At 41.0% G+C, this 288,358-nt stretch overlaps 6 protein-coding genes and 1 pseudogene across 23 annotated transcripts; 3 read left to right on the top strand and 4 right to left on the bottom strand.

Moving 5' to 3' along the window:
- The first annotated feature begins 50,088 nt into the window (after positions 1 to 50,088).
- Positions 50,089 to 80,918, top strand: Klf3 (KLF transcription factor 3). 5 transcript variants are annotated; one of them, XM_047566385.1, is made up of 7 exons: positions 50,089 to 50,546; positions 65,500 to 65,595; positions 68,119 to 68,229; positions 71,543 to 72,029; positions 72,681 to 72,834; positions 77,792 to 77,952; positions 80,362 to 80,918. In XM_047566385.1, the coding sequence occupies exons 3-7, from the start codon at positions 68,188 to 68,190 to the stop codon at positions 80,541 to 80,543; spliced, it is 1,026 nt and encodes a 341-aa protein (XP_047422341.1). In that variant the 5' UTR covers positions 50,089 to 50,546; positions 65,500 to 65,595; positions 68,119 to 68,187; the 3' UTR covers positions 80,544 to 80,918. The 5 variants fall into 5 exon arrangements, with proteins under 5 accessions (XP_047422341.1, XP_047422342.1, XP_047422339.1 ...); XM_047566386.1 differs by having other exon boundaries at positions 50,090 to 50,546; positions 68,119 to 68,179; XM_047566382.1 differs by lacking the exon at positions 50,089 to 50,546 and adding an exon at positions 59,712 to 59,871 and having other exon boundaries at positions 68,122 to 68,229.
- Positions 80,919 to 96,623: 15,705 nt separating this feature from the next.
- On the top strand, positions 96,624 to 96,987 carry LOC124994300 (jupiter microtubule associated homolog 1-like; annotated as a pseudogene).
- Positions 96,988 to 129,524: 32,537 nt separating this feature from the next.
- On the bottom strand, positions 129,525 to 148,122 carry Tlr10 (toll like receptor 10). Of its 3 annotated transcripts, XM_047565938.1 has the most exons (6): positions 148,051 to 148,122; positions 142,425 to 142,601; positions 136,200 to 136,265; positions 135,919 to 135,970; positions 133,459 to 133,544; positions 129,525 to 132,611 (listed from the first exon to the last, which is right to left on the bottom strand). In XM_047565938.1, exon 6 carries the CDS (start codon positions 132,547 to 132,549, stop codon positions 130,114 to 130,116), a length of 2,436 nt encoding a protein of 811 aa, XP_047421894.1. In that variant the 5' UTR covers positions 132,550 to 132,611; positions 133,459 to 133,544; positions 135,919 to 135,970; positions 136,200 to 136,265; positions 142,425 to 142,601; positions 148,051 to 148,122; the 3' UTR covers positions 129,525 to 130,113. The 3 variants fall into 3 exon arrangements, with proteins under 3 accessions (XP_047421894.1, XP_047421896.1, XP_047421897.1); XM_047565940.1 differs by lacking the exon at positions 135,919 to 135,970; XM_047565941.1 differs by lacking the exons at positions 135,919 to 135,970; positions 136,200 to 136,265; positions 142,425 to 142,601; positions 148,051 to 148,122 and having other exon boundaries at positions 133,459 to 134,318.
- On the bottom strand, positions 142,845 to 148,120 carry LOC124994299 (disks large-associated protein 5-like). Its single transcript, XM_047566046.1, is given in 3 exon segments — positions 142,845 to 143,632; positions 143,635 to 145,120; positions 148,051 to 148,120. Coding segments are annotated over 3 exon segments (2,136 nt in total). The 3' UTR covers positions 142,845 to 143,052.
- A 2,521-nt stretch (positions 148,123 to 150,643) lies between the features above and the next one.
- On the bottom strand, positions 150,644 to 213,041 carry Tlr1 (toll like receptor 1). Of its 7 annotated transcripts, none has more exons than XM_047565936.1 (7): positions 213,022 to 213,041; positions 211,256 to 211,331; positions 168,338 to 168,588; positions 166,804 to 166,892; positions 166,190 to 166,277; positions 164,077 to 164,197; positions 150,644 to 153,239 (listed from the first exon to the last, which is right to left on the bottom strand). In XM_047565936.1, exons 6-7 carry the CDS (start codon positions 164,156 to 164,158, stop codon positions 150,784 to 150,786), a joined length of 2,538 nt encoding a protein of 845 aa, XP_047421892.1. In that variant the 5' UTR covers positions 164,159 to 164,197; positions 166,190 to 166,277; positions 166,804 to 166,892; positions 168,338 to 168,588; positions 211,256 to 211,331; positions 213,022 to 213,041; the 3' UTR covers positions 150,644 to 150,783. The 7 variants fall into 7 exon arrangements, with proteins under 7 accessions (XP_047421892.1, XP_047421887.1, XP_047421888.1 ...); XM_047565931.1 differs by having other exon boundaries at positions 164,077 to 164,163; XM_047565932.1 differs by lacking the exon at positions 166,190 to 166,277 and having other exon boundaries at positions 164,053 to 164,197.
- Positions 189,526 to 213,083, bottom strand: Tlr6 (toll like receptor 6). 6 transcript variants are annotated; one of them, XR_007110456.1, is made up of 4 exons: positions 213,022 to 213,083; positions 211,256 to 211,331; positions 191,500 to 196,522; positions 189,526 to 191,356 (listed from the first exon to the last, which is right to left on the bottom strand). XR_007110456.1 is itself a non-coding variant. In XM_047565942.1 (3 exons), the coding sequence occupies exon 3, from the start codon at positions 196,462 to 196,464 to the stop codon at positions 194,071 to 194,073; it is 2,394 nt and encodes a 797-aa protein (XP_047421898.1). In that variant the 5' UTR covers positions 196,465 to 196,522; positions 211,256 to 211,331; positions 213,022 to 213,083; the 3' UTR covers positions 189,526 to 194,070. The 6 variants fall into 6 exon arrangements, 3 of the variants coding, with proteins under 3 accessions (XP_047421898.1, XP_047421899.1, XP_047421900.1); XR_007110457.1 differs by having other exon boundaries at positions 189,526 to 191,648; positions 193,636 to 196,522; XR_007110458.1 differs by having other exon boundaries at positions 193,636 to 196,522.
- A 198-nt stretch (positions 213,084 to 213,281) lies between these two features.
- On the top strand, positions 213,282 to 279,093 carry Fam114a1 (family with sequence similarity 114 member A1). The gene is made up of 14 exons (XM_047567510.1): positions 213,282 to 213,380; positions 221,736 to 222,092; positions 233,829 to 233,916; positions 241,772 to 241,885; positions 242,010 to 242,116; positions 244,257 to 244,391; positions 246,820 to 246,972; positions 259,613 to 259,733; positions 264,697 to 264,788; positions 267,308 to 267,466; positions 268,634 to 268,773; positions 271,935 to 272,007; positions 276,310 to 276,363; positions 278,197 to 279,093. The coding sequence occupies exons 2-14, from the start codon at positions 221,745 to 221,747 to the stop codon at positions 278,296 to 278,298; spliced, it is 1,686 nt and encodes a 561-aa protein (XP_047423466.1). The 5' UTR covers positions 213,282 to 213,380; positions 221,736 to 221,744; the 3' UTR covers positions 278,299 to 279,093.
- The last annotated feature ends 9,265 nt before the right edge of the window (positions 279,094 to 288,358 follow it).

The raw sequence follows: 288,358 nt of genomic DNA, 5'->3' as shown, positions 1-288,358 counted from the left end.
TATAATCAAGGAGACAATCAAATGAATATGTAAATATAATTTGTGATAAATATTATGAACTCAATAAACAGGGCCGGGAAAAAGAAATGGATTTGGAGTGGTGGGTTGAGACCTACTCATCCAATATGGTAAAGCCTAGAAGGCAACTTTCAAGAGCTAGTCTTAAATAATGGATACCAAGCATTGGGGATTGATTAATTAAAATTTTTGAGTAGTCATTCCCAAACTTTTTATTTTTATTTTTTGAATAAAAATTTTTATTTATTCTAATTAGTTATACATTGACAGTAGAATGTTGACACATCATACATAAATGGAGTATAACTTCACATTCTCCTGGTTGTACATGATGTAGAATCACACTGGTCGTGTAGTCACATATGCACATAGGGTAATAATGTCTGATTTATTCCACTATCCTTCCTACCTCCGTACTCTCCCCATCCCTTCCCTCCCCTCTGTCTAATCCAAAGTACCTCTATTCTTCCCTAGCCTGTGCCTGATTGTGAATTAGCATCTGCATATCAGAGAAAACATTTTGTCTTTGGTTTTTTGGGACTGGCTTATTTTGCTTGCATCATATTCTCCAACTCCATCCATTTACCTGCAAATGCCATAATTTCATTCTTTTTTAAGACTGAGTAATACTCCATTGTGTATATATAACACATTTTCTTTATCCATTCATCTGTTGAAGTGCACCGAGGTTGGTTCCATAATTTAGCTATTGTGTGTTGAACTGCTATAAACATTGATGTGACTATATCATTATAGTATACTGATTTTAAGTCCTTTGGATATAAACCAAAGAGTGGAATAGCTGTATCTAATGGTGGTTCCATTCCAAGTTTTCTGAAGAATGCCCATACTGCTTTCCATAATGGTTGCACCAATTTGCAGTCCCACCAGCAATGCGTGAGTGTACCTTTTTCCTTACATCCTTGCCAACATTTATTGTTGTTTGTATTTTTTAAAATTTTACTTTTGAACTGTTTTTTGTTTGCTCTTTTTAGTTATACATGACAGCAGAATGTATTTTGACATATCATACATACATGGAGAAAACTTCTCATTGTTGTGGTTGTACACAGTGTGGAGTTATACTGGTGATGTATTCATATATGAACAACATATATGTTTTATTAGTTTCAAACTTTATAATGTGCATATATACATGTAGACATAGACATAATATACTTAAAAATATATAGAAAAATATGGTATATAGATAAAAAGTAAAAAGATAAAGTTGAAATATAAAATATTTATGTACTTATAATTAATGATACAAAAGTCATTTTGCTCTCACTTTTTTTTTTTTTTTTTTTTTTGGTGCTGGGGATTGAACCCACAGGCACTTTACCACTGAGTCACATCCCCAGTCCTTTTTATTTTTTATTTTGAGACAGTCTCACTAAGTTGCTTAAAGGACTTGCTAAGTTGCTCTGGGTGGTGGTCTTAAACTTGAGATTTCCCTCCTCTGCCTCCCAGGTTCCTGGGATTACAGGTATGTGCCACCACATCTGACTTATTAATAATATTTTGATTGAAGTTTTGTAACTGAATATGTTTCACTGTTTTTAAAATTCTTTGTTGAATAAAAGGTCTGATTCTAAATTCAATTATTTTTATTTTTGTTTCTAATAGCTATCAGACATGACAACAATACCTCTCAAAAGTACCTTGATTAAAACAAGGCTGGTCTTACTAAAGTATGATATTTGTTTTTCAATACTAACCCTCAATTTGTTTCCAATAAGAATTGTCTACTAAATTTCTGTCTACCCTAAAGCCAATTAGTGGTTCATACCAACAAATAAAAAACTTATTCAAAATCTCCTAGAATTGCTTATCTTTGTGTGTGTGTGTGTGTGTGTGTGTGTGTGTGTGGTGCTAGGGATTGAACCCAGGGCATAGTGCATGCAAGGCAAGCACTCTACAAACTGAGCTATATCCCCAGCCCTGCTTATCATTTTTAAAAAATTCAATTTTCAAGTTAAATTCAGTTTTCAAGTTAAATAGGACAGTTTTTGTTTGTTTGTTTGTTTGTGGTACTAGGGATTGAATCCAGGGTCTTGTGCACCCAAGTCAAGCACTTTACCAACTGAGCTACATCCCTAGCCCTAATAGGAGAGTTTTTAAAGGGATATACTTATTACATTTTTGACAATAAAATTACATAAAGACTAGATTTCTCAAATATCTATTTTCAAAACACCCTACACACAGTATTTGTCTGTGCATTTTGTGCTGTAACAGAATATTTGAGACTGGGTAATTTATAAAGAAGAGAGATTTGTTTTTTACAGTTCTATAGACTGGGAAGTCAAAGGTCAAAGGGCCAGCCTCTGGAGAGGGCTTACTTGTTACATTGTAACACAATGGAAAACATTACATGGCAAAAGAGAGCAAAATACTGAACTCATAACTCCAAGGTCTTTTATAGTTGGCATTCATCAATTTATGAGGGTAGAGCCCTTGTGACCTAAATGCCTCCCATTAGGCTCCACCTCTCAGTACTACTACACTGATCAAGTCATATTGAAATAAGATATGGATACTGTCTCACTTATATTAAAAGATTATGTTTACCTAGATAATTTCCCAATTTTTTAGCCAAGTTATTTTGTTCCTGGCTTTTCTCCAATACTGTGGCTGAAGACACACTTGCATGAGGAGCTAAGAAAATGCCATCTTTGCCCTCTCTGATCATTCAACTAAATTGGTATCACTAGGGAAATCTGCAGACTTAGTCTCTTTGAAAGAAAAGTTTTCAAATTACTTATCCATTTAGGGAGCCTGTTTGGTTAAACCTAGATTATATAGGACTTTCTGTTCTGGTCATGAGAATCTATGTTATTTCAGAACAACTCTCCCACTGAGGATAATTAGCAAAACAAAATATGTTTTAAAATCAGCTTGAAAGTACTATAGAGCTAACAAGAGAGTGGAAAATTACTGGGTTAGGATCTGGGGGAGGGTAGAAATCAGGGGAGCTGAGTCTAGCACTTGGGGCAGCTTTTTCTCTTTAGCATATGCCTGTTTCTAAAAGAGAGACTCAGAGGCCAAGAGGCTGAACCAAAAGGCTGTCAAACCTGTCTCATGGAGTGAAGGCCAAATGCAGTGCCCAGCACCACCACGCCACATAGCACTGGTGAACCTCTTGACTTTGGATGGGCAATGGGAGGCCAGTACTCTGGGAACAATGATAAACCAAGAAAAGGTCATAGAAACAGCTTCACAGCACCAGAAGTTGAATTAAAAGTGAGTCCATAACGCTAGTGCCCTAGTTCCTAATAGAACCAAATATGAATTCACTCTAGAGAATGAAAACATCATTTGAGAACCCTAATTATTTCTATAATTTCTATTTTATGTATTTATTTATTTACCATGCTGGGGATCAAACACAGGACCTTGTACATGCTAGGCAAGTACTCTGCCACTGAACTACATCACCAACCTCTATAATTTTTTAAAATACCAACATATGAACACAATACAAGAAAAAAATCAGAAAAGCAAGGAGACAAGACCATATGACTGAAAACTAAGAAAACACAGCCACAGATCCCAGAAACTCAGATATAAGTTTTTAGATTAAAAATAAAAAACTACAGCCAAGCACAGTGGCATACACCTATAATCCCAGCAATTCTGGAGGCTGAGGCAGGAAGATCACAAATTCAAGTCCACCTCAGCAACTTTGCAAGATCCGCAGCAACTTAGCAAGACCCTATTTCAAAATAAAAAATTAAAAAGTCACCTGGGATATAGATCAGTGGTAAAGTGCTCCTGGTTCAATCCCCAGTACTGCAAAAAAACAAAAATGAGAAATTACTGGCCTTGGAAAATATTCTACCACTGCGGAAGCAAAGATGGAAATGCCCTATGGGTCTGAATATGCACAGGGAGGACAGAAAATTATTGGAAAAAATGAAAGGATTGTAAAATCCCAAGGCAATCATGCTTTCTCTTTTCTCCTACTAAACTTTAAACAACCACAAAAAAGCTACTGTTTTAGAGAGGGTCATCTGGAGCCTTTAAGGTATGCGTTAGTGTCTTAGTCCATCCAGGCAGCTATAATAAAATCTCTTTGACTGGTTAAGTTATAAACAACAGAAATTCACTTCCCACAATCCTGATGGCTGAAAAGGCCAAGACCCAGACCTTGGCAGAAGGCTGGCTTCCTCACAGATGGTGCCAATCTCACAGTGGCCTCGCACTGTAGAAAGGGACTAGCTGGCCCTTTCTGGACTCTTTTATTGAAAAGGGCAGCAGTTCCCATCACGAAGGATCTATTCTCCTGACTTAATCACTTCTGGAAGTTTCTACTCCCTAATACATCGCCTTTGGGGTTAGGATTTCAACATAAATGTTTTCAAGAGACATTCAGACCACAGCAGTGACGATTCTAGATATTGGATATTAATTCCACATCCTGCTTTTATCTTGTCCAGTTGTGTAAATTTGGGCAAATTACTTAACTTCCCTGGGCCTCATTTACACAATGGAAACGATGTAAGACTTGAACTTAGGTCTTCAAGGAGTCTAACTAGTGCATTAGGACATTTTCCTCCTCTCCCAAAACGGTACAGAGAAAAGGAAATAGAACTTCCCAAAACTTTCATCTGACCTCCCGTGGCACCCTGTGCACTCACCTACTGTAACCCCTGAAAGGTGATGATAGTGAATGGCATTTCCACCCACTTCCCACTACACTATGAATTTCTGAAAAACGAAGGGACAGCACGGTATTCATCTTTGAGCCCTAGAGAGTAACAAGACAAAGGCTCTCAATAAAGGTTGAATTAAGGAATAGACAAATGAAAGAATAAACGATGTAGTCCTGCTTGCAGAAGCAAGCCACCAAGTGAACACTGAGCCTCCTTCCCACAGGGTCTCTCCTGCCTGACCTAGACTTTTTCACCTCCAAATTTCTTCCCCACTCTGCAGGCAGAAGCCCAGAGCCTGAGGGTACATTCCTTGGCTTCTCTTACTTCACCCAGAATATTTCGTCAGTTAACTGATGTTAACCTGAATGTTGCTTCCGTTTTCTTCTCTAGACCTGGGTGAAACTAGATCCTCTTCCCCAGCACCGCAAGACAGGCTCTTGCTAAGTTGCCTCAAACTCATTATCCTCCTGAGTAGCTGGGATTGAAGCATGCCTGTCTGAAACTAGATTCTTGACAGTGACTGGGATGAAATGCTGTTGTCCTCCTCGAGATCTGCCTCTGCTTCCAGACTGACAACTGGGGGAGGGTCTCCACCCCTCTGGTTGCTCACACAGGAGTTGCTGACTCATTTTTTCTTCTCTCCAACTTCATGTTCCATTCATTAGACAAACTTCTTGGCTAGTCCTTCCAAATATTGAGAATCTGGTGCATCCTCAGTCCAAGCCACCATCATCTCTTGCTTAGATTATTGTGTCCTGTTTCCAAGCTTCCAACTTTGCCCTCTTGGATTTCTTTTAAAAACAGAAGCCACGATGACTCTGTCTCACTTCTGAAAACCCTCCATAAGATCCCCATCTCACCCGAGTAAAAGTCGACATCCTGGTAGTGAGCCCACAAGACCTGCAGGTCTGCAGGGCTCTGCCTCTGGATCCTCTCTGACCATACCTTCCACCACTCTCACTAGCCCTCCCTGGACACCCCTGGGCCTGGGGTAGTGGCGCTCACTCCCTCCCTAGGCAACAACCCCACTTCCCCAGAGATGCCGACCTCTTCGCCTTCTGTATTCCTCTTTATTTTTTTTTTTTTGCAGCAGGACTTGCCCCCTGATATTTCATATAATCTGTTGATTTGAAGGTCTGCCTTCCTCCCACCTAGATGATAAATTCTGAGACAGTAAGAGCTTATTGTTTTGTACATTTCTGTGTCTCCAGCACTTAGTAGAGGGCTTAGAGAAAGATAAATGCCCAACAGATTTTTAAGTGCAAAAAGAAATATCATAGCCTTTGCTAAGCCTGTGGCGGAGAAGGGGAAATACAGGTCCAGAATGATTAAGAACCAGCCCCCATCTTTAGAAGCTCCCAGGCTGGTCCCCTTCCCTGTAGCTCAGAGCTGATACCTAGGCCACGACAAATACTTACAAGCAAAAAAGTGTAATCTGGCAAACCAAATACCTGATTTCATTGCTTTTACTCACTCTGAACTTGGACTTTTATCCCATGTCAGAGGTTTGACATAGATCCATTTGCCTTTGCAAAAAGTCAGACATGAACATCCAAACCCATTGCTCTCCTGTGAATGGGAGAATGTGATGCGACCAGGTCTGGTCTTACAAAGAGACAAGAGCTTCCTAGATGTCTGAGTGACACTACCCACCCCTCTCCCACCCACCCTCTCAACAGTCCACCCCTCCACCCACCCCCACCCCCACCCGCTTTCAGGTCAATTCATTGACCTTTGAAAAAACAAGTCACGCCCCAAGAAGAGCTGTAGACAAAAGCGTTCCCAAGCGGGATTCCTTGTTGACACTGATCTCTGGTTACACCCAGGCATTAAAAAGGGTATTCTTGAGAGCCAGTGCTTCCCCACTTTTGTGCATCCCCACAGAATGTCTTCCCTCACTCCATGCTCCCCCCCACCCCAGAGAGGCACACTGTAAGTTCAAAGCACAAGTGCTGCCGGGGGAGACATTTTCAGGTTACACACTATATATAGCTAAAGTAACTTATAGGTCCTGTCTCATGTTACTCGCCTTGGCGAGGGTTTAAAGCCTTCAATAATTCCCCTCAAGCATGCCCTGTTGTGAATCCCCTTTCCTGTCCAAAAGCCCTTTGTTGGCCCAGACCCTGGGAGTCACCTTTCTTCTTCCGGCCACTCCTGCCTCAACCCCTTTCAGTCTCTTCACAAAGCACAGCCTCTTCTCCAGGGCCCCCCCACCTGCCCCAGAGTTTCAGAGCTGCTGACATCTCACTAGTGAGGCCTTTCCTCTGACCCTGCACAGATTTCTGGATTGTGAGTTGCCTGTTTTTCCGGTTCCAGACCAGAGTCAGAGGGGACAGATGTGAGGCCCGGATGAAGCGCCTTTGCCACCACAGACCAACAGCACATTCCACTCACCCCACTGCCACCTGCCCTCCGGGCCTCACACACTTCTCACATAGCCCTGGGCAGGGGGGGGTCTGTCATTCCCAGTCTGGAGCTGGACCAACTTTATCTTTGAGACCCTTGAAAATGGAAGTCATGTACTAACACTCCAGGAACCTATCAGGGCCAGAGCTGAGGCAGGAAACTGTGACTTACTGACCCAGATCAGGGTCCACCAGCACCAGCTTCTATTCTGTTCCTTGCAGCTTTGCTCTTCCTGCTTTTGTCTCATCTTGCTCTACGTTTTAAATTTCTCTTAGGGAGTGATTCCTTCCGAGTTCCCATCCGGATCCAACCACAGTCTCACAGCCCTCAATCCCCTGGCTGTGCACCCTCAACCTGCCGTGGTTCCGACCCCTCCACTACTCCCTTCTTGCCTTCATGCACGCGGACTTGTAGTAGAATTTGCATTTCATGAAGCACCGCTATGTATGGTTCCCCAATGATGGTGACCAAAAACTCTTGTGAAGGTGGGTGATCTCTTTGTTTTTGCAGATGCAGAGACTGAGATGCCAGGTCTAGGTTCTTCATTCATTTCTCCACTTCCAGAGGTCCCTTATTCTTAGGGTCCACTTCCTCCACGGTCTGGTGTCCATGACACCATCGTCACCCAACTTTTTCCTCTATGCGTTAGTCCCTTTGACTTAGTCATGTGTCAGTTTCCAAGATTTTACACACACACACACACACACACACACACACATATATATATATATACATATATATATATATATATATATATATATAGTACAGGGATTGAACCTAGGGACCCTTAACCACTGAGCCATATCCCCAGCCACTTTTTTGTATTTTATTTAGAAACAGGTCTTTCTGAATTGCTTAGGGCTTTGCTAAGTTACTGAGGCTGGCTATGAACACACAATTTTCCTGTCTCAGCCTCCCAGGTTGTTGGGATTACAGGCATGCACCACCCCATCCAGCCAAATGTACATATTTATAATATGTTTTTTCCTAAACATTTCTGTGTCTTGCATGGCACCTCAAGAACCTTAGCACCTCTCTGGCTATGTCTGCCTCACTCAGTAGAGCATGCTCAGAGTTCAAGGGTTAAGACTCTGAAATCAGATCTGTACCTAGATCCTCTTAACCTGCAGAATGACCTTGGACAAGATATTTCACCTCCAAGAATTCAGTCTCCTCATTTTAAAATTGAGAATATGACCATCTACCTCATGGGACCATTGAAAGGATCAAATAATATTGTGTCCCATGAGGTGCACTGTGCTCAGTTAAATATCATCTACCACCAGTGCTATAGTTTGGATCCGGAGCATGCCTATGTGTTAAAGGCTTCATCCTCAGCTTGGTGCTATTGAGAGGTGGTGGAAACTTTAAGAGGTGGCAGGTCTTCTGGACACTGGGGAGGTGCCCTTGAAGGGATTCTGGGATCCCAGTCTCTTCCTCATTCTCTTTGCTTCCTGTCCGTGAAGCGAGCGACTTTGCCTTCCTGCATACTCCCCACCAGGATGTACTACCTCGCCACAGGTCCCACAGCCCCAGGGCCCAGGGACCATGGGCTGAAATCTCCAGAACCATGAGTCAAAATAAGTTTCTCTTCATAATTTGATTATCTCAAGTATTTGTGAAAGTAATAGAAATCAGATAAACATGATCATTATCAACATTGTCAATATCTCATCTCTTAACTCTTCCCTTCCCCACCTCTGCTCCCCAACACCACTACCCAGGCCATTACATTTTACCTTCCACAGTATACATGTAACTTCTGAAGAAAAATTTAGGAAATATTTTGTTTCCATACTTGTATAAACAGAGGAATTTTTTAAAATTTCTAAAATTCTACCTATACACTCCCAATCCTTTCCTCCGTACCTACAACAACACAACAACAACTAAAAGTCGGCAAATTTTGATCACATCTGTGATCAAGACCCACATCACTCTCCATGTAAAAAAATCCAACCATCTCTCACCACACCTACAGGGAGCAGCCTACAATGCTGGCCAAACAGACCTATCCCTTCTGCAAAGAGATTAAGAACCTGGATTCTGGGGTTCAAACTCTGGCTTTACTACTGTGGGGCTGTGGACATGTAGCATAGCATGGCTGGGCCTCAATTTTCTCTTAATTATAATGGGAGTAAAATATGCCCCAAAGATTTTTTTGTGAGAATTAAATGTACAATAGTTAACAGAGTGGCAGCAAACTCTCAACAAGTGCTAGGCACTCATTAATCAGTAGTGTTCATTTGCGCTTTCCCTTTGCCTGAATTAGTTCCATGGAGTCTCCTCTCAGCATCCTTTCTCACTTCCTGTTTATCTGTAAGACATCTCCTCCTGAAGTCTTTCTGCACTGAATGTTCTGAATTTCCTTAGTGACACGCATATTCCCTTTCCAAACCCTTTTGATTCTGGACTACCTGCATTTGTGTTTCGGAGGTCTCCTTCACTAGCCTACCACCATCTTGAAGAAAGCAGATCTCATGCACACTGCTAAAGAAAAGAGAAAAGATGCCCACCCTGAAAACACTTCAACCTCAGCACGTTCAAGAATCATTACAATGACTCATGGATTCTCAGTACTATCTTCCCAAGAAACCATATAAGATATTTAAGAACTTCTGTTTACCTCATACCACATCTGTCCCCAACTCCACTGCCCAACCCAGAATCTTTTGAAGGGAGGGTGCTCTTTTGGCCACACCCCGTCCCACATTCTCTTTTAGCTTGCTTCTTTAAAGAAATTAAAACATTAACCCCTACGAAATTGTTTATCAGATCTATTCTTTACCCAAAGATCCTGGTTCCTACAGTGAGCCAGAGTTGACCCCGGAAGAGTATATTGCACCAGCTCTTTCCAGGAACTAAATGCGTCATGGCACAGGAGGGGAAAAAAAAAAAAAAGGAAGTTGTTTTCCTGTACCACCCTCCTCCCACCCCCCATCATCCCTACCGAATTCAAACTGCCTTCGTATTTGTTACCAATGAGGCCACAGTTCACATAAATGACTCCAAATCAACACGAGGGAACCTCAGCAGCTCCTGGCATTGATACTCGTGCATTTGACCAAGGAATAATTGCATCTCATATCCTCTTTTGTTTATCGATGGCACAAAACAGGGAGGGGGAAATCTAGATTCTGTTAGCTTCAATCTGGAATGCAAATGACAGGCACCAGCCTTCCGCCTCACAATGAGTGCCTTGGAGAAATGGTGATGTGCCAGGGGTGGGGGAAGAGCTTTTTTTTTTTTTTTTTTTTTAAAGAACCAAAGCAAAAACTGCAACACCCAACACCCAAATGTTTGCAGCATCTCAACTGGCCAAGAAGCAGAGAGCGGAAAATGTGGAACCGCACGTACAGGTACCTGAGTGGCCCGGATGTAGAGAGCTCCCTGGACAGAATACTCTGAACTGCAGGTGCAGGTTACAGCGGGAGGTTGGGGTGTGGGAACGTGCCAAGTACTCAACAAACATCAATTGAAGGGAGCCAAGCTGGAGATGGCCACCCTGACTCGAACACGGGAGGCAGCAAATTCCATAGGATTTAGTCAGAAAAGCAGAATTGCCATGCTTTCCCTTATGAGTTAATTTAAATACTGAGTGGGAAAAAGTAGCATCCTATTTACTTTTGGCTGAGAACATTTTCATGATAGAGTCAGCTCTTCGGAAACAAAATTCTTCTGCATAAGATTTAGTTCTCCAAATATTATATCAGAATCAGTCATATCTTCAGCAAAATAAAAACAGATTTATTTTGCTTAAAAGAATATTTACAGAAACTTGTATATTTAAAGTACACATACAAAATGAAGCAGTCAGAAATAGCCTAACACCAAAACAACACCATCCTAATTTACATCAAGTTTAGCCTATTTTAATCTCCAGATTGACTTGTACTGATGGAATAACTTAAGAAAGAGGAGGAAGGATCTAATACATTTTTAAGCTTTTGTAAAAGCTTAAAGAATATTATAATATTCTAACCACTGCTGAGATACTTTACAGATGGGTCTAATCTGACAGAGCCCCATAAACTAGGTTTTCTTATTCCTGTTTTACAAATGAGGACACTGAAGCTCAGAGAAGCTAAGTAACTTTCCCAAGATCACACAGCTAGTGAAGATTCAAGTTGTTATATTTAGGATTTTTCCTTGCCACAATTACAAAGTACCTTTGTACATTACTAGGTATCACAGAGAACTTGACATAAATCTTGGCACTAATTAAAACCTTTAAAAAAGAAAAAGTCAAGTGAACTGTAGTTAGATTTTTTTTTTTCTATTCTTCGGAAAATAATTTCTGGGAAAAATATTTGTGTATTATATTTTTTAAGTGTCAAAATTTAAAGTTGAAATTTATAATTGAATCTATAACCCTTTTATATATAAAAATATTGGTTTTAATATAAAACATTTCACATATTTATTTTTTATTTTGTATGATAGTTTTATTTTAATTGAAGTTAAAAGAAAGTTTTATTTCAGCACATATGCTGAACCTCCAAATTTTCTTAACTATTTCTAGTGGCTCCTATAGGGTTTGCACAAATGTGAGAATTTTCTAAAGTGAAAATTCAATTTTGAAAAACATCTAATGACATGAGAAAACAGGAGAACTAGGGGTACTTTCTAGAAGACAGCTCAGAGTATCAATACTTTAGGGAAAACCATGAATCTATTGAAAGGGAAAAGAAATAGAAATAAGCTGATCAGACCACTTAGAGAAACAAGTGCTTTTCTCTGCCTTATCCTGAGATCATATTGCTATTTAACCTGTTTTTAAACAAATAAGAATTTTTAAACATTTTCTATCCTGTGAGCAAATGTTCTCTGCTTGGCTAAATGACAATGTTCAAGAAATGCCTACCACAGAAGCATAAAGCACCCTTGGCAGCTTTCCAGAAGAAATCTACCCTGCACAATGATTTCCAGCCGATGCTCAATAGCTTGCTGGTGAACCTGCTGGCTCAGTGTGCACTCAAACAGGATCTGGAAGGAACAAAAGAAAAACTGGTAGACATTTTCCATTTTGTTAGTCTGGGGAAGTAGCCCTCAGCTCATTTTAGCCAACTTTCCAAACTTGGAAACCTGAATGAGGGGATGGTTAACTTACCAACCTCGCCCTGGGCTCTCATGTAAACTTTGTTTTACTACCTTTGATTCCCTGAAATTCAAGTATAATTATATTGTTTGTCTTTTCATCCTATAAAATGTGCATTACCGTTGGGTTCACTTTGCAAGACGCTGTTTGCTTGGATGAATTTTTTTTTTTTTTTTTTCCGAATGACAAGTTAGTGCTGTCACCATGAGAACACTCTAGAGTATTTGAAACCTAATATTAAAAAGAGGGAGGCCCAGGGACCAGACCTCTTCAAAAGGTTTCAAGAGTGTGTTCACAATTGGCGAAAGCCATTAAGTTCTCCAGATATTTATGCAAGAATTTCACCGAGCGCAGAAGTCATGAGTAACTTTAAAATGACATCCATTTCCCTGTACCAAGAGAAGTGGGTGCTCCTTCTTAATGTTTTATGCCGCTTTGCAACTTTTTCTCAGGATCAACACGTTCTACTTGAAAAATAAAATGGTTGAGCATTTTACAGGGCCATTAAACTGCAGCCATACGTTTGGCCCAGTTCTCTCCGGGGGCCTGGGGGAGACAGGGTTGGGCTGGGCTGGCACAGGGTGTGTACTGAAAGCCTGTTTGACCTTAAATGCCCTGAGTGGAGGAGCAGAGGATGGCTGGGAAGGGGAAAATTTCTCTGTTCCATGTTGTGGGATAACTGCACAGTTCTGAAACAGAACCCAAGCTGCAGGAGAGAAGCTAAGATCAAACTGCCAGGCCTGGCCTGAGGCTACCCTGGGGAGAAGGCTGGAGGCACTAGAACTTGTCCTCCCTGGCCCTTCCATCACCCTGCTTAGCCTATTCCAAACAAGGCCATTTTCTGGCTCCTGGGGCCAGCAGCAAGATCACTTGGAGGAGTACAGCGGGCAGGCCCCTGGTTTGGGGTTTGAAATGTAGACTTAGGCGGGTCCCAGAGACCCACCAGCAGGGTGAAGGGGAAAAACTTACGGCACAGCTTTCATGGCTAAATATAAATATTGAGACTATACCGTGCTGGCTGTGACATTCTTTTGGTGTTTCTTCATTTTTAACTATGCCGAAAGCCTCCAAAGATGGAAGAGACCCAGCTCTCTGGACTCTGGTGAGGCCCTGGCCACCAGGAAGTCACATGGTCTATTAGAAGAAGGCAGGATATTTACAAAACCTCAACTGCTTTCTGCAAAAGGAGGTTGGGCCTCACACTCCCATCAACAGAGTAAATCGCCAGCACCTAACACATAAAACCTAAGTTCTCTGGCCCTGACATCCTGGCCTCCACTCTCTCCACTAGGGTAGCCATGACTATGAGTTCAATGAGTTTCCTACAGACCTTTGAAAGGAAACAGGCACACACACTACAAATAAATGTTACATGTATTTTTTTACACATTGTGTAATACTTTGCATACCGGAAAGTTTGCTTTATTCAACAATAATTTTGAGAGTCATCCATGTGACTACACATAGATGTAGTTCATTACTTTTGACTGCTGAGTAGTGTTCCATCATTGGAAGCCACCACCCACACTCATCCGTTCCCTTTCTGATCCACATTAAATAATTGTCTGTGGATGATACATTCTTCCAACCCACTTAGTCTGTCTGTTTTAGAAGTCCAAATGCACGTTATTGCTCCTTAGTTGCTTCATGTGTATGAAAAACCCAAAGATCAACTTGCAGAACTCCATATCCAGCATCTAGCATGCATTATATAATACCTTCTTGAAGGAATGGACTTTGGGCATTTGACTCCCTCGGCTTTGGGCTCAACAGAGGTTCAATAAATTCTATCTATTTATTTCCTTCCCTTTCTTCAAAGAGAAGTTTTGTATGTTCGAAGCATGTTCAATTAAAATCCACTTCCTTTCCCAGTCTGGACTTAAGGTGGTTGATCTCTCCTTAAATTGTCCCAAATCCTGACACTAGTGATATAATGAAGGTTGGACCTTTTAAAGATGGGAGGGAGGGGCGAGGGGAGGAGGAAAAGGGAGGGGGGAGTGGGAGGAGGAAGAGACTGAAGCCAAACTCGCCCTAGGGTGTGGCCCTGTGGCCCCTGCTGGCCTGGAGGCAAAGCCAGGCACAAAGGATTCATTCTCTCTGCAAAGGAAAACTAGCACTTTCCCTTCCTTTAAAAATCTCATCCTGTAAATTTTACTTCATACTTTTTTTAAGTTGCTGTTGTCAAAATCAGCTTTTCTTCCTTTCCCTGGAAACTTTAGTCTGACGCTTTAGGTTTCCTGTGGGGAGTGGGGAGCTTTCTAAGGCCAAAGAGGAGAAGTGCAAGGTCTGCACACCCGCTCACCAGAGCTCCTCCAGACCACTCAACCAGACCCTGGATTATGTCACCAAGAGCCCTTCTGAAACCGTGAGAACCTTGCCAAAGAGACTCCATCAGCACACCGGCAGAGGAAAGGGAATGCGGGGTTGGACCAAAGCTGCAGAAGCAGACAGGATTTGGGGGATCTCTGTGTCCGTGCTAAGGCTTTTTTTCCTTTTTTCCTTTTTGTTTGTCTTATGAAGTCATTTTCTTTTCTAGTCTGAGACATCTTAGCAGCACTTCTTCGTTTCGGTTTTGTTTTTTTTTTTTTGGTTGTTGTTGTTTTGCTTTTTTTTTTTTTTTTGAGTCTGATTCCTTTGCATCTCCCCAAATGCAAATACCATCACATATATGCAAGTTTACAAAAGATTTCAAGGACTTCAAAAATTCCCTGAGACCTAGAGAGCCCAGGTTAAGAAGATCTAAGCTAAGATGGGATTGTCAAGAATCCAGACATCCAGAAACAGCAGAAGAAACAGGTGCTATAAACATTGCCAGTAGCTTCAAAATAAAACCAATCTCTATATGTGGGTACTAGAGAAAAAATTGCTGATCCTGGGTTGGTCTTTTGAGACACACCCTGCCTATTATGGATAACAAGAGTAACAATATGTCATCAATATTCCACAGCCTTGGAAGACGAAGAGTGACTGCTTCCAGAAGATAAATACTGGCCAGATCACAGGACTGTTAGTGATAATGAGATTTTCTCATCAAAAATAGCTACACCAGCAACAAGTACTAGAAATAAGCGAATAAGTATGTTGCCAATCAGAGCCTTTCACCTCAAATTTTATGACATCTTCTGCATCATTTCTTTCAGTAACTATTCTAGCCTCAAACTCATGCTCAGCCCTGCTTCAGCATCAAAGATGTCTGCACATGTCATCTTCCTTGGATCTGATCTATTCAAACACAAAACGAGATAGTCATGAGATCGATGCCATCATAGTAACTTGTATCATTCACAGAGTGGCTGCTATGTGCCAGCTATGTCTAGAGTACTTTCAGTGTATTATGTACATGTATAAATCTTTACAAAAATCCTGCCAAGAGGATTGGAACATTTTCTTTTTAAAGTTGAGAAAACTACAGCTCAGTGAGGAACCCTGTGCTGAAGGTTACAGAGCAAGGCACTGGCAGAACTGGGCTCAACCTTCATTGCACTTGACTGCAAACTCTTCGACTCATTTCCGATGGCTGGCCCCAAAGTCCTAGTTTTCCAGCTGATTCTTAAAATGATAGAACTCTAAGTTTTTACATATGCTTAACCTTCTTTGGCACATAGAATATTTGAGCAGAAAAGAATCTTTGAGGCAATCTTGTCTGATTCTCACACTTTACAAATAAGAAAGTAAGACGTGGCTAGAGCAGGGCACTGGCCAGCCGTGGCCCTCCTAGTGCTGAGCGGGAGGAAGCGCATCCTTCAGGAAGTCAGTTCGTGCTCGCCCTAGCATCACTCTAAGGGCTCCAAAGTCTCTATGCAGACCTTCGATGACCATTCCACAAGGAATAGAGACTTAAGTCTGGAACACCTGAGTGAGCAGAGCAAGGAGCTCCCAACTCTGAAGACATTTACACAGAAAGGAACAAAGCAATATGAGATGGTCCCTCTGGGCTCCCCACAGGGAAGCCAAAGATGTGGCCTGATCCACGAAGCTGACAGAGCAATAGCACAGCAACGGAGGTCCAAGAGACCAATACCCGCATCCTGAGACCACTTCCACGGAGGTGATTTCAAAGCCCATCTCTTTAAGTCCACAGTAGCTAGAATGAGGAGGGAAAGGACAAATCAGTGCTTGATGGCTTACCTTTAGGTTTTTTATCAAGCTCCAAGAACAAGATCATCATATTTCAAATATGTTTTAAAAGTCTTGAATCAGATAACTATTACGCCTTCCATTGTCCTTGAAAAGCAAAAATAGATGTTTTAGTCAGCTTTTTCTCTGCTGTGACTAAAAGATCCCACCAGAACAATTTTAGGAGAGGAAAATTTTTATTTGGGGGCTCTTGGTTTGAGAGGTCTCAATTCATAGACAGCAGACTCCATTCCTCAGGGAGCATCATGGCAGAAGAGTGTGGTAGAGGGAAGCAGTTCACATGGTGATCAGAAAGCAGAGTGACTCCACTCTCCAGATGTAAATTATATATCCCACAGCCATGCCCCCAATGACCCGCCTCCTCCAGCCACACCCCATCTGCCTCCAGTTACCACTCAGTTAATCCCATCAGGGATTAATTCATTGATTAGATTAATGCTATAAGCCGATCATTTGCCCAGCAAACCTTCTTGCATTGTCTCACATGTGAGCTTTTGGGGGACACCACATGTAAACCATACAATAATAAAGGAAGAAATTATTTAAAAGCAACAAATCAAGGAAACAGAGAGGAGGTCCAGAGTGTGTGGCTGGGGATCTTTATTGTAGATGCCACGGTCTTTCACTGTATGACGATAGTCGAAAAGCACTGTTAAAAATAGCCAGCATGCACCGGCACAACCAAGACAAAGTTACCTTGGTGTGGAGGGCCTATAGTCCCAGCTCCTGGGAGGCTGAGGCAGGAGCATCACTTGAGTCCAGGAATTTGAGGCCAGCCTGGGCAACACAGCAAGACCCATCTTTTCAAAAAACAAAACAAAACAACAATAGTCAAGCACAGTTCCTGTCTCTCTCTCAGGAGAGAGAAATAACTATAAAATAAGAGAATAAAGCATATATTATTTGACTGGTGTTTTTATTTTCTAAAAAAGGTAGTTCAGGGTGACCCTAATAATGTAACATTAATTTTTTCCTACTTCATTATGCTTCAGGGAATATCAAAAACACAAAGAACTATACCTAATGCATCACATGTAACCAGACAGGGAACATTGGGTGGATCAATGATCGGAGCTTGCCCAAATTAGCTTTAATTGATTATTTAACTTCCACAAGTTATCTGGGGTATTTTTTCAATACTTATTTTGTAAATAAGTCTGACTAAATATAAGGTGATATGTAAATATTCAATATAAGCATAAGGACACATTATATACAAACACAGATATGTGTATGTATCTAAGTGCTTGTAAATGTCTATATGTAATACATTGAAACCATTTAATATTTCCAGGTACTGAATCTACCTTCCAGCTGAATAATTAAGTTCACTGGACATTCAAAGTATAGATCCGGAACCTTCTCAGGGCACGTGTACTGTTTGCTCAATCTGTAAACACGTAATTATTTAACTTGCCTTCTATAGTGATACCACACCCTGGATGTGATGCAAAACCCAGCATTACAAGATAAGCTCTGTCTCAAGTTTCTGCTCGTTAATAGTGCCTGAAGTATTTGTTCATATGCTCAGGGACAGAAGCAGAAGTAAACAGGCCAGTATTATAAGGGACACCTATGTTACAAAACTGACTTTCGTACATTGTGAAAGCAATGAATGAAGTTCAGCAGAACTCCTGTAAGAAAGCCTGCCTGTCACGTTGGTTAAAGGACTTTAACCTTATCACCTCCACCCTAACCCACCCAGGCTGGTCTCCTTTCCTCGGGTACCAGCTGCAGGCTCCTAGGTGTGGGCCTGGCGGGAGCACCTCACCTGCTTGTCTTCTCCCTCTGCCTCCATTCGCCTGGCTTTCTCTCTATCTGCACTGCTGTCAGATCTCCAGCGAGGCCTTTGCACAGTGCGTTCAACACGCCTGGACTCTTTGTTTAAAACTACAAGATCATTCCTTTATGATTCCATCTCTAATTAAAGAGAACACAGTGTCCTGAACAAGGACTCTTGTCAAATTTGGGCTCTGGAACACCTTTGCACTTTGTTAGGTTTGCTTTTTCATATCTGCCGCCATCCCCAAACACACACACCCCGTGAGATCCAGCTGAGCAGTTACAAGCAAAAACTTGAGAAACCAGATGACCAGATGATCCACACACCAGCCATGCCTCCCTTTCCTGACCTGTAGTAGGGATGGATGGATGGATGGATGGATGGATGATGGGTGGACACACAATAAATGTGATAATAAATGGAGGCTCCTATCTGCCTCAGAGTTTGGGAGACCACAGGGACTGATGGTGGCTGTCTCTGCAATAAAGTAGGGAGGACATGCCTGAAAGGCTGCAGCTGTGCTGCCTCAGCCAGCGGTCCCCATGGAGGGACCTGGTCCCGTGTGACTAGCTCTTCATATTTTCAATAGAAGACAAACATTGACCTATAGATTATAAATTGTTTACATTTTTAAAATATTAGTGTTTGAGCTGAAGAAAGCATGTCTAGAGGCAGGTGTAGCCCTTTAGCCACCATGGTGTGACCTCTGACATGTCTGAATCCACAATGTATGTGTGTGTGTTTCTGTTTTTCCATATTGTCTCCTACTGAATACCCCAGGGCAGTGGAAAGCACACAGAAGGTACTCAGTTAAGACCGACTGACCAGGTTTGTTAATGAACAAACACCAGTGAAACTTTTCTGAAAGAAAACAATCAGTAACTTAGTATCCACCACCTTCAGTGTCCTTTCTTAAAGTGTGTCTTCACCTCAACAGACCAGATCCTAGGGACACAAATCTGAGCAAGACTTGAGATGCAGTCTCTGCTCTTAAGAACCTTACAGACTTGTGGGGGACACAGAAAGGCAGATGACAGAAATGTTTACGAGACAAGATGACATGCATTATCTTGTTACATCCTGAGAACCCTCGGCAGTTGGTTGGGTGTGGGATTTTATACCCATCAGAAGAGAATTGGAGGTTAAGTGACTTGTCCACGATCACTCCACTAGTAAGTTAGGAGGTATAGCAAGAACCAGATCTGCAGACTCTGAACCCAGGGATCTCCTCGCTGCACCCAAATGCTCCATACAGTATGCCCATTTCCCAGGACCTCTGCAACTACAGACGCCAGGCTTGCTAAGAGGGTTGCTATCCAGTGAGTCGGGAGGTATCAGTTACATCATGGAATGCAGGCTTTCAAAGGCACCTGAGAAGGGTTAGGGAACATTTTTGTTTGTTTGTTTGTTTTCTTTAATTATAATTTCCCTTTTGCCAAAAAAAATTTGAGGCCACTTTCAACAAAATATAATGCCATTTTAAAAAGATTAAAATAAGGTACAAAGAGTAACAGATAAAATCACTCTGCAGAAAATCAAAATTAAGAATAGGTAGTACCAGTGGGCCTAAATCTTAGCTCTGAGTCTCCTGAGTGACAAGGCACGCTGGGAAGTGACAAAGTCCTTGTTGTCTACAAAAGAAGGCACACTAATCTTAAGTTTAGCATGTATTATCACCATTTGCTCCCTAATTTCTGGAGCACATAGCAAAAATTGGTATTCTTATGAAAAACATTGATTAAACAGTACAGTATTTTACAAAAAAATAACTGATTTATTATACCTATAAAGTCTGGCTGATCAGAAGATTTGGAAATTTATAACAACATCCTGACTTGTCCATGGTCAGCAATATTAATGACTTGGCATGTTTGGTGAAGTAAAAATGGGAGAACTGATGTCCAGTTTGGAAGACTTGTGTGGCAGAGTATTGGAACTATAATTTTGAGGAGAGAATGAGCAATGTCACCCTTTTCATAAACAGTAGGCATTTCAAGTTCTTAACTGTGTAAACGATAGCCACAGGGCACATGGAACACAAGACGATAGTCAACTGTGACAGTGACATATCATCAGACAGTTACCGAGGAGCCACAGAAGGGGTATATGTGCACTGCTCCTAGGGATGGAGACAGAGCCGTGAACCAAGATCTCTGAACTCCAAGAGGAACTTGCAAGAGGGTACAGTGCTCAGGATGAAATGGATGGCCTTCCCTGGCGTTGCGTGCTGACTTCTAGCAGCTCAGTCTCAGGTACAGAAGTTCCATAAAAACAGAAGATATAGCCAGAGGTAGTGGTGCGTGCCTGTAATCTCAGCTAAGTTGGACCATATTCAGATGTTTGAAATCAGAATTAAAGAAAGAACTAAATTCAAAGTCACTTTAAATTCTATTTTTAAGGTTCTTACAACACCTTCAAACTTAGTAAGCAATCAAAAGTTGAAAGAGAACAGTCTTTATTTCCACATCAGAGTCAATAATAACATTGCATATACATATAATTTTAGTACTTTGACATTTCTTAAAACCTCCCTAAATACTGACAAACAGTAATACCATATGGTTGTTGACACTTTGCAGAGAGCAAACCTGTTTCCAAATGCAATACAACAAATATGTTAATGGATTGTTTCATTTCTCAATTTAAAATGTTGAACAGAAAACCAATTGCACCAAATGTACATGATATTTCTTAATGTACACCAATTGCATTACAGAAAGACATAGAACTGAAACATTCATTTATTTGATTATGAACCAAGACATCATCTCTCTGGGTCTAAGTTGAGGGAAAAGACATAAGAGCTAGGATTTCCAGACTTTGGGGACTTACTAAGCCAATTAAACTAAACAAATCAAGAAGGAACCAACAACTAACATAGGGTTGCCAAGGAAATAAAACACAAAACACACACAAACTCCACTACCTATCAGGAAATCATTCATAAACAACTTCAAAATATGAGGAGTGAGACATAATCTTTGAATTAGAAACATCCTTTAAGTTGAGTGCATTTAATGCAGTATTTTTAAATAATCTGCTCCAGTGCTCATATTCTTCTGATGTGGCCCTAGAGGGTGCAAGCTGTGTCACCAGCTTACATTAGTCCCTTGAATCTTGACCAAAAGCAACTCCTCCATATAACTCCCAGTTCTAAAATGTTCTATTTCATGATTCCAAATTTTATTCTAGACTCTTTGTAAAAATGTGGCTTGTAAAGACTTCTAAAGTCCAGTCTCTCATTCCTCACTGACACCACCAAGGAGAGATCCCATAAATGGGGTGTGGGCATGTTACCATCCAATAGACAGTGGGGGAGGGCCTCCTGAGACCAGGACCTGGGCCACGAGATACAAAGCGTAACCCAGGTCATCTAAAATAAAGTCGCATAGGGCACATCAAGTGACATAATATAGGAGGTATGCCTTGGATGCCTGGGGGTATTTAGGAGCGGTCCTCTACCCTGAGTGGGGTGAGGAGGCTAAAGAGCCTCTTCTGGATCTTCTGGGTAAGGGGATGCTCAGAGTGTCTTGGCATCAGAGGGCTCCATGGCAGCAATGAGCATCCCACACAAAGCTGACATGCCTCAGAAACCATGGAGAATCCATGGAACTCCACACCAGAGTTCCAGAGAGGACAAGTCTATGGGGTAGAGAATCAGGCAAGTGGTCAATTCCAGGGAAATCTGCAATACCACTTTAAGGAGTGTGGACTTGACCCCCAACATATTGGGATGTCACTGAAATGTTTTAATCAGAGGCACATCTACCATTTGTCATCTTCCCCCAAATCAAATTTTAAAAGAAACTCCAGGGCAGGAATTCCTTTGTTTTTTTTTTGTTTGTTTGTTTTGTTTTTTTTTAAGAATGAAGGTAAAGCAGAACAAGCTCATTAAAACCAATTCAAACGGTATACAAGAGCATAAAATAAAAGAGGGAAATTTCAATCCCTTCAACCAAATCCTACTCCCCAGAGTTAATCACAATGATTAGTTTCATGTAAACTATTAAAATAAATCCATGTATGTTTTTTCTAAGCATATACAAATACATACAAAATGCATTTATATACAATACAAATAGGTTGTAGAGGAGTTCTCTAATAGAAAAATGTATTGTGCTACATGTATTGATCTCCAATTTGTTTTTTTCATTTAATATATTGTCAGTGCAGATCAATCTCATTCTTTGGGACTGTATAAAATTCCACTGTATAATGTGGATGTGATTCAAATTTATTGAAGTATTTTCCTGTTAGTGGTTACTTTGGCAGTTCCCAGTTTTCTACTCAGTATTAAAAGGGATGTCCTTGACTTTTTGCACACCTATGTTTGTGTTTCTAAAGAATAGTTTTGTAGGACTAGAATTACTATGCTCAAGGATCTATGCATTTAAATTTTTGAAAACAACTGCCATGTTGGTCTCTTAAAAAGTTACTTCAGAGCTGGGGATATGGCTCAGTCAGTAGAGTGCTTGCCTTGTAAGCACAAGGCCCTGGGTTCAATCCCCAGCACTGCCAAAAAAAAAAAGTTACTTTATTGTATAGTCATCCAGAGAATATGAGAGTACCCATTTCCCCCACAATGGCCAAAGTTAGGTGTTATCATGCCTTTGAATCCTTGTAACTTAACAGATGAAAAAAATGTTATCTCATGGTTATTTCAGTTGACTTTATTTTATTTCATTTTTTTAAGTGACTTGGCTTGACCTTCTTTCCATGTATTACTGGCTAAATAAATTTTTATCAATGAATTGCTTACTTACATATTCTACAGGTCAGAGATTCTTAACATGCCATCCCAGAGATCCTGATCTGATAAGAAATTTCTTTGTTTTTGGGATGTGCATGAACCTAAGAGTATTAAGACCCACTGATCGGTAGGCTGAGAGGAAACTGTGGAAAGAAAGAAGTGGGGTTAGAAGAGAGGATGTAAAAGTGATTCCACATAAGCATGCACACACACCTTTATTTAAATTTTTTTAAAGATGTTGATAGACCTCTATTTTATTCATTTATTTTTATGTGGTGCTGAAGATTGAACCCAGTGCCTCACCCATGCTAAGCAAGCTCTCTAGCACTGAGCTACAACTCCAGCGCCACCCCCACTACACACACCTTTTATTATCTCACCCTCCACTACCTCAGTCCTTCCCAACAGCACCTCTCCTTTCCCTCCCCAGAGTCCACCAGCCACAGGAGCTGCTAGATCTACTGCAGAATCGGTCCTTCTTCATTTATATTTTTCTAAGGATCACAGAGAACAATGACAAACAACCCAAGGTGCTTCTTTATGTTCGGTTTATAGAAATATTTGAAAATTATATATCTTGATATATCTGTCTGTACATATGCCATACCTATTTATTGGAAATTGGGACAGTCACTAATGTCAACTGTGTGTCCTCAATATTTCTCGACCCTGCCCACCTCTCTGTCTGCACTCCAGTCCTCCGGTCAGGCCTGGGCCTCTGCAGCGCCCTCCTAGCTGACCTCCCACTAATCCCTCCGTCACCTCTCCAGCCACTGCCCACACTTGCACCAGAGCTTTCTCTTCACCTCAATATGCCCAGCTCTTTGCCCTTCGCTCTTGGGTGAAGAGCCTCCCTCTTCTCAGCCTGCGTCTTCTCTCATGCCACCCCCTCGTCCCTTCTGGCTCCCGCCACACCAGGAACATTGAGGCATTCTCCCGCCCACCCCCTGACCTTTGTAATTCTGTTTCTTCTGCCTGAGTGCCCTCTCTCCCACTCCTCTCTCATTGATTGAACGTCTACCCAGCTGAAAGAAAACTTCCCTTGACCTCTCAGGCCAAATCCTGCGCTGCTCTTAACACATTTCCATGGGACTCTCTTACTTTTTTTCTTTAGCTGCTATCCCAAATTTGCAATGATACGGTTCGCTAACATCTGCTTCTACTGTGGCAGATGAGCTCCCTGAAGATAGGGCTGGGATCTGTTTTGTTCTTTTCTAACAATAAAAGGAGAGCAAGGCTGACCCAGAGCCAGTGATCAATAAATGCTATTGAAGGGAGGAAGAAAAAGGATGCTATTATAAATGATTCCTTGTAGGTCTTTATCTTCCCCTACACTTACATTCAAATATGCGAAGGTAGTAGGTATGTCCTGGTCACAGAAGTGTGCTAACCTGTCAGGTCATTGCCAGTATTTATCAGGAACCTACTATGTATGAGTTAAGCACTTTTTCAGGAACTGGGAGACGCCACAGTGAGCAAAACACACCAATCCTCTCCTTGAGCTTGCTCTTGGAGGAGGAAACAGTAAACTTCATGGATAAGTAAATTATGCAGTGTTTTTAGAAAAATAAAGCAGAATAAGTTGAAAGAAAGAGGAATAGAGAAGAGGAAACTGGCGTCCCTTCATTTTATGTCAAAAAACAACTTGGTTGAGGAGACTGAAGTAGAGGGGACACCAGTAGTGTGAGAAACACTTTTATTCAGAGATTCAACCTTCTGAAACTCTGGAAGAGTGGAAGGAGGAAAAGCAAGCGAGAAGTAGAAGGAAGAAAAGAATATTCTAGACTACCTGAGTACCCCTTTTTTTTTGTAGTAAAGATTGAACCCAGTACCTCAGTGTACTACTGAGCTACACCCCGACTCCTTTTCTTTTCTTTACTTTCTTCAGTCTGAGACAGGTTCTTGCCAAGTTTCTGAGGGTCCCACTAAGTCACTGAGGTTGACCTTGAACTTGCCATCCTCCTGCTTCAAGGCTCCTGAGTTGCCGAGATTACAGGCGTGCATCACTGTGCCCGTCCCACATAGCGCTCTGGTCCTCATGCTATCCTGTTTTAAGGCAGAACCTTCCACCTTACAAATGGGGGAACTGAAGTCTCAGCTCTTAAAGGACTTGCCTGGGTCCTTATGCCACCAGGTCATAGTGTAGCACTGAAATCTAGAGCTACACGTGGAGAAAAGAAAAGGCATTTCTTTCTGCACACAGGGAAGGGGGAATGATTTTTTCCCACTTTCCCAAAACCACAACACTTGTAACTGCATAAAATTTTAGGAAGGGATAATGGAACCCACCTCCCACTCTAGTCTAATGAATTTTACAATTCAATAAACATAATTTTACTTTGGAAATATGTTGCATTTGAAACTGCTTACTATTTTGACTCAAATGGCAGTTCTTCATCATGTACTGAAGAAGGGGTTGAATGTTTGGGATTAATGAAATAAGCCATGTGTTTTAGTCAGCTTTTCATCACAGTGACCAAAGACCTGACAAGAACACTCTGCAGAGGAAAAGTTTATTTTGGCTCACGGTTTCAGAGGTTCAGTTCATGGCCAGCCAACGCCATGGCTCTGGGACTGAAGTGAGGCAGAACATCATGGTGGAAGGGCATGGCAGAGGGAAGCAGATCAGGTCAGGGCAACCAGGAAGCAGAGAGAGCTCCGCTCACCAGAGACCAAATACAAACCCCAAAGACACACCCATAGTGACCTACTACCTCCAGCCACACCCTACCTGCCTGGAGTTACCATCCAGTTAATCCATATCAGCGGATTAATTCACCAATTAGGCTACAGCTCTCATAACCCAATCATTTCAGCTCTGAACATTCTTGCATTGTCTCACACAACAGCTTTTGGGGACACTTCATATCAGAACCATAACACCATGCTAGGCAAAGTTACAAAAAATGGGCAGTTCTGGGCAGAGCGGTGCATTAGTAAAGAATCAGAAGTCAGACAAACATTCAGTCCAGAGCTGGGGGTTCAACTCACCAGTAGCATGCACTTGAAAGAAACATAAACAATGTAAGTCTAATTTGTAATAGCTATAAGACTGCAAAGACGTTCTTAAATTTCTCTGTGCTTCATTTTACTCATCTATTAAATACCCACAAGGATAAGACCTACCTCACAGTGCTATTATAAAGACTAAAGGAAAGCGCTGACCTCAGTAATGTGTGAGCTGCAATAATAGAAATTCAGACTATTGGAGCTAAAGTTGCTCTCTTTTTACTTTTATTTTCACTTTCCTTTGACACATACCCCAACCCTTGATGGTCTTTGCTTTGTAGTTTGGATCTGAAATGTCCCCTGAAGGCCCATGTGTCAAAGGCTCAGTCCCCAGTTTAGCGCTATTGGGAGGTAGTAGAAACGTTAAGAGGTGCGGCCTAGCGAGTGGTCTTACAGTTATTGGGGACAAGCCCTTTAAAGAGATGGGGAAACCACAGTCCCTTCTTCTTCCCTCCCCCACCCTCTCTCTCCCAGGTCCTGGCCCTGAGGTAAGCAGCTTTAGTTCACCACAGATTCGCTGCCATGATGCACTGTTGCCTCTCTGAAAGCAACAAGGTCAACAGGTTATGAACTGAAATCTACAAAACTGGGAGCCAAAATAAACCTTTTCTCTTTATATCTCAGATATTATTTGGTACAGCAGCAAAAAATCCGACTATTATATTCTTCCTCTAGCCAGGCATGGTGGAATATGCCTGTAATCCCAGCAGCTCAGGAGGCTGAGGTAGCAGGATCCAGAGTTCAAAGCCAACCTCAGCAATAGAGCGAGGCCCTAAGCAATTCAGTGAGACCCTGTCTCTAAATAAAATACGAAAAAGGGCTGAGGATGTGGCTCAGTGGTGAGTGCCCCTAGCTTCACTCCCCAGCACCAAAAACAAAAACAAAACAAAACAAACAAAACAAAATAAAATAAAACCACATCGTTTTCCATCAGCTTCTCTTATTTTCCTGTAATAACCTCCATTTGGTCATGATACATTATTTCTTTAAGAGATGACTGAACTGCTCAATTTGTTAGGAGTTTCCTAAGGCTTTCTGTGTCTCTCTTCATGAAGAACATTGCTTCCTCATTGCTGTTTTTCTTTTTTTTTTCCCCTCATGTAACTTAGTTGTCAGATTTCCATACCAAGGTGATGCTGGCCTCCTACGATGAATTGGACAGTATTCCTTTCACCCTCTTTTTCTACAAGAGTTCATGAAGCATCACTGTATTTCTTAAATATCTGATAGAAGTCACAGGTGATGCCATTCAGGCCTAAAGTTTTCCTTGTGAGAAATTTTTTAATTACACATTAAATTTCTTTACCAAATACAGGGCTATTCTTGTTTTCTATTTCTTCTTCAGACAAATGACAAGTTTTATTTTCTAAGGAATTTCCCCTTTCATCTAAGTTGCTGAATTTATTGACATAAAATAATTCATAATATTAATTTATTATCCTTTTGATGTTTGTTGTTGCTGATGTAATGTGTCCCACTCTTTTTCCTGGTTTTGATAAATTGTGTTTTCTCTGCTTTTTTCTTAATAAGTCTACCTAGAGGTTTATAAATTTTGTTGAGATTTCCCAAGATTCAAGGTAAGGTTTCTTGATTATCTCTATTATTTTTGTTTTGTATTTTATTGATTTCTGATTTTATCTTTGTTATTGTCTCACTTCTTTGAATTCAATTTGTACTGTTCTTATTTCTAAGGTAGCATTTTAGATTACTTATTTTAGACCTTTATTCTTTTCTAATATAAACATTTATTATTATACATTTCCTTTGAGAGACTGCCTTAGCTACCTCCCATAAGTTTTTTTTAATATCTATATTTAGACGTTGATAGACATTTATTTTATTCATTTATTTATATGTGGTGCTGGGAATCAAACCCAGTGCCTCACACATGCTAGGCAAGCGCTCTACCACTGAGCCACGACCCCAGCCCCTTCCTATAAGTTTTTATATGTGTGTTTTCATTTTCATTCAAACTATTCTCCACATTCCTTGTGATTTCTTCTTTGACCAGTGGGTTGTTTGGAAGTGTGTTGTTTAATTCCCAAATATTTAGAGATCTCCCAAATAGTTGTTATTGACTTCTAATTTAATTTCATTATGGTCAGAGGACATATTCTATGATTTCAACACTTTTAAATTTGTTGGGGCTTGTTTTATGATTAACATATGGTTTCCACTGGTTAATGTTCCTTGTGAACTTGAAAAGAATGTGTGTTCTGGTGTCATTAGGGAGAGCCAGTTAGGTCCAGTCGGTTGATGGGGTTATTCCAGTCTTTTATATCCTTGAGGATTTTCTGCCTTCTTTCTTTATTGATTATTAAGTGGAAAGTGTTGAACTCTTCATCTGTAATTGTGGATTTTTAAATTTCCTTTCAATTCTGTCAGCTTTTACTACATGCATTTAGAATTGTCATATTTTCCTCATGAGTTTATAGTTTTATCACTATGAAAATTCCCCCCTTATTCCTTTTTACATTGTCTGCTCCATCTGATATTAATATAGCCAGTGAGGCTTTCTTGTAATTAATGTTTGTATAGTTAATCTTCTTCCATCCTTTCGGTTCTAAACTTATGTGATCTACAGATTTAAATTGATTTTCTTTTACATAGCATATAATCGGATATTACTTGTTCTTATTCAGTCTGACAATCTCTGACTTTTAATTGCAATTTTTTTTTTACCATTTACATTTAACATAGTGTTGTTGAGTTTAAATCTACAATTTGGTATTGGTTTTCTAAATGTACCATTTGTCCTTATTAATTTTTCCTCTTTTTCTGCTTCTTTTGAATTAGCACTTTTTAATATTCCATTTTATCTCCACAGTATTTATACATATCTCTCTCTCTCTCTCTCTCTCTCTCTCTCAATATATATATATATATATATATATATATATATACACACACACACACACACACACAAATATAGAGAGTTCCTGACTTTCGATGGTTCACTTAGGATTTTTTTTTTTTATGATAGTGCTAAAGCAATGCACATTCAGTAGAAACTTGGAATTTTGAATTGTACTCCTTTCCTGAGTAAGCACTATGTGGTATGTTACTCTCTCCTGATATTGGGCAGCAGCTACAAGACACGGTTTCAGACAGCCTGGCAATCATGAGGGAAAACAGCCCATACTCTATGGTGTACTGTGTTGCTAAGCTATAATGGTAGGTAGGGTAAGTGTATTAAAAACATTTTCAACTTAATGATATTTGGGAGGATAAGCCCACCATAAGTCAAGGAGCATCTGCATATGAAATCTCTTTATTTTTTTGATGACTGCTTTACACTTTATAACATGCACTTTAACCCATATGTTCAAATAGAATTATCCCATTTCATGCATAATGTAAAAAACTTATAGCTAAAGACTTCCTTTTCTCCCCATCCTGACCTCCTGACCTTCAACCTATTGTCAAACAATTTACTTCCGATACTTTTTTTTTGGCAGGGGGCAGGTACCAGGGATTGAACTCAGGGGCACTCGACTACTAAGCCACATCCCCAGCCCTATTTTGTATTTTATTTAGAGACAGGGTCTCACTGAGTTGTTTAGCACCTCACTGTTGCTAAGGCTGGCTTTGAACACTGGCGATCCTCCTGCCTCAGCCTCCCAAGTCACTGGGATTATGATACTTTTGATAAATCTCAAACATACACTATTATTAATTTTTCTTTATGTAGTCAATTACCTTCTCATAAAATTTAAAAATGAGAAAACAAAATCTTATCTATTTACCCATATATTTTCCTTTTCTGTTAATTCATATTCTGGCTAATCAGACCCCAAACTGACTACTCTGTTTGTGCTCTGGGATTTACTCAGCTTACCTCTCACCACTCTTTTTGCCAGGCCTTGTAGAGTGTCCTTCTGTATTTCCCTCTGGTATCGTTTTGCTTTTGCCTGAAATTCTTACTTTAACATTTTTTGTTGTATATATCTGCTAGCAACAAATTCCCTGGATGTTTGTCTGGATAAAGTTTTTATTTCACCTTTTTTAAAAAAAAAATATTTTTGGAGTTGTCAATAGATCTTTATCTTATTTATTTATATGTGGTGCTGAGATTCGAACCCAGTGCCTCACACATGCTAGGCAAGCACTCTACCACTGAACCGCAACCCCAGTCCTTCACCTCTGTTTTTAAAGAATGTTTTCACAGGATATGGATTTCTAAGTTGACTTCTTTCTTTCAGCACTCTAAAGATGTTATTTTATTGTCTTCTGCTTTGCAAAGTGTCTGTGTCAGTCTGATTATTCCTATGTGTGTTTCTCCATAAATAATGCATTCTTTCTTAACTGCCTCTAAGATTTTTGCTGCAACACTGGTATTCAGCAATTTTATTATGTGCCTTAATTTCTTTCTTTTTTTTTATGAGATTTTTCAGCCTCTGATTTGTTAAGCTTCTTGGATTTTCATCACATTTTGAAATGTTTCACACATTAGTACTTCAAATAATTTTTGTCCTTTCTCTCTTCCTCCATGTAAAATAGATCATTTGATATTATTCCTCCGATCACTAGACCTCTGATTTATTTATTTATTTATTGCAGCCCTGGAGATCAAACCCAGGGCCCTGTGCATGCTAGACAAGTGCTCTACCGCTGAACCACATCCCCAGCACTGTTCATTTATCTTTTCGGTCTTTTTTCTCTCTATGGTTCATCTTACATAGTTTAAATGACTGTATGTACAGGCTCACTGATCTTTTCTTGTAGTGCCTAATCTGCTGTTAATCCCATCCTATGGAAATTTCATTTCAGATATTGTATTTTTCATCTCTAAATATCCTGTTTAGTTATTTTTTAATATACTCTATATTTTTCTGAACACTTTTGTGTTTTTATTTAATGATTATCAACACAATGAAATCTGTTTTGACATTCTTACCTACTATTCCATTATCTTGTCATTTCTGGTCTCTCTTAACTGATTCTTGGCTCCTTGTTTTAGGTGTTTCCTTTGCCTACTTTTTGGCATGTCTAGCAACTTGGATGCTGACATTGTTACTGATACATTATTAAGTGCCTGCATTGTACTGTCTTCCATTAAAGAACACTGGGCTGTTTTACCAGGTAGTAAAGTTAATCGTTAACCTCCAAGATTTGTTTTTAAGCTTTAGTAGAAAAAAGGACAGAGCTGAGTTGTCCAAAGTGGTAGTCACTGTCTACATGTGACTATTGAAATTACTGAATTGATATGTGATATAGGTAAAAAATACACACCAGAATTTGAAGACCTGATATAAGAAAAAGATTACAAACTATCTCATTAAATAATTTTGATACTGATAGCACACTGAGCTAATAACATTTTGGATGTATTGTATATAAGGAAAATATATTATTAAAATTAATTTATTTTTGTGTTTTCACTATATGTGTGGCTTGCATTATATTTCTATGGACAGTGCTGGTAAGCAAACTAGTGACTGGCCATTCTGTTTTGGTTGATAAAGTTTTATTGGAACTCAGTCAAAACTATGCACGTAAGTACTGCCGGTGGCTGCCTTCACACCATAATGGCAGAAGTGGTCAGTTGTGACAGGAACTGTATGATCCACAAGCCTAAAATATTTGCTCCTTGTAGATTTAAGAAAAAAAATGTCACCCCTAGTCTAGAGTGTCCTGTTCTCCAAGGACAGGTCAGCCTTACTAATTACAATTACTCTGAGGTCTCCACTGGATGTTCCAAGGATGAGCAAGGACTCTTCTTTGGTAGTCAGACCCCAAGCATTGTCTGTTTCACGTGTACTCTGAGACTCAGTTTACCACTCCCCGGTCTTTGCGCCCAGCCTTGTAGACGGTCATTCTGTGTACCTGTATCCTGGTACTCAGCAAAGACTCAAAGCCTCCTACATGTGTTTCTTGAAATGGTTTCCTGCACAGCTCCCTCCTTCTCACAGTTCTGCCCTGCTACCTCAAGTCGCCACAGCCTCGCCAAACTCTGGTCTCCACTGCATCAACTCAGCAAGGTCACCAGGATCTGTTTAGGTCCCTCCATCCTGGGCTCACAGTCTAGAAATTGATTCCAGGCAGAAGGCCAAGACAATCCTGGAGTTTGCTTTGTCTGCTCTTCAGGATCATAGTTCTATGTAGACTGTTGTCCAACGTCCCAATGCAGTTGTTCACACTTTCTCCAATTTTCTAATAATTTATATTTATGGTCTGTTACCTGCTACTTCATCATGACTATAAAAGGACATCCTCTCCACTTATCTTTCGATAGGTAGAATTCTCTCTGTAGTGCACTCTGGGGCCCCACACCTTCCAAAGGAGATCTGGTGGATTAGACTGGCTTGCGTGGAGCTAGAAAAGTAAGTGCAGAAACTTCCTCAGTGACTTTACCTAAATATTTGATGATATAATATATTCTTTTTGACAGATGTCCAGGTTATGACAGAAAGAACAACGAAGACTTCATAAGAGAAGGTGAAAGCAGGTTAATCTTGCACTAGGTATTCCTGAATTCATTCATTTCATTTATACCAGAGATACGATGATTATATTGGCAGACCCATGAAAGGATGTGAAAAGTTTAGGAAGTGATTATCATTAGCTCCAGATGCTACATTAAGTTAAGCAAAAGCAATTGTCAACCTCCAGGAATTTATAGTTAAAATAAAGAACTGATCCAAAACACAGGAGAGAGAGGGGGAAAAAAAAGAGAAAGAAATCCAAAATTTTTTGTTTTAGTGGCAATTATTTATTAAGGAATAGAAACTCCAATCAATTAACAACAGAAACAAAAACTTCATGTCTATTTTCTGGTGCTTGATTAGAAAAAATATTTCATAAAAATATGATGAATCTGGGCTGGGGATATAGTTCAGTTGGTAGAGTGCTTGCCTTGCAAGCACAAGGCCCTGGGTTCAAATCCCCAGCACCACAAAAAAAAAAAAAAAAAAAAAAGATGAATCCATTTGCTGAATGAGAATGGAAGAGACTGGGAAGAAGATACCATCAAAGCTCTGTCAAAACTAGGAGATTCAAGAATCATAAAAAGAGGTAGGTGGTAAAAGCAGTCAAAAGCAAAGAGAGGAGAGATGGAAAAGAAAAGGATTTGGGGCACAATAGTACCAGGCTCATAGTAGGTGCTCGGTGAAGGCTTATTAGATGAATGATGGATAGATGGATAGACTGGTAGCTGGATGGATGAACGGTAGGGAAAATAGAACAGAAAGGGATAAATGTGATGCTGAGGGTCAGCATTTGATCTGCTGTAGACAGAGGAGGAGTCTTATGGAGATTCAGGGAACTGTAGCGATGGGTTTTGGACAGTGGTAATCTGTAACTATTTTAAGTGCAAATAGCACCTCCACACACCATAAACTCATGCTTGAAACCTCATGTCACTTCCTTTAAGGTCACTTCCTGAAAGAGAGACATGCCCTGGTCATCAATCCAAATTAATTAACCAGTTTTTTTCCCCTCTATGGCACCCTATATTTTTCCTTTATTATACCTATCATTGTTTTTAAAAATATTTGTGGGTAACTGTTTAATGTCTGTTCTCTCACTCATCTGTAGGCTCTGCATGGGAAAGAACTACACACCGTTTTGTTAACCCTGTGGTCTTAGGGTCTGGCATAAATCCTGGCTTACACTAAGCTCCCAATAAATATTTGTTGAATGAATGCATAAGTAAATGCACGAATTCATGAATGAATAAGGCTGTGACATCCAGAAATGCAGAGCACTGGGAACTACCCAGTCTCTTGATGCAGAAAGCCTGTTCACCTGAGGAGTCAGAGTGAGAAAGTTTAACCTCGAAGCCTGCTGTTTACTTATTTCCTTAACTAGCATAAGATAATTTATTGGACCCTCTGTCTTGTGAGCCCTTTAACGAGGATTGTGGTTATTATGAGGCTTGGACGAAGAGTGTTCAGAAGGTCTCAAATATTTTCTCCCAAGCACCTGCTGGAAGGAAGCGGGATTCACACCTTTGTTGAACCAAAGGCACACTCAAAACAAAAGCAACTTCTTTGAAACAGGCTATGTCACGAAAGTTCATGAAATGAAATGTTTACATTTTATAAAATAACCTATCTATATGGTTATTGAAATATGTTTTAAGTTATTCACTGGTTAATTAATATAACTGTTTCATCCATTAAATAATTAAATCGAATTGACCCTCCATAAAAGTTCATATTCTAATCCTTTGGTTTTCCATATTTTTGAGAAGCGTAGGTTTATGTGAAAAGATGGGTAGATCCTCCATAATTGTTTAGTGAATCTGAATCTGTCCACAGCTGAACATCATGGCAGAGCTGCCAGGCAAATCAGAAAATGTAAGAAAGATTCCTTCCAATGGAGGAGAGGCTGCTAAGAGGGGATGGCTCTAAAGACAGAAGTGAGAAATCATCTGTAACTTCATCTGAATCCACATAATCAAAAGGAAATGATTACTACTACATTAAATGTATTAGTTATATAATATATACATATTAATTATAAATATCATTGTTTTAACAATGTATTATAATATATAACAATGTTATTACATACTGTAGTATATTATACAATCTAAAGAGAGGGAAAGGGCTGGGGTGGTGGCTTAGTGGTAGAGCGCTTGCCTAGCATGTGTGAGGCTCTGGGTTCGATTCTCAGCACCACATATAAATAAATGAATAAAGTAAAGGTCTATCAACATTTAAAAAAAAAATAAAGAGAGGGAAAGATACTTAATTTTCCAAAATATTACTTCTATTTTGATCATACTCCTAGAACCTAAAGTAAAACACACACGTGCACACACACAGACACAAAAATCCTTCTCCACTTCCCCATCTCCATGTCAGTTGTTTCCGAATTAGCCATGGCTACATGCCCCACACATTCAGCTGTGGCTCAACACAATGAAAACATTAAACACACCATCCCCGGAGCAAACTCCCCTACACACTAAGGTGGTGAGCCCTCAGTTTCCTCATTACAAAGTGGTTGTTTCAGTCAGCTTTTTCACTGCTGTGACTAAAAGACCTCACAAGAACAAATGTAGAGGAAGAAAAATTTGTCTGGGGGCTCATGATTTTTGAGGTCTCAGTCCACAGGAGGCTGCTCCATTCCACAGGGCTCAAGGTAAGGCTGAACATCATGGCAGAAGAGTGTGGTGGAGGGAAGCAGCTCACATGATGATCAGAAAGCAGAGAGAGAGACTCCACTCACCAGATACAAAATATGTACCCCAAAGGCACATCCCCAATAACCCACCTCCTCCAGCACTCCCCACCCACCTTCGGTTAATCCCATCAGGGGATTAATCCACTGATTAGGTTAAGACTCTCCTAACCCAATCATTTCACTCTAAACCTTCTTGCATTGTCTCACCCATGAGCTTTTGGGGGACACCGCATATCCAAACCGTAACAGTGGGACAGCCATACTTGACTCCCCGGTGGGTGCAAATACTCAATGCAGCAGTGCACAGGAGAGGCCCGGAGCACTGCCTGGCACCTTGCGACCCAACTACCAAGCAAGGGTTCGTTTAGTGCTCTCTCATCAAAGCCCACGGTTAGAGGTCAAACTGTGTCCCTGCCCAAAATCCACGCGCTGGTGTTTATCTTAATTTCCGGTACTTCAGAATGTGGCTGTATTTGGAGATAGGGTCTTCACAGAGGAAGTTAATTTAAAATGAGGTCATTAGGATAGGCCCTAATGCAGTGTGACTGCTGTCCTAGTAAGAAGAGGAAATTTGGACATAGACAAGAATAGGAGGAAGACAACGTGATAACACAGGGAGAAGACGGTCACCTACGAGCCGAGAGAAGAGGCCTGAACCAGCTCCTTCCCTCAGGGCCCTCACGAGGAACCAACCCTGCCAACACCAGCTTGATCTCAGACTTCAGCCTCCAGAACTATGAATAAATATGTTTCCATTGTTTAAGCCTCGCAGCCACGGCAGCCCTAGCAAACAAACGGACCACTGGAATAAAAGCTACGTGAGGGCAGGGGTTTTATTTTTGTTCTACAACGTGCCCTAAGGGCCTAGAAGAAGGTCTGATGCTCAGTGAATGCCTAGTATATACTTGTTGAAATATGGCATAAATTCTAGTCCTGAGCTTTGCACAGATACTTAGCAAATATTTGAAAACCAAATAAGGAATTCTACTTCCCAAATTCCAGATGAGGACATAGTCTGAAAAAGATGTTACTTGATTTGTAAATGAATTTATATAGACTTTATAAACCTTTAAATATAAAATCACGTTTAAATTGCCTTAATTGAAAAAGGCTAACTGTGGTGAAATCCAAGCTGGTCTTGGAAAAGTCACATTTGGTAGAATAGATCGTTGGTTGTTTAACGTTCAAACTCCTTGGCCTAAGTTTAAGCACTGTGCTGTGTAGCTCTCTTGCCAGTCCAACCTGAGTTCCCCAAGACTGCTACAGGGTCACCTGCTGAAACCACACCTGTCTCTGTTTCACCTCCAGATATACCACTGTTCTAGGTTCTGCTCAGATTCTCACTCTAAAGCCAAAGTAATGTAGTCTTTTCCAACTATTTTTTTGAAAATAAATCACTTAGTAATCTTTGTGTGGATCTCTCTGATTTCCTTTCTAGAGCAAAAGTTCTTTGAGGTCAGGGACTTTTAAAAAGATATGATTCTATTGCTGAGCAGGAGTCCAGCAAATGTTATAGAGTTTTAATGAAATCATTGGGAAACAGCATAGTCGGCATTTACACCCAATCCCAGCACTTGACAGCAGCAACAGCCAGAGAAGACGCTGGCAAACCCACATCTCTTTAACAAATTGGGAAGAAGGCCTGTTAAAAGTAGAAAGTACCCAATTGCAGAAATAGTCAGTGGAATGCTGCAGCATCTAAAAGGCATAGTATAGTAGCCTTCCTGTTAACATCAGCATGATAACATACATCATGTTTATTTTTTGAGTAATGCCTATTTGATTAATGCTAGAAGCTCCCTTTCCAAAGCATCATACTACTCTTTCCTTCCACTGTTTTTTGATTGAGTGGGCACTTACCTCAGATAACCAAATCAGCAGCAGGATGAGAAAGGCGTTCCATCTCTGCTTTCACCGACCTTGACAAACAGCTGGAGTGGGTTTATGCAATCACAGGTAGAAGAAATACTGTAAAGAATTAATTAACGTGGGCTTTTGTCGATTTGTACTGTCAACGATTTCTGATTCACATGGTATGAAACATGAGGCAGCATAAGGAAAATTCTTTCTTCTTGAATTGCTGCAAAGTCTTTAGGAAAAATGAGTGTGACGTTCCTCAAATTGCTTCCAAACCACTTGATCCCATCTTCATATGACCTTGAAAAGTCACATTGTGTCTTTTTTCATTTAATCACATCCAAGCAATAATGATAAATAAAGATCACTGGGGTCAGGGGAGGGACTTCTAATGATGTCGCACATAAGCAGGGATGATGTCAAACTCCGGTTGTCTTAGTAAGTATTCCACATTTTTTAATCCCCAGTCTTTCTCTTCTTCTTTTTTTTCTTTTTTCTCTTTCTTTCTTTTTTTTTTTTTTGATACTGGGGATTGAACTCAGGGGCACTCCATCACTGAGCCACATCCCCAGGCCTTCTGTGTATTTTTATTTAGAGACAGGGTCTTGCTAAGTTACTGAGGCTGTCTTCAAACTCACGATCCTCCTGCCTCAGCCCTCGCGAGTGGCTGAGATTACAGGAGTGCCCCACCATGCCTGGCTTTCTTCATTTTTATGTGATATAATAGGACATTTCGCATGAAACCTTTAATTATACTTTAAATATAATATTTAATTATAGTGTTTCCTAGGGAAATAAGGTTCTAAGTAATACTACTTTGAGTAAAGTTTATATTTATCAAGCATATTTCAAAGAGCTGAGATGTGACTCAGTGGTAGAGGGTTTGCATGGCATCTGTGAGGCCCCGAGTTCAATCCTGAGCACCACAAAAAAAAAGAAAGAAAGAAAAGTAAAAGCTGTTTTTAAAAGAATATAATTCAAAGATTAAAAAATCAAGCAATATATAATAATAGTGCATAAATATGAAAATAAAAATCGAAATTTATTAGTCATAACAGACATCCTTTTATGGACAAATACACTTAAATTTTAAAAGTCATTTATATTGTTAAGGAAGTTAGTTGTTAAAATAACTGTCTTTTAAGTACAAAGAACTGTAACGAAAATTTTAAAAATCTATAAAGTCCTTGCCCTAATTAGCTTATAAACAACTTCTAGGGTTTCAGCTAGCAAGAAATATTAACCTCAAAGGAGGTGGTAGTAATAATTTAAAGCATAAAAACAATTTTTAAAAAAATTTTTGGGAGAATTTTTTTTAGATTTGAAAAGAAAATGTGAATTATACACATTTTTCTTATAAGAAACATAGATTTTCTTTAAAATAAGCTTTGCTTTCCTTTCCTAGTTTCTAAAAGCTGTGGAATAGAAAGATTGTTATCTGGAATTGAAATAACATAATCAAGTGTTATTGGGGAGGCATCAGACACTGCAGTCACTGTGTCTGAATTATACAATGCATCTTTGTCAGGTCATCTGTACCAAATGGTCTAGATTAAATTAAATAGAATTTTTTTTTTCAAGGATCTAAGCATACTTTTTCTCCAAGTACAGACGAGAAGAAATCATGGAGAAAAGTGAGTAATTTTGTTGTTACCCGCATGATACTACTCATGTGAGAGCATTCTCGCCTCATCAAAACCAGAGTCCTGAGCGCTGGACTTTGGAAAGACACTTTCAAATGTTGCACAACAGGGACAATCTTGAGATATATGATGATGGAAAGAATGTCTCCCCAGCACATGGTGACAAACCCTCGATGAGACTTGTCCCGTGTCATCTTGCCCTGATCATCTCAGCGCCAAGTGAAAGCAACTGAATGGCATCTGATAATTTACCCTGTATGAAATAAAGAAACAGGAAAATGGAGAAAGACCTGTGTGAATGTGGGGGAAATCTTCATTTTTCAGATATCCACCAAATAGTGAGAGAAACCTGACATTGATATGGACTTGGGACTTCACCATCATCAATTTCTGCTTCTTTTGAATTTTCATTTCTCTCCTGTTCAGAACAGAAAAGGGAACTGACTAGATAAACTACTGTGTAGTTCTACTAGAGTTTGAAAATATTTCCCTCCTTTTTTAAGAAATGAATTTTTCTTTTTTTTTAAGAATATTACATTATTCTGGTGTAATGATACTATGACTACTGGATGGAATTGCATATTCAGCTGTGCTAGGGCACTAATTACTTCTTTTTAAATATATGTTAGCTTTTTGTTGTTGTGACAAAATACCTGAGAAAAACAACTTAAAGGAGGAAAGATTTATTTTGGCTCACAGTGCAGAGTCTTCAGTCCATGGTTGGCTGACTCCATTGCTTTGGGCCTGAGGTGAGGCAAACATCATGGTGGATGGGTGTGGTGGAGAAAAGCTGTCCACCTCATGCGCTAGAAAGCAGAGAGAAAGCAAATAAGGGGCCTGAACACACCTCCAAGTGACCTACTTCCTCCAACTAGGTCCTTCCTTCTACAGTTTCCACCACCTCCCAATAGTCCATTAAACCATAAACCCATCAGTGGATGACTTCATTGATGAGATCCCTCTTGATCCAGTCACTTCCCCAAAAGTCCCATGTCTGAACATTGCTGCATTTTGGGAACCCAAGCTTTCAACGAATGAGTCTTGGGGGACATTTTAGATCCAAACATGACAGTATTCCTTAAAAAAAAGTTTAATATTTTTTATAAACCTGTGAATTTTAAGTGCTAGATTTCATAATATTTTGTAGCTAATAGATCCACTTGCAACAATAATGAGAAAAATTGAAGTGCAAGTTTAGATAGCTCATGCTACATTTGGATCTTGAATGTTGTCCAAAGGCCCAAGTGTTAAAGAGTTGTTTCCCCAGTGACCCGACTGGGAGGTGGTGGAACTTTTAAGAGTGGAGTCAAGTGGGAGGACATTATGGGACCCTTCATGCCCTCCTCACTATCTTTTGCTCCCTAGCCATGAGGCAAACAATTCTGCTCTACCATACTCTCCCGCCATGATGTTCTGTCTTGCCACAGACCAGATGCAAGGGGGCCAACACATCAAGCACTGGAACTTCCAAAACTACAAGCCGAGATAAACCTTTTTTTTTCAAGTTGATTATCTCAGGTATTTCATTACAGTGCCAGAAAAATAGCTAACACAATTCATACAAAATTAATGAGTAGCTAAATACTCTTTAAAATCAAATAAACTGGGGGTTGGGATTATGGCTCAGTGGTAGAGTGCTTGCCTAGCACATGTGAAGCACTGGGTTTGAGTCTCAGCACCACATATAAACAAAATAAAGGCCCATTGACAACTTAAAAAAAAATTTTTTTTAATCTAATAAACTGAACATCATGCTAATGTGAGCATTGTAGATTTTTTGTTCCTTTCACAACCAGTTCACTTTAAAGTTTCAAAGACCAAATAAGTCCTGTACATAGCTCAAAGTTCCATATATTTGCTTCTATCTCCCTTCATTCTTTTTGAATGTTCTGGAAATACATTATCTTCAAGACAAGGGGGAGATGAACAGTGGAACATCTACCTAGGCATGTTTTAGAGTATTCATGATAGAAGAAAGTATAACACAGAGAATTAAAAACTGAATAGATGGCCTGCCTTCTCTGGTGTGAGAACACATAATAAAAATAAAAGTTAAAATTAATTCAGTGAGCATGGCTCAAAGGACAGTAGCTAAGTGGGGGTGGGGGTAGGGTGGGGGAAGAGAGTCAGGGAGACAAACAGGATGCTGGGAGGTGAGAAGTAAGTGTGGGGAGTAGTGGGCAATCTCAAGAGGAACTAACAAGATCTGTTACCTAGAAAATCTTAACAATAACAGACAAACAAAGATAACTTAGAAGAAAACAGGAGGGAAGCCAGAAGCCCTCCAGCTGAGACCTTGCACCAAGGTATTCTTGGCATCTGGGGCTGGAGGTTAGATCCCTAGCACTCGTGTCCCCAACAGCTGACTCTTCTGCTGACCTTGGACACAACAGATCCTGGCAAAGGACCACAGAACAGGAGGTGGACCCTGTGCCCCAGGAAGTACACATTTGCCTTGAGAATAGAAACTTGGGCTCTATTCAATTTAGTTTGCTGGCTATTCTGGCTTTTAGTTTTTTCTCTTTGGAGAGGTTTTCAAGTAAAAACATTCTTTTCAGGAAGAATTCTAGTTCCAAGAAGTTGCACAGGTCCAAATATCAAGTGGTCATTAAAAAGCCAAAGAGTTGAGGAAAGATGTTCGCCACCTCCAGTGCCCTCACCTCTAAAGCCCCTCCCCTCGGCCCCCTTCCAAACTCGCAAGCAGAGAACCTCAGAACCTCTGAGTTTGGGGTGCTTTCAGGAAGCCACCCTGCCCATTGGGCTTGGGGTTCTGCATTTAATTATACATGGCTTGCCCATTTCTTTCTAGTTATTTTTAATTTCTTTTTTTCCTTATTTCCAAAGTAATACATGCTCATTAAAGAAAAAAATACAGAATAGTACTGTGAAGGGCAAAGAAAAAGATATTACTGCTTTGATACAACCATCATTATAATTTTCATATTTTCTAGTTAGTACATCTCTCCTCTCTCTCTCTCTCTCTCTCTCTCTCTCTCTTTTTTATACCAGAGATCGAACCCAGGGGTACTTAACCACCAAGCCACATCCCCAGTCCTTTTTTATATTTTATTAGAGACGGTCTCACTGAATTACCTGGAGGCTCGCTAAATTGCTAAGGCTGGGTTTAAACTCATGGTCCTCCTGCCTCAGCCTCCTGAGTCACTGGGATTACAGGCATACACCACCACACCCAGCTAGTAAATCTCTTTTAATTTCAAGGCTGATGAAGACTTCCTGGCTGTTCACAAATACAACTACGTGCTGATTTTCATGGAAAAATCGGTACAACTTCCAAAGCATTTGGGAGTGTAGATGGGATAGCCAGGTTGGAGACCGAGGAATAGAAGGTTCATGTCTCTACACAGCCAAGCACCACAAGACCTGTGCGGCTGTGCTTGCATGTGGAGGCAGATGTTTCTAACTTAAGACTTGGGAGGGGTGGGTTTGCAGTCTACAGAAGTGACCGGACAAATGAAAATGACAAGTCCACGTCCCCTGAGCACATTTTCACACTGTCTCTTTGCAGGCATAGTCACTGAGGAAGAAAAAAAATCTGTGTGCATGTGTGTGTGTGTGTGTGTGTGTGTTGTGTAGAATTAGCAACAAAGAGAAAGGTGGCATATGCCTGTATACATGTATACATGAACAGAAGGCCCCTAATTTACAATAAGTGATTTGGCCTAATGATTTCTCAACTTTACGATGGTGCAAAAGTGATACACACTGAGTAGAAACCGTATTTCGATTTTTGAATTTTGATCTTGTCCGGTGCTAGTGATATGTGATCAGAGACTCTGGTGATGCTGGTGAGTGGCAACTCCCAGTCAGCTGTGATCCTGAGGGTCAACACCAGCACTCCACAGCGGACTGCGTTGCTCAGCTAGGATGTTTGGTGGGTTAGGTGTATGATGCATCTTCAACTTAGTGATACTTACAGTGCAGAGTGGGCTTATTGGGATGTAATCCCATCAGAGGTCCAGGGGCGTCTGTATGTATTTTGTCCACTGGTATATATATTGCAATTGCTGCCACCTTCTCTGCACTGCTGGGACTCCATGCTAAAGTTGCATTCAATGTCATTTTTATGTGTTATCATGCAACTCACCTGTTCAAAAACCTTTCATGGATCCCAACATCAATTTCCGATTTTCTCCATGACACAGCCTCAGCTGACAAGCCCTACCTTGTCCCACATCACCCAGTGACCCATGAAGGAGGCTTACCTCTTCTGTGAAGATTTTTGTGGATTTCCTTACCGAGTGTGATTTCATTTGCAAGACTGTAAGCTCCTGGAAGCCATGCTATGCTGTGCTATGCATACTAGGGTCGGGTTATGGTTTGAGTGTGTCCTCCAAGGATTCACGAATAGAAATACAATCCCTGTTGCAAGCCATTAAGAGGGTGGAAACTTAATCCCGATATGGCGTTAAGAGGTGGGGCCTTTGGGAGGGGGTAAGGATTTGATGAGGTCACCAAGGTGGAGTCCTGATGATTGACTGGTAGTAGCTTCATAAGAAGAGGAAGAGGGAGCAGAAATGACACCCGCACGTGCACCCTGTCTCTTACCCTGCACCCACCTGGGATTCTGCCAATAACAAGGCCATCGCCAGATGCGCCCCTCGCCTTGGACGAGATCAAGTCAAGTTAACCACTTTTCTGTATGTCTCCTCATTTGTGATATGGTGACACTGGCAACAGAAAACAGCCCAAGACACCATATGTGAATGCTCAAATTTTTTGAAAAGGTAGTAAAATTTACCTTGTTGTCTGTTTAACACCCATATCATTTTCCTTTTCTAAATTTTACTCATTATATTCTATATTATGTGATATCAGCTAATTAAAATAAAATAGCATTTCAAATTCCTTGAGTGCAGAGACCATTTTATAACATATTTCTTACACATCTACTCCCCCAACCCCAGATCTATGGTAAATGTCCAAACAATACTTTCTGAACTAAATTGAACCCAAGGTTTAAATGCAATAATTTTTTCTTAACAGAGAGAAGAAGGGTTGGAAACAAAAGAGTCCATCTTACTTCAAAACAAGTTGAAAAACAGCCTAATTTTAAAATGAAGTACCATCTCCTGTTTTTTTTCCTCACTCTGCCTAGCAGCACAGAAGTCTAGATGGCCATCGTATGGTTTGACTGCCCACTTCAAACTCATTGAAATTTAATTGTCAATGAAAATAGCACTGAGAGGTGGGAGTTTAAAGAGGGGATTAGATCCTGGGGGCCCTGTCCTCCTGAATGAATTAATGCAGTGGGTTCCTGTAAGAGAAAAAAATTTAGCCCCCACCCTTCCTCTCCGTATGGCACATCTTGATTCCCTTCCACCATGCTATGATACATCAAGAAGACTCTTACCGGATGCCAGAATCTTGATATTGGACTTCCCAGCCTCCAAAACTGTGAGGAATACGTTTCTTTCAAAATTATCCAGTCTATACAAATACACTGTTACTCTAACAAAACACTTGAGGATGAGTAATTTATAAAGAAAAAAAGATTTATTTAGTTCATAATTTGGGAGACTGAAAAATCAAAACAGCATGGCACTGGCTCTTTCGAGGATGCCCTTGCCTGCATCACCTCATGGCACATGGTGGTACAATAACAGGAGTGTGTTTGAGATCAAGTGGTAAGACTAAGCCATAGAGACAGGAGGGAGGGGTTCTTTTACAACTTGCTGAGAACTAATTCAGGGTCCCATCGACTCCTTCTGTGGGCATGCCCCTGTAACCTAAGGACTACTGGACCCCACCTCTTAAAGGTTCCACAATCTGTTAACATTCTCACATGTGGGACTAAGCTTCCAACACACAAACCTCTGAGGAACAAACTCCACCCGAATCATACCACCCAGTGTGTGGGACACTACTAGAGCAACAGAAACCAAACCAAGACTGTTCCCAACTCACCAATGAGTTACATTCTAAATCTTTACAGGGTGTGTCATTGATATGGAAATTATAAATTATTTTCCTTTGAAATAATATTAAACACAATGCTTTATGATCTCTGACAAGTCCCCCAAAGCTGATTTGCACTCTCAAAAATGCACAAATACCATATTTGTAATAAAATGTAGAAAGTGAAGCTACTAACATTTTACAAGAAAAACAACCAATAAACAACCAAATATGAAAATTTTTAATTTTTTTTGGTATCAGGGATTGAACCCAGGTGCGTTTAACTACTGAGCCATGTCCCAAATCCTTTTTATCTTTTGAGACAGGATCTTACTAAGTTACCTAAGAACTCGCTAAACTGATGAGGCTGGCCTCGAACTTGCAAACCTCCTGCCTCAGCCTCCCGAGCATCTGGGATTTCAGGCATGCACCACCACGCGCAGCTAAGTGATTCTTTTTAATTTGGTCCTGATTCAGGAAAATAGATTTAACTACAGAAAAAGAAGTGTGCTTCCCAGTCATTCTCTCCTGGCTGCCATCATCTACTGTTTCTTGGAGTCCTTCTTTTGTGGAATGAAGATGTAGCCTGAGGGTCCAAGGGTTACTCTGGATCCCTGTGACTACATTTCTGAGTAATTTCAGGCCCCGCAGGGAACTACGTCTAACACCTGTCGCTCTGCTCCTTGTCTTCTCATCTTAGGGGATCTTCTCCACTCCTCCCTGTCCCCACTCCCACAGGCATACTCTGAACCCGGCCGTGCCCCAAGACTGCTTCACGTCCAGGTACTAATCTCACAGGTCTCCACGCTCTGACAACTCACCTCTAAACCCTGCAGGTCACTCCTTATTTCCAACACACCCACTCTTCAACTATTTGCAATGACCAGATCACCAGGTCCTTGGTTATCTCTCCACAGTCTTCCTGCTTTACCTCTCCAGCTCAGATTCCAAGATCCGACATTCCAACTATTCTTGTGCCACTGTCCTTGGGTTGGATGGTCCTGCCAAACGTAACCCTGGACAACTGTCCATGTGCATTAGAAGGGCTGGGAGCTCCTGGGTAGGTGCAATAGGGTGAGGAAAGCATGCATCCAGTTTGATCATATTGTTTTTTTTGGTACCAGGGATTGAACTCGGGGTACTTGACCACTGAGCCACATCCCCAGCCCTATTTTGTATTTTATTTGGAGACAGAGTCTCACTAAATTGATTAGTGCCTCACTCTTGCTGAGGCTGGCTTTGAACTGGTGATCCTCCTGCCTCAGCCTCCTGAGCGACTGGGATTACAGGCGTGCAGTTTGATCTTTTTCAGAACTCTTGGCCATCTAATTCAACCTCAGGATCTCCTGGAAATTCTAAACCGACGAGCGGATGGATGGGATGAGTGGGAACTGGTCAGATGCTGGACTCTCTATACCTTTTGTCATGTGTAAGAGATGGACGGCCTCGTATTTCCAATTTTACTTCAAAACATGACCCTGCTTTCCTTTAACACAGGTACAAATCTGTACTGCCCATAATTTCACAAGCACATGACACTTTTCTGCCTTTGTAATTTGGCCACCATCCAATGAAAAGGATAAAATGTCTCAGAGAAGGATGAGAGAAACTCTCAAAATATAACATTGGAGAAGTAAGAAGAAATCTTAAGAACATCGATTTCTGCATCAGAATGATTACCTGCCATGGAACTAATCGTGCCATGGCCACAAGGGAGAAAGTGGGCACTGGTTGTGGCTCATGTCTGCCAGGCCCTGAGTCAATTTCAACGTGGTGTTACTGTTCCAGACAGTTCGGTTGTCATTTGTCAATTAACAAATGCTTATGGAATACCTTCCATTGCTAGACGTTGTTCTAGGAGCTCAGAAAAAAGGAGTGAGAGATCCTTGCTTTCACAGAGCTCACCTCCGTGAGAAAAAAGGGTAATAAGTACATAAGAAAATGGGCAGAGTAATTTTAGTTACAGGGGTATTTTTAAAAAGAAAGTAACCCCAGAGACTCAGGAGGCAGAGGTAAGAGGATCATAAATGCAAGGCCAACCTGAGCAACTTAACAAGACTCTGTCTTAAAATTAAATTAAAAAATATATATTTTTATATATATTTATATATATATATGGCTGGTGAGGCAGCTCAGTGGTAGAGCACACCTGGGTTCAATAATAAACAAAACAACCAAATAAATAAAATAGGACAATGACTAGACAATGAATGGAGAGGGTGGGATATTTTAGATTGTGTGGTCCAGGAAGTCATCCCTGAAGAGGTCATATTTGAGCAGAAAACTAAATGGTGAGAAAATAACTATCCATATGGAATTTGGAAGCACTGGCTTTCTCCTCAAGATTACAAAATGGCTGCAGCTTCAAGCATCACAGCCTCATATCGCAAGTTCTGAAGTAGGTCTGGGGGTATCCTGTTATGAGAAAGAGAAATATTACCCACAAGCTCCTAACACACTCCCCTTTCTTTATGGACAGAATTAGGTCACATACCTAACTTTCCAACCAATCACCAGCCTGAGACCCAGGTTTCTATGGCAGGCTGGAAACAAAGATGGCCGCTGAAACCAGGGAGGCAGAACCTTCCCTGAGCACTTGCTGCCCCTAACCTAATCCAGACCCACCAGTTGTCAGCAAGGAACAAGGATAAAATGGCCACTCCAAAGGGTAACCTTGAGCTATTTGATTTATCCAGGATTTAATGAACACCCCAGCAAGTGCTAGACACTTGTGCTAATGTTAGAGAGAAAAAGAAAATTTAGGCACCACTTTTACCTTCTCTGTTGCTTAAGAACATTCAGTGAGGGGAGCTCCCCCTTCCCTCCTCTTGGCTATTTCAAAGTCCTTGGATTGACCAAGGCACAGTTCATAGCCACATGCGTTCCTGGACCTTCCTCTCTTCAGTTGGGGATGACTTTTCCTGCCTCTCAATTCATAAACCAGTGAGATGAATAAATGTTAAAAACAGTCGTTCCTGTCCTCACAGAGTTTCCACTCTAGTGCCAGAGAGCTCATTAAATAGCCATTTAGAACAAAAAACCGACAGCATTACAAGAGGTCAAATGCAGGTGCTCCAACGCGCAGGAGCAGCTGGACCCGTCCAAAGGTGAGGTGGGTACAGGATGGTGCTGCAAAGACAAGATGTATTTTGGAGAAAACGTCATGAAGTCAAGACTTAAAAGATAAATAGAATTAAGGGAAGTAAGAGTAGAGGAGTTGGGAGAGAAGGCAAGATTTTTCCACCCAGAAAATTCAGTGTGAGCAAATGTCCAAGGGTGGGGAGAGTGAGGAAAGGAAAGGGATGAAGCCCGGATTTCTGCAGGGGAGAGTGGGAGGGGAGAATAGGCAGAAAGGGGTCTGGAATGATCAGCAGAAGCCAGGGCAACAGGAGTGGGAAGATGGGGGATCTTATCCTAAAGGAGCAAGTCAATGGAGGCATTTAGGTCTGCGTTTTAGGAAAACCCCCTTACTCCCATCTCTTTCCCACACTCCAGCCATGCTGTGACCAGCAAAGCATTATTGGCCATAGGGTGGACCAGGGTAGTGCCAAGGAGGATTCTGTGAATGATGGGCTAGGACCTGTTAGGGAGCTGGGAGTCATGGGTGACTTCAGGCACTTCTGATTTGGGCACCTGGAAGGATGGTGGTGTCCTCTGCTGAGCTACCCAGCACTGGATGGATGCGGTTTTTTTTAAACACATTTCATCTGCACTGTCTCCCACAGGGTGCTGAACACAGTGTGCTCATTTATTAAACTATTTTTTATGACTTTTTTTTCTCCTTCACCACCTTCCATATCATAGCAGCTCCCTTCTTACTTCAGATCATATTTTTCTCCAACAGATCTTTTACTTTTCCCCTTTGGGCCTGTATCCACGTGAACATTTAAAACACTCAAGTTTGGGCTTCAAGTTATCATCACTCTGTGCCCCTCGATTGAAACCATATTTTCTGAGCATCTACTACGAGCCAGGCACTAACATGCAAGCACGTCCAGCAGTCTAACACAGTTTTTCAGCTAATATAATTCTAAGGCATTCAAGTAGACTCTTAGTGGTCAGTGATCAATGAATTACAATTAGTAATTGACACATTCAACATTTTTTTTCTTGTGTTTTATTCATTTAAAAAAACTCCAAACCCTCACCCCTTTACATTTTAAAAATTAATCATATGGGACAGCATGATGGCACGTGAACTGGTGTCAGTTCTGGTTGTCCTCCACGCGGTCGTTCATGCAATATGAAATTTCACTGGTTGAGGTTACCAGACTATTATAATGCTGTGCAGCGACATAAAGGGGCTGGGACTCTATGTATCATTGCATTTTAAGTAGGACCATGCCAGGATGAAGCATCAAAGTGAGAATGGTGAACTTAAAGGGCCTTTAAAACATCTTGAAGCAATAACAAGCTACAGACTGAAACAGGGGTGTTTTTAAACATTACACGGGACTAAAACAATTTAACCAATTTGTTCTTTGTTCTTTTTATTGCATTCCTTATTATATTAATACTGTTTAAAAAGAAATTCAAAAGGCATTAAACTCTAGCACCAAGCTATACAAAGTCCTCGAAGGGGCCTGGCTTGGACAGAAAGCGCGTTTCCGCCGCTCCGCTAGCTCGCAGTGCGTGAAGGCCACTGAGCTCGCAGGCGCTGGAGCCGAGTAGCAACCTAAATGAAAGGTCGCCAGGCCGAGCCCTCAGCGGCCGGAGCTCTCGCTCTGGGCAGCGGGATCTGACCCAAGTTTGCTAAGTTTTCTGGCAGGCCGGTCTGAGCAACCGCAGCCTTTTCGCCCCAGTGGCAGGCCTGCGGGAGGTGCATGCCCCGGGGGGTCGCTCAGTTTTCATAGAAAAGTTCCGCGGGTCGGGGGGCCGCCGCCCAGGCCACCCCAACGCCGGTCGGACGACGAGGGGGCCGGGAGTCCCGGGGCAAAAAATAAAGAGTGCGCCAACAGGGTGTCCCACCGATCCTGGAAACTCGGGGCCATTTCAGGCTCGAAGCCCCTCCAGCTGTCCCCCCACTCCGGCAGCCCCTCGCTCTCTCCCGAATCCGTCCTGGTCCACCCGCTTCTCCACCACTGCCGCCTGCGCCGTTTTTTCTACCAGAGTTGTGTGTGCTCGGCCGGCCGAGGAGGGGCCGCGCTGGCCGCGGGGCCCAGCCCTTCCCGCCGCGCCCGGGGCCGCCCTTCCCGCCGGAGCCGGTGATTGATGGCCCCGGCCGCCCGGGTCCCCCGCCTCGGCTCGCCCGCGAGCCCGGCTGTGTGTTTTGGAAGCCGCGCAGCGGGCAGCAGCAGTGTGACGCCCGGAGTGGGCAGCGCCGCCCTTCCTTCCCCCCGGGCTCGGGCGGCGGCGCGGTGGCGGGGCCAGGCGGGCGGGGCGCGGGCTCCGGGGCGGAGGGCGCGGGGAGGGGGCGCGGGCGGGACTCGGCCGGGGCGCGGGGCTGGGCGCGCCAGGCCGGGCGGGGGCCGAGGGCGGAGGGCCGGGGCGGGGGCCGCGCCGCGCACGCCCAGCCCCACGGCCGCGCCGCGCCTCGCGGGACAGGTTCGGCCGGCGGGGCGGCGCCCGCTCCGGGGAATAATGAGTGTCTGTCAGGCCGTCCCCGGGTGACTGGGCGGGGCGGGGCGGAGGCGGCGCGGGAGGCGGGGGTGGCGGGGGAAGGGCGCAGGGCGGGGTGCGTGTTTGCGCGAGTGACTCGGCCGACCCCTCCGGCGGCTGCCTCCACCCAAGTGGGTGGGGACCCGCCCAGCCCGGGCGGCCGCGGCGGCTCCCTCTCCCCTCCCTGACCCTCCCACCCCGGGTCCCAGCCTCTACTTACCCCGCCAGCCCCGGGAGGCTCGCAGAGCGAGTGGCGCCGGCGTCATGTGACTGCCCAGAGTTGGTGCCAGGAGCCAGAGGGGAGCCAGGAGCGGAGCCGCGCGGAGCCGGGGCCGAGCCGGAGCGCAACGCGAGCGCCAGCCGAGCCGAGCCGAACCGCGCCGCGCCGCACGCGCGCCCGTCCCGGTCCCTGTCCCCTGCGGCCGCAGCCGCCAGCGCCGCTCGGACTGGACCGCTGACATTACAGCACTCGCGGGGCTCCAGGCAGCGGGATCTGGGCCTTTATTTCCCACCGTCAGCGTTCAGCACCGCGCCTCGCAAAGTAAGTCCCCTCGTCCTCACCTTTGCTCCTTGCCCCGGCTCCTGCGACCCCCCTTTCGCCTTGTCTGGTTTCATTTTTTTCTCATGGAGGGGGGCGCAGGGAATGGATTGGGGTGCAGCGGGGGCTGCCTGTGGGCTTGGGAAAGTACGGCTGCTCCTAGCAGCCGGGAGTGGGGGCGGAGGGAAGCGAGGGGGAGGGGGGCCCCAGGTTGGCGGCCAAAAGTGTGGGATTGGGGAGACACCGTGCAGATCCTGGGTGCGGGGGAGCGAGGCCCGCAGTGCCCGCGGCGGCCACGGGGAGGGCGCGGGCCGGGGCTCACCTGTGTGGTCCCCCGACCTCCGCCCGCCCGCTCGCTCGCGGTTCCCTCCAAAGCCCCAGAAACCCCAGTGCTCTCCGCGTGTGGCAGCGTTGTAAGGAGAAAGGTAGCTCCGGGGCCGCGCGTTCCTGCTCCTCCCCCTCCTGTCCCCCCCACCCCCAGCACACACCCGGGCTCCGCGTCCTTCCCTCCCCGCCCTCCACCCGCGCCCCCAGCCCCCCCGCCCCGGACCCGGCGCGCAGCCACTCGTCCTGCAGAGCAAACTTGGAGCAGCTTCTGGCCCCTCTGGGAAGAAACTTGGGGCAGTTGGGTCTGGAGGAGCATCCCATTCGGTCCCGGAACCCAGGAGCTGCCAGAGTTCCTGGCTCCCCGGGCAGGGGAAGAGAGCCGACCGGGTTTGGAGTCCTCCTGGGGGCACGGAGAGAACCTGCCGCAGTGCCTGGAGCAAGGATTGCAGCGTGGCCGGAGGCGGAGAGCGCCCTAGGCGACCGCCTGCAGCGTTAGGGACTCGAGAGCCTGGTGGGGACCAGGGACTGATCCCTGCACCTGGATCCTTGGGACCTACCTAACATTTCAGAGGGCTGTCTTGCAGATAGCAGATAAGACCTGGAATTGTTATATCCATTTCTTCGGCAGATAACAGGGAGAAACACTTTACTGCTTTAAAATTTACAGCAATATACAGTGATCCTAGATGAAGAATCCGAGACTTATTTTTTAATAATTGAGTTAAATGGAAGTTGGAAATTACCCACCTTACTTGCATTTTACAAAAATAAACATTTTGCACTGAATCACGGAATTTTTATTAACTCAAAAATTTTTTCCCATTAATATCACCCAAGACACCTTAAATATATTGATTGTATTCTCACAGGAGTCTGGTGTATGGGGAAAAGTATGAAGTGGTATTCTGATTTCATTTATGTTTAGTATGGAATTATTAAGCAAAATCAAGTGGGGCATAAGTCAGTTGTTCGTTACAGGTTTTTCACACAGCAATTTTACGCCGTCCTTTCCTACGTATGAATTTGAGGAACATGTTTGTAAGAGAATTCCATCTGGATGATGATCTGCCTCACCCTAGGGAAGTCTTGTTTTTAGAAGAGAAAAAAATCTGGTAGCATTAGCATTTCCAGAATTTTGCAAGTTAGTGGTATTGTTTAAAGAAAGAGTCCTCAAGTTATTTCCTTGGCTTGAAACATGAAGTATGTATGTAGTTAACCTTAGGCTGTTAATAGAAACCCGGAATAAGATGTTTGATTAATTTAAACTCCCTAGAGAAACTGATTTCTCAATTTCTATAGTCAGTGGGGTTTGCTGCAGAACTATGGGAAGAAAAGAGCCTCGTGTACTATTGGGTAAGTTCAGTGAAGATACACTATGAAGAACATTTGGCCTTGCATGAAGGAGAATGCAAGTTCTAAGACTTGCATTGTGAGAATAACAAAGAAAAGCAGCTGCTTAGACCACAAAACCTTGTCAGATATAAAACAACAACATAGCTTTGGAGAAAGCTATTGTTTTCTTCACTGCAAAGTTTCTAAATTAAAATCCCATCTTGTTGCTAGGGGCACAGTGACCCTCCCCCAACCCCTACCCCCTTTTAACCTGTAGTTATGACTACACACCAATCCTCAAGTCTTTGAGGATGGAAACCTGAGTTAATTCGTCCTGGCTAACAACACGAAGAGAAATAATGGGAATGGGACTATAAATACACTTTGTTATCTTAAAAACCCTGAAAGGAAAACAGACATTTTAAGGTATCTAGTAAAAATTGGTACTCTAGTCTGCAGACTGCATAACAATTTTGGATTAATGAAATGTCAGGGACAGAATCACATCGCAAAAGGCAAATTTCTGTAGATGTTTGAACATGTAGAACAGATGAACATCTCTTCAACTATGTCTGTAACTGCATTTGAAAAGACAGTGAAAATTTTGGGTGACTCTCAGTGGCCCACAGTCTGTGTCTTAGAATTTAGTTCTGTGACTAAGGGGAGGCTGAAAACTGGCCCAATTTCAGTTGTGTGGGGTAAACCAGTTGTAATCTGAATTCTTAACAGGAGGGCTATATCTTGATTTTCCTCTTGATGACATGAGACTGAATGATCATCATTACCCCAACCCCCCAATTTGGTTAGGGCTAGGGATTAGCTATTGGGATGGAGCAGAAAGAGACAAAAGAAATCAGAAGGGAGGCTGGTGTTAATTTGGAAGGACTCTGCAGCTTGCCTATGATAAAATCACGTGTGCACTTAGGATGTTTACTATATGTGGCAGCTCCTATTTGTAAATAGGGCAGGTCCCCAGTATAAAGCTGGTGTTATTATTCACACCCATAGAACAAACACCTCCACCCCCCTGTTGTTGTCTTAAAAAACTCCAGCTGCTCATGAATATAGGGTCAGGGAGGGCCGGCTAAATGTTTCTCTGTGCTTTCTCTCCAGCACAGCCAGCAGAGCTGTTTCCTGTTCTTTGTTTCAAGGCTGGGGTTTGCGTCATACATTCCAAGTGGCATATGTGTGCTCTTTCCTGTTTCAGGCTGTTTTCTGGTAGATCAGTAGCCTAGACCAGGCCGTGGTCCCTGCCCCTAAACTCAGCATCCCCTCCCGGGAGTTATCATGTCTCTACACACTTGAGATTGCTCAAGATGCATGTGTTAGGTCATAATGAGAAGTCAGTTAACCTTTTTTACATACACCCTCGCTCCACTGTGTTTATATGGGTGAATCAATACTTTTACCTTTTTGAATTTTTCATAGCCAGATTGTGATTTGAAGAAATTTGTGTGCATATTGGCAAAGAAATCCTAAGGAGAGTGTTCTCATTTGTGTTTATAATTCTCCTGTGAAGATGGGCAGGGTGTTTGTTCTAAGATAGGCATTTTGCCCTGAAGCTGTCAATTTTGGATCAGGATTAACACCTTAATGCTGAGAAGACCTTGCATTATCTGGAAGATGTGGCCCACTTTTGTTAACATGAACACTTGCAGCCCAAGGCAGGCTGTGGTGAGTGAATGGAGAATTTAAGCAGTCCTGGCAACCTGGGCTAAGTTAAGTCATGCTCATGTTTTGAAGGAGAATCTTTGGGAAAAAAATATCAACCAAAACATATATTGAGAAAAATTCCAGGATTATTGCTTTTTAAGAAGAGAGATTAAAATACCAGGATAAGTTTTGAAGGACAAAGATTTTACTGTATTCTAGATCTGACTTCTAAACCATTTTAAGAATAGAAAGCTCAAGGAAAAGGTGAACCAGCAATAAGAAATTCATTTAATGATAGTTTGGAAAATTTTAATCTATTTTAATCTAAATATATATTTAATATATTTTGAAAACAGAAGAATGCTCTTGTTCTTTTCTCAGTGACAAATGTTTTCAGAATTCCATTTTTTAAAATATTCTTTCAGTTGTTGAGTTGTGAATTTCTGAGTTAACCATTTAAAACCTACCCTAACACATTATTTTTTCTCTTGCATGTTCAAAAACTAAGTTTTAAAGAAATGGTTGGAAAAGAAAACTCTTCGAAAGTATCTTTTTTAACACTCATTTTGGGATTTTTCTTTAAAAATCTAAAGGATAGATCTACAGTGTCCTCTAATGGAATCAATACCAAGAGTTGCCAAAGCAGCAGATCAGGCCTGGTACTCTCAGATGTTGTTGATAATAGGACTTTGGCTTTAAATATCACATCCCATCATATTCTTTCATGTATAAAAGGAAAATATAAAATATGTTGATGTTTAAGTTACTGGTATCAAATAGTTGGCTACTGGTGGCCTTCCTTGAAAATTGATGGGAGTTGTAGAGTGTCCCAGTGAGATTTTTTTTCCCTTTCTCCCTTAGGAAAAATGACTTGAAATATTAGACTGACTTGTAGAACAAGAGGTCTTTAAAATGAAATTCGGAAATAACCCAAACTGAAGCAAGTTTTTGGTTTTAGTTCCAAAGTTGTTAACCATCCAAGTAGACTTGGTATGCAGAATGTTAATGTGGCTTTACCCAGGTTATTCTTTCCTCTTTGGTATGGAGAGGGGCATAATTAATAGGAATTAATAGGAATGAGTAGGGGCATAATCAGGAAAATCTTTGCCAACTTTTAAATGCTGTGCCAAATAGTTGAAGGAAATTATTCTCTAATAACTACTATTCTTAAAAAAAAAAACAAGAATATGAATTTTTTCTCTTAATAATATAAATCATCATTCTTAATTTAATTCCATTCCCATTTCTCCATCCTGCCTTTTAGTACTCGCCTTTCTTAATATTTCTGAATCCACATTTTTGCTGTATAGTAGCAGCTTTCACAGACAGTATTTCTTGCTCTATTTTCACACCCAGTTGTATTTAAGAAAAATAAATAAATATAAGCAACCTCATCCTTTAAATACTAGGAATGACATTCTTCTGGAAATGGAGTTTCTTTCTGAAGTGCTTCATTTGTCATTGGTTTTAAGTTTCTTTAAAAAATTCTGTAGAGTCTTAAAACAATTGATACCTGGTTTGCTAATATATGCTATTCTAGTCGAGGTGCCTCTTGGAGTGACTTGGGAAAGGATTATTATGGTCTTTAGCATTCTTATTTTCAAGCCTGGCCTGGCCTGCCCCTTTCTTAGACCCAGGCCCTGCTTCTCATCTTAAGCAGTCGCACTGGAGCTTGAGACAGGAAACCAGACAGCAGTCTGCCCTGATAAGGGAGGGCATTGTCTAAAGGAGGTAGCCCTGCTCCCCCATCCCAAACTCTCCTTCCTTGAACTTTAGTAGTAATAAAAGACACACAGTGCTGTAGACAGTTTCTGAACAGAATTAGAGGTGTTTTCTCCCAAGCCAAGAAAAAAAAAAAAAAAAAAAGTTAGGTATATCTACCATTCAACTGGCCTGTACTGATGTTCAACTGGCCTGTCAGTACAGAAATGTAACTATCTCTAAAGAAATTATGTTTTGTGTCCCTTGTCCAGAATGTTTAAAGTGAAATTATTTAAGCAAAACAGGTTCCTGGAGATTTTTTAAATTCGTTCCATTATGTTGGTGGGCTGAATACATTATCATTTCCACCAGCTAATTAAGTGGGGCTGGTGAAAGAGATCACCAAATTGTGTGGCCCTTCAGCCTATGTGTTTGGTATGACCTCTGGGTCCAGCTCTTACAACTTGATTTTCAGGAAAGGGTGCCCCCTAAGGCGGTCCTTTTTCCAGGAGACCTTTTTGAAGAGCCTCACTTAGTCTGGGACATACTAGTGGTGGTTTCCAGTCTCCAGAAGGTTTGAGGATCCCACCAGGGGTGATTGAGCTATCCTCAACCCAGATAGGTGGAGTTTGGCTAAATCTAAATAGCAGCAATGGATTGGGTATTGAGGTCAGTTGGTTCTACCCTGGAGAGCGACCTGTGAATCCAGTGAAGGTTTTTCTCAGTTGGCCGATGTGCCATTCTTTTTGTTACTACTGTTCCTTGAGTCTAATCACTGGAATCTACTCATTTATCTGTTCTCGAATCTCATACTCTGGGACCTTCTGAAACTTTGGACCTCAAACTATTTTCATTAGTAAGATCAAGTACCTATTCTGCATAGTTCTCCAAACAAGGGAGTTTTTCTCCGTTTCCTAAGCTTCTGAAGTTTTCACGTCTACTTCACATCTTGGGAAGGCGATGTTTTGGGCTGATTTTGGCCCCTGGACCAGTTTTCCATGTGGAACACCAGCCGTGCAATCATTCCAGGGCCCTTGCCCTTCACTTCATCCTAGCATGTGAGAAGTGTAGTTTGACATCCATTCATTTATTCATCTCACAAGAATTTATTGAGCACCTACTCATTAGTGCTGATCTCAAATTATGTGCAATCATTTTTCTAAGTTATGCCACAGGATGGAGTAGGTCTGCCGTGATCTAACCTGAAAAGGCATTTTGAAATCTTAATTGCTGGTAGGAACCTCCCATGGCACTGCTTAACATAGACCGTGTGCACACCCACACCCTGCATTCTGTGGAGTGACCTCAGGAGGAGGCGATCTCACCTAAAACTGGGTCCCACCACACGGGCTGCGAAGCAGAACAGAAAGAGCCCCAGTCCGCAGGCAGGCACACTTCTCTACTTGGCTGCAGCTCCAACCAGCACTGTGAATTTGGGCGAGTCATTTCACCTCTGTTCCTCCATTTCCTCATTTCTAAAATGGGGATGAGGACCTGACCCTTCCACCTTTGTACAGTTATTATGAGGATTTCCGTATTTACTTGGGTAAAGCTGCCAATTTTTCTCTGCAGTTTTATGGACCAATTGCAGGTGCATTGGCTAGGAAGAATAATAGCCTAATTTGGGGCCTTCAAAATGTGTCTTTTGATCTTGCGTCCAAGCATCTGAATGTGCTCTCTCAAGGAGAGAGGGTGGCAGCTGGGGCCAGTTGGGAGTGGTTGAAATCATGGCTGTTGGCTACTGTAAGACTGTCCTCTGTCCCTAATCCCCAGGGACCATCGGATAGCAGAAATCACCATCCTTACTGTTCACAGTGTAGTTGCTCTCTGCCGGGTGAGGTGATAGAGTGGAGTGCCAAGGCCACCAGCCTCAAAGTTGGATGGTGACCTTAGGTTCAAATCCTGTTTCTCCAGCTTGGCAGTTGTGTGGTCTTGGGAAGTTAATTGACTTCTGTTTCGGTGTTCTCATCCAAGGAGAAGGCAGTATACCCCTCATGGGCATTAAGTGACATAGTGTGAAAAGGAACAACACCTGCGATTACCCGTCTTGAAGCTGGTGACGACCCGCAGAAGAGGGTGACTTAGCTCTGTGTTTCTTGGTTAATGGAAGTGCCTTTTTTTAAAAATCCCAGGGTTTGCCCCACTGCACACCTTTCCCCTGCCTTCACTGCCTCCTCCTCCTTTCTACTGTCTTCTGTTTTAGATTTTAAAAAGAGTAAAGACCTTGACACTGGACTTTTGGAAGACCTCACTGGGTGGGTTATAAAAAGTTCTTTGAGAATGATACCAGGAAGGACTCGGGCAGACTGTGCCAGGTGAGGGGAGGGGAGGTTAAAGTTAGGAACAGTGAGTTTCCTGAAGGAAGTGTGGTTCACTAGGTTTCCTGTTGGTGCAGGACCCCTGCTCAGGCTGTTTCTTCTGTTAGCACCTTGGGCCTGACCCAAGAACCAACATGGCATTCCTGAACAGTTCCTGAGCCAGCCAGGTCTCCTTTGGGGAGTGGAGAGGGAGTCCTCTGAGGAAGGTCGAGGCATCTGCTGGCCTCCAGGTGTTCCCAGTCCTGCTGGTGGTACTGTACGTGCCTTTGAGGAAATAAAAGGCAAATCTAGGTAAGAAGAGGTGGCTTGGCATCTACCAGGGAGCCCTCAGCTGGCTGCACCGGGTGGGGAGGGCCTTGAGCCGGTCTTTGAAGAATTAGGAGGATTTAGATAAGCCGGAAGGGGAGGGGGGCATTCCGCGCTGGTTGCCCAGCATCAGGGCCAAAAATGAACAAAGGCCTGGGGCAGGGAGGGGGAGGCAAGGGGGCCAGCATGAGGGGCACTTGTTGGAGCGGGGGTGGGGGGTAAGCAGTTGGAATGGGGGGACCAAGTGCCTGAACCCACCCCGTAGCCCTGGGGTCCCCTTGGAGGAGGGCGCGTAAGCTTGGGAAGGACCAGGTTTTAAAAAGAACTGGAATCCGGAGGTGGCAAGGGAGTGGGCTGCCTTACTGGGGCAAAAAGTTCTCAAGGACAGGGGCGTGAGGCTCTGGGGCCTGGCCCTGAGGGCTGGACTGGAGATGGAAAGAGGGGGTGAGGGAGGCTTCCCTGATGACCTTAGGTTTCCATGGTGAATGACAGAAAATCGGGCAAATGGGAGGGTCAGGGGCAGCCTTGTGGAGCAGGAGCAGGGAGGAGGAAGATTTGGGTTTGGGCCCTGGTGAATAGCCGTGGTTCCAAATGCTTTTCTGTTTCTTTTTGTTTACTTTTGGAGGGACAGGGCAGTGTTAGCTGGAGGTTTTGTATCCAAAGGTCCTGTGGTTCTCTGAGATAAACTGCAGTGGAGGCTTCTCAGGAGCAGTGGGAATTGCCACCTCCCTGACTTGCTTTCTGGTTCTGTGGAGGCTCCAGCCATCCTTGTTCAGGCTGGAATTTCCAGGAACTGGCTGCTGCCCGGAGCCAGCCGTCCCTCCCAGCCTCCCACTCCCTCCAGGGTGGGGCTGCATGGGTGGAGGCCCTGCAGGGTGGAGTGGGGTGGGTCTCCAGTGATAGGGAGGGCACCGAGCAGAGGCAGATGAGAGGCCATGTGGCCTCACACAGCCCTTCTGGATTTGATTATATAATGCTGCACAGAGGAGGACTGTGAGGGCTTAGGCGAGGCTTGGGAGCTATGTGCACAGCAGGATTAGACATTGTGGGTATTTTTCAGTTTATCTTCAATTGCCTGCCCTTAAAACTGAAGCACAAAATCGTCAGAGAACATAAAGAAGGAAAACAAGTGTGTAACCCTAGTAGGGAAAATCATTTGTGTTTGCTAAAATTTCTTTTGAGAAGGGTGTGGCCTTCTAACCAGGTGCCCTTGAACTTGGGAGTTTCTCTAAAGGGGAGTATGGCTTTGGGTTTCCCCACACCCACCCCTGCTCTGCTGAGCCCCAGCCTGGAAATAAATGTGTTGGGATTTTGCTAGCTTGTTACCTTTGCACCTGTCCTTATTTACATGCAAAATCAATTGCTTCACTTGGTCTTTCCGAAGTACAGGGTGTGGGCAGAATCTTATCTGAAGCCATGTCCTGTTTGGACAAGTTGGACTTGCCTTGGCAATTCTCCATGGGGTGGAGCAGATGGGTGGAGGCAGGAAAGTAAAATTGGGTGGCTTGTTCGCAGAGAGAGGAGAGAGGGCGGATTGTTTGCTCACTGGATCATTATATTTCATCTGAAACAAAATAATTAACTTCTCTCCCATTTCTAAAACACATTAATGCAAAATAACTAATTTATGAGGGGCAAAGATTTGGAAATATTCCGTGGAATTCTTTTCCTTTCAACAATAGAAGACCGAGGTAGGTGGAAATCCTTGGGTGGTATGAGAACGGGACGCCTTTCCAGGTAGGTGCCAGCATTTCCCTCTTCTCAAAGAACCTTCCAGCTTATGCCTGCTCACATGTGTCATCTGTCCCCTTGTATTTTTGGCCAGGGCAGCTGCCATTAAATATTATTCAGCCCATCGGCAGCTTTCCAAGAGTTGGGTTAAAGAAGTGAAAAGAGAAGTTAGGTGGGAAAGGAAGTTTCGCTGCAAGGACTTCCACTTGCCTGCCTGGCAGTCCTGGTTGAGAGGGGGAGAGAGAGGGACACACACGCATACACGGGTGCGCCTGCCCACAGGCTCACCCCGGCTCCCCCTCTGCTCCTCTGGGGAGTAAAGGGTGGGGGAAGGTCACGGTCTTCTTCCTTTTAATTCCAAACGCTGCGGAGAGTGAAGAGGGTACTTAGAGAGGGTTTAATGGTACTGATCTCTACACCTGGTGGAGGTCAGCTAGGAATCAAGGTATGCTTTGAGGGGAGCAGGTTAATGGGGAGCCTTAGGTCAGACTGGGGGCGGAGATAATGCTGGAACCCTTTGAGTATCTGAGAAAAGAAATAAGGACGCAGAACAGGAATAAGAAGGGAGGATGTCAGGCAAGTCTTGCTCCATCCCCCAGAAAGGGCGTGGGGGGGCAGCTTCCCTCACACCCCACCTTCTGAGCAAGGGGCTCTCATTGGTAAGGCTGTTTCTGTAATAAAACGCTCTAGACAAGCTCCCTGCAGAGGAGGCTTGGTAACCTCAGAACCAGCCTTCCAATAGGGACCTTGTGTTTCTGAGCCCCACAGCTCGTGCCTCCCCTCTCAGGAAGCCGGCATCCGGGGGGCCCCGTGGGGATGCCTTGACTCTGAAGCAGAGCCATGTTGCTCCTGAAATTCATATCAGTGATTCACCAAGTTTTTAACTCATAATCACAGTTTTGCATTTTGACAGATCTGACCCTTTTTGACATCTGAAAAGTCAGAAATGAAGAGTCTGAAGGGAAATAAATGCTTTTCTGTGTTTTCTTTTCTTCTTTTTTTTTTTTTTTTAAGGAAAATTCAGTTTTATGGGCCCTTCCCAGTAAAATAAGTAGTTGCTCCATTTGTGGGAAATTCTTTTGGCAGTGGTATTTTTGCTTCTAAGCACCTCAGTATCATAAAAGTTTTAGGGTTTTTTTTTTTTAAATGTAGTTTTTTTTTTTTTTTTAATGCAGTTTTGTTATCCTGGGATTACTTCATTTAGATTGTATTTCTGCTAAGCAAGTTGAATGTAACTGAGATGTAAATGTGTGTGACTAGAAAATAGTAAGAAAAAAAAAAAAACCAGAACCATAACTGAGGCCTCCTCATCTGTGATACCCACATAAAGTGGATCACAGAATACCTCATCGTCAGCCTGGTTAAAACCCACTGGATTTAAAGACCCTGAGGTTGGCAAACTCCGACTACTGCTGGAGACTGGGTTCCAATGCCTGTTTTAGTGCGCCACCTACTGTTCTACATAAGATTGCTGCTGGTGGTGTGTGATAGATTGTATAATTTTTTGTTTATTCAGCATTCTTTTAAAGCATTCTGATAATATCCTCAGAGCACTGAGCTGCCCAGGGGTAACAAGGGCCATCAAATGAGGGACTCTAGTTCTTGTAGTAGTGAAGTTACTTCTCAGTTCGGTGGAAGGCACTTTGAAGACATTGCAGTCACTCTTCTCATTCTAGACCAGAACCCATAAAGTCCAGACCAATGACAAAGTGGTTAGTTCAAAATATAGAAATTTTTGCAAGTAAATAAGCAAAAACCTGATCTATTTTAATGTATTTGATTCTCTCCTAAACTTGGTTCCTTTCTTAGCTTTCCACATCTTGTTCCGTAGCCTGTGATTATCACTAAAATATCATTTAAGTCATTTTCAGAGCTACCAAAATTGTGACCAAAGTGCTATTAAACATACAGTGAGTGAACTTGGTTCTGTTCATTGTAATATTTGAATTTTGCAAAGATTTTTTTTATCGTCCAGTAATGCATTATTTCGGTAGGTGTTTCAAAGTGAAGCATTCTAATTCTATTATTCCTCCTAAATTAATAGATGAAATAGTTCTATAATTAGAAATATCTCTTTGTCACATTTGAATTACTTTGAGGTACAGTTCTGGACAAATAAATACAACTTTATGGTTTTCTAATAAAAACAAAGTAGATTTTGTTAGGCCCAGTGTTTTTTATTTGACTTTTGTTTTTCTCACAAGTCTTACAAAGCACCAGTTCTCTTGAATTTTAGATAAAATGTCAAAATTAAAGGACAGTAGTGATTTAAATATTGTTTTAAAATAAAGATACAACAGGATTTTTTCTAAAAGTCACTGCGATAGGCCTTGGACAAAGTCATTGCAGACTCTGAGCTAAAGGATAGAGTTAGAATTTTAACCCAAAGGAACCCCAGAGCCCATCATCTTGATTAATTCTATGCTGCAATTTCTGGTAGACAGGAGTACAAGGTAACCCTTGTATGGAGATGCCAGCCCAGTTTGGAAGCTGCTGCAGCAGTGCAGATGTGAAGTGACAAGCCCTGCGTGAGGCCCCATGAAGGGCGGAGGCTGCTGTTAACTTTTATACTGAATTTAATTTGAGTCTTACTTAAGGCTGGGGGGATTGACTTAAGGCTAGGCATGTTATTAGCAAAGAAGCAAATATCAGATATTGCTCCAGAATTTGAAACCTAGTTTTGTGTGTATGGCATGTACCTGTATATCCAAAAATTGTACACATGTTTGTGTGCATGCTGGTTGGTAGAAAGAATTTAGAGGGAAAAAACTTTTTCGTTTGTTTTTGTTTTTGTTTTGTTTCACTGTGCTTCGGGGCACCTTATCACTGATGCATCCCCAGTCCTGTTTGTTTGTTTAAACAGGGGCTTGCTAATTTGCTGAGGTGGGCCTATAACTCAGAATCCTCAGCCTCTCAAGTGGCTGGGATTAAAGGTACACACCACTATACCTGACTTCTTTCTCTCTTTTTTTTTCCTTTCCTTTTTTTTTTTTTTTTTTTTTTTTTTGCAGGGTTTTGTTTATTTTTTTGTCTTGGTTTTGAGTTTTTTTGTTGTTGGTTTTGGTTTTGTTTGGTACTAGGGATTGAACCCAGGGGTGCTTTACCACTGAGCTACATCCTCAGCCCTATTATTTAGAGACAGGGTATCACTAAGTTGCTTAGGGCCTCACTAAATTGCTGAGGCTGGCCTCCAGCTTTCAACCCTCCTAACTTAGCTTCCCCAGTCACTGGGGTTACAGGCATGGGCCACTGGACCCCTCATGTGTTTTTGTTGTTGATGTTGTTTTGTGTTTTTATCTCATTCAATCATCCCAAAAGTTTAGGAGTAGAGAAGGCAGGTGTGCTCTTCATCGTACATGGGAAGGGTTGTCCCATGGCGGGTTGCAGTCTGCTTCAATCAGGGCTCTTTCCCTGATTCACACCTGAGAATGCAACTGCTTTTATTTAGAAGGATTTGCATCAAGATCCCACTTTTGTGGAATAGATTAATCTATGAGTACATTCATTTTAAAGACTGGGGGGATGGTTTTGGTGGGAGCCTGCAGCAGAGCAGCAGATCGTGGGACTTGATGGATCTAAGCAAGAGATCTCACCTCTTGTTTATGGTCTGATAAGGGCGTGGACAATAATTCTTAGTACCATGACTGTTCATACAGCTGCTATAGATCTCAAGGCACAAAAGCATTTTCATCCTTCATTATGAAGTTTTCCATTTTTCACTGGCTGTTGGCTTGTTCCTGCTGGGACTCATAAGAGGTGACACCATGGATTTGAGCAGCCTGGTATCAGATTGTGTTTGTAGATTGTATCCTGTGATGTAGGAAAATGTCATTTGGAAGTGTTATGGATGGAGTTCACATGTCATGAGACTCAAAACAGGCTTCCCTCAAGGGAATCGAGGAACCTCACTATTAACTCCATAATTGTATGTGAAGGTGGCTTAGATGACGACCCATAGAGCACAGGCAGAACTACAGAATTGCAGTCAGGAAGATGTGGGATGAATGGGTTTTGGTTCTGAGACACAGGAAATAACCCAGAACCTGGGACTTCTGCAGCTTTTTCAGGTAGAACTCAAATCTAGAGCTTGTTCACTTTGCCCCTTAAACCAGGGTGATGTTTAAAATCTTGCCTCTAACAAAAGCACTGAGCAGATTTGCATGTTAAGTACCTGAAGCAGGTTTCTGAAGTTCCATATGTTAGCTGGGCAGTGATTCTGTAGGCTGTGAAATGCATTTGAACATTGTGCGGATTAGATATTTTGTCCTGTGAAGAAGCAATTGGCTTGGGTTAAAAGTGGAGCTGTACAGAACACAAAAGAAAAGTGGTGTGATTAAAAAGTAGAACAGAAGAGAAGCACAGCAGAGGTTCAAGGTAGATGTTTCCTTTACATTGGAATAATTTCCTAAGAAGTAACAACAAGTTTATGTTCCTCATATGTAAAATGTGCTTAGAAAACAATAAGAGAGGGATGGGGCTCAAGCTGAATAGGCATTTCTCAAAGAAGTAAATGGTAAAGATGAATTCTACTTTAGTAATTAAATCAATGTAAAATAAAAATTAATTTGTCATTTGAGCCAAGTGCAGTGGCGCATGCCTATAATCCAAGCAGCTAGGAGGCAGGAGGATTGCAAGTCCAAAACCTATCTCAGCAACTTAGGTGAGGCCCTAAGCAACTTCATGAGACCCTGTCTCAAAATGAAAAAAAAAATTTAAAAAGGATTGGGGATGTGGCTCAGTGGTTAAGCCCCTGGGTTCAGTCCCTTTTACCAGTAATAATAATTTATCATTTGAGATCAATGTTTTGAAAAATATACATACTTCTAACCCAGCAATTCTTCTACAGAAAATTTATCTTAAAAACTAATGAAGAAAGCGGAGGGGTGGGGAATGAATGAAGAACATACAGGAAGATACAAGTATAAAAAGGCTGTGTTTGTAATGGTGAAAATTTAGAAGCAACTTAAGTGCCTGGTAAAAAGGGATAAGTTAAGTTGATTTGTACAGTGGCATGCTGAATTTGTGGTGGAACCATACTTACTGAGGGGAAGAAAAGTATTTTTCACAGTGAATTTTTAAATGGAATTATAGGCACTAAATAGTATGTATCCTTTTCTCCCACATAAAGTGAAGGTTTGATAGCGTAAAAACGAGGGTTAATGATGGTTGGTTCTAGGTTTTCTTTTGGCTCATCTCCCCCGTGCCATTTTTCTGTGATGAACACAGAGGAGAAGAAAAGATGTTTAGCAGTCATATGTAATATGAACTTCTGTTGAGTCACACAGCAATCTTATGCAAGTTTTGCTACTCAAAAGGGGCTGTACATATTGTTCCAGAAATGTCAGGGTTGTGTATTTGAGTTAACTATGCTGGTTGATTCTCATCTGGTTACGACTATGGAGTATGGTTTTAATTTTACAAAAGGGCATTTTTCATAGGTAAAGGAAACAAATACCAGCCATTCTGAGGGTGGAGAAAAGGGGTAGAGAAAGTCGGGTCAGGGTGTATGGAGTGTGAAATTTTATTTTTACTAGTTTATATCTAAAGTGACCTTGGAATTTAGATGGACACCATGTTTTGTTTTCTAGGCCAAATACCAGAACACCCTAGAAGGTTTAACTAAAAGAATGCTAATGTTTGACCCAGTCCCTGTCAAGCAAGAGGCCATGGACCCTGTCTCGGTGGTAAGTTTTCCAGAATTGAACACCTTTCCTTGTTGATTCCAAGTAATACCAACACAGGTGTGTATTGTGTCAGTCCTTGAAGTTACTCACCACTTGCCAGTCATTTGGCAGGTAGAGCAGTAACAGATGAGGTGCATACCCTCCCATCAGTTGCTGCGTCCTTTAATGAACCTGACCCATGCTTCCTTAAGGTGTGTACCCCACACTCCCCAAATATGCTCAGGATAGCGCTTAGGCCACAGGCGAATCTGGTCATGACAGGTAGGTTTACAAACTCATCAAATCTGTTGTATGTAAAACTATATTAAGAATAAAATGACTTGCTTAAAAATCATTGACAACAGCCACAAGGGGCTTGCGACTACACAAGAAATGACTGAGAAGCCAGAGAGAGATGGAACGTGGCAGTGAGGACAGAATCTCATTTCACTGGGAAGAGTCTGGCTGGGTGGGAATTACATTCATTGTCTTCTTTAACGTCTTTGTGCTAAGCTGGCCTCACTCTAAGCCAGGCCACTAGGTGCTGTCTGACGCCGGAGGACTAGTCACTAGTCCGGGTGTTTATGTAGGTACAATTCTAGTGCCACGGAGATGAGGCGTGGGTGACAGAGAGGTGTCTGACTTCAGAGCAGGAGCGGCTAAGACTGGAGGGGATCTGTTTTAGTGAAAATTGAACAAGGCAATGCTCCCACTCTGTCCTGCTCTTTTCTTCCTCCGGCTTGGAAAATATTCACAAGGGGAAGAACTTGGCCTGAGTTTGTGTATCTGAAGGTTGGTAATGACACGCTTGCAAAATTAGATCATCCTTATGCATTGGCTGAGGAGGTTCCTGCCAAAACTGTTTATACAAGACGAGGGGGTCAGTTGGAGGCCCTTGGAACCAAGTTGCCATGGATATTACTAAGCTGGTGAAGTATTTACCAGTGTCTGTAATGAAAAGCTATGTCGGAGCATCTCAAAGGAAATGACATTTACATTCCACCATGATAACTGGATAACTGAGTGTCTGAATGTGATAATAACCGAGTAATAAGAATTTTATTAATCAAAAAACTAAATTTGCTTCTGATGTTAGTCCATGCGGTCATTTATCAACCCCTTTTCCCCCAACCATGCATGGTCCTCTTGGAGGAAAATTAAGGTGAAAATATTTCCCCATTAATTCTGTCTTTGAAATGTGAATGGGTTCTCAGTGCTAGAGAATATGACTAATTTGACAAATGATGCAGAACCTTCACTGATGCGTTTCACTCTTGGGTGTACTTCCATTGCTTTTAATCAAGCATGGAAATATGGCTCAAGAGCCTAATTTCAAGCTAAAATGAAGATCCACATTGCTAAATTGATATGAAATAATTAAGTGCAAGGAAATGCACTTAAGTGAAAAAAATGGGAAATAAAATAAATTGGAAGTAACTCTTAAACTTGTAGTGTTGTAAGTTGAATTAATACATGAAGCTAAAATATGTAGAAATATTTTTTGCCATTAATGATCTTTTTCTCCTTCATGTGCTGGATTTCAGCTGACACTTAAAGAATTTAATTAGATATTTTCATCAAAAGTTAATGTCAGTCTTTATAATGAAGGGCTTTTTTTCTTAATTCAGAGAAGAAATGTTAGTAATCTGAAACATTAGAGGAGTAGGGAGTTGTAATTATTTTTATTTTAAAAAGTTAAAATAAAGAGCTTTGGGTTTCCATCTTAAATCTTCAAATTTCATCTTCCCTATGTTCATAGATGCACTATATGAATCTGTCATTCTTTTTTCTTTTTAATTCAGTCTTTGACCTGAGGGTCAGAGTATTTGACTGTTCAAGTATATGTTGTAAATGTTAATACAACATGGACATTTATACAAATTTTTTTAAGTCCCTCTTATGAATAAAAATATTTTATGGTAACTTATTCCCCACCCCTTGAAAGGAGAGCCCAGCAGAAGCAATCTGCTTATTTGGTATTTTGCCATAACTTAGAAAAAGTGAAAAATGTCATTTTCTCTATTACCAAAATATAAACCTTCCTACTATTGGCTGCTAAACCTTGTGCTTCGCGGCTTTGTATCACCCTGTTAAAATGTGTGAGAATGGGGAGCGGAGTATCCCCCGCTCCCAGGTCTGCGCCAGGGTCTCTGCTGCTCCCGGGCCCCTGTGTTGGCAGACTCCAGCAGTTCCCTGGGCCTCGATTTTTTTTTTTTTTTTTTTAATTTGTGAAATAATGCACATGTAAGGAAATTGTTTTTTACCATTTCTAAAAAGGTTGAAAATAAAAGGATTTGATTCAGAAAGTCAGAAAACATTTTTTTAAAAAAGCTAATTTTTAAAATGTGTCCTTTAATAAATATCCTTTTATAAATATCTTGTGTTCCTATGAAGATTACTTTTGAGGAAGGGTGTTCCTCTTTGTTCTTTCTTGTTTTAGTCACTATTGTCATCTTTCAGACTCCTTATAGATGGATAAGTACTTAGAACCAGTAGTTTCCCCTGCTCCATCCTAACTAACTTTTCGTGGTTTTTCTGGTCTAGTAGAAAGAGCCATCTACCTTGGTTGCCCAGAGGGACAAGACAGGATGTCTGTCATTTCCAGGTGTGTTGATGAGCACACCAGGCCTTCCTGTGCACACAGCCCCACCCCAGGTTTGTGGATCCCTGAGTGGCCCTGCCAGGATGTTTCCCCCCAACCCTGACATTAATGAATAGTGAAAAGTGAAATAGAGGTTTTGTGTTTTCTTCAGTCACCCTACCCACTTAAATTGACTTGTAATGGAAAATTCACCAAAACCTTTCCTAATAAAATAAGAAGCTGTGGAAAATCTCGCTTTGGTATAAAGTGATAGAACTTTTGGGAAATTATTCAAACTCTCTGCCTTTTTCCCCAACATATTTTTCCCCCCAAGATTCAAAAGAGTTGGTACTCTGCTTAGCCTGGCAGAAGTGAAGGCCTGCTGAGAGCATGTTAATTCGCTCCAAGCAGTTGTCAAGTGTTTATTGAGCACCTACACCAGGTCCTCGCTTCACATTCCAGTAAGAAGCAGCAGCCAGTGGATAAATACACACTGGAGGTGTGCACACATGTTACAACAGAAGGAAAGAACTTTCCTTCCTAACAGATGGTTTTGGAAAGTAGACCCATTAGCTCCCTTGGTGAGGCTGGGGGTAGGGGAGAACTTGCTTGTGTCTTGCCTTTGGGATGATCTGTTCTGGAACACAGTGGGTATTGGATGTCCATCCATGGCCACAAAAGAATTTTCTGTTTCATCGACCCTTGCCTCTGATTTAGATTTGAGGCCAGTACAGCCACGCCTATTTGCATTGCTTTGTTAGAAGATAGGAATGGTCTGGAACAGAAGGGAAGCAACTGTTACCAGAGTGGACTCGCCCAGGGCACACCCAGATGGAACCCTGTATCAGTCCTTACTGCTGTGGAGATCCAAATTGTTGCCAGCTGATTGCAGTAGCTGTGTGCTCCACCCAAATAATTAAAGTAAACATGGCTTAGAAAAGATTCTGATAAACATTACAGTGCAATATGCCAGTGAGCTGGTTTGGAGGACCACATTTCTTCACCCTTTTTGTGAGGCAGTTGGACTAGAAATAGTTAATTAGTACTCAGGAGTTGGGTGACTGGTGACATATGTCTCCCTGGCACTTCAGAATAAATACACATCCAATATAGGGGAGAGGGCATGTATTTGAGAGCAAAATATTGGTGAAACTGCATGTTTATAAAACTTAGCTTCATGTATGACTTTTTCTTTCTCGGTGGCTTGAGAAACCTGAGAATGTTAAATTTGCAAATCCTCCAAGGTTCTAAATTCCTACTTGCCTTAAACCCGTGCCATGGATAGAAAAATCCAGCAATGACAGCAATAAAAGTATGTCCTCATTTTGCTTCCTATTTAGCTGCCAATAACTATTGGCCTTAAAATCTAGGTCAGAGGGAGGTCTTGGAAGAATAGGGCTGAAAATGAGGGAGAAGCTACATTTTGGTAAATAGAAGCGATGCTGCCTTCCATTTCCTGAAGTTTTCTGCTAGCACCAGAACTTTTGGTTCTCCTCTGGAGAATTACAGAAAGCACATTAAACTTTATTTAGAAGTAGGAGAAATCTGTGTCTTCCCTGAATTTCATTAATTCCTGAAACCTTCACTATGCATAATCTATAATAATTTCTAGTGAGCTTAGTGCTTCTTATTAATCGTACCTATTTTTTGATATTTAAATTGAACATTTGACTTTAATATGGCTGGGTATTTTGGACCTCTCACTTGGTGGTGTTCTTCTTTATTCTAAAGAAATGTAGAAATCATCTTTTCTTCATTCAGTCCTCAATTTATAACTCAAAGCTGGTGTTAAAATTTTATATTTTTTTGTATTTCCTGATTTATATCCTTCAGCAGTATTAGCAGTTAAAATTCTTTTTGCCCCCTTTCAGTTGATCTTTATTCTGTCTCTTTGTCATTTAGAGCCTTGCTATTCAAAAAGTGGTCTCTGGCACTTTGGGCTACTCCCAGGTCATTCAAAATCTGCATTTTAACTAGATTCCCAAGTGAATTTGAGCAGACAGAAGCCTTGTTTGGAATTGCACAGCCTATTACAGTTTGCATCTCTTGTGTAAGGGACAAGAAGGGACTCCAAGGACAACCTGGTGTGTCAAGTATTATGTTAAGCTCATTACATGGGCTATCTCTTCAAATCCAATTTTAATTTTGACCTCACGACCTCCAGGAAGTTGGGTTTGGGGTACCCATCTTCAGAGCACCTGTACTTCTAACATTTGGTCATTTTTCTTGCCTTCTTTTCTGGAATTGCTTTTTTAACGTAGTAAATTTGTTTTGAAGGGACCTTTATGTATCACTACTATAAGAAATAGAACCGTTTTCTCTTATACATTTAAGTAAACACATAACCATTTTAAAGCAATGCACGTTTCCTTGAGCATCATAAGTATCCCCAGTGGGGATGCACTTTATGCTGGAATTGCTATTTGGGGAGATTATACAGATTATAATGATTCCAGATAAAGAAAGGGCAGAAGAACACAACACAGAAGCATAAGGCGAAGGAACTGACATCAAAGCCAGATAAAGACAAATGAAGTCAAGTGGCTGATCCCCTACTCCTGGGTACTCTGATGATCCTTAGTAGCCTGGAGTGGGGACCAGGCACCTGGAATTGTAGCAAGAGGAGGTGATTCTGATGTGTAGCCAGGTGGAGATTAATGTAGTCTAGGCCCAGAGAGGAAAGCTGTGGTCCTAGTAGTGGTCTCAGTCAGTCAAAACCACTACAAGTTCCCCACCTCCACCCAGCCCCTGGTATTGGGAGTTTAACCCTGGGGCTGTTCTACCACTGAGCTACACCTCTAACCCTTTCATTTTTATTTCAAGTGAGGGTCTCAGTGAGTTGCCAAGGCTGACCTTGAACTTGAAGTCCTTCTGCCTCTGCCGTTCTAGGCAAGGGTTGTTCATAGCTGAAACCCATCAGAAGGTACTACTATCATAAGAAATATTTCCTGTCCTGTAGAGTTTAAAGTTACTAAAGTCAGAGAGCTTTTGCTTCCAGTTGAAGAAGTCCCATCAGAAAAGCAACAAGGTTAGTGTGGCTTGGCTAGGTCCTGGTGTTCTCTAACACCGAGTCCTAATCATAAAAGCCCACAAGCCCTGTGGTACAACCTGCTTTAGAGCCTTGCCAGGTATCAACCTTGACACTGAACTGGGCAAACTTGGAATTAAACTTCAGATTTCCCACATATCCCAGGACCACTTTGGGCTTATTACTTCTCATGTTCTTGCTAGACCATCTCATTTATGGTCTTTTTTTTTTTTTTAAAGTTCATGTGATTATACCCTGTTATATATTTTTGCCTTACTTTGCATGTCAAGCAAATAACCCTTCTCATCTGACTGAGGTTATATTTTTTTTTTTTCTTTTCTTTTCTTTGTTTCCAATAGTCCTACCCATCTAATTACATGGAGTCAATGAAGCCCAACAAGTATGGGGTCATTTACTCCACACCGTTACCTGATAAGTTCTTTCAGACCCCGGAGGGCCTGTCCCACGGAATACAGATGGAGCCAGTGGACCTCACGGTGAACAAGCGGGGTTCGCCGCCCTCGGCTGGGAATTCTCCTTCGTCGCTCAAGTTCCCGTCCTCACACAGGAGAGCGTCGCCGGGGCTGAGCATGCCTTCGTCTAGCCCACCGATTAAGAAGTACTCGCCCCCTTCCCCGGGCGTGCAGCCCTTCAGCGTGCCGCTGTCCATGCCACCAGTGATGGCGGCGGCCCTCTCTCGGCACGGAATCCGGAGCCCGGGCATTCTGCCGGTCATCCAGCCGGTCGTGGTGCAGCCCGTCCCCTTCATGTACACCAGCCACCTCCAGCAGCCGCTCATGGTCTCCTTGTCGGAAGAGATGGAAAACTCGAACAGTAGCATGCAAGGTAAGTTCTGCCCAGACCCGAGCTGCTGACTGCCATGGTGTACCTGGTCTTCCCCGGACAGTGGCGGGTTGGGGGGACACAGGCAAAGCGTTGAGTTCCCAGAAGGAAGTAGTCATCTGCCTGAGGCGCTTCCTTGGTTTTGTTTTTTCCTTTTGAAGATTCCATATTGGAAGAACTCCCAAGGGTTAGGTTGTTTAATATCCTGAGATGATTACTTTCATGATATAATTGTCAGTCTTGGGATAGTAAAAATCTTGACCTTGTATTTCACTTTATTGAATTCCAACATGGTTTGGAATCCAACAGACAGCATTTAATAAAATATTTTTTGGTCATGATGATAAACTAGTGCCTCTGAAAAACCACTTTGTTTACCAGCTGATCATACATACGACTGTGGGGTTGAAAGAAACAACCAAAAGTCATAAGGAAGATTCTTTGTGAGGAAGTCCAGGTCCCTGTGTTTGCTGCTTACTGGCAAAACAATAGTCAGGAGAAACAATCTCTCACAAATTTATTCTTCCTCTAATCATGCCAAAGGCAAATAATTATCCGCACATTAATGCTGTAGATAGGAGCTATGTATTGAGCGTTTAAAAGCTGAAATTGGCAAATTATACATAGAGTGACTTTTCCTTTTTTATTTTTTAGTACCTGTAATTGAATCATATGAGAAGCCCATATTACAGAAAAAAATTAAAATTGAACCTGGGATTGAACCACAGAGAACAGATTATTATCCCGAAGAAATGTCACCACCCCCTTTAATGAACTCGGTGTCCCCCCCTCAAGCATTGTTGCAAGAGTAAGTATCTTTAGGCATACCTGGCTTTTGCTTAATAGCGTGCATCTTGGGACCTGGAATGGAAAGACAGGGTTGCAAACTCGATATGCACTGGATGACCAGGAATGTCTTATAGTATGTGGCATCCACTGGGCAGTAGCTCTGTATCACTGTTCAAAGACCAGAGACTCTCTCCAGAAACAATGTGCTCTCTGTTCACCTAGTCAGCATTGCGACAGCAGTTACCTCAGCTTTTCAGTGAATTCGTCACCCATGATTTTGCACCTTACCACATAAAAAAAAATTTTTTTCATTCTTCCAGGCTACATATGAAAAGTTTACCTGTGCAAAGGGCGAATCCTTGCACAGATTGGATTTGGTGTTCTAGAGAGTCCACATAGCTCAGGTCATGAAAAGATTCACGTGGACACACAGATTCTTCTCAAGTTGTCACTCCTGATGTGTTATAGGAGATGTCTTAGTCAAAGTCTTCCGGCAACCTCAAGCCCAAAAGAGGCACTCAAATGAGTTCTGTAAACAGCGCTGACAACAGAAGGTTGTCCTTGAGACCCAGAGAAACTCAGCGCTGAAAGGACTCTTTATTTTGATCGTAGCTGCCTGTAGATGTTCCACGTCCTGTAGAACTGCCATCCATCAGAAGCCTGTGCTGTGTGCACATGTTGTAACGGGATCAGACCACACACAGATTAAATAATAACCTGCATGGGATCGGCCACTGTAGACATCCTCGCCTTCCTGGGGTGTTCACTCAGCAGACTGTGTTTGCAGTTGCTGCAAAGATGGCCTTTGAATCCTGACTCTGCTGACCATGTGTATGGCCATGGGCTAATCATGATCACCCCTCTTTACTTTCATTATTGATGGGAGTCATTGCTGTTGTGATTATGGTGTGGTGCTTCAGTTCAGTGGCCAGCTTCCTAGTTCAAAAGCAATAGCCACTGTCTCTGCATGGTCCCACCATCATCCACCACATCCCCTTCTACTCCATCCTGAATAAACGCTCTACCCATCTTTTCACTTACCTTCTCCACGTTTCTCCCTTACACACCTAACAGCCGAATTGAAGTCTGTGGTTTTAGAGGAGCTATTTTCTGGTGACTTCGAATATATCCTAACTCTACCCACATTTCGCTTTGAAGGTGCCTTCCTCGTAGCTCACATATTAATTTTCCACTACAATGAGCTGTAGTCTGTTTTTGTTATAGTATATTCCCTGATAGGTGAAGAAAAGAATGCATCTTCTTACCCAGCTGTAGCAGCAGGCAGGGACCGTCTCAGAGAGTACCCTCCCCTAAAGAAGCTTTTCCAGGTATTTTCAGAGGAGTTATTTCCTAGCGTAAATAGAGGACTGACGAGCAAAGGTGTTCAGTCACTGGCCCTAATCACACTGTTCACTGTGGGGACCTGCACTTGATCTGCTCCTGGCTGAGTGCTCTCCCTGCTGTCTTGTCCATGCTAGTTGACTGATTGCATCTATTCCAGCACTCAGGTGAAAGGAAACACAGTGACTGAGTAAAATGGTCATATCTTGTAGGCTGAATTAGCTCTTTTTGATGAAGAAGGCAAAGTAACATGCACTTGTAATTGTTCCTGCCCAGAAGAGATACCACGTAACTGAATAAAGCCAAGTACCAACATAAGGAGAGATCCATTGACAGAAAAATTGTTGTCCAAAGTCTAGGCTGTTCTGAATTATAAAACATTTTAGAAGAATATTTGAAAACAGTCTCCCATGCTCTGAGTACTGCTCAAAATACTCCCTCCTGCCCTCCATTTTATGTAATATTCTCTGGGTGATCTCACAACCAGTGGCTTTTAATGATGAATGAGTAATACGCTTATTTTAATGCTGACCTAAGAATGCATTTTGCTACACACACACACACACACACACACAAATTAACCACAACTGGGACATGTACTCTTTAAGTAATTCTCTTACAGATGTGATTAAGTAATGTCTTGGAATGGGCCCAGTAGCAGCCCACGTAGGAAACCAGCTAGCTAGGAAAGAATCACTTGAACCAAGTCCCCAGTACTACTGCAGTGAGGCAGACCAGGAATATTTGCCTTAGGAAGCACCTCTTCCCAAAGGCCAAGGTTACAGCTTTGAAATCTACTTGTTTGATCCTAGAGTTAGAACTTTAGCATTATTAACAGCACTCACAGGTATATCAGATGCCTCTTGTTGATATATTTGTATATGTTAAGCTGTATTTAGAACAGAAAGCTTAAGGATCAGATTTCTCTGTTAGTTGTATGTGTTATAGCAAACTTAGAAGAGGCCAGCCTAACTCAGAACAATGACCAGATAAACTGTGATCAGATCTGATATTTGATAGCTCTTCTTACACCTTGGTTATGATCCTGAACCACCTCTTAAAATGAAGAGTGAGAAGACCAGAAAACTGTGAGGTCCCAAGACCCTCCTCTCTTAATTTCAGCTTGCTCTCAGTGCTGCTGCCTTTCAAGGTTGAGGTAGGCTTGCGTAGAGATTTCCTGGAGTGGTGTGAAACACCCCAAGAAAATTCCTCATGAACTGAAGGGACTGCAGGGTGCAAAGTTCCAAACATATAAAGCATTTCAGAACCTCAGAATATTAACAGCTGCCATTTAGGAATTTTACTTCCGGAGCCGATGTCATTAGGTGCTTCATGCACATTTCCCACAATGACCTTCTGAGGAAATACTGTTTCTCACAGCAGCACTCTGAGATAGCAGTGTGGTCAGCATCCCCTCTCACAGAGGGTAAGTACCTGGCCTGGGACCACAGATGCTGTCAGTGACAGAGCCGGAATTTAAAGTTGGAGCCCAAAACCTCTCAGTGTACCCAGATACGCAGCTGGGAAAAGCAGTCGTAATTATTGCACTGAAACTATTGAATTCCTGTCCCATAAAATCCAATAATTGGAAAAGATTTCTAGTTATCTGGGGTAGATACTCTCCCAGTATCCCAGAGACTTAGGAGATACAGTTAATCATTGAATTTCTTCCTTAGCATTTGGTTTCCTACACTGGAAAGTTAAAAATAAATTGATAACTTTCTTTTTTATGAAGGATTGTAAATGAATAATTCAACCTTGTAAGAAACTGTCTGTAAACCTCTGGCATCTCTATTTCCCCCGCTGTTTGTTGGTGAATATGTGTGTGCGCGTGTAATTAGTCTTTTTCTCCACCCCGCCCCCACTGCTTACATCCACTTTTCCGAGTCTCTAAACACGACTAGTTTATCCATCTGTTCCTTGGTCCCTTGCAGGCATCAGGATAGGAAGGCCAAGTGACACTCACAGCTGACAGTTTTCTTTGCTAATAGAGGAGTGTGAGGAGTACATCAAGGTCACTTAAAATAATCACACCTTTCATTCTTTTCCTCCTCCCTTCTTAGCATCCCTTCAGCGTGACTGACAAGGGTTGCGTATCCAGATTTTCACCAATACAAAAAACAAATTTCATTTCAGGCACTCCCTTTTGATTTCGTGACTCGATTTGTTTGTTTGGGTCTTTTCCCCTTTTTGCCAGTCTTTTTTTTTCCTTCCCCTACACACTCAGAAAAAACATGTACATGTGTTTCTGAACATTTTTAGGAGCTAGATTCTAATATAAAAGGGAAAGACGTCTTTCGTTGCAGTTGGAGGCCAGCACATACCCTCGTAACGTATCATCAGGAGAGTGAACGGGCGGGCTGGAACTATTTGGTGGCGTGTGTTACCAGCGGGGAGCCTGAGAGCATGAGGCTCGCTTTCCTCAGCCTTTCCCCATCTGCCTTTCTCCCCTACAAGTGTCCTTTCTGAGAAAGACACAGTTCCTAGTATTGATGCTCAATGGGATTTGATTTCAGATCCACCTGAGAAAATTGTGCAAACTCGGGAATGTGAGGGAAAGCAGGAAAGTAGGGAGGAGGTCAGGCATCCCAGGGAGCTGGCAGATTGATGGCTGGGGAGCCGGTGTCATAGGTAATGGCCTTCCTCGCCTCCCTCTTGTATTTGCAGGGAGAGGGGACGGTTCTGGGGATTGAACCCAGGGGGTGCTTTACCCCGGTTTTTTGTTTTGTTTTGTTTTGTTGTTTTTTGGAGACAGGGTCTCACTCAGTTGTTGAGACTGGCCTTGAACTTGCTATCCTCCTTCCTTGGCCTCCCAAGTCACTGGCCTTACAGGTGTGCACCGCTGTGCCTGGCCCTCGCCTCCCTCCTAACACTACATTGGCACTCTGCCTAGTGCAGGAGCGGTAGTGACAGTACAGGCTGCTGTCAGTCTATCCCATGTATGTGGGGCTCGCGAGCAGCCAGAGACTTTGATATCTATACTGTGTGTTTAAGTTTGTGAAGATAGCAATGCCAACATTTTTTCATAAGAGCTGGCATTTGAAAATTAAACGTGAATTGGCAGTCTTTAAAAGATGCTACTGAATGTTAGTTATGTAAAGGATGGAATGTAGAGACATCCGTTAGTATCGTTGCCCAAGATGTAGCAATTTGACTTTTTCTATTTTTCCTTAAAGAATAATAACAAAAATCAGTGCCACCTAAGGAAAAAATACAGTACAGTGTTCAGCATTGCCTAGTACCATGGAATCCCATTGACAGGCAGGTTTTTTACTGCGGGAAAGAGCCTCTCCCAGCTTGGCACCTCCCTCTAGCATAGCACCTAACCCTTCTTGCTGTCATTACTTATCTCCGTGTCTGTCTCCCCCTAGAGTGTGAGCTCCTCGAGGGCAGGAACCCTGTTTTTATTCATCTTTGTGTCCCGGTGCCAAGCACAGTGCCTGGCTCATGGTAGGTGCTCACTCAATGTTTGTTGAATGAATATAGCAGTGCTTCTTGGGTTGATCAGCTAATTTCTTTTTTGTTTTGTTGGGTTTTTTTGTTTGGTTTTGCCCAGTGTTGTTAATGCTTTTAGTAGACTGAAGAAAAGGCAGCACCTTTACTCAACAGTTTTTATTTGACCTTGACTTTCACAGGAATCACCCTTCAGTCATAGTGCAGCCTGGGAAGAGACCTTTACCTGTGGAATCTCCAGATACCCAAAGGAAGCGGAGGATACACAGATGCGATTATGACGGATGCAACAAAGTGTACACTAAAAGCTCCCACTTGAAAGCACACAGACGAACACATACAGGTAGTAGAAACCCCAGCCTCACTTCCGATTTCTTGAGGGTGGAAATCAACTTCTGACTTTCACCAGGATTTACAGGTTGAGCATCCCTAACCCAAAAATCAGAAATCTGAAATGCTCAGAAAACTGAAATTTCGGGGAGCACTTTGAATTTCTAGATTATACCAGCTGAACTGGTAAAGTCTGTACAGACTTTCCAAAATCTGAAAAACTCTGAAATCTGAAACACTTCTAGTCTCGAGGGTTTTCCATAAGGAGCTCTCAGCTTGTATAATGAAAGTTTTTCAGGCATCTGGAAAGTTATTGCAGTCACCCACAGATGTCTCTGTCAGTCATGAAGAACAGTTTTTGATGACTTCCTTTTGTAATAAATTAGAGTAGATTAGAATAATCAGTGCAGCAGCTCCTTCACAATCACTTGAAGTTCTGTCCTCTAGCCAGGAAAGGGATGGAGACTCTGTTACTGGAACAGAAGGGAAAGTGCTTTTACCGCCAAGGATGTAGCCTCCCTGTGAGCTCTTGTAGCATATGTACATGATAAAATTTATGATAGCAAAGAGCATTTTTTTTACACACAGCAAATAAATGCAACATTTTTAAATTTAATGAACTCCTATGCCATTGCCTACCATATTTGTTCTAGGAAATCTTCTATTTTGGTCAATATTGAATATAGAGAGTGAGCAGCCAGAGAATTTAAACGTTGTTACATAGATGGAGAAAATGTGTACTTGCTATCAGTGCTCCTGAGCATGTTGTTAAAAAAACATCTTAAGGAAATCAAACAGGAATGTTTTCAATAGCCTAATTGATTGCAATCAGTATTGACTGATATGTACAGTAAGCTCATCTCACCTCAGACTGTCCAGTGTGAAATTTTGGTTTAGCAGCAGTTTGCCTCTGTGCACATTTTCCTGAACTCAGAATACAGATTGCTTTACTCTTGAGTATTGAGAATTTTTCTTATTAGAAACATTTACAGAAAGAGGAATCTTGGGTTTGGAAGAGGAAAGGGAGCAGAAATGGCTGTCTGTGTGGAAGTGAAGGGTTTTCAGTGAGTCCTGGGGAGGAGGTGGGGGAAGCTGAGAGAAGGTCAGCCTGGTGCATCATCATGGGGAGAGCTGAGGGTGGCAGGCTCGTGTGCAGAGGAACTCCAGACAGCAGTGGCAAATCAATCAGCACATCCTGAGGTGTCAGTGGGACTGGAGGCATGGTTAACAACTTCCAACCTAAAATGAAGAAGGCATTGAATATTTGGATGACAATTCAGATGTACAAAATATGCCTCTTGCTATGTATAGTCTGTGGGCAGAGCAGCTCCTATAAATCTAGCTAGGTTTCTAGAGAGCAAGCATGTTAATCTGTGATATCCATTACCCACTACAGGCTGAGTATCACTCATCCAAAATCCTAGGGCCAGAAATGATTCAGATTTCAGATTTGATTGGAAATTGAAATATTTGTAAATACATAATGAGATATCTTGGGGATAGGACCAAAGGCTAAACTCAAGATTTTTTTCCTAACTACCTTATTTAGACACATGGCCTGAAGCTAATTTTGTACAATATTTTAATTTTCTGCAAAACATGAAGTTTTGTGGTACAGAATTTTCACCTGCAGCAACATGCTCATTTTGGATTTGGGATTGTTAGGTTAGGGGTGCTTAACCTGTATTGGTCTTTTAAACATTAGGATTGCCATTAACTGCCCTCTTTATTTGTAGAGCCTTCAGACTGGCTCTCCCCATCATTTTCCCATAAGGATCTTGTGCTTATCACCTGTCATTATCACTGTAATACCAGGAGGGTGGTGTAGAAACCTGGCTTCTGACAAATGGCAAGGAATTGCTGTGTTTTTAGTTCTGCGAATTTCAAGTATCATACTTGGGCATAATTGTCATTGACTAAACCTCAAAATAGGATGTTGAAATTCCTAGTAGATTTCAGTTGATAGAATCTTTACCTTTTTTGAAAACTATTGAATAGGTATAGGGAAATTCCTCAAACTTCCAATTTTGAATTATTGAATTCATAGTACTATGTATAATTAAGCACTCAAATAGGGTGAAGACTTAGAAATATACCAGTACAGATCACCACATGCCTAAGATTGGCTGTCACTCACAATGGATCTCATTCCCTTTATGCTTTAATAACTCTTAAAAATCCATCCCCATTTTTTGGGTTTTGATTTTGGATTTTTTGTTTTGTTTTTGTTGGCAGTCAGTTAAACATTAGTAGAATTGAATGACTCGTTTTTTCTTGTTTGTCCCATAATGCCTTATAAACAAATGTGTTGTTAAAGGGACAAATATATGACCTTCTCTTGAAAAATATTTTTCGGTAGCATTAACTCAGCCTTTACCATCTTTCCAAAAAAATTAAGCTCTTTTCTTTTTCCTTTCTGCAGGAGAAAAACCCTACAAATGTACATGGGAAGGATGCACATGGAAGTTTGCTCGGTCTGATGAACTAACAAGACATTTCCGCAAACATACTGGAATCAAACCTTTCCAGTGTCCAGACTGTGACCGCAGCTTCTCCCGTTCCGACCACCTTGCCCTCCATAGGAAACGCCACATGTTAGTCTGAAAGCCTCCGTCTCCGCCTCATTGTGACTCTCCACTCTCCTGGCTCTCTCTCTGTCCTCCCTCCCATTATCTAACTCATTTTTTACATGTACATTTTAATTTTGATTCAGCTGGCCTGAATCTCTGAATTTATATCATTCAAAACTTCCATATGGTCAGTAGTCTATACTCTCTAATCCTCCCTCTCCTTACCACGGGTCAGACCTAAAGAATGTGAACACTTTTTTTTTTTTTTCCGGGGATGCTAAGCAAACCCTTCTTACAGAAACGTTTAATGTAATGAGAATAAGGGAACATGTAAACTAACATAACCAATTGTCGGTTTCTCCATGTATTCCTCAAAGAATGTCAAAGTAAATGTATTAGAAATACAGTATCCAGCCTGCTAGTCCTTGCCAGAGACATCCGTACCTCTCTGCCCGGTGATCCCATTTTATGCTTGACAGCAAAGAGAAGGGTGGCCCCGTTCACCATGTATAGGAGGACGTGCAGCAATATGACACACTAGCCCAGTCAACTCTGCCACTGTCCTTCATGCGTCTTCCTGGATTATCACTTCTAAATCAAGTCCTTTGCCCTCCTGTGTGCCTGAAGCTATGTGGAGGGCTGTGCCACCATTGGGAGATGAGCCAGGGCTGCTGAATTAGGTGGGTGACGTGTGACAGTTCAAGGCATGGGATGTGCTGTGCTTCGTAGCATGCAGTAGAAGCAAAGGGGCACCAAAGGGGAGACACAGGTTGCAAAGGAGGAAGTGGGCGGTTCCTCTTGAGCTAGGGCTTTGTCATTGAGGTGTCCAGATTTGGTCAGCTGTGCAGTGCATCTCTAGAGCTTCAGTCTGTGTGCACAGTGGGCTGTGCAGAGCCACGCTGCAAAGCCAGATGCCTGTGGGGTGATCCACACACCTGTCTCCATTCGTACAATATCCTTCGTACGAATGGTCAGGATTTGAGAGTAAGGAATCCACAGATAATATTTGCCCAGTAATGGTTAAAAAAAAAAGAATCTTTTGGGTAAGAGTATGAATGGTCTTTTTTTTATCCAACTTACTTATAGCTTTTTTGCATACAGGGAAACATTGAGTGGTACTTTTATTCCCATATCAAATCAGTCACAGCTTTTATACTAAACACTTCTGTGAGCTGGGAGGTGCCAGATGGGCTGTCCTTTGTGTTCATGGCACATAACATAAGTGAGCATCTGCTAAGGCTTTGGGAGACTGATTCAGTTAACACGTGAGTGACACTGTTTATAAGTATAACTAGTTGTGAAGCACATATACCTTCATTTTAAGGACAGGCTTTTGAAAAATCTAGAAAACCACAGTTCAGGGATTTACGTATGTGGCTTGAAAATTCCCCAGAGTTCACTGTCAGAATTAGCAGTTTCCTATCACTATCAATTATCCTGTCAGAAGAAGAAACTGAAAATAATGACTCGCATTTAAGAGAAATAGCACCATTATTGGAAAGTTTTTCAAAAGCAGGCTTTTGAGTACCATAGCCCAATAAAATAATCGATACGTAGAAATGCCATTAGTCTTAAATTTGAAGAAAATGAGCAAAGGTGGTCAAATATAGTTGCATAACCAAATGCCCCCTCATCCCTCCATGAAGGATGGAGGAGGAGAAGAGAGAAGAATGGAATCCTGAAGATTCATCCCAGCCGCAGCTCAGGACCCAATACAACCTAAACCGGGAGGAACACGTAACTGTTTTAAAACATCAGTGAATGAGTGATTCTGGAGGCCTGCAAATTGTGTGGGGAGCTGACTTTGATGGCGCTATGTTCAAGTTAGCTGTAGGGCCAGCACCCCTGAGAGGGTCCACTCATCAGCCCACCAGCTGGAAGGAAATGTAGGTGAGAAATGCAAAGAAATTTGTTTATCTCGGCACTTGGATTTCTTTTTCTTTCAGCACTGCAAAATGTTTAGAATATTACAACATGCTAATTGGGGTATTCTTTTTTTCTTTGCAATTATGAAATGAATTAAGGAATAGAAATGGCTTCTTTTCTAGCAGGTATCATCTATATTGTCAATGCTTAGTCACACTTAGGCCAGAGTGTTCATGTCTTGAAATGGTTTTTTCTACAATACACTGAAGGATTGAGAGCGAGTGCAGGGGATTTTTGTTGTTGGTGGTGGGTTGGAGATCACCAGCTTGTGTTCCAGCCCATATAAAAGGGAGAAAGGAGGCGAGAAAGAGTAGAATTGACCTGTGAATCAGCTCCAAGTCTGAGTGCAGTTTAATAGAAGGCTTCATGAGTTCTCATGAAATTTGATGTCTGCTGCAGCATGTTTAAGTTTTGTTCAAAAGACTGTATTATGTTACTATGCAGCTTGCTTCGATCTTGCTAACAGTTCATTAACAAAGATCCGTTTTAACTCTGAAAGAAAAACAACTCAGAGAGGCCATTCTCTATTCCCATGCTGGTTTGATATTCTTTAGATGTCAATTGGCCCTTACCAAATTTTCTTATATATATATATTTGTATTTTACTATGATAGTTGAGAAATTTTAGTCTCTTAGTCATTTTAGCTGTATTGTGGAAGACCTCAGATATACAATAAGATGCCCTTGAAACGTGGTCTTAATGATATGCCACGTTATTATCAATCATTATTTAATTGCAATATTTTAATTTGGTGAGGATGATTTGTAAACATGAAGTTGGTGTCATGTAAATCATTACAGAGTTTATTCAATTATTTCTCAAGTGTCATCTTGGAGAAGTCATAAATTAAATCAATCCGTCATATTAGAGTTTCAAAATGTGAATCTACATCTTAAATGGGCATTAACATTCTGATTTGCTTGGTTTGGAGAATGTTTGCAGCATAGCTATGATCAACCAAGGAGATGCTAAATATGCAGAAGTTTCAAGAGCCTTGGAACAGAATTACAGGGGAACTATATGTGTATATGTATGTTTTATTTAACACCCATCTGCACTATCAGTATTGCACTAATGTGGACTTTGAAAGACTGTATTGCTGAGACTGTATATCTGCACATCATTCCTGATTAGATTGGTTTAAAGACAATCTCAAAGATCTAAGGTTTAAAACAATTTGGTTTGAAAATACACAGTTGTCTTGAAGGAATTGTTGTCACACATAAAGTCACTCAGAGTTGTCTTTACTCTCTTCTTGGTCAAGGTTAACAATTTCTAAATGATAGCAAATTCACTTAATACATTTACAAAGCCATTTTACATGCATTAAACGAGGGCTACGACATGTTTTACAAATACTAGCACTTTTTTTTTTTCTGTTATGTACTTAGTGTTAGAGGGTCAAAATAATCTTTCTGCTTAGCATCTCTTAAACCATACCTGCAAGTATAGCAGGATTATTACATTTACAGTACTTTAATACTTGTATAAACTATGCAGAAATTTTTAATAAAGTGTAATATATTTTATAAGCTAATAAGACTGAATGGGTAAAGGTTTTTAGCATGCATTAGTATACTTGCAAATACTGAAACATTTTGGTAATCTTTCTTACTAAAGATGTGAATGTTTAATGTACCTTCTCTGTTTCTACTCTGTAGTCCAATGGGAATTCAGTAATGACATTTTGTCATGTCAAACTGTGAACATAAATTTGTACTGTACAGTCCTCATATACTATATACAGTATGCAATATATGTATTATATACTTGTTAATAAAACCATCAGAATATTAAGTGTGATCATGTGATTACTATGTAGGCAGTGATCACTAGGAATAAAAAAGAACCATGGAAATACCCTGCTTAGAAATGTTAAAGTACCCACTCCTTGGCCTATACCCAAAGGACTTAAAATCAGCATATTACAGAGATAACAGCCACATCAATGTTCATAGCTGCTCAGTTCACAATAGCCAGACTGTGGAACCAATCTAGATGTCCTTCAATTGATGAATGGATAAAGAAACTGTGGTATATATATACAATGGAATATTACTCAGCCATAAAGAATGATAAAATTATGGCATTTGCAGGCAAATGGATGAAATTGGAGAATATCATGCTAAGTAAGATAAGCCAATCTCAAAAAACCAAAGGACGAATGATAGCGCTAATAAGTGGATGATGACACATAATGGGGGGTGGGAGGGGTTAGTGTTAGGGTTAGAGTTAGGGTTAGGGAGGGGGGCAAGAATGGAGGAAGGAAGGACTGTATAGAGGGAAAAGAGGGGTGGGAGGGATGGGGGAAGGGAAAAAATAACAGAATGAATCAAACAACATTACCCTATGTAAATTTATGATTACACAAATGGTATGCCTTTACGCTATGTACAAACAGAAACAACATGTATCCCATTTGTTTACAATACAAAAAAAAAACTGTACTTAAAGAGATATTTGCTAAAGAAAATAGATATACACATTAAAAGTGAATGAAACATGTTCTCTGAAATGATATCCTTAAATATCAAAATGTCTTTAAAAAAAAAAAAAAGAGATGTTAAAGTAAACACTGAGCATTAGTTGATGGAAGAAAAGAAAAACAGATCCAATTGTGCATTGCTTTGAAGGATTTAACTCGGCCCTAAAACTGTAACCCAGCTAGCAGGAAGTCTAAGCTCAAACCATAAAACAAACAACCCAGCATAAATCTATAAATCCACCTAGTGCATTCTTGAAATATTTATTTGTCAGAAGCCTTACCTGTTTCCAAGAAGAATTTGCAGAGCCTCGCTGGCTCTGATTTGAGTCTGTCCTCCAGAAGTTGAAGTGTTGGGAACTTAATTCCTCAGTACAGCAGCACTGGGGTCTTGGGTCTGGTGAGAGGTGCTTGGGTCAGAAGGGTGGAGCTCTGGTGAATGAATTCGTGCCCTCCCGAGGCAGTTCTCATGGGAATTAGTTACTGGAGAGTGGACTGTTACAAAGTGAGGCTACCCCATGGTTTGTCTTTTCCACACACTTTCCCTTCCCCCTCCAGCTCCCACCACGTGAAAGCATGAGGCCTTCACAAAATGTGTGGCCACCCCCAATTCCCCATCTGGACTTTGGACCTCCACGACCGTAAGACTAAATAAACTTTTCTTTAAAAATTACCTAGTCTTGGGTATTCTGCTATAGCAACAGAAAATGGACTAAGACACTGAGACAGTGCTTTACATTTTTAAGTAGGATAAAACATCAGGAATCATGGCTTGGGTAGTCAGAAACAGGAGTGTGACCACGTCAAATAAGTAAATGATTCTGGATCAATATGATTGCTCTCCATGTCCTTAGTGGCCACGCTCATGGACACTAGTCTGCAGCATCACCGGGACAATAGGAAATTTCTGGTAGGGATCTAGAGTTTATTTTGAGGCAAAATGTAATAGCCTTCCCTCTTCCCCATCTCTCCCACTCAGTGTAAGTGAAACGAAGATACTGGCTGGTTAGATGTCGGCAGCTTCCTCCAACCTGAACTTCATCTTAACATGAAATGACATCTGATCTGCACTTAGCACATGACTCCCCTTCAACCGTCACATACTCTTGAGCTTGTAGTCAACTATGTTATAAAGCAGAAAAGTTCTCTGTTAAATCCTGGTGGAATATTGACTGGGACTTATCCAGAGGACTGGCTAACCGGTCCACTGAATTTCTAATACATTGAGGACCGGACACATGCCAACTTCAGTGAGACCCTTCCTTGGACCCATCCTACAAGGAATGGATTCTGTCCAGGTGAATGATCAGGATGGTGACAAATACAAATTCTACAAGAAAAATATTTAAGGAATGCTTGAACAAAGTAAGGATGTTCAATACCAAGAGAGACAATGCATAACCGTTGCCCAATTGTTTAAACGCTGTCAGGTTGAAGAGAGCAGGGATCTGCTGGGTCAGTGGGAGGAGAGTATCAATTCTAGTGTGAATTAAAAGAGAGAAGGGACTGTTTAGGGAAGGATGATGTCATTCCAGTCACTCGGGAGGCTGGGGCAGGAGGATTCCAATTTCAAGGCCAGCCTCTGAGCTCAGTGAAGTCTTATCTCAAAATAAAAATCAGAAAAGGGCTGAAGATGTAGTACAATGGAAAATACTACTGGGTTCAATCTTCAGAACTGCAAAAAATAAAAGATAAACTTGAGTGTGTTAAAAATTTAAACAGTTTGAGCAGACAGCAATTAGTGGATCAAACAAAGCCATCCCAAGTGGTAGGGCTTCGTCAAAGAGGTATGAGGGAAAAACTGACCTGCTGAAGTGGAAAGTCCATGGTTTGACCCTGGTGGCCTCTGATTGGTGAAATTTCTAGCTAGAAGTCAATTGGCAGTTTCTCATTGGTGAAATCACTAAAGGTTAATTGATGGCTTCTGATAGGTGAAATTAGCTAGCGGTGAATTGGCAATTTCTGATTGGTTAAGCTTAAGTTCCTTTTTCCCAGGCTCTAACCAGCATCTGGGTTGCATTTCAGTTTGCTCATACGGGGACCCAAGGTCCTGGAGCTGTCTCAACCTAGTGGCCTCCTGGTTTAGTCAGGTTTGTGCTGCTGTGACCGAAAGATCTGAATTTTAGAGGAGGAAAAGTTCATTTGGCTCTCAGTCCATTGTCCACTGACTCTGTAGCCCTGGACCCAAGGTGAGGTAGGACATCGTGGTAAAAAGGCATGGCAGAGGAAAGCAGCACCGGATCCGGCAACCAGGAAGCAGAGAGAGAGCTCCTCTCACCAAGGACAAAATATAAACCCCAAAGGCATACCAGTGACCTACCTCCTCCAGCCAGGCCCTTTCTGCTTGCAGTTACCGCCCTGTTCAGTAGATCCATCCACTATTAGGTTAGACCTCTGACAATCTAATCATTTCCCTTCTGAATTTTCTTACATTGTCTCACCCATGAACTTTTGGGGGACACCACATATTTAAACCATGACACCTCCCAATTCATCCTTAACAATGGGCTGAGTTGGTAGTAAACACATATAAACATGTAAGTTAAATGGCTGGGGACCAGAGTGTGCACAAAACTCAACGGTGAGTTGCCCCTCCAGGGTACATGCACTTTTATGATGTGTAAACCAGACCTGCTATCTTCTGTCAGAGCAGGTCATGGTCATGGTTGATCATGCTGCTGTATGTACACAGATTCCCAAACTAGGATGACTCGTGCTGTCAATGAGAAGTGTTGAAACTTATGACCTGGGGGTGGGAGAGCAGGCGCAGTGAGTGCGCCTCCGGAGTGGAGACGAGTTGACTGCCTGAGTCTTCTGCTCTTCACACCCTGGCTTCGGATTCCCTCTGGCCCCAGGTAGTAGTTTCCGGGCTCCTAGATGGCGTCCTTTGCGCTGCACACATTCAGTGCATTCCATGCTTCTTCCTCCTCTCAAGACTCAGAAATTCCACCAACCCAAGGACTAGCTTCTCAAGACGTCCAGCCTCGCTGCTCTTTTCTGGAACGGACCCGACCTCCTGCTGCCAAGTCCGACCGCTTGCTCAGCGACAGGCCTGCCGGGCTGTGCTCAGACCGCCTCTCACCTGAACTGCAAACCCCAGTACCACCGAACCAGCTTCCACCAGATCACTGTCAGTGCCCACCTCCCATCACAGCCCCGCCAGCACGAGCACTCTGTCCAAGACCTGCCCGGGAATCCTGCCACTTGTGTCCTCAGGCCCACCCCAAGAGGAGGCATTGTGAGACAGTGTGTGAAAGGACAGGAGGAGCTGAGGTCTGCGGCAGCTCTGGCACCGATCTCTCTCACCCTTCACATGCAACTGGCCACCTCGGATGCCTGCTCCATCTGCCTTTCCTGTCCACTGCCACCGTCCTGCCCCAGTCGTGGGCCTCTTTGTTTCTTGCTTGGAATGCACAGAGGTACCCGCACTCTCTCCCGCAATCACTGTCTCCACCAGGCACCAAAGCCATCTTTCTAAAACTAAGATCTGATCACATTTAAAATCCTTCCATGATCCTCTTTGCACTTGGACTTGGTTTTACTTAATTCAGCCTTGCCTCCTATAAAGCCTCATCTATTGTCATTGAGAGTGTGAGTTCCACCCTAAGAACCTTCAAACACTTTCCAAGCTCTGACTTTGATGGGTACATAAGGTGTTCAGGGAAGTATTCACCAAACTCCTATTCACCCCTCAAAACCCTACTCAAAAGTAAGGGCTCTGGGGGATTTTTCCTTGGGTGAACTCTACTTACCCTCTTCACAGATATACTCTTAATTCCTTCCATGGCCCTATAATAACCCTTGCGTTTTCTCAGTTATTCGAACATATCACCCTATATGGTCAGTTTGCCCACGTGTCTCCTTCTTCACTAGATCTCAGATGTCCCAAATGTGTTTCTACTCCAGGTGCCCAGCATCCAGTTCCCAGGGCCAGGCACAAAGTGTGCCTGGGTGTGCATTTGGAAGTGTGTCAAAGAGGTGTTTGAATAAACACCGGGAGAGTAAGAACTCACACTAATTGAGTACTTACTCTCTCCCCAGTACTATTCTATAGACTTTACAAGTATTGATTAGCTTGCTTCTCATCATGATAAGACATACAACTATTATTCTCTTATTTCTCAAATGGAAATTGAGGCACTGACAGGTTAAGTAATTTACCCAAGCTCACAAAGATAGGAAGCAGGAGAACCAATTTTAAATACAGGTCATCTATCTCCAGAGCCTACACTCTCAATTATCACATGGGTCTCTGGATGACCTCCAGGGTATGTTAGTGCTTCCTCTCAAAGTCGCCCCCTACGTACTTGCCCATATTCAGCCACCTTCTGGGATGCCCTGCCCACCATCCAAGACCCTGGGCATTCATCCTGGACTGGAAAAATATTAATTTTTCTAATACCTACAAGGCCAGAATTTCCTCCAAGGGGTGAAAGAGCCTGTGTTGTGGGGGATGTTGATGGATTCTGTAAACAAGAGACTTGGTATTTTTTTTTAAATATCAAATGTAACTTACATAAAGTAAAATCATTCCTTTTGGTGTACATTCCAATGAGTCGGTTTTTGTTTTAGTTTTTGATGCTGGGGATTGAACCCTGTGGTGCTCTATCATGAGCCACATCCCTAGCACTTTTTATTTTTTAGTTTGAGGCAGGACCTTGCTAAATTTCCCAGGTTGGTTTTGAACTTGTGATCCTCCAACCTCCTGAGTCACTGGGATTGTAGGAATTGGCCACCACACCTGACTCCAATGAGCTTTGACAAACATACAGTATAGTCACAATCAAGTCACAGCATGCTTACACCCCTCCCTAAAATCCTCTCAGGCTCCTTTGTAGTCAACCCCTGCCTCCGGGCCTATTGCTTCTTTTGCGTTTGTATATATCTGCAGCTGTTTTGCCTCTTGCCTCGCACTGTGGGTTTGAGATTCATCCATGTGGTTCCATGTATTTGTTCCTTTCAATTATTGAATATGGATGTCCCGTGATAGGCTTTATATATTCACCAGTTGAAGGCTATTTGATTATTTTCAATTTTGGGCAATTATGAATAAAGCCACTATAAATATTCATATACAGGTTGAGCTTTGACCTTTTTTTGTGGTTCATTATTTATTTATTGCGTTGTCATGCTTTTAATCTCCAGGCCCATAGTTGTTTTCCTTTTTATTATGTATTTTGTGTATTCATGTCTTTTTTTCTTTTGTTGATCAGTCCCACCAGAAGTCTTTCTTCCTAGCAATTTTTCAAACAGCCGAGAATATTTTGTTCATTAATCTTCTTCAGTGCTTTGTGTTAGTTTATTAGTATCTAATTCTATTGATTATTGATTTCTGTTCATTATTTCCCTCTTTCTTATTTTAGTTTGCATTGTTACTATATATTTTTTAAAATCTCTTGAGATAATTGCCTAACTTATTTGTTTCCCATTTCCCTTATTTTTTTCTTTTTAAATATGCATTAAAAATTATGGATTTCTCTCCAAGTTCTGCTTCAATTTGGCCCCTTAAGTTTTGGCACACAGGTCAAGTAGCCCACTCTATCAGGCCTGGTTGAGGGGTGGTTGGAGGCTCTCTATAGAGAGGAAGAAAGACTGTTTTTTTATACCCAGGGATCTTCCACTCACTCCTCACTGGCCCTCAGGTTGCTATTGCCCAGAGCATGTGTCTCCTTTGGATTCTGAGACACCATGTCAGGTAATGAGACCCCTGATGGGCAGTTGCTGCTGGGCCTTAAGTATTTTATTTTTCTTAATTTTTTTAACCCAAGAATAACTTAGTAGCATTTTATTCAGTTTCTACATATCTGGAGTTTGGACTCAATAATATATGAGTAGGGGGAGCAAATGGACCCATGGAACTGTATAGACAAGTCAGAAATAACACTTCTGTCTCTATGGGCTCTTGATAGGTTTAAGACAAGTAGTGGCATAAATTAATGCAGAAAAGACAAGCTACTTAGGAAATGATGTGTGAACAGGATCATTATTTGGAGAAAAAGCTGAATTTGCTATCCAAAGATGGATGTCTGATGTAAAAGAAAGACACTGAAATCTAACCGAAGGAAATGTAGGAGCCCATCGTTGAGCTGTGGATGGGAAGAGATTTCTTCTAGGAGGTCGACAAGTATAAACCATATGGCAAACTTCTGATGAATTTGACGGTATCAAAATTGATTTTTGTCAGCAAAGTTAGCCATAGTTAACAGAATGATAGAACATGTTCCCACTGTTCTACAAGAACAGTACAAAGAACATATGTAAAAATATTGGCCTCAAAAGAGTGTGGAGTGAGAAAAGTAGGGAACAATAGTAATATCACACACCAGTACTGGAAATTAGATACACATAATTATACAGAACAAAACTATGTGTTTTACAAGAATACTTGCTTGTAGGTCATGAAGTAAACACATTAAATAGATGTTGAGGGGAGTAGGAGAAAGAGGTAAGGGGCTAAAAAAGAGGGAGACATATGCCTCAGTTCAGGGTGTAAGGCCATCTTTAGTCCATACCTGAGTAACTCAGTTCTGTGTCAAGCTATTCCTGTCTTTTATGGTTTAGATATGAGGTATTTCCCAAAAGCTCACATGTGAGATAATGCAAGACTGTTCAGAGGTGAAATGATTAGATTATGAGAGGTGTAACCTAATTGGTGGATTAATCCACTGATATGGATTAACTGGGTGGTAACTGTAGGCAGATAGATTGTGGCAGGAGAAGATGGGTCATTGGGGGCATGCCTTTGGGGCTTGTGTTTTGTCTCTGGTGAGCAGAATGCTCTGTCTGCTTCCTGTGTGCCATGTCCTGAGCTGCTTTACTCCTCCATGCTCTTCCACCATGATATTCTGCCTCACCTCGGCCCAGAGCAATGGAATCAACCACCTATGGACTGATACCTCTGAAACCATGGGCCCCACATAAACCTTTCCTCCTCTACATTGTTCTTTCAGGTCTTTTGGTGACAATGACCAGAAAACTGGCATACTAACTATAGAATTATGTTAGCTACTTTCTACCACTACTGCCTGGAAAATCCATGTAACATTGTGCAACCCAGCTACGTTATGTTGCTTTTTCAATAAGACAAAGCTTTCAACTCACCAGAACTTCCTTCTTATTAACCATAAAATGGTTGAACAAAAGGCCAAACTGAATATTCCAAATGAGAAAGGAGTCATCTGTCTAAATTTCTTTTACAGGCCATACTACCCTAATAAAGAAAGGAGTGAACAATTGGTTGTATTCGAGCTTTTAATTAGACCAAATTTAATATGCTTACTAGCCCTTTGCCTGCCAAGCACTGCAAAAATTGCTGCGGCTGATTTTACAAGAATTTAATACATGGGAAGACAAGTTGGCTGGGATTAAATAGGAGATTATCTTGCTAAGTGAGAATAGGAAAAAAAAAAATCGAGGAGAATTGCAACCTTATTGGAAGGGGTGGAAGAAAGGATGGATGGGCAAGCAGCCAACTCTGGAAAGGAGTCTCAGAAATGCAGTGCCATTTTTAGGGGCAGGTCCAGGTTTTGTGAGACCTGATGTTCACCCATTTGGTAGTGGAAGAGGGAAGGATTAAGAAAAAGCTATAATGGGCTGGAGATGTGGCTCAGTGGTTAAGTGCCCCTGAGCTCAATAGTTCAATTTCCAATACCAAAAAAAAAAAAAAATCAGTTATAATTATATTTATTTTGATTAAGAAGTCACAATAAATTACAAATTTTGAAAACTGATCGATAAGTTAGACATGACAAAGTCTAGAAAAATCTTCTAGCATCTCTTATTGACCTGCCTACCCATCTCTACAGTGCATATTTTCTACATTTTTTTGGCTGAATAACATTATAGACTCTAAGACAATCATTTTGGAATACTTTGTACATGATATATAAAGGTAAAGTCCGTCTTTCCCCTACTATAAATGATTAAAATTCCTTTTATTATTAATCATTAGATAATTAAACATGAGACTTCGCATATTGATGTATTCACTTTTGTCTGATACCACAGGTTCATGCCCTGTAACTATAGAAATTCTGATAAAATCTATTTCTTATTGTTATGGTTTAGATATGAGGTATCCCCCAAAGGTTCATGTGCAAGACAATGCAAGAATGTTTAGAGGTGAAATGATTACATTATCAGATATGTGACCTAATCAGAGGATAATCCACCCCATATGGATTAACTGGGTGGCAGCTACAGGCAGGTAGTGTGGCTGGATGAAGTAGGACACTGGGGGTGTGCCTTTAGAGTTTAAGTCCAAGGTAAGCAAAGCTCTCTCTGCTTCCTGGTTGCCATGTCCTGAGCTGCTTTCTTCCACCACACCCTTCCACCATGATGTGCTGCCTCACCTCAGGCCCAGAGCTACGGAGTCAGTCAATCAGGGACTGACCCTCTGAAACCATGAGCCAAAATAAACTTTCCTCCTCTAAGTGGTTCTTGCCAGGTATATTGGTCACAGTGATTCAAAAGCTGACTAAAACACCCATGAGTCCATCAAAAAGGAAAAAACATAAATGATTCATTTTTAATTGGTTGCATTATTAGGTAAATTCTTGACAGGAAAGAACTCTTTGGACCAGGTGTTGATGATAATCATATCCCCTGCTTACAAGAGGACATTCCTGAGGACTGGAAGAATTTTCTAGGGTCAACTTCTGTCCCTGCACAAAGCAAGCCTTGCTTCTCTTCTGCTGGCACATCTGGGCTAGATGCCACGGGACTTTCCTTTTCTTTCTTTCTTTCTCTTTTTTCTTTCTTTCTTTCTTTCTTTCTTTCTTTCTTTCTTTCTCTCTTTCTTCTCTCTCTTTTTTTTTTGTGTGAGTGAAAGGAGTTTATTTGAGAGGTTACCCCAAGAAACACTGGTAAAAGAAGTTGGAACATGAAAAAGAAAAGGAAAATAAGTCAATAAAGGATGCATTATTGATCAAGTTACCTCTGTGGGCAATCAGTTGAAAAAAATAAACAAATAGCACAAGGAATTTCAAAACCAATCAGATTCTCACAGTCGTAGTTCCTGGTATTGAGTTTCTGATTCTCTGAACAAGTTGTTAGAACTTGCAATAAGCTTTTACCCTGAAATGTATCCTCACAGGACATACTTTTATTGGAATATAACCTCTGGCCTGTAGCTTCCTGTCTCCAATCAGATGCTGTCAGCACAGGATGCTCTGAAAAAAACTCTCCATGGGTGTGACACATGACATGACTAGACCCTCTATGCACAAATGAAATGACATTTCCTATGTCACATACTCCTTTATGTGAACCCCAGAAGTACCAGGAGCAGCTCCAGACCTACTTACATGAAGGAAAGTCTAGGGAACCAATGTGTGGTGAAAATATCACGTGTTTCTGCAAATTTCACAAATTGCCAGGGAGCATAGCACTGGGCTCCTGACCAAACTGGGGGGGGGGGGGGGGGCTCCTGAAGCTGCAGTTTTTTCACCTACACAGGAAATCCACTGTGACCTGGTGGGGCTGCACACCTGGCAGATAATCAAGCCCATCTGGAGCCCATATGAGAAATCCAGACTCCACGGCCCCACCCTGATGCTCTGCTCCCTAGTGGAAAGAGGGGTGAGGCAGAGCAGGTGGGGTAAGGTGGGCGTGGAGGTGGCAGGGAGGAGAGGACAGAGGGATCTCATTGGGCCCTCTGAAACCATTACCTTCAGGTTGGCTGGTCCTGGCAAATTGTGAAATGCCCACCATCTTTTAAAGTCTCCTGTGATTCTGAGAGATGACAGCCAAACTCACCTTCTCCAAGTTGCTCTCAGTACCTTTAGACCACCAACATACCTCACCTGCTTCTTCCTTTGTGCCTATTCTGACCACTTTGAAATAAGGAGCTCCTGGGCACATAAACCCTTGTTTGCCTGTGAATTCTACTCTGAGGGCAAACAGGAACTCAAGGGGGAGCCTAGACTCTGGAATCTGGGGCTAGCGCCTGGGAGGTTGGAAATCTTTGGTCTTCTCCCTGTATTCTAGAATGGAGGCGATTCTATTTCCACCCATCTCCCCCACGCACACTTCAGGTGGATGATGAAATCCATATAACTAATGCAGTTTGTGGGAAGCTCCTTGAATCTGAAGGATGATTTTTCCATGTAAAACAAACAAACAAAAAAAATCTTTATTTCTCTCATTGCTAGAGACTGGATTTTCATAACTGTGACCCTGAGATACCACTTTAACCTTCAAATACCAACCAAATAAAATTCTTAAAACACAAGCCTTGTCATTAAATCCGTCTCTGTTTGACACCTCTGCTCCTAAGAGCATAGGACTTCAATGTACTGTCCCTTGCAGGGATGCCATTCTGGCAAGTCATTCAACCTCTCAACCTCTCTGAACTTCAGTTGCCTGGGCTGTAAAACAAGGATGGTTCCTAATTAGCTGCTAGACTGGTTAGGACCTTGACCTTGAGCATGCTGCAAGGGCTACCACTGAGCCACATGAGCCACATCCTCAACCCCTAAAATGGTGTTTGTCAAGTGCTTACTGCAACATAGTCCTTCGCCCAATAAATCATAGCTATATTCACTATATTATTATTAGTGGTTGCAGAAAGAATAAGAACACGCAAATGAAAAGAGGAGATTCTAGAGATGTTGTGACTACAAAGGACCTTCTCAAACACCTGCCATAGGAAGACTGATCAAGATCTTTTTTTTTTTTTTTTTTTTTTTTTTGCGGTGCTGGGGATTGAACCCAGGGCCTTGTGCTTGCAAGACAAGCACTCTACCAATTGAGCTATCTCCCCAGCCCTGATCAAGATCTTTTAGAAAGTAATTTGATAGTGTTTATCAAAACTTAATACATACATATCTAATTTCTAGGGACCAGTTGCAAACTAAGCTAAACTGATTTGATGGACAACCATTGCCAGGTTTTGACAAAATTCAACTGACTCCAGTGAATAGAGGTGGAGGCCATAACCTTCATGTGGAGAGCCGTACACCTCAACTGCAGGTTTTTTCTTTTTTTCTTTTCAGATTTTTCACATTTATTTTCAGATGAAATGTATGCTTCAAAAATTGCTGTGGTTATACTCTTAATGATATACATAGTCCTCAAAAGTAACTGGAATAAATTGAAATCTTTTCTGAGATATTACATGTTCTTTCTTTATTTTTTAAATTTATTTATTTTGTTTTTGGTCCCAGGGATTGAACTCAGGGACCACTGAGCCACATTCCCAGCCCTAGTTTGTATTTTATTTTATTTAGAGATAGGGTCTCACTGAGTTGCTTAGCACCTGAATGTTGCTGAGGCTGTTTTTGAACTCTCAATCCTCCTGCCTCAGCCTCCAAAGTCACTGGGACTACAGGCATGAGCCACCACACCCAGTCTTGATGTCTTTTGATAGTAAAATTTTCATTATGAATAGTCATTACTAATTGGTTTTGTCCATTATGACATGATTTTGAACATCACCCTCACCCACAATTTCCCATTGTTTTCTTGGTTGTAAATAATCAAGGTCACAATTTCCACATCTTCCCTTCATCCCTTTTTATGCCATACTCTGGTAAAAATTCTTGCGTATGATGAGAAGACATGGCATCGAGGCCAGGTTTCTGTAGTTGTCTAACATAGTATCTCTATGTAAATTCTGCTGAGCAGGCTCCAGGCATGTCCATTCCTCTTCAGGGAAATCAACGGCCACATCACTGAATGTCAACAATTCCTTGCTCCTCGGCACCATGACCACCACCACCACCTTCAAGGGTGTTGACCCCAACAGCAGGAATAGCTCCCAGGTTTTGCAGCCTCCAGGTGGTGGGTCCAATTTAAAACGAGGCTTTGATGACCCAACAGAACAGCCCCTGAGGAAGAATAAAATGGCCTCTAGCATGTTTAGGACACCTGAAAAAAAATCCCTCTTCTTGGGCCAAGTCGGCAGGAGCCAAATCTAGTGGTGGCAGGGAAGATTTGGAGTCATCTGGACCACAGAGAAGGAACTCTGCTGAGGCAAGCTCTGGAGACTTCTTGGATCATTTCCTGGTGCCAGGCCTGCTCCCTAGGGATCTTCGGCACCTGCACAGCAGAACAAACTGGGACTCCTAAGCCTGGGAACAGTACGCACAGCTGAATGGCAGGTTTCTGATTAGGATACTTCAAACGCTGACCCATTGGCCCTAGGGTAACAAAAAGATAAGCCATTCTACTCTTTGCTAACACTCATGGCAGATATGGTGAGTCTACTCTTTGGGTTCATGCTGTCTCTTTCTAACTATGCCTTTGTAGGAGAGGAAAAATTCCTTTCTTTCTGCATTTTTAGGTTTTCAGCTGAACTCTGTAACAAAAGACAGATTAACACGACAAAAGTTTAACTGTACTTCATATGCATGGGAGAGACGCGGGAGGTGTAACCCAGACAGCTAGAATTTGGGACTCTATCACATCCTTTAAAAATACATCAATACAGGGGCTGGGGATTTAGCTCAGTTGGTAGAGTGCTGTCCTCACATGCACACAATTCTAATGGTTCTAATCCCCAGCACCACCAAAAAAAAAAGAAGAAAAAAAAAATACAGAGAAGTAACAAGACAAAGGAAAAGGCCTTCGGTTTCTAGGGTGGGATGATAACTGTAAGGAGGACTAAGGAGCCAGTGGGGAAAGTTTGGTGTGCCATTCTCTGGTGCCATCTCTGGAGTGATTGGACTGATATTGGCCGTAAACTTCTGCACAAGAATATGTCCTGAAAAAAAAAAAAAAAAGAATATGTCCTGCTTTTAGGAAAACAGGGGAAGGGCTGAGAGCTTTCTTGTATTTGCTTTTTCTCAATTGCCTTCAGCCCAAATAATCCTTAGGCCAAAGTGGCACATTTTGGTTGGCAAATTCCACTCTCCTTTACCTTTTTGAACTGCCGATCCTGGAAAACTAAAACATTTCCTAGGCTCTCACATGACTGAGATTTGGAATGAGAATCACGTTCCACCAAAGGCGGTGAGATGAGTTCCAAAATATCACCCTTTTATTGATAAAGGCTAAGCTGGAGAACATGCTTAGGGTAAGGTCCGGATGGCCTACAATTGAAGCCCAGGATCTGGCCAGCTTACTGGCAGATCAGGGCAACACAGGACCAGTAGTGACCTTGCCCCAGTGTGGGTGACGGAGGTTAAGGGAGGACCTGGCAACATTTAAGGGATGCAGAAGCCGAGGAGAATTTGTGTCTCTTGCACATAGCTCCCTCCCCCTGAGCTGAACATGCCCCATATTGTTCCCAAACTTGCCAACCATTGTTAAGCCACCTCCTTTCTCTCCTAGCCACCGCAGAAAGGGAGAGGGAGAGATCACAGGTGGCACAACTTCACATGGAGAATCATCAAGGAGGGTGAGAAAGGCAGGAAGTCTGGTGTCAAGGGGCAAAGAGAGTTGTCATGGTTTATTCCATAAACTCCTACTGTTTCAAATTAATTTTCTAGAACGTACCATTTTCGTGTGCACTTTGTATAGTTAAAAAAGAAAGAAAGGCATATGACTTTCACTTCCATGAAGGATGGAGTAACCTATAGCAGGTCAAAGCTTCTGCCAAGAAAAACTGGAAAAACTAGATACAATTTGGCGGGGGGGAACCTTTCAAAAGCATCATCAGACTGGATGAAGCAATAGGATGGGGAGGGGTTGACTCTGGAGGAGGGAGAACTGCAGAGAAGTGAACTGCTAACTGGCAATCACCTGCCTAGGGGACTCCTCATCCTGCATGTGCAGAGGCCTGGGGCTTGCTTCCACCCTGTCTAACGCAGCGTCCCTTTTTAGTCCCGGTCACAGCCATCTCGCAGCACGCACTGCAGGTTGTAACTAAACGCCAGTTTAACCTGTCTCTCCATCTAGACTGTGAACCTCCTGTGGGCAGGAGCGGCTGTCTTCCATACATCCCTGCCGTGTTCCAGCCCTGCCCTTGCTGGACAGGAGGGGCTTAGGCCTACTTGTCCGATTGAATTGAATTGAAACAGTGAATACTTTCCAGCTTTTTCAGATATCCTGGATTCCTGGAGGCCAAGTTCCCCTTAGGACTTTGTCAATTCAATAAGGTCAAACCCCAGCGCTTTCTAATTAAAATTGCATCCTCTGGGTCCTGCTCTACCTCCTCCAGGGTTGGAAGTGGGTGGGGCTGAGAGCCCTGTCCCTCACACTCTGACTCCCAGGCCGCACCCAAGCCCACGCCCTTACAGCCCTAGACTCTTCTCTCCCTAACTGCAGGAGGTCCTGAGGCCCTAACAAAAAGTCTAAGAACTGTTCTGAGGGCCTATCAGGCATCCAGATTTCTGTTTAACTCAGCCATTGCACAATCTCACCAAAGTCCTGGAGGCTCCTCAGATCCAGCATTCTCAAACCCCTTCCTCGAGGTTCTAAAACCAGGCTCTTCACCTCCAGACCCCTTGCCAGGCCTCTGGACACCTGCTCCTTGTAGGGGGTCCATGAAGCCCCACAAGTGAAGACTGTGCCTAGGGAAAAACCTATATGGTGCCACCAAAGCATAGCCTCAGAATAAAGTTCAATGTTCCCAGAACTTTATCCCTGTGGGTTTGAAGCCCTTTCCAGGTATAGAAAGCCCGAGACTAAAGCCGAGAAAACCCAGCTGCAGCCCTGGTTCTGCTGCCCTGTGACCTCAGACCATCTGTTTTCTGATGGGACTCTGACTTTTGTTTACGGACGTTTTATTATTTTGTTTTGTTTTAAGACAGGATTTTGCTATGTTGCCCAGGCTGCTCTCAAACTCCAGGCTCAAAGATCCTCTGAGCCTCTGACGACCTAAAGGAAGGTCTTAGATTTTTTTTCTGAATACCCCAAGCTGCTAGGCTCAGGGAAACTGAAGTATGTGGTCTCTATGTAAATATGGATGTGACTAAAACCTGGATGTGACCACAAAAAATGTGTGGGCAACATGGAACCCCAGAAAAGCAGCAGTGTTTCTGCAGCCCCGGGAGGGCCTGAGTTCCATTTGGGAGAGGAGTGAACTGCCTGCCCAGGAGCCAGACAAAGGTCCTTAGGCCTCTCCATACCTGGAGCAAATTTATCCCTTGTGCTCTGGGCCATTTTATAGCTGAGGGCTCATTTTACCCTCTCAGAAAGCCTGTGGAGCAGACCACAGACTCCCCATCAGTATTCTAGAACTGCGAGGCTCTGGGAGGTTAATTACCTTGTCCAAGATGAGCATCTCATCTCGCTAGTTAGGTGGTGGAAAATGGCGACGTGGCCTGGGGGCTTCAGCACCACCAGACCTTGTCATTAGTGCCTCAGGTTGCCTGGTTACTTGATCATGGATGGATCCAACACCCAGCCCGGTACCTGTATGTAAGGAGCTTGCTAAGATCCTATGAACTGAGTTAAATTGGAGCTTTCCATCAATAACCTAAGGTCTCAACAGCTTGGCCATCGTAGGGTGCTCAATAATGTCTCCTCAAATGAAAGCTGGTGAGGCACAGTGACTTGGATCCAGAATTTGGGATTCAAAATCAGATAATCCTGGGATCAAATCCCGTCCTGCTTGTTTCTCCCCATGCCCTGGGCCTCCTGGCTGTAGGGGACCTACTGCCCAGGGTTGTTATGGAAATGACACGGAACCACGCTGTGAAATCTGTTAGTAACTGCTTATCCCTCACTCCACAGGATCTGGGGCTGAAAAGTGTTCCAGGCCTTTTTTTCTTGCACAAGCTCTTAACTGCCCCACTTCTTAAAGGTGATGAAGTTGAGGAACCGAGAGGGTGAGTGTCGTCTCTGAGGTCACAGAGCTAGTGAGTGTGGGCGCCAGGACCATGAGGGAGAGTTCTGCGGGGGCCTGAGGCGGGTAGAGGTCAGCTGTCCTTGTTGCCCCTGTTGCATTGACAGCGGAGGAAAGGGAGGGCCAGAGCATTTGAGTTCCCATAGTTACCCCACAACAGTGCAGGCACCCGCGGTGGCCCTAGCAGTCAGAACTGGGCCACCGGCCCCTTGGCTTGTTTCTCGCAGCTTTCACGGAGGCCTGGCCTGGGCAGCCACACCCAGAGTTCTCACCACGCCCTGCAGCCCTGCCACCCAGAAGTTCTTGCCGCACCCTGCCTGCTCCAGGAAGGTAAACAGGGCCCCAAGAAGGACCGCATTGTGTGCCTGCCACCGTGGCCTTGAGGGCCTTGAGGCCGCAGGACCAGCACTTATAAATGCCAAACAGTAAGTGTCAGAATGGAGGCCTCTTGAACTTCGACTGACCTCAGCTCCATGCCAGTTAGTCCAGAGGACAAGTGCCTAGGAACCCGATTCCAGGAGAGAAAACTGCTTCATGGCATCTGGCTTCCACCTTGAAGCCGGGTGTTCACATGGGGAGGTGGCGAGAGGGGCGTCCTGTTCTCCTCGGGAAGACAGGAACTTGTCAGTATCACCCAGAGCAGAAGAAACTTCTGGTGTACCAGTACAAATCCCAGGAGTGAGAGATGGCACGATTCCTTTCTGCAGGGAAGACTTCCTGTGGGCCACACACCGGGCCTCAGGTTTTGCACAGGTTCATTGGTCGAATGCCCTCAACCACCCTAGAAGGTAGATGTCATTATTTTCATTTTGCTGGCAAGGAAACCATGGTCCAAAGAGTAAATAGCCTATTCTAGGGCTGCTCAGCCCACTGAGGTGCTGTCTTTGTCCCTTCCATTTGTTACAACAACTAGGTTGTCTTAAAAGCAACTGAGATTTATTCTCACAGTGACGGAGACTGGCAGTCCAGGATCAAGGTGCCAGCAATCTGGTATCTGGTGGTGTTCCACTCTCTAGTTCATAGACAGCACCTTCTAGCTGTGACCTCATAGGGCAGAAGGAGGGAGGGATCTCTCTCAGCCATCTTTTCTAAGGGTACTAATCCCATTTTTGAGGGCTCTGCCTTTAGGACCTAAGCAGCCCACCTCCTAAAACCTACCTTGGAGGTTAGTATTTCAGCATCTGGACTTTAGTGGGTGGGGCACAAGCATTCAGTCCTAGAAGGTCCTACTAGGGTACAGGAAGTCGGAGACACTTGTGCATACACAGAGCAAGCAACTTTGTTCCTGTTCCCCATCCAAAAGGCCCCCATTAAAAGTTAGTCCCCTCACCTAGAATTTACCGCAGAGTACAAAAGGGTTGGGGAAGGACCAGGGAGGAGAGGGGACTCCTCACAGAGCCACTCTCCTCCACCACTGTGAAAGGTACAAATCCTGCCCCTTCTGGGCTCCTGGCATCTCTGCCTCTGTAGGTTGAGGTTTGGCCTTCAGGGGTTAGTGCTCTAAGCTAATTTTCTGCAAAGGAGGTGACCAAGGTCACTTGAGAGAAAACATGCCAGAAGAAGTGGGCAGTGTAGTAAAGACAGCCTGGATCCTCAGAACTCACAAACCATCTGGGAAGACTGATATCATCAAGGCCAGCCCATTTTAAAAGCATGCTTTCTGAGTGCTCTAAGAAAATTCCTGCCTCAGACGTCACTGTGGTTTATCTGGAGTCTGGCAGTACTGCTGTGAGTTTGGGGCCTATGTAGGTTTATTGGGCTCCTGCTTATCAGTGCTATTGCAGGCCCTCCAAGAGATGTACCGGAACAGTTCCTTGATTTTTTCCATATACTGACAATTCTTTGACTTGTACACTACAAATATTTCAAGAGTTGATAGACAAAGTTTAAAGATCAGGGCTTTTCCCATAAAGGGTCAGGAGTTCCAGTTTTCAAGAGGGAACCCAGGGGGAAAAAAATGTAAGGTTTGGGCGCCCCCTGCTGGAAAGGAAGAATCTGGAAGAAACTTTGGGCTTGGGGACTGAGGGTTCTCAGCACACCTTCTCTTCTATGGATGGTTCTTCTACTTCCTGCCCTTCCGGGGCTGTATTACATGGAAGTAGTGTTGGTAAAGGCAGCAGGCCTAGTGACAAAGAGGGTGACCTCAAGAGCCAACTGCCCTGGTTCAAATCCTGGTTCTGCCACTGCTGTGTGACTTTGGGCAGGTCATTGAACCTCCCTGTGCCTCAGTTTCCTCATTTGTAAAACTGGGTTAACATTCAGTAGAGCCTACCTCATGGAGCACCAATGAGATATACATGGAATAACACCTCAAATGCTGAAATAGGCCAAACTTAGGACAGTGCCTGGCGCGTAGTATGAAAAGTGTTCATTATTGCTATTATCAATGCTGTCATCACTATTCTCACATCTAAGCGAAATCTTTCCTCCTGTCTCTCAACCCTAAAGGTCACTCTTGTGGCCATCAGAAGTTCTAACACTTTGGGAATCACTCCTGGGCATATACCACAGGGAGGGGTAGGGTGGAGATAACAATGCACGTAAAATACACCCGCCATCCCATCCCCTGAGTCAGCAGTTGGTACTATTAGATGACAACCAGTCACATCTTGGTGAGCATCATGGGTGATCATTCTAGATACCAAAGGAAGGGAAGAAGTCACTAACACTATTCCAATAAAAACATCTTCCTCAAAAGAGAAACATAGAATGACTTTCACGCCAGCCAGGCACTTCCAAAGTTTGCCGAGTCTCTTGGCTTTCTCCATGATTGCAAAATAAGCAGCAAATTTTTATTTCTGCCCTTGGGGAACACCGAATGCAGTCAGCTTTCTGAAGTGGGAGCAGATAACCCCAAATGAGCGATTTGTTTTTTGGGAACTTGGAGACTATACATATGTACATTCACCTTAGACACATAATACGTATACATGTGTGTGCACGGATGTGTCTATATTCCCTTTCTAGCCTCCTGGCTTATATACATAAGCACTGTGAACGTTTTTAAGACCATACATACACACGTCCATTCAGAACGACTTCTAGGTGTTTGTGTCCCTTTGGTGGAACGTTGGTGACCGTGGGGATGGAGATAGACAGGAAGTAGCTTCAGCATCCTTGGGGCTACCCACAGTCCTGTACATGTAAGAAGTCTGGCAGCTGGGCAGAGCGGGGCTTGGAAAGTGGGGTGAAGGTGGGGTGAAGGTGGGGTGCAACGGGCACATAGAGGATCCCAAAGGTTGATTTCAGGGTGGCCTGAGGTAGGAACAGCTTCACCATCCTTTTGCCTGGAAAAACTTGTACTTGGCACGACTCTTTGTCCAGATCCAGGGGCCAGTGTCCCCTCTGAGCCTCCGCAGCACCCTATACCACCCCACCAGAGCACTTGGCACTTGGCACTCTCTCCTTTCTCCGCCCTTTGGGATGGAGCTTCATGAGAGCCAGCAGAGACCTTCCTCTCCTCCCGCTCTGCACTCTGCCCTTAGCACTGCGCCAAGCAGCAAGCGCTTGGGTGGAGGGTGATGGACAGGTGGAAGTTGTATGGATGAGGGGACAAATTTGTGAATGAAGAGAAGGAGAGAAGCAGGGACTGGGAGCCCTGAGCTGGGAGCTCTTCCCCCCTGAGGAGCTCCCAGGTCCAGAGCCAAAGCCTGGGATGTAATATCTGCTGGCAGGGCCTCCTGACCACAGGGACCTGTGCAATGGCATTGTACCACAGCCCAAGGACGCCGTTCCCCAAATTAACATAAAATCAGGAATTGCTCAGTCTCAAAGCTGCTCAGACAAGCAAATTTTAAGCTGTGTCCCTTCAGCTCTGAAACAGAAATCCTCTTTCTTTTGCCGTGTCTCATGAACTGTGTTTCTGTTCACGTGGCTCAGAACTTGAAGTCATGTTGGTAACAACTGAGCTGCTATTACAATTTAAGATACTTATTTTTAATATCCTAAGATTATGCCAATTAGCATTCATAATTGGTGGTGCAGAAAAGCACCAAAAGCAATATATTTACTCCAGACTTCAGATGTCATAAAAGGCTCTGAAGAAGACCTAATAGCCATTATGGTGTGATATGCTTATAATTTAGCAGATTGATTTCTGCAAAATATCAGAGTTCATGCTGAAGAAATGAAAAGCACCATTAAAAGGCAGTTACACACCAATAAATGTAGATTTATGTGCTCTGAAAATATATTCCTTCATACTTTAAATTTATTAATGTGGGAAAATTGCTTTGAGTTACATAAGTTCTGAATAATGCAGTCTTTGGGAATGTATTCATTGCATAAAAATGAACCCATCCTAAAGATATCGTTTACTCCTAGGAACTCAAATATCCAGCACACTCAGTTACTGTAAATCTCATTATGATTTACAAATTGGAAGTTTTATTTATATATCAGTCTCTAATAAGCTTGGTTACCATGAGTTCTCTGGCAATAATGAAGGAAATAAGTTTCCCAAATGGTAAGCCCAAGGCCTGTGTCTGTGATGTGTCTACCAACCTCTTGTGTGTAACAGCATACAGCAGACCTGGGTAGACCTTAGTGCTCTCTCCATTTTTACCAAACTTTGGCAGAACTTCCTGAGAAGTAAGTACATGTATGCATCATTCAGTTAATAATAAAAGTTACTGTTTATTAGGTGTTTTTTGTTACATCAGGCATAATTCTTAAGTGCTTTTTGTTTATTATTTCATGTTATTGACACAACAATTCATGGGTATGGGCAAGTGAGGAAATTAAGGCACAGAAATGTTGAAAAATTGTCCAGATCATTATTTCAGATTCGGCAGAGATGGTTGTTTCAATGTCTCTAGTTTACTTTTGAATATGTCCATGAAGACGGTACGTAGTATATGAATTACTGTAGCCACAATGAAGTTGATTCTAAGCAAGAATGTGCAGTCTGAGGGTGGTCAGCAGGCTCTGTGCTCAGGAACCTGGGCTCTGCCAGCAGCCATTGCACACTTGTTATTTATAGCTCAATCAACAGTTAATAGGTTACCAAATCAGCATGGGGAATATCAGAAATGTGTTCTTATTTGCTAAATGGCATGGTGGATTTTAGAAATGGGCTCTGATTGGAACAATTAAGGGCATTTTAAATACAAGGTGTAGCTAAAATATTTTAGAGATATTCCCTACAATTACACAAATGAATTACAAGGACCCTGACACCTGTCACCTTCCCCCTTAAGGGCAAAGCTCCAGGCCATACAAATCCCTGGTAAGTTCCATGTATGGTCATGATCCAGAGGATCCCAGGTCCCTCTCCATCCAGTGCCAGCTGTCAGGGCAACAGAATCTGTCTGAATGTTTGGTGTTTCTGCCCTGAATGACCTTGTCATGAAGGTAGTAGATGGAGTACCTGGAGGGACAGAGAGCTGGGGCTTCCATCTGCCCTAAAGAGCAGGTTCCAGAAATGTCTCTGGATTTGCTTACTAATAAATGCTTGCTTAACAGACATCTATGTGTGTCTTAATAGACTCGTGTGAATTAGAACCTATAAGCATCGTTTTGAGGAATTCACTAATCCTCACTGTGATGATTAACTTTGGGTGTCACCTTGACTGATTGAAAGACACCTAGAGAATAGGTAAAGCATACCTCTAGGTGTGTCTGTGGAGTGTCTCCAGAGAAGACTGGCATGTGGGTCATAAAACTGAGGGGGGAAGACCTGTCCTGAATGTGAGTGGCACCATTTATTTGTTTGGGGGACAGAGGGAGTAAAATAGCAGCAGAAGGGGGATGCTCACTCCAGAGAGTACACTTGACCCTGCTAGAGGGGGTTTTTCTGCTGTGTCACCCATGGCTATCAGACTGCAGGTTCTTCAGCCTTCAAAAGCAGACTTGCACCAGTGACTCTCCATGGGACTTCTAAATCTTCAGCCTCAGGCCAGGGTGGCATGATTGGTCCTTCTTATTCTTAGGCTCCAGCTCCTTGGACTGAGCAGCTACTGGTTTCCCTGGTTCCCCAGCCAGCACAGGGCCATTGTGGGGCTACTTAGCCTCTAAATCCAGTAAATCCCCTCTTATAATTATGTATATTCTATCTGTTCTGTTTCTCTGGGGAATCCTAATATGCTCACTTCAAATCTCTTAGGTGACTATAGAAGAAACCAAAGTTTGTGTCTGGTCAAATTGACTCAGTTGAGTTGGTAACAGATATTGAACCCAGAACTGTTTGTCTCTAAAAACTCTATTCCTAACCATTAGGCTGGTAGGCCTGTGCTACCAAATTAAAAAAAAAAATGCATCATGGTTTCAACTTTTGAAACAAAGAATAGGTAAAACAAGAGTGGATAATCAACCTAGATGTCCTTTAACAGGTGAATGGATAAAGAAATTGTGGTACATATACACAATGAAATATTACTCAGTCTTAAAAAAGATTGAAGATACAGCCACATCAATGTTCATAGCTGCTCAATTCACAATAACCAGATTGTGGAACCAACCTAGATGCCCTTCAATTGATGAATGGATGAAGAAACTGTGGTATATATATACAATGGAATATTACTCAGCCATAAAGTATGATAAAATTATGGCATTTGCAGGCAAATGGATGAAATTGGAGAATATCATGCTAAGTGAGATAAGCCAATCTCAAAAAACCAAAGGAAGAATGATCTCGCTGATAAGTGGATGATGACACATAATGGGGGGTGGGAGGGGTTAGTGTTAGGGTTAGAGTTAGGGTTAGGGAGGGGGGCAAGAATGGAGGAAGGAAGGACTGTATAGAGGGAAAAGAGGGGTGGGAGGGGTGGGGGGAAGGGAAAAAATAACAGAATGAATCAAACAACATTACCCTATGTAAATTTATGATTACACAAATGGTATGCTTTTACGCCATGTACAGAGAAACAACATGTATCCCATTTGTTTACAATAATAAAAAAAAGAAAACCTTTACATCTCAGAACAGTGAGTCTGTGACATTAAAAAAAAAAAAAGGAAAAGAAATTATGGCATTTGCAGGTCAATGAATGGAACTAGAGAATATCATGCTAAGTGAAATAAGTCAAAGGCCGAATGTTTTCTCTGCTAAGCACATACTGATCCATAGTGGGACTCGTGGGAAGGGAAAATGAAGGAATTTTGGATTGTGCAGAGAGGAGGGGAAGGGTGGGACAGTGGGAATGGGAAGGATGGTAGAATAAACAGACATTATTACCCAATATACATGTATGATTGTACTACTTGTGTGACTCTGCAGCATGTACAGCCAGAGGAATGAGGATTTATGCTCTATTTGTGTACAATGTGTTAGAATGCATTTTACTGTCATGTATAACTAATTAGAACAAATTAATAAATAAAAAGTGGATAATCCAGAATTTTGAAAAATAATATCCAGTCAACCGCAAAGACAGTCATAGCTTATGGTGCCAATCTCTTAGAAATGACTAGCATGGTTGAAGGGAGAAAAGATGTCATTCCTTGGTACCCCTCCTATGAACCTCCCCTCTTGGGGTCAGTGTGTCAGAGCTGATCAATCCCTTTAACCAGGGATCACATGGGACTAACCCAAACCTAAGTTGAGATGTTATCAAAAGGAAGTTGAACCAGGTGTTTATTATGAAACATTGAACAATGTTAGAAGTGCTTACATATTTTGAAAACCAGCACATACTCTCTTCAGGAAGCTTTTGCATTCATTGACAGAGAAGGGGATTTGTTTTCTACTGAGGGCCTTCCTAGCCAGGCTGTGTTCTGTATCCCTGACCTCTGGGTCCTCAGTGTCGGGGCTGGTCCAGGTATGTCTATGTCTGTCTCTCTCTCTATCTCTCTCTCTCTCTCTCTCCCTCCCTCCCTCTCTCCTTTGTGGCTTGCTCAGTTCTCCATCCCCAACCAATGAGCTGAATTCTCTTCAATGAACTAGATGTTGGATAAAATGTCCTCACTACTGGTTTGATTAATGAATTATGGGTAAAACTCACAAGTTACCCCAAATTCCACCTGATAGCAAAGCATTTTAAATGGGCACCTTGGTGGAAATACTGCCTTTCTTCTCCTCCGTTGGTGAATTATACTATTTTTGAAAGGACAATCAGCTTTGAATTTTTCCAGGATAAATCCTTTTACTGAGTAAACTTGGTTGCAATGTTTTATATTTTTCATACATGGCTGGTTCAGCCTACTTTTATTAAAGATCTTTTCACCTAAGTGTGGGATTGGCCTGAAATTGTCCTTTCTGATAATATCCTCCTCAGTTCTTGCTATCAGAGGGTGCTGGTCTCTTAAAACAGCTTGGAATTGTTCCATCCTTTTCTATCTTCTGCAAGTTTGTGTAAAGGGGCATTTTTCTTACTAAAAGTTTGGTCCAATTCTCTGATCAGAGTATTTAAGCTTGAAGTTTTCTTTGTGGGAAGGATTAAATTACAGTCAGTTTTAAAAAACATTTATAAGATGATTCAGATTTCTCATGTCTACTTTGTCAGATTATTTCCTAATAATTTTCTAATTCATCCAAACATTTTGAATTTATTATTGTTTATAATCCCATCTTATATCTATGGGTCATCTAAGGCAAGGTCTCCTTTTCTGTTTCTGATATTGGTAATTTATTAATTTATTTCTCTTTTTTGTTCTCACCAGGGTTTTACTTTTGAATTTGCTAAACTTCTTTATTTTGAATCATTTTCTAGTTTGTCTTGCTTTTATCTTTGTTATTTTTCTCCCTTCTACTTTAAGCATAATTAAAATCTGTTCTTTTTCTCACTTCTTGATTTGATTTTTTTAAAAAATATTTTTACTAGTTGATGGATCTTTATTTTATTTGTTTGTTTATTTATTTTTATGTGGTGCTGAAAATCGAACCCAGTGCTTCACTTGTGCTAGGCAAGTGCTCTACCACTGAGCCACAACCCCAGCCAGTTTTATTGATTTTTAAGTTTTCTTTTTTTTTTTTTTTTTCTGATCTAAGCACTTAGCCCAGATAAAACACCCATGGAAATACAAATATAAAATTCTATAATAACAACCAAATTGACCACCCCAAGGAAATTTTAGAAGTCAAGTCTGTATTCAACCAGAATTAAATCAATACAGCTCAGTTAATATTTCAGTACTACATTGTTCAAAATCCATCTCTCAAAAGACCTATTAAATGTTGCAAAATGAAAACACCATTTACAATTTTGTCCCCATCTCCACCAGTGCCACCAAAATGACCAAAATGACAATGAATATTTAAAAAAAACCATATATAAATCATATATATGTATATATGTATGTATTCACATATATATTCTATATATATTCAGAAGGACAAAGAGAAAAGGAAGAAAGCAAATGTTTGGAAAGCTGAAAAGCGCATGGACAAGTATTCCTGGCTCAGTTGACCCAAGCTGAAACCAGAGCTACTGTGGTGGCCTGGAAGCAGCCCAGTCTGAGTCACAGAACCACGGGGAGACTGGAGTTGGTGACTCCCGAGCACTAGTAAGGTTGAAAACAGAAGACTGGTGACCAGTCTGTACAAGCAGCACATGGATCCTCCTAGGTATGACAGCACCCTCACCCAGACCGCCCTCCCCCCACACCTACACACATGCACTCCCTTCAATCTCAGAAGTCCAGAGGCCAACTCTCCCAAGAGCGTGAGCCAGGGAGACTGGCTTCAGGGACATCACCACAGAGCACCACACAGAGATCACAGGATCGACTGGAGTTCTACATAGTGAACTGTGAGTCCTCATCCCCTTCCCTTCCCTCTGGCCTCAGGATACTGGCAGCCAGGTCCATGACTCTCAAATCAGAGAGGACTTTAGGAAACTGAGTAAAGAGCCAGAACAGCTACCAAAGGGGTGTGTCCCAGTGAAACAGCCCAGCAAGATCACACTGCAGGAAAGTCCATCCATTAGCAAACTCCCTACTACAGTTCTGCTGCCACCATATATTTGTGCGCATGTGCGCGAACACACACACACACACACACACACACACACACACACACAGCTAGCAATTATCTCTTTAGTCTCTCTCTCTCTCTCTCTCTCTCTCTCTCTCTCTCTCACAAATATAAGATAGGAACCGAGGATGATCAAACACCTGAAAAAGAACTTTCAAATAAAAAAACTGGGATAAAAACAAAGAATTTTTCCAAGAGGTCAGGAGAAACAGGAATAATGAAAAGAGCAGAAGAAACTTCAAGAAACTGTTATCAGTATGTTAAAAGAAAAAAAGAGCCAGAAATTAGGAGTTAATGTAAAAGCTCTTTGAAAGAACCAAAAATCAAGTTCCTGGAAATTAAAACTCTAACAGCAGAAATGCAAAATACAATAATAGAAAGGTTAGCATCTGAGAAATAACCCAGGAAGCAGAAAAAAATCAGAAATGTAAAATAGAAGGGAAAAAATAAGAAATTTGAAGACCTGGCTTAGAGTTATAATATTCAAAAGAAAAAAAAAGGGGGGGGGGGAGAATATAGAAAATGGAGGGATTGAAACTATTCAAAACACAATTTGAAAAAATCCTGAGAACTGAAGGACATACCTTTTCATATCAAGAGGCCTCAGAGCTCTTTGCATAGTGGGTTTTAAAAAATTCCTTCTCTAAGACACATCATCATAACATTTTGGAATTCCAAGAACAAAAAGAAGATTCTAAAGGCACCCAGAGAGGGAATAACAAATCTCATCCAAAAGACAAAATATCAGGCCTCTCACGAGGTGTGCTGAAAGCAAAAATGAAAAGGCCTTCACATTTCTAAGGGGAAAATATTTTTCCATTTAGATTCTACACCTCACCCGACATCAATCAGGAATGAGGTTGAAATGATTTTCTACACATTCACAATCTGGAAGCTAGACAAGGATGTGCCCTTCCCAAAATCAAAGTGTAAAACAAGAAAGAGGATTTCATGGTATAAAACAAACAAACAAACAAAGACCAACACTGAGGAGAACTGAAAGGAATTTTGAAGTTGGTAATTAAAGGACATCCCAGGGTGATAGCTGTGCAGTGGACTTACATAGCACCCAGCTGAGACTGCAGCAGGGGGACAGAGTTAGGGCCAGGACGGAGGGGTGTCCTACCCCCAGATGTTTACACCGGTAGGACTTACGAGAGGAGATTGCCATTTTTGGTGGAGGGTTTGGGGCTGATTTCAGTAGAGATACATAGAAAACTAAGCAACAAACAAAGAAATGCAAGAAGAAAAAGTTGAGAGAGAAAAAAATAGAATCATAATATTTATGTGACTCTGCTGGAGGTATAGTCATAATGATATAAATGCAAAACATGTCATGTACTATCAGATGGCAGGAGATGATGTGAAAGGGGGAAGAGAACATAGGAATGGAATTAAATTGGTTTTTTTTTTTTTTTTTTTTTTTTTTTTTGGTACTGGGGATGGAACCCAGAGGCTCTTTACTTGAGCCACATCCCAGCCCTTTTTATTTTTTATTTTGAAACAGGGTCTCACTAAGCCACTGAGGTTAGCCTCCAACTTGTGATCCTTCTGCCTCAGCCTCCTGAGTCACTTGGGATTATAGGTGTGCATCACCATGCTTAGTGAAATCATAATTCTTAGTATAATAGCAGGAAGACAGTAGATAATAACTAAAACTGAAAGAACAACATTAACAATAGAGCCAGGTACTGTTTGTTAAAAGTGCCTTTTATGGATTAATTCCTTCTAATGTTTCTACCCACCTCATGTAGTTTAAGCCCTTTTTACAGAAGAGAATATGAAAAATAGCAGGAGAGTATACATTAAGAAACATGGAGGCAAAATCCAGAAGTAGCAGCTTTTAAAAATCAAGATAGAAAAAGATGAGTAAGTAGGGGTCTGCTGGTTCTCAAATGGAAACCTTTAAAAAATCAACTCGCTGAACTTCATACATGTAGAACTTTGATAACACCAAAAACCTATTAATAGAGTGATTTATTAATCAATTAACAAATACGAGTAACAGAGTGTTTTTAATTAACAAGATGAGCGTACCTGCTGTAGTCTTTCCTATGTGAGAAACACAGGAAGCAGATCAGGAGCACTCCTCTGGCCAGCCCTGGCTTCTGGGGACACCTCTCCCTGTCTGTCCTGCAGATTCCCAGCCCAGAGAAATTGTTACCAGTATGGCCCCTCCCAGAGGTTGAAGTCTGATGACCCCTCTTCTTCCCAAATGTTGAGTCAGGGTGTGCACACACACAGGTGACCACAAGTCAGGGTAAGTGCAGCTCCAACCACAATCACCAACAATCATCATTACGAAGGTTCGAGACTGTGGAAGGTCCTGGCCAGCACCTTCCATTCAAACCACTGACATGGCCACCTGGTGGGCTTCCTGAGGAAAAACCTACTAAGCCAAGAGGCTTAATAGTCAAACCCAATCAGAGCATCTACGTTTAATTAAAAATATTTAAAAAACTACTTTTACTTTTCCTGGGCACAGTGGCCCATGCCTATAATCCCAGTGGCCGGGGAGGCTGAGGCTGGAGATCGTGAGTTCAAATCCAGCCTCGGCAAAAAGCGAGGCGCTAAGCAACTCAGTGAGACCCTGTTTCTAAATAAAATACAAAATAGGGCTGAGGATGTGGCTCAGTGACCTGAGTTCAATCCCTGGTACCCTCTACCACTTCCCCCAAAAAACTACATTTACTTTTATGATGATCCCACTGATAGCTTTTGGAAAACAGTTGCTAATTAATAAAAGCTAGAGAGAGAAAAACTAAGAACCATGAATACTTCATACATTATTCAAACTGCCCCTGTCCTTGTTTTAATCTTTTCTAAGCCATTCAGTTGGTTCTATGCCTTTGAAGGCTAAAGGTTCCTTCAAGGTCACTCAAAGCGAAGACAGAAGATTCCTTAAATTTACCTTAGAAGCAAATCAGCTCCCAGATAGCATGTACTCCATGAAAGAAAGAAAAAAGAAAGAAAGAGAGGAAGGAAGGAAAGAGGAAGGAAAAGAATGAGTCCCAAGGCAAATCACCATCTGACGTACATAACAAACTGTAGCCGCAAGCTCCAAGGCCGTGACACAACTAAAATGTATGACAAGGCACAAGGGCTGGGGGAGGGAGGGAGGACGCCATATTTAGATGATCTTTTTAAAAAAATATACTTTATTTTTAGATCAGTTTTAGGTTCACAAGAATGAGTGGAAGCAGAAAAATTTGGAAAGCACAGAGTTCCCATTTCCCGCCCACACGCACAGCCTCCCTGCACCGGAGCGGTCCGTTTGTGGCGATCCAAGAAGCCGTGTGGACACACCATTGTCACCCAGAGAGCGTGACTGAGATTCGCTCTTGGTGTTGTGGTCTGGGGGTTTTAACAAATGCACGATATGCCATTCGAGTACCACGTTGAATTGTTCCACTGCTTTAAAAATGCCCTCTATTCTCCCTGCTCATGCCCTTCCCACCTCGCCTCTGGCACTAAAACTCAAGTTTTACTGCATAGTTTTGCCTTTTCCAGGGTCTTGGGTTGAAATCTCACAGTATATACCCTTTCCAGGTTGGCTTCTTTGACTTTGTAATACCCACTTAAGATTCTTCCATGACCTTTCATGGCTTAGTGGGGCCTTGAGTTTTAAAAGAATTGCTTCTATTTATAATAGATATTTACAGACATCTGTGCCTCAAAACTTAAAAAAAAAAAAAAAAAACCACACACACACAATAAATTTTTGCCTATTTCCTCAAATAGCTCTTGTCTTTCCAGCTCCGAGATAGTTCAGGAATCTAATAGAACCCATGGCCAACGATTTCTTAATGTGTTCAGTGTCTATCATCAACATTTTTGTAGTTACTATGCCTGAGAAACAAATAAGCCCAACACTTCATGGTGCTCCAAAGACATTTCCTAAGCTAATAGATTCTGTGGGTCAAGAATTGGACATGGCATGGCAGGATGCCTTGTCTCTGCCCAGTGTCTGAGGCCGCAGTGGAAGACTTGAAGGCCAGAGAGTGGAATCATCTGAAGGTTCACCCACTCATCTGTCTGAATAGTGGCTGAAACTGGCTATCAACTGGGCATCTCTTGCTCTTTTATGCATTGTTCTGTTTTCCATGTCTGTGACCAAATGCTCAAGGCTGGGTACTATATAAAGTAAAAAGGTTAATCAGCTAGCTCATAGTTTTGGAGACTGAAAGTCCAAAATAGGGTAGTCTCATTTGTTTGGCTTTTGCTGAGTGCCTCATGGCAGGTGGCATCATGTCAGAATGGGTATGAAAGGAATCACATGGTGAGACAGGAAGGCAGAGAGCAGGGAGAGGTCAAGCTCACTCTTTTATTAACAACTCAATCTCAAGGGACCTTATATAGTCCCATGAAAAGTACCTTAATTCCCTCCCAGGGCAACACCCCAATGACCTGACCCACTAGGCCTCACCTCTTCAAGATTTTGCCATCTTAACTCCACTACCCGAGGACCAGCTCACCAACATATGAACCTCTGGGAGACAAACCACACCCAAAGCACAGGAGACTGGTTTAGGCTTCTTCACCACGGTGACCATCCCCAGGGAGAGCTGCAGGCAAGAGCCTCATGCAAAAACTAGAAGCACTTTCTATTTCTGAAAAACACAATCCCCTCTGTAGGGCAGGCAATTGCCAGGTCCTGGAGATTAGTGGTGAAAAGCCGTGGCTGCTGATTCCAAGAGGAGAGAACGGAGAATCAAGGCTGGGGTAACAAGCACCATAGCCAACCATGTTACGTTCTAGGGCAATGAAGAAACATGAGCTTCAGGAAACCAGGGGAAAGCAGCACAATCCAACTTTGGAGCTCAGAAGATTTCAGGGGAAATTTGCTACAGAATCGTGGAAAATCTCAACTGCGTTTGTGACAATACAGGTGCAGATCTGCAGAATCTCACTTCGACGCGGGCCACGTGGCCACCCTCTGCAGCCACTAGCAAGAACCTGTGTGTACTCCCCACCCACCCATGGGTGGGTGTCAGTCTTCTTCAGCCTTCTTCAGAATACCATGGTGCAGCCAGAAACCTTCCACACCCCCTACGAGGTGGCCATCCAGGCAGGGCAAGTGCAGACAGTGGCCTCTACTTTGGGGGTCACCTGGAGTTCTTAAAAGAGGGAGCGAAGCATATCCCAGGCTTGGCTTGTTGGAATCCTCTGCTCAGCCAGGCTGTGTTGAATATGATCTGTGGTCAGAGGCAAACGTGGACTGCATGGCTCTATTAGTGCTTCATCTTCCCTTCTTTTTACTGTTCCAGCTTCAGAGAGGACCCAGGTGAGCACTGCAGGAAGTCTCTGGTCTAGTTTATACCTTCGTTCACCGAGGAGGCTGAGCCAGAGAGATTCAAGTGACTCACCACCCGAGGCGACCCAAGGCCAGGGCACCGTGTCGGTTTTTGGTTTTATTTTTTTACACTTTGCAGGGCACTCGTGTAACATTCCTTTGAAATACGGGAGCCATAGTGGATATGGGAGGATCATCATCTAGTCAAGACCCCATTCAGGAATTAGCATTTGAGATGCCGCCCAGAGAAACAGGCACAGGTGTCCCCACCCCTTCCTGCAATGGCCACCCTGCACTCCGAAGCAGGAGCCCTTCTCCCAGCGCCAGTGAACTTCAACTGACTCATTTCCCTGCAGGCTGAGGGAGGCGACTGAGGCCGAATGAATGATATAGCCTTTTAATTTGTATTTAATTATCATGGCCCAGTAACCCTTCCAAAGACCCTTCATGGAGAGTAGTTCTGTTTTTCCACTTATTAACCTCATTCACTAGACTGGAAAAAGAATCCCTCATCTCTCAAAACCTCTCCCGTTCATTCTTCTGATTCCTTTTTTATTTTTTTTTCCCCCACAGCATAAAACTAGAGCCAAGTATATTGTGGATTCAAACACAAGCCCATTTGGAGCAGAAGCCCGTGGGATTCCAGCCGCTCAGCCTCAGGGGATTGCCCCAGTGGCCTCTGTCCATGAAAGGGAGGGGCTTGAATGGTCCTTTGATTCAGCCCCAATCTGGGGGTGGAGGGTGGGGAAGGGACAGGCCTGCTATTTGTCACTCTTGTTGGGCTTGGCCCTGGGCCTTCCTCCCTGTCTGGGCCTCCCTGGAGGCTGCAGATGGGCTCAGAGGATACCCTGACTTGGCAAGTGCTGGAATACATGAAATTCCTTGCTCCTTGGGAAGTATACCAGCCATCCCAAGGTCTTGGTGAATTCCATGCGCTTGGAGAACGCTCCTCTCTCCCCACAGCGCTCCCCGCCCAACCCGCACCCACCCACACATGCAGGCCCCACAGTGCTTTGCTAGGGCAATGACCGTGCTTCTCCTAGCTCATGTGTAGAGTATTTGTGGCTATTGTTCACCAAAACTCAAGAATAGACAAACGGATTAATAGAATCGATGGAAGAATTTGGCAAGACGAAGAGGAAAATGCAAAGTTGTGGTTATCGCCCTGGATGTTGGACAAGTTCAAATTCTGGCTCTACCACTTATAACCTTAAGCAATTTACTTAACCTCTCTGTACTTCTCTGGACTTCAGTTCTCTTATCTATAAATAACTATAACATCTTGTCACAGAGACTTTGTGAGATTGAATGCATTCCATACATTTAAAATGCTTAGAAGCGTGCCCAGCCCACAGGGAGGGTTGGCCGAGTGGTGGCACACTCCTGTAATCCCAGCAATTCAAGGGTCTGAGGCAGGAGGATAGCAAGTTCAAAGTCAGCCTCAGCAACTTTGGGAGTCTCTAAGCAACTTAGTGAGACCCTCTAAATAAAAAATAAAAAGGGCTGGGGATGTGGCTCAGTGGTTAAGTGCCCCTGGGTTCAATCCCTGGTACCAAAAGAGAAAAAAAAAAAAAAAAGAAAAGAAAGAAAAAGAAAAAAGATGCAGTTCTTAAAGATCACATTTTTATCTTTTATAATAGCATAAAATAAGGTGTCCAGGAATAAGTCTAATAAATGATGTATATGACCTTTAAGAAGTAAATTATGAAATTCTATTGAATGTAATTAAATATGACTCAAATAAATGGAAAGTTATTCCATTTTCAAGGACAAAAAAATTCATTATCTCGAACCTTTTTCTTCTCTCCATATTAATCTATATTTTAAAGTAATTCAAAACAGAGCATTGGTTGGAGTTTATAGTGGAACTTGATGAGCTGATTCAAAATGAAGACTGAAGAGCAAATAATTTAGAAGTTGAGATAGAACAATGAAACAGAATAGAGAGTCTGAAAGATACTCGGGAACGTATAGAAACTTGAAGATGACCAAGATGGCCGAAGCAAGTCACACAGTCAGACTCAGACTCCATTGTGTGGAGATGCATATTCTGCTGACTTCAGGCAGGCAGCACCAAGCCATCATGTGACCCTTCAGGTACCTAGAGGCAGATTATTATCCTGTGAGGAGACTGTGTAAACTTGGGGCCATTGACCTGCCTAGATGAGCCAGAAAAATAATGATCACAAGTTCAAGACCAGCCTGAGCAAATTAGCAAGACACTATCTCAAAATAAAAAATGTAAAAGGGCTAGGGATGTAGCTCAGTGGTAGAGTCTCTGGGTTCAATCCTCAGTACCACTCCCATTTCCCCCAAAAAATATACATATATATGATATATATGCCAAACCAGAGATTTTCAGTGTGCACATGTGGTTTGCCTTGGTCCGATCATTTATCATGACCAGAGCGTGTCCTCAATAGCTGCTGTTTTTCAAATCTGAAGTACCTGGAACAGATTTCAACTAGGCCTAAAGTTGAAGGAGAGCCACCCTGGCCAACCAGTAGAGCTATGAGTTAGAAAATAAATTTTTGTTGCTTTAGCTACTGAGATTGTGAGGGTTTTTTTTTTTTTTTTTTTTAACACAATCTTATTCTCATAATAACTGATTAACATTGGCTTATTAAAAATTTTTTTTGAATGGGAAGGATGTTAGGGATTCACTGAATCAATAGGAGGATAGAAGGCAGGGAGTATAGCTTAGTGGTATAGCACTTGCTTAGCATGCACAAGGCCCTAGTTTCCATCTCCAGCACTGCAAAACTGAAATAAATATAAAAATAAAAGATAAATAAAAAGGTAGAGGCTGAGATAGAGGCAGAAACTAGACAATTTCTAGGGGATTGGATTCAGGGACTACCACCAAGTCTAAAAGAAGATCAGCAAGACCAGGTACCACTATTAGGATGAAAGAGAATTATTATCTACTTTCATGATCCTATGGTCAAGATCCAACTAACAGGAAGGGAGCATGCACTTGTCCTAGTCGGAACCACCTCTACCCACTAACTAGACCCTGCAGGATCAAGGTTGCTGTGTCCCAGACTGTATCCAGTTGGAAGAATGAATGCTTCAAAGGAAATAAATCATTTTTTTCCTTTGTGTGTGTGTGTGTGTGTGTGTGTGTGTGTGTGTATGTGTGTGTGTGTGCACTGGGATTAAACCAGGGTCTCACACATGCTAAGCATGCACTCTGCCATGAACTACAGCCCCTGCCCCTGGACTTCTTTAAAGCGGAGATCGATACTGCCAGAAACAAGAAATGGTCAAGACACGTGCTGACCAAGCTACCTTCTGACTCTCGTCTTTCTCCAAGCAAGGGCCTGTAGAAGGGAGCACCACCAACCCATGCACATCTCTGGTCGTCTCGGCAGCTAGATTTCCCACAATAAACTTGTTCTTGATCATGAGAGAAGCCTGTCCAACTCTCTTACCAGAGCTGCCTTCCTGTATCTGTGGGGCCTAACCCTGCACTTCATGCGACTTAATCCGGGCACCACTTCCCAGGGAGGGTCGCCTTAGCCACCAGGCAGCCACCCTTCTCTGTGGGCTGCACAAAGTACAAAAGGAAGAGTCTAGTCAGAGCATAAGGGACATGAAGGGAGTAGTGACAGGCAGGTTGATTGGTGTCAGGTTTTACTTTGAAAGCCAAGATGGCTTTATCTCACGTCAGCCGCTGGGCATAGCTGGAGGTAATTTTGAGTTGGGGAATAACTCGAACAGAGCTGTATTTTAGGAATAGTGACCTTCCTGGAGGGTATAAGTTGGAGAACAGGAGAGACTGGCCATGGGCTCTGTCTCTTTGGTACAGTTTTTTCAAGGTAGAAGTGTGAGCATAGAAAACTTCTCTGAGGTCACTTTCCTCATTTGCTACTCCCCAACAGTTTCTCATTCAAGGCCAAGGGAGGCTTGACCCTGAAAATCATCAAAGACAGATAAAAATCAGTGCCTTCTGAACTGAATGGTAAGCCATCATTAAATATTTGGTGTGTGCTTCCACACTGACATTCCTCAACCTGTGAGCTAAGAATCCTTTGGAGAGCCTTCGAGCTGTTGCAAGAGGCCCCCATCTATCTATCTACACCCCAACCATGGTCGAGGCTGACTGGATGACAAATCTTATAAGCTTGCACTACCCTTCCAGAAGTTTTGTAGTTTAATTCTGTGTAAGTGAATAATATTTATAAGTGAATAATCATTTTCAAGAGTTTATAGACTCATGATAGAAGTTGAGCATACCTTATCCAAAGTATTTGGGACAGGAAGAATTTTGGATTTCATATATTTTTTAGTTCAGGATACTTGCACATATGTAAGATATCTTGGGGATAGGACTCAGGTCTAAGCCAGAAATTCATTTTTGTTTAATATATACCATATCACATGGACTGAAGGTGATTTCTTACCACATTTTAAATAATTTTGATACCAGGTCAGGTGTGGAATTTTCCACTTGTGGTATCACCATTGATTCTTAAAATGCTTCAGATTTTGGAGTATTTCAGATTTTTGAATTAGGGATGCAAGTTGTAATAGTTTCTTGTTAGTACTGATTTTTCCAACCAACAAAAACTACAAAAAATTACTGTCAAATGGTCATCTACAGAATAGAGACACTATTGCACCTGCCTCAAGTGACTAAACCCTGTTGGGTGATTAGAACAGTGTTTGGAACAAACAACACTCAACGGTGGGGATCACTCAATCTGTATGATCTCTAAAATTCGTCCTTTGTGCATGCGAGTTATAATGGCTTTATGAATTTTATGAAAAATCTTGTGAAGAGGGAAGACATGCTTTGATATCTCTTGATGTGTTAATGTTCCCGTCTCCAAAGCAGAAAATGCACAAGCCTGTGAGCCATTCTTCTGAGCCTGGTTAGAAGGCATCTTTGGAAGAAGGCCCTTATGGTTTCAGATGGCAGTGTGGTGGAGAGAGGGTGCAGTCAGAGACCTCTGGGCAGCAGTACAATGGCCATCTTTTCCCTCTAATGATGAATGAACTGACTGCTGATGTGAAAGACGCAGTTTACTCAGTCGCAACTACTAAGATAACCACAGGGTGGCGCTGTGACCCAAAAATTTCACACAAGGTCCCCAATTTACAAAACCCAGTTCAGTTTTCAGTTTGCTTTCTCTGTACTCCTCAGACTTGACTGTGCTTACAAATTTTACCAAAATGCATTTCCCCGTCCCATAGATCTGGGTTGGAGCCTGAAATTCTGCATTTCTAACAATGATCTTATATGTCATGCTAGTCTCAGTTGATGCCAATCCTGGAGCTTGGTTCTAGCCAGAGAATAGCTTTCAGAAATTCTCCATTGTTTCTGATTTGGGACAAGACTGTAAACTAAGTAGACCAAAAAGGATTCCATTCTTTGCCTTCAAGAGGTAATGAAGAGGAAGATGAAATAAAAGGAAAATAAGTCTGCTTTTTCTGAGCATCCCAGTCCCAGAAATCTTTAGGACTGCCTGGAGGTAGCAGCTGCCCTCCTGAATTGTGGAGGTGGTCAGGATGCATCTTCTTGGTACATTTTCTGACACAGGGCTCATATGGGAAATTGTTACAGAATTTGTAAAATTCCAAGTGGCCTGATACCTCAGCAAATGCTTCTTAGCCTCCCTGCAAAAGCCAAGTTGAGGTTTCTAATAGAGTCCATAAAAATGTGTTGAGAAAAGCCAAGCTTAGAATTGAGAAGTGAAGTAACAGGAAGAGCCGCTTTGCTGATGGCATTACTCTTGCATGCACAATGGATCTATTTTAATACCATGAACTTCTGCTTTTCACAGTGAGAACGGTCTATGGGGAACAACCCATGAAGTGAACCCCCTTTCTAACCCAGAGCAGGACCTTGGACTCAAATCAGGCCCTTGCTTTAAGGTAGATGCGTCCTACCAAAAAGAGAAGTAGCATTGTAGATGTCTCCTTGTTGGATTTCTTTTTCTCTTAGTATTTTTTAAAATTATTTATTTATTTACTCATTTTTTGGTTATTCGGCCATTGAGCCACATCTCCAGCCCCAGTGTATATTTTATTTAGAGACAGGGTCTCCCTGAGTTGCTTAGCACCTTGTTATTTGCTGAGGTTGGCTCTGAACTCTCGAGCCACCTGCCTCGGCCACTGGGATTACAGGCATGCGCCACTGCACCCAGTTTATTTATTTTAAGATTGTGTTTGGTTTTTCCTCTTTAATGATCTTATATGTCATGCTAGTCTTTTTTATTCTTGGAATGAAGGCTGAGTGTTAAGACAGATAATTAAAATTTAAAAACAAAATTACTGTATTCAGTTTTTATGTATTATGGCCTTTTAGTTTAAAATCTATCCAGTGTCCTATCTGTAAAAACTAAGGAAGATGTTGGCTCAATGCTTTCTCCAAGGTTCTAACCTGGAGTTAACTTCTCCCCTCAAGTTAATTTCTCACCTCTGTCCTCTCTTGAGCCAAACCTCCCATCCAGCTTGCATAAAATATGTAGCAGGGTGACCTAGCTGCATTCAAACTGGAAATACAAAACAGACTTTTATTAGGGTGAGACTCACCTCTCTGCATCTGTGTGCAAGAACTGGTATACGTAGGTAGGAGGTGGGAAGAATGCTCAGGGGCTGGAAGGAGAGGTTGAAGGAAAAAGGACCATGGAAGGGATGTGGTGCTGCGTCATATTCCTTGTCCCCCTGGGCTGGGCTGGAGCCCCCACAAAGAGTGGGAGCAAGTGCTGAACAAGGGGCTTTCATGGGAGACAGTGAGACTCTGCATTCTAGCAGAGCAGCATTGGGATGCTGAGACACGGCCACAAGGTTTTGAGGAGAAATGTGCTGAACCTACAGCTACATGGCTCCCCATCTTCAGAATAACTGGATTTGGGCTTATAAGGGAGAAAGTGCCCCTAGCAGAGACAGACACCGGCTCAAAGCTCCTTCATTCAGCAATGTCAATAAGAAGTGATCCTTGCAAGGACCTTGAAAGTCCCCAGGTTCCAGTCACCTAAGAGTGATGAACGTGGGGCGCACCTTGGAAGCCACAGCTAGAGAGTGTGGCTGACGGTGTGGTGAGGAGCACACCCCAGTCTCCTTGGGATCAAATGGGGATTCTCATGGACAGGGGGCCCAGAGGTCCCACATCAGCAGGTGCGGCAGGAACAAGAATGGACATCACTGAAGCCCATGTTCCCCCTGGGTAGTCCCAGGCTGCAGGGATTGGTAGCATTTGTGTTAAGTACTAATGATGCGAATGGTTCTTCCACAAGATACCCCCATTCAGCAGGGGACAGCAAGAACAAGTGTTCCAGGGTGTCTATAATGTAAAAGAAACCAATAGTTAAGTTATCAAGCTCTTGAGAGTCAGGATGGCAGAGCAGCTATGAAAGCCAGCTCATAAGCAAACTGCCCCGGATCTTCGTCACCCTCTAGCCATGAAACCTTAGCTTTCTGGCTAGGTATTCTATCATTAAATGAGGAGAAGAATGACGACTCTTGGAGCCATGAGATTTAACAGGTAGAGGTCGTTGGAGGCTTAGAACAGTGTCTGGCACGCGGAAACGCTCGAGAGGGCTTGGCGGTTGGTGTTGAGCACAGGTCAGGATACCAGCAACGGCATCATGAACAACCCGACTCTCCCAGAGAGAAAAGACCCACGAGGAGGTTGGGGGCTGATGGCTCTCTGGATCTCCTCTAGCTAATGAGTCCAGGAGTCAAAAGAAGGCATTAATCCCAGTGGAATAGCAGAAAAAATCTGAAAGCAGTTCTTTCAGTATCTTTTTCTGGCTGATTATTTATTCATGTATTTATTTATTTATTGTACCCAGGGGCACTCTACCACTGAGCTGTATCCCCAGTCTTTTTTATTTTATATTTTGACACAGGCCGTCATTAAGTTGCCAAGGCTGATCTTGAACTTGCCATCCTTCTGCCTCAGCCTCCCGAGTCTCTGAGATTACAGGCTTTTGCCACAGTATTTGGTTCTGGCTAATTTTTTTCTCAGGACCAAAGGTGCTACTGCCAGAAGAGACATTTTGAAGTCTGGGGTTTAGAAAGTCCCCAGGCATGGCTAAAGATCTAATTCCCTCTGAGGGGAGGACGCACATAAACAATGTGCTTTAACCCATCGTGACATAAAAAATGCCTGGTCTCCTTTTGATTTTTAATAAACACCATCAGAGAGACTTCCAGGGGCCCTTCATAGTGTGGCATTAGAATGTGCCTGTCCCAATCTTTCAGGGTAATCAATTTAAAACTGTCCTGCAGCCAGTGGCCTGCTCTGAAATGGAAACAAATCATTCTGCAACCAGGAGTAAAGAACCTCTGGCTGCAGAGGTCCCAACAACTTCCTTCTCAGAGTTGCTCCAAGAGGGTGCAGGGCCCCGGGACAAGTCTCCTGTTGTTTTGTTTTGTGTGTTTGTTTTGCAGTACAGGGACCTTGTCTATAGAAATAATTTGGTTTAAAATTACATCTTAAAACATGGACTCCAGTGAGGTCTAGTGACGTATTAATGAAGACAGAGAAGAGTGGATTTCGCACTGTGCATCGTCCTGTGGGGCCACGTGAAGATTCTCTTTGGGCTCCAAGTCCCATCACTTTCAGTTTGAATCCAGGAACCGTCTCTCTGTGTGCTTTGTTGTCTGGGGCACTGCTCCTGGTTATATTTCCCTTAGGAGAAAACAGTGGCAGGGCTGTAATTAATCACAGAGACGTGGCTCTGCAGAACCTGCTTACAGGATAGGTCTTCTTGGCTCTGCAGTTCCCTAACAGCACCTCTGCTATGCTGGTTACATTGTTACTCATGACACGGCATCATCCATCCACACTGTCTCCAGTGACTCTATCAGAGGTCACTATTTGTGCTTCACTGACGCAGGTCTTCCCGAGAGTATGCAGGAAAATGTGAGCCAATATTTGCTTTCTGGTTCTATTAAGTTCACCATCCAGAATGCCACAGTATGAACATAGGACAACCCGTTTTCTAGCCATGTGTGCTCTTGGGCTAGAATGGGAGCTCTTTCTGTGGTGACGAAACCCCTAACTTCCACACACCATCAACAGCAAGGAAGGTAGGTGAAGGGTCCACAGTGAAGAGACAAGAGCAGTTCCCATAAATGGGAAGCAAGAAAGGACATTGATTGGAGGGACAGTCAGGGCTCAGTCTTAAGAGTCATCCTCAGAGGACTGTCTGGCCTGGCTCAGAGCCTGCCGCAGCTGTCACCTGAGTGCCAGAGGCTGAGCGGAATGAGGGAACACCCTCCATCTTCAAGTGTTGAAGACAGGCAGTGGTGCCTTAGAGGAGACACAGGTGGACACGGGCCCACGCTGCTGACTTGAACCCAAGGGTTAGTGGTCAACTGTTGGTAATCGAGCCCTGACGCCATCTTGTGTTCAACATGAGAGTTACCCAATATGTCAGTGACATTCTGGTGCTCAGTCAGTCTCAGGAGATCCCAAGTGCATCAGCTAGCAGGAATAATCTAGTTGCCAGGCTGCTCACCTTAAATGAAGGCCCAACAATCAGTCTCTGAGGAGATTCCATGGATTTGAGTTCCAGAGTTCGTTGGGATATCTGATTGACACAATGTTCAGGGGAGAGGATCAGAAGGCATCTTGACAGAGGAAGGCAGAAGTCTGGTATAAGTCAGGAGTTTTCTGCCTGGAGAAAATGGCCAGTCCTTGTTCTGTCCAGCGGAACCGGCGCAGAGAAATGAGACACCACCAATCTTTAGTTGACCAGATTTATTGTGTCCTCCCTGTTTTCTTGCCGCCTTTCTTCTGCCACTATCTCCCTTCTCCTACCCTCTCCCTCTCTCCTCCCCCAGGCTCCTAGCTTATCAGCCAATTATAGCAAAGCTTTCTCTCACACAGGAGAGCATGCAGAGGAATGTCAGCATAGCACTATATGAATCACGAGCTGTCCACGCGCGGCATGATATTGGATAGCCAATCCTAGAGCCTGGCGTTAACAGGTCATAAGTCTCCAAGGAACTAGTAGGCAAGCAACCTTTTTGGGTACTTCCTTATTTTGATATCCAGTGCCCTTTGGCTCACTGCCAGGCGCCATCTTGTCCAATATGGCCCTCAACAAGTCCTGACAAGTACCAGACCGTGAGAAGGACTTAGAAAATTCAAGGAAAGTCCACAAAGTACAGAGGTGTGGTCCTGTGGCAGAGGCTTTGCCGACCCAGTACTGCCCTCTCTCCTCTAGAAACAATGACACGAGAAGAACAGGGACAGTGGTTGGCAGGGGATAGCCATAAACCCCATTAGTGGTGATTTGTGTAATTTCCAGTCTCTGAAATAGTCCAGGAGCAAGCCCCCGAGATCAGGCAGCTTCAAGGAGGAAGTGAAGAGTCATGGAGCCTGTGTGGGGAGGGGGAGAGGCAGCAGGCCAATGATGGCAGGTCCCAGGAAGTGCCAGCAAAAAGACACCTACTGAAGGGGAGAAGGGGAGGGGTGTCCTCTAGGTGAATCCGAATCTGACTTACAACAGAGGCCGACGCAGAAGTGGGTGGCTTTGGCAGCAGGAGCCCTGCTGGACTTCCGAGGGTCAGCAGAGAGTTCACAAACTCTGTTTCCTTCGGAGAATACTTGAGGGTGGCGGTGTGCCAAGGACAATTCTAGGCAGAGATAGAGACAAAATTCATGAGCAAAACAGACAAAAATTTCTGCTCTGAGTTTGCATTCTGGTGGGGGAAGTGGAGAAAACGCAGGATAAACAGAAAAATTACATTGTGAACTCAGAAGGTGGGAAATGCTGTGGAGAAACACAAAAGCAGGAAAAGGGGTTAAGGAGAGCTGTCATTTTCCAGGAAATCTTCACAGGGAATGCGCTTGGAGCGAAGATTTAGAGGGCAAAGGGAACATGGAAGTGTCTTAGGAAAATGTGAGTGGATTCAAAATCTCCTCCATTGCATTTTCATTTGAATATTTCAAACTGATTATTAGAATGTACGTGCACTGTTAGAATGGCTACTCTTGAGACAACTTGGGCACCACCATCAAGATATATTCTGAAGAAGAGTCATTTTCACTTTGAGAAGGCGATGTGGGGCTGCTGTCTGGAGCTGTATTGGCCAGAAGCTCCCCGCCAACCTCCCTTACCCTGACCCCAAGTGACCCTATCTTTGGCTGTGGATTGGAAGGAAAAGCATTAGTCTAGGAGTCAAAAGGCAAATGTTTGACTTTGGGCTTGGGTGAGTTATTTAAAATTTGAAAGTCCCAATTTCTTCATTTGAAACTGAGAGTTATGCTTGATACTTTTAAAATTCTCACTTAGTTGAAATACCCCTAGTCTGTACTTTTCTTGAGTGGCTCATCATGACAGACCGAGGAATGAGCCTTAGGGAACATTTGCCATAAGTCTGATTTAAAACCCCTGTTCCTTGCAGATCTGCTTGGAATTTGAGGATGACAATTCCATTTCAGAACAGTCCTCTCTCCCACATTTATTGAAAGAATGTAGGCCATTCTCGGCTCAGATGTGACATGCAGGAAAGGCTGCCATTTGTCTGCAGAGATGCTCAGTGAGTGTGAAGGCCCCCGAGGAATCCCCAGAACAGCTTCAACCTCATTGACACAGAGTTCAGTCTCCTTCAGGGAAAAGAAAGGAAGAAGCTCCAGGTTGACAAATGGCAAGAAATAACAAGGAACTTCCAAGTTCATAAGATCTGGAGCCATTTTCCAAACGTGATCAGAGTTGTTACACTGGCTTCTATTGCAGCAGGCATGAATGGATGCTCACCACTTGATTCAGCAGAGTGGGTCATTGCTGAAATCTGAAATTCCTTGGACAGAAGTACATCATTAGGTTTGTATGAGGTATATATATATATATATATATATTTATAATGACATATAATGCATATTATATATAAATATATATATAATTTTAGTTGTAGTTGGACAGAATACCTTTATTTACTTATTTTCATGTGCTGAGTATGGAACCCAGTGCCTCACATGCTAGGCAAGTGCTTTACCAATTAGCTACAACCCAAGCCACAGGAATTTCTTGTGTGTCAAGCCCCCAAAGCAAATAACATTCAACTCATGTAAAGTTTATTTCCTCCAAGTACCTAACAGTCAAAACCAAGAATATTAGGAAACTGTGGATAGTATCTTGAGTTTATGAGAAAGGAACGTAATAATGGGTAAGATTTAAGGAAGCCCCGCCCAACATCCTTAACACCAACCCTGAATGAAAGCTGCCTTTGTTCAGTTTCTGAAACAAGAAGTTGCTGAAAGCTAAGCATAATGTTTTTTTTAAAATTGTATTAGAACGCACCTACTATTAAAGCCATATTACTAAACTGAGGATTCTATCACGAAAAAACTGAATTCTGGTGAGTTTAGGGCTAACATTACCTTCTTTGCATGATCCAAATTAATTCATCTCAGATTGAGTAATTTACTCAAGATTTACAAACCCTCATATGGAATCTGTCTCACTGCTTCAGAAGCCAGGAATTACACTCCTGTCAGCAACCCAGCCCAGGAAAGGCATTTGTCCCCACGCTCTGCCTTCAGCCACTGCGATTTCCTTATCTTTCCCATTTTGCCAGACAGACCATGGACTCACCAGGCAGGGGCAGGAGATGCTCAGCCTCAAGCTTGCTGACCTCTGGCTCCTCTACTCTGGCTTCTGGCCAGATGGTGACGCAACCTGTCTTCTAGACTGACACTCAACCCTTTCCCTATACTCTCAGGTTGGCCATCTAGAATACAATTTTTAAAAAATAACTACTGGCATGATGAATTTATAAAAGTACACACTATAAAGAAATAAGTGGATACAACATCCAGTTTTAACCTGCTCAAGAGATTAGTTTTATTAGAGTAAATGAGATGAAAACCAGATATCCTTGTAGGTCAAGAGCAACCAAATATCAGCAATTTCAAGTAATGCAAACTATATTCAGGAATCCTCCAATTCTGGATTTTCTGTCTTCTTGCTTGAGTTTAACCTATTCCTGCTCTTCTTCCCCAGTTTCTCAGGATTTGACTTCAAAGCCCACCATCTATCCTGAAGCAAGTTGTGTCCCACCAAGATCCTCTAACCAACCCAGGCTCATTCCTTAAGCATTTAGCAGGCACCTTTTCTGAAAAAGAATCGTGCAAACTGCTGCTGAAAAATGAAAACTTTCAAGAGTTATGTAATCAGTTGACTGATAGAAATGTGTCCAAGTGTTAAAGAGAAGGAAGGAGCACCATGCTTACTGGAAGGATGGAGGAAGTTTTCCGGGAAAGGCTGACTTTTGTATTGTGTCTTGGAGGAAATGCAAGATTTCCTGAACCAGCCATTCCAGGCAGGCATGATGCCAGATATAGGGTCTGGGGCACGAAGAAGGCTGACTGTCTGAGAAAAAGGGCAAATGACTCAAAAGAGCTCAATGATCGAGCCCTAGGATGCAGGGAATAAGAGGAGATTGGTGTCAGATCTTAAACGTGCATGACATTTCCCCGTTACATGTGGGTAAACTACAAAAATTTTTCCAACCAAAGAATTGACATGTTTGTTTCTGAAATACAATTTTGCAGAATTGAGGAGAACTTTTTTCTTCTTGTGACCTGTGAGACAAGAAGAATCAATAAAAAAAAAAAAAAATGAGCAAGATGTGTAGGCTTTAAAAAAATCTTTATTTTTTTAACTTACAAAAGAAACATAGATTCATTCTAAGCAATTCAAACATTACAGATATATACAACATAGAAATCCCTGTAATTCAATCTTCCAGACCCAAACCACTATTACTATAGCAGCATGCTGATATAGATTATTTTAGACCTTTATTTCAATGTATAAACTAACATATTAATATAATTTTCTCCATACCATAATGGTTATTTAATATCCTATTACATGGGTATACTACAATTTATTGAATCAATCCTTATTTTGTGAATATTTGGGAAGTTTTTCAATTTTTCATGGTTATAAACAATGCTGCGATAAACACCTTTTTACATAAAACATTGTAAACTTGTACAGGTTTCAGAGAATATATTTTTAACTTTATTTATTTATTTACTTATTTATTTTTATGTGGTGCTGAGAATCGAACCCAGTGCCTCACATGTGCCAGGTGAGCCCTCTACCACTGAGCCACAACCCCAGCCCCCAGAGAATATATTTTTTAAAAAATCTTTCCAGGAATTGACATGAAGAGAATAATCATTTTTCATCTTAGTAGATATCAACAAATTGCCATCATAAGGATTATATTCATTTATATCCCAACAGGGGATATGGTCCCCAGTTTCTCTGGGGAGGTGGGGTTTTATAAGCAATCTGTTCTTATCAGAGAAACTGCAGAACCTCGGGACTCTTCATTCAGTTCTGTGAATGTCTGTAGTTCACATACTTCTCCAGTGTCTGATAAATTAACATTAATAGCAGCTCGAAGATTTGCCCAAAAAAGCCCACATTTACACCTATCCTTGGGCCATTCTAAGTATGCTTTCTTTTCCATGAGAGCTTTCAGCTCGTGGAACCTGGTGGGAATGCAGTACAATGGAATGGGTTCCAGTAAGATAAGAAGGATGCGATCAGATCTTTCATGGAGGAGATTGTGGTGGGCAAAGTAGAGCTCATAATGGCACCACTCACTCTGGACAAAGTTGGGGGACAAAACAAAGATGGACTTATAGCTTTTCTCAACGCAGCTTACAATATTTTCAGCAATGCTCTTTCCAGGGTCAAAGTTTCTCTCATGAAGACAAATCGAAACAGAACCATCTTCTTTCTCTAGATTGGGGATCAATTCATTCTTCACCCAGAGAGAATCATGTTCACTGTATGAAATAAACGCATGGAAATGGACGCTTCTCTTAAGTTGTTCTTGCGCTGTCCTCCTAACCCTGTGCCAGGTTTGTGCCCATTGACCTAGCATCCTGAGGTACCAGGGCAGATCCAAGCGAAGGCAGCAGAAGGCCACCGTCACCACCAGAACTAGCATGATGGCTACAATGGTGACAACCAACAGAGCTGTGTTGCAAGACAATTCAGAAAGATCAACATCTTTTAACAGAGTCCCTTTTAGATCCAAAGGGTATTCACAGACGTATGACTCTGACCATCCAACCATCATGCCTGCTGAATATTTTTCAAGCTGAATGAAATCTCTTAATTCACAAGTACACTGGAATGGATTTCTTCCTGCATTTAGAATCTTAACTTCCTGGCAGCTATGAAAAAAATCCAGGGATGGGCTTAGAATGAAGTTCATTTCAATGTTCAGAACTGAGAGTCTGCTGAAATGACTGCACCCAGGGAGATCGGTCAGAAAATTAAATGCAATATTTAGCTCTCGTAAAGCCTTCAGGTGAATAATTTCTGTAGGGACACTTTGAATCTTGTTATTATTCAGGTCAAGTATTTGAATCCTTCTGGGCAAACACCTGAAAACAGAATCAGCAAATTTATTGAATGATAAGTTCATGGTGATCAACGTTTCTGGCCAAAAGCAATTTTCATCATTTTTATGTTGTAATAGATTTTGGCTCAGGTCCAAGTGCATCAAAGGTGTGCTGTTAGCAAAGCAACTCGCTAAGGAAAGTGTCTCCAGTTTATTGCCCTTCAGAATGAGAGTTTGCAAATAAGGCAATTTGCTAGGTTTTTTAAACAGGTCATCTGTTAAGATATTATTGGCGAAATTTAAATATTGGAAACTTACAGGATAATTAGGGAAAAGCATGTGTGGCATTTGTGCATCTGATATTGTCAGGTTTTCTATATCCATTTTGGTAAAAAGCAAGTACATTCTATCCTGTGGAATATAAAAAATTCTGAAATGCACATCCTCCAATCTTATAGCTCTCATTACAGTGTTTGAGTAGTCAAATGAATTATGGTCAAGATAAACGTTCCCTCCAAAAGTTATATTTTGGACTTGGAAGTATTCCACTGATGTGTGCCAAACAAATTGGAAGATAAGGAGGAAGTCATCCCAGAGTAAATCAACTTTATTAAATAACAGTGTAGATGTCTTGGCATTCTTTAAAACAAGAGTTTGTTGAGTTTTATAACTTATAAATTGGCTTTTTCCATCTATATTTGTCATTTCTAATATTTTTGAAGTTTTGATTCCATCATGCAAAAGAACCCAGAAATTTGTGTTTCTTGGCAAAATGATGTGAAGTTTTGTTGTGTTTAAGATGGGCAGGCTGCCTTCTTCATAATAAGAGAGAGTTCTCAAACCTAAGAAGACAGTATTGAGATGCAAATGAGCAATTTTCTGGAAATCTGATTTTTGTATTTTTGCTGCACTCAAACCCAGAACTTCCAAGTGTGACATGTTGCCAGTCTCTTCACAAATAGGCATGGTGTCAAAGTCATTAAAAGAAAGATCTAAATGTCTGAGGCCTGCCAGTGAATACCAAGTTACAACCTTCAGTCTATTATAAGACAAATCTAAATATCTTAACTCCTGGTTCAGTTCAAAGATCTTGATATCCAGCTGTTGGATTCTGTTATGGCATAAAATCAAAACTTTCAGTTTGGAGAGGGAATGAAAATCTGAACTCTGAACTTGAAAAAGGAGGTTATAGGATAAATCCAGTGTGGTTGTGGTTGGGGTCAAGTCTGTGGGAACCTTTCTCAGAGACATGCTGGAGTAGTTACTAGTTAATTCCTTTTCTTCTGGCAGCTTTGGGGCTGAGTCCTCTATTGACATAACAATAGTACAAAATACATAAAAGTTTCTGATGAGTTTCATTATGTTTCCAAGTACTTTATCCCTGGTTTCAGCATATGAATGATGAAGATGAGTTTTGAATTCTAGAGAGATAGCACAGAACAATGTTTTTTTTTTTTAAACTGGTTTGTTAAATCCTATAGGAATTTTTTTAAATGCAATTATTTTTAATTTGTTTTATTGGTGCATTAAAGTTCTACATAATGATGGGATTCATTGTTACATATTTGGACTCCCACACAATATAACAACATAATTCATCCAGTGTCACTTGCCAGCACTTCCTCACTCCCTCCCCTCCACCCAGCCCTGGTCCCTTTCCTCTATTCTACTGATTTCCCTTTGATTTTCATGAGATCTCTCCCCCGAAACACCCCCAACCTTTCTTTTCCTTTTCCTCTCTAGCTTCCACACGTGAGAAAAAACACACGATTGTTGACCTTCTGAGTTTGGTTTATTTCACTTAATGTTCCCAAGTTTGATCCATTTCCTGCAAATAGCATAATTTCATTTTTCTAGGACTTCTTTTTTTAATGTCAGTGTCTGACTGTATTTACCAAGAGATTGGAATAAAGTCCCAACCTATATTGGGTCTTTGACTTGAACTCAAGAGTCTTGGCTAATAGATCTGCAAGGCAGTCACGGCATGTGCCATGTCCCCACATGATCTGGATATTCATAGACAGTACGGTAGGGGAGAGAAGCACCTCCCTCCCACTCCGCTGAGGAACACCCTGGTCAGGTCAGACTCCACATCCTCCCCACATCCCCTTTTGACAGCCTAAAGACTTTAAGAAGATTGAAAGTAATTTGTTTTATTGTTAAATATTGTGGACCCTAGAATTATTATCTTGTTATTGCTCCTCAAATTTTATATTTGTGGATATAAAGAGTCCCTGGAGATAATATCTGTCTTTAAAAAACACTTACCCCCAACCTAGAAAGTCCAAAACAGAAACAAACAGGATTCCTGTCCTTATGCCTCTTCGGGTTGGTGGCAAAAGCAATCTGGATCACTGTCAAATAATAGCAATAATGGTTTTAAAAAAACAGTTTACATTTCAATGTGTTGAGGCATATCCCACATGTTTCACCTACATCCTAAGTGTGTTATGTCATTTATTAATCACATACTCAGTGAGCGAAGCATTATTACCCCGACTTTACAGTCAAGGATGGAAGATTGAGAGGACTTCGAGAGGAGTTAGGCTTCAAGTTGTCTCTCTGACACAGAACAGAGGTGGTTGGAGAAATAAGATTTTCATGAGATTCATTATTCCAGATATTAATTAATTACCTATTCTGACAGAAACTTTTCTAGACATTGAGGAATTGTCTAGAAATGGACAAAACAGATGAATTTCTTTTTATTCACAGCTTACATTCTATTGAGTGAGTTTAAAAAGAGTTTGAGAACAAAATAACATATGAATATGTTGGGTGGTGATAAGGACTCAAAAGAAAAATAATTCAGACAAGGAAAACAGAGAGTGTGTGACCTGTGGGCGTGGGCATGGTGGACTATCTAAGTTGACAGAATGAAAACGTAAGGTTATGTAGAATACTCCAGTCATGGTAGAAATGAGGTGTCCCCAAAACTCATGAGTGAGACAATGAAAGAAAGCTTAGCGGGGAAATGATTGGGTTATGAGAGCCTTAACCTAATCAGTGCATTATTCCTCTGATAGGTATGAACTGAGTGGTCACCTAGGCAGGTAGGGTATGGCTGGAGGAGGTGGGTCATTGGGGCGCAACTTTCGGGTGTATATTTTGTTCCTGGTCTATAGTGTCTCTCTCTGCTTCCTGGTGCCATGCTCTGAGCTGCTTTCCTTAACTTATTTTAAGTTTCCAGGTCTGAATGGCCCTAGAAAAATGCGGCAGAATCTGGTCCGTTGCTTTAGCTGGAATCCTCTGGGTTGAGATATCAGAGAGTTTCCATTTCTTACCCACTTCCTCCCCCTACCCAATGCCACAACTTTATGTGGAACTGAAATGAGAGCAGAACTCTTTTTGAACTTCTCTTAATATAAGAAAATAAAAAGGTCCAACTTCTCAGGCAGTACACATGTGTTATGGCTTTTCATTTAAACATTTTAAAAAGTAGAACATAAACTTTTTTGGGGGGGTGGTTTAAACCTGGGCCTTACACATACTAAGAACACACTTTACTACTGAGCTAACCCCCAGCCTCAGCATAAACTTTTGATGCATTCAGTAAATGTCATATTTCTATGACTATTATTATAACTATTACTACTATGTTGAAAAGGTGAAAAACAGTGAATGACTTTCTTTAATAACTTATGACTTACAAGTCTAAATCCAAAAGCACCATGAAATGATAACTGGTGGTTTTCCAAAGAATTTAGACTTAGTCATCTAATTTCTCTTTATACAGTGATCCAGAGAAATGAACAAAGACTTAAAAATCCTCTGAATATTGAGTGATTTTTGCAACACAAGAGAATGATCTTTTTTGACTGTTTCCCGTGTGTCTGATATGAAGTTACATGTTTTCCCTATATTATCTTATTCAGTCTACTCAACAACCCAACAATCTAGTGACTATTATTATCCCATTTTACAGATGTAGGAGCTAAAATCCAGAAGTTAGGGGATGGGGTTGTGGCTCAGTGGTAGAGCGCTTGCCTAGCATGTGTGAAGCACTGGGTTCAATTCTCAGCACAGCATATAAATAAATAAAATAAAGGTCCATCCACAACTAAAAAAATATTTAAAAATAAAACCCAGAAGTTAGGTAACTTTCCCAAGGTGACCCAGTGAATAAGCAGTAGAGAAGGGATTTGAACCTAGATCTGTCTGGTCCCTTCTGGATAGCAATTAAACCCAAACCGAAAGCATCTCAGACCCTGAAGTGCAGTAGCTTAGAATGTGATAATGGAGATGGTCTCCTTTGACCTGGCTGTGGTGGCCTCCTCCTCTCTTCCAACTCTGGTGCTGCTCTCCGAAGTGGTATGAAGCTACAGGATATTCTGTTGGGTGTTAACAAAGTTTGAGAGGCTTTGTCTATGTGTAAATATATGTTAAAGATCATTATAACTTCACAAGAATTGAAAGAAATCTCAAAATGCACACATCCCTAATGGACTTCTCAGCAAAGGCAGTCTGTAAGAAAGCTCTTCTAAGACTGAAATGCCTACATGCTATAAACCAAACTCTCCAGCAGCCACACCGCCATCTTTGCTGAGGAAAACTGAGCAAGAGCAGCATTGTTCAAGATCCATCAGATCTGCTTTTTGAAAAGCAACACAAATGCCAAACTTTTGAGCCAGGTAAAGGAGCGACAGATATGCTTTAAATAGCCAAAGATCTCATCCTGCAGATATTGCCAACATGTATTATAGGCAAATAAAGATAGAGGAAACTCACGACAATTCCCGAGGCCATGGACTCCAGATAGAAGGTGCTGACCAGGTTTAATCTGCAGTGAAGAAACCCCAAACCCTCAAGCAACTGCAAGATAATTCCTCAAAATAATAGTCCTGGTCACCAATCACAGATCTTTAGGCAAAGTAGTAAATATCAAAAAATCTCAGTAAGTCTATCGTCCTCCCACCTATATTAACTTAAATTATCTCTTCAAAAAAGATCCATAAACGCCTTATTTCTTTTTCATGAGTGTCATAAAAAACAGAGCTAACGGTCCTTACCCAGGGCTTGCACGTCTCAGCAGAGCTGCAGGTGTGTGGATGATTCACTCACAGGAGCAGAGCTGGCTGCAGGAGCAGATAGGAAAAAGTCAAGTTTAAGTCCCTTTCCCCCTCTACTGCATCTTAGTGGCATTGCAAGTTACATAAATTTATTAGCATCGTAAAAGCACATTTTTTACTGTGGTAAACTACACATAACACAGAACCATCTTAAAGCCATTTTTAAGTGTGCAGTTGAGTGGCATTAAGTTCATCCACAAGACTGTGCATCCATCACTGCTCTCCTCTCCAGAACCTGCTCATCATCCCCAGTCGAAACTCCATGCCTCCAAGTAGCAGCTTCCCAGGCTCCCTGCCCTCAGCCCCGGTACACCAGCAAAGATGAAAATCTCCAAACGGATTTGTCCACGGGAGGAATGACCACTTTTTTAAAAATTGGTTCTTCGTAGTTTTACATAACATTGGGATTCATTTTGACATTATTATAAAAGCATGAAATTTAATTTGTTCAGATTCAGTCTCCATTTTTTAAATGATCATAATAAATTTATGTAAGTAAAAAATTGGGGTAAGTATAGGTTCTTAAAATAAGAGTTTTTTCAATAGAATTATGATTTTTAAATTTAAAATGTAATGCATATGTTTCTACAATAAATTACCATATACAACAGCAACAAAAACAAACCAATAAAACCAGTCTTGCTCACCTAAACAAGAGGTGCTCTCTTGCCCACCTAAACATAAACATGACTATGTTATAGGAACACATGGAAACAGGCCACAGATGCAAAAACAACAGGAATATTAGAGAGGGTCTTTCCAGCTTGTTGAAAGAACTAAACTCCACATTTTGTTGTTTCAGAAATTCTCAAATATGATCAGCACACTTGCACTGTATATTTTCCTCTCAAGGAAAAATAATCACTTAGGGTTCAGGTTGTCTAAAGGCATGTTCTTCCTCTGCCTGGAGATCAACATGTTTGAATACTTTATACCATGAGTAAATGGAGAGGTTCTCAATGCTTATTGTGTAACTTATTTACCCAAACCAGGTGAGCCAAGTTTGGATAAATCTGCCCTTCCTCACCGGAGTTTGCACTTAATTCCTAAGTACAGGAAGCTCTCCATATGAGATGCTGGCTCAGCCTCACCACCAACCACATAGGACACCTGCAGGAATCCCATCTGACAGATGGGGAGATTGGTTGAGTGAGAACAAGAAACTTGCCCAAGATCATCATCCAGTAAAAGACAACCAAGATTCAAAATTTGAATCTGTCTGGTTCCAAAGTCCACAATTTTTTCCCAACTCCAGGATCCCAAGAGTTGATGCAGTAGTCCTTCTGCCTTCACCTAGGATTTCTGAAACTTTTAAATCCTTGGTCACAGTCAACAACCAAGAGTAGTATGCTCAGAACCATATATGCTGATCACTTTGAGATGTGATGTTTTATTCCTTTAAAATATGCCCCCCACACACACACTCAAGCTCACACAAACACACCCATGTACACACTTCTCCTCTTGTGACTTCCTCTGTTTACAGCCTTCGGCCTGATACATTTGTGCTTTGGTATGTAAGTTGTAGTGAGTCGAGGGCCTGGGGTTACCTCAAGTGGCTGGAGGTTTCTTTTAATGGTACTCTAGGTGGTAAAGAAGCACATCATGGAGCACCCAGACCTTGTGGAGCCTGAACAGTGGTTTCTTGGACCTCACACAAGGGCCCCTGGTGCTCAGGCCATCTCTGCCCTCCCAAGTGGGCACGGGCTGGTCTCTGCTCTAGCTATGACTTCACTTCTCCCTAACACTTCCTCCTTCTGTCTCTCTTTCGATTCCCAGCTTCTCTTCATTGCTTATTTGTTTCTCTTTCCTTTCACAGCCTTTTCTCAGGGCTGAGTCAGAGTTGAGGCTCATCCTGAAGATTCTTCCCCCAAGGTGAGAAATCTAACTGGATCTTTGTCCCCCCATCCAAAATGAAGCATCTCTATCAGGCAGAGGACTCACAGGCCACCTGATAGTTTTGTGGTCCACTCTGTGTCTTGTCTTTGCCATGGCCTACGGTCCTGATCTAGGCAGGTAGGAAAATCACATGAACCAGGGCTGTTCTCCAGGAGGAAGAAAGGGCCTGGGGAGTTTTCTTCCAAAGACACTGCTGGCTGGCTCAAGATCTAGCATGGTACCTCTATTTTTAATTTCAGGTACCAGTAAGTGAAAATAGTGACACAAGTTACTTCTGAATCATATTTATGAAAAATAAGTAAAATATAACACATTTTTCACATGGTTAGGAAAGTCAAATAGCTTATCATTCATTTACTCTACCTGGTAAGTATAAGGTAGGGAGAAATTTTTAGTTCAAATAAATTAAAAAGTTCCTAGATATGTAGTGGGAACCTGACTAAAACTTTGCAGATTGTTAAATACTTTATTATCAACAACGAGAGCAGCACTCCCCACGAGAATACAAAAATAATGCAAGCCATATAAGTAACTTGGAATTTTCTAGTAACGACATTGAAAAAAGACAAAGAGACAGGCAAGGTGGCACACACCTGTAATTCCAGTGACTTGGGAGGCTGGAGCAGGAGAATCACAAGTTGTAGGCCAGCCTGGGCAACTTAGCAAGACCCTGTCTCAGAATAAAAACTAAAAAGGACTGGGATTGTAACTCAGTGGTAGACTGCCTCTGCATTCATTTCCCAGTATCACTAATTTTTTAATCCACCATATTAAAACATTAATTTACCAAGTACACAATATAAAAAATTATTAACATGATATTTTACATTTTTCACCATGTCTTTGAAAAGTGGTGTGTTTTCCACTCACAGCTTATTTTCAATTCAGGCTTGCCATATTTCAAGACTTCAATAGCCATACACGGTAAGTGATTGTCATAGTGAGCATGTAGGACTAGAGCCTTAAGTTAATAAATGACCATCTTACAATTAGTCAACAAAGTGGAACTCCAATTCACCGATTTTCCTCCATGATGCTGAATACACACATTTCTCATTTCCCCTGTGAGTTATGTTCTGACTCCAGCCTTTGGGCCCTTTCTCAACCAACTCTGCTCATTCTGTAAATGATCTCAGTGGAGAGACACCTGCCGCTGTAGAGTCAATGGCACATTACTGCTCATGGCTCCCAACTCCACCCCTTTAGTGACCTCACACTGGTTCCTTGAAACTGGCCATGGTGGGCGTATTTACACCATGAAACTAACAGTATGAATCAGCTATACAACACTCAAAATTCGCTGGGACTTGTGTCCTCAGAAGTCATTCCAAATGCTTTAAGGTCAAGAAAATAAACAATATGTACTGAAGTAGGATGGGGGACAGAAGAGGGAGGATATACAAACATTGCAGAAAAATTAATGGGAAAAGAGAAAAAAATGGAAGGGAAAGGCAGAAAGAAAAGAGGCTCCAAAGAAGAAAGCAAAAAGATAGAAGAAAGAACAGGGACCAAGAGAAGTGGAGACCATCAGGATGGAAGGCCTAGAACAGGAAGGAAATGGAGACAGAAGAACAGAAAATAAATGCACAGGCTGAACAGGAGAGCAGAGAGGGAAGAGTGGAGTGGAAAAGGGTGAGGGCTGGACTTCTCATCCCCCCAAGGGTAGTTATTCTTACAACCTCTTTAATGAGTTTCTTAGTGTTGATCTTAGGCAGAGTTAGCTCAGTCATGTGATCAACATCCTATCGGACCACGTCATCATGAGGATTTCCCCTGGATTTCCTTGTTTGCCTCAAAGCCACATACCTTTATTTTGACTATATCTGAAAAAATTATCCACTGAATCATGCCAAGATATTTTCTAGTACATTCAGTGCTCTGCGAGAGCCAGCTCATTCCAGTTCATGAGAGCCCATTTTTAATTTTCAATAACTTTGTGAGTCGGTTGTTAAAAACAACCATTATTAAAAATTAAATTTACTTGCATTTAAATATTCCATATTAAAAGTAATGGTAGTGAATACTCAGAACTCATCACTTTCTAATTATTTTTCTATGTACTTGCTATTTTCTTGAGGCTACCATCTATTGGATCAGTCTGGTGGAAGCACTATGCACATGGTAAGTTCATGCACGTCTCTTTCCAACTCCACCTTCTGTGATGTCACAGTTACACCTTGAAATTGGCTATGGTGGGAGTATTTATATGAGAACTTTTTTAAAAAATAAAGAATCTATTATTAGATATTTACCAGCACACCACTGTACCTGGTATCACTGATATCTGATTTTTTTTTAAAGCAGAAGGAAAAAATATGAAAGCATTTCTTATAACTTAATGACTCACTTTTTTAAGAGTGGTATTTCAGCAGGGACTTACATTTATATTATCTCTTACTTTTGATTAAATTGTTTCTCAGTGTTTATATTATTATGATCTGTGTAGATACTGAGGCGTGGTTAAAAGCTACATTACACACTAGGACGACAGTCCATGATTACACTTCTTGGTTTTCCTCTGTTAATAAATGCCTTCCATTTCATTTTGTTCATTTGCTCCACATTCATAAATTGTTCTCAAGTCAAAGTTCTAATATAACCAAATCTATCAAATAAATGATCACCTCCCTCAAATGACCTTCTGTCATCTCCTTCTAGTAGATACTGGTTGTGTCTAGGACAGCTGCACAGCTGATATCGTGCCCCTCTTTCCTGTGTTACAGCTTCTACTCTCTGGAAGGCATCCCACCTTCCTTCTTGGTTTCTGTCTGTTACAGTGGGACACATCCTCTAGTATTTCCCTAGCAAAGAATGCACTGTGATTAACTTGGAGGGGGATCTTAAATGTCATGCCTCACATTTGGTTAATCAAGTTCTAAGCTGCAAATAATTTCCTCATACAAATTGAAGATATATATGTTTATATACATGCAAACATATAGGATGTTTATATAGAGAGAAAAGATGTTTATATATATAAATATGTATAGAATGTTTATACCTATAGGAAGGATATATGTATCTACATACAGAGAGACAAATTTAAAGAGATAAATATATATAAAGAGAAATTTATCTGATATTCACTACCAGTTTACTTCCTGATTTCTTATTTCCCTATGTTTAATTTGCCTATTTGTTCATTTCCTTGCTTGATTTAACATAAGAGTTAGTTCCAGTTTTTAAGCAGTTCCTCTTTTCTGATTTTATTTCTTTTCAGAAATCCCAGGACAATTTAGATTGAACTTGATCAACAGTTCAGTTCCAGTTCTATAATGGGTGGTTTAAGATAATGAGGATAAGAGTAATGATGATAATAACGACAATAATAGTAATAAAACTAGTATTGTTGTGGTAACTATCACTTACAGAGCTTTCGCTTTGTGTCTGGTGCTGTTCTATGGACTTACCATGTCTTAACCTATTTAATCTTCTTATCAATACAAGACAGGTACTGTTATTATCATCTCCATTTTACATGCAGGATAATAAAGCCTCTGTATTTCAGTACCCAAGGTCACTAGAAGGACGTGGAACAGCCAGGGTTCAGGCTGTGGGGGTCTGTCTCTGGGAGGCTCTTCCTGATCACCATGTCAGTTTAGAGTGAGCGGCAGCCTGACTGCACACATTGTGCCACACATGGTAAGACATCACTGGTTTCTTACAACCACCATTTGAAAGAGAAACGGTTATTACACCTATTTTTCGAATGAAGGAAAAGAAACGGAAAGGTTTGAGTATTAATCCAAGGACAGAGGGTTACAGAGAAGTCAAGCCAAGATTTAATACCAGAATGCCTGCTCACGGAGTCCAGATTTATAACTTTCTTCTTAGCACCGTCCCACCTCTGGTGGAGACCGAATTTTGATTTTTATTTGTTGATTATAAATTTTCCAAGTACAGAAATATTTAAAAACAAAACAAACACCAACCATGGCATGCAGTGCTGATGTTTTTGTATATTTTTCTCTAGCCTTTGTTTTATGCATGTTTTAGCGCAGTTAATACCACAGCATATGTATGGTTTTTCCAAGTACAGAAATATTTAAAAACAAAACAAACACCAACCATGTATGGTTTTATAACCTGAGCTTTTCATTCATACTGCAATATAAGCATTATAAAAAGGGGAAACTTTGAACATGTAGATAGGTAGAGGGAATGTGGTGTGAAGAGACGGAGGAAGAAAATTGCCAAATACAAGTTAAAGAGAGAATGGGAGGTCTTTCCCTCCCTCCTCTCAAAAGGGGCCGGCCCCACCCATACCTTGATTTTGGATGTCCAGTCCCCAGATCAATGAAAAAAATAAATGTTTAAATGTTGTTTAGGCCATCCTTTGTGGTACTTTGCTATAGTAGTCCCTGAAATCTAAGCACAACTGCTTGTGAGCAGTTGAAACTTGATTGTGAAATCTTGAAGTTCAAAACAGGAAGTACAATCATCCTAGAGAAAACAGGAAAATCCAGTTATGACAATAATTGCGACTTCATTACAGAGTTTTTGTACTTTTAGCATACATTTCATGGTTTGAATGTGCTTACCACTAGTATGTTTCATAGAAATTTAAATGACATTTCCTATATCCCTATGTTCTAACTCCATAGCTTGATTTGAAACAATTTTAACCATATGATTTTTTTTTTTTTTTTTTTTTTTTTACAAGACAAAACATACCTTTTATTCTATGTGGTTAATATACAAAACATCCCCACTTCCCCTGAGAAATAGTATATCCAAAATACACTTAGATGAATACTGAATATTAAAACATTATGTGACAATGTATAAGTGGATAGAATAGAGGTGAACACAAATACATCTCCAAACATCCAATTGTCTAAGAATATTTCACAGCATTGATAATATGAAGAAAATGTTTGGATTTATTTTTAATTCAAAATTCTTCTGGTTGCTCTCCACTGAGGGGCCTTAGAGGTGAAAAGGTAATCAGATTACCACCAAAGGAGATATGTCTGGCATGTTCTTGATGTCTCCTCTCCACCTGATTACTGAAGTTTAGGCTTGGCGAATCAAGAAGGTGGCATTCAGTAATGACACTTTTATTATCAAGTAGTACTAACTGAGAAGGTTTAGCTTCTTCTTGTAAGATGTTATTTTGTGATAGTACATTTTTTTCAGGGCTAGTCATCAAAACATCTTGTGAGGTAACTGAAGAATTTAGTTCCATTCTTTCCACAATGTCTGCAATTTCTTCCTTTTTGTTAGTTCCATATTCGCCATGGTTCATTTCAATTAAACCTTGTAATCCAGGACACTGAGCATCATCTATTATGCTATTCCTGCTTTCAGAAATATTTGAAAACAAAATTTTCTTATCAACACATTCACTTTTGGTGCTGTGAGGATCAGGATTCTCTGGTGGTAGCGTTTGTCTTAGAAGGTCCTCATGAGCCTTGCTCTCAGATATGGGTTTGCTGATGGACTTGGGTGTTCCACGTCTTTGAGAAAGACGGTCAGAGGAGAGTACCGAATGACTCTTTTATTTGTATTGTTATTGTTTTGCCATCCAGACTCCTCCAGTTTGGTCAGATTGTTGAATTTTCGGTTTACATCTTCTACCTGAAAATTAACCATATCCCAAAATCCATCCAGATCTGCACAGGTAGTCTTCAGTTCACCTCGTTTATATTCACAATCATTCACCAGTTCTTCGAACTGTTTGAATCTTTCCTTAATAAGGAGTCTTGTTTGACCAACTGCTGTGCGAATAAGATCTTTAGCATCATCTGGAATGTCCAATTCAAGCTTCCTGTCCCACTCAAGGCAGTATGAAGTCAATTTCTCAGTTTCTGACTGTAGGATATTTCTGAAATATGGCACATCATGTGTTGGCTGAGACATCTGACCTTCATTTAATTCAAACGCTGGAACGTCTTTTATTGAAAGGTCACTTGAACTTTTAGTAGTAGCTTCATTTTGATTTAAGCTATGTTCTTGATTCAAAACTGTTAGAGAACCTAAAGGACACAGTAATTTACTTGAATCTTGCTGTACTGTCTTGGTAGAGTAAGTTTTACATTTTGGGGTCAAGATTTCTTTTGTTGCTTCTTGAGTCTTACCACCCTCCGGTTTTAAAGGGTTCCAGGTATAACTGGGTGTCAAGAAAGCATTGGCACTTGTGGGAGTCATGACTGTTACTTGATAGGTCTTCAAACCATCCAGTGGATGAAACATAAAATCATTAGGTGCAAAGGAATTCTTTCCTTTGTTTTTTTCGGAACTTTTCTTAGGTAAATTTTCCATTTTTGATAAGATTCCATCTGGATCCATTCCATTTGTTGCACTGGTTTGTGAATTCAAAGTATTTTCTTCATTATCAAGTTTAAAAGAAACAACCTTGTCAGGTTTTGTTTCTATCTTTTTCACAGGTCTTCCTTTATTTGGTGCTTTTCTTTCAGGTTCATTATCATTAGTGGCTCTTGTGACTGGCTTTCTTGTAGTGTTAGTTGAGACTGTTCTGACAATCTGGGTTGCTGCTTGAGTAGTAGATCGGGTTATTCTCACTGATGTGGGTGCAATAGGCCGAATAACTGTTTTCTCTTTGTCCAATACCTTCTTTTCTGAAGTCTGTCTTTGACCAGGTCGAATTGCTCGAACATCAATCCCATTCTCAATCTTAGTTTGTTCAATTTGTTCCTTGGCCTTTGATCTTGTAATCCGTGCAGAAGATGGAATAGCCTTTTTTGGCTCAGTTTTCATAGCATTTGGATTTGATAAAAGAAAGCAAGGTGCATCAGGTCTATAAAGACCCATTTTAAATATTCCTCGTTTAGTTTTCTCTCTCTGTTCTTTTAATTTTTGAAGTTGCTTTTCTTCTTTGTATTTTTGGAGCATTTGCTTTCGTTGTTCACTTAGAACAGTTTTTGCTGACTCCAACAATGGCAAGTCCTTCGCAGCAATGCTCCTTTCCCACACTCGTGTCCAGTCCTTGGCAGCTCTGGCTGCGGCAGGATGGCCCCTGGGGGACGGATGCTATTATTTCAATTTTAAATTAACTTGTTAGACAGTCTTCTAAAGACCCACAGTATTAAATGTCATTCACTTTATATCTGTATGCCATATTTGCTTTCTTGGGTTTTTTTACTCCCCTTTTTACTCATTCCTCTAGTCTCCATGGTTTTCTTTTTTAATTTTATTTTTTGGCAGTACTGGGGATTGAACACAGGGTCTTTCTTGCACATAGGCAAGTGCTTCATCACTAAGCTACATCCCAGGGTTTTTATTTATTTTGAGACAAAGCCTTGATACGTTGCTTCAAACGTGTGACCTTCCTGCCTTGGCCTCCTGAGTAGCTGAGATTATGGTACACGACCACATCAGCTCCTCCATGTTCTTCTATAAACTGGAAATTATATCTAAGGGTTTGATTAGACTCCAGTTCAAATGTTGGGGCAAGATTATGCCCTGGATGGTGCTGAGATTCTGTCTTGAACCATTCCAATATGGCTTCCATTGCCTGAACTTCATTTTACCAAAACTACTGAAGATCATCAGTGCTCTCCAACAATGAGAAGTTTAAATTCTCACTGCTGATATTCCTTGAGCTAATAAGCAATACTGACAGTTTGTCAGTCTTGCCTCCTTGATAGGCACTTTTTCACTTGCTTTGTAGTGTATTATTCTTTTGGTCATTTCTAACTTCATATGGGGCTGCCCCTCAGTTCTTTGCTTGTTTCCCCTCATGTCCTTGCCCGCTAAATGTTGAAGTGCTCACCCCTTTTCTCTCCTTTTTCCACTCAGAACTCTGGATAATCACACTAAGTTTTACAATTTCAAATACCATATAAAAGTCAGTAACTCCTAAATTTATATCTCTCATTCAGACTTTCTCCCCAACTCATCTTGGGTATCTAATTATCTTTTCATCATCTCCTCTTACATGTCTAATAAGCATCACAATTTAACACGGCTAAAATTGAACTTTTTTTTTTTTTGGCAGTGCTGGGGATTGAACCCAGGGCCTTGTGCTTGTGAGGCAAGCACTTTACCAACTGAGCTATCTCCCCCAGCCCGAACTTTTAATTTTAATAGCACCAAGGAAAAAACAAATTACCACACTCTAAAAACTATTCCTCAGTATTTTGTAATTTTGCAAATAGCCATTCCACTTTTCACTTATTCTCAGACAAAAAATGTTTGGTTCTTTCGAAGCTTTTCCATATCATTCAATGCCCCTGTTTTCATTTCCTCTCAGCTCCTAAGGGATGTTCTTCTTTTCTTTCTCTCCCAGACTACCAGTCCATTTCCTCTGAACTTCAAACGGCATTGGCTTGGTACTGGCCTTTTCTGGAATAAGCTCTTGCGATGTCTCATCTAATTCAACAAGATGTCTACCTTCCAAGGTTGGAATATTGACATCTTTCAAACCAAAGTGTCTATTTCGTTGGTATTCCTTATGTCTGTTTTCTTTCTGAGACAGTGATTTCCTATGAGCAATTTTGGTTCTAATCATTTCAGTACTTAAATCCTTTCTGTGATGACTGGCAAAACGTGACGAAACACCTTCTACTGCGAAACTTCTACCAAACTAAAAGTAGAGGCGTCCTCCGGATCTGGACGACCTCGGTCGCTTCCGAAGCAGGAACGCCAAAAGCCGAATCTCCATATGATTTTTTTTTAACCATATGATTTTTTAAAAATTATTTTGGGGATTATATGAAAACAGTTATCCAATGGATTTTTAAATTTTTTCTCTTTAGATATACATGATAGTAGAGTATATTTTGACATATTATACATACATGGAGTATAATTTATTCTAGTTAAGATCCCATTCTTGTAGTTGTACATGATGTGGAGTTTCACTGGTGGTATATTCATATATGAGCATAGGAAAGTCATGTCTGATTCATTCCACTGTCTCTCCTATTCCCATTCCCCACTCCTTCCCTTCATTCCCCTTTGTCTAATCCAGTGAACTTTTATTCTTCCCACCCCTGCCCTTATTATGTGTTAGCATCTGCATATCAGAAAGAACATTCTGCCTTTAGTTTTTTAGACTTGACTTATTTCACTTAGCATGATAGTCTCAATATAGCTTTCCACATTTACATTCTACTGTCATTTTTCATAAACTTCATGACCTACTTAAACTGGGACACCATTCTCAGCCTAGGCCTGGGTATGCCTGCCTTTGCTCTCGGTCTCTCTCTACTTAGAATGGTATTTCCATTGCACATGATCACACACTGAAAATTCCAAAGTTTGGGCTAGTTTGTGATTTAGTGGTAGAGCACTTGCCTAGCATACAGGAGGCACTGGGTTCAATCCCCAACACCACATTAAAAATAAATAAATAAATAAATAAATAAAGGTACAACTAAAAATAATTTTTAAAAAAATTTTTCAAAGTTATACTCTTCCTCCAAGACCCAATAGAAAAACCACCATTTTTAAGAAGATTCATTTCAGTCAAGATAGAAAATCTCCAAACTTCCGTTGCTTATTCTTGTTTCATTATTATTTATTTTAGTTACTTGGATACATGTAGGGTCCTCTGATTCACTGTAAGTTCCTTGGGAAAAGAAATGAAGAGTATATGTATAAATTATTCAGGTATCCTCCCATCTCCTCTCATAAAAGGGGAGACTGAGACAAGAACTTTGTGCACAGGTTGTTTGTTTGGAGAAATGATGTCAGGGCTCAAGAGCAAGGGGACTGAGAAGGATAAAATAAAGAAAGGAAAACCAACCCAAAGTGAATTATACAGCTGGTCTTCCTGTGGGTAAGTGTAACTCAATGCTGTTGGGACTGCTGGAGAAATAGTATAGACTATGTCCCATTTTTTTTACCCAAGAATGGAGGAATGTTTTCTAGTGGCTCCCACCCTGTGGCAGTCAAGGATGGCCTTCAGATGATGTCTTCCACTTACAGGTTTGTGGATGTGTCAGAATGGCTGAACGAGATTCCATGGCCATCTCTCCTGTAGCTGTATAAGTCATGGGGCATGAAGAGAGAGATTGGTGTAGTTATGACAAGATGCTCTCAGGTTACACTTACCCCGAGTTGGCTGATGGATTGAAAAGGTAGAAAAGAAAATACATGATAAATATGAAAAACTACACGGCATAGCCCATTCCTTGCACTACTCCATCAGTTAATGCTATACTTATAGTTCCCTGCAGATAGGTGTGGAGAGCGGGGATGTGAATCATGGTCTGACCGCCTGTGCCTGCGTTTGTGCTGGGAATTTCCTGTGTGAAGGTGCAGGTCAAGACGGTCCAGTTGCTATGGTGATGCCCACCTGAGGAAACTCCGGGCAAAGATGCAGAGTTGTATAAGTCCAGACCTTGAGCTCAGGCACCAGCTCCTGGGGATAGAGAATTCTGAGCATAACAAGATAACCCTATTTTCTCCCCAGACCCACATCCTTCTGATTGCCTGCTTTGCTGAAACTTTCCCACAAATAACCTATGGGTAAAACTTAAATAATAAATGTGTTGAGCTTGTTCTGGGTCAAACTCCATCAGTTTGGCTACCCACCTGGTCCCAGCTTTTTCTCTATGTCTGTCTTTTCTTGAGGGGAGGGCAGGTAACTGTGATACCGCCGTTTACTGGTGACGGTTCTGCTTCCTCAGGTATTGAATATAACATCAGAGAAGCACGCCAAGGCAAGCATATCAAGCAGGTTTTATTTAAAGGTAATAATACATGGACCCCGGGAGAAGGGGTCCATGGCTGATGTTCTAGAATCCCAAGAAGTGAGCGCACCCTACATCTTTTATAGGTTAAGGTCTCTTTGCTCTCCAGTTCTCTCCCCCATTATCTCTCCTTCCTGCCTCCATGACTAGGCCCGGTTTTGCAGGTGAGATGCCAAAAGAGAGAAGTGGATGGACAGGGGGAGGGCCAAAGTGATTCAGCCAGGTAAGGGCCCAGGGGCATTAGTTAGCAGCTCCTTGCCTGTAGTCCCTGACAAGGGAAGGTAAATTTGGTAATCAATGGGTTCCAGAGATCCTTGACAATCCATTCTCTCAGGGGTAGTCTCCAACTTCCAGAGGCAGATGGCTTTCATAGCCTCCATTCCTTGATTTGACCTGATCCCCTATTTCTATACTAACTGCCTGTCCCCAATTCTGGCTTCAACTAGGGATTGAACTCAGGGGCACTCAACCACTGAACCACATCCCCACCCTATTTTGTATTTTATTGTTAAAATACAAAAGTTGCTTAGCACTTTATTTTTGCTAAGGCTGGCTTTGAACTCGAGATCCTCCTGCCTCAGCCTCCTGAGATGCTGAGATTACAGATGTGCACCATGCGCCTGTTTTTTCTTATCCTCTATAGCCATTCACCTGTATTCCCCAGTATTAACGGCTGCGGCTAAGAGATAGCACATGGGCAGATAGGGATGCACTACACCTAAACTACATTCTTCCTTCTGGTCAAAGGAGAAAGGTTTTTGTTTAGTTATGCAACTAGAATCTCAGCAAGATCTCCAGGCACAGAAAACCAGACTTGGAATTTCCATCTGGACCAAGGTGGAATACTTTCTTGGTTTGAGTTCCCACAGAAGCTGACCCTGGCCTGGAGCGGTGATGCACACCTGTAATCCCAGCAATTTGGAAGGCTGAGCGGGGAGGATCACAAGATTGAGGTCTTAAGTAACCCGGCAAGACCCTGTCCCCAAATAAAAACGTTAAAAGGGCTGGGGATATGACTCGGTGTTAAACACCCCTGGGTTCAATTCCTGGTTCAAAGAAGGAGGGGAAGTAGGGAGAGAGGTAGAGGGAGTGCTTAGAGGAGGAGAAGGAGGAGGAGAAGGAAAAAGAGGAGGAGGAGAAGGAAGAGGAAGAGGAGGAGGCCATTAGTCAAGGATGCAAGAGCAAGTAGTTTATTTTATTTCAAAGTGGTTCCAGGAAACACTTATACAGGAATGAGAAAACGAGAAGAGATATATATAAAGTCAGTAAAGAGCACTCTATTAAGCCATTTCTGTTGTGGGCAATCAGATTCTTATACCATTTGGGAAACGCAGGACAAGTATAAAATACATCCCAGATTTATCCTGAAAAATGGAAGAGAAAGTTGGAGTATTTATCCTTCAATTCTCATTCTGACATTGGTTGAAGACTGCTTCTAAGAACCCTATAGCTTTTCTGAATTGCCCTTTGTGTGAGCTCATAGCCTGGGGAAAAAACAAAAACCCTTCAGCGTTAGCAATGAGCAGCCTTCAGTATGAAAAGGCACATGCTAAGTAGAAATGCAGAGGGCACCAACAGCTGTAGAAGCTGTAGAAACTGTAGAAACTGTAGAAGTATAGGCAGGTAGGTCATGGAGTTTTATAACATTGATCTCAGCACCCAGAAATATACATCACTGAAGAGAAACAAGTGCTTCTCTTGATTTCATGATAAATTCAATGAGTGTGGTTATAACAAAGAAACAGATGAATCATATTTAAAATGAAATCAATTTAATTTCAATTTTAATTGAAATTATATCATTTCATTAAATTTTATTTCCACATATAAAGGGTGAACTGAGGACTGAAATTACACATTATTAACTACATCATGAAGTTAAAATCCTGTTTAGATTTATGTTGATACAAATAAAGTCATTGTTGGAACTTCCAAAAACAGCAACTTTGAGAAGAGGAATATTTTCAGCTCTGTCTATGATTTATTTCTTTTCCTTGGGCTGTCAACTTAATGTGAATGGCTGCTCTTAAGTTTGCCCAAAAAAGTCCATGTTTGCTCTTCTCCGTGGGCCATTCCAAATAAGTTCTTCTTGCCATAAGAGTTTTGAGCTTGTGGTAGTTGCTGGGAATGGAGTACTGTGGGATGGGTTCTAGCAAGATCAGAATTAAGCTATCAAAAGCTTTATGGAGGAGATTGTGGTGGGCAAAGTAGAGCTCATAATGGCACCACTCACTCTGGATAAAGTTGGGGGACAAAACAAAGATGGACTTGTAGCTCTTCTCAATACAATTTATAATATTTTCCACAATGCTCTTGCCAGGAACAAAGTTTCTCTCATGGAGACAGATCTGTATATCTTCTTTTTCTAGGTTTGGTAGTAATTCACTCTTTACCCAGGCAGAATCATGTTCACTGTATGAAATAAAAGCATGGAACCGGAGAGTATTTTGGAGTTCCTCCAAGGGGACATTCCTAGTCCTGTGCCGAGTCTGGGCCCACTGACACACCATCCTGAGATACCAGGGCAGATCCAAGTACAGGCAGAGGAAGGTCACAGTACCAGCCAACACCAGCACGATGGCCCCGATGGTGACAATCAGCAGACCTGTGTTACAGGATAATGGAGACACATGGAAGTCCTTTAGTGGGGTTCCCTTATAGCTTTCTGGGTAGTCACAGTTATAGGCATCAGGCCAGCCCTCTACCACTTCTCTTGGTAGTTGGCCTAGATGTTGGACAAAGTCTCTTAGCTCACATGTACATTGGAAAGGGTTGTTCCCTGCTTTGATTGACTTAATCTTCTGGCAACTCTGGAAGAAATCAGCTGATGGCTGGGAAACCGAATTATGCTCAATGATCAGTATAGAAAGGCTGCTGAAGGTACCACACCCAGGAAGGTCGGCTAAAGAATTGAATGCTACGTTGAGTTCTTGCAAAGCTTCCAGATGGGTGACATCTTTAGGGATGTTCATTATTCTGTTATTGTGAAGATCAAGTACCTTGACCTTGGGAGGCAAACATCTGAAAACAGAGTCAGTAAGTATATTTGAAGACATATTTAAACTTAATAAACTTTTAGTCCAACAGCACTTTTTCTCATCTTCTTCATACCTTAAAGAATTCTGGCTAACATCCAATTGTTGCAGAGACTTCATCTCCTCTGTCATATGAATTATGTTTGCAAGTTCTTTTAATTGATTCATTTGTAAACTAAGTGTTTTCAACTCAATTAAGTTTCCACAATTTTTAAAAACCATATCTGTTAAGAGATTATTGGAAAAATCCAAATGCAGAAATGGGCTAATTTGGGATGGGCAAAGCATATGGATCATGTGTGTACCAGACACTGTGAAGTTCTGGATATTCATATTTGAAAAGATCTTGTAGATGTTACTTTGTGGGAAGTTGAAGACATCACTGACAACTTGGTGTATTGACAAGGCCTTCAGGGAAGTGTGAGAATAATCAAAATTCCTGAAGTCAAGTTTACCTTGTAGTTTCACATTTGAAATGAAAACATACTCTATGGTTGTTGGCCAAACCAACTGGAGGATATTAATGAATGGATTCCAACTTGTTTCAATGTTGTTTAAAGTAAGATTCAATAGCCTTGGATTCTTTTGAAGTTTTGACAAAGCAATTAGGAAATAAGAGCACTCATTATCATCTAGCACGCATTTGATATTCGACAGTTCCAAACTTACTGCAGCGCTTACTGACATGTCCAAAATAAAATGGAATTCCTTTTTCATAGGGAAAACAATATGCAGACTCTCTGTGTTGAAGTCTTGAAGACTCTCAGGGTCTTCTTTTTCTCCATAAGTCTCTCCTAAAACTAGCAAAATTTTACTGATATTCAAATGAGCAATTGGCTGCACACTAGATTTTTCTAACTGTGTAGCACTCAATCCCAGAAATTTTAGTTGAGACATGTTGCCAAACTCTTTGCATATGGGCAGTGCATCAAATGTATTATATGAGAGGTCTAAATGCTTAAAGTTCACCGTAGGGTGGCAAGAAATCATCCTCAACTTGTTGTGGGACAAATCCAAGTACTCCAATTCCTGGTTGAATCTGAAAACACTGATATCAAGGTACTGGATTCTATTGTGAGAAATTATCAAAATCCTCAGCTTTGATAGTGATAGGATGTCAGAAGCCTGAAGCTCAGATATATAGTTGTGTGATATGTTTAAGGTTGTTGTTTCAAGAGAGAGATCATTGGGAACATGGGTGAGGCCTGTTTTTGACCTGTCAACTAAAAATTCACTTTCGTCAGATAGTTGGATTTTGCTCTTTAGTATTAACACCAAGATGATAACAAAATGGAAGAGACTAGAATTCTTTTCATCATTTTGTAACACTAGACAGTCCTGATGTAGTTGCTGTTCTTCAGAGCATCTTGACGCAGGTACAGATCCTGGGGGGGGAAATCCATGTTAAATGATTATCTCAAATTAAGCATAGCTGACATTAAACAAGCTTGTTAGAGACTTAAAATGAAAACTAAACTTCTTAGGGTTATAAAACGTAAAATCAGGATGATAGATGACTATCTGTGTTCTAACCCAATAACTAAGAATGGATGGTGTAATGAGTCAAAGGGTGGTTTCCCTCAAAAGGTATATCCACCTCCTAATCCCCAGAAACCATGAATGTTGCCTTATTTAGAAAAAGAGTTTTTTCTTGAGATGGGAGACTGTTCTGGATTATCCAGACGCTCTGTAAATCTAATGACAAATGTCCCTACAAGAAAGAGGCTGAGGAATATTTGACAGAGACACCACTCAGAGGACCACAAAAAGACAGGCAGTGAGATTGCTCACTGTCAGGCGTCTATCATCCACCATTTGCCTGCCTCTCACCTGTCCATTGCCTGCCTTACACCTATCCATCACCCAATGCACGAGGTTCACCTCCTGATCGTCCTACAACAGTCAGCAAACTGATCGCCATTCGCCAGTGGAGCACCAGCTGCCTGCTGTCGCCTGGAAGTTCAATTACCGTACCTGCAGGTTTGATTACACATGGCTGCTGCCATTTTGAGACAACAGCCAGACCCTGTAGGACCCCTGGCCAGACTGACTGAGCCCCGTCTCCAGGATACTTCAGCCCGACCGATCTCTCCCTGCCTCTGAGGCCCTCACATTGACTGACTGCTCCCTGCCACCAGGACCCCCAGACCAACTGACTGTGCCCTATCCACCGGGACCCCAGACTGACTGATTACAACCAGCCTCCAGGATCCCACAACCACACCAAACACACTGGACCTCCAGGACCCCTGCCGGACCAACCACATCCCGCCTCCAGGACCTCCAGTTGACCACGTCCACCCCTGAGCTGCAGCTCCCCATTTGCCAACACATTTCGAAGCCAGAGCGGCCATCTTGGATAATCCTGGAAGGCAGAGCTCCGATTTTTGGGTGGGGCAAATCCCATCCTGAGACGCCTGCTGGAGGCTTGAAGCTCACTGTCAGGTATCTCTCATGCATCAGGCTACTGAACACTGGGAGATTTCATTACTATATGACTGTTATACAGTAGATTTTCTTTTTTTCTTCTTTTTAAAAAATTTAAGTTTTTATTTCTTTACTTTTCTTGCTCTCTTTTCCTTTTGTTTACCTGTTCCCTCAGAGTCTCTTTCTCCCTTTTTTGCATGCTAATATACAATTTCTTTTGATTACACTCTCACCCTTTCTATTATCTAGAACTTCTGTATATTCTTTTCTTATCCTATTAACAGCCACATTCTACATCCCTCTGCATCCTCTTTGTCCTCCATTAGAAACTGTAGACCTTATTGCAAACCTGTTTGTTTTATCGAAGATAATATTTGAACTCATTCTGTTTACTATGACAATTTTGTTATTGTCCCCATAGGGGCTATTTGGTCTAGGATTGCATAGTGTCTGATTTGGGCACTGCTAATATTGATCTCCCCTTAAAGAAAGGGTTTTGGAAACCTATAGGGCCACTATAAGCCTATAGGGGGAAATCTGCAATACCCCAGATCTGCAATGCTAGAGGGGAAGATACATGAACAACATGAAAAAACAAGGGAAGAAAATGATCCAAACAAACTAGATTCTATATTAATAGAATCCAATGACAGTATGTTAGAAGAAGTGTCAGAAAAGGACTTCAGATTATACATGATTAAGATGATTCACGAAGCTAAGGATGAGATTAGAGAATAAATGCAGGCAATGAATGATAATACCAATAAGCTGAAAGAGCACCTGCAGGAAGCAAAAGATCATTTCAACAAAGAGATAGAGATTCTCAAAAAAAAAACCAAACGGAAATCCTTGAAATGAAGGAAACAATAAACCAAATAAAAAACTCAATGGAAAGCATCACTAAAAGACTAGACCACTTGGAAGACAGAACCTCAGACAATGAAGACAAAATATTGAATCTTGAAAATAAAGTTGCCCAAACAGAGAAGATGGTAAGAAATCATGAACACAATCTCCGAGAACTATGGGACATCATGAAAAGACCAAATTTAAGAATTATTGGGATTGAGGAAGGCACGGAGATACAAACCAAAGGAATGAACAACCTATTCAATGAATAATATCAGAAAATTTCCCAAAACTGAAGAATGAAATGGAAACTCAAATACAAAAGGCTTACAGAACACCAAATGCACAAAATCACAACAGATCCACACCAAGGCACATTATAATGAAAATGCCTAACATTCAAAATAACGATAGGATTTTGAAGGCCGCGAGAGAAAAGCATCAGATTACACATAGGGGAAGACCCATACGGATAGCAGCCAACTTCTCAACCCAGACTCTAAAAGCTAGAAGGGCCTGGACCAACATATTTCAAGCTCTGAAAGAACATGGTTGCCAACCACGAATCCTATACCCAGCAAAACTAACCTTCAGATTTGAAGATGAAATAAAATCCTTCCATGATAAACAAAAGTTAAAAGAATTTACAAATAGAAAGCCTGCACTATAGAATGTTCTCAACAAAATATTCCATGAGGAGGAAATGAAAAACAACAATGTAGGTCAGCAAAGGGAGGAACTACTTTAGAGAAAAACCAGTCAAAGGAGAAACCAAGCCAACTTAACCAAAAATAAGCCAAATGACTTGGAATACAAATCATATCTCAATAATAACCCTGAACGTTAATGGCCTAAACTCATCAATCAAAAGACATAGATTGGCAGAATGGATTAAAAAGAAAGACCCAACAATATGCTGCCTACAAGAGACTCATCTCATAGAAAAAGACATCCACAGACTAAAGATGAAAGGATGGGAAAAAACCTACCACGCACATGGACTCAGTAAAAAAGCGGGGGTTTCCATCCTTATATCAGATAAAGTGGACTTCAAGCCAAAGTTAGTCAGAAGGGATAAAGAAGGACATTTCATACTGCTTAAGGGAACCATAAATCAGGAAGACATAACGATAGTAAATATTTATGCCCCAAACAATGGTGCATCCCTGTACATCAAACAAATCCTTCTCAATTTCAGGAATCACATAGACCACAACACAATAATTCTGGGTGACTTTAATGCACCACTGTCACCACTGGATAGATCTTCCAAACAAAATCCAACCAAAGAAACCACAGAACTCAATAACACAATCAATAACCTAGACTTAATAGACATATAGAATATTCCATCCATCAACGAGTGGTTTCACTTTCTTCTCAGCAGCACATGGAACCTTCTCGAAAATAGACCATATGTTATGCCACAAAGTAGCCCTTAGGAAATGCAAAAAAATAAAGATACTGCCTTGTGTTCTATCAGATCATAATGGACTGAGAGTAGAAATCAATGACAAAATGAAAAAGAGAAATTACTCCAACACCTGAAGACTAAATAATATGCTATTGAATGAAACATGGATAACAAAAAACATCAGGGAGGAGATAAAAAAAATTCTTAGAGGTCAATGAGAATGATAATACAACATATCAAAGTCTCTGGGACACTATGAAAGTGGTACAAAGAGGAAAATTCATTGCATGGAGCGCATTCCAGAAAAGAATGAAAAGTCAACAACTAAATGACCTAACATTACAGCTCAAAGCCCTAGAAAAGGAAGAACAGAATAACAGCAAAAGTAGTAGAAGACAGGAAATCATTAAAATCAGAGCTGAAATCAATGAAATTGAAACAAAAGAAACAATTCAAAAAATTGACAAAACAAAAAGTTGGTTCTTTGAGAAAGTAAACAAAATAGACAAACCCTTAGTCACACTAACAAAGAGAAGGAGAGAGAAGACTCAAATTACTAAAATACATGATGCAAAAGGAAATATCACGACAGACATCACTGAGATACAGAATAATGAGAAGTTACTTTGAAAATCTGTTCCAACAAAATAGAAACTACTGAAGACATTGACAAATTTCTAGAGACATATCCTCCTCCCAAACTGAACCAGGAGGACATACACAATTTAAACAGATCAATATCAAGCAATGAAATAGAAGAAGCCATTAAAAATCTACCATCCAAGAAAAGCCCAGGACCAGACGGATTCTCAGCCGAGTTCTACAAGACCTTCAAAGAAGAACTCATTCCAATACTTCTCAAAGTATTCCAGAAAATAGAAAAGGAGGATACCCTACCAAACTCATTCTATGAAGCTAATATCACCCTCATACCCAAACCAGGAAAAGACATATCAAGGAAAGAAAAATTTAGACCAATATCCTTGATGAATATAGATGCAAAGATCCTTAACAAAATATTGGCAAACCGTATCCAAAAACATATTAAGAAAATTGTGCACCACGATCAAGTGCGGTTCATCCCTGGAATGAAAGGATGGTTCAACATTCGTAAATCAATAAACATAACCCATCATGTCAGTAGACTTAAGGATAAGAATCATATGGTTATTTCAATTGATGCAGAAAAAGTGTTCCACAAAATACAACACCCCTGCCTGCTCAAAACCCTAGAAAAAATAGGGATAGTAGGAACATACCTGAACATTGTAAAGGCTATTTATGCTAAGCCCATGGCCAACATCATTCTTAATGGAGAAAAACTGAAACCATTCCCTTTCAAAACAGGAACAAGACAGGGATGTCCTCTTTCACCACTTCTATTCAACATTGTCCTTGAAACTCTAGCCAGAGCAATTAGGCAGACCAAAGAAATTAAAGTGATACGATTAGGAAAAGAGGAACTTAAGCTGTCACTATTTGCGGATGACATGATTCTATAATTAGAGGATCCAAAAACCTCCTCCAGAAAACTTCTAGACCTCATCAATGAATTCAGCAAAATAGCAGGCTATAAAATCAACACGCATAAATCTAAAGCATTTTTATACGCAAGCGATGAAACAGCTGAACGGGAAATGAGGAAAACAACCCCATTTGCAATAGCCTCAAAAAAAAAAAAAAAACTCAGGAATCAATCTAACCAAAGAGGTAAAAGATCTCTACAATGAAAACTACAAAACATTGAAGAAAGAAATTGAGGAAGACTTTAGAAGATGGAAAGATCTCCCATGTTCTTGGATAGGCAGAATTAATATTGTCAAAATGCCATACTACCAAAAGTGCTATACAGATTCAATGCAATTCCAATTAAAATCCCAATGACGTACCTTACAGAAATAGAGCAAGCAATCATGAAATTCATCTGGAGAATGAGAAACCCAGAATAACTAAAGCAGTCCTTAGCAGGAAGAATGAAACAGGGGGCATTGCAACACCAGAACTTCAACTATACTACAAAGCAATAGTAACAAAAACAGCATGGTATTGGTACCAAAATAGACAGGTAGATCAATGGTACAGAATAGAGGACACGGACACAAACCCAAATAAATACAATTATCTAATAGTAGACAAAGGTGCCAAAAATATGCAATGGAGAAAAGATAGCCTCTTCAACAAATGGTGCTGGGAAAACTGGAAAACCATATGCAACAGAATGAAACTAAACCCCTATCTCTCACCCTGCACAAAACTCAACTCACAATGGATCAAGGATCTTGAAATCAGTCCAGAGACCCTGCATCTTATAGAAGAAAAAGTAGGTCCAAATCTTCACCTTGTTGGCTTAGGATCAGACTTCCTTAACAGGACTCCCATAGCACAAGAAATAAAAGCAAGAATCAATAACTGGGATAGATTCAAACTAAATAGCCTTCTATCAGCAAAGGAAACTATCAGCAATGTGAAGAGAGAGCCTACAGAGTGGGAGAATATCTTTGCCACTCATACTTCAGATAGAGCGCTAATTTCCAGAATCTATAAAGAACTCAAAAAACTCTACACCAAGAATACAAATAATCCAATCAACAAATGGGTTAAGGATATGAATAGACACTTCACAGAAGATCTACAAGCAATCAACAAACATGAAAAAATGTTCACCATCTTTAGTAATAAGAGAAATGTAAATCAAAACTACACTAAGATTCCATCTCACCCCAATTAGAATGGCGATTATCAAGAATACAAGCAACAATAGGTGTCGGAGAGGATGTGGGGAAAAAGGTACACTCATACATTGCTGGTGGGGCTGCAAATTAGTGCAGCCACTCTGGAAAGCAGCGTGGAGACTCCTTAGAAAACTTGGAATGGAACCACCATTTGACCCAGCTATCCCACTCCTCGGCCTATACCCAAAGGACTTAAAATCAGCATACTACAGAGATACAGCCACATCAATGTTCATAGCTGCTCAATTCACAATAGCCAGACTGTGGAACCAACCTAGATGTCCTTCAATTGATGAATGGATAAAGAAACTGTGGTATATATATATACAATGGAATATTACTCAGCTATAAAGAATAATAAAATTATGGCATTTGCAGGCAAATGGATGAAATTGAAATATCGTGTTAAGTGAGATAAGCCAATCTCAAAAATCCAAAAGACGAATGATCTCACTGATAAGCGGATGATGACACATAATGGGGGGTGGGAGGGGGGCAAGAATGGAAGAAGGAGGGACTGTGTAGAGGGAAAGAGAGGTGGGAGGGGTGGGGGGGAAGGAAAAAATAACAGAATGAATCAAACATCATTACCCTATATAAATGTATGATTATGCAAATGGTATGCTGTTACTCCATGTACAAACAGAAACAACATGTATCACATTTGTTTACAATAAAAATAAATTTAAAAAAAAAAGAAGTTACATATATCTTGAAGACCCTGATCTGTAGGGAAAACAGAAAGGATATAATCATACCTTAAAATACAGTGGCTAAATTATGCCAAGATATTCATCTCCAATGGGTTAATTTCTTGCCAAATGTTCTCCTCAGTAAGGGTATCTCCAGAAGCAGCCTTAAATTGATCCCCAAAAGAAATAACAAATAAGAGAATCTCTGGTTTCCTAGGGAGAAGGGAAAATGTGGCTATCATGAAAAAAACTAAATTTAAAAAGTCTCTACAACCATTAGTCAAATATTAATTGCTGTACATGAATATGCCTCTTCCAGGTCCCTGTCAATGTTGAAGTCACCTCTCCATTCCTTCCAGTAAAGTTCCAAATGAAAAATTACAGTAGGTAGAAACCTTCCATTCTAAGACCCCATTCATCATCCATTTTCAGCAGGAAACAGCTTACAGAAGTCATCTCTCATTTTTTCCATAGAAATGGAAAATAGAAATTGACAGTGGGAAAATATAAAAGGAGTACACTTCATAATGTGAACTTAACTTGCTGCTCCGCCACTGCAGTTTATTTTAAAACTGACTTGTTTTTTCTTCCTTCTTCTTCTCCCTGTCCCCCTCCCAAATCTTGGAGGAAGCAAGATTACCCTTCTTCCAATCCTAGGCTGAGTAATCTGTCCTTGAGCAAACACACGAACCAATGAAGAAATTCAGACTTCAGGAATGGCACCAGAAGACTAAGTAGCACACATTTCCCAAATCAAGCAACTTACAATCCCCAACAGGGCACACCTGGAATGTAGCCTTTAAATCACCTCTTCAAAAAACCCCTGTTACCCCTGATGATCAGACTCATAACCTTGGGGACAGGAATCCCCTGTGTTTCTCCTTTGTTAGTAAAAAAATAAATAAATAAAACTTCTAAAAAAAAAAAAGACAGGCAGTGGCCGGAGTGATATAGCCACAGGCTAGGAACACAGGCGCTGGAGGAAGTTCCAGAGAGACTGCAGCCCTGTCAATACCTTGATTATGTATTTTTGGCCTTCTGCACTATGAGAAAATAAATTTCTATTGTCTTAAGTTTCCATGCCTGTCGTAGTTGGTTACAGCAGCCATAGGAATCTAAAAGATGGTTCATGAAAATTCCTCTGGCACTGACCCTTCCAAGCTCATTGAGAACCCAGGCTGTTTCATCTGGTACCTTAGAAATGAAAGGGTGGTATCTCCCCAGGACTTTTTTGAGAGCCTTCCCATATGATTGGATTAGGATTGTTCTTGCATTACCTTCTATTATCTTCATATGGTTTGGGCAACATGTGTCTTGTTCAAAGGCTAATTAAATCATAACGAAACATCTTTTAGAAGATGCATTCATCAAAAACTATAGAACACTAAATAAAGAAATTGAAGAAGACCTTAGAAGATGGAAAGATCTCCCATGTTCTTGGATAGGCAGAATTAACATTATCAAAATGACCATACTACCAAAAGTGCTATATGGATTTAATGCAATTCCTTTTAAAATTCCAATGATGTTCTTCATAGAAATATAAAAAACAATCATGAAATTCAGTTGGAAAAATAAGAGCCCAGAGTAGCCAAAGCAATCCTTAGTGAGAAAAGTGAAGCAGGAGGCATCACAACACCAGTCTTTAAATTACACTACAGAGCTATAGTAACAAAACAGCACGATATTGGCACCAAAACAGACATGAAGACCAATGGTACCAAATAGAAGACATAGAGACAAATCCACATAAGTACAGTTAACTTATACTAGATAAAAGCACCAGAAACACGCATTGGAAAAAGATAGCCTCTTCAACAAATGGTGCTGGGAAAACTGGAAATTCACATGTAGCAGAAAGAAATTTAGCCCCTATTTCTTACCCTGTACGAAAATCAACTCAAAGTGCATCAAGTGGTCTAGACGTTAGACCAGAGACTCTGCTCCTACTAGAAGAAAAAGTAGGCCCAAATCTCCATCATGTCGGCTTAGGAACCAACTTCCTCAACAAGATTCTTACAGCACAAGAAGTAAAATCAAGAATCAATAAACGGGATGGTATCAAACTAAAAAGCTTCTTCACAGCAAAGGAAATAATCAAGAATGTGAAGAGAGAAGCAACAGAATGGGAGAAAATGTTTGCCACCTGCACCTCAGATAGAGCTTTAATCTCCAGGATATATAAAGAACTAAAAAAAAATTAACACCAAAAAAACAAATAACCCAATCAATAAATGGGCAAAGGAACTAAACAGGCACTTCACAAAGAAGAAATACATTCAGTCAACAAATATGTGAAAAAATGTTCAACATCTCTAGCAATTAGAGAAATGCAAATTAAAACTACACTGAGATTTTATCTCACTCCAATCAGAATAGCAATTATCAAGAATACACATAACAATAAATGTTGTCAAGGATGTGGGGGAAAAGGTTCACTCATACATTGCTAGCGGGACTGCAAATTGGTGCAACCACTCTGGAAAGCAGTATGGAGATTCCTCAGAAAACTTGGAACGGAACCACTGTTTGAACCAGTTATCCCTCTCCTTGGTCTATACCCAAAGGACTACCGTGTACTACAGTGACACAGCCACATCAATGTTTATAGCAGTTCAATACACAATAGCTAAACCATGGAACCAACCTAGGTGCCCTTCAACAGATGAGTGGATAAAGAAAAATGTGGTATATATACACAATGCAATATTACTCAGCCATAAAGAAGAATGAAATTATGGCATTTGCCAGTAAATGGATGGACCTGGAGACTATCACGCTAAGTGAAATAAGCCAATCCGAAAAAACCAAAGGTCAAAAGTTCTCTCTGATATGCAGATGCTAACACACAATAAGGGGAGCAGAAAAGAATAGAAGTTCATTTAATTAGACAAAGGGGAATGAAGGGAAAGGGGGGATGAGAATAGGAAAGATAGTAGAATGAATTGGACATAACTTTTCCATGTTCATATAGGAACACATGGCTAGTGTAACTCCACATGATATACAACCACAAGAATGGGAAGTTATACTCCATGTATGTATGATATGTCAAAATACACTCTACTGTCATGTATATCTAAAAAGAACTAATTTTTTAAAAGAAGATCCATTTATTCATCTATTTGTTTATTCAACCAATATTTATTGATCACCTACTGGCCATGCTTTAGGAACTGGAGACAGAGCAGTAAACAACAAAGTCCTATTTCTCAAGGAGCTAATAATCTGGTGGGGAGACAGAAAATAAATAAATGACTAAACTTCATTTCATGTAGTAATAAGTGTAGAAAAATGTAGAAAAATGAAGCAGTGTAAATTATAGGTACGAGATGGTGGCTGGTGATATATTTTAATTGATTCATTGGAGAACTTTTTGAGACAATGACTTTGGGAGAAAAATCAGAAAGAAGTGAATGATGTACTATGGAAAAACCTGGGGGTGGGGCCTTTCTGGCAAAGGTCCTGAGACAGAATGGAGGTTGGCTTATCTCAGGAACAGCGAGGAGGTCAACATTAGCACAGTCAACATGAGCAAAGGTGAGAGGAAAACAAGATCACACTGGGCCTTGGAGATCATTGCAAGTAGTTGGTGTTCTATCCTAGGAGTGAAAGGGGCAGGGAGACTGGAGGGTTTTGAGGAACGGAGTTGTTTCCTGCTCGCTCTGTATTTCCCTCATCAAGTAGGCATTTTTCCCTATGACGTGCTAGACATCATCTTATGTTGTGCTTGTTGCACTAGTTTCCAACCCAAGTGGCTCAGATGCCACGTTGCCATCACCATTCCAGTGGCACAAGACACCAGAGGGAGCTGCCTTGGGATGAAGCCGGAGAGCGATACGCCTCTCACCCCAGACCCCCTTCCAGCTGGGGCTGCACCAGGACACAGGTCTCTCAGAAGACCTCAAAATCCCTGCGAACAGTGCTGGGCAAGCAGGCCATCAGCGCCAGCAGAGTGCCAGGTCCCTCCGCACACGTCCCTTCCCACAACTCAACTGGCGCAGGAGGACTTCAATAATCCAACCTCCAGAAACAACCCTGTTACAAAAGTTCCCCAAGTTAAAGACATGCAAACTGAACTCACTTTCAGAGCCGGCCTTGGACTTACCCTTTTGTAGGAATGTCCAAAGGTACCTTGGTGATCCTGGTTTCTTCTGACACAGAGGAAGGCCTCTCCTAATTGCATTCATGAAGACTGAGCAAGAAAGATGACACCAACGTTTAAGTTCCTGTTAAAAGTAAAGGTGGTCTTTTTATGGCACTGATTATATTTGGTGGAAAGACCCAGAAATTTCCCAAATATTCCTTGACAACTTTCTGAAAGATTTAAGTGCATGAAATTGCCTGTCCCCAAGTATTTAATAAAAGCATTACTTCAGTCTCCTAGCTAGCTATATTAATTGTCTCAAATATCATTAGCTGAAATAATTGACTCAAACACCCAGCCCCCATTTTGCTCTGTCATTTAAAATCATCAAGTGTTTTGTTCTTTTAAATTGGTGTGCATTAATTCTATAGGATAGTGGTTTCATTATGGCACACTGTTACATGCACATAACATAATTTGATCAGTTTCCCCCACACCCGCTGGAACCTCCTCTTTCCCTTCCCTCCTCCTTCCCAGGGACTCCCTTCCTCCACCCTTAGGTAGATCTTCATTTTTTTTTTTTTTTTTTGGTGCTGGGGATGGAACCCAGGGCCTTGTGCTTACAAGGCAAGCACTCTACCAACTGAGCTATATCCCCAGCCCCAGATCTTCAATTTTTATGAGAGCCTTTTTCCCTTTTTTCTCTCTAACTTCCACATATGAGAGAAAACATGACATTTTTCTTTCTGACTTTCTTGGCCTATTTTGCTTAACATGATGACTTCAACTTCCATCCATTTTCCTGTAAATAACATAATTTCATTGTTCTTTGTGACTGAATAAAACTCCATTGTGTGTGTCTGTGTGTGTATAATGATTTTATATGATGATTTTATATGGTATATAAAAAATTTTATATGGCATATATAAAATCATTAGTTTGAAGTACTCAGTTTATGAAAACTTTTTTAATTTCTGTAATTAAGAAATCTAAGTATTACATACATGAAGAACTGATTTTAGACATTTACAGGCTCTATAAATTTTATGCCAAACTTGCTAAACTTAATGAAAAATCCATGTCTCAATTATCCAGACTAAACAAAATATTTTTTGGTCAAAGTCTGAATGACAACCACTGACACTCATCTGTATTAGAACCTCAAAAATTTTTTACTACCAAATAAAATGATTATTTACTGAATTGAACAGTTAAAGGATGCTTTAATTTAAAAGCCTAAAAAAACCTTCAGGTTTGTTTATGTTGGGTTTTTTTGTGATCAGGATAGGTATAGCCTCACGTCAGATGATGCAGGGAAGAAGTACATTTGAATCACCTGTTTGGAGACTTGGGTGGGGGGACATTAAATCGATGTTTGACTGATCTTGATGTATACTATTCAAACAACCAATCTGGCCCCTGAAGTTCAGTCCTGCAATATGTAGCAAGTCTTCTCTGCACCAAACCAACTAGCTATTAACCACAGGATAAAAGGACTGGAACCAGTTCAAGAGGTTTTCTGCTTGATTTCAATGTGGTTTTGCAAATGTCAGCTTTTTCATTGAGAAGATGGAGTCACTTTCTGTTCTTTTGACCAAACTGAACGTGACCTTGGAAGCATTTACAAAACCTAAAATTCCCCCTGACTTCTAGCTCTCCAGAACAGTTTGAGTGGTCTCAGAAAAAAAGTGGGGATGGGGGGTGGGAGGGGGGAAAAAAAATGGAAGAAGGAGGGACTGTATAGAGGGAAAAGAGGGGTGGGAGGGGTGGGGGGGAAGGAAAAAAATAGCAGAATGAATCAAAAACTATTACCTTATGTAAATATATGATTACACAAATGGTATGCCTCTACTTCATGTACAGAGAAACAAGATGTATCCCATTTGTTTACAATAAAAATAAATTTTAAAAAATAATAAAAATAATAAAAAAAATAAAATAAAATAAAATAAAATAAAAAAGAGTTGGGACAACCCAAAGTATAACTAAAATAAGCCTGTGCATTAAAACAGAGTTGCTGTGTGGCAGCCCTGCCTCTAGGAGACATGCGTGGCCTACACCAGTCTGGTTTTTGTTACTATCACAAAATAGCTAAGGCAGGCTACTTAAGAAAAGAGGTTGACTTGGACTCACAGTATTGGTCCAAATCAAGGGGCTGCCTCTGGTGATGGCCTTCTTGCTGGCAGTCCCGATGCAGTCTCTTCTGGTCTTTCTCCATCTTCTTATAAAGACTCCATCATGGGATCAACTCTTATGACCTCACCTAATCCTCATCCCTTCCCAAAGGCCCCACCTCTAAACCCCATAGTCAGATTGAGTTTCCACCCTCTTAACGCCTCACCATAGGGATTAAACTCCAACCCTTGGAGGGACACACTCAAACCAGACCCAAACCCTAGCACATTCCATTTTCCTGAACATTTTAAATGCAAAGACTATGGATGCAGCGGGGATGAGGTGAACTAGCAGTTCTGAAAGAAAACCAGCAAACCTCTGTGACCCAAATATTTATCTTCCTACTTAAAAATATCTCTTGAAAGCAAATCACGCATGAAGTGTTGTCTAGGAAGAAAAATCTTTTTTTCTCTGATTTAGGATTAGGAGCTGATAAACAAATGCTAGTTCAAACCACACAGTAAGTATGTATCAGAAAAACACCCACTGCTTAAAGATTTTTGCAATTTCCATACCCAATAACTAGCTACACCATTATTTTCTTCTGTGGAATAAAAAAAGATATTGCTTACCAAGACAACCTGCCAGTCTGTTCTGTTTGGCAGCCTGTAAGAAACTCAAGTACTTCCGTGAACTTTTATTTCATTGGCAATCACGTTCACTGTTGAAAAAAAAAAGAAAAAAAAAAGCCCTTTCATGCCATCTACTGAAGCCCACTGGGATTACACTACATAGTAAGTAGAAATTTTTCTCCTTTTCAATAGAGAATAGGGTCTGTGGGCTAATTGATAGAAATGTGCTCAAAGGGAATCATGTCCCTTTACTACAGTCAGCTCACTGCTGTTGACACCAACAAAGTGAAGGAGGTGATGTTAATAATTCACAGATTTTTATGGGTTGAATTCAAAATGCCTATTCCAGTGGTGTGCTGGAAGAGGCGGGGGGCGTGGGTTTGGGTGTTTCAGCTGCTTGGCTTTTTTTTTTTTTTTTTTTTTTTTTTGAGGTACTGGGGATTGACCCCAGAGGCTCTCTACCAATGAGCTACATCTCCAGTCCTTTTTATATTTATTTTGAAACAGGGTCTTGCTAAATTGCTGAGACTGGCCTCAAACTTGTGATCCTCCTGTCTCAGCCTCCCAAACAGCTGGGATCACAGGTGTGCACCACCACGCCTGACTTCCTCTGGCTTTTTTATCAATCCGTACCTCAGTGACTGACAGCTGAAAGAGCAAGGGGTCGAGATTAAAGTGTTGCTGCAATACATTCATAAAGAGGGAAGATAATTCATGTGATATAGAACAGGTGATGATCGTGTCTTTTTTGACCAATTGGTTTTTAGATCTAAGTTGTGCTGATTTTTTTTTTCATTGATATTTCCCAGATTTTTGGAAAACATGATTTTTAAAATATATCTTTAGTCATTGATGGACACAATACCTTTATTTTATTTATTTATATGTGATGCTGAGGATCGAACCCAGTGCCTCACACATGCTAGGCAAGTGCTCTGGTCACTGAACCACAACCCCAGTCGGAAAAACATGATTTTTAAACAGTGTCAAAAACATGCTAAAACTCTTTTTTCGGATAAGGTCCAAGATATTTCCTTCGGGTTGTTGTCAGCAATCTCAAGGAAGCCACTCTGATGGCTCCACTCTTGCCTTTTAAACCAACAACCATAAAAATGACAAAACTATAAATGGACAAATAAAGCTGAGGAATGCCAACTGTCTGCCTCTGAACCTGTCCTGACCTGGCATTACATGGCATCTGGTTGAGTCTGGATGTGAGGACAAGAGCCTTCTTCATCTCCCTCCATAGCTTTCCCCTGGAATCAGCCTTTCTGCCACTCGGTGAACCAGTGAGGAGCCCTTGAATGAACACACACTTGTAATCATGCACATCCACGCATCAGACAGTTACGCCTCCCAAGGAAAGCTCTAATTCTCAGAGAATATTGCTTCTCCCTAAACTTTTTGATATTTCATTTAGCCCAATATAACCAACATACTGCTTAAACATGCAATCAATATAAAACATCAATAAAATGTGTTAGTTTTTGAAATTCTATGTCAGTGCCTGTTCTACACATCTCAATTGGGTTACCTGCATTTCAGGTGCTCCGTGATCCCCTGTGACTAAAGACTTCCATCTTGGACAACACAGGTCTAGTGGAGTTATCACAGCCATGCCACGAAGTTCAAGTCCAGTTAACAGCAGCCCAAAGAGCTCATTTGAAATGAAATTGTCCTCCTTGTATTCTAGGCAAACCCATACTTCTCTCCACAGCAATTTCTCTGATCATCCCTATTTCATACCCAGGCACTTCTTTTTGGATCCAGGGTGGTATAAACAGGCTGTCAATTAGATGTAAGTTATAGTTAGGGTTTTTTTTTTTTTCAACAAAAGTTTTATTAAAATATATTCACATACTATAAAAAATTTACTCATTTATAGGCGTACAAATGAATGGCTTTAGGTGTATTCACAGAGTTGGTCAACTATCACCACAACCAATCTAGAACATTCTCATCACCACTATATCCCTTAGCCCTCACCCTCCGCTCCCTCCACCCCAGTCCTTGGTAACCACTACTCCATAGATGGTACTAATCTCTACAGAATCGTCTCCTCAGGATAGTTTCTCTACCAGGAAGCATATAACAGGTAGACTTTGTGATCAGCTTCCTTCACATAGCATCAGATTTTCATGGTTCCTCCACGTTGTAACATGCATTAATACTTCGCCTTCTTTATTACCACATAATTTTCAGTAGAATGGATATGCCACACTTTATTTATCCATTCCTCAGTTGATGGACACTATGGCTTTTATGAATAATGCTGCTATAAACATTTATGTACAAATTTTTTCATAGACATATTTTCTGGGGTACATACCTAGGAGTGGAACTGACATATAAAACAGGATTCTACAGTTAGCCTTTTGAGGAACTGCTAGAATGTTTGAAAAAAGCTGCACCGTTTTACCTTCCCACCAGCAGTATGTAAGGACTTCAATTTCTCCACAGCCTTGCTAATATTTTCTTGTCATCTCTCTTGCATTATAGCTGTCCTATCAAGTATGAAGTGGTATCTCATTGTGATTCTGATTTGCGTTTCTCTGATCAACATGATGTTGAGCATCTTCTTCCATATCAGGGATCAAATCCAGGGATGCACTACCACTAAGCTGCATCCTGGTCCTTTTTATTGTTTATTTTGAGACAGGATCTCGCTGAGTTGCCTAGGTTGACCTTGAACTTGCCATCCTCCTGCTTTAGCCTCCCATGTAGCTTGGACTACAGATGTGCACCACCATGCATGTATCTAAAGTGATACAAAATGAAGGCAGAGATGCCAAACTTTATTCTGCTTTCAGTCATCCATTGGCCAGCTGCAGGCTTAACAAAAGAGTCAGTGTACCTTAATTGTGAGGTTCTTCTCACAGTGGGGTTAGTGTTCCCATGAGTACTAGTTTTTGTGGCTCTTCTCACAGTGGGGTTAGTGCAGCAAGAGCACATTCCTTTCCTTCTGTTAGTCAGTTTTCCATCACTATAGCAAAATATTTGAGATAATTAACTTAAAAAGATGAAAGGTTTACTTTGGTTCCTGGTTTTGGAGATTTCAGTTCAAGATCAGGCAGACCCATTGCTTTGGGCCTCTGGTGGTGTGCCAAATGGCAATGGTAGTGAGGGCATGGTGGAGCAAAAATGCTCACCAAATGAGCCAGAAAAGAGAGAGAGAGGAAGAGTCCAGGTTCCCACAATCCACTTCAAAGGCACCCTCCCAGTGACCCAAAGAGTTCCCAGTAGGCCCCACCTTCAGAAGATCCACTGTAACTGCAGAATGTACCACCCTGAAGAATGAGCCCTTAGTACCTGACCTTTGGGGGACACTACCCCTAATCAAACATAGCACCTTTCTTTCCTCCTCAGTTTCTCCATGTAATCTCACAATTTCTCTAACCTACCAGAGCCTAGAACTTCAAATTGTGTCCTGTAAAGCTCACTGGCAATGAGAAATGGCATCATTCAGATTTTACTTTTCAATGATTCTCCCTTAAGTACTGAACACTTCCCAGCCACCTTCTTGAAATTGACACTAGAATGTCGATACCTGAGTAAATCTCAAGTCAAGACAAATCATCTCCAGCTGTCTGCCTGGGAGTGGGATGTGGATGGGAATTTGCTCTTTCAGTTTCACAAAATGTCAGGGGTGATCCAAGATAGCGGACTAGAGGGTGACTGCATCTCCTGTCGCTCCAGAACCCAGGATTCAAGAAGGGGAGGTATTGAGAGACTCGGACTAAAATAGAGCCACAGGGTGAGTCTCCCCTACAGGGTGAAGCTCGGCCTGGGCAGCAGGCACGGATAGGGGCGGCTTATCAGAGTAGGGTTGGGTAGCTAGAATCTTCCCCAGGCAGCCCTGCACACTCCGGCGGTGGGCTCCTCCCACACGGCCAGCTTCTCCAGCTTCTTGGAGCAGGCCCCCCAGTGAAAGCCTTTCTACACAGAACCAGCTCCAAGTCCCGGAGCCAGTGCGGAGAGCTCTGGCCCACCGGCAGCTTCAGGGACCAGGACAGGGCAGCCAGGGACTTCCCCAAGCAGCCCGGCTCCCTCCGGCAGGAGGCGCCTTTCAAGGCTAGCTTCTTGGAGCAGACCACCCAGTGAGAGCCTTTCTACACAGAGCCAGCCACAAGTACCCAAGCCAACAGAGAGCTCCGACCCGCAGGCAGCCTCTGGGACCAGGGCAGGGAAGCCAGAGATTTCTCCAGGCGGCCCTGCCCCCTCCGGCCGCAGGCTCTTTCCATGGGGCAATCAAAGATGGCGGACTAGAGGGTGACTGCATCTCCAGTTGCTCATGAACCCAGGATTCAAGAAGGGGAGGCATTGAGAGACTCAGACTAAAATAGAGCCACGGGGTGAGTCTCCCCCACTGGGTAAAGCTTGACCTGGGCGGCAGGCACGGATAGGGGTGGCTTATCAGAGCAGGGCAGGGCAGCTACAGTCTTACCCAGGTGCCCTGCTCACTCCGGCGGTGGGCTCCTCCCAGGGCCAGCTTCTTGGAGCAGGCCCCCCAGTGAGACCCTTTCCGCACAGAGCCAGGTCCAAGCCCTGGAACCAGTAGCGGGCTAGGGGCAGCTTTGTTCGGAAGCACTGCATTATCAAGTTCCTCCAAGACTTCAGGCTACTGAAGGCTAGGAGGTGATACACTGGAAATCTACAGGGACACTATAAGCCAATAGAGGAAATCTGCAATATCTCAGAGTCCCATTGACATCTGACCAATATGAGAAAACAAGGGAAGAAAATGTCCCAAACAAACCTAGATACTATATCAATAAAACCCAATGACAGTATATCAGAAGAAATGTCAGAAAGGGAGTTCAGAATGTACATAATTAAAACAATCAGGGAAGCAAATGAGGAGATGAAAGAGCAAATGCAGGCATTGAAGGAGGAGATGAAAGAGCAAATGCAGGCATTAAATGATCGCACCGATCAACAGTTAAAAGAGCAAATACGGGAAGCAAGAGATCATTTCAATAAAGAGTTAGAGATACTGAAAAAAAAAAAAAAAACAAACAGAAATCCTTGAAATGAAGGAAACAATAAACCAAGTTAAAAACTCCATAGAAAGCATAACCAATAGGATAGAACACCTGGAAGACAGAACCTCAAACATTGAAGACAAAATATTTAATCTTGAAATCAAAGTTGACCAAACAGAGAAGATGGTAAGAAATCATGAACAGAATCTACAAGAATTATGGGATATCATGAAAAGGCCAAATTTAAGAATTATTGGGGTTAAGGAAGGCACAGAGATACAAACCAAAGGAATGAATAACCTATTCAATGAAATAATATCAGAAAATTTCCCAAATATGAAGAATGAAATGGAAAACCAAGTACAAGAGGCTTATAGGACTCCAAACATACAAAATTACAACAGACCCACACCAAGGCACATTATTATGAAAATACCTACAAAATAAAGACAGAATTTTAAAGGCCGCGTGAGAAAAGAATCAAATTACATTCAGGGGGAAACCAATAAGAATATCAGCAGATTTTTCAACTCAGACCCTAAAAGTTAGAAGGGCCTGAAACAACATTTACCAAGCCCTGAAAGAAATGGATGCCAACCAAGAATCTTATGCCCAGCAAAACTTACTTTCAGATTTGACGACGAAATAAGATCCTTCCATGATAAACAAAAACTAAAGGAATTTACAAAAAGAAAGCCAGCATTACAGAACATTCTCAGCAAAATATTCCATGAGGAAGAGATGAAAAACAATGATGCAAATCAGCAACGGGAGGAACTAGCCTAATGGAATAGCCAAATAAAGGAGAAACCAAATCACGACAAAAAGCAAAAATGAGTCAAATGACTGGGAATACAAATCATATCATAATAATAACCCTGAATGTTAATGGCCTGAACTCATCAGTCAAAAAACATAGACTGGCAGATTGGATTAAAAAGAAAAATCCAACAATATGCTGCCAGCAAGAGACTCATCTCATAGAAAGAGATACCCAGAGACTAAAGGTGAAAGGATGAGAAAAAACATACCATGCACACGGACACAGCAAAAAAGCTGGAGTATCCATCCTCATTTCAGAAAATGTGGACTTTAAGCCAAAACTAGTCAGAAGGGATAAAGAAGGACATTACATGCTGCTTAAGGGAAGCATAAATCAGCAAAACATAACAATCATAAATATCTATGCCCCGAACATTGGCTCATCCATGTATGTCAAACAAATCCTTCTCAATTCCAGAAATCAAATAGACCACAACACAATAATACTAGGTGATTTTAACACACCTCTCTCACCACTGGACAGATCTTCCAAACAAAAATTGAATAAAGAAACCATAGATCTCAATAACACAATCAATAATTTAGACTTAACCGACATATATAGAATATACCATCCAACAAAGAATGAATACACTTTCTTCTCAGCAGCACATGGATCCTTCTCTAAAATAGACCATATTTTATGCCACAAAGCTACTGTTAGCAAATACAAGAAGATAGAGATACTACCTTGTACTCTATCAGATCATAATGGATTGAAATTAGAAATAAATGACAGAATAAAAAACAGAAACTTCTCCAATACTTGGAGATTAAATAATACACTGTTATATGATGAATGGATAACAGAAGACATCAGGAGGGAAATTAAAAAATTCTTAGAAGTAAACGAGAATAAAGACACATCATATCAAAATCTCTGAACACTATGAAAGCAGTACTTAGAGGAAGATTTATTTCATGGGGCACATTCAACAAAAGAAGTAGAAATCAACAAATAAATGACTTAACACTACAGCTCAAAGTCCTAGAAAAAGAAGAGCAGACCAACACCAAAAGTAGTAGAAGACAGGAAACAGTTAAAATCAGAGCCGAAATCAACGAAATTGAAACAAAAGAAACAATCGGAAAAATTAACAAAATAAATAGTTGGTTCTTTGAAAAAATAAACAAAAATTGATAAGCCCTTAGCCACACTAACAAAGAGAAAGAGGGAGAAAACTCAAATTACTAAAATTCGGAATGAACAAGGAAATCTCACAACAGACACAAGTGAAATACGAAACATAATTAGAAACTATTTTGAAAATCTGTACTCCAAAAAAACAGAAAACCTCGAAGACATCAACAAGTTTCTAGAGACTTATGAATTACCTAAACTAAACGAGGAGGACATACACAACTTAAATAAATCAATTTCAAGCAATGAAATAGAAGAGATCATCAAAAGCCTACCAACAAAGAAAAGTCCGGGACCAGATGGGTTCTCAGCCGAGTTCTACAAAACCTTTAAAGAGCTCATTCCAATACTCCTCAAAGTATTCCATAAAATAGAAGAGGAGGGAACCCTCCCAAACTCATTCTATGGAGCCAATATTACCCTGATACCTAAACCAGACAGAGACACATCGAGGAAAGAAAATTTCAGACCAATATCCTTAATGAACATCAACGCAAAAATTCTCAACGAAATTTTAGCAAATCGCATACAAAAATATATTAAAAAGATAGTGCACCACGATGAAGTGGGTTTTATCCCAGGGATGCAAGGTTGGTTCAACATCCGGAAATCAATAAATGTCATTCACCATATCAACAGACTTAAAGTTAAGATGATTAAGATCACATGATTATTTCAATAGATGCAGAAAAAGCATTCGATAAAATACAGCATCCCTTCATGCTCAAAACACTAGAAAAAATTGGGGTAGTGGGAACATTCCTTAACATTGTAAAGGCCATCTATGCTAAGCCCATGACCAATATCATTCTAAATGGTGAAAAAACTGAAAGCATTCCCCCTAAAAACTGGAACAAAGCAGGGATGCCCCCTTTCCACCACTTCTATTCAAACATCGTCCTTGAGACTCTTGCCAGAGCAATTAGACAAACCAAAGAAATTAAAGGGATACGAATTGGAAAAGAAGACCTCAAACTATCCCTGTTTGCTGATGACATGATTATATATTTAGAGGAACCTGGAAATTCCACCAGAAAACTTTTAGAACTCACAAGTGAATTCAGTAAAGTAGCAGGTTACAAGATCAATGCTCATAAGTCCAATGCATTTTTATACATAAGTGATGAATCTTCAGAAAGAGAAATTACGAAAACTACCCCATTCACAACAGCATTGAAAAAAATAAAATACTTGGGAATCAATCTCACAAAAGAGGTGAAAGACCTCTACAATGAGAACTACAGAACACTAAAGAAAGAAATTCAAGAAAACCTTAGACGATGGAAGATCTCCCATATCTTGGATAGGCAGAATTAATATTGTCAAGATGGTCATACTAACTAAAGTGCTATACAGATTCAATGCAATTCCAATTAAAATCCCAATGATGTACCTTACAGAAAGAGAGCAAGCAATTATGAAATTCATCTGGAAGAATAAAAAAACCAGAATAGCTAAAGCGATCCTCAGTAGAAAAGAGCAAAGCAGGGGGTATTGCAATACCAGACCTTCAACTCTATTACAAAGCAATAGTAATAAAAACGGCATGGTATTGGTACCAAAATAGACAGGTAGATCAATGGTACAGAATAGAGGACATGGACACAAACCCAAATAAATACAATTTTCTCATACTAGAAAAAGGGGCCAAAAATATGCAATGGAGAAAAGATAGCCTCTTCAGCAAATGGTGCTGGGAAAACTGGAAAATCATACGCAACAGAATGAAATTAAACCTCTATCTCTCACCCTGCACAAAACTCAACTCAAAATGAATCAAGGACCTCAGAATCAGACCAGAGACCCTGCATCTTATAGAAGAAAAAGTAGGTCCAAATCTTCAACTTGTAGGCTTAGAATCAGACTTCCTTAACAGGACTCCCATAGCACAAGAAATAAAAGCAAGAATCAACAACTGGGATAGATTCAAACTAAATAGCTTTCTCTCAGCAAAGGAAACTATCAGCAATGCGAAGAGAGTCTACAGAGTGGGAGAATATCTTTGCCACTCATACTTCAGATAGAGCGCTAATTTCCAGAATCTATAAAGAACTCAAAAAACTCTACACCAAGAATACAAATAATCCAATCAACAAATGGGCTAAGGAAATGAACAGACACTTCACAGAAGAAGATCTACAAGCAATCAACAGATATATGAAAAAATGTTCAACATCTCTAGTAATAAGAGAAATGCAAATCAAAACTACCCTAAGATTTTATCTTACCCCAATTAGAATGGTGATTATCAAGAATACAAGCAACAATAGGTATTGGAGAGGATGTGGGGAAAAAGATACACTCATACATTGCTGGTGGGGTTGCAAATTAGTGCGGCCACTCTGGAAAGCAGTATGGAGCTTCCTCAGAAGCTTGGAATGGAACTACCATTTGACCCAGCTATCCCACTCCTCGGCCTATACCCAAAGGACTTAAAATCAGCATACTACAGAGATACAGCCACATCAATGTTCATAGCTGCTCAATTCACAATAGCCAGACTGTGGAACCAACCTAGATGTCCTTCAATTGATGAATGGATAAAGAAACTGTGGTATATATATATATACAATGGAATATTACTCAGCTATAAAGAATAATAAAATTATGGCATTTGCAGGCAAATGGATGAAATTGGAGAATATCATGCTAAGTGAGATAAGCCAATCTCAAAAAACTAAAGGACGAATGATTTCACTGATAAGCGGATGAGGACACATAATGGGGGGTGGGAGGGGTTAGCGTTAGGGTTAGGGTTAGGGTTAGGGATAAGGAGGGTGGTAAGAATGGAGAAAGGAAAGACTGTATAGAGGGAAAAGAGGGGTGGGAGGGGTGGGGGGGAAGGGAAAAAAAATAACAGTATGAATCAAACATTACCCTATGTAAATTTATGATTACACAAATGGTATGCCTTGACTCCATGTACAAATAGAGAAACAACATGTATCCAATTTGTTTACAATAATAAAAAAAAATTTAAAAAATTAAAAAAATATATCAATCAGCACTTTATAAAAGTGTTGGTCTGGATTATCTTAAGATAAATTCCTGGAAAGAAACAACCAGATGAAAGAAGATGGGTATTTTTATGTTCTTGATGCACATCACCAAAAAGTTTGTTCCAGGGTACCAGCTCTCCAAGGGAGTGTCAGAGCACAGATCATGCACACTTCCACACAAAGAACATTTTAGATACCTGGCAATTTCATTGATGTACCTCGTTATCTCATTATTGTTTCATTTTTATTCCACTATAAATGTTTGCCGGGAGCAGCCCCGGTGACTTGCAGGGTCCCCAAAGGACAGGTGGAGTTGGCGCAGAGGACCAACCCAAACCCCTGGAACAACTTGAAGCAAGTGCTGCTCAGATTAATTTTAGCTCTTCTTTTATAGTATTAAGTAAAGCAGGATTAAACAGATACAAGTTATAGAGAAATTACCACAAGATTTATCATTAACCATCCTTTCCAACAGCTGTCTAACACATAGCAGGTACATTTATGTCAAATTTTTAAAATAACTCACATAAGCATATTACACTGAAAGATATTTTCCTCTCTTCATCCTACTAGCCTTTGTTTACTCTTTGGTGTCAGACCTATTGTCAGCATAATGACTCTATTTTGTTTTAAGCTAACTTTACCAAACTGCTAAACAAAACTAGCACTTAATCTTTAGCTCATATTATTATGTTTTTGATTTAACCTTAAAGGTCTACTCTAATACCTAAACAAGCTCAGTTAAAACTAAGTTAGGTTATTTACTGCCAAACAATCAGTGTGAGTGCTTAATTTTTATCCTAATATTCTTTCTGTTATTGATTAATCCTCTACCTATTGTAATACATATGTGAGACCTAAGCCAGCATAAACTACTCATAACCAGTTAACATGTAATGAGGGCATTTGATCTTGATGCTATTTTTCTAGTTGTTTGCTATGCTGTTTCTTTGTTCTTTAGTCCTACATTTCCAGGGTGGCCCTTGACATCCAAGCCTTTGAAGGAAGGACAAATATTGGACATTTGTCCATTTACCATTAATATTAATTATCCATTCACCATTTTCATTGTACACTCCTGTATAGGGAAGAGGTGGATCTGGGGGAGGTGGGTCCTTATACTTACTCGCTTATTTCCCTGTAGGCGAATACCACAAACATCCCCCAGTCTTGTAAGCTAAGTAGGGCAGTCCTTGTACTGTGGGCACAAGTCTCCTGTCAAGTCAGGCTGTTTTGCTGGTAAAGCATTAACTGGGGCAGGTGTGCTCAGCATAGGAGCAAGCAATTCCTGTAACTGTAGTTATTTGAAGAACCCCTCAAACTCTGTACTTTCAGACTTATTATGTGTGATATTCGTACATTTTTTAAAGCAAAATCCTCATGCTCCCCCAAGCTCCGCAGACTCATTGAAGTTAAATTCTTATCACAACATCCAGGATCCAGATCCAACTGATCTGCTTGCAAAATTTTTGGTTATTTATGACTTGCAATTGCATAGTTATAAGTATGATAATTACAAAAAAACACCCAATTTCTAGGAGAGATGACAAGGGCAATTTCTGGAATGGTGGTCTTGCCAGGCCCTTCCCCATGCATGTGGAAATGGTCCCTGCCAAATGTTATTGGACATTTTTTATATTTGTTGGTAATTTGTATCTTTTTGATGAATTTCCTGTTCATGTCATTTTACCTATTTTTTCTATCAGGGTTATGTTTTCACTATTTAATTTGGCATTATTTTACGTTAATGACGTTGACCTCTCAAACGTTTTGCAAACATACACTCCATTGCTTACCTTTACTTTTCATGATCTTTATTTTTTAAATATTTTTTTAGTTGTGGATGAATCTTTATTTTACTTACTTATGTGGTACTGAGGATTGAACCCAGTGCCTCACACATGCTAGGCAAGCACTCTACTACTAAGCCACAACCCCAGCTCTTCATGATCTTTTGAACTAATAAATGTATACATTTTTATATAATCAAGTCCACTTTTTATTTGCTATTACTAATGTCATTCATTCAGTTGTGGGTCAGTAAACTGGTTCAAAAAAAGTCTGATTTGTGACACTTGCTGATACCTGGGGTGTCAATATTCCCATTGCAGCTGATTTCTTGCCACCAACTGATCTGCTTGCAAAATTTTTGGATATTTAACAATCAGCTCTGCTGAGTCTGCACAATCCAGCTCCAGCACACAATGCTACCGTGCTTTGAAGTATAGAAAGCTCTTCTTCAACCCAGGGGCTCAGGAGGTTGAGGGAGAAGGATCACAAGTTCAAAACCAGCCTCAGCAACTTAGAGAGACTTTGTCTCTACATAAAATATAAAAAGGGATGGGGATGTGTTTCAGTGGTGCTCCTGGGTTCAATCCCTGGTACAAAAAAAAAAAAAAAAAAGAAAGAAAGAAAGAAAGAAAGACCTTCTCCATAACAAGGTCCAATAGGTATATCTGTTTATACCTGTTTGTGTTCTTCTCAAACATAGGTGCTCAGTTATTTTAACTAAATTTTTTGTACCAGGATTGAACCCAGGAGTCCCTAACCACTGAGATACATCCCCAGCCCTTTTTATTTATTTTTTTATTTTGAGACAGGGCCTTGCTAAGTTTGCTAAGTCTGGTTTGGAACTCACAATCTTCCGACCTCAGCCTCCTGAGCTGCTGGGATTACAGACGCATGTGCCACTATGCCCAACTATTTTAACATTTTTAATATCCAAAGAAAATGTTTCTAGGAAAATTAAGATAATATTTTTAAAAAGGGAAAAAAATTAAACCAGTGATAATCCCACCACATAGAGATACAGCAGTATTAGTTTTGTAACACTCTTGCAGATGTTTTTCTCAATCTCTAAACATCCTTTAGGCTCTTGATATCTACTGATAATTGCTTTACAGAAAGTTTATACCAATTTACCTATATACAGCCTTTCTCTTCTCTTTCTGTCTCACAGCATTATACTATGTATATTATATTTATTTATTTGTTTATTTTGAAGTGTTATGGAAAATAATACTCCTATAAGATAGCTGTCCAAGAAAAACGGAGGGACAGTGTGGATCGGGAGGAGGAAGGGATATTAGCCCCACATTAAACTTCTCCCAGTACATCCTTTCCCAGGAACGAAGGGCCCTGAGGGAAAAAGCAAACTTCCAACCCTTCCTGCACAACTAGCCCCTGACTGTCCAAACTGCACATCTGCAGTGTCCAATGAAACTATGAAATCCAGACTCCTTCTGCAACTTGGGGGCCATTTCCATACTCAGAAAATGATCGATGGACTTCACTGCAGAATAAAGGACAGCTTGCTGATTTGAGATTTACTTCCCGTCTCCTGCCTCCGTCATTTGTGGGCCACGAGCTTACAATTTTTATTTTTTCTTTTTAGATATACGTGACAGTAGAGTGTATTCTGACATGTTATACACACATGGAGTGCAACTTATTATAATTAGTACCTCATTCTTGTGGTTGTACATGATGTTGAATGTATATAGCTTTTACGAAGTTGAGGTATGTTCCTACTATCCCTAGTTTTTCTAGTGTTTTTAACATGAAACGATGCTGTATATCCCCAGCCCAACGATGCTGTATTTTGTCAAATGCTTTTTCTAAATCTATTGAGAAAATAATGATTCTTGTCTTTAAGTCTATTGATGTGGTGAATTAAATTTATTGATTTCCATATGGGATGAACCCACTATTGTGGTATACTGTCTTTTAAATATGTTTTGTATGTGATTTGCCAGAATTTTATTAAGAATTTTGGCATCTAAGTTCATCAGGATCTTGGTCTGAAGTTTTCATTCTTTGACATGTCTTTGTCCGGTTTTGGTATCAGGATAATACTAGCTTCATAGAATGATTTTGGAATCATTCCCTCCTTTTCTATTTCATGGAATAATTTGAGGAGGATTGGTGTTAGTTCTTTGAACATCTAGTAGAACTTGGCTGAGAATACATCTGATCCTGGGCTTTTCTTTGTTGGTAGGCTTTTGATAGTGTCTTCAATTTTCATTGTTTGAAATTGATTTGTTTAAATTATGTCCTCCTGATTCAGTTTGGGTAGGTCATATGTCTCTAGAAATTTGTGATATCTTCAAGATTTTCTATTTTATTGGAGTATAAATTTTCTAATAGTTTCTGATTGTCATCTGTATTTCAGTATTATCCATGGTTTATTTCCTTTTTCATCACAAATTTTAGAAATTGAATTTTTCCCTCATTCTCTTCATTAGCTTGACTAAGCATTTATCAAGTTTATTTATTTTTTCAAAGAACCAGTTTTTTGTTTTATTAATTTTTTCAATTTTTTCTGTTTCAATTTCATTGGTTTCAGTTCTGACTTTAATTATTTCCTATCTTATGCTTTTAGTGTTGATTTAGTCTTCTTTTCCAGGACATTCAGATGTAATGTGAGGTTATTTATTTGGTGACTTTCTATTCTTTTAATGAATGAGCTCAATGCAGTGTACTTTCCTCCTAGCACTGCTCTAAGTTTTTTTTTTTTTTTTTTTTTTTGGTTTCATCCCTGATTTCTTCTGCTATCCTTTCATCATTCAATAGCATATCATTTAGTCTCCAGGTATTAGAGTAGCTTTTATTTGTTATTTTATTGTTGATTTTTAATTTCATTCCATTAAGATCTGATAAGATCTAAGGTATTATCTATTTTTTATATTTGCCAAGAGTTGCTTTATGAACTAAGATATGGTTTATTTTAGAGAAGGATTCATGTGCTGCTGAGAAGAAGGTGTATTCAGTCCTTGATGGATGAAATATTCTATATATGCATGTTAAGTCTAAATTACTAATTGTACTTTTTAGTTCTATAGCTTCTTTATTTAGTTTTTGTTTGGAGGAACTATCTAGTGGTGACAGAGGTGTGTTAAGTCACCCAATATTATTGTGTTGTGGTCCATTTGATTCTTGAAATTGAGAAGGGTTCGTTTGATGTATGTAGATGCTCCATTGTTTGGGGCATAAATATTTACAATTATTATGTCTATTTGAAGTATAATTCCCTTAGAGTAGAATGAAATGTCCTTCTTTGCCCTTTCTGATTAACTTTGGCTTCAAGTTCACTTTATCTGATATGAGAATAGAAACCTCTGCTTGTTTGTGAAAACCAAGTGAGTGATATGTTTTTTCCCATTTTACTTCAGTCTGTCGATGTCTTTGCCTATGATGTAAGTCTCTTGGAGACAGCATATTGTTGGGTCTTGTTTTTAAAATCCAATTTGACCAGTCTATGTCTTTTGTTCAATTAGTTGAGGCCATTTACATTCAATGTTATTATTGAGAAATTATTTTTATTCCCTGTCATTTTGATTTATTTCTGTTTTTTAATTTGAATTTGTTTCTTTTTTGATTGACTATTGTGCTAGTGTGGTTTCCCTTTGCTGGTTTTCAATTTTAATTTTCATTTCTTCTTAATGAAATATTTTATTTAGTATGTTTTGTGGTGTAGGCTTTCTAGTAAATTCTTGTAACTTTTGTTTATCATGGAAGGTTTTTATTTCATTGTCAATTCTGAAGCTTCGTTTTGGTGGATACAGTATTCTTGGTTGGCATTCATTTTTCTCTCAGAACTTGGTATACACTATTCCAAGACCTCCTAGCTTTGAGGTTCTGGGTTGAGGAAACAGCTGAGCTTCATATTTCTTTTCCCTCTAAATGCGACCTGTTATTTTTCTTTGGCAGACTTTAAAATTCTATCCTGCATCAGGCATTTTCATTATAACATGACTTGTGATTTTATTGTGATTTTGCACAGTTGAGGTCCTGTAAGTCTTCTGTATTTGATTTTCCATTTAACTCTTGAGCTTTAGAAAATTTTCAGATATTATTTCATTGAAAAGATTGTGCATTTCTTTGGTTTGTAGTCCCAAGCCTTTGTTTATCCTGGTAAATCTCATACTTGGCTTTTTCCTGTTATTCCATATTTCTTGGACGTTCTATTTATGGGATCTTAACCTCTTCATGGTACAAATTTATCTTAAAGATTATACACTTTGTCTTCATTACCTGAAACTCTGTCTTCCAAGTGGTTTAATGTGTTGGTGATACTTTCAATTGAATTTTTAATTTGGTTTATTGATTTCTTCATTTTGAGGATTTCTGCTTGATTTTTTTTCAGAATTTCTATCTCTTTATTGAAGTGATCTTTAACTTCCTGTATTGTCTCTCTGATTTCACTCCTTACATGTCCTTTACCTCACAGATCAGTTTAACTATGAACATTCTAAACTTCTTCTCTGTCCTATCTTCTACTGTGGTATTTTTTTTTTCCTACTGTGGTATTGATAGATTCTGTTATTGAAGTTTTTGGGTTTGTTCGGGGTGATTTGTTCCCTGCTTTTTCATGTTGTAGATGTGTCTACCCATCTAATAGTATGACTCTGAAGTAGCAGAGTTTCTACCCTGTGGCCTTCTAATGTCCCTGAAGGTGCACAGTACCTCACCATTTAGAAGGAGACAAATAATAACAGCAATCAATGCAAATGATATATAGCATTAAACCACATAGTTCCTGCTATGACATATACAGTGTTAATTGTTACAATAAACAGAAATGATGTGATTAGTTATTACCCACAGTAAAAACAGTTGGTTTGCAAAAGGGCACATGATGTTAATTGTCACAATAAACAGAAATGATGTGATTAGTTATTGCCCACAGTAAAAAATAGTTAGTTTGCAAAAGGGTTTATAATTTTTAATGGTGAACAAGGAGAGAACAGAAGTGATGGAGGATGTGATGATTATGAAGGAGGAGGAGAGAAAATAGAAGGAAAAAGTTGAAGGAAAACTGAATGAGAGAACAATAGAAATTGGTTGCTAGCACAAGAAAAAGAGAAAGAGAATCAAGGGGAACATATACATGAAAGAAAAATATGCAAAATAAAAATTTTAAAAATAAAAGAATATAAAGACAACCAAAATATCAAACATCCTAATCCTCAAAATACTAATCCATGAAAAATAACTGCCTTCAAAAATGCTATAAATGAGAAAAAAAGAATAAAAAATGAATATGTGTAAGTGTTCATAAACTATTCAGGTCATAATTGAACAGAGAAAAGAAAAAGAAAACAAGAAAAAAAACTTTTTAAAGATCTCAGTGAAAAGTTAATTGTTTCTGTTGGAGTTCAAAAGATTCTCAGTTTCCCTTCTCAGCAGTGGTAGGTGGGGTTGCTGGAGTGTGAGAGGAAATCAGATAGGTGGAGCTCCTAGAGAGCAGGGTTTAGGCTTAGGTAGGTTCTAGTTCTTTGTTGAATGCCAGCTGGTCTGAAGATTTCGTATCAGTGCACCTCCAAGGCCCAGGAGTTACCAGTTCTCACTGGGAAATTGCACCCCAGGGATATCTTGTGCAGTAGAGGAGCCAATCCTTAGTCCCCTCAATCACCAACAGACTCCATGTGTCCTGGTTTCTCAGGTTCAGTCTCCAAACTCAATCACTCCTGCCCCCACCTTTTCAAATTCCTGGGTGGGGGCATCTCTCCCAGCTGGTTCTGCAAGCTGCTGGGCTGGAGGAAAGGTGAGGAACCAGGTGGGTTTCCATGATCTTTATTCTCCTATGTAAATCCCTGTCCATGTTTGATTTTCTCCTGGTCACTTAGGCACACTCTACGTTGTGCAATGGGGGTTTGCCAGGCCCTTATTTGGGGTCAAGCTCCAATTTGCCAGGGAACATTTCCCCCAGCTGCCAGCCCCCATGCTGCACCTGCAAAATGGATTCTTCCTCTCCTCCAAGGGCAGGGGGAGAGATGTAAATTTTTAAAAATGGTAATGGGATGCAGAATACCTTTAAAAATATTTTTATTAGTTGTTGATTAAACTTTATTTATTTATTTATTTATTTATTTATTTATATGTGGTGCTGAGAATTGAACCCAGTGCCTCACACATGCTAGGCAAGTGCTTTACCACTGAGTCACAATCCCAGCCCTGAGATGCAGCTTCTTTCCCACACAAGGATATTGTGCAGCACACCTTTAAGGTTAGTCAGGTAGTATCTTTGATCTCTGATCTCTGCATACCCAGTCATGCCTCCTAAAAGTGCAGATACCTTTAATTCCTTTTTCCCTCCATTTGTTTGTAGGGATGAGGAGGCACCACTTCAGCAGGTAGCGGCAGGCAGCAGCAGTGTAGGTGGCGGTGGCAATGCTGGGGATTTCTTCTTTATTTTATTATGTCCAACCTCCTGAGTCCCTGATCTGCTTTGAATGTACATAATTAATTCCCACTTTTAATTCCTCCACTTTTTTTTTTCACCCACCTTGCTGAGAAACTGCCTATCTGCTTTCTTGGTTTCATACCACATAGCTTCCAGGAAAGTGACTTTCCCTATTCCATCATCTTGAAAAACCCTATTATATTATTTTTTATCTGCTTTTCTCAATTCATACTATATCCAATACCTTTTAATGTCAGTAAGTATTCATCCACACTTTGTTATTATTTGTTGAATAATATTCCATTTTATTTATAATATATTTTTAACATTTTATTGTACAAAGGACTTAACCAGTCTTCTATTGTTGAATATTCCAATTGTTTTCAAATTTTCACTATTAGAAACACCTCTACAATAAGCAGCAATGTTTCTCTGTGATGGGTATAAACAATTATTTTCTTAGGATGTATTTCATGAAGTAGACTTTCTGAACCAATGGTTATAAACCATACCATTATTCTCCACTTTTCCTCTTGTTCCTATGGGGAATATGTCTTTTATTGATTGTTTAACTCAAATTTATAATTTTTTTCCTAGATCACTCATCTACCATGTAATTCAGTAGTTTACCAAGAGTTTTTGTTTCCTTCTACTGATTATGGAATAGGGTGTCGATTGGAACTTTTCTTAAGACTTGGGTTCAAAACTGAGAACAAGGAAGTGTTACATACCCACATGGCACAAAAACTGCCAAGAATTGGGTCAGGCACTTCCCCCAGGGCATTCTAAGAAACAACTGAACCAGCTAGCACCATCCTCACCATCTTCCCACCCTCAAATTCTCCAGTCCACCTAAGAATGCCAGTTTCAGGGAGGGAGCCACAGCATTGGGATATCAATGTTTATAAGGTAAGCCTGCACCCTTTCCCCATTCCCAAGGGGGAGCTGACATCTTCTCTTCCAAAGTCAAGTGAAGGGTGAGAACCAGTAGAGTCACTCACGGAGGCTGGTCAGGGAGCCCAGGCATCTCTTTCTTCAGGAGAATGCTTGCTTTGATACAGGACCTCCTTTCTAAAGCAGTTCTAGAGACCACTGCACTCAAACCCCTGGAATTCAGGAGTGTAAGTTAGTATAAGTACTGGTGTCTACTGGAGATTTCTTGTTGCGTAACCCTTGTCAAAAAGCAATAGTGACTATGATATCACATACTCCCTGGGAAAAGGAATATATCTCTACCTCGGCTTCCCTTGATTCACAAGTCTCAATGAAGATAAAGCACAACTTCATTAGTTCCTGTAACTCCACATAAAAGAGAATGACAAGGACTGTAGAGAAGATAAGAACTGTGGGAAACAGAACCTGCTGACCTGAATGACTGTGGAATAGAGACAGTTACCCATCTGCTATGATTTGGATGTAGCTTGACCCCTGCAAAGTCTCATGTGTTGGAAGCTTGGCCCCAAGGGTAAAAATGTTGAGAGGTGGTGGGTCCTTTAAAAGGTGGGGCTTAATGGGAGTTGGTAAAGTCTTTAAAATCATTAAAAACATGTCTTTGGAAGAAAGTGATATAGTTATTCTGGAAGCCTGGTTAGTTTTTTTGAAAGGGTTGATATAAACACAAAGCCTAGCCCCTTCTTACTATCTCTCTGGCTTCCTGTTTCACAATATGATTTCTCCCTCTCTCACATGCTCCCACCATGATACCACCTGCCATGGTGAATATAGCCAGGCAAACTCTCACCAGAGCCAGCACCATGCTCTTTGGACTTACAACTCCCAAAACTGATAGTTAAATAGATCTCTTTTTTTAAAAATAAAAAACTGTCCTTGTGTATTTTGTTATCGTAACAACAAAAAATAGATCAATACAGTATTGTAGACCTCCTGACTATACTTGCCCTATTATTTAAGAAGGACCAAACTCCTATGTTGTTTAACTCCCTGTATTTGACATCTCCCTGTTCTGCTTCTAAAACTTATCTGAATCAGCACAGCTATAGAAGAGGATATCTGCTTTCCAACCCTCCATCCCTGGTCTCCAGGGGGAAGGAGAGGCAGGAAGTGTATAGCTCAGGAAAATCATGCCCACCTTACCCCTTGCCAAGGATGAGCTATTTCTAGACTAGATTATGATACAGGAAAAAAAAATGCTTCAGATGGAATTGGGGATTAAAATTTTTCAACTAGATTGCAGAACTAATACCTCAAGATGATAGAGAGGTATAAAATATGCTCAAGATATTACCCAGGGGTGAGAAGAGTTTCAGAATTCAGTTGATGAGATGACTAAAGAAAAATAAAAACTACCTTGTAGTTAGATTTGACTATGTTGATAATCTTCATAAACTAATCTAAAACCCTCACAAAGTCTCTGTATTTAGAAATTCCCCTCGGGTCTCCACCGCCCACAGTTGAGTCTCATTCCTTTCTAAGGAAGTCAATCTCCAGAATCTAGATTAAAATACTTCCTCTTTTTTCAGTATTCACGTGTACGCCTGCGCGCGCTCGCTTTCTCTTTAAAACTCACGCACTTTCCCCATTTACACCCATGCCCTCTCTCCACTGTCTCTTTCCTTTTCTGTCACTTCCATCCATTCTAGTCTCTGCCTCTCTCACTCCTCATACCTCTGACTCCCCGAGCAGCCCCTTTCAGATTCTTCCCTCTGTTAGGGTCCCCTTCTGACTAATCCCGGGAGAGTCAAAGTGAACATACAGTAATGCAAATCACACAACGAGGTTTTATTAAAGCGACCGACCGCGACCAGCCCCTCAGACCGATACAATGGCTGCGGAGGGAAGGGCCCCAAGTGACGAGAAAGCGCTCTATTTAAGAGCTTTTTCAGCATTCATACACAAGGACCTCTACATTATTGGTTAAAATTCAGATAGCTAAATATTTGTCCTCCTTTGGTTTGGTCCCTCCACTTTATTTGAATCTTATTGGGTCCCGCCAAAACTGAACGGTCCTGGAGGGAGCAGGGAGGAGGGAGGGAGTGAATTAGGAGGGAGAGGGGTCAGGGCTAGGCTGCCCTGTCCTTGATAGATGGGGTCTCCAGACAGCTACACATTCCCCAGATAGATATCTCTGAACAGCCTTGATAAACCTGGGGCCCAGCACATCCCATTTGACCTGTATTGGCCCTCGAAGGCGCCGCTGCGGCTGCTGGATCCTCGGTGCTTGCACGCCCTTTTCCTGGGGGCCCAGTTCACGAAATAGCTTGTTTGTACAAGAGGGCTGCATGGATGGCACCCCGTTCTCAACACCTCTCCCTTAGAAAATCCTTTTCCCCTGCTACAACGCTCAGTGGAGTCTCCAGGCCACCAGAGACAGTCACGCCAACCCAGGGTAGAGGGTTGAATAGTGGTCCCCTCTCCCAGGAAGATTCAGGTCCACCTGGAGCCTCAAAATAGGACCTTATTGGAGACAGTCTTTGCAGATGTGATTAAACTAAGGATCAAGGTGTGATCACAAAGGATTGAGGAGGCCCCTAAATCCAACTAGCATATCTTTGTAAAAGATGGAAAAAGAGAGACACAGAGACTGCGGAGAAGACCTTGTAGAGATGGACGCATAGGCCGAACGATGCATCTCGAAGTCACACACCACCAAGGACTGCCAGCAAACACAGAAGCCAGGAGAGAGGCCTGAGCCTCCGGAAGTTATGAATCCTGCCAATACCTTGATCTCTGACTCTGGGCCTTCTGAACCCTGAGAAGTCAATTTCCATTGTCATAAGCACTGTGTGGTGGTCATTTTTACAACAACCGAGGGAACTGACCCATCAAGCCCACTGATGCTCCCTCTGCTCATGGTGCCCTTCCTCTTCCAACTCTGCACCCGCCGTGGCTTCCTAGCCACATGCTGTGGACCCTCACGCTGCCCACCGTTGTCCAGACACCTCTCAACAGGGCTCATCCTCGCAGCCCTCGCTGATCAATCACCTAGTGTTCCCATCCTGTTTGCCAAGACTTAATGTTTGTGAAAAAAATTTTCACATTGAAATCCTAATCGTCAAAGGAATGGTAATAGGTGGCCTTTGGGGTGGTGATTGGGTCATGAGGGTGGGATTAGGGTCCTTATAAAAGAGACTCAGAGAGCTCCTTCACTCCTCCCTGGTGTACCAGGACACAGCTGAAAGTCTATGAACCAGAAAGATGGCCCTCACTAGACACCGAGTCTGCCAGCACCTTGATCTTGGACTTGCCAGCCTCCACAATTGTGAACAATGAGTTTCTTGTGTTTATAAGACATAAGACATCCAGTCTATGGCACTTTGTTACAGCAGTCCAAATGGATGACTCCTTCCCTCATCAAAGTTCATCTTGGCCATGTCCCTCTCCTCCTAATCATCACCTTATTAAGGAATCCAACCTTTATTCTCATCACAGTGTTAATAATTGTAAACATGTTATGGCGAACTTTACAAACTAGCAAATCGGTTGGGGGCACATGAAAGTATAGCACAAATACAAATAAAATGACGCTACCTGTATGCAATTCTGTTTTTGTTGTTGTTTCCTTTTTTTTTTTCTCAGTCCATTTTTTATCTCACTGAGAAATACTGGAGGGCAAATTTTTCTGTTGTTTTTAGATTTTATTTTTAATTTAAAATAATTTTACATGTTTAGGGGTATAATGGCTGTGGTACATGTATACGCTGTTAAATGGGTAAATCAAGCTAATCAACATACCATCCCCTCACATACTTATCTTTACTTTGTGGTGAGAACATTTAAAATCTATTAGGGATGCTGGAATACACATTTATTAAAATTTTGATTGACATGAAATGATTGTATATATTTAAGAGGTACAGTGTAATATTTCTACACAGGTATACAGCATATGTACTGATCGAATCAGGGTCACTTTTACAACCGCCTCAACAGAAGGGCTTGTTCCACGAAGACAGAAGGAGTTGCAGGTGCCTGGCATGGGGTGTAGGCCTCACCCGGGTGTGGGACGCATTGCCCAGTCTCTGCAGGAAGTGTTCCTTTCTCCCAACATCAGGTTAAACCTGGGGTCCTCTCACCTCAGCAAATGGCCTGTGGAGACAAGCCTGGGGACACCCCAGCAGAGATGCTACAGGTGTCCAAGGTCAAGGGCAACTCTCTTGGTAGCCTGGGGGACCAGTCCACCAGCAGGGCAGCTCAAACACCACCAGGGCCGCCCCTGCTGTAGTCCACAGAGCCACGTTTGCATTGAGGACTTTAAAGATGTTGTGACCAGTCAGGGCAACTCCTTCTGCCAGGTTTTGACTGTGTATCTACCACGGACGATGCACTGTCCACTCAGCACCAGAAAGAAGCAGTGAACACATGGAGAAGGTTCCCATTTAACTGCAGTTTGCATTTCGGTGGAGGGAAACTGAGAAAACAGGTAAACAAGTAAACAAGATAATTGCAGAGTGATGTGCAGCGAAGAAAATGAACAGGAGAAAAGGACCCCACAGTGACCGGAGGCCGGCTGCTTTAGAAGGACGGAGGCCCTCTGGAGGTGACATTGGGATTTGAACGATGAGGACAGGCTAAGCTATTCAGGGAGACTAATCTCAGCAGGGGAAGTGGCATGGCCAGGTGTAATGGTGACACAGTGGGGAACCAGTGTGATGCACTGGGGGGTCAGCCAGAAGGCAACTGGACTGGAGTAGAAGCAGAGGGGACGTGGAGAGAGGTAGGAGGCAGATCATGATAGCATCCCACAGTTTGACTCAACTCCAACTGCAAAGAGAGGTTCATTAGAAGGTTTTCATGGGAATGGCCTCTGGGAATGGCCTCACGTAATTTACATCTAAAAACTGACTCCAATTGCTATTTGAAAATGTGTGAGGCAAGAGTAAGAGCAAGGAGGCCACAGGAGGCTTTGCAGCAGCACAGGTTGATCCTGGTGCCTCAGACTGATGGATGCTCTGCCCAAGTTTGCAGGGAACAAGCACACTGTTCTCTCATAGTAGGTCCACACGGGAGGGGGGGGTGTCAGAGAAAGCGGTACCATTATTCTGCTGCAGATGGCCGAATTCTTAAGGGTATGGACTAAGAGGCTGTATCAAAGGAATCCAAAACGTCTTAAATAGATGGAAGTTTACTTCTCTCTTCATAACAGAGCTGAGCAGTCCAGGACGTGCTGAGAGACTGGCCTGGGTAGTGAGAGATGACAGAATGAAGAGCACATCCTCAATATGTGACTTTCACCTCTAGGTTCTAAATGGCTTTTCCAGTTCTTCCCTTTCATCAAATGGCAAAGTGGAAATGACAGAGGAAGCCACACTGATCTTTCTTACAGACATGACCCAGAGTGGCACAGAGTTTCCAGTTCCATCCCATTGCTAAGAGTTCGGTCACACGTCCACATGAAGCTATAAGGAATGCTGGGAAACGTAGCCTCCAGCTGGGTTGTCAGGTGTCCTGATAAAACTGGAGCCATCTAGTATCACACAAGAGGATGGCAATTATTGGTGATGAATAATAATCTCTGTCACAACATTTTTCAATTTATCTGTGTAACCGTGTTATGGACTGAATTGTGCCCCCACTAAATTTGTATATTGAAGCCTTAACTCCCAGTACCTTAGAATGTGACTGTGTTTGGAAACAGGGCCCAGAAAGAGGTGATTAAGGTTAAATGAGGTCCTAGGATGGGACCCTAATCCAATATGAATAGTGTCCTTATAGGAAGAGGAAGAGACACCAGGGATGTGTGCACACAGAGAAGAGACCTGTAAGGACAGAGAAAGAAGGTAGTCATCTGAAAGCCAGGAAGAGAGGTCTCACCAGAAACCAACCCTTCTGGCACAGAAGTTTATTTTAGACTTCTAATCTCTAGAACTGTGAGAAAACTGTTATTTAAACCACCCGGTCTGCAGTATTCTGTTATGGCGGCCCTAGAGAACAATCCACTGCCCTTCTCAGTAATTGTTACAGGAAAGGCAATCCCATTCCCTCTCCTCTGCCCTTATACCCAACCCACCACAGTCATCTCGTTCCCGTTGGAGACACTGGAGATGGAGAGAAAGTTTGGGCAGTTGATCACTCCGCTTTCCAACTTTCTCAGAGCTCAGCTCTGTCCCTGCCTTTGGGTTCTGAGATAACACTATATTTTTGAAATAAATACCCTTTTTCTCAGTTGGCACCTGGTGTTTGCAACCAGAATTCAAGTGGAAGTAGAAGATTCATGGAGAAAGAAATCTTTATCTAAAAAGAAATGAATCCCTTATGATAAACCTTTCATAGGTGTGTGTGTTCATACATCACAAAAGTGTAGACTTTAATTCTTTTTAAAAATATTACGATTCTATATTTTAATGTCAACAAATTTTGTGGAAAACATATTGATAACATTTAAAAAGTTCAATCATTTAAAATCTGTGCCACAGGTTTTTGTTGGTGGTGTTGGTTGGTGTTAGTCTAGGAAACAGTTCAACAGTAGCGGAGGAAGAATTTTCCATTTGGACCAGGGCCTATGAAGGAAAAAAAGTGTTCTCCAAAAAAGCAAGGGAGAGCTAATGTAGACAGAGAGGAGTACTGAAATTTCATTAAGATTTATTTCTTTACAGTGATTCGTTCATTATGAAACTGGCTTCTTGAATGAATAAAATCCAGAAGGAAAGAACCTGGTTTTTCTCTCTAGCTATTGTCTCACGACCAGGTTGCACCCGATCTTCCTCCACAACACCTGATCTTGGGAAGATCCCATACATTCTAATAATTCTCAAGTCTCATTTTTGTAATTGTACTTCTATATCAGGATTAAAGGATCAGGATGAATTCAAGTTAACAGCAATTCACACTCAAAAACTCATTCAAAACTCATCCTTTTCCCTAGCTCAGACCTTCCTTTCAGTGAAGGGAGGAAGGAGTGTAACCAATTGCTTTACTTTACCTTGGTCATCTCTGCCATCTTATGTTCCAGCAGTTCCCAGACCTTTGCAAGGAGAGGGCACACATCTCTTCATTCAACAATGAATACTTATGCAGCACCTATATTTACCAAGAACTATTTACCAGTCCCTTTGTCCACAATGCCCATTCGCACCCCAAACTCCAGGAGGTGCTTGTCAAGCTCTTGACAATGCCAAGAGCTCTCACATCACACCTTCCCTGATGCATGGATCTTACACTCCTGTTCCAGGAGGGGAATGCCAGACTACTTTCCTACCATGCTTGGAGTCCCTCTCGCTTGCCTTTTGGAGAATTCAAAGCAATCTCACCATGTTTTGGAGTCTCCACTTAATGACTCTCTAAATCAACCTTTTGAATTGAGTCTTCTGGAGATGGCAATGTGGACTAATAATTACTAGCTCTTTTCTGCTCTTTTAGGAAGTCCAGCCTGGCTGTGTCTCATATATGTGTGTGAAATATGGGAGCATTTATTGCCTTTTGTTGGTTTTGGGCTTTAGGCAAAATACTAAGACTACAAGAAAAACCCCATTTGATATCCAGTTACACATAAATTTGACTCTCAGTTTCTTTGGCAAGCAAGTATACCCAAGTCTTTCATGTCAACAGCCTAAAACTGAAGGCCAAATTTCCTTTTATATACATATATTATTATGCCATGAGTTTCCAATGGTTAATTACATATTTGTGTGGCAGAGTCAAAAAATTAATAAACTAGTACTCAAATGTAGAAAAAATGCTCTCTTATATTCCATAACTTGTCTAATATTTTTCCTAAGCCCCAAAGCTTAGGATGATAAAACTTACCCAGAGTCCAATGAGGATTCAGAGGATGCTCCAAGGACCAGAGTATACAGTTCTGAGGCTGATTCCTATTTTGCTGACATGAAGCCATGCCATTTTCTGCCCACAGTCTCCTTTCCCTCTTTCATTTGGGAAATTTGGGAAAGGAGACTGGGGAAGAAAGATTTTTGAATGAGCATTTACTCAAAATAACGTTTCAATGTGAAAACAGGGAGTAAACAGGAAGAGACAGACTAAGCTGTCTCTAATTGGCAAAATGAACATCGCCTTCACTCCCACCCCAAACCTAATACCCCAGCTAAGTTGAAAGAAGGTTTTCATTGTGTCTTCCTCAAAGACTTTGAGGATATGGAAGCATGTCCAGATAGGAGCTAGAAAAACCATAATGTTCATCAGAGTTCAAGTTAATGGTTGTTTCTTAATTTGGATTTCCTGACTTTAAATTTTCACATCATCATTTTCAGTGACTAGTGTTAAATTCATGTTAAAAGCAGCTCTGATGTTAGCCCAAAAAAGTCCACGTTTGCTCTTTTCTATGGGCCATTCCAAGTAAGTACGCTGTGTCATGAGAGCCCTCAGCTTGTGATACTTCCTGGGAATGCTATTGGGTGGGATGGGTTCCAGCAAGATCAGGATTAAGTTATTAGACCCTTCATGAAAGAGATTGTGGTGGGCAAAGTAGAGCTCATAATGGCACCACTCACTCTGGACAAAGTTGGGGGACAAAACAAAGATGGACTTGTAGCTCTTCTCAATACAATTTATGATATTTTCCACAATGCTCTTGCCAGGAACAAAGTTTCTCTCATGGAGACAGATCTGTATATCTTCTTTTTCTAGGCAAGGTATTAGTTCATTTTTCACCCAGGCAGAATCATGTTCACTGTATGAAATAAAAGCATGGAACTGGAGAGTTTTTTGGAGTTCCTCCAAGGGGACATTCCTAGTCCTGTGCCGAGTCTGGGCCCACTGACACACCATCCTGAGATACCAGGGCAGATCCAAGTACAGGCAGAGGAAGGTCACAGTACCAGCCAACACCAGCACGATGGCCCCAATGGTGACAATCAGCAGACCTGTGTTACAGGATAATGGAGACACATGGAAGTCCTTTAGTGGGGTTCCCTTATAGCTTTCTGGGTAGTCACAGTTATAGGCATCAGGCCAGCCCTCTACCACCTCTCTTGGTAGTTGGTCTAGATGTTGGACGAAGTCTCTTAGCTCACATGTACATTGGAAAGGGTTGTTCCCTGCTTTGATTGACTTAATCTTCTGGCAACTCTGGAAGAAATCAGCTGATGGCTGGGAAACCGAATTATGCTCAATGATCAGTATAGAAAGGCTGCTGAAGGTACCACACCCAGGAAGGTCGGCTAAAGAATTGAATGCTACGTTGAGTTCTTGCAAAGCTTCCAGATGGGTGACATCTTTAGGGATGTTCATTATTCTGTTATTGTGAAGATCAAGTACCTTGACCTTGGGAGGCAAACATCTAAAAACCAAGTCAGTGAGTGTATTTGAAGACAAATTTAACACCACTATACTTTCAACCCAAGTACAATTTTCCTCAAGTCTATGAGATTCCAAAGAATTCCAGCTAACATCCAGTAATTCCAAAGATGACATATTCTTTGTCATTAGAGATACTTTATAAAGGTTTTTTAATCCATTCTTTTGTAAGATAAGTGTCTCCAGTTGCACTAAAGTGGAACAATTTTGGAAAACACTATCTGTGAACACATTCTGGGTAAAGTTCAAAAACTTAAATGTGCTTGGTGCCCGAGGACAAAGCATATGAACAAAATTGGTGTCTGATATGGTTAACATCATAATGTTCATCTCAGAAAACACTGTGTATAATGCTGTCTGTGAATAGATAAAAACTTGATTTTTAATATGTTCTATTTTCAATGCTTTCAGTGTTGTTTCAGAATAAGTAAAATCTTCTTGTTCAATGCTTTCAACTATTGTTAAATTGTAAATATTAAGATATTCCACAGGTTTGGGCCAAAGGAATTGAAAAACTCTAACCAAGCATTTCCAAGTTGTTTCGATGTGTTTGAGAGTAAAGTTCAGTAATGTTGGAACTCTAGTGAGTTCCAATAAAAATTTAATGAAGACTTGACAGTTCTTATCATTCAGTTTAATATTTGTCAGCTGTAAGCACCCTAAAGTATTAACTGATATGTTCACTTGGACAGAGAATAAACTCTCTGGGTGAAAAACAAAGTGAAGTGATTTTGTATTCAGAATTTGAAGACTTTCTGACTCATTTTCTTTAACATAATAACCTCCTAAATCCAGAAGAATGGAATTTAGATGCAAGTGAGCAATTGGTAGCAGATCTAATGGCTGGAACTTCGTAGCACTTAATCCTAAGAAATGTAATTGTGTCAAGTTGCTGAATTCCGTACAGATGGGCAGAGCATCAAAATCATTAAATGAGAGATCTAAATGCTTAATACCCACAACAGGGTAGCAAGATATCTTCTGCAATTGATTGTGAGATAAATCTAAATATTCCAGGTCCTGGTTGAACTTGAAAACACTAAAATCAAGTCTCTGGATTCTATTGTGGGAAAGTCGTAAAACTTTCAGTCCTGACAAAGAGCTGATGTCAGAGAGCTGAAGCTCAGATATATAGTTTTGAGATATATCTAAGACTTCGGTTCTTGGTGGCAGGTCTTTCGGAACCTGAGTCAGGCCTACTTTTGCCATGTCAACTGTAAGTTCATTTTCATCAGAAACCTGGAGTATGAATCCAGCTATCAAGATCACAATGATACAAACAAAGCGAAGGTTTCTGACAGCAGGCTCTCTGTCTGGGGTCATGATGCAATGGCTCTCAAGGGCTGCTGTTCTTCAGACCATTTTGAATTGAGTCCAGTTTCTAGAAATACAATATATAGTAAGATGAATAAAGTTTGAATGGCTGCTTTCAAACTTCCACTAATTAAAATCTCAATGGTTTCTTCATTCACAATCACAGTCATTTCTGTCCCCAAATTATTTTGTGATATTCTTTCCCTGTTACACAGTTTGCTGGTGCCAGGGGATCACAAGGAACCATGGCCATGTGTTTTGACCTGTCCAGTGCTGCCTAATGATTCACTCTGAGGTTGTCTTTGCTTCACATATGTCAGAACTTTAAGAGTCGGAGCAACCTCCTGGGTGGTGTTTGTGGGAAAGATTTAAAGGCAAATATACTAGCTGCAGTCACATGGGGAAAGAGAGAACAGATGGACAAGCCATAGACCCACCATAAAGCCAAGGAGGGAAGAGGCTGGGAACAGAAATACGCAGGAGAACAGAGGCTTTGAAAGTTCCATGTATGCCAACGAATTCACAAGTCGTCTGGAGCTGGACACAGGCTCAGAGAAGACCCAAGGAGAGTCTAAACTTTTACTGATTGTCTAGGCTCCACCTGAGCAGAAAGTGAAGACTAAGGCAGAAGGATTCCAACTCAGAGCCAGTATGCAAAGATCTGGAGTTGAATTTTGATCTTCATGTTTGGTTTGGTTTGATTTTTGCTCCAGGTGTCTGAGGAAATTTCACATCACTAGCTGACCACTGAGCTAACAGAACAGAGAATTCACTGTCCACAGATGACATACAGTCATTCCAAAAATAGCTTAGAAAAGTCGCTGAATAAGTGACCAATTACAACTCACAGGAGGCAGCAACAAGAAGCCTTGAGGAAGGGTGAGAATCTGATTTCTAGTTACTGCATTAGACTATTTAAACTATAAAATTTCTAGAAAAAAGGTTTGGCTTTAAGAAAAAAAAAAAGTATTGTCCACTCATGGGTTGGAGGAGTAATTAAAAAAATAAAGTCAAAGAAATGACACACCCAATATCAAGTCTCACTCTAATGCTACAGTAATCAAGATGGTGTGGTGTTAGCCAAAGAAGAGGCAAATAGTTTGATGGAACAGAATACAGATCTTGGAAACAGACCCCTACAAATAGTCAACTGAGTTTTGTTTTTTGATTTTAGTTATTGATGGGCCTTTATATGCAACACTGAGAATCCAACCCAGCACCTCACACATGCTAGGCAAGTGTACTAACTCTGAGCCACGACCCCAGCCCCTCAACTGAGTTTTGACACAGAAGCAAAGCCAATTCAAAGGAAAAGGACAGTCTGTCTAACAAGTGTTGCTGGAGCCAGGTGCAGAGGTACAGATCTGTAATCCCAGATTCTTGGGAGGTTGAATCAGGAGTATCTCAAGTTAGAGGACAGCCTCAGCATTTAATGAAATCCTGTTTCAAAATAAAAAATAAAAAGTGTAGCTCAGCTGGGGGCTGGGGCTGGGGCTCAGTGGTAGAGCACTTGCCTTGTATGTGCAGGGCACTGGGTTTGATCCTCAGCACCACATAAAAATAAATATTGTGTCCATCTTCAACTAAAAACTATTTTTTAAAAAAGTGTAGCTGGGTAGTAGAGTGCCCTGGGTTCAATCCTCAGTATTGCAAAAAAAAAAAAAAGTTACTGCAACAAATAGATATCTACTTGCAAGAGGAAGAATCATCTAGACACAATTTTCACCAAAAAATAGCTCAAAATGGATCACAGAACTAAATGTAAAAAGCAAATGATAAAACTTCTAGAAGATAACATAAGAGAAAACGTAGGTGACTTTGAGTTTGGCAATGACTTTTTAGATACCACTTTAAAAACACAATCAATGAAATAAAAAACTAAGTTGGATGCTATTAAAAATTTCTGCTTTGCAAACAACTCTAAGAAAGTGATTAGTCACAGACTGGGAGAAGATATTTGAAAAATATATATCTGATAAAGGACTTGGATCCAAAATATGCAAATAATTCTTGAGTAGTACAGTAAGAAAATAAAGACATAACTAAAAATGGGCAAAAGATATTAATAGACATCTTACCAAAGAAGATATGCAAATAAGACATGGACATATGAAAATATATTTAACATTATATGTCATCAGGGAATTACAATTTAAAACAATAGTGAGATGTTGCTGAGAATGGCTAAAATTAAAAAACAACAAATGTTGGAGAAGATATAGAGCAACAGGACTCTCATTCATTGCTGGTGGGAAGTGCAAAAGGGTACAGCCACTTTGCAAGACAATCTGACAGTTTCTTACACGTCTTACCATATGACCCTGTTGACTTCCAAATGAATCAAAAACTGATGTCCACACAAAAACCTACATGTGAATGTTTAAGAGTTTTATTCATAACTGCCCCAAACTGGAAGCAACAAGGTGTTTTTCAATATATGAAAAGATAAAGTGGTCCATTCATGGAGTGAGATATTCAATAATAAAAAGAAGTGAGATATGAAGTCATGAAAAGATATAGGAAAACCTCAAATGCATATTGCTAAAGTTAAGAAGCCAGTCTGAAAAGTCTACACACTGATTGCAATACATGACATTCAGGAAAAGGCAAAACTGAAGGTGTAATAAAAAGATCAGGGGTTGCTGTGGGTTCAAAGGGAGGGAGAAGGTAGAAGAGGGAGAGATGAATTGGTGAAGCACAGGGGATTTTTAAGATAGTGAAACTATTCTGTATGATATTGTCATGGTGGATACATTTGGCAAAACTATAGAACTAGACAGCACAAAGACTGAACTCGAACGGGAAAGCACAGTTAATAATAACATATCAATATTAGTTCATCAGTGGCAACAAATGTACCACACTAATGCCAGATATTATAAAAGGGAAAACTATTTTTTAAAATAGTGGTGGCGAAAGGAGAAGTATGAGAACTTCGTACCATTTGCTTATTTTTTTTTCTGTAAAACTGAAACTGCTCTAAAAAATAAAGCCCATTTATTGAAAACTTAATTAATTAACTAATAGAAATTATCCCAGAAGGAGCACAGGCATTGAAAACTTTAAATCAACTGCCTTAAAAGTTAACTATATGACCATAGGGGGTCCCTTCTAACTGTACCCCCTAAAAAATGGTTCGTTCTACTTAAAGGGACCGTCCTTTATCCCTACCCTAAAACATTACATTAGCCAGTTTGATTGTTTTAAATTGTGCAAAGGTGTAGCAAGGAACCAGTCTCAGAAACTATATGACATTCTCAGGAGTCTGTGCCAGTATTCATTTGGGACTAAACTCAACCATCTCCCCATGATTGAAGGCCAAAAAAAAAATAATCATTTCTCTCCTTTTCCATTTGTCTCCCTATTCCCATGACCTTGGGTTAATTTTCTGACTCTGTTCTGAAAATCTGAGACAAGTAGAATGTCAGCTATGTTACCAGGCAACATTACTTACTGTAAAAATGACCCCTGAATGGTAAATCACATCCCACCTGGAGGCACTAGGCATGAACTATAAATACCAGGTAGGAAACGGAGCTTCATGAGTCTGAATGCTTGGTTGAGGCTGAGGCCTCCGGGTGGGTCCTACAGAACAGCACTGATATAGAGGTAGGCTTTCAGATCCTCAGCTCAGGTTGGCCAAGGCAACATGAGATGGAAAGGATGAGGAGGAAGGTGGTAGGTAAGTCATGTGGCCTGGTCTGGAGGTTGATCCACCTGTGGCTTGATGGCTAAAGCTCTGTGAAACAGGAGAGGAAATACATTCTTATGTGAGAGTGGATGAAGGTTAGAATGAGGCCAAATCCCTGTCGTGAGGCAGAACGTACTACTCCTCCATGAATTGCACCTGACCCAAATTAGCTGCAGCTGGCCCAGAAGAAATGACACCACTGTGCAAGGCTGCATTTCAGGAGACACAATTATGACAGGCCAGACCAGTTATATATGTCTGACTGAGGGGTGGTATCAGCCACAAGAAGCTACCAACCTCATGTCTGTGACTAGGACAAAGGAATGGGATTAAAATTGTATAGAAGGGCAAACAAGGATCCAGTATCAGAACTCAGATGTATATTCAAGAGTCTGTGTCATTTGGTGCTGCATTGCACAGAAAAGTGTCGACCAGCTCACACACGACAAAAGCCAGGAAGACAGTGTGCAATCAATAAGTCAGACAAGGCTCCATGGCCAACTCAACTCTCAAAGTGGCATCTGGATCTCCTGCCCCCATGACTTAATCACTGCCAATGGCCCTACCTCTTGATGCCATCTTAGTGGTGACTGAGTTTCAGCCTATGAATTTTGGAGGGACAAAGATATTTAGACCAGAGCAATGACACACATACTCTGCCATTTTTAATCCCAGAGATTTACTTATAGTGACCGTATCTCATCTTTTGACAATTCCCATAAAAATAGCTATGTTATGTTTTCAACCAACATTAGACCAGAAGCCACAAATTCAAGAAGACATCTGGGAACATCAAGTTCCTTCAGTTAACACACTGACAGACGAGAGAAGATGAATAAATATTAACAAGTGCATGCAAGAACTCAGAAGGTACGTTAGGCTAAAGCTGCCACGTGCCAGAGAGCCACTTTCTGCATCACGACGGGGTACAGACACTGATGTTCACGACAGCAATGAGAGCAACAAGAGAAGGTACCTGGGTAGAGCAAGGAGGGAGGTGCATGGGCCCACAGACCCCATGCTTAACGATACTGCTAAGTCCCAGTAAATATTGATGACAAATATTTCAATAAAAATTTGGAACTTAAATTGAATAGGCAGATGATGGGGAAAGGGAGAAAGTGCACTAAAAAGCATGTTGAGATCTTTCCTGATTGAGAGGAAGATATAGGGACTGATTCATTCAAGATGTTGTTAAGGCTGGGAGTGTACTTCAGTGGTAGAGCACTTGCCTAATGTGTGTGAGAACCGGGTTCAATCACCAACACTGGAAAAAAATTAACGTTGTTAGAAATACACGTTTATTATAAAATTAAGAGTAATTATTGAAAAATACAAACCAAAGAAAAAAATGCCAATCATTGGGGGATGGGTAGAAGCTCAGAATGAAGAAACTCCAACCAATTTATCTGTATTCTTACGAAATGACACACTATGAGCAATTAGGATGTTTCTGGGATTGTAAAGATGGTCATTATTAACAAATCTGTGACAAAATACATCAGTAAGTCAAAAGCATAGATGAGCATCTCCATGGAGGCTAAAAATTTACTTGATAAAATTCAGCACTCATCTTTGATTAAAAATGCAATTTTAATTAAACTAGTTAAAAGATACTTTGAAAATTTGATAAAGAATATTCAAATATTCAATATTCAAATATTCAACTTTCACCAATATCCTACCCCAAAGTATTCTGGTTAAAGTCAGTTCAAAAGATGCCCGCCATATTTAACATAGTTCTTTCTATAAGTTCTAGCCACTGTAATGAGGGCTCTGGGAGATGTGTGGGATATGACAGGAAGCAATATTGAAATGGAGAAATAAAATTATTGTTTTTAGATTATATGATTGTCAATGTGGAAAATCCAAGAGAAGCAACTAAAAAACTGTCAGCACCAATTAGAGAGTACAACAGTATCTCCATATAGTTAAATATTACTATGTGGCCTTCAGAAATAATGAGGGGTTGGGAGTGTACCTCAGTAGCAAAGCATTTGCCTGGCAGGCATGATGCCCTGAGTTCAATCCCCAGCACCAAAAAGGAAAAAAATAATGGAAAACTAATTCCTTAAAAAATGCTCACTATGCATAAATGATAAAAGTCAATTTATTTTTTTGAAGTACCAAAGTAAGTATATACACATACATGTGGAAAAATCAGTAAGATACATAACAAAATATTAATAATGACTACTTTTGCATGGTAAGATTATAAAGGGGCTTTGTCTTCCTCTTAAGTTTTTGCCTGTATTTTTCAAATTTTCAACTTTCAAAATAAAGTAGAACATATTTGCCTAAATAATTTACAAAAATATCAAGTCTATCATATGAAGATCTAATTTCTCTCTCTCTCTCTCTCACACACACACACACACACACACACACACACACGTATTAAAACAAAATAGCACATAAAATCTAGGTGAATCTCCTGATCTTGGATTAGAACTTGGTTTAGATAGACCCACTACAAAAGATATTGAGCCAGGCATGGTGGTGCACATCTGTAATCCCAGTGGCTGGGGAGGCTGAGGCAGGAGGATGGTGAGTTCAAAGCCAGCTTCAGTAACAGTGAGGTACGACGTGACTCAGTGAGATCCTGTCTCTAAATAAAATACAAAAAAGGGCTGAGGATGTGGCTCAGTGGTTGAGTGCCCCTGAGTTCAATCTTGGTTACCCCCATCCCAAAGAAAAAAAGAAATTAAAAAAGGAAAAGATATCTGACTAAGGGAGATAGGCCAGGCATTAGGCATTAAATGCTGTTAAGAAATAAATGTTACTTTTGATTTGTTATTACTGATATGAAATGAAGCATTTAGGAATAAAATATCAGAATTTCTATAATTTAACTTAAGATACTTAAGAATAAAAGATAAAGTGAATTGAATGAGAATTCTTGTTTCCCAAAAGATTTTAAAAGATAAGACTTTTATTCATCAACCAAATTGGGAAAACTCAGAAATATAATAACCCACTGTTAATAAGTGGGAAAAAAGTAAGAACTCTCACTACTTAAGCAGGAATGAGAAATTAGTACATCATTTATAAAGGGTAATTTGGTAGTTTATATAAATTCCTTTAAAATATGCCTCCTCCTATTTTAGTAATTCCACTTCCAGGAATTTGCTAAAGAAATAATCAAAGATATGCACAGAAACATTGACTATGAGGATTCTAGAGACATGATGAAAAATTGTAAAAATCAGAATGTCTTCTGTAGAAACTGGTTAAATCAAATAAGGCACATCCATAACATGGAATAACATGCAGTCTCAAATACTGATAGCACTTTGAAAAAAAAATCTGCAGTAACTGCTAAGTGAATAAAAGTACCAAATTGTGTCATGAGTGGGACTCTAACTTTGTAAAATATGATTAAAACGGATGAACACAAAACCTAGGGGAAAAAGGAATATAAAGAAACACACCAAATATTAAGAGTTGTAATCTCTGAATCTCAGATGAATTTAATTTTCTTTCTTAAAGTACTTTCAAATATCTCTAAAATTTCTAATTTTGAACATTTTTTGTAATCTCAAAATATTATGACAACTTAAGAGGTGTCTTTAATTAAAACCTATATAAAATACTTTATATTTAAAGATGCATGCTTGTATTATTTGGAGAATTAATACATATATAAAGAGAGGGAATTTCCTCAACACGATGGTAGATAATTGATAGAAATGGATGAGGACCACCCTACAGGTCTCCCCCAGAGTCCAGCCTCTGGCTCAGAGGACAGAAATTCAGCCAACACGTGGGGAACTGGAAAGCTTATAACACCCACCCAAAATACAAATATTCCTCTCCAGGTGTTCATAGCCTTGCGCAGCTCCAACCCTACACACTTAAACCAGTCAAGAACTTTGGTATTTGAAAAGGGGGTGGAACTGAAAGACAGGAAATTCATGAGGTGACTGTTTTCCTAAGGAAGTAAAAAGAGATAGTTGAAAGTTGTTTATTTAATGCATCAAATGAAAAGGCAGAGAAAAACAAACAATTAACAAAAACTTTTTCAGACCAAATGGTGTTGGAGGGGACCTATAAAAATTAAAACTACAAGAAAGGAAGGACCAGAAAAAAAGAAAACAAAAACATTAAGTTAGGTTAAGTGTAGGAAAAGAATTTATAATCAAGCCAACAAAGAAACACAGTTTCTTTTGTCAAACTTAAGGGAAGGGATCTGGAGGGAGCTAAAGGCTAGCACTGCTGGATTGAAAATCACGAAGAGCTTGGTCCTGGTCCCTTCCTCCATTTAAATAATGGTGCTAGGTTCTGGAGATATGAATACGAAACGGAGTGCCAAGACTACTCATTCAAAAAAGAAAAAAAAAAAAAAAAAAGCTTGTGAGTTAGTGACATACAGACCAATAAACTATCACAGTTCATGCACTCGGGAGATCACACACAGTTACACTACAAAAGTGTGTAACTTGTGATAGGTGCTCTATCAGCGATAAAAACAGGAACTAGAGAAAGATGACGAGAGAAAACACTATAGATCGAAGCCGAAGAAATAAATAACAAAAGTTAGTTTTTTCCTTAATTATTGCTACAAGTGCTGGTTGTTTTATAATCTCGCATAAAGACACACTATTGTTTGGGTACAATTCAAAGGATACTTAAAACATTAAAAGAACAACTAAGTCATTTTGCAAAAATTTCCAAGAAAGCTTATTTCCCACATAATCATAAGCATTCTCTTCCTTATTGGAAGCATTTGCACCATAATTTGAAAAAGCCACAAAAGTATTTTTACTTACCAAAATTTCTTTTTTCAGAAGAAGAGAAAATAATTTCTAAAAGCACAAAAATAAGTACTTAACGAACGCAAGTCTTTAAAGTAATACCACGTACATGGTGTGGTGCCATCTGTTGGCGCTTACTGGAATTACTTTTTAAAAAGTAGAAACTTTTTAAAGGTCATGAGCAAAGCAGGTCTGTGGGTCATAGTTAACATTTCCTGAATAATCGCATCTGCTATTATCAATCGATTCCTGAGCATTATTTTAACTAGATGAGATAGTGAAAATAAGCCTAGGTCTGCAAGTTGTTTTTGTTGTTGTTTTTTTTTAATCAGCTTGCAAGGAAAGTTTAATCATTGATACCTGTTTAGCCATACCTAAGAGGAACTGTATCCAGATTTCTCACATTCTGATTAACATTTGGTATTATTATATATTTCAGTTTTTAATTCTAGAATAGCAAATAATGCTAAGATCTGGCTGGTCTAATTTAAATTTTAATTTTCTAAAGACTATTTAGAATAATATCAATAAGGGTTGAAACAAAAAGAGGGTGAATTTTTAAACAGCTACTTCTTCTGGATCCCAGTTCCCAGACTTCTCACTTGTTTAGGTTTTTGTAAAGAACTGTAGACATAAGATAAATAATCATTCTAGAATTAATCTCACAGGCCAGCATCATTTTATCTTTACAAAAAACAAGTTAAGACTATTGGGCTGGGGAGATAGCTCAGTTGGTAGAGTGCTCACCTCACAAGCACAAGGCCCTGGGTTCGATCCCTAGCACTGCCAAAAAAAAAAAAAAAAAAAAAAAAAAAGACTGTACAATGTGCCCAGTGGAAAAGTTGAACATCTGGGTCAGAATCACTTCTGCTTTCAGGGGGAAGGGAGTGGTCAATGTCTGACTATTCATCCTTACTCATCAAACATAACAGGAAGTCATCTTAGCCTGAGGAAACTCAGCCAGGAGTGATGGGTACAAAAGGAGGCATGAGAGAAAGCAGGTGTGCAGGACACTGGGAAACCAGATTTGGGAAACAATCAGAAGAGAAAGGAGTCAACTGTAGCTCTGAGGGAATTTCAGCAACATTGGACTAAAGTCTTAGAAAAGACATGAATATGCACACATGCATATGTCACTGCAGATTTGGTCATGTTGCATATGTCCCGTTAGCGTATTGCATAACAATGCTGGTGTTCTTATTGTAGCTTTTGTAACCCTGAGAACTGTCTTTAAGGAGAGAACAAAAAACACAAAAATCAGGTTGCAATCAAGACAGTGGAACTAAGGAAGAAACAGCCAGAACTGAGCTGTATTCTTACTTGACCTCTCACTAACTGGGCAAGTTGTTTAACCTCACAGAGACTTCATTTATTCATCCACAAAAAGGGAGTAGCTATTGTGATTTTTAGGGAAGATAATGAATATCAAGTGGCTGGAACGGTGACTGACACAGAAGAGAACTTGTAACAATTAAGGAGTTTGGAATTCTTTGTAAGTCACGTGTCTTTAAACGCTAAAGTGGAGGACTGACTATTAAGTGAAGAAAAGCAAGGTGCAGAACTGTATGGGGGGCTGCCGGGATAGCTCAGTTGGTAGAGCGCTTGCCTAGCATGCTGGGTTCAATCCCCAGCACCGCCAAAATACAAAACAAACAAAAAAGAACAGAACAGTGTGGAGAATAGGACATCATTTGCATGAATCCAATGGTTATCTTTTTGCCAGGCATTGTTCTGAGTACTTACAAGGATTAACTCACTTAACCCTCATAAGAAGTGTCATGAGATAAGTATTTTCATTATGCCCTTGCTTGACCCTGGGCGGACCTGGTTTGTGTTTTCACTGCAGCTCCCAGTGGGCTGGGATTTGAACCCAGGCAGTGAGGTCCCAGTGTCTGCCTCCTCACCTTCCACCAGGCCATGTTCCGAGGCACGCACAGGACAGGTGCAGAGAGAAGCAAGCTATTTAAAACAGAGGTTGGCATTTGCAGCCAAGGAGTGCCTGGGGTCGCCAAAGCCTGAAGAGAGCATGACCCTGCCAACACTTTGATTTTGGACTTCTGACCTCCAGGACTGTGAGAAAAGGAATTGCTGTTGTTTCAAACCCTGAAGTTTGTGGTAATTTGTTATGGCAGCCACAGGAAATTAATTCAGGGTCGACATACATATGCTGATATATGCATAATAATATTTTTTTCCTCAAAGGATACTTAAGAAACTGTCACCTTTCAGCAGAAGAACTGAGAAGACTGATTCACAGTCCCCATTTTAGGCCCTTTTATCCTGTCAGAATTTTTTATTTCTTACCATGTATGTCTTCCTTTAATTTTTTAAAAAAATGGTGCCAATGTGGCATAAGTAAAATAACAAGGCCAACTAACATTCTGTCCCAATCCAGAGAAACAACGCATTATTGTGATGGTTATTACTTTTCAAAAAAACTATCTTTATCTTTCCCCAGAAAATTAATAGTAAACACTAGTGTCTACCCAGAGGTTTGAAATGAGTCATGAGTCAATTATTGATATAAAAAACACAAACCACAGGGAATAAGATTGATAACATATTTTAAATATTGATACCAAAATTAAAATTCACTGCTGGGTTAGGGGAAACTTTTAAAAACCACAGACTGGAAGAATGCATTTGTAACACATATGTCAACAAAAAGGAGTAATAGCCAAAATAAATAGAGTTTTCCAACAAATCAATATGAAGGTGACTAAACTCAAGAGGGTGGGGAATGAGCCAACGATATGAACAGATGGATAAACAGAGAAGGAAGTCGAAATAGCTCAAACACATGAAAAGGTGTGCATCTTCTCTAGAACGTGGGAAAATGCAAATTAAGACAACCGGGAGACCCACTCGTACTCCCCTGAGATGGACAAAAATTAGAACATCTAGTAGACCAAATGTTGGTCAGAATGTGAGAAAACAGGAGCTCTCATATTCTCACACACGTCCAGAGATGCTGATTTAAATGGTCTGAGTGGCGCCAGGCATCCGGACTATTTTAAAAGCTCGTCCGGGGATTCCATTCCAACCCCCCAGAGGATCCGACACCCAGACCTGCGCTCTGTCCTGAGCACAGTGCCCTCTAGTGGTGCACGTCTTCTCAAATGCACCCTTCATACCTCAGGGCCTAGAGGTGGTGTCCTTGATTCCAGATCACTGTCCCTCTCTACAGACCGACCCCTTCTGGTTGCAAACACCTACTGAGCCCCATTCCTTCATCTAGTTCTTTAGCAACACTAAGTCCAATATCACCAATTTCATAATTCTAGATATTTTGGTAGCTATAAAAAGATTCTTCCTTTCCCCTAGCCTCTCAGTTCTTAGATATTCTCACTTCCAATTGTCTTGTCTTGACCTTGCCTCAGCCAGGCTTTCCCTGATTATATCCTAGACACTGTTATGACCACACCCAGTCCAAAGTCTCAGTTGCCACATCCCACTTTCCAGCTCCCCCTCCAACTCTGTCTCCTGCCAACAATTCCCCAAACTCATGGCACCTATCTGAAACATCATGCTCCATTCCTTTAGTCGTTTCTCTGCATTCACTCTCAGCTATCTTCTTCCTCTTTTCTCAGTCCAAGTTGAGCCCGATACTCCACCGGACTTCACTGAGCTCAAGTGGCTGAAGAGAGTTGGAGGAAACATGTACTTACCATGTCTCACCACAATGGATGACTGGGTCCCAGCCTCAGGAGGGAGCAGCAATCCTGTAGCCTTCCTACCCCCTCTCAACGCCCTCACTCTCCTCCTCTCCTTCAACTTCCCATAGCTTTTCCCCTTCCTCATTCTCAGCTTATGATGCTTCCTTTTTCTCAAAGAAAACCGATGTCACCAGAAGAGCATGTATCTGTCCTCCAAAGTGTCCCCACCTGCACTTTCCTTTGTCCTTCTGAATGAACCCTATACAAGAGCCTGTCCCTCCCCTGGAGCCCTGGATCACTTTCCAACTTGTCTACTAAGGCACTCACTCTTGCAACTATCCTCCCTCTTCTGCAACACCTTATTTTTTTCTCTCTAATGCAGTATTTCCAATCAGCATATAATGCTACAATTTCTCCCATCTTAAAAAACAAAACTTCTTTTCACCCACAACCTTCTCTTCCTTTCTCCTCTTTACACCAGAACTCCTTGAAAGAATTGTTTTACCCCTCTAATTATCCCCCCTCCATTCTCTTAAATCTACTCCAATCAGGGTTCCTTCCCTCCTTCCCTACCACTCAAGAGAAATAGCACTTTTCAAGGTCACCAATGACTGCGACATTGCCAAATTCAATGGTCAATTCTCGATTTTCATCTTATTTGAGCTACCACAGGCATTTATACACCATTGAAAGGTTTTGAAAAGTTTTCTTTCTTGTCTTCTTGGACCCCATATTCTCCCTTCCCACTATCCCCCCATCCCTGATTTCCCTACATACGCACTGGTATTCCTTTCCAGTCTCCTTCTGGGTCTTCCTTATTTCTTTGACATAAAACACCCAAGACCCAGTTGTGAACATCTTTTCTCTAATTCCATGCGCTCTCATCCTGGTCCATAGTGACAAAATCATTTATTTGTTGATGACTCCCCATTACTATCTTCAGCCCAGACTTCTCCCCTAAACTCCTGACTTATATCCAACTGCTTCCTAAACATTCACTAACCTGAATCTTGAATTCTCACTACTCAAACTCCAAAACTGCCAGGGTTGTGAGCTTTTTCATCTCAACAAATAATATTTTATTATTCCGGTAGCTCAGGCCAAAATCTTTGGAGTAGTAACTCCTTTCTCTTTTGGTCAAAGGCTACATCCAACCCTCGAGCAAATTTTGTTGGGGTTTCTCTGAAATATATCCATAAGGAAAATACCTCTTACGCCTTCCACTACTTCTGTGGTGGTTAAAGCCAGCTTTGTCCCACATGAATAGCTGCACTGGCCTCCCAACTGGCCTCCCTGCCTCTACACTTCTGTGTACCCATTCAAACCCATTTCAGCCCAAACCAACCAGACACAGACACCGGAATCATGGCATGCTGCTACTTAAAAACTGTGAGGATCCCCTTCTCACTTGAAGTATAAACCCAAATCTCTACTAAAGTTGAAGGACACAGCCTGGCCAGTGTCCATCTCAGTGTCCATGACTTCTCTGGTCTCATCCCTTTCGACTCCTCCCCATCCTCCCTTTGCTCCAGTCACACTGTGAGTGCACCAACCATGCTCCCTCACCGTTCCTGCAGTTCCCTTCACCTGAGGCTGTCCCCAGACATCACCCTGATTCGCTCTTTTACTCCCTTAAATCTATATTGAAATGCCACTTTATCAGTGTAGGCCTTTCCCTGCAGTCATGGTTCTCACCCATCATTCTTTAAACTCTATAATTTTATCCTTTTTTATTCTGCCAGCTGATATTAAGTTAGGGTCCATCTCCTTTTTATAGAATATAAGTTCTTTGAGGGCATGACTTTGCTCCTTATATTTGCAGTACCTAAAGCATACTTGTATACAGTAACATGATTTTTAAATTATTCGTTCTTTTTAGTTATATGTGGCAGTAGAACGTATTTTGACATATCACACATACATGAAGTATAACTTCCCATTCTTCTGGTTGTATGTGATGTGGAGTTTCACTGGTGCTGTGTTCACATATGAACATAGGAAAGTTATGTCCCGTTCATTCCACTGTCTTTCCTATTGCCATCCCCCTCCCTTCCCTTCATTCCCCTTTGTCTAATCCAAAGTACTTCTATTCTTCCCTCCCCCACCCTTTATGGTGTGCTACCATCCACATAGCAGAGAGAACATTCAGCCTTTGATTTTTTTGGGGGGGGGGTTGGTTTATTTCACTTAACACGATAGTCTCCAGTTCCATTCATCTACCGGCAAATGCCATAATTTCATTTTTCTTTATGGCTGAGTAATATTAATATGATGTTTTTGTGTTGAATAATTGGTTGAACCACATTGAAGGGCAACTGAGCCACATCTAGTAAAGATGACCCTGCCATTGCATTTTTAGCTTGGGATACAAGAAAATGTGTACAAAGATGGCCCTGCAGCATATCTGTAATTGAGTGAAATATGAAACACACTAAATGCTCATCAGTGTGGAAATGAATAAATTGGGGCATGGAAGAGAATCCCACAAAGATGTTGAAACAAATGTCCTAGAGTTACATGTATGAACATGAGTGAGTCTAAAAACATAATTTTAAGTAAACAAGTGTACAGGATGTTATTTATAAAATTTAAATCATTGAAAAAACAATTCTACATACATTTATGAGTGAAAATGTATGTAGTAAATGCATATAAATATGGGGGGAAGGGATATACAACCATCTCAGGACACTGGTTACCTTCAGGGATGATGGAAAACGGAAGGGGTGAAGTTTCAAGTGTATCTGCAACATGTTTTTCTTTTAAAAGAAGATTCTAAAATAAAAAGGCAAAAATTAAAATTTGTTAAATTCAAGCATCATCACAGTATTCTCTAGTTTTTTTACACAAATAAATATTTGTCATATTATCCTTTACTTATGCATTTGTTTCAAACACTGCAAAGCATTTAATTTTAAAAAATTTAAATTGCTGCAGGTGGAAAAACTGCGGTTGGAATCCCCAGCACAGCATGATGGGAAAAAAAAAATTTTTAATTGCAAAAAATTAAAATATCTGAAATAAAACCTGGTAGGCTTGAAAGCAGCTAAATTTGAGCAAAAGGGCATAATTTGCATTTGGCAAAATAAACTACAAAACAAACAAACAAATACCTTGTTGCTAGGATTGTTTCATTGAAATTCTTTATTGAACTGGTGTGGTTTGGGGCAAAGAAGAAAAAGGAAATCAGCCTTTAAAAATGGAATATGTGATTGGGCTCTGGCCAGCAGCAGGGCCCAGAAGGTACATGTAGCAGAGGTGTTTGCTTTCTCCAGGCAGGTGCAGAAATCATGGCATACATGTGGCAGTCCAGGTGAACAGAAACACACCTGTCACATTTACAACCCAATTCCATACCACTCACGGTTCAGAACTGAAATGGAAGGTTCAGAACATGCTCTCTATTCTATTTTAGAGGCAGAAAAAACAAGGAACAGAGCCAAGTGATAATCAGGGTTCTAAGTTCTGGCTCAATTCAAACAGATTGACCAGAATTGGAAGCAGCTTCCACACAACCATCCTCACATTAAGATAACTTTTTGATTTTTCTATTCATTAGCTTAATTTTTAAAAATTTTATATGGAAAACCTAAGGAAGGAGCTGGAAATGACCTGATTTGTTCATCAGTAAGGAAATGATTAAATAAACTGTGATACAAACATATTACAAAATATCAGGCACTTCTCAAAATAGATATGAAGATGACAATAATAGATAAGCAGGAAAAATTACAAAATATGTGAATATCTTGCCATATTTAAACTGTCTTTGTATACATGTGTTTATATAAGCTTAGAAAAACTACAATAGGATCTATGCATTATTAAAAATGGCAGTGATATTGAAGGGATGAGAGCAAGGCTATTTTTAAGAGAGTATAGGGTTGAAGCGGAGAAAATTGGCCTTAAATACATCACTCAGAAAGACTGTATCTAAATTTTTTTCTGACTTTTTATGCCCAGCATGTATACATGTATATTTTATATACATATATTTTTGTACATGGATACATGTATATTTACAAAAGTAGTTCATACTTCACTTCCACTTTGTTTGCTGCCCCGCCCCCCAGCTTAATATTTAGCCACACATTAAAGAAGGCCTTCCTGCACGGCCTTGCTTTATAATTTTTAGCAACTACAACGTATCCAACTGTTGGAAGTCACCGTAGGGTATTTCACCGATCTCTTATTGTGGGACAATTACAGTGCTTCCGGCTTAAGTAGCCACAGTAAAGAACCCTGTCCGCCCACGTTGCCCCTTTGTTTACTGAGGACAACTGCATTTTCTAGGCCAAAGTTAATGCATTTGGGTTTGATTCACATTTCCAAACTGGCCCTCTATAAGGAGGGGTTTTGTTGTTGTTGTTATTGTTTGTTTTTTAAAATCACAGCACATTCCCACCCACACGGTCAGGGAAATCTGTTCAACGCAGAACCAGAAAATCACAACCGGCCGAGCTACCTCCTCTCCATGGAGCCGCAAGGCGCTCGGGGCGTAGGCTAAAGGCATAGCAAGGGACCCCGAGAACCCCAGGCCCGTCCGGTTCCGGAGCGCAAAGAGCTGGGACAAGCAAAGTTTCCCGGAAGGATGAGCCAGCGCAGCCCAGCTGAGGCCAGGGGACCCCAGACGGAGGGTCCCGCGGAGGGGCGGGGCGGGGCGCAGGGGGCGGGACCCCTCTCCGCCGGCCGCGGGCGGGGCAGCTCGGCCCGGCCCACCCCGCGCCCCGCCCCGCCCGCCCTCCGGCCGCGTCCCCGCTGGCCCTGCCGACGTGGCGGGGCGGGACCGCCGGGCGCTCCCGCGCGCACTCGGCCGCCTGAGCGGTAAGAGCCCCGGGCACCCTCTCCCCATCCCCTTTCCCCGGCGGGCGGGGGATCGCCGGGCAGCCGCAGCGGGGTGGTGGGGAGTCCCTGCCGTGGCTCCTTGTCCCGAGCCCCCCGAATCCTGCCCTCTGCGTTAGTAAGAAGCCTTCGGCGGGGACTTGGCACCCGGCGCGCGAGCGGGGAGGAGCCGGCTTGGGGTGAAGGTCCGGGGAGTCTTGGACTGCGCGGCCGGGGGCCCTGCGTGGGTGCGGGCGTGTGAGTGTGTGTGTGTGAGTGTGTGTGTCGCTCGGGTCCACGCTCATGCACACACCCACACGCCCGCACGCCGGGTCTGCCCCCTCGGCCAGCGTGAGTCCCCGCGGAGCCTGCCTTGTCCTCCCAAAGTATCCAGTCTTGGCACCAGGCAAGTCTGAAAAGTTTCCCCAGTGTCCCAGTCCCAAGTCAGAGGCAGGCTGCAGGGTCCTCGCAGCCCAGGGACAGAAGGAGCAGGTCCCTGTAAGGCAAGCCCCTCACCCCTGGGGTGCGCCCGCCCTTGCCCTCCAAAAGCCAAGCCCAGGCCTTGACCTCCCACCCAAGCCTGTCACCCCTCCCCTGCAAACCTGCGCCCTGCTAGCTTTCCCCCAACTCCCCGACCCCCCGTCAAGCCTCTGAGTTTCACAGCCCTAGGCTTGGTCCTATCCCCCAATCCAACTCCCTCTACTCGTTCGTCTCACCTTCTTCCTGGAATCTGGTGAGTATTTCCAGCCATCTCCCATCAGACGCCTGAAGACCTCTTTCTATGGGTGGTGAGAACAGCACCTATGCCCTGTTGATCCCATCAATTTCCCACCCTGAACATCTTGAAGGGTTCCTGCAAGTGGCTTTTAAAATCAATGTCTTGAACTCCTTAAGACCTCAGCCGGCCTATGGTAACTGAGATTGAATCAGGCTCTGTTCCGGGCTCTGAACCCAGAGTCTCTTTCCGCCCTTGCTTCCTCCTAGTGGCCCTTTCCTACTGGACACATATACCTAGGCTCCCTTCTCCTTTCTTCGTAACTTCTGACATTGTAAGCTTTAAGCAAAGCAATTAAACTTTAGGAAGTTTGAGGCACAAGTGAAAGAACCAGTGCAGAATAAATTTGAAGGTGGGAGGGGAATTTCCTGAATCTTCAGGATTCAGACCAAAGAAGTAGACATTTATTTATAACTCCAGGTTTATATCAAACATTACTTCTTTTAAAATAGTATCAAGCACAATATATTTCACTTTGGTAAGTTTTTGTGAGTCAGAAGTAATTAGTTGCTATTGGTCACAGTCCTAGAAGTGAAAATGATATAGAAACAAGTACTTTTAAAGCAAGGGTAGAAATCTGTGTCAAGTATCATGAAAACATAGAAGTAGAAGAAGCTAATTTTTTGGAAGGAGTAGGGTAGATTAAGGAAAGTTCCAAAGTAAAATGTGATGTGAGACGCTGGGTTTCTGTGGGCAGTAGGAGTTTGCCAGGCAGGTGGAGGCAGGGCAGCCCAGGCAGAGGAACCGCTTGAGCAAAGGCAGGGTTCATGACTAATGATGGTCAATGAGGACAGGTGCTGGTGAGGATGGAGGCCCGTGTTGAGAGCCACAGGAGACAGAGCAAGCCACAGGTGCTGTGCAAAGGTGCTCACACCTAACGGTTTTTAAACAAAGGAGCAAGTAGGTCTTGCCTGTGTTTCAAAAAATTGTCTGGCAGACACATGGAAACTGGTCTGGGGTCTGGGCCCGTGTCTATATGCTTGTCAAGCTGCACTGGGACTGGAAGACTCTCATCCAGAGATTTTATTCCTGGTCCTTCACTAACTAGTAATTTTTTTTTTTTTTTAACTGGGAGAGGTGACCTCATACAGACTATCATGTTACCATATTTATATTTTGCCAAGTGAGGACTTTAAAAAAAAATCCATCCCCTGTCACCACTTTTTCATAAAAGGAGAGACATTTTAATACTGATAAAAAGCACAAAAGCTAAACATGGAAGATGAAGCCAGAGCTTTACGTTTAATAAATTTAGATTTATTAAAAACTGAAAATCTTGTCCTCATTTTTCTGTCATCAGGGGCCAGTCCTGCAGTCAGGGTTGGGAACAAAGTATCCATATCATCTTGTCCATCTTACTCTACAGAGAAGGAAGGGAGAAAGCCCACTGAGAATGAGTGAGCTGTCTACCCACAAAGGAACTTTGCCACCAGAGGCCACAGCCTGTGACTCTCACAGGGCCCTGCTCTTTCCATGTCCAAATCCCATCTTTCCCACACCTCACTATTCCTCCATGCAGCCCCTTGTCCTGGCTCCACAGATATCCATCCTGAGTGTCCAGAGCTCATTCCTGATGCAGGGCATTTGCACATGCTCTTACCCTACCACTCTCAAATAACCTTATCAAAGCCATTTTCAGGATTCTCCTTTGCATGAGGTCAGTCTAGTTCAGATCAAAGCCACTTTCAAGATTCTCCTTTGCATGAGGTCAGTGTAGCTCAGGCGCCTTTTCCCCTTCACTTGTTGTACTGTTTTGCATCACTTTTTGGCTGTTTTGTTTTAGCTCCTCAAACAGATTATTCACTTCTGAAAGACAGTGACCGTGTATCCTGTCTTACGCTTACTTGGGGGAGCCATGGCGTTGCTGCGCCAATACCTTGGATAGTTCTAAGAGCATTTTAGGTGATGAATGAATTTGCTCATGAAAAACTAACTTATTCCCAGCACACAAAGACGTCTTTATGCGCTACCCTTCCTCTCCTTGGAGTTTCCTGAAGCAGCCTCCTTGTTCCTGTGGGTTGAGTCTCCCTAGCATCAAAGCCACGAACATGGCTGCAGTGGCAAGTATTCTGAACCAGAGATCAGGAAAGATTTCTGACTGTACTTACAGGGCACTGAGACAGAGATGAGGGTCGTCCCCAAAAATGTCAAGTGTATCATCGCTGAAGTCCTTTGTAGACTCTCCTGGTCACTGCTCAGAAACAGCTGTGCATTTATAGTGCACAGTGTCTAGTGGTTTTGGACAAAAGGGCACAGTCTTAAAAAATGATTACTTTTTCCCCATCATAGTAGCATCCAGAGTTGATAAAGTTCTTTCAGAACCAAATAAATTTTAAAAGAGCATTTGCTTCTTTCTCACTTTTTTTTGTTTATTATTATTTGGTTTTGGTTTAGAGAAAATTACACCCATACAGGTAGAAATAAATACAAATTAGAAATACACACAGTTAGAAGTCCAAATAGGGCTGATCTCATGGCGACATTTCTATTAAACATATGTAAAAATCTGGTCTTTCTGAAATGCACACAGTGGCCATCAGTTCTGTGGGTTGAGTCCTCCTAGCATCGATGACGGGGACATGGCTCCCACCTCCCTAACCCGGCGGCTATGTGTTGATGTGTATATTAGCAACTAGACTTATCTATACAGCCTGTTCTTGTTAGCTTGAAGTCCTAGCTCTCTGTCCTTTAGGCGTCTGCTCTGGAGGAAGGACTCAGACAACTTTTTAGTCAGTTTCAGGCTCTGGGGTTCTGCTAGAAGCACCCGAAAACCCTACTCCAAAGGGCAGCAGGCTGCTGAATTTAGTATAATTATATGCCCTGATCACAGAAGGGCAGAGGGACCAGTACGTTTTTTCTCACTGATCCACATATCTTAAGCACTTTCCATTTCACAAGTGGGAAAATAAAAAGATTTCTAAGACTTATGCTAATTAGCATACCCTGAAGCACCAGTCAGAGAGGGCAGTATTGAACCCTCTCCAGAGGTGGACACCCAATTATGGATTTTGAAATGCTCACTAAAGACCCCTGGAGAGCATATTCCTGAATAGGGCGCTTTACATGTTAACCAGCCACCCTGAGGGTGTAAATTAGAACTAATTAACTTGCACTGTCACATGGTATATGCTGAAGGATTTTAGAATACATTAGGAACAGTATAACAGTGCATTAGGACAAAACATGTGCCTCCAAGTGCCATTATGGGTTTTCTTTGCCCATGAGTGTTTATCAGAGCCAGGTTTATTCTCATAGGAAAGTGAAATAGTTTGGAGTTGCTTAATAGCGCATATTGCTACGGTGTGTGTGATGGCCCCCTCCCGTAATCCCAGCAGCTCCAGAGGCCAAAGCAGGAGGATTGCAAGTTAAAGGCCAGCCTGGGCAATTTAGTCAGACCCTGTCTCAGAGCAAGAATGCTTCTGGGTTTAATCCCAATAAGATAAATAAATAAATAAATATTACTTTACAAAGAAATAAAAATTAAAATATCAGATAATGTCTCTGGCCAGTTATAGATGAAAAGGGGGATAAAAGTGATGGTGCCGAAGTGCCGTTTATTCATGCAATTCTCAAGGTTGTGGCCCTAGAACCTAGGCAAGGATAGGCTAGATTAAGACAGAGAAATCTTTATATCAGTCAAGTAATGCCCTAGGCCAGGGCCAGCAAACATATTCTATAATAGGCAGATAGTAAATATTTTAGGCTTTGTGACTTCTTGGGCCTTAGGGTCTGTGTTGGAACTCCCCACCCTGCTACTGTAGTGCCGGAGAAGCCCTAACTATGTGAACAAAGGGTACATCTTCTTGCAGAAGGCAAGATTTGGCAGTTAGGTTCTAGTTTGCCAACCCCCTGTCCTAGGCCATTCCTGACTCAGAAAGAGGTTTTCACAAAGATGTTACCAGCTTCCAAAGGACAGCTTTTCAAATACCACCTCCCCACCAGCCCCCACTTAATTCCACCTGCTCCAGAAACCTGAGGCGCACCCCTTTTCTGCAGAGCAGGTGTGTATCGCTCTTGACTCTTTCAGCTAGACTTTGAGCAGATTCCTGGACAGCCCATGCCATCCTCACATATCCTGGACTTGTTATTTCAGCTCGAGGGAGTGAGCATCCTTTGCCCCTCCCTCCTGTAGATTTGTGTACAGGAGTCTTATCATTGAATTCAGGATCTGGCAGGTATTTCTGTTTTAAAAAAAGACATTCTAACTCAGTGTTGTAGTTTAGATCTGGATTGTCCCCAAGGGCCCATGTGTTATCGTCCCCAGCTTGGTATTATTGAGAGATAATGGAAACTTTAGAGGGAGAGCCTAGTGGAAGGTCTTCTGGTCCCTGGGAGTGTACCCTGGAAGGGAACTTGGGACCCCAGACTCTTCTTCCTTCTCTTTTTCACTTCCTGGCCATGAGGTGAGGGTTTTGCTCTACCACATGTTCCTGTCATCAGGCAGGACCTCACTACAAGCCCAAAAGCAACAGGGCCAAAAATCATAGACTGAAAACTCAAAACTGTGAACCAAAATCAACCTTTTCTCTTTATAAGTTGATTATCTCAGGAATTTGTTGAAGTGACAGGAAGCTGAGAACACTCTCAGTTAACTGTGAGGTGAAGGAACAAAAGTAAGATAATACGGAATTGTAGAATCATTTGGAACCACCAGATGTAAGAGCGCCTCAGAGTATCTCTACATGAATATTAATATAACACAACAGTCATTTGTCGACCTTCCAACTATGTGCAAAAAGGGGTTTAAGTGCTATGTGAAATACAAAAACAAAACCGGGAAGACCCTGACTTCATCGAAGTTACAATATAATAGGAAAAAAGAATACCTTAAGTAATTTTAATCAAAGTGGATATGACCTATCCAAGGTAGGGTAGACACAAAGCATACTGGGTGTTCAGAAAAAGAAAAATTCAGTCCAATTGGGAGGAACAAAGAATGGAGGAAACAGTTGTTTGATCTGGGCCTTAAATGGGTAACACACACACATATGATATGGAAATATATATCCATATCCAATAGTCAACTGAGGGCCACTGGGAATGTGTACATACACCTGCATTGTCTCATTTAGGGTCTCAGAAGGGAATAGCGAGAGGTAAGCCTTGCGGGGTCAGAGCACAAAGTTCCCGAGATGCCAACTGAAGCATGTGACCTCATCTTAGCAGGGATAAGAGGATCTATGGACAGGAGAGTGATGTAATTACAGCTGAAGGATGGAGAGATGGGAAGAGAGCAGCAGTGGAGGGGGTGAACCCCAAACTGAAATAGCATGAGTCATAATGAAGGCCCGTCAGTGAAAACAGAAGTAGAAGAACAGATGCAGATTCTGCATACAGAACCTCTAGGATTTGGCCACTGGGTGAAAGTCAGGGAAGATTCAGGTAGCATTGCAGATAGAGCTCTGATGGGTTCAATCTCAAAATCAGATGTGGGTTCAAACTTCAAATCTGTACTAAAAATGTGGCCTCTGAGCCTTAGTTTCTTCATCTGCAAAATGGAGCTCATCATATCTAACTTGCAGGAGATATTACATTTAAGTGGCCTGGATATAGTAGGTACTTAGTAAATGACAGCTATTGATAGTATATATACCTGAGAAGATGAAGCTGTAGTCAGTGACAGTGCTGAGATTTTAAGCCTGGATGGTTGAGGGAAATCTAGGTGTTGTTAAGGGAAACACAAAAGATAAGAAGATCTAGAACTAAGAGTAAGACAATAAGTTTCCCTCCACACAGAAAGAGATATCCAGCCGGTCACTAGAAATACTTGTCTGGAGGTAGAATTTTTTCTTTAAATAACAGCATTATTGAAATATATTTTATATTCTCCAAAATTCACTCATATAAAAATGTGCAGCTCAATGGTTTTTAGTGTATGTACAGAATTGTACAGCCATTATGACCATCTAATTTTGGAACATTTTCATCAAACCCAAGAGGAACCCCATCCTCCATTCATCCCCTTCACAAATCTTTCCATCTCTGTGGAATGGAGGAAGAGGATATTTGAGAGCCACACCATAGAAATGGTGTCTGAAAACTGTCACAGAGGAATGTGACCCACCAAGGAAGAAGACAGCAATAGAAAGAATGAGCCAGCCTTGTGGAGTGGCTATTTGAGGGGACAGGAGGGTTAGCAGAACCCCTTGAGTAAACCTGCACACAGTGTGGCCAGTGCGTTAGATGCTTCTCACATACCATGGTTTTTGTAACAACTTGAGATCTGACCAGTTGGTAAACACTGAGGTTAACGAAATACCCACTGGTTTGCCTGAGATTTGACTTCTTATTCAAAGAAATATTTATTCAGTGAAAACACCTCGTCTTCATTCTTGCCTAAGCAGATGATCATCCTGGACCAGCATGCTCAATCTGGGTGACCCCAGAAAGTAGTTGTATGGGCCTATGTAAATTTAAAGTCAATGATTGAAAAATTAAATAAAATTAAAAATTTAGTTCCTCCACTGCACGAGTCACATTTCAAGTGCTCAGTAGCCTCTTGTTAATTGCCACATCAGACAGTGTATGTACAGAGCAATCACATTGTCATGGAATGTTCTATATGGACTTTCTTAGTAGAGATAAGAGGAGGGGCCTACCACCCTACATGAAATCAAAACTTTTAAAAAGAGCTCTCTACATGATAGCCTGTTCCTTATTTGAGTTCATAACTCACTTCTTTCCCTTTCATCCTTGTGTTTTCCTGACTAAGCCATTGTCCAAGGAGAGTCCAAACCTTCCCCACCTGTCTCCAACAATGCAACATTTGTGTATATGTATCTCTTTCTTGTTAATCTCTGATGACATTGCAAAGCCATCTGGTAAATATATTTTTATAAACTCCGAAATATTTTCTATGCTGTTCTCATTTTCTACCAAGATAATTAATAAAGTCAGATTAAACAAATAATTTTATGGCTAATACTGAATTTCCATATGCTTCGTGCAAGGTAAGAAATCCTTATAAGTTTAAAAATAGGGCTATAGGTATATATTAGTTTTCTATTGCTGCTGTGTCAAATTGCAACAAATTGAGTGGCTTATACCAACCCAGATTTATTTTCCTGCTGTTCAAGAGGTCAGAAGTTTGAAATTAGTTTCTTCTGGCTCAAGTCAAGGTGCCAGCAGGGCTGGTTCCATGGAGTCATGGAGGGAAGAATGGCTTCCTTCTCTTCTTCAGCTTCTAGTGGCTGCCCTTGTAGCTCGGCACGTGGCTTCTTCCTTCATTTTCAAAATGCATCACTTGAATCTCTGCTCCTGTCATTGCACCTTCTCCTTGTAGTCAAGTCTTCCTGAGGAGGACACTTGTGGCTACATTTAGGGCCCACTCCGGTAAACCAAGATAGTTTTCCCACCTCACGATCCTTAACTAATCACATCTGCAGAGTTCTTTTTACCATGTAAGGCAACACTCACAGGTTCAGGGATTGGGAGATGGGTGTCAGCTTGCTACAAGATTATATAAAGCTATTTATCAGTAGAAAGAATTTACCCTAGACTTAATTGGGTTATTCAGGGCATTGAATGAAAATGTAACAATTCAGGTCAAAACATAAAATGTTTGTTGGTAATTGTGTTGACAGATACTAAAAATGTCTGATGATGCCAATGACACCATAGCCACTGCAGACGGAGAAGAAATTACTAAGATTTCAAGTAGCAATTCTTTACCTGAGGATGCAGAAGCACACAGTGATTCAGCTACAACCTCAAAAGAGCCAGCACCAGCGGAGCCCAGAGGAGACTTGCATGAGGATGCAGCTGGTCAGGATGCAGAGACTGCTGCTGCTGGGTACTCGCAACAGCCCAAAGATGCAGGTACAAGGGAGACCCCCCTCAATGGAGACGTAACCGAGGACACATTAGCAGAGTGCATCGAGTCCGTCAGTCTCGAGGGAGAACCTGGATCCGAAATACCCCTGAAAGAACAGAATGATATGGTAAGAGTGGTCATTCAGATCATTTCAACTTAAGTTCTTCCCAACACCTACTGTCTTAGACTATTTTCTGTTGCTACTAAAACCATACCATAGATTGGGCAAGTTATATAGAAAGAAGGTTTATTTTGACTCAAGAGTTCTGGTTCAAGGTCAAGGGGCTGCATCTGGAGATGGCCTTCTTGCGGGTAGGGTCCCAAGTTAGCTCAGGGCATCACATGGCTAGAGAAAGGGAGTGCACAGGAGACCTATCCAAACTGGCTGTGATAACCCATTAACTATTCTCAAGATAATCCATTAACTCATGAATCCATTAGTCACAGGAATGAGTTAATCCTTTCATGAGGACGAAGACCTAATCACCTCTTAAAGGTCCTTCCTGGTCCCAACTCATAATATGTCTTAATGAAGATTCAATTTCAACATGAGTTTCAGAGAGGACAAACCATATACAATCCTAGCACCTACCATGTGCAGAACTTTGTGCCAAGTTCTGCAGGTGGGAATTGAGAGCTCAGAATATACTATAACATCACCTCCATCATCAAAATTGTGTTTTGTGGTGAGATAAGACATACACAAATAATTTGTTGCTCTCATGTTTGCATTTGAATAATTCTGTTGTTAATAGTAATAGTAGCCACCAATTACTGATACAGCCTGTGTGCCAGGCACTCCACTGGCCACCTATATGTAATTCAGACTGGGTATTATGAACTCCAATTTGCAGTTGAGGCACCCAGGCTCAGAGGCATTGAGCAGCTTGTCCTGAGCTGCTCTGGAGTGAACAGAGAATATCATAATATCAGACTTAATGATTCCAGGTCAGAAAGGAGTCAGATTCTACCCTAAGTAAGTCAGAGTGTTCATAAGACCACTTAAATTCTACATAGTTATACATCTACTGTGGAGATCGTCACATTCAGATCACACATACCACCTTCCAGGAGACCAGCCATAGAGCCACCTCCCACACATTCCCCTCTGGAGAATAAGAAAGACCAGCATCTCCTTGTTGGTATCCTGGTCTATACCGAGCAGGACCACACAAGCTGGGTTTTCCTGGTGCCTCCCCTCTAGGCATGTAGGGAGGGATGGGGCAGCAGGTGCTCAGCGTGGAGGGAGGATAGATGGCCTTCTAGATGATGGTGCAGGAGAGAGTCAGGGTCTGTTCTCCACCAGCCCTGCTCACCCTGAAGAGTGCACCTTAGATCACTCCCTTAAAGTGACTCTGTGGCATGTCATAAGGGACTGGAATAAAACAGGGAAGGAGAGGGGCCAAGCATTCATTTTCCAATTATCATTGACTCTGGGTGAGAGATCTCATTTCTCTGTGCTTCCGTTTTTTCCTTTATAAAATGAAGACTTCTCACCTGGAGACCTTGATGTATCCTTCTGACTAATGTGTCATGACTTTTATGCAAAATGGGGTTACCCTCACTTTCCTTAAGGGTTTGACTCCTTGAACTGTTCTAAGATGAGAAGACCTTCCTCAGGGAGGAAGAACTTTGTGTCCCTGGAGATGTTTAAAACAAAGTCAAACAGACATTTTCTGGGGATATTATGGAGAAGATTTGGGGACCAAGTGGGAATTTGGATCAGAAATGACAAATGTTCGTAGACATTTATGAGTTCCCAGAGTGCACTGACCATTTGAAGACCACCATAGCCCCTCTAAAGGATTGAGAACCCCTAGACCAGAGGTTCTTAAGTCCAGCTGAGCATTCCAACCACTGAGAGAGCTTTGAAAAGTCCTGATGATGTCAGAGTCCCAACCCCAAGGAGTGTGATTCAGGGCTGGGGCTCAGACATAATGTATTCTTTAAAAGAGTCTCTGGTGGTCCTAATGTTCACCAGGCCAAAAAATCTTCAAGGTCCTTGTTATGCTTCTTTGAGTAGGTGATCTCTCAGTATCATGCCAGCTCTAAAATCTGTCGTGTCAATACTTGGAAAGCATTTGGAGAGAGCTGGGTGTGTAGATCAGAAATGGTGTGCTTGCTTTGTTTAGACAGGACTTTAGTTCAAGCCCTAGCACTGCATTTATTCTTTTGGCTACTAGGTTATTGTCTTTCTCTATTTCTCTCTCTTTTTTTCTTTTGAAGTACTGGGGATTGAACCCAGGGGTACTCTACCCTTGAACTTCATCTCTAGCCCTTTTTAATTTTTCAGATAGGATCTTACTAAGTTGCTGAGGCTGACCTCAAATTTGTGATCCTTCTTCAGCCTCTTTAAGTCACTGGGATTACAAGCATGTACCACTATGCCCACCTTTTATATATTAATTTTGCAAAAAAGAAAAAACAGCAACAATAGCCACAAAACCAAAGGAAATAGGAGTGGGACATTCTTCAACTTCAGGCTTGGTGATGTGAATGCTACAGAGAGTTGGACCAGGGGACTATGTTCATCTGCCTAGCATAGAGGAGAGTTGGGAAGAGTGGGAATTTGAGCTGGGTCTTCTCAATTCTAGGAACTGTTTTGGGTCTGAGCTGTCTTTCTGTTACAGGGAACTATTATAGTTCCTGATTTCTATTATAAGTACTATTGCTAATAAATATGTTGGTACAGTAATAAAAATATAACTGAGCTACACCATTCTGATCTGAGATGATATAAAGTAACCACATAAGCTCCACTAATTCAAAACCCACATGCTGCTGATGGATAAATTATACATTCCAATTTCATGTTTCTAATAATTATAATAGGATTGTAAATGAAGAGAGCACAATGAAAATTCAGGGTACTCCTGCCACATCTGCCTTCTTAAATTGTTTGAGCAAATGAATGCTACTTTGAAAATACCTTAGAAACCTTGATGCTACAGGAATAGAGCCGATTGGCAACATATAGCTATCCCACCCCGGCACCACCCTGAGAGCATTTCAAGGACTTTGGACAGATTTCCCCGCCCCCCGGGACTAGGGATTGAACACAGGGCCTCATGTATGCTAGGCAAGTCCTCCACCACTGAGCTACATCCCATCCCTTCAAGGACTTTGGGAAGGTGAGCATTTCCTCATAATGAAGCATTACAGAAGTATCTGGATGGAAGTACGAATCCTAGCCACAGAGGTGGGTGTGTGGCTCTGGATATATGTGTGTGGCATTGCATCAGGACTCAGACAGAGTGAAGGCATGAGAGAGACGCCAGGGAAATGCCCATGAGCATGTTCCTTCTAAGAAGGGCAGAAAGCCGATCAGACTGGCTGCGAGGGCCTTGAAGGGAGAGGGTATCTTTTACCCAGGTCTGTCTTACACTCTTCTATGTAGATGCAAATTCATTCTCTTCCAAAGAATCACTAGAAATGTGTATTTTACTGTCTCTCTTATTTATCCTGAGTTACTTATCTTAAATTAATATTAGAAGTCAATTTTGTGCCTAGTCTTCAATTATTGTTCATTTATTCTATTTGCCCTTTATTGGACACTTATAAAAAAATCTTTTTGCAACGATGAAAACATCCAGAAGAGAATGCATTTTACAATTTTAAAAAATGTCCTTAACTCAGAAGTTTGCTTATAAATTGCTAACTTGGATCTTCAACATGGGTCCCCAAGGAATGGCAGATTCTATAAGACAATAGTCAAGCTCTAAAGCTTATTTGATCCCAGGTATAACTCAACCTGATAAAAATCTCATCACCCCTTTTAAAAAGTTTCAATGATAAAATGCCTACTTTGAGTTTAAAAAAAAAAAACTTGTAAAATAACCTTTCAAGAAGTATATACCAGTATATCTAGAATACATTAGATTTTGTGATAATGTGTGCGTAATTGTCTGTGTATTTCTATAACTGATTCGTGTCTGCATAGACTTTGGGTCTGGCTCCCCTTAATATCCATGCCATCAGGCTTACCTTTGGCTATCTCAGGGTGAAGGCTATCTCTTGGCCCATAGAGTAGAGCCACCAGGGTGAGGCCAGAGGAAAGGGCAAGGCCAGCAACCTGCCAGATGAGGCTGGATCCCTGCTTTGAAGGATCACACTATGCAATGAAACCATCCCTGTCTTGGGGAGCTCCTTCTCTTCCTACTCCTTTCCGACGTACAGGTTCAGAAGCCATGGAGTTGAGCCTTTCTACAAGAATGCACTCAAAAATATCACTGAGAAAGAATCCCTATCCTTGCTTGAACATTGGAGGTTGAAACAGATGCTCTAAGATCTGTCACCAACTCCGTGACCCCTTGCTTTATATCCAGGAATCTGGGTAATGCAGTTAAGTTCAGGAGGCCTAAAGGCTAACTAGAGAGGAGTGATATGTGCAAGCAATTATATCATGACCTTTGACATGAGGGACACCCTTGATGGAGAACTTAAATTAGTCTTCAGAAGTCAGGGAAGTCTTCAACCTCAACAGAGAGGTTTGTTTTGGGGACTGGTTGGTAGTGATATGTATTCCCAGGGAGCTTGTGGAACTTTATTACATAATGGCCTATGAACCCTTAAAAGTTTCAACCTATCTCAAGTTTGTCTAAATTCTTAATACCAAGAAATATTATCGAATTTTTTTAAATGTCACCCTTGCCATCTCATACCAATGCATAAGACCCATATGGAAATGATTAAAAATTTCAATGTTACCACTACAATTACTCTCAAAGGAAAATTTGAGATTGTGGAGTATCCCCAGATGGTTCTCTCCCTAGAAAAGGAAAAGCAGGATGTTTAAGAGCCATAAAATTGCTATTAAAGGAGACAAAGGGGAGGGAATACAGGCCTAGACATGCTGATGGTAGATTTTTGCATCCTGAACTGGATGAGTAGAGTCTGTTCCACTTCTGTTTGAGTATTTCCCCTTTTAGACCTGCTGTATATGATGACACCCAGTTTTTGGCTTTGGCAACCTGGTGGTGCCATTTGGCCATAGAGAGCAGTGCTTCTCAAATCTCATGGTGTATTAGTGTCATCTGAGATGCTTGTTGAAAATTCAGATTCCTAGGCTTTAGCCTAAGAGGATCTTATTCAAAAGATCCCAGTAGAAACTGAGATTCTGTTGTTAATGAGTGTCCCAGATGATACTCTTGCAGTCAGTGGACCAGTGTTTGAGAATTACTAATACTAGGACACAGGGAGAGCTCTCTGGGGAATGTGGAGGAATTGAGAAGATGTTAGTTCAATATTGAACACACCAGCGGACATCCAAATGAAGCTGTTGTCGACAGTTGATTATTATGGTCTGGAGAGATAGGTGCCTTACAGGCTCTTGGCACCTGGGTGGTTATTTAAGTCATGAAAATGGGTGAGATTGCCCATGTGTTATATATAAATGAAGAGCAGAAGTTGAGGACTCGACCCTGGAAAACTCCTGTCTTCAAGTCAAGCTGGCCATGCACAGCTCATAGATGAGCATGAGGATAGTGGCAGTGATGGTGACGATGATGACTTTGTGGTAGCCAGCAAAGAAGGTGAAATGGTGATTGTTACCTGTTCCCTCTACAATCTCACCACTACACTCTAGAAATGAAAACAAGTCTCAAATCACATTATACCACTCTGTTGTTTTCAAATAAAACATTAACCAACAAGAGAGTAAAAGTACTTCATGAGCCCTGTTTTTTATGTAGGTTTGAGAACACCCCATTATTCTGCCCTTTTGGGTGTTGTTACCTTGAAGGAAAGGTTCACTCCCAGTTTCAGAAGTTGGGCTTCTGCCCTGAGAAGAAACCTGGCATTGAGTGAAGAAAATTCCCTTGAGTTCAAAATTGGGTGGAGGACCATTTATACAGGGAAAAATTCCTTCTTATACCTCATTCATGTGAAGATAGGAAGAATCTCTTAAATATATATAACCATCTACAAATCTTTAATACCTTTCATTTTATCATCCAGACCCCTTTCAGAAATTCAGAATGTGAGTTAAAACATCCACATGTTTACCAATTAAAATCCATTTCTGCAAATCAGTATGCTAATTAGCAAAGCACCAGGTGATAATAGAGGCACAGATGATAGAGTTACTCATTATAGCTGTCTCTGGAGTGTGGCATTCCTGATTAGAATGCCAGCTGACCTCCTGGACTGTGCATACTTTATTGGAGTGTTGTCAGCCCTTGGACTGTAGCTTAATCTAAGAAGCACGCATAATATCACAGTATGCATGCAGAAAAGAATTCTAAAGTAAATAACTGCAATCCTACTACTGAAGGATGGGCAAAAAGTCAGAAGATAGGGCATAGATGCTGCTATGGTTGAATATAGTTTGAATTTGTCCCTAAGGGTTTATGCCTTGGAAAATTGGGTCTCAGTGTGGTGATGTTTGGAGGTAGGCCTTTTGAGAGGTGGGGCCTGGTGAGAAATACTTAGGCCATTGGGAGAGCTGCCCTAGGAAGATAGCTCTAGGACCTTGAGTTCTCATGAGAGTAAGCTGTTAAGGCACAAGACTGATCCCTGAATTGCTCTCTGTTTCCTGTTTTGAGATGTGCTCTCTTCCACATGCACTTGCAACACTGGGACACCATTTTCATGAGTTCCACACCCGAGCCATGCCAATGGCGCATCTTGCCCTTGAATCTCCAGGACTGTGAGCTCAATCAACATATTTTCCTGATAAAAAGCCTGCCTCTGGTATTTTGTTATAGGAATGAAAAATGGACTAACATAGATGCAATGACAATAGAATACTTTAAGGGTATAAAAGTGGTTAAACTTCAGAAAGGTCAAGTAGTAAAAAGATTAAAATGAGTCCATGGCTTTGACAATAAGGAAGTCACTGTAAACTTGAGGAGAGTGGCTTCATAACCTAGTGGCAGTGAGAGTCATGCTGTATAGGGTGAAGAGTGAAGAGGAGAGTGGATACAGAAAGCAGACACTTTTTTTTTTTCAAAGAGGTGAAGAAGAAAGATATAGAGCAGCAACCAGATAAGTTTGAAAGAATCACTTTCTCCTTGTTGTGATTTTCATTTGTTGGTGTTGAGGCGGAGAAATCATGTGCATGGTTAAATGTTGGAAGTAGCCAGTAGCAAGAAAGGTTGAAAAGCCAGAAGGTATAACCAGCCCACCCAGGCGCAGAGAGCTGAAGTGAGGTGATAGTGGTTCCTGAGAGGAAAACATCCTTCCCCAATAATAGAGGGGAGGAAGGGATTGAGTCAGGGATAGAACTGTTAAAGTATGTTTAGACAGGGCTTGGTGGATATAGGCCAGTGTGTGTGTTGTGCATAAAAGGAACTACTTAGATATTTAATTTGGTTTAAGCAATTACTGTTTGATTATTAAGATCGCAAATTCAAAAAGTTCCAGTTCTTCCTTAGGCTTCATGTTTGTCTCACAAATCTTACTCTATTTAGAAGTCTAAGAAACTGAACAGTGACATTCAAGGGGTTTCTGAATTGTTTGGTCCTTTTTACCAACTTAAACATGTTCAAATATTTTAAACAGTATTTAAAAGTGTGCAGCATTTTATTTCTTTTTTAAGTACCTCATTTCTCTACTGATACAAAGCCTTGCTGAGTACTTAATAATTGCCATAAAGCTATTCAATTTATAGAGTGGATTTTAAAGACCTCTCAAATGTTATAGTAGTGTGCATAAACTGAGGAAGATTTCAGCTTAAAATCAGAAGTCTAATAATTTATTCTTTTTAAATTGGATTTCAAAAAATGGCACTCTAATGGGTCAAATTCCATAAATATTAGTAGGACAGAAAAGACCAGATGTGCACACAAATATTAATAGCTTGGTTTTGATGCTTTAAACCTCTCTATATTTAATTTTTAAATCTTCCCAGAATTGAGTGATGTACACTCACCAAGGAAGAAAATGACTTGGAAATAACTGAGCTCATTTTCAGCAGACATTTTGACAAAGCTGCAGGCATCCTGAACAATTTACATCCTCCTACTATCAGACTGAGCCCCTTTCTAGAGTAGCTATGTCATGAGTTACAAAACTTAAAGAGGGTTTGGTCTCATAGGTGATAACACCCACATCCCTGTATGTAAGATAGCCTCAGTATCTAATTCCTCATCTTCTCAAGGAAACAGGATAACCATGTTGACCTTCGATCTTTAACACATGTATTTCCCATGTAAATGTTAAAGACCTTTGAATTTAATGGAATTCTGAGATTTATATTTTTTTTATCTAATGATACCTTTGAACTTGATGGCCTAAAATACATAAATTTTATTATTGTTGTTGGGGATCAACTCAGGACCTCATGCGTGCTAACCAAGCATTCTACCACTGAGCTAGATCCCTAGCCCCAATGAATGTATGATAGAGACCTTTAAATGGAATACTAGATATCTAAGTATATTTTCAATTCCAAGCACTTTGAACTTGATGGAATCCTGCATTTTTTCATATTCTTAGAACCACAAAATGGTTATAGATGTTTAAATGATCTCTAGTTAAGTATTGGATATCCTTCATCAACGCATGCCGGATTTACTGTCATGATATGAGGTCATTCTGATAGTTCATGGGGAGAGGATAGGAAGTTGGGATAGTTCTCATTTGATGGTTTGTTTTCCCTGTGAGTTATCTGTTAAAGGAAGTGAAGTTATATAGGGGAAGGGTGAGAAAAAAGCTTTAAAATAATTATATTTGATAAAGAATATCTGAGTTAATCTGTGCTGCCTACTTTATAGTCTCGTATGTGACATCAAGTCCATTCGAAGTGAAGATAATATTCATGATGAGATACATTTATAATGCATGTTTAACATTTAGTTTATATGTTTTTTATATTAAATGTATACATTTAGTCATTTGAGTATTTGCTGTTGATAACAAATATTCCTTGTAGCCGATCAAGAAGTCACAACTCACTCAAACCAGTGCAGTGACACATGCCTGTAATCCTGGCTACTTGGGTGGCTGAGGCAGGAAGATCATGAGTTTCAGGCCAGCCTGGGTAACTTAGCAAAACCTTGTCTTAAGAAAAAAAAGTCCCAACTCAATGTCAAAGGACTTTATTAATAAGGCAATTGAAGTAGTCACTTATTATACGGCAAAAAATTCTAGACTCATTTAACATTTATTTCCATTTGCTAGTAAATTACCAGCTGTCAGAGCTTATTAAATATTGTAAATTTGAGTCAGAAGCTGTCACCCCTAAGTGTATTAACTCTTCCTAATCATTGGTAGTGATTTGTCCTATGAAAGACTGATATTAATCATCTACTTACATCTGTCTTCATGATGGTATAAAATTGTCACTGGGTTCCATTGCCAAAGTGAAGTAAATCAATGTAGACACCACAAATGAAAGCAGATAGTCAGGAGTATTTCCATTCATGTTAACAGACTGCTCTTTGTTTGCAGACTGAACAACAAAAAAAAAATGACGGCCAACTTTCAAAGCTTTTTGCTTCACAATCTTAAAAATGCAGTTTCTTATTACAATTATCAGCTGACATTTATGGAGTATTTATTATATGCCAGATACTGTGCTCACAACTTTATATGAATTATTTCTTTTAATCTTCATAATGTTTATGAGATTATTGGTTCTCATAGTTCTTATACTACCATATCTCTCATTTTGTAATAAGGAAATGAAGGCCCAGAAGGAACTTGAGTAACTGTTGTCCAAAATGGCTGGACTCAAACCCAGGTATTTTCATTCCATATCCTTTTCTCTTGACCAGTGCTCTACGCTGATGGATGGTGTTTGATGTTTTCTAACACCTTTGGGTGTAAGTACCTAAAATCCAAAATACATCGGTTTTACTAAATAGCAATTTATTTTTTCTCGCTTCATAAGATGAATGGAGCTAGGCAGCTGCTCATGTCGGTTTAGTACTTTAGCAGGGCCAGGACCAGGGACCCTGTGGTTTCTTGGCCTTTCACTAATGGCAGCAAAATTGACTGCTCAGTTTCAATCATCATGTCCCCATCCAGGGCAAGAAAGGGAGTGGGGAAGAGTTAGCACTACCCATATCTGTATGATTTATCATGAAAGCAGAAACATTCTCATGTATTCATTTCCTTGATTAAAAGCTGTTTCCAGGGACCACCCCTATCTGCAAGGGTGGCAGACAACCCCAGGGAAGGGCATTGGGATGGCTGATGAACCAGCCTTAGGTCGGAGTTGTAGAATCTACAAGCTGTGCATATATTTTTCACATCCTCAGCTTCTTTCTTTTTCTTTTTCAAGGGAAAAGGCTGTGATTCTTTACCTAGTTAACTCCTAATGTATTCACTCTTGCCTTATTTCTTAGAATATGTTCCCAGATGGGAAGAGAAAGCTGTGACTCTACTGAGTCAGGACTTGTTGGTTGTAAGTAGCAGAAACCTCAGTAACCCAATAAGTATGTGTCAAGTACTTATTATATGCCAAGTACTCTTCTAGACTCTGGGGATATATCAGTGAACAAAATATTTTTTAAAAAAGCAAAAAATTTTAAAAAGGGAATCTCATAGAACTCAAAGACAGAAATGGAGCTGGTCTCAAGAGGGTTGAATACCAGGAGCTGAGAAGCTACCAGAAATCCAAACGGCTCTCCAAGCATCTCTCCATCATTCTGCTCACTCTGTTTTCACCAAGTTCTTAGTGTGCATATCGAGTAGAAGAGGGTCAACCCACATAGCCTGAGTATTCATCTTCTATTCATGCAAACAGCTCATGCTGAACCACAGTCTCCTGTCCCAATTCCAGGAGAGAAACAGGCAAAAGAATTTGAATCCACCGAGGATTTGAATTTGAATCCAGAGAGTCTTCCCCTGTGAGAGATGCACTTACAGTGGTGTTTAAGCGTTCTCTAAAGGAACAGAATCAACAAGAGGTATGATTATAAAAAGGGGATTTATTAGATTGACTTACACAACCAGAAGATGGATAGTCCACAATGGCCATCTGCAGGCTGGAGAGCTGGAAAAACCAGTAGCTGCACAGTCCAAGAAGCTGAAACCTCAGAACAAGAGGAATCAATGATGCTACCACAGTCCAAGACTGAAGGCCTCTGGAAACTCCCTGGAGAATCACCAGCAGAATTTGCTTTGGAAGAGTGAAGGAGCAAGAGTTCAATATCCTCAGACGATCACAGCAGCAATCAAGAACCCATTCAAGAAGAATGGATCTTGTATCTGCTGCTGCCTCCTTGTTCTTCCAACTTTTATTCCATCCAAACCTCCAACCTATTGGATGGTGCTGCCCACGCTTAGGGAGGGTCTCCGCTCCAGTTTGCTATCCCACATGCCAGTCATTCCTAGACACACCCTCACTGACACATGCAGAAGCCTCTGTCTTCGGCATCTCTTAATGCAATCAGGTTCACAATTCAAATTAACCATCACGAGGGGTCGAATAGAAAATATCTCCCTTGCAAGGTTTGCTGTTGCTCCAGGCTTGTTGGTGCCTTTCTGGACACTTTGCCAAGACTCCCACCTGCCATCCCAGAGGTTTGAAGGCTCACTCTACCTCAAAGACCACATTTGTTTAGCTCTGTAAGAATCGCCTGGGTCAAGGTTGTTTTAAATGTTTTCACATCACTTTTGGGCTCTCATGTGTTATATCCTTTTCTTGTCCCTGGCTTCCAAATAATGGGAGAACTGAGACTTCCTTCTCACTTCAGACAAGCCTCAGAAGCCAACACCTCCCTAATCAATCTGGTGTCAAAGTACACACTGCATTGTGGGTCAAGATATTCTTTTATGACCCATATAAACTGTAAGCCAGAGTGATATGGCAATTGGTGGTTTTTGTTAATATTTCCCTTTGTTTTATACCAATGGGTGTTTTTCCATTTAGGGATAAACTGAATTGCTGACCTGCTTCTAATCTCTTTCTCTACAGGCTGTGGATTCCCCTCCACAGGGAAGAGGCTGGGCAGGCTGGGGCTCCTGGGGCAAGTCTCTGCTCTCATCAGCATCTGCCACAGTAGGTGAGCAACACATGTCACTTTGGAATAAAGTTCAGAAACCTAATAGGATATGACATTTTGATTGTACCATATATTGATGGAGTTTAATATTAGCCCATAAGTAAACCATTTTTAGTTCAAAATAACTATAAGGATATGCCCTTATTTTCTTCATTTTACAAATAAGGAAACTGAGGGCTGGGCATATAACTCAGTTGGTAGAGTGCTTGCCTCGAATGCTCAAAGCCCTGGGTTCAATCCCCAGCACCACAAAAAAAGAAAAAGTATGTATTATAAATAAGGAAACTGAGTCATATTAAGACCTTGTCCAAAGCCAAGAATGTGTGGGTTGGGATTTGAAAACCATGTAGTATGACTTTTAACCACACTTAAATGTGTCTTAAAATGTAAGATTTGAACTTTGGTAATACATTCTTCAAAATTTGAGTTTTTCATCCATTGACTTTTTTTTAGCTGGCAGGGGTACCAAAGATTGAACTCAAGGGTGCTCAACCACTGAGCCACATCCCCAGCCCTATTTTGTATTTTATTTGGAGACAGGGTCTCACTGAGTTGCTTAGCACCTCACTTTTGCTGAGGCTGGCTTTGAACTCATGATCCTCCTGCCTTGACCTCCTGAGCCACTGGGATTACTGGCATGCATCACAGTGCCTGGCTCCCTTGACTTTTTTTTAAGTGTACAACTTCACCTACTCCTTAAACCAACTTGAGGTATCTTGATAAAAAGCATTTCATCAGCTGGGCATTAAAATATGAATAGAACAAAATATGAAGATAGGAAGAATATGTGATATATATCCCAAGACTAATGGAGTTACTATACTCGAGCATGGACCTTAACTCTGGTTTTCTGGCTACTAGTATATTATTTATTTCTCATTGAATGATAAAATTTAGTTTATATAAATAAATCTATTTTACTGGTTTTAATTTTTTAAAGATACCTCCTGTTTTTGTTTTATACAAAGAGAAAGTGCCTTTGCTAGAGCAGGTTTGTTAAGACAGCCTTCCTATTCCCATTTCTCATGCCCACTCTTCATGAAAACTGAAGGTAGGATTTCACCATGTCTGAGGTAGCTCAGCAAAGGCAACTCTTCTTGAAGGTGGAGGGTAAGGAGGAGGCCAGGGAAGCCACGGGCCTCATGGCTTCGTCTACCTCGCGTGTTGTCAAGGTACTGCTCATGGCCAGGAGAAGCTTGTAACGCACCATGGATTGGTTCAGGTCATTGTTGCTTCTAAATCCAGGAGGGGTGGGAAGACCTCAAGGTGTCCCTCAAGGACCTCATGGTCTTCACCACACTGGACCTTGGCCACAAGGAGCTTAAGGGCCAGATATCTAACTTCATGGAGCTTAGACTGTCTGGAAGGATGGACAGCTTGCTTTCTCCTAATTACATCTCCATCAAGTGTTGGTTTGCCTAGAAGAGATCCAGCAAGAAATAGATAGTGACCGAATGATGTCGGTCACTGGTCAGATCCTGGGGAGCAGACTTTCTCTATTGCTAATTGAAGGGGTCAGGGGTGCCCTCGATGCTACCTAGGCTGATGACAAAGTGCACCAAACTGAAGTGAAGGAGCCTATTTGTCTTCTGAGGACTCACATGGGTGAGGGTGAACACCTGCAGCATCTTTCTTTCTTGGAAAAATGTTTGAGCTTTTAGTGGCCTTCAGGTGGGTCTTATGAATGCTTTGCTATCTGAACCAAGAAGTAAAAATGGGGAAATCTGAAAGTTTCTTTAAAATTTGGAATAAGTCATAGAAAATAAAATAACATGGTCTCCAACATAATACAGCTGTTTCACAGTTTATGTCATAAAGCGGTAAAGTGTCCTGGTTGCTCCCAATCATATTTAAGTCCCAAACCACTGCGGTTGATAATGAACTTGGTGCTTCACAAAGTTCTATTAGAGATGAAGGATTTACTTCCTCATTAAAATTTTAGATACAAGTGCACTCCACAGCAAGTAATCATCTGCCTCTGGGTGACGGTTGCAGGTGCTTTTGTGCACAATTAAAGGTGCACCTGCCTGTGACTGCTCCACCGCTGGTTGGCCAGACCAGTTGCCTGCCATTGCTTCTCATTAGCCAGTGGCTCTACCTAACCATTTGACTATGGGCTTTTCTGGACTTTATAAGGTTTTCCATTCAGGCTGGAAATGTAACTGAGTGGTAGAGCACTTGCCAGTGTGCACAAGACCCTGAGTTCAATCCCCAGCACTGGGGAAAAAAAAAAAAAAAAAAGGTTTTTCACCTGTCATCTGATAACTTTCTGGTTGAATTTGTTCTCCAGCATCTTCGTAGGTGTTTTATTGTAAACTGACCTGGGAACATCAACCTTGGTTTCAGTAGGCTGTGCTCCAAGACCTCTGGGTTTTGTTATGTGATTCCAAATATAACCAGTAGATGATGCTGACTTTACTGCTTAAAAAAGTGGGCTGAGAATGTAGCTCCTGGTAGAGAGAACACTGGGTTCAACCCCCAGTACCACTGAAAACAAACAAACAAAAATTATGGTAAGCTGGGCACTGTGGTGCATGCCTATAATCCCAGGTACTCAGGAGGCTAGGGCAGGAGGATCATAGTTGAAGGTCAACAGTTTATCTCAAAATAAAATTTAAAAAGAACCAGGAATGTAGCTCAATGGGAGAGCACTTGCCTAGCATGCATGAGTCTCTGGGTTCAATCCCCAATACCATTAAAAAAAAAAGTTTTGTGTGCCTTTCTGGACTGTGTTCTGTATTAGCTGCTACCTTGGAATTGAGAGGGGCAAGCGAGACCCAGCTTCCATTATGTACAGACATCGTATCAGTCCCAGGGCTTTGCAGCATTAACAGTTTATTATCATAGGGCAAAGAAACTTATTGGAAAACAAATCACTCACAGCAGTAGACAAGCTCTTGAAGGTTTATAAATTGCCTGTGTAAAGTAAAGAAAGAAAATAACCACATGTTCAATTGCAATTGATTTCCACTCAGAAACCTCATGTTACCCCCAGGATAATTCCAGTTGCAGACAGGAGTGCAAAACACATAGTCCTTAACAAAACACAGAGCTGTCAGTTGAGCACTAGAAATAGAAGACAAAACTTCTTACAATTGTTGAAAAACTGGAGTCACAATAGTTGGAATGGTTAGAGTTGGCGGGAGAGTAATTTGGAAGATGGCACTATTTGCAATGAGCACAGTACCATGAGTTATAAGACCAGAGACCTGGTACTGAGTGCTGCTAACTTGTCATCACAAGAGTCTGCCACTGCCTAGCTACACCATGCACTTAACCTCTGTGAGACTCAAGTTTTTATTTGGAAAAGTGTGGGTCAGAGAACTTGGGAAATTCTAAGGTCCTTTCCAACTTGTAGAAAATGATGATTCCATATTCTGCAGCTGTGTATAGAAAGAAGCAGACAGCTGTAACTACTTCACCATGTGGAAAAATAAAGAAAATTGGCCACCTGCTTCTCTGGTTTTTGTGTGGAACTGGGGATTCAACCCTGGGTCTCTCACATGCTAGGCAAGCACTCTCCACTAAGCTATATCCCTAGCTCTTTTTATGTTTTATTTGTGAGACAGGGTCTTGCTAAGTTGCTGAGGCTGGCCTCAAACTTGCATCCTCCTGCCTCAGCCTCTCTGGTCATTAGGATCACGGGAGTACACCACAGCACCCAGCTTTCTACTCTGTTTTGTATATCTTATCTTTTACTTCACACTTTGACCCTAGATTAAAGGAAAATGAGAAAAAATGGTCATCCCAGTATATATATGAAATCAAACACGTCTCAGCCAACAGTTCTTTTCAGAGAGGCCTTAACGCTTACATGTTGTTTTCCTGCAGCCACGCTATCATCCCATTCTAAGAAGACTTGATCACATGCCTCCTATGCCTTTGGACAAGTTTGTAAAATGTCACAAAAATATTTATTATTCCAGTCAGAAACCAGAGTAGGAAATGTCAGAAGTATAGAAAAATGTAAAAAGAATGTATTTTGATAATTCCAAAATGATGTTGTGACAACCACTAGCTATGATTTCCCACAAGTATCTTATAGACTCAACTTATTCTTAAAATTTATCGCTAAGCTAAGGGTAATAGACCAATAATGAAAATAAAACTCGACAGTGCTGGAACATACAAGTATGCCAAAGTAAAGCCTCTGTAGCACAACAGAGCAGTTTAGTTCCAGAGGCAACCAAAGGCCCAAATGTTTATTTGAAATTCTAGTTTTGATGGTTTTATGAGTCTAAATACCTTATGCAAGAGTACCTGGGCTTTGCAGGGTGGTATATATAGAATATATCTGACCTGTATATTTAGTTTTTTCAAAATTACTATGAATTCCTTTTCCCATCCTCTCCCAAGATGCACAATTTTTTTCCTGCTGCACATTTTAATGAAACCCTTCTACCAGCCCTGTCAAAAATAATGACAGTGTTTATTACAGAGAATGGCAAACTTGTCAAAATGGTACTGCAGTGAGAACACTTCCCTGTGTAAATCACTATCAATAGCACATGGATTCATTTTTGAAGGTGACATTGCTGAGGATGTGGAAATTCTCAAGGATCATTGCTGGAAAAGGTAACCAGATGAATGGATGCTTGGAGTTTGTCCACGGCCCTTTGCAATCCATAAATAAGGCACAGGGGTGGATGAATTTCTGTTGAATGCTAGGCAAGCATTATCAGTCCAGTGACACTTCCTGTTGACCTTGAACCTAAAGGGATATGAGCATCTGATTACAGAGTGAACCACCACCGTCTTAATGGAGAGAGAAGACTTTTCCAGAAGAAGGTTGATTGGCTTCTCTTCTTGCTGCACTGTCGATGGCTTTAGTTGACCACGGCCGCATCAACTCTGTTTTTCTAAACAACTGCTCTTCGCAACTTTTTATAATACCTTGAATTCATTGACAGAAGAGTCTGAAATGCAGTCAGTGTTTTTAAAATTGCTCGATTTCTAAAATTCACCCAAAGGGAATGTAAGTTGGTGCAACTTTCAGAAGTTGTGGCTGGGATGGGCAGGGTTAGAGTAAGGCCAACACCTGTGGAGGTGACCTTCTCCTCGCTCGGTTGTCAAGCTATGGTAAGTCTAGCTCGTTTTAGCATGAAACACTATTTTAGAAAGGAGGAAGCTCCTTGGAAGACCAAAGATCTGATTTCCAAGGAGGTACAGAAATGAGACTAAAATGACATTTAATCAACATAAATGATATATAAAACTTCCTCAGTGTGCCACAGTGAATACATCTGTGGGTCTAGATTCTGAAGGACCAAGTTGGAATCCTGTACCTGTGACCAACTGGCTTTGGGACCTTGCACAAATGATTTCACCTCAACCAGGTCTCAGTTTTCTTGGTTGCAGAATGGACACAATAATATCCCTCCCCTCAAAAGGTTGTTGAGAAGATTAAAAGAGATGATTACTGTGCTGAAAATCCTGAGCACAGTGCCTGGAACATAGTAAGTGCTCAATAAATGTCCATTTCACCTGTCTCTCCCCTCCGATCTCAACCCCTGGGGAGTAGGTGTTACAAGCCTCCTTTCAGAGAAGACATAAAACACTCAGGTTAACTGGCTCACCCACATCAAACAGCTAGTGAACTACAGAATCTGATTCCTCCACGAGACCTCTGATTCCTACATTTGGGTTATTTTCCATGAGGGTAGAAGGATAAACTAAAAATCAGCCAATCGTTTAACATTTACTTTAAAATAATTTATACAACATTCTTTGCAGTACTCACCTTTTACTGCAATAAGAAAAGGGGTAGAGGATATTCCCCGCCTTAGGCCATGGAATTTAGAGGGACTTTTTTTTTTTTTGAGACTATTTAGGGTTTATGATAACATGAAGAATTAATCCATGAACTACACCCTACAGGGATCTGTTGTTTTTCTTTTATTGCTAGAACCCAATGAATGTCTCTGGAAATTAATTACTCCCCATCAAAAGGTGACAGTGACTCCATATTATTATTTCCTTGCTCTGGGCACTAGATGTCACACTAAGTAAAGTTTTAGAAGTCACTCGTCAAAGTAGGGTGTGGCAAAGTGTCTGAACCTAGCTATGAAAAATTACAGCTTCTACATTAAAAAAAAAAAGCCTAACTTTGTATTTCTAGTAGAATGTAGTAAAGATGTATTTTTACTAACAAAATTTAGAAAAATAATTGCTAATCAGAAAACAGAGTAGCAGCCTATTATCATGTATGTTAGACACATTCCACTTCTATGTACACGTAAATGGTACTTCCTTCCAGAAACAAAGTGATTTCTCTAGAGGCGGCCTGTGTACCCATATCTGTGATCATGTGTGTTCAGAGATGGTAAGAAGCTACCTTTCTCAGGAAAAAGAACCAGAGATGACCCTAACATGCGAGGGGTGAAAGGTCAAAGAGAAGATAAGGAGTATGAGGTTCATTAAACCTGAAATGGTCTCAGGGAAGGATGAGGCATTACCTTTCTTGCTTGGCTTAATCAGAAAAGATGGAGCAGATGGCCGACCTCCTCAAACTCGCTTATTCCTTGACTGTGATTCTCAGAAATCTAGATGAGAATCGTGGGTTGAGATTTGGATGTACATTCTCCTTTTGGAAAATGTATGTGTGTTTCTTTTTTTTTTTTTTAATGTTAAGGAATAAGGACTCAGTATGTAAATGAATTAGATTGAGTAATATCCTATAACTTAAATGTGTTACTGAAACTTCAAAAAGTTTCCATTGAAATGCTTGGAATTCTCAGATAGGAAGCTTAGAATTAATTCAAGTCAGGATTAACTGTTTATTTTTTCAGAAACTCAGTAATGAGTTTGAACTATGTCTAATGATCTGCTTATGAGCATAGACACATTTTTCCATTTGTAATTAAAGTTATAACGTTTCTTAAATTAGGGGGAGGGGTGTTCTAGGTAATATAAAATGGCAGGTGACTTCCACTAGAGATACTTGGTAAATATCAGTGCCGCCTTTGTGTTAAGGTTACAGTTGACGAAAACTACTCTGTTGGGTTTGAGACTCCTCCATGTCATTCTCTTATCCAGAAGATAGACTACTGATCATTTTAAGTGCTAATTCTGGGTTGTTCTGTTTTCCTCTCAAATCCTCCTGTGACTTGGGACTCTTTTCCCACTTATGAACATTGCTGCTGCCTTGTGTTTTAACAAGCTGAGGTCCCTGGAGAAATCCTTCACTTTCTCCCTGTATGACAAGGGGGTTGGTGTGAGCGCTGGATGGGGGCAGCCATGCTATTTGTCCTTGAAGGACTCAAGCAGCCAGTAGGACCATCAGTAGGCTAGTCATTCCTTCCTCAGGGGTGGAACTCACTATAGCTCATCATGAGGCCTCCAGAACAAAATTGGGACAAGGCTGTCCATCAAGTCAAGGGTTGGAATTTGTTCATTGCGAATGGGACAGCCAGCTCTCTGCACCAGGATCTTGGAAATATAGGTATTGTCTCTGCTCAGATAGAGTAAAAACTGCCTTTCAGCCTGGTTTGGACCATTGCTACCTAAGACAAGTTGTCAGGGCCATTGGTTGGCCTATGTGGTTTTTCTATTTGGGGATGTCAACTCAAGACCCTTTGCAGTGACACTTTGAAGGAGCATGTTCAGGCTCAGCTGATTTCAGTTCAATCGATATTGAATGCCTTCGATGTATTAGGTCGCTTGTGCAGGCAATGGAGAAGCTGAGCTCCTCTTGGAACCCACATCTGAGGGATTCCAAAGCCTCTGCTGTTGACCACTTTGTTGCAATCACAATGGACACCTATAAAGCTTCAAATAGCTTTGTAAGATCAGCCAGAAGATTTTCAGACCACAGACATCTCATGTGTCCACAAACCAAATTTATATTTTCTGACAGGTCACAGTTTGACAGCAGTCAAAGAAAAAGCAGGGGCTACCCTGAGGATTCACAGTGTCAATTCTGGATGTCCCGAAGGGGCCCAGCCTGAGACTGAGAATGGAGTCCCTGAAGGTGAGTGACATGTTGACTTTGGGCATTTTTTTTGGTGGGAGACTTTGTTATTTTGTGGGCACAGATAGAAGCTCCCCAAGTTCAGAGCAGCCAGATGAATGCTAACAGGATTTTTTCTCTGTAGTTGCAGAAGTGGCTTCAGATCAGGACCATGCGGGCAGCGCCCCCATGTCCGCTTCGTCAGGCTCTCGGGGCATGCTGTCAGCCCTCACCAACGCAGTCCAGAGCACTGTGAGTCCTCAGCAGCTTCCTCTGCTCCCTGTGTCTCCCTTCCTTTGATATTTCCATTCACCAGTGACCTAGATACATCAGAGGAAAGGTGGCCCTGCTTGTGACTTTGGATTATGATTTTGTTATGATTTCTGCTACAGAGTGGGTATAACCTTGGATCCCAATAATAAGGGCAAAATGAAATACAGTTTTATGTTTGAAAGAAAGGAGCTATTTAGCAGGTACCTTTTTCGATCTGATTGAACTGTGTCCTTTCCAACTGCTGCAAGGACAGCTTCTGGTTGGGGGAGAAAGATGCTTTGAGAGAGCTGGGACAAATGTTTTTCCTGGGTGGTGTCTTGCTCTTGACCCTCAATTTTAAAAAATCAAAACCATTATTTTTTTTTTTTAAGTACCAGTAATGAAATGGCAGTAATAGCCCTGATATATTTCTGAAGTGTTTCCAGATAAATCTGTATCTCTCTTATTAAAGGAAGCTTGTCACTGGCACCAAAACACTGATGAGTAGTGAAAAGGAGGGACACCCCACCTGACTGCAGGGTGCTAGCTGCCCTTGGGGTCAGGGAGAAATATCTGTTTTCAACAATCTAGAACCAGGTAGCTAGTTTTTATAGAAATATGGCTCACATCCCACTTGTTCATTCATTCACTCATTCATTTTGAAAAAGGGATGGATGGCCTTCAGTATGTACTGGGAGCCCCCCTCCTCTGGACACTGGGCATAAGCTGGCTAACAAGAGGGTGCCACCTTTTGCAGGGTGCAGCTCACCAGACAAATACAGTGTACTGCAGGGAGAAGAGGGGGCTGTGGATGAACATAGGAGGGTATCTTACCCAGGCTGTGGGGTCAGAAAATCACTCCTCTCCTCACTCCTTGACTTCTAGACTGGGCAGGGTTAAGGAGGAACAGCAAGTGTGTTTTAGGAGTCACATAGCAATGCAAGTCAAGCACCCCATGGGAAACTTTGCAAGATTGGGGATGGAGGAAGCGCTTTCAGCAACTGGTATCAGAAAGGAAATTATGGCCTCTCTCAGCCACCATACGGGGTGCTCTAATTGTGCTTCCAGTATTCCCAGCTCCCATTCTCCAACCTTCTTGACCCCTTCCCCCAAGCTCCAGACACCCGCAGCTTGCACTTACTCAGTGTCCCTATGATTTGCCAACATCTCATCATCCTCCCAAGTGTGTGCATTTTTAAATCTGTTTTATTGCATGATTACTGATCGGCCTCCATATCTGAAAACAAAGTCTAAATGTCCAAGATGGAAATGATTAATAAGGTATATTAATTCAGTGAAGTTGAACAATGCTTTTTAAATAATTATGAAGAATGGAAAATGCACATTGATAATAATATTAAAATATATCATTTTCATGAAAAGTGGGGAAAATACAGATATGCACATTATAATTATAGTTCCTCAGTTGGAGCATATGTACAGAGATGTGTCAAAGAAATGTATACAGTTCTGTTCACTTAAACAATTTATGTAAGTCTTGATTGTTTTAACTTTTTTTTTTAAAGGAAGATAGTAACTGACAAAGGAATTTTCAGGGTGATAACCATATAATAGAACTGTTTCTAAAGCCAGAAGCACATGCAAATCAACCTGTCTTATTTCATGAATCCACTAATTATAAGTGGTTCATGCTAGTTCCTGAAAGTGTGCAAGAGCCATCTGACACAGCCCGAGGGTCCTGTACTCCAGGGCCCTAGATTAAAGAACTCCCTAAAAAGTTAGGAGTATTTGACATTTTAATAAACTGCTCCAAAAAAACTCTATTACTTGGGTTAATTTTTTTCAAACAAAACAGCAATTAGGTCACCTGTTAATTTTATGTCTTAGATACCTATCTATTCATATGCACACAGCAAATAAAATTAATCCCCATTGTGCTTTGGGTTTTTTCTAAGCATCATTTTTTAATAACACTGCATGCCCTACAAATTATATAACATATGGTTTTCTGAGGAAAAGAAAATAGGATTAAATGGATGATAAATCTCCTGGTGAGAAAAAACGTGGCTTTATATTGATTTTAATATTTGAAGATCGTGCCAGTTACCTAGGAGTTGCTGACTGCCGCAGAACAGCAAAATGTAAAAAATCTAATCTCGTACAATTATGTCATCTGCAGGGCAAAAGTGTCTTAACCGGAGGTCTTGATGCTTTGGAATTCATTGGCAAGAAAACCATGAATGTCCTTGCAGAAAGTGACCCAGGATTCAAGCGGACCAAGACACTCATGGAGAGAACAGTTTCCTTGTCCCAGGTTGGACTACATACTTTTGCAGTTTTTTTCTTCCAGTCAATAAAGTAAATGCATTTTTAAATCTTTTTTAATAGATCATTTAAAGTACATGTTGAAATTCAAATGGCACAAAAAGAGTCAAATGAAAATTGATTTTCTGATATACCCATTCCCCAGTTGCTGAATTCCTCCAGGGGGGCATGCTATCAGTTACCATATGGATATGTAGAGATGCAGCTATGCATAATCATATAGATATTCAAATACATGTGTGGATAGATAGACAATTTGCACATACATAGAGACACACATGCTTTCTCAAATGGTAAATACTAATCGCTCTTTTCTTTTTTTTTCCCATTGTCAGTGGACCTTTATTTTCTTTATTTATTTGTATGTGGTGCTGAGAATTGAACCCAGTGCCTCACACATGCTAGACAAGTGCTCTACCGCTGAGCTATGACCCCAGCCCCTAATCACACTCTTGTACTTTATTCACTTAATAATTTCTTGAAGCTTATCCCGTTTATGCCGATATGTATCCCAGATCTGCCAATTGGTTGCATGACCTTGAATATGTTACTTAGCTCCTGTGTGCCTCCTTTTACTCACGTGCACTCCGGGGATAACTTCAGTACTTACTGATGATATTTTTGTGAAGGTTGAATGCGTTAGAGTAGAACTGATACAAATATACGTGGATGTGGATGTGTGCACATACGCCTATAGGTATAATTTTTTTTTTCTCATTAAGACGATGATGTAGGAGGAAATGAGACTGGGTCCAAAAACTGGCTATGAAATGAGAACTGGACTAAGTTAGTTTCCCAGATGATCATGATTTTTGTACCCTTGTCACAATTTTGATCATATCCGCACGCAGTCTACTGTTAAAAAATAGCACTGCTCATGGAACTGTGTCACCAAGAACCACATTAGCCATCTGCAGGGCTTGTTGTAATTACACGGCTGAATCATTGTGGCAGGTTTGGTTCAGAATATTCTGGAGCACACCTGAGTATTGCACCTGCAATTTGTATGACTGCTTTAGCCAGGTCACTGTAACACTTTCATCCTCTACCATTTAGACCCATCTCCAATTTTTTTCCAGAGGGAAAAGCAGAACCAGCATTCCTCATCAAGGGAATTATCCTTTAGGCAGCTTTAATTCCACTCCCCACTTCCAAGTGAATTCTGATCACTCCACAGTGATGTTTTCCCTTTACTTTCCATTTCATCTCTTCCTCCCCTTATCCCAAAGCACCCATTTAGAGATGGTAGTTGGTAGAGAAAGGAAGCAATCTGAGAGTCACTCTGCTATTTTATGTTACCACCATCAAGCCCTGAGATCAGTGGGCGTCGTTGAGTTTTATTGCAAATATTAAAACTTTCCAGTGATGGTTTCATTGGGTGATTTTAAAAACTGTAAGACTCAGAGACTGTACTAATTTAGTCTTAAAGATAGAGAGGAGAGAGAATTCTTTCTGCAGAATTCTTTCTTGGCTAACAACCTCGGAAACCCAAAGAGGGCATGAGGCTGACTGTTTTATTGGCCCACAGTAAACACCAGGCTCTGTTCTTAGATGATCTGCCCCCTGGGCCCTTCTGGTGTTGACCAGTACATCGATGGTACTCTCCACAGATATTAAAGGACCCCATAAACTTAATGCCCCAGTAAACTTAATGAGAAATCCAAAGATGCTTAGAATCAAAGAAGGCAAGTACAGAAAATTGGGAGTGACTGAAAGACTTGTGTTCATTTTGCTGTCTCTTATTTAAAAACAAAAAAAATAACAAGAAAATTTATTGAGGTGGACAGAAATGCAGTTCAGTCTTACTTCTGAAGACCAGCTGAAGCATCTGTATGCTTATTTATATTTAGTATCTGGTGATGAACACATTATGAGTTTATATTTATTAATTCTTTTCATTGAAGAAGTCAAATAACTTCATACACAAAAGATTCAAAGCAATGTAAGAGAGAAAATCAGATCAGCTTATTTCTGCTTTGAAGTCTGCCTAGGTACAGAATTTGCAATTAATCTTGTCACAAGAGATTAGACTTTCCCACTGTTCTTAAAACTTACTCAATATAGACAATTTGGACATTTTAGAAAATAGAAAAGTTAACCACATATGTAGTAAACACTTCTGGAAACCACTGTGAAGCTTTTGGTGAATGTCTTTCCCATCTCATTCCCAGGCATAGAATTTTTGCTCTGCTTTGTTTTGCTTTGCATATAATGAACATATAAAGTTCAAAATAGAATATTGTGTAAAAATTATCAATACTATCAAAAAATAATATTTTAGAAATTCCAAAGTGATCAAAATCGACCCATCCCAGACACAAAAGTCAGTCCTCCTTTCTTTCCCCCCAACATGCTTTACACAGGAAGTGGGGTTTTTAAGCATACATCTGGGCTACAAGCATTGTGTGTTTCTGCAGATGTTAAGGGAAGCCAAGGAGAAAGAGAAGCAGAGACTGGCACAGCAGCTCACGGTGGAGAGAACCGCACACTACGGGATGCTGTTTGATGAATATCAAGGTCTGTCACACCTGGAAGCCCTGGAAATTCTGTCCAATGAAAGCGAAAGCAAGGTACATCCCCACTGATCATTTGAAATAGCATGTTTAGTAGTATGTTTCTGAAACATGAAAAAACTGGGGAAAGCCATGAAAATATCTCGTGTTTAGAGCCTCATTAGCACAGTATTAAGGTTACAAATGCTACACAGCCTGATGAGCCACCCAAACTCCACATTATTTCCTCTGTGTCCTATGCCACCCTACCCTGGCCCCAGGAGAGCCAGCATAGTAAGTCAGCACTGCCTCTCCTTGTGGTGTGAAGGGCTTTTCTAGAACTTGGCTGTCAGCCTCCTGACCTGCTCCTCCCTTTGGTGACATCATACCCTGTCCAGTGATCCCTTCAGCCCACAACTTCATTCCTCCCCAGTGTAAACAAAGCAGCTAATGTTTCTTGTAGTTTGCAGCGTTTTAATATATATATTTTTAATGCATGACATTTTATTGATTCAACCGTTTTTTTAGACTATCTGGGTCATAAGGGCAGAGTTATTCTACTAGAAATTAAAGATCTATTTGGGAAAAATACAAGACCCTGGGAACTAGCCTTCCCGAGGATCCTGCACATGCTCATTCCCCCACTGTAGCCCAGGGAAACAAAATAGCAGAAGTCTTCTTTGCTACTTTGGTTTGGTGACTCTTCTTCTTAAGGAGGTGTGTGTGTCTTTATTTAGCAAACTCTTACATGGCACTTACAGTCCCCATTTTAAATACCAGAAAGCTGTTCATTCATTTATTTGTACACGTGACTCTTTTGTGGAGATCTCAGCCTAATTTTTCTAGTGGTTTTCCAGTGGAGGCCACCAGGCAGTACCCTCTGGCCCTCCTGTGAGGGAGGGGCTGTGGGTCATCTGACATTCATGGGGGAGAAGCAGGTCCTCAGACAGGAAGCTGACCTTGGAAGTGAGGTTCATAATGGAAAAGTCATTTTGACCCTCTAGGCCTGGTCCCCTTTAGATTTTTGCGAGTCTGAAACATTTTTTAATGGCCTATCTTGCCCATCCCCCCACCCCACTGCTGACCCCTGTGCTCAGGGTGGAACCCAGGATCCCATGCATGCTGGGCAAGCACTCTGCCACTCAGCTATATTCCCAGCCCTTGAGTCATTCTCGACGCCTGGCTAATCAGGGAAAGACCACTCCTGCCACATAATGAAAAACCAAGAACCGAACAGGATGGGGACACCCCCCCGCCCTAGATTATAGAGCTCCATGTTACTATCTGTGTTTATTTCCTTTTTTTGCTATCCATGAGCTTCAGTGAAAGTCTTATGGTTAAATCTGTTCAAGGATCATTTTCCAAAAATAGGCGAAATCATGACTCTCATGCTGACACAAAATGAACACATATTAAAGAATTTTTCTAGTTCATTAATTAAATGAGGAAACCGGGCAGTTGTTATCACCCCTTCAAGGGAAAAGCCAGAGAAGGCCACATTTGCATGGAGCATAGGAATGTTCAAATGAATGTGCAGTAGACACAAACCTGGTTTCTTCGCAGCAGGGGACATTGTCCCTCCTCTGACAGAATTCATTAGTGAATCTGTAGAGAAGAGTTGATTTGCATTGCCATCAGCTATTCACGATTTACACAGTTGTAAAATTGCTCCCATAGATTCAGAATCTTGTAATCCAGCAAAGTGTGATCGAAATGCAATTTTTCATGGAAGCACAAAAATTTTCCCTGCAAAAGTTAAGTCTGGAGTCAGACTTCATGTTATTATAAATCACTGTAACTGAATGATTTTGAACCCCCTTTGCCTTAATTTCCTTAGGAATAATAATAAAACCACCTCATAGGATGATTTAAAGAATTTAATGAAATAATCCAGATGAAGCTACTAGCAGCACACTGGGTAAACAGTTGAAAAATGCTAGCTGCTATTTTAGACTTATACAGGTGTATGTATTCATAATGTTAATGACGTGTTATTTTATATGCAGTCTTACGTTGTATATAATTGTTATTATTATTAACAAATATTACAGGGAGAGCATGGTCCCACTGTAAAAACAAGCCCTCATTGGTTGTAGAGAGATTGCATTCTGGCTGCTTCCATCACAGATCTCAGCTATAAACAGCCCTGGCCCCTGGAAAAGAGCCCTAAAGGACTTACACTGCTGGAAAGAGGTTCAGGCTGTGGAGGGCATTAGCCAGCTTTCCACTGCCAGAACAAATTCCCGAGATAATTGACTTATAGGGAAAGGCTTCTAGGGGTTCTTGGTTTCAGAGCTCCAGCTCATGATTGGTTGGCCCTGTTACTTTTAGGCCTGCGGTGAGGCAGCACATCATGGCAAGAGTAGGTGTGGAGCAAAAGCTCGGGGCCAGGAAGCAAAAGAGATAAAGAGGAAGAAGCCAGAATCTCTCAGTCCCCTTCAAGGGCAGTTTCCAGTGAACTAAAGACCCCCACTAGGCCCCACCTCTTAAAGGTTCCACCACCTCCTAATAGCCCAAGATAGGGACCAGTCCTCTAACACATGGGCTTTGGGGGGACATTTCAGATCCCAACTGTAGCAGAGGTGTACACTTTCTCTGTTTGCACATTTCTTTCACAAGTTCTGATCTCTTTCCCCAGCTTGGAGATTTGTGTTTGTGTGTGTGTGTGTGTGATATTAATAGTAAGGAATTTGGTTTTTACTTATTTATTCTCTTGCTTAGTCATAATAGTTATTGGGTGCTATAATAAATAGTCCTAAAAATATATGAGTGAAAAGCAGAAGTTATTTTTTACTCCTATGTCAGTCAGGATCAGGGGTGCCTGGTCAGCAAGCCCCTTTCCTGCACTCAGGGATTCAGGACACAGGATTAGTTCATCTTGTGACTTGGCTAGACCCAGCCTGCAGGCCTCCATCAAGAACACAAATATGGCAAATGAAAATACAGGATACTGTTTTTCTGAGATCTGTTTTATAGCATGGTGACTCTGGTGAATAATAATGTGTGTGTGTTTCAAGGATGCAAAAAGAAGGGCTGGGGAGATAGCTCAGTTGGTAGAGTGCTTGCCTCGCAAGCACAAGGCCCTGGGTTCAATCCTCAGCACCGCAAAAAAAAAAAAAAAAAAAAAGAATGCAAAAGGAGTAGACTTTGAATGTTCTCTCACAAAAATAAGTATCTGAGGCAATGGATATGTTCCTTAACCTGAGAATCATTCCACAGTATATCCATATATCAAAACATCAAAATGTTGCACTGCCGGGCGCAGTGATGCACGCCTATAATCCCAGCGGCTCTGAAGACTGAGACATGAGGATTGTGAGTTCAAAGTCAGCCTCAGCAAAAGCGAGGCACTAAACAACTCAGTGAGACCCTGTCTCTAAATAAAATATGAAACAGGACTGGGGACATGGCTCAGTGGTCAAGTGCCCCTGAGTTCAATCCTTAGTATCCCCCCACCAAAAAAAAAAGCATTGTACCCATATACATGCAATTATTGTTATTATTTTGTTGTTTTTTAATTTTTTATTTGTTATACATGACAGTAGAATGCATTTTCATACAAATGGAGCATAACTTATTCCTTTGTGCATGGTGCTGAGTCACACCAGTAGTGTAATCATACATGTATATAGGGTAATAATGTTTGTTTTATTCTACTGTCCTTCATATCCCCACCCCTCTGCCCCTTCCCTCACTCCCCTCTGCATAATCCAAAGTTCCTTCATTCTTCCGTACACACCACTATGGATCAGCATCCACTTATCAGAGAAAATATTTGGCCTTTGGTTTTGGGGATTGGCTTATTTCACTTAGCATGATATTCCCTAGTTCCATCCATTTACCTGCAAATGCCATAATTTCATTCTTCTTTAAAGCTGAGTAATATTCCATTGTTTATATGTAAATTTTATTTATCCATTCATCTGTTGAAAGGCATCTAGGTTAGTTCCATAGTTTAGCTATTGTGAATTGAGCTGCTATGAACATTGATGTGGCTGTGTCACTGTAATATGCTGATTTTAAGTCCTTTGGGTATAAACAGAGGAGTGGGATAGCTGGGTCAAATGGTGGTTTCATTCCAAGTGTTCTTAGGAATCTTCATACTGCTTTCCAAAGTGGTTGCACCAATCTGCAGTCCTACCAATAATGCATGAGTGTACCTTTTCCCCACATCCTCACCAACACTTATTATTGCTTGTATTCTTGATAATTACCATTCTGACTGGAGTGAGATGAAATCTTAGAGTAGGTTTGATTTGCATTTCTCTAATTGCAAGAGAAGATGAACATTTTTTCATGTTTGTTGATCAGTTGTAGTTCTTCTGTGAAGTGTCTGTTCAGTTCCTTAGCCAATTTATTGATTGGGTTATTTATTTTTTGGTGTTAAGTTTTTTGAGTTCTTTATATATCCTGGAGATTAGTGCTCTGTCTGAAATGCATGTGGTAAAGATTTTCTCCCAATCTGAAGGCTCTCTTTTCACATTATTGATTGTTTCCTTTGCTGAGATGAAGCTTTTTAGTTTGAATCCATCCCATTTATTGATTCATAATTTTACTTCTTGTGCTTTAGGAGTCTTGTTAAGGAAGTCAGGTCCTAAGCCAACATAATGAGATTTGGGCCTACTTTTTCTTCTGTTAGGTACAGGGTCTCTGATCTAGTGCCTAGGTCTTTGATCCACTTTGAGTTGATTTTTGTGCAGGGTGAGAGATAGAGGTTTAATTTCAGTTTGTTATATATGGATTTCCAGTTTTCCCAGCACCATTTGTTGAAGAGGCTATCTTTTCTCCAATGTATGTTTTTGGCACCTTTGTCTAGTATGAGATAGCCATATTTATGTGGGTTTGTCTCTGTGTCTTCTATTCTGTACCATAGGTCTACAATCTATTTTGGTGCTAATACCATGCCATTTTTATTATTATTGCTCTGTAGTATAGTTTAATTTCTGGTATTGTGATGCCTCCTGTTCACTCTTCCTGCTAAAGATTGCCTTGGCTATTCTGGGTCTCTTATTTTTCCAAATGAATTTCACGATCGCTTTTCAATTTCTATGAGGAATGTCATTGGGATTTTAATTGGAATTGCATTGAATCTGTATAACATTTTTGGTAGTATGGCCATTTTGACAATATTAATTCTGCCTACCCAATAACAAGGAAGATCTTTCCATCTTCTAAGGTCTTCTGCAATTTCATTCTTTAGTGTTCTGTAGTTTTAATTGTATAGGTACTTTACCTCTTTTGTTAGATTGATTCCCAAGTATTTTTTTTTGTGTGTGTGTGTGGCTATTGTGAATGGGGTAGTTTTCCTAATTTTTCTTGCAATGGATTCATCATTTATGTATAGAAATGCACTTAATTTATGGGTATTGAGTTTATATCCTACTACTTTGCTAAATTCATTTATGAGTTCTAGAAGTTTTCTGGTGGAATTCTTTGGATCTTCTAAATATAGAATCAAATAATGATAGTTTGAGTTCTTTTCCTATTCATATCCCTTTAAGTTCTTTAATCTGTCTGATTGCTCTAGCTAGAGTTTCAAGGACTATGTTGAATAGAAGTGGTGAAAGAGGGCATCCCTGTGTTGTTCCAGTTCTTAGAGGGAATGCTTTCAATTTTTCTCCATTTAGAATGATGTTAGCCTTGAATTTAGCATAGATGGCTCTTGCACTGTTGAGGTGTGTTCCTGCTATCCCTAGTTTTTCTAGTGTTTTGAACATGAAGAGGTGTTGTATTTTGTCAAATGTTTTTTCTGCATCTATTGAGATAATCATTTGATTCTTCTCTTTAAGTCTATTGATGTTTATTGATTTCTATTTGTTGAATTTACCTTGCATTCCAGAGATGAACTCCACTTTATCATAGTGTACTATCTTTTTAATATATTTTTGTATGTGATTTGCCAGAATTTTTCTGAGAATTTTTGCATCTATGTTCATGAGGGATATTGGTCTGAAGTTTTCTTTCTTTGACATGTCTTTGTCTGCTTTTGTTATAAGGGTGATACTAGCCTCATAGAATGAGTTTGTAAGGGTTACCTCCTTTTCTATTTCATGGAATAATTTGGGGAGTATTAGTGTTAATTCTTCTTTGAAGGTCTTATAGAACTCAGCTGAGAATCCTTTAGGTCCCAGGATTTTTGATTCATAGACTTTTGATGGCATCTTCTGTTTCATTGCTTGAAATTGATCTGTTTAAATTGTGTATGTCCTCCTGCTTCAGTTTGTGTAGATTACGTCTCTAGAAATTTGTCAATGTCTTCAAGATTTTCTATTTTATTTGAGAATAAATTTTTAAAATAGTTTCTAATTGGCTTCTGTATTTCAGTAGTGTCCATCATGATATTTCCTTTTTCATCATGGATTTTAGTAATTTGAGTTTTCACTTTCTCTTTGTTAGTGTAGCTAAAGGTTTATCAATTTTATTTATTTTTTCAAAGAACCAACTTTTTGCTTTGTCAATTTTTTCAGTTGTTTCTTTTATTTCAACTTCATTGATTTCAGCTCTGATTTTAATTATTTCCTCTCTTTGACATTTTTGATGTTGATTTGTTCTTTTTCTAGGGCTTTGAGATGTAATGTTAGGTCATTTATTTGTTGACTTTTTATATTTTTAGTATATGAGCTCAATGCAATGAACTTTCCTCTTAGCACTGCCTTCACTGTCCCACAGATTTTGATATGTGGTATCAGTGTTCTCATTTGCCCTTAAGTATTTTTTTATTTCCTCCCTGATTTCTTATTGTATCCATTCATCATTCAATAGCATGCTATTTAGTTTCCAGGTGTTGGAATAGCTTCTATTTTTTATTTTATTGTTGTTTTCTAGTTTCATTCTGTTATGATCTGACAGAATGCAGGGTAGTATTTCTAATTTTTTGTATTTGCTGAGAGTTGCTTTGTGGCATAACATATGGTCTGTTTTAGAGAAGGATCCATGTGCTGCTGAGAAGAAAGCATATTTGCTCGATGATGGATGAAATACTCTATATATGTCCGTTAAGTCTAAATCTTTGATTATATTATTTAATTTTATAGTTTCTTTGTTTGGAAGATCTATCCAGTGGAGATAGAGGTGCATTAAAGTCACCTGGTATTATTTTGTTGTGGTCTGTTTGATTCTTGAAATTGAGAAGGTTTTATTTGATGTATGTAGATGCTTCATTGTTTGGGGCATATGTATTTACTATTGTTATGTCTTGTTGATGTATGATTCCCTTAAGCAGTATGAAATATCCTTCTTTGTCCCTTCTGACTAACTTTGGTTTGAAGTCCACTTTGTCTAATATGAGGATGGAAACCCCTGCTTATTTACGCAGTCCATGTGAGTGGTATGTTTTTTCCAACCTTTCAACTTCAGTCTGTGGATGTCTTTTCCCAGGAGGTGAATCTCTTGAAGATAGCATATTTTTGGGTCTTTTTTTAAAATCCAATCTGCTAGTCTAAATCTTTTGATTGATGAGTTTAGGCCATTAACATTCAAGGTTATTATTGAGATGTGATTTGTATTGTTGGTCATTTTGGTTTATTTTGGTTTTTACTTGATTTAGTTTCTCCTTTGATTCACTTTTCCTTCAGTGTATCTCCCTTTGCTCATTTTCATTGTTTTGGGTTTTTCGTTTTTTGTTTTTTTAATTTCCTCCTCAAGGAATATTTTGCTGAAAATGCTCTGTAGTGCAGGCTTTCTAGTTGTGAGTTCTTTTAACTTCTGTTTATCATGGAAGGTTTTTATTTCATCTTCAAATCTGAAGATTAATTTTGCTGGACATAAAATTCTTATTTGGCATCCATTTTCTTTCAGAGTTTGATGTATGTTATTTCAGGACCTCCTTGTGTTGAGGGTCTGGGTTGAGAAATAAACTGAAATCAAATTTGGTTTCCCCCTGTATATAATTTGATTTTGTTTTTCTCTTGCAGCCTTTAAAATTCTATCCTTATTCTATATGTTAGTAATTCCCATTATAATGTGCCTTGATGTAGGTCTGCTGTAATTTTGTACATTTGGGGTCCTGTAAGCCTCTTGTAGTTGATTTTTCATTTTACTCTTTAGATTTGGGAAGTTTTCTGATATTATGTCATTGAAAATATTGTACATTCCTTTGATTTGTATCTCCATGCCTTTGTCTATTCCAATAAATCTTAAATTTGGTCTTTTCATGTTATTCCATATTTCTTGGAAGTTCTGTTCATGGTTTCTTACCATCTTCTCTGTGTGGTTGACTTTATTTTCAAGAGTATATATTTGTCTTCATTGTCTGAGGTTCTGTCTTCTAAGTTGTCTAGTCTGTTGGTGATGCCTTTCCTTTGTACTTTTAATTTGGTTTATTGTTTGCTTCATTTTGAGGATTTCTACTTGATTCCGTTTTATGATCTCTGCCTTTTTATTGAAGTGATCTTTCACTTCCTGTATTTTCTGTCCTATACCATCTTTCATTTCAAAGATCAATCTAACTATGTATTTTATAAACTTCTCTGACATTTCCTCTACTGTGTTGTCTGTAGATTCTATTGTTGGAACATCTTGGTTTGTTTGAGGTGCTTTGTTCCCTTGTTTTTTTTTTTTTTTTTTTTTTTTTCTTGTTGTTTGTGTGTCTTCTCATCTAGTGGTATGGATCGGAGGCAGTATAGATTCTACCCTGTATGTAGTCTTATAGTGTCCCTGAAATCTTCCAGTGCATTATCTTTAAGGGGGAGGCCAACATTAACAGCACCCAGTGCAAAGAATATACAGCCTTAAACCAAATAGCTGCTTTTAAGGCAGTTAAAAGTTTTGTCACAATAAACAGAAATGAAGTGTTCAATTATTGTCTACAATATAAACAGTAAGTTTGCTAAAAGGGTTTACCATTTCAAATGATGGACAGTGAGGGAACAGAAGTAGTGTAAGATATGATATTTATGAGGGAGAGGAAGAGAAGATAGAGGTAAAATTTTATAGTAAGAGCGAGGGAGGAATTAATAGAGGTTTGCTGTCAGAATGAGAGAAGTGAGAAAGAGAATCTAGGGAGAAAGGGAGGTGAGAGAAAAAAATATATACCGATTTTTTTTAAAAGTAAAAATATAAGAATACACAACAAAATTGTAATATACTATTCAGACATCCCATACCTCAATAAATTGATATATGAAAAATATTTGGATTCAAAGATGGTAGAGGTGTGAGAAAAGGCAAAATAAAAATAAAAAAGCAAAGTGTCAATGGAAAATTGAACGATTGCTTCTGTTGGCTTTCAAAAACTTTCTCAGCTTCCCTTCGCTGATAGGTGAGAATGTCTGAAGTTTGATGGTAGCTCCAGTCCAGTGGGTCCTGGACGGTTGGGTGGGTAAGCCAATAGGAAGGTGCCCTCACACCCTTACAGTCTCCCCACCCATTGTAGCCGGCCCCTTCCATCCCTGCACACTCCAGGATTCACTGAGTTGGAGAGAGCTCAGTTTTCTCCAGTTTCTTCAACCTGTGCTCCCCCCAGGAAATTGCCCCTAGTCTCTGCCTTTCCACAGGCTTGCCAGACCCAGACTGGCCCATGCAGACCCAGCTGCAATCTGATGGATCTGGGCTTAGCTTCCCCAGGCCCTGTCTTGCTGCAGTCCCAAGATCTCAGTGCCCTGGGGTGGAGTTGTGACTGAGCGACAGAGCACTGCCTAGCACGTGTGAGGCATTGGGTTCAATTCTCAGCACCGCATATAAATAAATAAAGGTCTATTGTCAGCTAAAAACAAATTCAAAAAAAAAATTTAACAAAAGGTCTCAATGCCCTTTCAACTTGCAGAGACCACTAGGGATGAGCTCATACAAAGGAGTAACCCTGCAAAGAGGCAGCCAGATGGCAGCCATTAGCACACTGAGCAGAAAGAATCTTAGGTGCAACCAGACCTGCAGGTACCCCAATATGGCTCCAGTCCCTGGCCTGTGTCCCCAGACCAAGGTGGCCGTGCCCCAAGATAGCAGTAGTAGTGGCAGCAAACCTGCAGGCCCTGGCCAGTGTCCTAAGATGGCGGCAGCCACGTGTAACCAAACCTGCGGGTACTGTGACAATGGACTTCCAGGCAACAGCAGGCAGTAGGCGATCTGCCGGCAGACTGCAGGCTAACAGCGAATGGATGTTGGGTGGTGGGTGATGGGCAGGTTAAGAGGCAAGCAAACAGGCAAATAGTGGATGATAAGTGACGGTCAGTGAGCGATCTGTGCTCAGAAAGCAGGCCTTATGCTGGCAGTGGGCGGCGATTGCTGCCCAAAGCGGGGGTAAACCACAGGGAATCCATGGGCAGCAGTGACTGCCTCGCAGGATTTCCTCTGCTTGAATCCTGGGTCACCAATTATTTGTTATTTAAAAACCAAATTAAATTAAATTTTAAAAATAAATAGGAAAGTGGCTAGGGGCATAGCTCATTGGTAGAATGCTTCCCCAGCATGTACCAGGCCCTGGGTTGAATTTCCCTGCACAACAAAAATAAATAAATAATAAATAGGGGAAAAAACACAGAATGACTCGTTAAATTTTTTACTTTTGATAAATAATGATTTTTTAAAAATATATAAATATGTCCCTTGAACTATTTGGGAGACACACACTTAACCTTAAGAAAATATTCATTATTTATCTGAAATTCAAATTTGTCTAAGCATCCTATGTTTTATCTGGCAATCTTACACATGCCAAAGATTTAAAAGTTAAGGAACTTTTGAAATGAACTGTTAATAAAATATATTCTGTCCTCCTGCCTTGACACCATGACCTGAAAGGCTGGATTCTCATTTGGAAGTCTCAGACTCCTCAAATTCCCACACCACCCTCCAGCCTGACCCTCATATGAAAATATAAGGAATTATTTTCATTAATATCTGACTAGATTTATTCTAGGACAGCCACAGGCATGACAATGTGATGTGTGATAAATGTTAAAAATGAATAATTTTTGTTGCCATTATACTCACTGTTAAAAATAGTAAACAAAAAAAATCTTCAAAATAGTGCTACACATTTGTTCTCAAAGTAGAGATTTATAAGACATACAGTCTTCTCTCGTATCCTGGACAGAACTTAACACAGGGCCAAGCATACAGTCAGCATTCCACAGAGCTACTGAGGAGCACATGGTTGCTTATTATTTATTATTGGACTAACCCAGAGATTCAATGCATATCAGCATGGTGTGATGGAATGCCCTAGGAGGGAAAAGTGTGCATATGGGAGCTGAAATGAAGGTGCTGAGGAAGTCAGGGCAAGAAAGATAGGCCAGGAGCTGTCCAGCAGGGTGTGTTTGCTTCTCCCTGTTGAACTCCTGCCGGTTTTAGTTGATGACTTCCCACAGAGCTTCTTCCCAGAGCCTTAGGCAGGTTGTATCACTCATAAAGATATGCATTAGCCCAGTGCAGTGGTGCACGCCTGTAATCCCAGCAACTGGGGAGGCTGAGGCAGGAGGATCACAAGTTCAAAGCCAGCCTCAGCAACTTAGCAAGACCCTGTTTCAAAATAAAACATAAAAATGGCTGGGGATGTGGCTCAATGGTTAAGTACCCCTGGATTCAATCCCTGGTACAAAAAAAAAAAAAAGATGTGCATTACCTTTTAGGAAAATGGAGTCCTGGCATCCTGGATGCCTAACTCTCGCTTATCCTGATGTGCTAATCTAATTCTGTGATGAATATTAAAACATTTTCCAAAAAGGCTCATCGCTCCTCTGCTGGCGATTTCCTCCAGAACAGGAGTGTGACCTGAAGAATGAAAAAATAAAAACCTCACTACTTTACAGTCATACTTCATTTTTAATATGGTGTTCCTGCCCTTTGACCCTTTTGGAAATTGGAATTAATCAGAGGATGGCTGACCATCTGTACATACAAATTTTAAGCACATACAGAGAACAGTTTCAGAAGGGGGTTCTGAAGATAGCGAGCAGGGGTGGCGTCAGTGCCAGCATCGCGTCCTCTGTGCAGTCCTCCTGGAACCACCTCTTACCTCCTAAAGGCATAGCGACTGCTCTCTCCTTGACCCCACGGTGCCCTTCACTCAGTCTGCCATGGCCATTGCTGGTTGACCTGGGCCTCCCTCCTCTACACTGCCAGATCTCAGAGAAGAAAAATGGGTCTGGGGCATTTTTGTAAATTCAGTATAATAGCTCATGTCTATCAAGTGTACACGTGGATGTTTATTACACTGATTTGCTTACATATGTATATGTGTATGCATGTATACATAACTTATTGAGCACCACTCTAAGTATTTTAAGCACATTACTTTATTTAACCTTCAAAATAACCTCTTCAAGTAGATAGAATTAACCCTTATTTCACAGATAAAGAAGCTGAGGCATAAAAAGGTTAAATAAATTACCCATAGTCACATAATTCATAAGTGAGCAGCTGATATCTGAGCCCAGTCTTGAGGCCAAAGTGTGTTTTTAACCATTATCAAAGAAGAGCTGCCACCACTGTTTATTTAGCACCTACTGTGTGCACTTGTGCAATGTGTTTTATATTCATTATCTTATTTACCACACAAAGGATCACAATGAAGTGTAGATCTTGTTTTATGGAAAATGAGGTCCAGAGAGCTTTTGTAACATGCCCAAAGTTGCAGATAATAGGCAGTAAAGCCAACGTTCTACCCAGAGTTACCTCCCATACCATAGATGACCTTGGGAAAACTGAGAACAGCTGTATGTAAATGTTATTAATGAGAAAGAAAGATGACAGTTATATTGACCTATTTCTTGTTTTTCAGGTTCAGTCATTTTTAGTATCACTGGATGGAGAGAAGCTGGAACTCTTAAAAAATGACCTAATTTCCATTAAAGACATCTTTGCAGCCAAAGAATTAGAGAATGAAGAGAATCAAGAACAAGGTAAAGGAAAATTAGTTAAACAGCAAAACAAGCTATCAACATAATCCTTAGGAGACTGCTGTTAATACACACAGCCCTTTGAACAGGGGGAGTTATTTAATTCAAGTGCTCCTCCTCTGCTTCTGGAATTCGCTGTACATCTGCTCTAGCTATGGGATCTGGTCACATTGATTTGTAATAGGAACTCCTGTTCTTTCTCAGGCGTCCTGCACAATCCTAGCACATCACAGGCACACAGTAAGTGCATGTGGTTGAATGAACCAGAGTGCAGTGTGCTGGGCCCCCATGACCAGAGTTTATGTACCACCTTCTAATTCCATCTGCACATGGAAGTTGTTCAATATGATTAATGCTGGTGGTGAGGAGTCTTGCTGTGGATTTCTTTGCATATTTTTCTTATTCCTTTTAATTCCTATGTGTAGGAGTTAGGATGTATTTTTAGTGTTCCACACTCTGCCTAAAAAGTACAGTTCTGGGTTGGGGTTGTAGCTCAGTGGTAGAGTTTGCCTAGCGTGTGTGAGACCCTGGGTTCAATTCCCAGCACGGGGCGGGGGGTGGGGAGATTTCTGAAAAAGGCTGTACCATTTTCCCACAGTGCACCAGGGCATGATGTGTCTGTCAGGTTGAGAATCACTAGAGTGACCCAAGTGTGTATTTCCTGATCATCTTCCAGCCAGATAGTGACTTCACCCCAAGGAGACCAGAACCTATCTTATGAGAAACAGGCTTACTTAAGAGGGGAAAAGAGATTCTCCTAGTCGGACCTGCTTGGGCTGTGGATGTAGCTAAGTGGTTGAGTGCTTGCCCAGAATGCGCAATGCCAAGGGTTCAATCCTTAGTAGCTTAAAATAAAAAAGTTGGATATGCCTAATGATTACTTTGGATTGTCCATTTGGAAGAAGAATAGAGTAAAAAATTTGCTCTGCACCTGGAGAGTGATTCCTTTTCATGTCGTCACCTGTGCTGGAAAGCAGAACAACCACAGACTCAAGGTGGCTTCTCCTGGGGCTATCTGAAAGACCCAGCTGGAAACATCTTTAAAATTTTCTTGCCATATGGTCTTAGATAAGTGATATAACCTTTCTGAAACTCAGTCTCTTCACCTGTACTATGGAAACAATGATACATATTTCCAGGGTTATGGTAAGGATCAAATTACATACTATATGTAAAAATGAGATGGTTGGGGAATAATGTTTTTGAGCATCTGTATATTTCTACAAAAGTCTTCAAATAAGCTAGGTACAGTGGTGCACACCTGTAATCCCAGCAACTCAAGAGTCTGAGGCAAGAGGATCACAAGTTAAGGCCAGCCTCAGCAACTTAGGCCCTAAGCACTCAGTGAGACCCTGTCTCTAAATAAAATACATAAAAGGGCTGGGAATGTTGCTCAGTGGTTAAGTGCCCCCTGGGTTCAATGCCCCCAGTACCAAAGAAAAAGAAAATGTTACTATGGATGATGTGTTCCTTTTTTAGTGTAAATTGAGATTTTTAAAAGATCTCACACACACACACACACACACACACACACACACACACACACAAAGTACTATAAACAGCATGCTTTTATAAACATGGTAGATTTGTCTCTCCTAAAGTGATAAAAACCCTATTATCTCCTGTAATGTATCCATTTTTCCCAAAGGGCATCTCCAGATTATCAAAACACTATTAATTTTAATTAAGTTAATTTAATAAATAAATGCCATTCAAACATTTAATGAAGCACTGGAAGAAAAAGAAAGGAGGTATTGTCATTAAATCAGCCCTATTACGACAGAGTGTCACAACTCCAAGAAAAACTGTGGGATTACCCAAAAGCTACAGAGAGGAATTTTATCAGTTGGGAGTGAGCAGAAAATCAGGGAGCAAAATTCTGGAAGCAGCCAGAACATTTTCATCATTTTTTTTCTTATAAGCATACATATTCCTAAAAGCCTCTTAACAACTAAATAATTTATTCGGGAGTCTCAGAAAGTGTAATAAAGTATCATTTGTAGATTAATATCAGGCTCCTGTGCATTTAATAATGTTAGCTGATGATTTGCGTGTTTGTCTTTCCAGCAGATGTAATTTTATCACACTGCCATGGGTCTCTAATTTAGTGTACCTTGGCTATGAGAAGATTTTAAACAACCATTTTCTATGTTAATTGAGTTAGGGAAGATCTTCCCCACCATTTGTAGGGACCAAGAGTTTGCAATAATGCAGAGTCTTTGTTGATATATTGTCATCTCTTTTTATCTATTTCCAGTTTTCTCTGTGATTTTTTTCCTAAAATACTTGCTAAGTTATTGGTGTATAGTTTACAAAATTAATGCACATTTAAAAGGATGAACTACCCAAAGCACTTCTGTTCTATTTTAGTGCCAATTCCTGCCAAATACAATCTCCCCTGTGTATATCTAGGTATCATGTCACTATTGGTTTACATAGAATCTCCATGTTCACAAATCACTTCCACATTCATTGTAGAATGGGGTCTAAAGAGGAGAGGGGCAGTTTTTATTATCCTCAGGTTACATAGAAGGAAATGGAAGGTGGTGAAGTATTCTGTGGTCCCAGTCTGCACAGACACTACCTGTAGGAGCTGGGGTGGAACCCACACTTGGTGAGCCCTGCAGCACTGCCTTATGCACAATGAGAAGGACCAGGCAGCTTGGAGATGGCACCTGTCCTTGCTGCCCAGGTGTGAGTCCGATACCTGTCCAGCAGAGAGAATCTCAGCTTTTGATGGAATCAAATCTCCCCCTCCTCCATCTCTCTCCCCTTCCTCTCTCCCTCCCTCCCAGCTTCCCAGCCTGCCCTCTGTGTGCCTAATACATTCTTGCAAGGTGTGCTGAGGTATCACCTCCTCCAGGAAGCCTTCCTAACCCCTCCCGGCCCCCAGACCTGGATGAAGTGCTGTGAAATCCCCCTCTGTCAGAGCGCTTACCTCTTTGGGTTAAAAATGTCTCACATTTTGCTCCTTATAGCTTCATCGTGGCAGAGTCCCCTTTCTCTACCCCACCCAGTGCACATACCTCCTTTCTGTGCTGCATTACACTAGCCCCCGTGCTGTCCCCAGAACTCGCCAGGCATACTCCCGCTGGACTTGGCTCTAACTGCGCAGCTGCTGGAAGGCTCCTCCTGACATCGTGCGGCTCTTCTCTCTCCCCAGGTCATTACTCCAATGTCACCTTCTCAGCCTCCCTGTTTTAATCTGTTCTTAATGCTCTAATGAAATGCCATAGACTGTGTAGCCTACGAACAACAGGAACTTATTTCTCACGGTTTGGGAAACTAGGAAGTCCAAGATATAGGGGTCTACTCAAGATACAGGGGTCTACCGAGGACCCAGTCTCTTGTCCATAGCCAGCGCCCTCTAGTGGCGTCCTCACATGGTGGAAGAGGCCAGCCTGACCCTGGGGTCTCTTTCACAAAGGGCACTAATCTCATTGATGAGTGTTCCATGCTGATGACCTGATCACCTCCCCAGAGCCCCACCTCAGTACCATCACTTTGGTTATTAGGTGTCAACACAAATGTTCAGACCATAGCACCTCCCATTTAAATTCCAAGCCCCAGCTACACCTATGCCTCTCCTTTGGTTTATACTTCTTCATAAAACGTAGCACTTGACATATATATGTTTTGCTTATGTTTTGTTTATTAACCTGTCCATCATGAGACAATATGAATTATAAGTAATTAAAAATGAGCTAAGGTTTTGAACAAAGACCCACAAGCTGTCCTCGCTATCTTCATGAGCTGCCCACTAACCATTTGTCTATAAAACTAAAAATAGCACATTCAGACAGGTGCTGGGTAGAGTATCTGTCACAGGGCTGAGTTCTCCCTGAAGGTACTGCCTTCACCCACTGGCCCTAGTGGAGAGGCTTCTTCTCAGTGGGTTTTCAGAGCATGCAGTCAGGCCAGATTCATGAGGCTATCTTTCCCCCCAAATAGGGAGTAAACCCATTATGCAATGAATTCATTCACACCTACCAGAAATGTTAACATTAAAAATGGCATTGCCTCATAGATACAAATGAGATTGTAGCTTATAAAGCTTTCTACTTCCCACCCATTAATTTTTTATGATATACGATAGATTAATGTATTATATATTATACAATTCATTAATAAAATTATTGATTCAATAAATATTCATATTAGCACCTACTATGTTCCAGAACAGTGTTAGATGCTGTGAGTTTAGGAGTGAGCCAAACAAATCCTGGCTCTGTTCTTTGATAGTTTCCAGTCTGAAGGAAAGACAGATTTTTTTTTAATATTTTGTTTTAATTGTAGGTAGACATAATACCTTTATTTTTTTGTGGTGCTGAGGATCAAACCTAGGGCCTCATGCATTCTAGGCAAGCGCTCTACCACTGAGCCACAACCCCAGCCTGGGAAGACAGATTTTTAAGAAGTATTGTAGGACCAGGCAGGTGTCCTAGGAAACCTTGGGAAATTTCTCCAGAGAGGTGGTGTTGTTACATCAGGTAGTGCACACTGCATGGAGACTAATTCTGCCTCCCAGCATGGTGGCTGTGTGGTCATAGAAGGGCGCCCTGGGGAGGGTTGCAATGCGGAGCATAACCAGACTCTGCATCGACAGTGTTGTCCCAGGTCTCTCAGGCCTGACGGAGGTCAATCATTTGTTCACTCAGTCATTCTTTCAGCAAATAGCTGTTGGTCGCTTACAGTCATGAACAAGACAGACAAGGTCCCTCCCTGCCCCTGTGTCTCCGAGCCAGCCCCGGGATGTCCCAGTGCACCGCCAGCAGCAAGGCCTCTGCAGCTGCCTCGCTGCTGCTGCCAAAGGACCCCATCCGGGTCTGCGGCAGCCAGAGGGCACAGTGCCACAGACTCTGCTTGGTCTACCCGGACTGCAGGCTGCAAAGTCAGGGGAGCTGCCATGTTCTGAAGGAAGAAAAATAAATCACGCTTCTTAACTTCTGTCACATTCTATTTCTAGGCTTAGAAGAAAAGGGAGAAGAATTTGCTAGCATGCTTACAGAGCTTCTCTTTGAATTACATGTTGCTGCCACTCCTGACAAACTCAATAAGGTCAGAACCTTCTGATTCTGAGTTTGGGTTTTAGAAAGGGGTGTGGAGTGGGTCTCAGTTGTAAAACTCCAGACATCCACATGAAATGGAAAAGCCCCAGACCCCACAGGGCACAGTGGAGGAAAGGGAGTTTGAGGTCTGTAATTAAGAACTAGGGAGACAATGTAATGAGGGGCAATGATAGAGAACGTTCCAGACTATCAGGAGACTGTATTGTAGTTGCAGTTTTATTAGTAATCACCTTGTAACCTTGAACAAGTCATTGACCCTCTTCTGGTGAAATAGAATGTTCTATCAGAGCGGTGTTTATCTTTAGGATATAGAAGGGATGAGGGGAACAGAATCACCAAGGGACTTTTTCAAATTCCACTCCCCCCACACCCAGCCTCTTAAAGAGACTTTCTAGAATTAGGCAGAGAGATGCCCTCAGCCAGGTAGACCACAGGTCTCCTCCCACTGGGATGTTGCTGCTGGTACTGGGACCCGGCCAGCTTGAATCTGAGGTCACTCCCACTCTCCTGCCTGCGTCAGGAATAAGAGAAAAATGATATACAAAGGGAAAATGAATTTAATTCCATTTTGGCCAGAACTGGGAAAACAGCTAATCTGCTTTCCCCATCTTGCACAAGTGTTCCAGTTCATAGGTGGGATCCCCCTTGCATGGGGAGAAAAAAAAACAAGAAAAATGCTTATGTAGACACAGCAGAGAGATCAGTTGGAATCTGGTTCTCTTGAAGTAGGGGTGAGGCAATTCAGCTTCCACTCTTAGCCCGAGTTGATTACCTGTAGGTAGTTGGAATGGAGAAAGTAGCTTAAAGAACAGGTTTCCAGGACAGTGGCTGGACGAGAGAAAAACAATTGGAGGCTTCTTTGACAGTTCCTAATTTTAAAGGGACCCATTGCAATGCAACCTTACATCTAAGAACCGTCCAACTCGAACAGTCTGGGTTCCTCTGATAATACTTTGCACGTAGTTCAAGGTTTTGCCATAGAATTTCTTAAGAGGACACTGATCATTAATTACTAAAAGCTATGTGATATTCTCTCTCTCTCGTTCTTTCTTTTTCCTTAGCCAGAGGTTTACAGAGGCACTCATTTATCGAGGTGGGCGAGGAAAAGGCAGAACGAGGTAGTGAGGTGGTGGTGAGATGAGTTATTTCTTGATCTCAGATCAGGGTCACTGCTTCTGACAGGTCAGTGACTCGAACACAGTGGGAAATTGCCTCATCCATCTCCCTGCAGCACCACCGCTGCTTAGAGGGGACCAGTGGTGGCTGCAAGGTTGCTCTGGTTTATTTACATAACGGGGTCAGCTTTAATCCCTGAAGGACACAGCAAGGAGAGTTGTGTTGGCTAACTTGCCATTCAACACTGTTGGACATGTTACATTTTGACATGCAAGCTTGAAAATCAGTCATTTTAGCATAAGCTGAGAAACAACCGTCACTTAAGCGAACAGCTTCAACAAGGATAAAATCTGGGTAAGTCTGTCCTGCCTAAGTTCAGGAAATAACAGGGGAGATGATGTGATGATATCTGCACCTTCAATTTAGCCATGATTTTTACAGCCACAGATGGCTTAAACCATGCGTGTATGAAATTGAACTGGCTACAGACAAGTGCCAGGTCTTTCCAGCAGCTCCCCTTCTCCCCTTGGAGGTGGAAGACCTGCCACAAATCAAGAGGGGCAGAGCTATCTTTCATCTTCCCAGCATGACACATTATTAGGTTCATGAAACATTAAGAGCCTCATGAAACATATCAGATCAGGAAATTTGTTTTAGCCCTGGCTCTGGTTAAATTTCCAACCTATAGATGAAAAAGTGCTGATATTCTTTTATAGTTGGTCATGAAAAGTGAAAAAAGTCTATAGATTTGTCAGTGTAACTGTCATTTTCATTCTTATCTGAACTTCATTTTAAAATGCTGGGTAGATACAATCAAAGTGCATTATATGCCTGTATGAAAATGTCACAAGGAAACCTGTTATTTTGTACCTTAAATATGTGTTAATAGTCAGGTGTGGTGGCACATGCCTTTAATCCCAGAGACTCAGGAGGCTGAGGCAAGAGGATAGCAAGTTCAAGGCCAGCCTTAGCAACCTAGCAAGGCCCTAAGCAACTTAGGGAAACCCTGTCTCTAAATGAATGAATGAGTGAATACATACATACATACACATACATAAAAGGCTGGGGATATGGCTCAGTAGTTAAGTACCCCTGGATTCAATTCCCAGCACCAAAAAACAAAATGCTAATAATTACAATTTCTACAGAGTCCTTAGGTCTTGCAATATTCTCTCCATACTTTGAATTCTGTCCCTTTGTCCAAAAAAAATTATACTTTTACCAACATCAATAGTATCTTTTAAATAGTTTAAGGACTGGCCCCATCATTTTTAAAACATCCAGAGTTTCCCCTTGAGGTTTAGAGCAACTTGATTAGAAACTTGGGGTCAGAATGGCTTAGTTTTCATTGTCACACACTAAATATTATTATTTGGTTGGGGGGCATTGCAGGCCATGAAGAAAGCTCACGACTGGGTGGAAAAGGACCGAACCATGGTGTCAGTGGATGTGGCCAAAGAGTCAGAGGAGGAAACTAAGAAGGAAGAAAAAGAAGAGGAAGCTGAAGATCCTCAAAAAGACAAAAAGGAAGAAAAAACTAAGACTGTAGAGGTAAATTTATTCTAGATTGTCCACCAGGAGGGCAAGAGTGATGTGTTAATAGTATTAGCAACCTTTTTTGTGTGTGTTTTGGTTTTTTTTTGTTTTTTATGTTTTTTGGGACTTTTTTTTTTTTTTTTTTGAGCGGGGACGGTTCCTGGGGATTGAACCCAGGGACTCTCTCCCACTAAGCTGCACCCCCAGCCCTTTTTATTTGTTTTATTTTGAGACAGGGTCTCACTAAGTTGGTGAGGCTGGCCTAGAACTTGCAAGATTCTTCTGTCTCAGCTACCCACACAGCTGGGATTATAGGCGTTTGCCTCTGCGCCTGTTTTAGCAGCCTAATTTTAAGTGAGGAGGGACCATTGCCTTATCATTTGTACCTTGTCCAACATTAGAGAAATATGACTAAGAATGTAATAAACACCAGAAATTCTCTATGCCAAGACAATTTGTAGCTTAACAGAGATTTTGTAGCTTTTCTCCATAGCTTTGCAATTATAATTTAAAGGGGGAAAGACCTTTAAGAACATAATTGATTTATCTTTAGAGTAAATTTCCATCTTATGCAAATTTGTTACTATAAAATGGCTCCATAACTAATGAGGTAACTGAAGCTGGTTTTCAGAAACTTTCATTGCCATAGCTTTTGTTCTATTATTTAATAAACTTATATGTGCATAATACTTGGCCTGCTTGTGTTCAAAAAGGAGTTTGCAATAACTGCACCTTATGTTGAATTTTAATTTTAAAGAAAGTAGCTTTTTAAACTAGAGCTCTCTAAGGAAGAATGGCAACTGAGGTCTGTCCACCAGCCTCCCTTCCACACACCTTCTTAGCACCTGTGTGCTGTGTCCCTATTGCTAGAGACACAATTATGAGTAGGCTTGCCACATCCCTGGGGACCTGACAGCATTTCCATTTTATAGTCACATTTCACTTAGAAAAGTTTTAAGTGTAAAATTTTTTCATGTTTTTTGGTGTTTTGTTAATTAAGAATTCTTATTTAGGGACTAGAAGTATAGCTCAATGGCAGAGCCTATGCTTAGCATGTACAAGGCTCTGGGTTCAATTCCCAGGACCAAAAACTAATAATCATTATCATTAAATTTTACTGTCACAGGCCTTTTTAAAAAGCATCTGCTCAGTAGATAATTTTCTTGCATTTTCTCATTCCAGGAAGTGTACATGCTGTCCATTGAAAGTCTGGCAGAAGTAACTGCGCGCTGTATTGAGCAGCTTCACAAAGTTGCAGAATTAATTCTTCATGGACAAGAAGAGGAGAAACCAGCCCAGGACCAAGCAAAAGTGTTGATAAAGTAAATGACCATTTTAATTCTTATTTTTTCAATTTTCCATACATATATGTGCCACTCAGGTACACACACACATATACATACACCCTAAACAACGAAAGGTTTGGGTTTCATCTCAACTAATGCCATTGTTCTATGGTCATCTTAAGAGATGAAGATGCCCTTAAGAAATGTGTTAGCAAGAAGATGAACAGTCTAGGAATTATTGATGAAGAGTTTTAAGGGAAGACATGCCAAATCATTCAGAGTTGTGAAAGTTTTATTTTAATGGATCAAAGTCTTAGAAGTACAAAACTTTGGGGAAATTATATTTTCAACATACCACACAAAATAGAGGAAGGACACTCTAATGTCACTTCTCAGCTAGTTTCACAAAAATAGACAGACACAACTTCACCATTCCCAGGGACTCAGACCAGCTCTGCATGTTCTGAGCTCTGGTAATGATGGGCACTAATGTAACAAGCCAGTTCACTGTGGAGTGTGTGTGTGTGTAGTCCTAATTTCTGTTCCTCAATAAATAATAACTATTATTAGTTTATCTGGTAAAATTAAAAATATGTATATCTGTAAATATAGCTACATATACATGTTATCTATAAAGAGAGAGAGATAGATACATACATATAACATACACATGAACTTGGGTGTGGAGTATTCATGAAAATAGTTGATATGGAGATGAAAAATAAATCACTGTTATGCACTTGACTATTTATTATGATACAGAAAATTGGCACATGTCCAAATACCTTCTGACCATCTCATTATTATTAAGACATGGGAATAGAAATAGGAGCCTCCTGAAAATATATGGGGACACACATACATACCTGTCCCAGTACTCTCATTCCCTTTGCCAGCTAACTAATCTTTGCTTACAGCTTGCTACATTTGACAATGTAAGTTAGGAAGTAAGTTTTAGTTGGAGAACCTTTCAAAAAGTCACTATTAGTGTCATTGTCCTGATACCATTTTTTCTCACTTGTAAAGATTTGTCATGTAGTCTAGACTTTCATATCTAAGCATACATTAATCAAGGATGTGATAAGAACCACATTTTCCCCTGTAATATTCCTAGAAAGATCATACTTACTACAGCATACAGAAGGAAGGGGAAAGGATAAAACAGGAAAAGCTTAAACTATCAATGACAATAACTAGGTACTATCTTATTTTTGTAGTACTGATTTGAAAGAGCAGGACTGAAGTTCACAAGCCGCTGCGTGTTGATAGCAGGACCTTGCTTTTAGCTCCTTTCTGATGCCCAGCCATGATTATCCCAACCCTACTAAGCCCCTGATTTTTCTATATGATGAGTACTTCTTATACCCGCCTGCCCCAAAACATAGAATACTTGGGGCTATCTGCTGGCCTTACTCTTGATACTCTTTGCAGATAAGTTTTGAATGGATGGACAGCTGGGTAGATGGATGGATGGGTGGATGGTTGGATGGATGGATGGATGGATAGATGGATGGATGGATATAGCTCATCAAACCTGAATGCATAGGTTAGATAGGGCTCCTCTTTGTCAGAAACATCTCTCTACTGACTTCACTAGGTCTTGTAACATGAGATTCTTAACTTGGGGTTATGTTTTTTCCAGTAGCATTTTAATCACTAGTCATAAAAGTCATACACACTAATTGTTAGAATAAAATTAGATGGAACTCATATTGTTAGGTAATTAGGTTGTTTCCAGTTTTGTCATCATCCATAACATCAGGATAAACATTGTCTGGGTTAAATATTTCTGTCTATCTTGCTCCATTTTCTTGGGGTAAAGTCCTAGAAGTGGAATGGCAAAAGGAATTTGGATATAAGTCTTAAAAACATATTCCCTAGGATCTTTATTTGGAGGCATCTGGTAAAAACACAATCAAAATATAAAGAAACCCCTGAGTTTGAATCTCCCCTCTCTACTTCTTACTACCACATGCCCTAGACAGGTCACTTACCCTTCATAACTGTCAGTTTCTTCATCTGTAGAAAATGGGAATAATAGTATAACCCACAAGGGCACTATGAGGGTTAAATATGATTAAGAATATAAAAACTTAACATTGTGCCTCAGTGAATATTCATTATTACTTTAAAGTGACCAAAAAGCTGGAGAAAAGTCACCTGGCAAGAGTTTATACCCCTATAGATGTGGAGCTCACACTTGGTATTTTCCTGCATACAGTTTTGATTCTAAAAAGAGGTCAAATGAATTAGATAATTATTCTTTAATTAAGCATGGAGGGAAAACCGGAATTTGATTAAACTGTGATTGTAAATCATGGAATATCGTCGAGGAAAACTCAGTTGCCCTTTTTTTTTCATTACTTTTTTTAAATTTGAAATCATGCATACTGTGTGATTTCCTGCATGATTTATTACATTAGAAATCAATCACCTTAAGATATATAGAACCCACCCCCACATGTCAACTATTTCAAAATCAAATGGCACACTTATAAATACCTCAGAGGTCAAGGAAGAAAGCACAAGAAAAGAAACAAGAAGAGCTTTGAACTAAGTAATCATGAAAGAGTACTCAGGTGAACATTTATAATTTAAAGTACGTATATCAGAAAGAAGCTAGATTAATAATAAAATTTTTTCAAATTATGTAGTAGGAAGGAAGAATAAGAGTAGGAGTAGAAATGTCTGAAATAGAGAAGAAATAATACAGCTAAAATCTGATAAAAATCAAGCAAGTCTAATCAAGAAAAAAACAAAAACACAGAAATTAATATCAATGGAAAGGGAACTACAGGTGCTAAAAATATATTAAGGTAATATTACTATTGTATGCCAACATATGTGATAACTTACATAACATGGTCTTTATTAGAGAGGTATCTGTGTACTGCTGTGAAGAATGTATTCAGTCATCGATGGGTGAAATAGTCTATACATTTCTGTTAAGTCTAAATTATCAATTGTATTTTTTACTTCCATAGCTTCTTTATTTAGTTTTTGTTTGGAAGATCTCTCCAGTGATGGCAGAGGCATGTTAAAGTTACCCAGTATTATTGTTCAACTGCCTATTTCTATTGAGCAACTTCAAACTTGTGTGCTGTCCTTTTAGATGTAACAGTCATTCATATCAATAATTGTCATGACAAACTATTTTACTTTATGGAAAACCCCAAACCTCTTTTTTCTTATTTCAGGTTAACTACAGCAATGTGCAATGAAGTGGCTTCCTTATCAAAGAAGTTTACGAATTTTTTAACCACTGTTGGGGTGAGATCATTGTATTGATTGTTTTTTCAAAAACTTTACCTTTTTAAGGGAAGTGGGTCTGCAAAAGAGTGGGATATGCAGTGCCTTTCTGTTGTTGTTTTTCTTTCTAGATGTGCATGACAGTAGAGTATATTTTGACACATTACACATACATAGAATAAGTATAACTTGTTCCATGTAGGATCCCATCTTGTGGTTGTGCATGGGGTGGAGTTTCACTGGTTGTGTATTCATACATGAACATGAGAAAGTTACTTATGATTCATTCTACTGTCTTTCCTATTCCCATCCTCCCTCTATTCCCTTCATTCCCCTTTGTCTAATCCATTGAACTTCTATTCTTTCCCTCCCTTGTGTGTTTGTATCCACATATCAGAGAGAACCTTCAGCCTTTGGTTTTTTGGGACTGGCTTGTTTCACTCAGCATGATATTCTCCAGTACCATCCACTAATCACCAAATGTCATAATTCCATTGTTCTTTGTGGCTGAGTGACATTCCATTGTGTGCAGTACCTCTTTGGAGAGCTCCACGAACAGAAGCCATGCCATGATGTTTGCTAAAATCAGGCTAAGAGCACCTTCTCTAACATCAGGCATTGCAGCGCCCTCCTCCTGCTAGGTTCTAGTCCCATGTCAGCTGTCTCAGGTATCTGAGATGTTGGGTGAGTTTTCAGAACTCTGTGGACTTCATTTTCTTAATTTGTTAATAAATACATAGTGGCAGTGGCAGGGGGTATAGCTCAGTGTTAGAGCACTTACCCAGCATGCACAAGGTACTGGGTTCAATCCCCAGCATGGTGAAATAAATAGTGTCGAACAAAACTTCCATTACTTAATATCTGTGATATATATATAACTCAGGAATCTCTATTAAAATAATTAATCTTGGGTTTTCTCATTCACTGTGCCCTGTCTATTTTATAAGCTACATACAGTCTATTTTATAAGTATTGCCACATTTGGCTTTAACCACAAAAACTTCAACAGCAGAGTTTAATTCCTGTTTTAGTTATGGTATTTTTTGGTTGCAAGTATATTAATTTTCCAGGACTACTGTAACAAAGTGCCACAAACTGGGTAGCATAAACAACTGAAATTTACTCTCACAGATCTGGAGGCTGGAAGTCTAAAACCTGCGTGTCAGCACTGCCATCCTCCCTCTGAAGACTGTAGAAGTCTATCTTTCTCAGCTTCTTCCAGCTTCTAGTAGCCCAAAGCTTTCCTTGGTTTGAGACTAAAAGACTCCAGTATTTCTTTCTTCATGTGACCATTTTCTCCCTGTGTGTCTTCACATTGTCTTGCTCCGTGCATGTCTGTGTCCAAATTTTCCTCTTCTTGTAAGGACACCATTTATATTGGATTAGGGTATGATTGATGCGACCTCAACAACCCTTTCATAGTCTGAGGTCCTGTTGGGTTAGAACATCAATTTATATTTCTCTTTTGGGAGGGCACATTTCAACCCATAACACAAAACAAATTCTGAGTGTTTTAGATAAAAAGGGGCTTTATGAAAGGCAGTGGAAGACCATGAGCAGCTGGGGGACCCAGCACCAGAGCTCAAACACACGCTCTGAAAGTGCTGCTATTAATGTGCCTCAAAAGCAGCAGTTCCCAGTTCCTATGTCTCTCCATTCAGATGCCTCTTTCCTGGAGGAAAAGGTTTCCAAAACTGATCAGCATGGGTCAAAGGTCCACCTTGCTATCACTCAGCAGCAGTGACTGGGGATAGGGTTAAATCATGAAGACCTACCTGGCTGCTGGAGTGTACCTCCTTCCCTTCAAGGGAAGAACTCAAGAGCAGTTCTTGGAAGAAGCTGAAAATAATTGTGGACACCATACTTCTATAGCTGACTCAGTTCGTAAGGGGCGAGCTACACGCTGCTTGTTCATTCTGCTGTCAAGGAACCTGGTTTGCCTCTCCTCTTTTGCAAAATAGCAACTTTTATATTTGTCTAATTTTAGACCGTCAGCAATAGCGCTTCACTGTATACAAGAAGTGATGGGGGAGATGGAAATTCATGGATAAAATGCATTAGTGTCCTCAGTGTCATCTAATTTACTTGATCCCCATGGACTTCGATGGAAATGTTACATTTACAGAGAATGTGAGGGCTTAATCAGAATGGGATTGACTTGGCAATTCAGGTTCCCAGGATGCCACTGTTCCCAACCTTACTCCTTCACACAGTTGACTAGATGAGAAAACCAAGACCCAGAGGGGTAACCCAGAGGTCACCCAGGCCTCTCCATTTAGCTCTCAATTCCCAATCAGCTGCCCATCAGATACACCAGACAGGGAGCCAATTGTTTGGTATTCTGTGATTATCTAGGGACGAGGGTGTATATGAGTGTATGTGTGTGTGTGTGCATGTGTGTGTGCATGTGTGTGTTATATATTCTATCTGATTTATATTAATTTATATACATTAGTAATTTTCATGTTATTGTTTTTCTTCCTTTTCATATATTATATTCCAGCATAGTGTTTCTCAAACCTTAATGGGCACACGAATCACCTGGAGACCTTGTTAAAATGCACATTCTTATTCAATGCACCTGGGATGAACACTGAGTGACTTCATTGCTAATAAGCTCTCAGATGATTAGAATGTTCCTGACCCATGGTCCACATTTCATGTAGCTCTAGCAGATGTGTGTGTACTTGAACTTGTATAAGTATGCATATGTACATATGTGTACCAGTGTTTGCATGCACAAAACCAAGACCTCACACATTATCATTTTGGAGAAAGAAAAACCTGAATCTGAAATATAGTTTACTGAAATGCCATCTCACCACAATAATGCCCCTAATCTTGTGCTTTGATGAATCATTTGCATCAAGTCATTGTTTCTGTTCTCTAAAACAGCCATTATTCATAACTTGAAGTTAATGAGTGTATATTGCTCTCCAGACTCCATTTAAATTGCTTGCACATCTCATTGATTCTGAAAACCAATGTCATTTTATTGCCCTCATTTTGATTATATTTTAGAGGTTTATTGATAATCAAATAAACATGAAAGCAAATATCATAATAGATCCTCTGGTTACTTACTAAAATGACTAGGTTTTTAAAGAGTTTTTTCCTAAGACTCCATTATGGTCTTCTCTGTAAGGCATTACTTTACCCTCAGTAATGTCAATGAAAGTGGTCTGCTCTGGGAAGAGGTATTTAATTTATATGCTTTTGTTTGGCATAAACTCTTGCAGTTACAGTAAGGGAAACCAACATATTAAGATTGTTTTCTCTCTCTCCAGTCCCTTTAATAATTTATCATCTAAAAGCAGGTTGAACATTTTAGATAGTGGAGACTATTGATTGACAGAATAATTGCATAACTAAGGTAAGGATGTTTAGCATCCACTCTTACTTTTTGAGTACCTGCTTTTAACTAGGCTTTGCAACACATGCTTATTCAAATTCAGATATGCAGACCTGTTCACAAATTATATTTAAGGATGCCATAATTTTGCTGCTCTTCTGGAAGATGCACTATAACTAAGTACTCATGTTTGCATCTAAAAGAAGAAAAATGGAGAAAAAGAGACTAAAATAAGGGTGGGACTAGGAAATAAAGGACTTTGTCCTCCTGTAATATTTGAGGGTGCCCAGAAAAAAAAATAGGAAAAAAAGTAAGCTACATAGATATCTTTTTTAAAAACATTTTATTAACATGGTTGTGATTTCATATCTGTGAATATATTTCTAAATCTAGATCAAAAAGAATTTTTTTCACTTTTTTTTTCTAGATTCATACCATTTGTGTAATCATACATGTACATAGGGTAATGATGTCTGCCTCATTCCACCATTTTTCATACCCCCCCATTTCCCTCTAGCTACATAGATATCTGAATGCAATATTTTTATAATAAAAAGTACAAAAAAGCCATGATGAACAAATTATCAAAATTTTAAATATAGTGCCTAACCATGTTCTTGTTCAATTCACCTCACCCTACTCCCAGAACTGCTATAAATAGTTAAAAAGGTCTGAGTTTACATTTCTAGCTATGTGACTTACACTAGTTATTCAATCTTCCTGATTTCTCAGTTTGTAATTGGAATTATTAGAGTAACTACCTACCTCCTAGGAGTTAAGTGAGAAATTAAATATCATAATTAAATGAGATGGTATAGGGGAGGCACCAAATACGAAGCCTAGTCTACAGCAAGCATTCCACACCTCCCCTTCCTAAGAGATGCTTCATCAGAGCCAGTGTCTTACATTTTACATGGCAAATCTTGCAATCAGAGCTCTAATCTATCAATTTCATACTTTTGATCTCACAGAGCAAGAAGAAGGCTGAGGTTCTTAACCCCATGATCAATAGCGTGTTGTTAGAGGTAAGTAGCCACAGGAGAGAAGGTGCTTCTGATCAAAGCCAAGGTTGAAGCTACATTTTTTCCTTCTTTGTCTTTCTTCCAGGCACCAATTTTTATTGCAATTCAAAATCTTATCAACTGTCTTTTTTGAGTACATTTGTGTAGCTCAACCAGCTGTAAATCCTCTGGTGAAGCAACAATACCTAATTTCAAGAATTCCTGATTATAAAAAGAAATGCTAAGCTTGCATGTTATTTCTATCACTGTTTCCTCTGGCAGAGGCGGATTTCTGCTGTCAAGTTTGACACTAGATTTAACACTATGATTATTGACTGCAATGAGGGATCCTTACTCAGTGGTGATTTTTGTAAAAATAGGTCCTTCCCTCCATTCATACTAACCTTTGCTTTAGCTGGGCCTAAGCTCCAGGCTGGCATAAAAGGAGAAGTAGATTTTTTCCCCTCTGTGCCTTCAGTGACCAGGCCACCATCCCCTGTGACTGTTCACTCACAGCCTACTGCTCACCAGGGGCTGTACTGATACAGAGGTGCCCCAACACTGCTGTGGCTTTGCTAAAAACAGTGACATATGAAGAAAAGAGGCTCAGGAAGCCTTCTCCTTCTTGGAGTGTGAGCTCTGTGCTCTACCTATGGATGGTGGAGAAAATTTTTCCATCAGGGGCCAGACTGTAAGAAACTAGCACATCTCTGGCCACAGGGCACCCACCTGAAGCTACAAGTTGTTCACAGCCAAGGCTGAACACCAGCAAGGCACATTCAGTAGTGTTTTCCTGTCTGAAGTTGGTGTCAATAGCAAAATTTGGATATTATAAAACTTCAGAAGGGCTACTTAAATATATATAGTAGCATTTTGAAGATTTGTATCTTACTTGTAAGGAAAACTGCCAAGGCACAAAAATAACAAAGGCGGAGGGTGCTGAGTGCTACTGTTTAGGACACGGCCACACAGTGGAATAAAGTCAACCCGAAGGGACAGGAGCTATAAGGACAGGTCCAGCGGGCAGACACAACTAAGAACCAGCATTGGCAACGAGAGGCAGAATATGGGAGAAGAAAATCTCTCCCTGGTCGCCCACAGAGTATTAGATTAATTTACTTCATCATTCATCACAAATGTGAGATCAGATGTTTACTTATCCCCCCAGTATGGAAGTTTCATATGCTTTAGTTACACTAAACTTTATTTATTTACTATTTATTTATTTGTTCAGTAGGGCTGGGATCAAACCCAGGGCCTCACACATACTATGCAAACACTAGCACTGAGCTGTACCTCATCCCTACCCTAAGCTGTAAATGGCCTCTCTGTTATTTCTGTTTAGTAGCATGCCACAGAGCATAAATGGTAGTAGCAGATATCCAAACCAAGCAGAATGCATCAACATGCATGGGCAGATGACATTGTTCGAGGATTTGCCACGAATAATTCCGCAGTAATATTTTCCAGTCCACTTTATGCAGACCATTTGGTTTATCCAGCTATAGGTCAGAACATGACCTCTTCACACTGGGCCTCATGAAGTTTCAGAGCAGTAGGTTGACCTGGGAAAGTGGTAGACAAGACTGGACATATCAGGTTACTGATAGGCCCACACTTATGTGCTTTAAAAGCAATTGATCTCATTTTGAGTGAATTCTTCTAGTTAGTGTAGATAACAAAGAGCTAGAGATACTCCATCTAAAAGAATGTGTTTCCATTTGCCGTAAGCACCAACATTATAGACATCTCATAATGTTCTCCTCAAATGGAAAGGAATGTCATCAAACTGGGAGGACTGTCAAGGTCAAGACTGAGCGCGAGCGTAACCCTCCAGCTGTGTTCTGTCCCTCTCAGGGCTGCAACAGCACGACCTACATTCAGGACGCCTTCCAGCTGCTGCTGCCTGTCCTACAGGTGTCGCACATCCAGGCCAGTTGCCAGACTCCCGCCAGTTAAAGGAAAGACCAGGTCACAAGGCTTCGTCGAATGCCACGTCAGGGATGTTTTCAACACAACCCACCCTAGACACCCATTTGAGGACACTACAAAGCAATTTTGCACAGACAGTACTGAGAATGCAAGTTTAAAGAGAGTTGTCATTTCTTTTAATGTATAGGGTCGTTTTTACAAATAATTATGTTTTATGTTAATTTAAAGTTACACAGCTCATATTGAAATTTTCCTTTATGAAATTCATTCACAAGTATTCATTCATGACCATTTTCCTAGTCAAGCATGCTATATTTAGAAATTCAGAAGCAGACCACAGCTTTCTTTTAATGTTTCAAATTTCTACCTTTAAATGTCACATTCTTATAAATATTTCTTTAAATCAATTTTAATACTGAACTTTGTCTTATTCCATAAATGTCATGGGCAAAAATAATACTACTTACAGATTTTACCCAGTATGAAGAAAAAGATACATAAGTATCTCTTTATAGTCATTCCCTCTTACAACAAGCATTTGTCATGCACATACTGTGTGCTCAGAATAAAAGAACATGAACTCACCCCCCTAGAGACAAACATTCAGAAAGAGGGTTTATAATAATTCTTAAAATACTTAAAAACACTAAAAATTTGTCTAATCCTTAAAACATTTGAAGAACAAGGTAAATTTATACTGTTTTCAATGTTCTGCCAGTTTGTAATATTTTCCTACCTTCCTTAAACTTATTTTTATCCACGACTTTATATATGGGGTGAAAATATGTATGAAAAAGAGTATTAAAGAATTGTTTGTTTGTTTGTTTGTTTTTGTGTGTGTGTTCATGAGAGAGAGAGAGAGAGAGAAGAGAGATACTGGGCATTGAACCCAGGGGTACTTTACCACTGAGCCTCTGCCCTAGCCCTTTTTATTTTTAATTCAAGACCAAATTAAAGTTGCCAGACTAGCCTCAAACTTGTGGTCCTCCTGCTTCAACCTCCCAAGCAGCTGGGATTACAGGTGAGCACCACCACACCTGGCAAGAGCACTTTAAAATTGACTTCATTTGATCATAAGCCCCTGATGGCATAATTGCAAAGCTTGCAAGTATTCAAATAGAAAACTTAAAGAGGTTTTAACACAGTAGAATCCCAGGACTGCATTTTAAAAATCTACTATACTGATCACACTCACTAGTGGCAAAGGACAGAGAAAGCCCATGCGTGGGCTGATTGCTCTCTTGGTCCCTGGGAGGCTTCACTGAAGACCTTGCAGCTAGAAGGAGCATCAACAATGGGCACTTCTGACCTCACATGCAGTGCATGTGTGAGCTCCTATTTCAGAACTCCCTTGACACCACTACTAGCAGCCCAAGAGAAGGTCCTGCCCAGGGGCTCTCTCCAAGGCAAATGAAGCTTGTGGCTTTGCAAGGGTAAAAATTCCTTATTCACATTACTCTTATTCCCCAGATGGTCAACTGCCTTTGTTCCCAACAGATCAAATAGAGATATTTTAACGTCATCCTACTTTTCATTAGCATTTCATTTGTCTGACTCCTGTGTTTCATTGGTATATCTCCTGAAACAGCCAAATAGAAAACATGAGAAGAGTTTACTTGCAATCTGGAAAAATAAAATTCTCTGAGAAATCAACTAAAGAATTTTTTTCTCCTTTTCTGATTGCCTGAAATGTTTCTGTGATTAAGTCTAGAGGTGATTAACCAATGAAAATGTTACATTCACTTCTTCATAAATTTCAGAATTTTCACATATACAACAGGAAATAATTTTGATTTACAAATTTTCACAACAGGTTCTTTATAGCATCAGATGGATTTAGACATTAACTGGAAATATAAAAGAGAAACAAATATTCCAAAAGGAACTGGAGTCCCAGACTTAGACTTTAAGGCTAATTACACCCACTTAGTGCACAATAAAATAATTTTAAAATGGAGTAGAAATCTTTAAATGAAAAGCAAGATAATTATTAATATTATTATTGACATTGCATTTATGATTTAATGTTATGTGAGAGTTGCCAAGTCAACACAGGTGTTGAGGTTCATGGTCTATGAATTACATTAAGAGAAAATAATCACAACATATATTTGCCTTCCAGGATTCCCTCTTTCAATGCTAGTTTTCACCACCACTTTTAAATAATTGCTTTTTGCTTTGCTTTAAAAGTTGGCAAAGCACAAGATCCAGATCTGGGCAAATGTCAGTCAGTTCCTGAATGAATGATTTAGCAGGCTTACCTTGGAAGTTTTGTATTCCTTCAATAATCCTTCACATAAATTGAGTTCATTGCACTCTATGCAATTACCCTCCACAAGCATGCCAGATTTTTTTTCTTACATCAAGTGCAAAATAAGTTCTAGTCTAAATAATGAATGTAGTCCTGTGCGTGTGCCTTATTAAATAAAAAACATCCAAAGCATATTTCAAATTCGAAGTAAAATGCATTCAAGAAAAATTGCTTTGGAGTATTGATATGTACAGATCTAAAGGACAAAATTGAGTCCCAAATCTTAAGACCTGGGCCTAAAGTTAAATATTCCATCTCCCTGTTAGAAAGACCAAGGTGACACAAAAAAATCAAACAGGTGCTTGGAAGTGGGTGGGTGGGCAAGGCAAAAAAAAACTACTTCTGCCAGAATGGCGTGCTTAGAACATGGCTAGCCAGTGCACCTAGGGGGTTGGCAGTCCGCCTGCTTAAGACTTAACTTTTCACAGTGCTGCCCTTCACTCCGATTGGAGGAGCTTGGGCTTACCATCTATGTGATTGGCTAATTTTAAAATGGGGGGCGGGCAAAGGGATGGGTTATAATTATAATGGCTACAATTGGATCCAATGAAGGCTGAATACTCCAAAAATGGACCACTCGAGAATATTTCTCACATCTCTGAGCCCAGAAGTCTCTGTTTCCTGTGGGTCTGCACCGGGTTGCACAGGAAGCTCATAGTTAAATGAGTAGTGTGACTGCGAGGCTGTGGCAGGAGTGCGCAGGGACGTGGCAACAGCCTCAGCTACACCCCACGAGGGAACCAGTAACGGTACCTCGGGCACCTCAGCTGCAAGCTCATATGAATGGGCAGCACCAACAGAGGGTGGAAGGGCTGGAGGAACGTGCCGAATCCAGGGTAGAGGCCGGAAGGCAGGAGTGGGAGCGTTTCCCTGTGCTTTGTAGGAATCAGCAGCCTGAGGGGCTGGTATGAGTGGAAAGTCACATTCTCCACGGTTGGCCATGCTGCGCTTACGATAGAAATGAAGGCAGGCAGATCCCAGTCATAGTCATCCCAGAGGTGTGATTATAACATTTCAGGGGAGCAATTTACAAACCAAAATAAGCACTGCCTCGCTTCTTTCTTAAAAAGAAAAAAATTAAAATACGAGGTTTGTGTGTGTGCATGCACTGAACAGATGGGGATGATCATAATACATAACTTCAAAGGGTGTTTAATTTTATAAAAGCAATTATTTTTCCAGGTCAAGCTGGTTTTTTATATAATGTTAAAAATGACCTTTGATCTTCCCCTCAAGCATGCTCAACATACTAATGTTTGGATCCAGGTTTCAACTTGGTTTCTTAAATTACTATGTTTGCAAAGGCACATCAGAAGAGATCATACTGAAAATCCATCTTAGAACTGCTATTTTGCTCTGCTTTTGTAGTTGATTAGAATTCATAATGCTATAGGGATGGATTCAAACCAGCCAGCCATTCTTCACATAAAAGAAAACAAATGATGTGGTTAGTCATGTGTTCTATTTTTCTAGATGGCTCAGCCCTTAGGCAGGGTTATGTATATTCACCCATACTAAATGGTTCACTAGAATATCAGCTATTAAACAGATTCAAGGAAAGACACCAATCTCTTCATTTTTTTTCCTTAGACCCTAAAAATGAGCTAGTCTACCCTTTAAGCCTTCTACCTTTAGCAATGATTGAATTATTACAACCCCAACAGTGGTATTTCCGCTATTTCTGATGTGTAGGATCATCATTAACTGGGACTAGAAGCTGATTTCGGAGGGTTAGAATTTTGTGTTGGGATTTAAACTAAATTTACCTTCATCTAGATCAGAGAAGATTTTTCTCTGCATGAGCTGCCAGCCAAAAAGCAATAGGATTATGTCCGCCTGTGGTCACTGCCACTCACCTGACAGGCCTGCTTGTTCTATTAGTCTCAGAAGAATTCTGTGCTGCAAAAGAAAAATATGTGTATTTCTTAAATGCCTTCACTCAGGACAGAAATTTGGGGAGATTGAGATGATCTATCTCCCTGGCCTGGGTTTCACCACCAGGCTTCTCAGATGCTATTTGGAAGAAAAAGTCAGTGTAGAAGCCAAGGCCAGATGGGTGAACCCTTGGCAAAAAGCAAAACTAAGCTTTTGCCTTTGATTCCCTGCCATTTTTATCCTTTTCTCTCTCAGGTTTTTTTTTTTTTTTTTTTTTTTTTTTTTTTTTTTTTTTTAAAACAGTCAGTACCTGGCTTCCAGGATCAGCTTTTATAATCTTCTCCTCTTTCCCTATCTCTTGTTCTCCTTCTCTTTGTCTACATTTGTACTCTCCCTTCCTTATTTACCCTCCCCCCAAAAATATACCCATTTTAATCATAAAAATGTATATATACTTCATCTATACTGGATCCTGTGCCATGTGTTTTATCTCATTATCTCGTTTAATCTTCATAATTACCCTGTTTAGATACAATCACAATCTCCACCACACCAATGAGAACACTGAGACCCCCAAAGTTACGTAGCTGGTCCGGAGTTCCAACTAGTACAACTGAGCCACCATCAAAAGCAGATCAGTTTGACCTGACTAGCTAGCATTTTGAACTGTTGTATAGAGTATCCCAACAGAGGAGAAATGTTACATGTTATTTTTGGAGACATCTGAACACTAGATTTATATGTTTAGCTCTCTCGAAGCTGTGAGCTAGATTTGTAGCTGAAAGCTTTGGTTGTCAGCTTTAGTTGTTTCCATGCAACTGAGAGCAACTAGGACTAAAGAGACACAGAAGGAAGCCCCGTGAGGTGATTTGTCCCCCGGGTGGTTCTCGCCACAGGCTTCTTTATCATTTCACAGACGTTTACATCAAGCAGCTTCTTGGTCGGGGCAGCTCAGCATCCTGTCTCACAGGTGCCTTTGATAGCACTAAAATGACTCCATTTCCTCCTCCCCGTTTCCCTTCTCTGGTGCCAGGGAAGCCCATTTGCAAATCAACACCATTCATGAAATCCTGAACCTCTACCTGCTTCCTGGAGCAGGGGATTTTTAACGCTTTTCCTGCCTTGAAGATTACAGATCTGTCCAACAGCCTTGAAGCTGAATCTCGAATACCAAATTCTACGAAATGCTGATAAATGTTTTAAAGAAGTACCGAATAATGCCTTCTCATCCCTGATCTTGGTACTGCCCCCTACTGAGCCCCGGGTGGGGGTGGCAGTGATGGTGGTGGCATTGATGGCACTGATGGTGGTGGTGGTGGTGATGGTTTTAGAGGAGACCACAGAGCTGAAGCAACCACAGGGTCCTGCAGGAAGGATTTTAAATGAGCGGCTCAGCAACAGGCAGGAGTTATTAGAGAAAGTGAGATCAGGGCGCAGTGTAGGCCCCGGGCAGACTGTCTCCGGAGAGGATGGTGTAACTCTTAGAGTCTGAGTTCTTAAGGGATTTGGGTCCCTTTGTTCTTAGAGCCTGTTTCTCACACCCTCTTCAGCGGCTTATTACTACCCTTTCTATACCCTCAGTAAATTTCTTTGTGAGGGTCGTGATGACCCTGTTATAAGGAGAGGGTGTGACATGGTCTCAGTGATGACCTGGTCACCAGGGGAGGGTCACAGTGACCTGGTAGCAAGAGATAAGGTGTGTGTGTGTGTGTGTGTGTGTGTGTGTTGTTTCGTTTTGGTTTTGGTTTTGCAGTACTGGGCATGGAACCAGGCCTCACACTTGCTAGGGAAGCACTCCACCCGGCACAACCCCAGCCTAACAGATGAGGCCTTGAAACAATCGTTCCCTTAAGGGATGATCACTCACCATGGCTGTGGGAGGTTTATATATCAGTTCCCATCTTCCTAATGCCTGTCTGCTTTGATGAAGTTCTCTGTCACTCCCACCCTGTGACTTATGGATTCTCTTTGATGTATTTCTGCTGTCCTCCCTGTAACTTTCTGCTTTCATTGTCCTCCTGGCCCCACCTGCTCACAACTAAACTGTCTACTATCAGTGATGGTGGTGGTGATGGTAGTAGTGGTATCGTGTTGGTGGTGCTGGTGCTTGTGGTGCTGGTGGTAATGGTGGTAGTGGTGGTGGTTGTGGTGATGGTGGCCTGGTGGTGATGGTGGTGGTGGCCTGGTGGTAATGGTGGTGGTGATGATGATGGTGGTGATGGTGGTGGTAGTGGTGCTGGTTGTGGTGGTGGTAGTGGTGCTGGTTGAGGTGGTGGTGGTGGTGGCCTGGTAGTGGTGCTGATTATGGTGGTGGTGGTAATGGTGGTGGAGTGGCCTGGAGTTGGTTGGGGTGGTGATGCTGGTTGTGGTGGTGGTGCTGATTATGGTGGTGGTGGTGGGGTGGTCTGGTGCTGATTGTGGTGGTGGTGCTGGTGCTGGTGCTGGTGGTGCTGATGGTGGTGGTGGTGCTGGTGCTGGTGCTGGTGGTGGTGGTGGTCGTGGTGCTGATGGTGGTGGTGGTGATGGTAGTGCTGTTTGTGGTGGTGGTAGTGGTGCTAGTGGTGCTAGTGGTGGTGGTGGTACTGGTTGTGGTGTTGGTGGTAGTAGTGGTGCTGGTTGTGGTGGTGCTAGTTGTGGTGGTGGTGGTGGTGCTAGTTGTGGTGGTGTTGGTGGTGGTGGTATTGGCACTAGTTGTGGTGGTGGTGGTGATGGTGGTGCTGGTCGTGGTGGTGGTGGTGATGGTGGTGCTGGTTGTGGTGGTGGCCTGCTGGTGTTGGTGGTGGTGGTGGTAATGGAGGTGGTGGTGGTGGTGGTGGTGGTAGTGGCCTACTTATTATTGTGTTTCTGACACCTAGAACAAGCACTTTACCTCTCTGTGAAGTCAGATAGAAGGAATAAAAAGATAGGTAGAAAGGAGACAAAAGAAAGAACAAGAAAATATCATTTTCATCCTATAGTTCCATATACCTTTCCTCCCAGACTTGTCACTCCCAGATTTTGGGAAATCTGTGAATCATAGAGTTACTGTAAATTCACTCACTTATGAAAATTACCTTGTGCATGGTTAATTAGGCCACGTAATAAAAGAAATTTATCGGACATGAAATATTTTAAGAAGCCTATAATCTATTGGCTTCTTAGTGTTGTCTATTGATCAGATAATGGAGAAAATGTCCACCTAAGGATCCTGAGACTTGACAGACCACCAGAAACCCTCTTGTGATCACGGGACTGAGGTCATCCTCACATACCTTCCCATACCCACCCCACCAAGTTTTCTTTAAAAGAAGAAGCCAGGGATCCCTGAAGTATATCTCACTCTCAGTATAGCCCCCACTCTTCTTTGTCTCTGCTTTCCTAAACAAATCTCTGCCTAGGTCTTAAACTAATGTCCTTAAATTCATTTCTTTGACATTTGTCAAGACTCCACTTGTCCTGAGTTGAGGTCTCCTTCTCTGGAACTCCTTGGACCTCCTCTGGTGACATCTGATCTTCTTTGATCCCCGTATCCACCTTATGAGATAGCTACTATTTAATTATCATACATGTGCGTGTACGTGTGGTACTCGGGAACCAACCCAGTACCATTGAGCTACATCCCCAGCTTTTTTTTTTTTTTTTTTTTTTAATTTTGAAACAGAGTCTTGCTAATTTGCCAAGGCTGGCCCCAAATTTGTGATCTTCCTGGCCCAGGCTCCTGAATTGCTGGGATTACAAGCATGTGCGGTGGCACTCACCATATTATGCCCATTTTATAGATGAAAAATGCAACTCAGACATATGAAATAATCTGCCTAAAATTATCCACCTACTAATTAGAAGAACTGGGATCTACTTCCAGGCAGTATATAAAATGCTAGACAAAGCCCATCAACAAGCAGATGCTTGGTCATAAAAGAGAAAATGTGCTCATTTCCCCTTGGGCAGGTTTCTCTTCCAGCTAATCCCTGGGCTTCTCGCTCTCTATGCTGTGTCCTCAAGCAGAGACAAATTGCTCCACATATCTCCCTGTCAGAGGGCTAACCACATTTTTCCTGCCAGTGCCTTTGATCTCAGGAGATAGCGGGTAGCCTACAAGCCCTATTCTCCTCGTGTTATAAACCTTATATGTTCAATGATTCATTGCTCGCTTTTGCTTCTTCTACAGGAAAGCTACTACAGAAAAGTCTAATATTTTTGAGGGAGAATTGCACTGTCAAGAAGTGCTAAAGGACAAGAAGCCAAATGAGGAATCGGGTGCAGTGGCCTATGCCTGTAATCAGTCTTAGCTACTTGGGAGGCTGAGGCAGGAGGATGGCAAGTTCAAATGAGGCTGGCCTCATCAACTTAGCAAGGCCCTGTCTCTAGATTTAAAAAAACTTTAAAAAGAGTTGGGGATGTACCTGAGTGGTAAAGCACCTCTGGGTTCAATCTCTAATACCAAGGCGGGGAGAAAAAGAAAAAGAAATCAAATCAAATGATGAACCGCAGGGCAGAAAGAGTCTGGCCATTTCTCTGGCAGAAAAAGTCATTTGGTCCTAGAGAGCATCATAGATAGGGAAGCTTTCTTCCAGACACCCTCATAGGTTCCTCCCTCACTTCTTTCCGGTCTTTATTCAAAGTCCTGCTTCATTTTTTTCTCTTTAGAACATGTCACTAGCTAACATCCTTTACATCTTACTTTTTTGTCTACCTTCTGTCTTACACTTGGATGCAATTTCCATGAACTGGGACTTTATTTTTGTATTTTACTTTTTTGTACCTAGGATTGAATCCAGGGATGCTCTACCACTGAGCCACATCCCCAGCCCTCTTTATTTTTTGTTCTGAGATGGTCTCACTAAGTTGCTGTCACTGGAGAGCTGGGATTTCTATCGATTTTGTTCATTACTATTTTCCCAGCACCCAAAGAAGTACTTGACACATGGTAGGCTCTCCATAACTCTGTGTCAAATGAATATGTTAAACCTTAAATGCACACTCTGTAATGCTGAATGAGAGATGCACCATATTATAGAGTAATTAGTGAAGGAAAAACATCTGGTTGGGTTATCCTATGAAGTGTTAGCTATGGAAATACTCATGATCATTGTAATAGTATTGGGTGTGGCATAAATGGGTATGATTTAGGGACTTAGAAAAGCATAAATCCTTTTTCATTACATGAATGGAATTAACAATTTTTACTTTGAAGATTTCACTCTGTGAGGGATCTGTCAAGACTCCTCAAGGTAAGATAAACTAGTGAAAAATCAGAACCACCAAAATAAATTAATGGAATATTATGCAACAGTAAAAAAAGGAATGAAAAATGGAATACCTCTCTGTACTGACGGACATTCAAGATGTATTGCTTAGTTAAAAAAGGATGGGATTTATCTACAATAATAGGGGCACACACACCAAAAGATACTACCCATACATATAGCAAAAATTATTAACAGGTAGAAGGGGGTCTGATAGGTGAGGAAGAATGTCATAATTTGACACAGTAATCAAAAGGGACTTCAGTGCTATTTGAAATATTTAAATTTTTAAGTGAATATACATTAATGAGTGTCTTATGTAACTAAATTTTTAAAAAATAGCAAAATAAATTGCTTCTGTTCAGAAAGATCAGAAGATAGGATCCTGCCAGAGATGAAAAATGTAAAATATACAGATCATTTTTCAAAAGAAGAGTCAGAGTGTAAGTGAGAGCATCTAAATGACTTGAGTTCTAAGTTTCTAAGACAAGGTTGATGACTATACAAATTGCTCCTGGCTTTCCTTAGAAAAGCACAAACTGAACATTCCAATTCATAGAGTGTGTGTGAGGATGTAAACAGAAAAATTTGTCATTTCCATCTCATTGGTAAAGGCTTCCAACTTCCTTAGCCAAATAGTCTCTAATCTTCCCACTCAACCTGAATAGCTCCAGGA

The sequence above is a fragment of the Sciurus carolinensis genome, chromosome 10 (genome assembly GCF_902686445.1).
Source record: "Sciurus carolinensis chromosome 10, mSciCar1.2, whole genome shotgun sequence".
NCBI lineage: Eukaryota > Metazoa > Chordata > Mammalia > Rodentia > Sciuridae > Sciurus > Sciurus carolinensis.
The sequence above is the reverse complement of the archived record's forward strand: the minus strand, read 5'-3'. Positions and strand labels throughout refer to the sequence as shown.

Coding starts and splice junctions, on each gene's coding strand:
- Tlr1 (XM_047565931.1), bottom strand. CDS start 166,274: ATGGAGAAAGACCAGAAGAGACTGCATCGGGACTGCCAGCAAGAAGGC. Junction 164,164..166,189: donor CCTTGATTTGGACCAATACT/GTGAGTCCAAGT, acceptor TTTCTTGCTCAG/TCTTCATGAATGCAATTAGG. Junction 153,240..164,076: donor TTGGACATTCCTACAAAAGG/GTAAGTCCAAGG, acceptor TTCCCCCCCCAG/GATCTGTACCTGCGTCAAGA.
- Klf3 (XM_047566382.1), top strand. CDS start 65,539: ATGCTAATGTTTGACCCAGTCCCTGTCAAGCAAGAGGCCATGGACCCT. Junction 65,596..68,121: donor CCATGGACCCTGTCTCGGTG/GTAAGTTTTCCA, acceptor CTGGTCTAGTAG/AAAGAGCCATCTACCTTGGT. Junction 72,030..72,680: donor CTCGAACAGTAGCATGCAAG/GTAAGTTCTGCC, acceptor TTTATTTTTTAG/TACCTGTAATTGAATCATAT.
- Tlr10 (XM_047565938.1), bottom strand. CDS start 132,549: ATGAAACTCATCAGAAACTTTTATGTATTTTGTACTATTGTTATGTCA.
- Tlr6 (XM_047565942.1), bottom strand. CDS start 196,464: ATGACCCCAGACAGAGAGCCTGCTGTCAGAAACCTTCGCTTTGTTTGT.
- Fam114a1 (XM_047567510.1), top strand. CDS start 221,745: ATGTCTGATGATGCCAATGACACCATAGCCACTGCAGACGGAGAAGAA. Junction 242,117..244,256: donor CCAACGCAGTCCAGAGCACT/GTGAGTCCTCAG, acceptor TGTCATCTGCAG/GGCAAAAGTGTCTTAACCGG. Junction 246,973..259,612: donor CCAATGAAAGCGAAAGCAAG/GTACATCCCCAC, acceptor CTTGTTTTTCAG/GTTCAGTCATTTTTAGTATC.